We start from the raw sequence: 288,358 nt of genomic DNA, 5'->3' as shown, positions 1-288,358 counted from the left end.
GGGTATATACGTCAATCCCAATCTCCCAATTCATCTCCCCCTCCATCTCCCCTCCCCCAACATGTCCACACATTCGTTCTCTATGTCTGCATCTCTATTGCAGTCCTGCAAATAGTTTCATCTATACCATTTTTCTAGACTCCACATACATGTGTTAATATTTGATATTTGTTTTTCTGACTTATTCCACTCTGTATAACAGACTCTAGGTCCATCCATGGCTCTACAAATGACCCAATTTTGTTCCTTTTTATGGCTGAATAATACTCCATTGTTATATGTACCACATCTTCTTTATCCATCCATCTGTTGATGGACATTTAAGTTCCTTCCATGTCCTGGCTATTGTAAATAGTGTTTCAATGAACATCACGGTGCATGTGCATTTTTGAATTACAGTTTCCTTTGGGATATATGCCCAGGAGTGGGATTGCTCGGCCATATGGTAGGGCCTTAAATCTTGGCCTGCCCTCTGGGGCCTGCCTCCCCTGGATGCACAGCCGTACCCAGTTGAGGCTGCTTCCCCTGTACCCCTTTTTGGAAGTCACATACCAGTCCCCTTGCAACTCTACCACAGATGGGCAGAGAGGAATGTGCAAGATACCCAGTCCTTCATCCTTGCCAGTCCCCAGGACTCTTTCCTGCTCCTTCCTAATCCCCAGTAGTCTCCCCATACTCTCTCAAGAACATTCTCTCTCTTCTCTCTTTCTGGACACCCAGCATCATCTTATTAATGGACTTGAAGTTTTGTGAAAAATGGGAAAAGTTTTTGGTGTTTGTGCTTTCTACACTACAAAGATTTCTAGGCTGGACTTCCAGTAGGTCTAAGTAACATCAAATCTGGGAGATAAACAATTCAGGGGGAGAAGCATAAATAAATATTTCACCTAATTAAGCTACCACAATTTCTGCCAGTATCTGGAGGTCCTCTTCCTATCTCCCTAATACACTTTAAGTATGTATAAATAAGTGTACAAAGTTGTCAAAATAAAAAGAAATGGAAATCAACCCCAAATAATTGGTCCAAACCCATCTATGTCCTCCGGGAAACCTGGAATCTAACAGAAAACTCTGCAGCACATCCGAGACCTTTCTTGTCAATGACCATGTTAATTAAATAATGCGACAGAGACCGGGCTTCCCTGGTGACTCAGACGGTAAAGAATCTGCCTGCAATGCTGGAGACATGGGTTTGATCCCTGGGTCAGGAGGATCCCCCGGAGAAGGGAATGGCTACCCACTCTAGTATTCTTGCCTGGAGAATCCCATGGACAGAGGAGTCTGGCAGGCTACAGTCTGTGGGGTCGCAAAGAATCAGACACAACTGAACAACACACACGCACAGCAGAGACTGGTCTGGGAGCAGGACTCCATGTGACTAAGATAATTAAATTGAGGAAAATACAAACTGAACTGAAGCAAAGTGGTTTGTTTTCCTGTATGAGTCATCCACAGAGAGTGATGATTTGCCTGTTTCAGAGATGAGATTAAATAACTCAGAAAATTTAGTAACATCGAAATTCAACATGCCAATTTTCTCTCTGCAGCCCGCCCACGTAGCCTCCTGAGACTTCCTAGTGTCCTAGAAATGAATATATCCTGCATGCGAGGCAGCCAGGCTAAGTTGAACAAAAGAAATTGTGTTTGATTTGTGTAGTAAAACCACAATTAGCTGAAGTGCTTGGAGAATAGAATATTGGAGAATTCTCCAGTATTGGAGAATAGAATATCACGGTTACTTCAGGGTTAACTGAAGGAAGTTTTAGAAAATACTAGCAGAGGCTTCCCTTGTGGCTCAGTGATAATCTGATTTTCAATTCACAAGATATGGGTTCAGTCCCTGGTCCTGGAGGATTCCACATGCCACGGAGCAAGTAAGCCCGTGAACCACAAACCGCAACTACTGAAGCCCTAGAGCCTGTGCTTTGCAACAGGAGAAGCCGCCGCAGTGAGAAGCCCACACATCAAACTAGAGAGTAGCCCCTGCTCGCCACAACTAGAGAAAAGCCCTGTGCCAGAGTGAAGAGACGCGGGACAGCCAAAGATAAATAAATAAATACAATTATTTTTTTTTAAAGAACTGATTTGTTAAAAAAAAAAAAAAAGGATAGTGAATTCTTTCTCTTTCCCTCTCTGTCTCTCATGACTTTATATAATAAGCTGGAGAATACTTTATAAAATCATTAGACCCAGTGAACCACTTTCCCTCCTCAGTAAGCAGAGCATGATGAATTTTTAAAATTCCTTTTCATTTTAAGGAATTTAATATTATATATGATATATAATACAATTGACAATAAATCTCAAATCTCAAATTCTGGCCTCTGAGTCGTGTCCCAGTGCACTCGCAGGACTGGCCTGGCCCTGCTGCTGCCTCGGTCTCTCTGCAGAGCCAAGAACATCGCCTGGAGAGGAGTCTTGAGGGAAAATGGGGTTCATGCCTCCAACGCCACAGAAATTCTGTTGCACAGTCATCTACTCATTCACACCAGATTTTTACTTGCCCTGGGAATGTTTTTCAAAATGTTCAAATCCATGTATCAAGGTTCCTTTTTAGTTTCTTTGAAAACTACCCAAAAAATTATCCAATTTTTTGGATAATTCCTTGAGAATTCCAATTCCTTGAGCTCCATTTACCTGGAGTTTTCCAGTGTCCCAAGCCTCTCTGTTCTCTCCATGTGGCAGCACTTCACTTTTTAGAACAAGATCAAAGGGGAAGCTTCCCCAAGTTATGATCAGAAGGGAGTCCCAAGAGGGGCCACACATTGATTTTAGTGAATTTAGTGATTTAGTGATTTGGTTCTGGAATCACTCAATCAACGTCTGTTGGCATATCTGCTGTCTGGTATCTGAGGTAGCTTCTGGTTTACAATACGACTTAAACTGGGATCATTGTTATTTCTGTTTCACCTGTTCTCGTGGTCATTGCTCTGTGAGTCTGTGTGTGTGTGTTTAATCTGAGCCCCTGAACAGTGCTGAGGCCAGCACTGATGGAGAGGTGGGGCCAGCTGCTGGCAGACAGAGCAGCGTTGCCAAGTGTCCATCCCTGACACAGGTGGGCACGTGCTCTCCTGGGCCTTTGCAGGGAGCTCTGCTGACTTCACACAGACACTGAGAAAAGTAGAGGCAATCACTGATGTCCTCCTGGCTGCTCAACCGGCACCACTTCCCTTATCTGGTTGGTACCCATCTTCTGGGACTTCCCAGGTGGCACTAGTGTTAAAGAACCCACCTTCCAATGCAGAAGACATAAGAGACATGGCTTCGATCCCTGGGTTGGGAAGATCCCCTGGAGGAAGGCATGATAATCCACTCTAGTATTCTTGCCTGGAGAATCCCATGGACGGAGGAGCCTGGTGGGCTACAGTCCATGGGGTCTCGGAGAGTCAGACATGACTGAAGCATCTCAGCCTGTGCAGCACCCGTCTCCTGGTTTCCCTGGGGCTTCCTCCCTCAGGCCTGTCATTCCTTAGCCCTGATCCTCATGCCCCAGCCACTCAAAATAAATCTTTTCCTCCCCCTTTCTTAGGGAGCCTGCTCTTGGCTAGTTACCCTATGGGATGGGATTTGCCAAGGTTCAGTTCAGTTCGGTTGCTCAGTTGTGTCTGACTCTTTGTGACCCCATGGACTGCAGCACACCAGGCTTCCCTGTCCATCACCAACTCCCAGAGCTTACTCAAACTCATGTCCATTGAGTCGGTGATGCCATCCAACCGTCTCATCCTCTGTCATCCCCTTCTCCTCTGCCTTCAGTCTTTCCCAGAATCAGGCTCTTTTCCAATGAGTCGGTTCTTCACAATGGGTGGCCAAAGTAATGGAGTTTCAGCTTCAGCATCAGTCCTTCCAATGAATATTCAGGACTGATTTCCTTTAGGATGGACTGGTTGGATCTCCTTGCTGTCCAAGGGACTCTCAAGAGTCTTCTCCAATACCACAGTTCAAAAGCATCAATTCCTTGGCACTTAGCTTTCTTTATAGTCCAACTCTCACATCCATACATGACTACTGGAAAAACCAAAGCTTTGACTAGATGCCTTTGTTGGCAAAGTAATGTCTCTGCTTTTTAATAAGCTGTCTAGGTTGGTCATAGCTTTTCTTCCAAGGAGCAAGCATCTTTTAATTTCATGGCTGCAGTCACCATCCGCAGTGATTTTGGAGCCCCCAAATATAAAGTCTCTCACTATTTCCACTGTTTCCCCATCTATTTGCCATGAAGTGATGGAAACAGATGCCATGATCTTCATTTTCTGAATGTTGAGTTTTAAGCCAACTTTTTCATTCTCCTCTTTCAATTTTCATCAAGAGGCTTTTTAGTTTTTCTTTGCTTTCTACTTTCAGGGTGGTGTCATCTGCATATCTGAGGTTATTGATATTTCTCCCAGCAATCTTGATTCCAGCTTGTGCTTCATCCAGTCCAATATTTCAAATGATGTACTCTGCATATAAGTTAAATAAGCAGGGTGATAGTATACGGCCTTTACATACTTCTTTCCCGATTTGGAACCAGTCTGTTGTTCCATCTCCAGTTCTAACTGTTGCTTCTTAACCTGCATACAGATTTCTTAGGAGGCAGGACAGGTGGTCTGGTATTTCCATCTCTTGAAGAATTCTCCAAAGTTTGTTGTGGAAGTCAAAGGCTTTGGCATAGTCAATAAAGCAGCAGTAGATGTATTTCTGGAACTCTGTTGCTTTCTCAATAATCCAACAGATGTTGGCAATTTGATCTCTTGTTCCTCTGCCTTTTCTAAATCCAGCTTAAACATCTGGAAGTTCACAGTTCACTTCTATTGAAACCTGACTTAGGCAATTTTGAGCATTACTTTGCTAGCATGTGAGATGAGTGCAACTGTGTGGTAGTTTGAACATTATTTGGCATTGCTTTTCTTTGGGATTGGAATGAAAACTGACCTTTCCCATTCCTGGGGTCACTGCTGAGTTTTCCAAATTTGCCAGCAAATTGAGTGCAGCACTTGCACAGCATTATCTTTTAGGATTTGAAATAGCTCAACTGGAATTCCATCACCTCCACTAGCTTTGTTCATAGTAATGCTTCCTAAGGCCTACTTGACTTCATATTCCAGGATGTCTGACTCTAGGTGAGTGGTCACACCATCATGATTATTTGGGTCATGAAGATCTTTTTTGTATAGTTCTTTAGCAACCCACTCCAGTACCCTTGCTTGGAAAATCCCTTGGATGGAGAAGCCTGGTAGGCTACAGTCCATGGGGTCGCAAAGAGTCGGACACGACTGAGCGACTTCACTTCACTCTGTGTATTCTTGCCACCTGTTCTTAATATCTTATGCTTCTGTTAGGTCCATACCATTTCTATCATTAATTGTGCCCACCTTTGCATGAAATGTTCCCTTGGTATCTCTAATTTTCTTGAAGAGACCTCTAGTCTTTCCCATTCTATTGTTTTCCTCTATTTCTTTGCATTGATTGCTGAGGAAGGCTTTCTTATCTTTTCTTGCTATTCTATGAGGTTTCTAAGCAACATAACCAGAGACAGTAAACAGGGCTTGAGTCACTATTGCTACTGAAGATCAGTGGAGAAATCACTCCAGTAAGAATGAAGAGACGGAGCCAAAATAAGAACACCCAGTTGTGGATGCGACTGGTGATGGAAGTAAGTCTGATGCTGTAAAGAGCAATATTGCATAGGAACCTGGAATGATGTTAGGTCCATGTATCAAAGCAAATCGGAAGTGGTCAAACAGGAGATGGCAAGAGTGAACATCGACATTTTAGGAGTCAGCGAACTAAAATAGACTGGAATGGGTGAATTTAACTCAGATGACCATTATATTTACTACTGTGGGCAAGAATACCTTAGAAGAATTGGAGTAGCCATCACAGTCAACAAAAGAGTTCAAAATGTAGTACTTGGGTGCAGTCTCAATAACAACAGAAAGATCTCTGTATGTTTCCAAGGTAAACCATTCAGCATCACAATAATCCAAGTCTATGCCCCGACCAGTAATGCTGAAGAAGTTGAAGGGTTCTTTGAAGACCTACAAGATCTTCTAGAACTAACACCCAAAAAAGATGTACTTTTCGTTATAGGGGACTGGAATGCAAAAGTAGGAAGTCACGAAATGCCTGAAGTAACAGGCAAGTTTGGCCTTGGAGGACAGAATGAAGCAGGACAAAGGCTAACAGAGTTTTGCCAAGAGAACACACTGGTCATAGCAACCACCCTCTTCCAACAACACAAGAGAAGACTCTACACATGGACATCACCACATGGTCAATACTGAAGTCACATTGGTTATGTTCTTTGCAGCCAAAGATGGAGAAGCTCTATACAGTCAGCAAACACAAGACAGGGAGCTGACTGTGGCTCAAATCATGAACTACTTATTGTCAAATTCAGACTTAAATTGAAGAAAGTAGGGAAAACCACTAGACCATTCAGGTATGACCTAAATCAAATCCCTTATGATTATACAGTGAAAGTGAAAGTGAAGTCACTCAGTCGTGTCTGACTCTTTGTTACCCCATGGACTGTATAGCCTACCAGGTTCCTCCATCCATGGGATTTTCCAGGCAAGAATACTAGAGTGGGTTGCCATTTCCTTCTCCAGAGATTATTGTCAGTGAAAGTGACAAATAGATTCAAGGGATTAAATCTGATAGACAGAATGCCTGAAGAACTATGGATGGAGGTTTGTGACATTGTACAGGAGGCAGTGATCAAGACCATCCCCAAGGAAAAAAAAATGCAAAAAGGCAAAATAGTTGTCTGAGGAAGCCTTACAAATAGCTGTGAAAAGAAGAGAAGCAAAAGGCAAAGGAGAAAAGGAAAGATATACCCATTTGAATTGCCAAGGTGAATTCACACTCAAGTTTTAGAAATTAACAACTTAGTATATAACTTCTCCCTCATAACAAATTCAAATTGAAGCTAGAGTTCCTCCAACAGTGTTTTAACTTCCCGTCAGCACTCCTATATAAGCATCTGATGGTGGACTTCTAGAAATATCAATAGGGAAGAAGTGTGAAGGAAAAATAGAACTTTCCTGACATCCCTCTGTGGTCACCCTGAAAGAGCCTTCTGACTTCTATGAGCAAGACAGGGCCTGGGCTCCACCCCACATTGTACAGAGGTAGCTGCCATTGTTCTGGGATTTGTGGCCCATTCAGCTACTTGTTTTCCAGTGTCCCCCTACTAAAATCTCAGAATCAGGAGTAGCAAGGTTGTCAGCTCAACAGAATACCATGTAAGGGAAGTGGTGGCCCAAGAGCTGTGACTGAACATTCATTATATTTTTCTCACTGGCTTGCAGCCTGCTTTTTATCATGCTTATTGCAGTTGTTAATATCACCAGAGTGGGTCACAGAAATGAAATCCACACCTCAGCTGACCTGGGTAAAGCTAGGAAGACAGGAGAGTTATTTATTTTATAGTGACTCAAGCCCTGTTTACTGTCTCTGGTTATGTTGCTTAGAAACCTCATAAGTCTGACTTGACTCCAAGTTCCACATGGAACATTTGGAAAACTATAGAAGAATGTTCTTGGAACCCTAGCATCATTCAAGAAACTTTTTTTCCATGTTAACTCTGCATATTTATTATACATATGTACAACTGCATAGATGAAACTTAAAACTATAATTTTGGTTGTTAATCCATGTGTTACAAAGGGGAAAACGTTTTCTTCTTTTCCCTGGTTCCTATCTCAGATGATAAAAGAGACAATTGCACTGAATTTGTGGCGTTGGAAAGAAACCTCTCACCTTCGTTTCCTATATTCATTCTTTCCAGGGAGGAAAGTGATCAAAACTAATGAACAGATCTGCCCCCTGTTGGGCAGCAACCATTGTCCACATGTGGTCTCTTGTTCGCCCTGCTGGTGCCCACCTCCCCTCCATGCTGTGAGCCCGCTGGGGAAGAAAGGACCTGTCCTTACAGGCAAAGGCCAATGCTTGCCCAGTTGCTCTGCCAGGACCAGGTGGGAAAGTGCAATCCAAGGCACTAGGTAAAAATGATCTCTTGGCTCCTGGTCCAAGCTACATTCTCCAGTCTGGCTTTACCAGTAATCATGCTCTTATTTTGGTTTCTTATTCCTATATTGATTTCTTAATCTGCTCAGAACTTCAGAGAAGAGTATGATTCACTCAATCCCAGCAGACTGTTATAATGAAATCTTGGAACAGTAATATATTTACATCTGGAAGGAACTTTAGGGATCATCACTCCTTAATGTTCTATGAGCAAATGAACACCTGGAGGCATTAAGCTCTTTGCCCAAAGTTACTCAGATAATCAGTGACCATGATGGGATGAAAATTCAGTTCTCTGTAGTTTTGAGTCTGATCCTTCCTTTATTGTTATGCTATTCAGAGTCAGCCTTAGTCACAGGCATGTGAAATCTTTGTCTCTGTCTCCTCCCATCCTCTTGAGGGACTTCAGCATCCAAAGATGCCCCTGTAGCAACCGGGTGTTTTCTGACTTTCCACATCTCCAATGAACCTTTGCCACCATCTCACTTGAGCCAATCACTGTAAGAGTCATGCACAGAGTACAGTTAATAGCTGAAACTTCTGTACCACCAAAACCAGTAACTTAAACATTTTTACTTTCTTCTTATCCTCTTGCCCATCCTCCTGCTTGCTTATAAATCAGTACCACTGCAACTATTTTTTAACCTCTGAGACCTCCATCAATTGGCTCTCTAGTTTCTCCTCCATCTTTTCACTTTCTGAACATCAAGCTTAGATTCCAGGGTCCTTCATTTCGATCCTTCTTCTTATTTATTCCCCTAATCCTACTGACCCTTCATCCTTTCATTGCTAAGCTAAGTCACTTCAGTCGTGTCCGACTCTGTGCGACCCCATAGATGGCAGTCCACCAGGCTCCCCCGTCCCTGGGATTCTCCTGGCAAGAAAACTGGAGTGGGTTGCCATTTCCTTCTCCAATGCATGAAAGTGAAAAGTGAAAGTGAAGTCGCTCAGTTGTGTCCGACTCCTAGCGACCCCATGGACTGCAGCCTACCAGGCTCCTCCGTCCATGTGATTTTCCAGACAAGAGTACTGGAGTGGGGTGCCATTGCCTTCTCTGTTCTTTAGTCCCTAACTAAACGACCTGGGATGACTAACTCTTTGACTTTCCCATTCCTGAACATGGGCAAATGAATATTGCTGAAAAAATCATATAACCAGGAAAATCTGCCCCTCTATAAATTCAGGGTCTCTAGTTTCTTGAAGAGAAAGGCACCATAGCCCAAGAATCCTACTCAGTTTCTCTGATCATCTCATTCTCATCTTCTCAAACCTTGTTCAAGCTCCTCAAACCTCTAAATCCCTTTCTCCCTCATCTCTCAATAGCAGTTACCTCATTGTTTAGATAAAATATAAATCACCAGGAGAGAACTCCCCAACTTTACATGATCAAACTCATTTTCTTCTCTTCCCATCAAAATGGAGGAGGCATGCCTCCCTTCCAAAGTCAAATTCTTCACCCATGCTAGGAGCCCCCCTCACCTCCTGAATAGCCTACATAGGGGTCTCTCTCATAGTATGCCACAGCACACATGGGATTCTTTTTTTTTTCCATTTATTTTTATTAGTTGGAGGCTAATTACCTTACAATATTGTAGTGGTTTTTGCCATACATTGACATGAATCAGCCATGGATTTGCATGTATTCCCCATCCCGATCCCCCCTCCCACCTCCCTCTCCACCCGATCCCTCTAGGTCTTCCCAGTGCACCAGCCCCGAGCACTTGTCTCATGCATCCGACCTGGGCTGGTGATCTGTTTCACCCTTGATAATATACATGCTTTGATGCTGTTCTCTCTAAACATCCCACCCTCGCCTTCTCCCACAGAGTCCAAAAGTCTTTTCTGTACATCTGTGTCTCTTTTTACACATGGGATTCTTGAACTCTTCACACACCTGGGCTCTAGGACTTGCAGGCTCAGTAGTTGTGACTCATGGGCATAGATGCCCTGAGGCATGCGGAATCTTCCCGAACCAGAGATCAAACCCATGTCCCATGAATTGGCAGGTGGATTCTTAACCACTGGACCACCAGGAAAGTCTAACACTCCTTTGTTTTGATAATTGAATCAGTATTGAATCAAGATATTCAAGCTTCAGGCTCACAATTACTGTGCAATAGAGAACTGGATTTCATTCTTAACATTTATGTGCCTTGTACATGGTTCAGATTAAGCACCATAATCCCATTCCATTGTTGTTGTTCAGTCACTCAGTCCTGTCTGACTCTTTGCAACCCCATGGACTGCAGCACCCCAGGCTTCTCTGTCCTTCACCATCTCCCAGAGCTTGCTCAAACACAAGTCCACTGAGTTGGTGATGCCATGCAACCATCTTGTCTCTGTCATCCCCTTCTCCTCCTGCCTTCAATCTTTCCCAGCATTAGGGTCTTTTACAGTGAATTAGCTCTTCGCATCAGGTGGCCAAAGTATTGGAGCTTCAGCTTCAGCATCAGTCCTTCTAATGAATATTCAGGATTGATTTCCTTTAAGATTGACCAGTTTGATCTCCTCACTGTCCAAGGGGTTCTCAAGAGTCTTCTCCAACACCACAGTTCAAAAGCATCAATTCTTCGGTGCTCAGCCTTCTTTATGGTCCAACCCTTACATCCATACATGTCAACTGAAAAAAACTGAGGGTTCAGTTCAGTTCAGTTTGGTTCAGTCGCTCAGTTGTGCCCGTTCCGACTCTTTGCAACCCCATGGACTGCAGCACGCCAGGCCTCCCTGTCCATCACCAACTCCTGGAGTTTACTCAAACAAGGTTTACCAAATTTTAACTCAGAGATAGGCATTTGGCCCAACACCAGACAGTGAAGGAAGAGCTTTTACCATGGACTTCAGAGGGAAAAGCTTCCCCTTTCTCTGAGAAAATAACAAACCTACCCTCCTTTTTCATTGCGGAAAAGAGGCATGTAGCCTCGGAAACTATTGGGAGCTATTCTGAGGCTGCAAAAAGATTTAGCCTTGAAAGAAAGCTAACACCACACAAGGCAGCACCCAGAAGTGGGAGAAAAGTGACTGGCCTTTGATCTTTAGATTTCGTCTAGTATCTGGTTGTTTTTTCTCTTTCCAATTTTCATCCATCCCCATGGCGCTAGTAACTGTTTAAAGGAACTTTATGAAATAGAAATTTATTATGATTTTCTCTGTTTAGACTTAGTGCCCCAAATTATTATAGTTAATATAATAATCTTACATAAATTCTATGGACTTCCCTAGTGGCTCAGACGGTAATAAATCTTCCTGCATTGCAGGAGACCTGGGTTTGATCCCTGAGTCAGAAAGATCCCCTGGAGAAAGGAATGGCAACCCACTCCAGTATTCTTGTCTGGAGAATTCCATGAACAAAGGAGCCTGGCAGGCTACCGTCCATGGGGCCACAGAGAGTCGGATATGACTAAGTGACTAACGCATAAATTCTGCCCCAAAGTAATAACTATATTTGTTTTTTATTTCATTTATTTGGAGCATTTATTAAGCTCCTAAATTTTTTGCAATATTTTATTTACTCTTCCTAAGAACACTATGGAAAACCTTGTATGTTGCCATTCACTTACAAGAGAGGAAACTGAGATCTAAAGAGGAGATTAAGCTGCTTTCCCAAGGTTACCTAGCTGGAAATTGGAGAGTTGGAATTTGCTCAATTCCAGTGACTGAGTTCTTAACTGGTACTTAGCATGACTACAAGCTTATGTATGACTTGATCCCTCCTCATCCTTCTAGATTTATCTCAGGAAACTCTTCGACAGGTTAATAATCCAGTCACAACAGTCTTCTTTCCGTTTCTCAGATACGTGGCCCTTCTTCACCAGTTCCCTCTGTTGGGAACATTCTTTCTCTCCCTGCTTCTCTGAGATAGGTCAGGTATCAAAACTTGCTGAAGTGGTATCTCATGATATCACGAAAGACCCAGGTGCTTTGTGCTCTCTGCTGTGACACTCACAGCCTCTTTTCATCCCTCTGGGCCCTGAACTAGCATGTGCAATGCTTAGGGATGCTGCAGAAAAGGCTACTTGGCTCACTTATTGGATTTCCTAGGTCTGATTTTTCTCACCATGATTTGGGCCATTTGTTCTTGGAATAGTTTGGCACTATGGGGCCAGTAGATATAGTTTAAAGTATAGAAGTATATTTTTGATAGACCGCACAGTAGAATATTGGAGGCTAAAGCTGACAAAGTTGGACCACAGCTTGCTGTAAGACTCGTGTGGACCTGAGAGCCAGTTCAGTGTCCTGGCCGCAGGTGGAAGTTGCAGATAGCCTCCATGGTCATACCAAGTTGGCAGGATGGTTATTCACACACCCTTCTCATGGAAATCATGATAAGCACTTGGATAGACTCATCCCTCAGGCTTTCAAAATTAGAGAGATCTATAATTCTCACCACTTTTCTGGACCAGATCCTCAGTTACTATTTAAACTTTGCATGAAGGATTTTCTTAAAGAATCAGAGAGAGAAGGCCTAAATATCACTGTTAAGAAATAGAAAATGGATACTCTACCCATTCAAAGGAACAGCAGCGAATACCACTACCACATATGATTGAGAAAAGAATAAATGGAGTTAAAATTTATAAAACAGGATATTTGAATAATGCAGCAATCTTTATTTTTATGTTACTTTTCAAAAAATGATGTTTGAAGAAGAGTGGATATTCAGCATCAAATCATGCATATTATAGGTATTATCCAAATTCTTCTACTAGGTATTTATTTTTCATAAAATATTGACATATTTAAATCTATTTAAAATTATCTTCAATGAGGAAAATGTCACAGAGTAAATATATGTTATACATGTAAAAAATTATATAAACCATCATAGGTATAAGATGACTGTTAGTATCAATATAATGTGGCAATATGCTTCCTTTTTCTCTTCTGGCTGACAGGAGAGTAAATGTTTTTCACCAGCTAGGAAGCAGCATTTCTTCCTCTCAATTTGTTTGGGCCGATTAAGGTCAGGGCCTCTCTGCTGCTGAACAAGTAACTGGCACTGAAGGCATGTCATCTGTGACAAGGGATGTGGGATTAATAGTGTAGCTTAGACCAATTTGTATGTATTCTGGAAGTAGAGGCCAATTCCCCAGACTGTACTGCTGTGACATGATGGCCAAGGGGATGGAGTAGACATTGTTGCATCAGTCGTAATATTCTCAACATCAGCCCCAAACCAACTGTAGTGCCATTAGTATTTCAGTTCTCAGTTTTAAGTCATTTATTCAATACATACTTTTTGGATCCCAGACACTAAGCTAGGCACTAGGTTTACAATGGTGAACAGAATAGACAGGATTTATGTCCTGTGGAGCTTACAGTCTAGGGGGAGAGATAGAGAAAACTGAACTCAAGCAGACATATAATGACAACACATGGTGGGTGCCCTAAGGGAGAATTGTTACTATGAGAGCAGGGATCAAAATTAAAATTTGCTGTTAGAAATGGCTATCTTGAAGAAATACAGTTCAGCTCAGACCAGAAAGATAAAAAGAAAATAACGAGGCAATGGGAAAAAGAAACAACAAGTAGAAAACAAGTGAGGGAAAAAAACAAACAAACCAGCTCAGGGTAACTGACAAACAGTCTAGTCTCTTCACTTCACCAATCATTTGCTTCTTTATGTTTCTTTTCCAAATAATGTGAACATCTGCAGAGACTTTTAATATCAAATTTAAAATTTAAACCTATATATTATCAATAAAAAGGCATCACTCCCAACAGTTGGAAGGGGAAAGTGGGGAGGGAAAGTCAAGGATGATAGAGGTTGTTGATGTCCCATTTATACAGAGAATGCTTGAAATACCAGGTAAATCGATGGGACTCAAAATAAAAGTATAAATATGTTATTTAAAATTATTTTAAAGATAAATGTCTTTGGACTTCCCTGGTAGGCCAGTGGTTAGGAAGCCACCTGTCAATGCAGAGAACACGGGTTCAATCCCTGGTCTGGGAAGATTCCACATACCATGGGGCAACTAAACCCTAGAAGCTGTGCTCTGCAACAAGAGAAGCCACCATATTGAGAAGCCCATGCACCACAACTAGAGAGTTGCCCCCACTCACTGCAACTGGCGAAAGCTTGCACGCAGCAGCAAAGACCCAGAACAGCCAAAAATAATACATAAATAAATCTATTTTATAAAAAGATAAATGTCAGGTTTAAGATAAACTAGGCAAAGCTTTGGTTTCCTGTCCCTTCAAAGTCCCAGTGAAGTAACAGAATAGAGGTACTAGGATGAAGAAAATCATAACAAAATAGCAGAGAACCAAAGAGGGAGGGAAAGACTCTGTCCTTGGATTTCAAACCACTTGATGCCATGGTTAACCATATAAAAATTTCAGTTGTTCCTAAGGGAACATCATATAAACTCTATTAATAGAAGTTTCTCTGCTTTCGGTAAAGTGAAAGCAAGTAAGTGAACAGAGTGTCCTTTCCAATTTCTTTTTGAAGCAATAAATGCCTAAACCCAAAGCCAGATAGGAAACAACTAGCCACGAGCTCCTTCCGCTACCCTGGTGTTGCATCATCACACTAATCTGTCACTGTCTCTAAAGCAGAGGAAACCAGAGGTATTTCCTGCAAAGACGCCTGAAGTGTTTGAATATTTTGTTAGCCTCATTTAACAATTGGAAATTGTATGCTGCAATCTACAGTAATTTTCAAAATATGTTTAAAATGATATATTTTAACTAACAATGGCAGAAATTCACTGAACCAATGAAACCTGATCATCTAAAAGCTGGTGCTGTTTTGGACGAAACTTGAGAAATTCTTCAAGGTTGGCATTTGGGTTTGCTCCTCACTTACCTGGCAACAAAATTCAGGAAGTACAAGATGAATCACACATTTGGCAAAAGCTATGTGATAAATGAAGTCCTTGGTGAGAAAATTTAGAAGTACCATCCATGGAAAATCTGAGAACACAAGGCCTTCCAGCAGGAAAACTCAGCTCTCTGAAGGTCTGTCCTCTCCCTGGTACCGTGTCGGTTTCAAGTCCCTTCATTAACTTAAAGTGTGCCTAGTGTGTCAGCAGATAGTCAGAATTGTCAGCAAATAGAGTCAAAGGAGTGTTAGGTTTCTAATCAAAGGTGGGAAATGGGCAAAACCTACTTTAAAGTTATTATTGCCCAATATCTCACACATCAAAATATCCAGAAGGCAATTCAGCAGGACAGGTCTAAGTTTCATGTACATTATCCAACTTTGAAAAAGCTCAGATCTGGGCTCTGACAACCTAGGTTCCAACCCCAGCTCTAGAAATTTTCCAGCTTTTAACCATAGAAATGAAGTTAATGTATATTGCACAGGGTTGATTTGAGGATCATTTGAGACAGCGTGAACACTTTCTGTAAGCCATGGCACACTGCATAGTGTGTCCTCCAGCCCCACTGACCTGTCTCTAAGTCATATGGCTTCTACCACCTCTAGATTTTTGTTCCATGAAGAATCCGCAACACACATAGAGGATAATGCCATGTAAAGACAGAGACAGAGATTGAAGTAATGTCTCTACTAGCCAAGGAACGCTGATTGCTGGCAACCACCAGAAGTCGGCAGAGAGGCATGAAACAGATTTTTCCATCTTATCCTCTAGAAGAAACTAACACTGCTGAGGCCTTGATTTTAGACTTCTGGCCTCCAAAATGTCAGAGGTCAGAACTATTTTTTTAAGCCAGTAAACTTGTGATTACTTGTTAAAGCAGCCCTAGAAAACTAATATGGTTTTTCATCTTTTCTAAGATTTAAACATTCAAATTCCTTAGCACTCAGCAACATCATTCCTAGGAATATGCCCAAAGAAACTTTTGCATATAAACACCTTATTCAAAAATGGTGCATTTTTGTCCACAAAATGGTGCAACATGTTCCACAATTGATTAGATAATGTAATATAGTCAAAGAGGGAAATATTTATACAGCAATGAAAATGAATGAATTATGGCGATATGTAAAAACGTGGAGAAACCTTGGTAATTTAATGTTGAGTGAAAAAAGTAAGTCCCAGAGGACTGCATATGGTACAATTTTATTTTTATAGAATACTAACTTCTCTGGTGGCTCAGTTGGTAAAGAATCTGCCTACAATGCAGGAGACCTGGGTTTGATTCCTCGTTTGGGAAAATCCCCTGGAGAAGGAAAAGGCAGTTCATTCCAGTATTCTTACCTGGGAAATCCCATGGAGGAGGAGCCTGGCAGGTTACACTCCATGAATTCTCAAGAGTTGGACACGACTTAGTGAATAAATCAGTACCACCACCACACTACCACTAGCAAGATTAAGCAAAATATCAACTACATACAAAATACATATACTGGTGACTAAGCCGTTTCCTAAAAAAAAAAAAAAAAAACCACAAAAATGAAATATGTGTTTACCATCTGACTGAGCAATTTCACTTTTAGGCAATTATCCTAGATAAATTAAAAGTTAGGTTTACACCAAACCTATACATGAATGTTCACTGCACCTTTATTTGTAATAGCCAAAACCCAGAAACAAACTATATTTCTCCAACAGGTAAATAATTAAACAAAACGTGGTGCATCGATACTACAGAATACTACTAAGCAATTTTAAAAACCTATTGATAAGCATAACAACTTGGATGGAATGAAAAACAATGAAGCTCTATGAAAAAAAGCCAATCTCAAAAGTTTGTATTTATATAGCCATACTTGAAATGACAAAAGTAGATAATCGAGGATAGATTAGTGGTTACCAGTGGTTAGAAAGGAGTGAGCGAGCAAGGAAAATGACTTTGGCCTTGAAAGATGGCATGAGGGATCCTTGTGATGAAACTATTCATTATCTTTATTGCAGCAGCAGCCACACAAATCTAAATGTGATAAAGTTGAATAGAAACTAAACATGCACACAAAGTGCATATAAAACTAGTGAAATTTGAATAAAGGTGATAGGCTATATTAATGTTTAAAAAAGGAAAGTTGAATTCCCTCTTTCAGACTCTTCATTCATTCATTTCAATTTGCTGCATGTGCTGTCTGCCAGCTACTATGCTGTCAAACTAATTCATCAAAGTTGTGAGATATGTTACAGTGGAAAAATGTCCAGTGCCTTCACAATGTAAAACAGGGAGACCTCACTCTGTCATTTGTGTCAGTGAAGGCTTTTCTGAGAGAGAGAATTGCTGAAGCTAAAACTTAATGGATGATTAAGCAGAAGCTAGATAAGCAGCTAGGATCCAGCTTGGAGGGAGAAAGTATTTCAGGAGGAGAAAATGTATCTGTTCTCTCAAGTGTTGCCTTGAGCTGGCAAGCAACACAGTGTAGAGGAATTGAGGCAAGATTTGAAAGAAGACTGGAGAGTAAAGGAGGAAAGACAAAGAGAATGAGGGGGGATAGAGCTACAAGATGCTGATGAGGGGGTGTTCAGGGGCTTTGTCACCTCATCAGAATCTTGTAGGCAAGTGCATGGGAGGGGTGGCTGGGGAGAGTGAACAGGGTCACTGGAGATGAGGGTGTCAGGGAACGAAGACATCAAGGAGTTGTATGGACGTCCATATGAACAATGATGATTGTAGGAGCCCACTCAAAGAGGGGATACAACATCTTGGCAGATGTTTAAAAGTTTCAATCATGGTACTAAGGAGTGACTGGAGAAATTGTATTTCCCACTCCACAATCTCCTTTAAACCTCCCAAAGTCATCCAAATAGTAGTAGTAGTCATGGTAGGAAAAATATCTACATGCAGAAGAGATCATTGCTGTGTGTTGGGGTAGGAAGTTGTTAACTAGTAGATCAAGTTGATGCCTCGAAAAGGGCCCTTTGGTAGGACTCTGCTGTCTTCTACTCTTAACTATCTTATATTAACTACTCTTAACTACTCTTATATTAACTATCTCTATTGGGCTCTTTCAAATTGCAGGTCAGTTTGAATCTTCCTCATGGTAATATTCTCCTTAACACTGCATGCACCCTGGCAATGTATTGCTCTTCATGGCAAAAATTACTGAAATACTAATAGCAGTGGACCATGGTATCAGATTTGTCTGTGGGGACAGGAGAAGGAAGTTGGCTGCAAAGGTCATCTCCATCACTGTCATTCAACTCCCACTCCTAAACCAGGCTATAGGGGTCCACTGAAATGGTGGAAGATTCTTTGTCTTTTAGCCTGGCTTATGAAAAGAGACCAAAAAAAAGAAAAAAAAACTAAGAAAGACAAAAGTCTTCTTGTTGTAAAAAGGAAGGGGAGAACTTTCTGAAGGTGTGAAGTTGGGTGCCTTATCTATCTAGTAACAAAAGGTAGCCATGGGAGACTGCTACTTCTTACCCAGACGAGGTAAGATAGACCACTTCTGCTTATCCGCAGGATGTGAGATAGAGCAGTGTAGGAGAAACACCAAAGGCCAAGCAGAACACAAACAGGACAGACCTGAACCTTCTGCAAAGAACATTGATGGCTGAGGGCCATTTGTCTCACAGCACAACCTTCAGGGGAAAAAAGCACCTGTCATAAGTTCAGGGTGTCCTTAACAGGAATCCGAGTGCTTGAGCGTTCTAACATTAGAAGAAGAAAAATTCAGCAGAATCATGTTTGGGATGCAAAGCCCCCAAAGATAGCAAAACAATGAAAGAGAAGAAAGGGTACCCAAAACTGCAGTTCTGCAGAGGCTGTGGAGACTGACAGTAAAGAAGAGAAAGCAAGGCAAGCAGACAAATAAACGCTGAAAAGTCAGACTCCAATATGGTCCAAGAGAAGAGACCCATTATAGGTGGTGATTCTGGAGTGAGATCACAGCTACAGAGCCCCTCCTGCATTCAAACACAGCCACACCTGCCTTAAGGTGGAGGTGGAAGTCTGCAGCAAACACAGAAAGTCAGAGTCTCGATGTTATTCAATGTCCAGAGTTCAATCTTCTGCCCAAAGACTGTCCATCTCCAGAACTTTCTCCCCTAGAACTCTGATGGCATTCAGAAGGAAACTATGAATAGTTAATAAGAAAACCAAGTAGATTCAGACAGCACAGAAAGGAGAGGAGAGGAAGAGACAAAAAATTTTTTTAAAACACAAACCTGTGTGATCTGATAGAACTATCGTTGAATGGCTCTCTGGGCCAAGAGGGGTGGCCAGGAGTAGAAGACAGTCACTGTGACGTCTAAAGCATACATGACTAAGTGACTCATATTAACTATCAGACTAATCTCCTAGTTTAATCTCTTCCAATGAAGGTTAAATCACCTGGAAAAACTTTTAAGCAGCTATCATTTGCCTCTATTCCACTTTAGAGTTATAATGTTTATAACTCGAAGTATACTATATGTAACATTAATTGAGACCATGAAAAATAATGCAAACCCTACTTAATATGAAAATCTGAGGCTTCCTTCTATTTGAACCATATATGACTAAACACTTTGATTTGCATATTTTATTCCCTTCTGGTGTGTCACATAAGTGCATCATTTACACACCTCTCTAAATGAAACTTTATGTGTAACACTTTGCACTTAACAGATTGATGTCTTCATACTATCAGGAGAAATTTCAGATTTCTGTTTTATGAAGTGAGAGACCAAATTATCGTTCTTACTTTTTTAAAAATTATGAGTATATATTTCAACTGGAGTGTGTTGAAGCTTTAATGTTTTATTTGTTTAGGATAGAAAACATTATACATCTCTTTTCAATGACCAAGGATTTATCCCTTGGTTTACCAGGATATAGGAATGAAAGTTTGTAATATCTGATTGTAGGAAATCAGTCAGATCAGTATATGCTGTGATGATGTATTGAACATCATCCACTCAAGCTGACTTAGCCTCCTTGGTGGATAACAGTATGATCTTTACTTCTATCTTTGTGATAAAACTGTTGGTAAACCCATTTGGTGCTTATTTGAACCCTCGCTTTTTAAAATATTTGTTTATTTCATTGCATTGGGTCTTAGTCTCAGCATGCAGAATCTTCATTGTGTCATGCATTACAGCACATGGCTCAATAGCTGTGGTGCATGGCTCAAGAGCCTGTGGGATCTTAGTTCCCAAATCAGGGATCAAACCTGCATCCACTGCATTGCAAGTGGGTTCTTAAGCACTGGACCACCAGGAAAGCCCTGTACCTTCCTTATTTTTAAACTCTACAAAGCCCTGGGTCACTTGAGCACACCTTTTTATGATACCCCCATTGTCCTTCCAGGCACCACATCTTTCGAGTCCCCCATCTACTGCTGTAGGTCCTTTTTCTAAATCCATTCTGTGAATTTATCCCACCCTCCCTCCAACTGAGTTCAGCCTTCAGCTATTTTTCAAGGTTCCTTCCTCAGTTCAATTCAACAAGGTTTTTGGGGTGCCCCGTAATGCACAAGGCATGATGATTAACGCTGTACCTGCAAAGATGAATAAGACATGCCAATAATGAGAGAGGCATGCAAATACACAAATATAATCTATACTTAAGTGCTACAATAATAATAATAATAATGTGTACAAGTAACTTGCTGGCAGGGCCTCAAAGGATAAAATAGTGAACCCTGTCCTCTTCTCTCTTTACCTGCTCTTCTGGGTGTCTTGATTGAACCTTTTCAATTAGAAGAGAGAGAGATTCACACAAGCAGATTCAGACAGGGTAGAGTTATTCAATGATACGCATGTACGGAGAAATAAAGGGCAAAGGTCTCTGAGTGGAATGAAAGAACAGCGTGTGCTCTGGTTTCCTTCACCACATCACTTATGACACATTAAGATTTCTCTTTCCTCACTAGGTACAAAGTTTGCACACAGGCCATCATTTTTCTTTATCTTGTAACATTTTCTCACAGACCATCATTTTTCTTTCTCTATCTTGTAACACTTTTTCAGCGTCAGCAACCCTGTCAATTACCACATTTCCTCCATGTTTATCAACACTAGCTCCTGAAGGAAAGATTCCTGATTGATCCAGCTGATCTTTTTCTCACTAGGCTTTCTTAGCCTCAGAATGGATCTCGCTCCCAACCCAACCCACTGTGGCTGGGAGTGGGACATGATAGATCTGATGTTGATACCCCCTGGTTACAAATCCTCAGAGACTTAGGAAGAACTCTGTTCCCTTTACCATAACCCACAAGGCCCCACAGGATCGGGCCTTGCTTGCCTCTCCAACTTCATTTCATGTTGAAGTTTGTAAAGCACATCAGGGGCTTTTCCTGCCTATGCACTGCCTCACATGCTCTTCCTGCTGCCCATTCATGAACTAGAACTGGAGCTCATGAGACAGAGACATGTGTGTCCTGTTCACCCAGTGATCACTCTTGCTCGGCACAATGCCTAAGACAATGGGGTCTCAAGAAGTGCTTGTCGAGTGAATGGTGAATTAACGGTAGACACACAGGCTCTCTGATAGCTCAGTTGGTAAAGAATCCGCCTGGATTGCAGGAGGCCCCAGTTCGATTCCTGGGTTGGGAAGATCCCCTGCAGAGGAGATAGGCTACCCACTCCAGTATTCTTGGACTTCCCTTGTGGCTCAGCTGGTAAAGAATCTGCCTGCAATGTGGGATCCCTTTGGGTTTGATTTGGGTTTGATCCCTGGGGTGGGAAGGTCCCCTGAAGAAGAGAAAGGCTACCCACTCCAGTATTCTGGCCTGGAGAATTCCAAAGACTATATAATTCATGGGGTTGCAGAGTCAGACACAACTGAGCTACTTTCACTTTCACACCTCTGCTGAAGGCAGAGACTATGGATGGAAAAGATATCGACGTTTAGCTCATTGGCTGAGAGTATCTCTTCCTATGTTCTCTACTGCTAAGGTTTTCCACTGATTATCTGTTATCAAGGTTCCACTCCCAATTTCAGATCTGCATCTCCTTTCCTCTGAATATCTTCAACTAGACATTCTACAATAATGTCAAGCTTATACTAGTCTCTCAAACCTGTACCTCCTCCCGTGTTCCTTCTTTCTTATGGTTTCCCCAGTGAGCAGCTCACTGAAACCAGAAATCTGATAGTCATCTTTTCCTACCTGCCTATTATTTATCCTGAAGTCAATTCTTTTATTAAATAATATTTACTTTCCCTTTTTAAATAGCTTTCAAATTTCCCTCCTTTCCCTGCCTCTCTCGCTTGCCTACTTCCCATTCTTTTTCTCCTGCCCTTGCACACTGTTCTCCTGTGATAGTGAATTCCTTATTCTTTCAAACTTCCTTATATTTATGTGCGTCCTATTTCCTCCACTTGAAATACTTTCCCCTGCCTTCCCTTAGAACCCTTAAAATCTCAGGAGAACCAGTCAACCTTTAACACTAAATAGGCAAAGCCTCTCTTTTGGAACAAAAAATGATGAAGGATGTTAAAAAGGAGGGGAAAAAAGGTCCCTGCTATGTTTAAACTCCTTAGGAAAAAGTAAAAGAGCTTTGAAGACATTGAAGTCCAAGTGTCTGAGCATTTTGTCCAGCATTTTGACCCTCCTAAAAACCAGAGGGAGATTGTCATGAAAATACTAAACTTTGCCACAAAGAACCTAGTAGATGAAATTGGGCTAACTAAAATGACAAGAAAAGCAAGCAACTGCTCCATTCCTGTGTTAAATGCTCCAAATTAGCATTTGGCCTCAGGATGAGAGGTGGTCATGATGTGAGCCTTTAGGTCCAAAGGATGTTGAACTTCTTTGCTGTCACCAAGTCTTCAGTGGCTAGTCTGTTAAGCTCAGCTCAGACCTGGAGTGAATGAGTGAACTGGTCCTCAACATAGTTATGACAAAATCAGTAATCTCTTATTGCACAATCATTCAGTAATTCTGACACCAGCTGCCTAAAGGATCTGATCTATATCTCTATCTAGCTGGAAAATATTTTCGAGGGGTAGACAACTTATGATGGCCTCTAAATTAGTTTTCCATGTATTGGGATGAAGAAATACACCACCCATTTTATTTGTTTATTTAAGAAGGACACACTTTAATAGGGGAACCAGATCATTTATATCATATTAAAAGAATGAACCAAAGAGTTTATCAATGACATAGATGTCATCTTTCTGGGAACCTTTTCATTACCCTCTACCTCAGGACAGTTAATGCTCCTATGACCTTCTCCTGCATATTTGTATTATTACACATAGCTCACTCTACTTTAGTTATTTGTCTGTCTGTCTCTCCTACTGAACTGTAAGCTATTTAAGGACAGAAATTACTTTGCACCATTTGTCCTTTCTGTGTCTGCTCAGGCTTGGCCCTAAAGCTGCCTGTTAAATTAGCTATTGTAAACTAAGAAAGGCCTCTCTCTGTTCTCCCAGAGTTGTTACTGGTACGGCAGCACTCTAAGCCAAAATAAAGAATATGCATGTATTTTATTGACAGGAACTCTGATATCTAAGTAGGCATGAGTGTTCAGTCGCTAAGTTGTGTCTGATTCTTTGTGACCCCATGATTGTAGCCTTCCAGGCTCCTCTGTCCATGGATTTTCCCAGGCAAGAGTATTGGAGTGGGTTGCCATTTTCTTCTCCAGGGGATCTTTCTGACCCAGGGATTGAACCTGTGTCTCCTGCATTGGCAGATGGATTCTTTACCACTGAGCCACCTGGGAAGCCCAGCCTAAGTGGGAACAATGTCCAAAACCAAGCCAAGTTTCCAAGTAGGACTTTCAATCAAGTGTTCTCTGTTTTTGAGACTCTATCCCAACCTCTTGCTTCCTTTGTCTGCTAACTCATGATGATTGCTTAATGCTTTCCAGCTGTTTTTACTTCCAAGATTTTAAGTTTTTCTTTCCCTGACCAAGAGGCACTGAACAACTTATAAGGCAATGGTATTTTGAATGAAATTACTTCTCATATTTCTCTCCCAGTTTTGCCCCACCACTACCATCTGCCCCAAATATAATCTAGCCTGTCTCACACGGTCCATCCAATGGCTACCTGTGACTACCATGACCTGATATTCCTGTACAGAATTCCTCACTTATGCACCAGCTTTGCACGTCCATCTGTCCCAAGGCTTATTGGCAATGTAGTTTCTACTCTGTTTTCCTTCATACATGCTGTGTATCGTTAGTCCATAAACTCAAATTGTCTGTGAAAATGATGCAGTCTGTAAATCTTTACATGGGAAAACTACTAGAGAAATTGGCTTAAGGGTGACTTGGTTCAAGATCCAATGGCCCAATAGAAAGCATTTCTTTTGCAAGGTGGATTGTCTAACTATTCTGATAAAATTATGTTCTCTTTTTATATTCTTTGCCTGGAATGTTTAGCCAAGTGCCAAAGCCTGACAAAAAGCGCAGAGAGCTAGAAGTCATGAGTTCAGGGTTCTAGACTCAGCTTGGAACTAGCTCGGTGATCCTGATCAAGCCACCTACTTCTTTCCTTGGTCATTGTTGATTTCACCAGGCAAGCAGTTGGGCTAAGGAAAAAAAAAAATATTGAACCTGTGGTAAAGGTGCTTTTATATAGTGTCAAGAACTGTGATGATTCTGAGAGTATAGCTTACTTAAAATATAACAAGTTAGCCTGTCACAATTTTGTGGGTGCTAGTAAAAAATAACAAACAAATAAACATGATATTCCTGGATCAGAGACCAAGGGCTTTATTATTATGACCTAGCAAGCAGCATGAGCATCAGTACATTTGCATCAGTTCTCCTTGCTCCCAGGTTGCATAGGTTTGACACAGATAGACTCAGAAGGAAGCCTGTGCACCATTGGTTGCATTTCAGGACAGGAGTTCTGAGTTTAGGGACCCTGGGCATAGTGCAGTATTCTAAAGGACAGTTTCCACCATTAGATGGAACTTTGCTTCTTGTGGATACCATGTCATCATGGACTAAATTAAAGTTTTGTATGTTTTTCTCATATGTCTCTAAATAGATCTGAATACAAATTACTGATTTATACATTTTAATTTTATTGAAGTATAGTTGATTTACAATGTTGTGTTAATTTCAGCTGTATAGCAAAGTAATTCATTTATTCATATATATATTCTTTTTCATATTATTTTCACTATAGTTTATCATAGGATATGAATATATTTTCCTTTGCTATACAGTAGTACTTTGTTGTTTATCCATTCTAAATCATTGATATTTTACTTAATGATTTCATCTGTGCTTTATAAATATAATAGGTCTAATTCTAGAGACATGAGACAAGTATTTATGTTAAATGAAGGATACAGATAGGAAATAAGAAAAAGTAAAGGTTTCAATATAGTTCAGGTTGATATTTAAAGATGGCCCTGTGTGAAAATTGCAATATGTAATCCATGTGCTTTTCCCTTTCACTATTTAAATCCTGTCTTCAAATAGTAAGTCAAACAATTCCTTTCATGCCCTCTACTGGATATTGTTGTTCAGTCACTAAGTCATCTGGCTCTTTGTGACCCCATGGACTGCAGCACACCAGCCTCCCCTGTTCATTATCTCCCAGAGTTTGCTCAAACTCATGTTCATTGAGTTGGTGATGCTATCTAACCATCCCATCCTCTGCCGCCCCTTTCTCCTTTTGCCTTCAATCTTTTCCGGCATCAGGGTCTTTTCCAATGAGTCAGCTTTTTGCATCAGGTGACCAAAGTGTTGGAGCTTCAGCTTCAACATCAGTCCTTCCAGTGAACATTCAGGGTTGATTTCTGTTGGGATTGACTGGTTTGATTTCCTTGCAGTCCAAGGGACTCTCAAGAGTCTTCTCCAGAACCACAGTTTGAAAGCATCAATTCTTCAGCACTCAGTTTTCTATTGTATTTTAGAAGTTAAACATTGATAACACTGGAAGATAATCCAGGAATATTTAAAATAATTTGCAAATGGAAACAAAAAACTGGTGCTTTTTTTTAAGGAGAAAGGAAGAAAGTCAACAAACCCTCCCCTGGATAAAATTTATGTGTCTGTTTATTGACATATTTGCATTGCTGTCAGTTTTCTACAAGGTAACTTTCACCTCTGCAGAATTATAAAACAACCTAGTCAAAGGTGCATATATTTCTATAGGCAAATAATCCCCAGTGGTTGCAGCATTTCCTTGAAAAGATGTTAGTCTCGTATGCTTATTCCAACATCTTCAGTATATCCTTAAATGGATCAAGAAGAAGATAAATGAACAGCATCAATTTAGAAGCACTTTGTCTGTCCTTATGAGTTGCCATTGGGTTTAGATTGGAGGATCGATAAGAAAGATTAGAAAAATTAGCTGTTTGCTCTTCCAGCAGTAATTCAGAGTATCAGCAGAGTATTTCAGAGGTGAATTATAGAAGAAAAGATACTTTTAGTCATTCATTCAGGAAACTGAAACTTGTTGATACCAGCTATATGCCTAACTCCAGTGGAAGCTTTGAGTCCACATGAGGTTCCAGGGAACTAGCTCCTGGAATATAGTTACAGTCACAATTACTCCTGTATCTGAAAATATTTAACCCCAAGTAAGATGAGCTGCAAACACAGCTGTGGAAAATCTGAAAACAGTGTGGAAAGTCTTATTCACCTCTTCACCACTTAGGCAGGCTGACCACTTTTTTTTTTCGTGACTACTAAACTTGTCTGTGAATTTTTCATCATGGTCTCCCTTTACCCACTCCCATCATCCCTAACCCTAATGCCAGAACATTCTTGGTCATGCTAAAGGTCTATGAGAATACCCCAGTAATAAAGTAGGTCTTAAAACTGACATCACAGTGGGCCTAGAGTAAGATTTTCTTTAGTATCAAAATCGTATCCTTCTCCAAGTCAAGGGCCTTATTTACAGGCCTTTAATATTCATTTGTCTTATCTAAGATATTATTTAGACTTGATTTTAAGTTGGCAAAGCTTCAAAGCAAATTAAACCTTTACCGACGTAAATACTATGTCGGTAAAAACTATGAAGGGGCAGGAGTGCCATCACTGGGAAAGAAATATGACACATATCTACCAGAAGGTGGCAATATTGCTTCTCCAAACTTTTCAGATCAGAAAGGTTCCTGACTCAGGACAGAAACTAGGTGTGGCTATTTCTAAACTCATTTTACATTTAATTCATCGGCATCCTTTACAGAATAGAATGTTACTTAGCTAAGCTTCAAAGTTTATCATCACAGTAAAAATATCTTGTTTAGTCGCTAAGCTGTGTTTGACTCTGCAACCCCATGGACTGTAGCCCACCAGGCTCCTCTGTCCATGGGATTTCCCAGGCAAGAAGACTGGAGTGGGTTGCCATGTCCTTCTCCAGGGGATCTTCACAACTCAGGAATCAAATCCATGTCTCCTGCACTGGCAGGCAGGTTTTACAACTAAGGCCTGTATTCAAAATATACACAGAGGCAAAACACAAAAAGGGTATTTTATAAGTAGCATATGAGTCCATACATGTATTAAACCATTACAATGAGGAAGGTTCCTTGCTGAAAGTTTCATGTGAAAGATACAGAGAAGCGAAGGACCTCAACCCTTAAAAAATTTGAATATACTCTGGAAGAAGAACTTTATTCATAGAGTGATCAGAATTTCTGTTTTAAAATCCTGGCCCCAATCTAACTAGATTCTCCTGGATCTTTTCTCCTCAGAGACACTAAACTTACTGCTTCCTATCTAACTGTGGGGTCTTTCTTTATCCTTAGCCTTTGATGGCCATGTTTTCTTCACCACATTTACTTGTTTGACTTGAAATATCTCAAGCCCTTATACTTTTGGTGCTGGAAGGCAAAAAAAAAAAAAAAAAAAAAAAAAGTCTTGGCATGGCCCCTTCCCTGTGGAAATAAAGGGGACTTTTCTCAACACTTCTTCCCAGGCAGCCAACAGCTCCAGACTCCAAGATCCCAGATTACGCCCAATTTGAGCCTTGCAATCCTCCCAAGGCCAACATGATATTTCCCACAGAAACCTCAGCAGCCTACCCACATTTAACAAAAATTTGATAGCCAAGGGAAAAAAAAAAAAAAAAAGGACTTATATTGCTTATATTCCCAACTTTAACCTTTCACAATCTGCATTTCAGGATACTTACTAGGATGTTATGACAAAAACTACTAATTAACCAGAAGCCCCTTAGCTGGCTTAAGCAGCAACAGCAATAATAGTAATGAGTAGCCTGTTCTAGGTCCTTCTGTGCATCATGCTAAGTCTCCTGTTTGGTTTTCATGAAATGAAAATCACTGTGTGAACGCTGCGTCTAGTTTACTAGACTCTGACTCAGAAAGCTCAGTAATCTCAGTGAGCGTCTCTAGCAAAATGTTGCACAACTCTAGAATTCACATAGGCAAGGTAGAAGGAGCAGTTAGCTGTGTGTTAGTTTATGCATGCATGCCAAGTGTCTTCAGTCATGTCTGACTCTTTGCGACCCTATGGACTCTATGGAGCCCACCAGGCTACTGTGTTTGTGGATTTCTCTAGGCAAGAATACTGGAGTGGGTTGCCATGCCCTCCTCCAGGGGATTTTCCCAACCCAGAGATCAAACCAGTCTCTTACCACTATCGCCACCTGGGAAGCCTGTGTGTGAGTTTAGTGTTAGTCGCTCAGTCGTCCCCAACTCTTTGCAACCCATGGACTGCAGCCCACCAGGCTCCTCTGTCCATGAGATTTTCCAGGCAAGAATATTGGAGTGGGTTGCCATTTCCTTCTCCAGGAGATGTTCCCAACCCAGGGATCGAACCTGGGTCTCCTGCACTGCAGGCAGATTCTTTACTGACTGAGCTACAAGGGAAGCCCATGTGTTAGTTTATTTACAGGAAAAAGAAATAATGCAGTCAATTTCTGTACCATCACTGAACATCCACCGCTCCTGTACTCTCCACCACCTCTCAGGTTTGAGATTCTTTTGCTGTTTAAAGCTCATTGCTAAGAACACAATGGCTGATGCTACAGAGGGGGAAATGCCAGGTCAGCAACTGAACCGCTAAAGCCATATGTGCCTGCTCCATAAATGCCCATTTTTCATCTTTAGTGGGCTTCAAAGTTAAATAGCTAAGACAGACAATGCAAAGAAAAATATGACCACAGCAAAACACAGAAATTGCACTGACTAAAATTAAGTCTTCATACCAATCATGCATTTTTAATGGGAACGTTTATGGAAATTGTCTCCTAACGTTCAGGCAGTATTTTTTTTTTCTTCATTGGTTATTTATGATGCTTTGAGCTGGAAACATGAGCTAAGTGGGAAAGCCAGAGAATGGGATTTACTTAACAACCACAACCCTGTCCTTTCATAAATAAAAAGAAGAAAGCTGATCATCTCTTCAAGTTGCTTTGTGATAAATAAACCTAAGACAAAAAAAGCTACCAGGATTCATCACATCTTTTTTTTTTTTCCTTCTCAACCTAGAATTCCCTAATACATAGTATCTGGTGGGTTTCTTTTCTTTGTTACAGATTGTCTGCCATGGTGCTTAGTTTAATTGTACCACTTTATTATTTGGAATGTGAAAGTAGAAGAAACTTTAATGAAATTGAAGAGCTTAATAATTAAATGCCTTCAGCCAAATGAAAATGGTTGACAGAGGTGGTGGGGGGGCGGTGCTAGAGATTAACATAAAATTAGGTCTTAAGAGTAGAAAGCAAGGAAGAACTTGAGATCATCAAGAGTGAAACTGGCTCCCCAGCCTGTTCAATTCTTTAGTGTTGATGTCGGGCCTCTCAAATGCAGTCTTTATTTTGGAATGTGAGTATGAGATTCCCTAGGAGATTATTAAAGTTGTGCAGTGGATGTAGCCCTGGGATTAAGCTTCTGCAAACAGATTTTGCTCCTGTAAAACTGGGTAACTGAGCCCACGTGCTGAGGCTCAAGGCTGCACCATCATGTATTTGTGCAAGTCTCAAATTAAGACACGTTTCCTAAACAGCCATCCAGGCAATTCTGCCGTCTTCAGAGAAGCTGAAAACTGACCTAGGCTCTGTGTCCTGAAAGAATGCATTAATCCCCACTTCACACTGAGAATAATCCCTAGAAATATTGTAAGCAGACTTCAAATGCCTGGAGTAAATAGGAAATCTGGGACCCACCAGAGGGAACTTGTGAGGCAGCTTATTTGTGTTTTAGGAAATCCTGTGAGCCACTCATGACCATTCCCATGTCTAAAGGAGCCTTTTCAAGTTCTGTTTTTAAGACGCCAAAGATTTTTGCAACCCATGGTAAATAAAATGTAGCAAACAGAACACAATAACTGCTTAGTGGTTCCATCAGCCAGTTAACTCTCAGAAATGAGGATTTCCCTCCAGCCAGACTGTGACATGGTCCTAAATCTTCACAGGAGGTTGGCTGATAAAGGTGAGCTTCACTTAGTCCAGACCTGACAGACTGTGGGTTATGCTCAGCTGGTAAATCATCTGGGTTTGATTCCTCATTTGGGAAGATCCCCTGGAGAAGGAAATGGCAACTCACTCCAGTATTCTTGCCTGGAGAATCCCATGGACAGAGGAGCCTGGTGGGCACAGTCCATGGGATCGCAAGAGTCAGACACGACCTAGCGACTAAACCACCACCACCACCACCCCCCCTTGTTGAGCTCATTCTTAAACTAGTACCTTCCTGCCTGGGTACCCTCTGAGGTGAGACATAGAGCTAGCTGGCAGAGAGCCAGGGAAGAGAGGGTGAAGCAGTCAGTGGAAATTAGAGGAGCTATCGTGCCTGCTGAAATGGCTCCAAATGGTACAATTAGCTGGCCCAACAGGCAGACTCATTGTCAGAACTGAAACATGTGGTTCACTGCAAGTCCTCTTGCTGTGTAGACACAGGGTAAAGACTCTGATAACAGTCAAATACATTTTTAGGAGGAACGTATAGTTGGGCACACAGACTTGATACTAACCACCCCTGGATCACCTTATGTGGCACCAGTGAAGTCACAGGTCATTTAGGCTGCTTCCATATCCTGGCTATTGTAAATAGTGTTGCTATGAACATTGAGATGTACGAATCTTTTTGAATTATGTTTTTCTCTGGGTATATGCCCAGAAGTGGGATTGCTGGCTCATGTGGTAGATCTATTTTTAATTTTTTAAGGACCCTCCATACTCCTTCATAGAGCCATATCAGTTTACACTCTCACCAACAGTGCAAGAGGATTTCCTCTTTTCCTCGTCCTCTCCAGCATTTATTGTTTGTAGATTTTTTGATGATGGCCATTCTGACCGGTGTGAGGTAATATCTCATTGTAGTTTTGATTTGCATTTCTCTACTAATCAGTGATGTTGAGCATCCTTTCATGTGTTTGTTTGCCATCTGTCAGTCTTCTTTTGAGAAATGTCTGTTTAGGTCTTCAGTCCATTTTTCCATTGGGTTGTTTGGTTTTTTGATATTGAGCTACTTGTATATTTTGGAGATTAATCCTTTGTCAGTTGCTTAATTTGCAAGTATTTTCTCCTATTCTGTGAGTTGAAAACAGACTTCACAGAAAAATGGTATAGATGATCTTATTTGCAAAGCAAAAATAGAGACACAAATGTAGAGAACAAATGGATGGATACCAAGGTAGAAAGAGGAGATGGGAGCAATTGGGAGACTGGAATTAACACACATACACTATTGATACTATGTATAAAATAACTAATGAGAGCATATCCTGTAGAGCAGGGAGCTCCACTTAATGCACTGTGGTGGCCTGAGTGGGGAGGAGGTCCAAAAGGAGGAGATGTGTGTATACGTGTGGCTGATTCATTTTGCTTTACAGTATAAACTAACACCATATTGAAATATAACAGTATGCCAATAAAATTAATTTTAAAAAATAAATATTTAAAAAGTCACAGGTATTCATTACTCTGAGTCTTATTGAGTGTGTTCACTTTGTGAAAAATTATGAAGCGATACACTTAAAGTTGTATAGATTTCCACATGCATCAATAAAATGTTTGCTTAAAAAATAAAGGTAGAGGATTGTTCTGAATATGGGGGTCAGCAAATTATGGTCCCTGGGCCAAATCCTGCTACCTTTTTACATGTGAGCTATGAATGGCTTGTATACTTTTAAATGGTTGAAAAAAAACACAAAAGAAAGAAAATAATATTTTGCTCATGTAAGTATTATATGAATTTAAAATTTTGGCACCCACAAACAGGTTTTATGGAAACAGCCACATCCTTTCCTTTACATATTGCCTATGGCTATTTTAGTTCTACCACGAGTTGACTAGTGGGAAAGAAACTGTATGACCTGTAAAGCCTAAAATATTTATATTTATGTTTGTATTATTATTTTATTATCACATGTTACTTGTTAATAAATATTTGTATTTATATATGATCTTTTACAGAAAATGCTGACCCTCATTCTAGATTTAAGGCAACAAAAAACATTAGACAACCGAATGTGGGACATTATTCTTAATTGGACCTAGATCAGGAAAAAATGCTATAAAGGACATTTAGGAAACAATTTGGAAGATGTCAGTATGTTCTGTGTGATCAGATAATATGTTTATTTATTCATTTTCAGCTGCGCCAGGTCTTTGTCGCTGTGCTTGGGTTTCTCTAGTTGTGGTGAGCAGACTACTCTCCATTGCTGTGCACGGGTTTCTCATTGCTGTGGCTTCTCTCATCGAAGAGAACAGGTTCAAGGGCACTCGGGCTTCAGCAGTCGTGGCATGCACAGGCTTAGCTGCCCTGCGGCATGTGGAATCTTCCCAGTCAGGAACTGAACCAATGTCCCCTGCACTGGCAGGCAGATTCATAGCTCATGTGTAAAAAGGTTAGCAGGATTTGGCCCAGGGAAGTCCAGATAATATTTTTGTAACCATGTTAACTTTCCTAGTGTGATCTTGGTATTTTGGTTGTGTATATGGAAGAATGTCCTTGTTGTTAAGACATATATAGGGTCGCAAATAGTTGGGGGAGATGTGCACAAAGAACACAGATCTATCACAGATGTGGTAAAATGTTAGCAATGAGTGAATCTGGGTGAATGATGTTCTACTATTCTTTCAACATTTCTGTAGGTTTGAAGTTTTCAAAATAAAAAGCTGGGAGAAATAATAAACATAAACCTAAAAACAATGTTAATTTTAGAAGCAGTCACCAGGCAGGGTACAAAGGATCAATCGGTAGCATATGCTGAGGGCCAATCAGTTAATACAAGTGGTTAGAGGTTTGCACATAAACCTCTTCAGCAGTTATATTTTGGGGCTTGTCATCTGTCAGCCAATGGTCCTCATCTTGTGGCTTTTCTGAATTCTCCTGTCTGTTTTTTCTGAGCCAATTCCAGATTGCAAGGGGTTTACCAAAGATATACTTGTTATTCAATATCCACATTTAAATAAAAAATGATAGTTGATGTTTATCCTGTCTTTCGAGAAACTAAAAAAAAAAAATTACCTCCCACATAAATGTACTTTTTGGTTTTTCCCAGTGGGACACAGAAATCCATCATTAACTGTCACTCTGCCTTTTAGAAATTATTTAATTCCTTGAAGATTTATTACCTCTTTAATCAGAGCAAACTCCTAATGCATCAGTAATGATCAGTAACGTACCAGTAATTATACACTATTTTCAACCTATATTTCATCTGTGTATTTTTATGAGAGTTTCTTTCCTAAATTACGCTTTTGTCTGTGGGCAGTAATTTTGAAGTTTAGGAACCAGCTGAGGTATAGATTATCTTGAAAGGTTGCATATGGATCTGCAAAGGCTTGGGGATTCCATAAAGAAGCACTTCTGAGCAGGGGCTGCAAAGCACTTTTGGCTCTGCCATGAAGTCAAAGTGATTGTCGCTCTTCAGGACTAGTCTCTTGGCTCCATGTCAGGCTGACTCGTTGTAATATAAAATCTGTTTTATCACAATTCATTTTCTGTCAGATTGCTGGGCAGAGACTGTATAGATTATGACTCCTCAAGAAAACAAAAACAGAATTTGTCTTACTAATTGAGCTGATGGGCTCTTCAAAGCGAAAATCTAGATCAGAAACAAATTGTCCTTTACCCACTGGCTGAGATTTGAAACAGCTCCCCAACTGTCACAAAAAAGAGCATGATTTCATTCGATGTAAAATGCATGAATTAGTTTCTAAAAATAAAATTGGAAGCCCTTTAGTTGCTACAACCTTCATTCCAGGAAAATGAGTTATATGAGTGTCTGATATTGTTTTATGGGACTTGGAGATTAAAATGATTTTTTGGTAGACATCGCATCGGCTTCCTATTCGAATGAGTCCAGAATGAAGCTGAATAGAATTATAAGGGAAACATGAATGACCGTTACTGGCAGTGAAACAACCAGGCATTGCCAGTAACTTTTAAAGCACACATATACACACGTTACACTCCCTTCAAGTTTTTTGTTGCTTATGTCCACGTAGACTGAAGTGTCTATACCAGTGATACCAAGCAAAGCTTGATTCCTGATGACTCAAACTATTTTACAGCTGATCCACTCCAAAGTTTGGAGAAAGGGGATGGTAGTCAGGTCTTTATAGCCCTGCATGTCCCATTCAAGGCCAGCGATAGGTAGCACCTATCTCCTCCACCTCCAAGGAGATGAGCCCTGCAAAAGGCTTTTACCAGGTGAAGTGCAAAGGTTAAAAAGCTGACATGTAGTGGGAATAATGTTTTTTATCCCTTTTCTTGGTCATTTCTTTTTATTCTCCAGTCCTTCTATCACTTATACTGAATGTTAGTGAAAGTTGCTCAGTCTTGTCCAACTCTTTGTGATCCCATGGACTGTAGCCCACCAGGCTCCTCTGTCCATGGAATTCTCCAGGATACTGGACTGGGTAACCTTCCCTTCTCCAGGGGATCTTCCCAACCCAGGGACTGAATCCAGATCTCCTGCATTGCAGGCGGATTCTTTACCAACTGAGCCACCAGGGAAGCCCTACTGAGCATTGATGTTGAGACTCATTGCCCCAGTGAAGAAAGGGCACCAAAAATCTCAGGAAGAACAAAAGAATCAAGCTGTAGGCTCAAAAGCCTGTATTGAATTTTAAAAATAGTTCCTTCAACCTTTGACAGAGGCAGATTCAAAAGCAGAAAACAAAAAGTTTTCTTGAGCTCCAGAAGGAAAAGAACATGAAGTGCTCAGAACATGTGTTTATGTGATAAAGTTCAGTGTCCTTTCCCTGAAACACAAAGAAAAAATAAGAACATTTGAGGGAGGAAGCTAGAGAGATGTGGGGGATGAAAAGACTTAGAGGAAGTCAGTGATGAAGGTCTTTGTAAAAGGGCTGCTTAATGCTGCTGCCTCCGGGTCCACATCCCCAGGAGGGAAGGGAGTGATGGAAACCCCCAGAAAGATGTGGGAAGACAAGACAGGAGGAGACTTGTGCCCTGTGTGCTGTCTGGAGTGCCGGGAGGAAGGAGCCTTCCTGGGGACCCATGTGGAGTAGCCACGGTAGAACGGGAAGGACAGGGCAGGTGCAGGAGAAAAGGGATGTGAGGCAGACCCGTCGTCACGCACATGGCACCTGCGGTCTCCTTTTGTAGCGGCAGCAGCTGAAGGAGGGACCGGAGTGAGCTCAGAGAGAACTAAAGCGCAGGACTGGAGGGCCGGGGGGTGGATTCTCACAGTAGGGGTTATGGGGTGGGTGGCCGGAGTCGGAGATGAGATGGAAAATGTTGCTGAATTTCAGAAGCTCAATGGACCCCAGCCAGAGCTGAGGCTGGAGCCTTGTTCGCAGGGCAGAAGGCTCAACCCAGCAGAGCAACAGCCCTGAGATGAGCCTGTTGAGATGACAATCTTTGAGTTACGTCAACAGTGGACGCGAGCAAAAAGGTGATTGTAGCCCAAGGTTTCTCTCTCAATGCGAAGATTGTATATAAATCCCCCAGAGTCTCTGATGGCTCCTGTGGCGATCAGAAGGAGAAGGGGAAAAGAGATGAAATAGGAAATGGTTATGGACCCCTCAATGCTGTGCTTCTCAATCAGGAGTTAGTTTGTTCCTTGAGAGACATTTGAAGGTGTCTGGAGATGTTTTTTGATTGGTAGAGAGCAGGAGGGGATGCACCTACTGGCATCCAGTTGGCAGAGGCCAGGGATACTGCTAAACAGCCTATCATATAATATACAGAACAGCTTTCCCAATAAGGAATTATCCTGCTCCAAATGTGAGTAGTATTAAGGGTGAGAAACCCTGAGCCAAAGTGTCTGAGTTACCACCACCAACAGGAATAAAAACATGAGAAATGTTTTTGAAAAGTTGTGTTACAGTTTTGCACACTTGAGCTCCTGTGATTGAACACACACACACATATATATACACATAAACACACACTACAATACAATGATGGAGACTTGAAGGAAATGGTGAGTGGAACACAAAATGGTATGGTATATCCCTGAGGACCATCAACATTTAAAAGTTAGATAGGAAAAGCCAGTAAAGATGACATGGGGGGAGAGAGTGAGGCGCAGAAGAAACTGAGAGTGTGTAGTATTACAAAGGCTAAGGGGAAGAGTAGCTCAAGAAGGACAGAGTGGCCACCTGTGTAAAGCACTCCAAGAACTCAAGGGGATGGTGAAAAAATTTGTCAGTTGAATTCCACCTCCTGTCTGTTAGGACAGGTGGGAAGGGATGAGACCCAGAGGACATGGAAAACGATTAGCTTTGGGCAGGAGAAGATTCCTTCTCCTCTGCAACAGAAGAATGGGTACAGATATAGGTAGGTTTGTAAGTTTATTGCAAATACATTGTGAATTTCCCACATCAGAGGCAAAATAATCTGCTAAAACTGAGAAGAGAAGCCAAAGAGTCTGGAAGCTTTGAAGTGGTAACCATGGAGAGCAGGTGGATCAGTCAAGGGAAACTTGGCAGGATGCATGAGCAGTGTTGAACTCCCAGTTGAGGCTGGCGATCATGAAACTGTAGTGATAATCATCAGCATGTTATGTGATATTTCCCCTGCACTTCTCAGCTGCCTGATGCAATCACAGAAAAGACAGATCGCTAGACTAGCCAGCATGCGGTTTTGGTAGGAGCAGTGGTTCTTCATCAGAGTTTCTGTCAGAATCACACTGAGATTTTTTTAGAAGCACTCATATCCATGCATAGACTGTATCCCAGGGTTCTGGCTTGGAAATCCTGATGGTTGGTCTGTATATCCCTCTAGTTTATAGGAAGTTCTTCCATGGTGTGTAGCCTCCACTTAGCAGGCATTCATTCTCTTGGTGCAACTACAGACAGACTGGCCAGCAAATTAGCAAGGGAGAGCTTAAAATGACGGGAAGTAAAGTCTAAACCAGATTAGAGAAAGAATTAAAGACACAAAATCTCACACATTGGGATAATATGGATCTTCCTCGAACTACAATGAGGTTATGTCCCAATAAGCCCATTGTAAATTGAAAAATCTTGTCGAAAATGCCCTTATATTAATACATCTAACCTACTGAATATCATAGCACAGATTTGCCTACCTTAAACATGCTCAGAACACTTAAATTAGCCTACAGTTGAGCAAAATCATCTGACAAGAAGCTTACTCTAGATTAAAGTGTTGAATACCCCATGTAATTTATTGAATACTGTACTGAAAGTGAAATACAGAATGGTTGTAGGTGTATCGGTTGTTTACACCCAGATTGGCGTGGCTGCCTAGGAGCTGCCACTGCCCAGCATCAGGAGACAGAACTGTACTGCATATCACTAGCCCGGGAAAAGATCAAAGTTGAAAATTCGAAGGGCAATTTCTCCTGAATGCAGCATATTGCTTTTGCACCATCATAAAATTGAAAGATCCTAAGTTGAATCATCATAAGTTGAGTACTGTCTGTACAGAGATCAATATATAGGAGGTCCCCAAAAAGTCAAATAACGTGTCCTGTGTAGAAAGAGTGCTGATAGCAGGTTTAAATTAAGCCAATTTAGAGTACATTTTTATTCTCATCATAACTGTTTGTAGAGGAGAAAAAAATAACCTGGGAGATTTCTGGGAGATTTCCCAGAAAGCTGCATTTTTTGGTATGTGATGGCCCAGAAATGCTCATCATTTCTTTGAAGCTAATTAAACACTGAAGTTTACATACACATATTATGTCTCATGATGCTGCCTATAGCGGTGATGAGCACCTCCCCCTGTTCCTCAGAGATGTCTTCCTACAGGGGATAAAGAACAAAGAGCTGACACACTTTAAGCATTGAAGGAGGAATCTGGTGCTGAGAAGGCTGTCCCTACACTGAGGACTGGACCTGATGAGACGCTTCAGTCACGTCACCATGAGCCTGCATGCTTTCTTCCCTTCGAAACTGTAAGACAGGAACACTAAGAGGAAAAATTGTGATTTATGCAATTCATGCATCTCCATATTTTATAACTTTTTGGAGTAAAGTGATTGCTAGAAAGAGAGCATGATTTTAGGATGGCAACAGAAAGACTTCAGATAATAAGCGTCTTAGGAAATGAATTTAGGAGAATTTTTATCTCTGGTCAGTAAGTTATTTAGACAGATCGCCCCCTAAAGAACCAATAATCTTTAAAGTTATTTGCTTCGAATTTCAAGAATGTGATCACTGATCCTCTCATCCCCCAGCAACACTTCTGCCCAACTCTATAAGGGAGACTACTTGTGCAATGGTTTCTGTGACTGACTCAGCTGCCTCTGAGGTAACTGAGCTGAGCACTGGCCTGGAGGGCTGAGCAAAGTCTTTGAAGAGCAGAAAACATCTCCAAACACTGGCCTCCTGTGACTTTGCCTGCCACATTCTCTGGGGTTCTCCCACATGGAAGGTGTGGCCCCTCCTTAGAGCATTTTCTCAAGAACAAGTTGTTATACTGTAACTTTGCAGCTCCCCCAAATTTGGGTTTTGATTTCTATTTTTGCAAGATTGAGTCTCATTTCATTGGAATGGCAGAGGATGCTCCTCATGGTCCAGCCCCATCTCCTAACACTTTCCTTCCTCTCACTCTGAAGCCTGCACTCCAGTCACATCAAGTAATGGCATTTCTTGGTGATATGATATTTCTTGCATGACTAGGAACATATTGCCCCCAAACCTTTGGATTAGGAAACAGAGACTCAGATTCTATACATAGCTTTGCCGTCAATCATCCAGGGGGCCTCAGTTTCCTCTTCTACAAAATGAGGAGGTTAGAGACTTAGCAGTTGCAAAGTTGTGGTCCATGGGTCAGGTCTGGCCCCATATGTTCTTTGACAGGCATAGTGTTTGTGTGTTGAGGGGAGGGTTGGTATGTATTCTGGTCCCCAATTCACCATAGTCCCCGCCACTCTCTCTCACCGATGCCTAGCAGCACACACATGTACATTAGTACCTGGCCCCTGAGTGCACATGAATTGGCCACCAAGAAACCTGATAATCTGTAAGGTTTCTTCCAGGTCTAATAACATGTGAAATAAATTAACTCCAAAAACACAGGCTCAAGCAGATGGTAAATGTGCAAGAAACACATAAAAGACCTCAGGTACCAGAGACCCTATTAAATAGTCCTGGACTGACACCGGGACCTTTACAAAACAATCAGATTCCCTTGACTGATCCCATATGGCTGACGAGTTTGCTTTCTGTTACCCTGTGGCTTAGCAGGTATTATCGCCGTTGCTCCCAGGATGGCCTGTTTTCCCACACAAAACCAAACTGATTTCTCCACAGAACACCTGTTCCTTTTGAAGTTGTAACCCAATGATCAATAATCTTTATTTTCCTTCCTGTATAATAATTTATATGAGAGAAAATGAAGGTCCTAATATTTCACCATTTAGCACTGATGAGTGTCTATAAGTTTCAGTTGCAGTGGAGGAAATCTGGAGCCCATTTCTTTCTACCACTTGATCTTGACAGGATCATGAACCACTGGAATTCCAGTCCACCCTGGGGAGACTTGTTGTTCAGACTCAGTGATATATGCTCACCTCCTCCCAACATCCATTTCCTTTGACGGAAAGAGTATGGCCTCTTTGACCAAACCCATCCCATCTTAAACTAGTTTAAACCCTTTTACACACTAAATTCATGCCGCTCAGGTGTGACAAAAACAGATCAATCATCCAATTTGCCCCAAAGAGAAAAGGCTATGACAGCTCCTAAAGGGCAAAGGGCTAGATCAGATGGTCTCTTAAGACCCCTGCTAGCTCTGCTGTTTTATGATTCTAATTTAAGTTCATTGAAAGATTATGCCAGAACTGTGGATGTCTCAGAATATCTTAGAAATAAAAAGTGCTGAAAAAGAAATGTCTACATTAAGAAATCTCTCTCCAAAAATGAAAACAAAGGGTCATTGAGAATGTACATGTGAGGACACCAACTTTTGAACATCAAAGAAGAGGCCAAAGTAATACAGGATTGGAATATGCAGAGTGGCACCCAGAGATTTGAGAATTATGTTCAGATGATGATCTCCAGCACTGGAGAGTCCAGGTCTGGGATATTCCAAATGATTTATGACTACAGAGCTATGTGCAAGAAATTTATCGGAGAATGAAGTAAAGAAAGATGAACTGGAGTCTCAATAAGTGCTTGCAATCCTCTGAGAAATAGCTAAGCCCTTGTAAAGGTTATAACCAAATATATGAACATTTCTAATCTTGATCAGCCTTTTGGAAGTGAGTACATATTGTGACCGAAAAGGGTAGGTACTAGTGAAAGAAAAATCACTGCAGCTTTCAGTTAATTCCATTCATTTGGAAATCATCTTTTACTTCTGAAACTCACTTGGTTAAGCAGTGCCAAAACTAAAGTTTAGAGACAGTGCCCAAGACACTCAGATATTAAACTCCTGAGTCAAACTATGCCTGACTCCTGAATCTGGACTATCAATCATTATGCAATATTAACTCTCTAATAAAGAAATCCATTATTCATTTATTCAAACACTTCTATTGATCAAAGAGCCAATGGAAGTTTTAAAGCATGAGCAGCCATGTTCTTTAGAAAACTCACTCTAGTAGTGGCGTGGAGTGTGACTTATGTAGAGGAAGAGACTAGTAGCAAGGATAGAGTTTAAGTTGCTATTGCAGCAGGCTGAGAAGGACACAAAGAAGCCTGGTTAATATGGTAGCAGTGAAAATGGAGACGAGGAATCAAATTTAAAATATAGTTTTGTAATAGAATTACTGTTGATGAATGAGAAACAGGATAGTAAGAGGGGAGGGAGAAGGAGTTACTGGGGTTGGTTTTGTCTTCTAGCTTGGAGCCTGGGTGATGACCCAGATGAAAGATGGAATATAGGAAGATAAAATGGCCAAGAACAAGTTGATGAGGACAGTGGAGATAACGAATTCAACTTGGATGCCTGAGACTAATTAGGTGTGCAGAGCTAAAGATAGTCTTAGGTAGGTGTCATGACTGTGTGGATGGAGGCTAAAGTCAAAGAGAACAGGTGCAGTCACTCAGGGAGTTTATAGAGTTAGAAGAGAAAAAGACCAATAGCTAAAACCCTGTGAAATACCAGCATTTATGGGCAGAAAAGGAGGAACAAGCAGAAGACAGAAGCAGAGTGCTGAGTGGTAAAAGAACTGTAGACAGTTGTATTTGGGAAGCAAAGGGAAGGGTTTCAAGAAACAAATAATACAGGGAAGCCAAGCAAAAGAGGTCCGAATATAGATCTTTGGAGTTAGCCATTAAAAAGCTATTAGCACAGTGTAAATCTAGCAGGGAAGTCAATGTCATTCTGCGTCAGAGCCTGTTCAGGATTAGGGATCAACTACTTCCTTGATGGAAGCTATAGGAGTCTCACTATGGCTTTGAACACTAAAGGCCAGATGTTTGGTGTTCCCGCAAATACAGACAGCATTTCTAACTGGCTTCAAAATGCTGACATTGTCTGATCTAATTTTTTTTAATCTAAATACAAAATCAAAATGAAAGACATTCAAGGTAGTAAATGCCAACATCCCATAATTGTTTTGATGTGAAAAACAGAAGCATGTTATGCAAAGGATAGAGGCCCAGGCACTTTGATTAATTCAGGGCTTATATTTATTTCAAGACCTATGTTTTCAGGGTTAGTCCTGATGAGAAAGAGCATATATTTCTGTTTTCCAAAATGGTTAACATGAAGTATCAATAACCCAATGGGCCCACCAGTTTTGAAGTCATCTGATCTGTACTACATTTTCAATTTAGGGACTCTCACCTCAAGTTCTGTGCATTAAAGAAAACTTTATTTTTATATTGTGATATTTTAATGCAGATAATTCAAGTTCATAACAAATACACCTGCATTGTTTATATAAAATAATGTTATTTTATATATTAAATACCTAAAAAAGGCTTTTTAGAAGTTTATATTTGACACATTTAACTGAGAATTCATTTTTACTTTACCATATTATTTCATAAAAACATTCCATGTAAATATAAGGTATATTAGTATTACTTTTAATCAAATATTAAAGTAGTTTAATAATATCTTATTATTTGAAATGCTTCTTTAAGAAGCTGATGGAACTTGTAGGGTAATTGTATCACTTTGAACTAATCTCCACTTTGAGTGGGCCGCCTACCTCAATCCTGTGTTTCAAGTGAAGGCCATAAATTATTCTGTCTTGCAGTTGAGACACTGGGTCTCTGAGAAAGTGAAAAAAATAATTTGAGTTATGAGCAAGTTGGAGATTAAATCAGACAAAGAATGGACAGATTTCTTTGTGCTTCTAGGCCTACTTTATCCTTCTGTGTTACATCACAAATAGGGTGCATCTATACCCCTTAAAGAATGCTACCAATTTGATGGAATTAATTGTGTTGCTTGGATTAAAAAAAAGTTCTTTTGTCATTTTCATTCATAGTAACGAGTGAGATAACAATCTTACAATATCTAGAACTAGAAGTATCTATTACCTTAAAATTACAAATGCCAGTGATAAATAATACATGGTAAATTGATGTCTATTTACATGTTAATAAAGTTAACATTGATGCTGCCTGGGAAAGAATGGCTACATGAAATACTTCCAGCTGCAAACATCCTGTAGTCACAAAAGCAGAAAGGCTCTTTGAAGTTAGAAAGTCATTTAGTTTGGAGGCCTCAGAGAAGACTTCAACAGCAGCTGAGACAAAAGAAAAAAAAAAAAAAACAACCGTTAATTCATGATCCAATTCTGCAAAGACTGAATGCTAACTGATTAGCAGGCATGAGACAACCAAATGGATCTGAACAATGGCACAGAGTGTTTGGGAGAGATTTAAGCGAGGGGCTGGTAAACTGGAGTCTTGAATTTTCTTTAAGGTCTTACCAATGACTTGCAGCCTGACTTTACCCTGATTACTTATGTCCTCTCTTTCACACCAATGTTTCAATCTCTTTGTCTATAGGGAAGGGTGGGGGGATAATTTGTATCATGCCTTGTATGATACATGCCAAAATAACAAACTATGATAGAGAATTCTATTGGGTTCTGGCTGAAGATTAGATTGGCTAGACCACGACCACCCAGAGGTAACTTAGACAGTGAGTAGATTTTAAAGAAGCAATTATCTTCTTTCTGTTTTACATTTCAGTGTGAAAAAGATTTGGAAAGCACAGAAAAATAAAAATAATTGAAATTCACCCATAAGTCCAGAAATCATCACTCTTGACATTTGGTGTATTACCTTTTAGTCTTGCCTGTATGTGTGTGTGTGACACATTATTAATTGTATTAATACACAAGGGAGATAGGGAAGGACAGGGAATCCTGGCATGCTGCAGTCCATGGGGTCACAGAGTTGGACATGACTTAGCAACTGAACAACAATAATGAAGAGGAAAAAATGTTTTCGGTGATTTATAGTTATACTATATTTAGTGGTTTGTAGCCTGCATTTAGTAATTGGTGAGGATTTGGGGTGGCTCCAGTTTTATTACATTTAATGTACTTAACATTATTTAATCAATCCCATCTTGTTAGATATTTAGGTTATTTTTAACTTTTTGCTGTTTAAAAACATGCCACATTCAGTTCCTCTGTCGCTCAGTGGTGTCCGACTCTTTGCAGCCCCATGAACTGCAGCACACCAGGCCTCCCTGTCCATCACCAACTCCCAGAGCCTACCCAAACTCATGTCCATGAGTCAGTGATGTCATCAAACCATCTTATCCTCTGTCGTCCCCTTCTCCTCCTGCCTTCAATCTTTCCCAGCATCAGGGTCTTTTCCAATGAGTCAGCTCTTCACATCAGGTGGCCAAAATACTGGAGTTTCAGATTCAACATCAGTCCTTCCAATGAACACCAAGGACTGATCTCCTTTAGAATGGACTGGTTGGATCTCCTTGCAGTCCAAGGGACTCTCAAGAGTCTTCTCCAACACCACAGTTCAAAAGCATCAATTCTTCAGCGCTCAGCTTTGTAGTCCAACTCTCACATCCATACATGACTACTGGAAAAACCAGAGCCTTGACTAGATGGACCTTTGTTGGCAAAGTAATGTCTCTGCTTTTGAACATGCTGTCTAGGTTGGTCATAACTTTCCTTCCAAGGAGTAAGCGTCTTTTAATGTCATAGCCGCAATCACCGGCATTAAATATCTTTAAACACACACTTGTAGTTAATTGATTAAGATAAGTTTGGGGCATTAAAATCACTGAGTATAGGGATCTGAGCATCTTGGGCTCTTGATTATATTTTCTCTAATGACTTTTCAGAAAGGTTACATCAAACTGCATTCTGTTCACTGTTGTATAAGAGTGCACATTTTCCTGAATTTTTTTTCTTTAATCTTTATTATTTAATAGGTTTTTAAAAGAGTAGTTTTAGCTTGTTTTAATTTCTTTGATTATTAATGAGCAATCCTATTGAAGTAGGGTAAGTATCTGTGGGCATTTTTAATTGAATCTCTTATTATTCAGCTTAGAAGACAAAATCTACCATCTTATTAAAAGAATGTCTAGAAGTGCAAACTTCCAGTTTATGGTTAGGAAGTTGGAACTAAAAGCTCCAGAGGATACTCAGATATCTGCCAGTGATCTAGAACAGGGATGGAAAATTTATGTAAATATATGGTGTCTCTGTTCTCCCCCCACCACATTAATTGGCAAACATCACTAACTGATCATGGCTTTCTTCTCATGGGGCCTAGATCCTCTCAGAATTCTTCTCAAGCCCAACCACTCTCATTCCGAGCTATTATCCTTCTTGATTCCTACTTGAAGTGAAACCAAGTTGCCTTTTTGGTTCAGAGCATAGCCTAGAAAAGATAAAGGTAGAGAACCTACAATATTACCTGACTGCTGGATTCTTTCTCTATCCTAGTCCTCTAGCAAATATATATCACAGAAATGTAGCATTAGCTGCACATGAACATTCTATTGTGCATACACAGAATTCATACAATGCACCCATGGAAGTTCTGGCCCCTTTTCCATGTCTCCTTAGCTTCTAGAACAGTACTCCTTGAAGATACTCAGTAAATAAATAACTGTTGGTTGTCTAACAATGTGATTGTCAGGATTGTTCCAAGGTCTCTTCAAGCTCAATATATATTCTTCCTCCAAAGTTTGCCTCCACTGCCCAGCATTCAGTTATGTTTCTTCTCCCTATCCATTTCTGTTTTTTTCTATTTTATCGAAGCATAGTTGATTTACAATGTTATGTTAGCTTCTGCTGTACGGCAGAGTGATTCAGTCATACATATATGTACATCCTTTTTCATATTCTTTTCCATTATGATTTATCACAGAATATTGAATACAGTTCCCTGTGCTATACAGTAGAACCTTATTGTTTATCCATTCAATATATAATATTTTGCATCTGCTAATCCCAAACTCCCAAGCCATCCCTCCCCCACCCACTTGGCAATCACATGTCTCTTCTCTATATCTGTGAGTCTGTTTTGTAGATAAGTTCATTTGTATCATATTTTAGATTCCACGTATAAGTGATAGTACATGGAATTTGTCTTTCTTTTTCTGACCGACTTCACTTAGTACAGTCATCTCTAGGTCCATCCATGTTGATGTAGATGGCATTATCTCATTCTTTTTTACATCTGAGTAATAGTCAATTGTATACCACATCTTTTTTATCCACTTATCTGTTGGTAGACATTTAGGTTGCTTCTATGTCTTAGCTATTGTGAATAGAACATAGGGGTGCACGGATCTTTTTGAATTATAGCTTTGTCCAGATATACACCCAAGAGTGGAATTGCTAGATCATATGGCAACTCTATTTTTAGTGTTTTGAGGAATCTCCATACTCTTTTCCATAATGGCTGCACCAGTTGACATTCCCACCAATAATGTAGGAGAGTTTCCTTTTCTCCACACTCTCTCCAGCATTTGTTATTTGTAGACTTTTTACTGCTATGAGGTTGTACCTCATTGTAGTTTTGATTTGCATTTCTCTAATAATTAGTGATGTTGAGGAGGGGCGGGATTAAAAAATAGAATTAGTGATGTTGAGCATCTTTTTGTGTGCTTATTGGCCATCTGTATGTCTTTTTAGGAGGAATGTCTGGGTCTTCTGCCCATTTCTAGATTGGGTTGTTTGTTTTTTTGCTATTGAGTGTATGAGCTGTTTGTACATTTTGGAAATTAAGCTCTTGTCAGTCACATTGTTTGCAAATATTTTCTCCCAGTCTGTAGTTTGTCTCTTCATTTTCTTTGTGGTTTCCTTTGCTGTACAAAAGTTTGTAAGTCTGATTAGGTTCCATTTGTTTATTTTTGCTTTGATTTCTATAGCTTTGGGAGACTAACCTGAGAAAACATTGGTATGAATTATGCCTGAGAATGTTTTACTTATGTTCTCTTCTAAGTTTTATGGTATCAGATCTTATATTTAAGCCATTTTAAATCTATTTTTGTATATGGTATGAGAATATGTTCTAACTTCATTGATTTACATGTAGCTGTCCAGCTTTCCCAACACTACTTGCTGAAGAGACTGTCTTTTCTCCATTGTATTTTCTTGCCTCCTTTGTCAAAGTTTAATTCTCCATAGGTGTGTGGGTTTATTTCTGGCTTCTGTATTTTGTTCCATCAATTTGTAAGTCTGATTTTGTGCCAATATCATGCTGTTTTGATTACTGTAGCTTTGTAGTATTATCTGAAGTACAGGCGGATTATGGTTCCTGCTTTGTTCTTTTCCCTCAGAATTTCTTTAGCAGTTCTGGGTTTTTTATGGTTCTGTGTATATTTTAGGATTATTTGTTCCAGTTCTCTGAAAAAAAGTCATGGATAGTTTGATAGAGATCACATTAAATCTGTAGATTGCTTTGGGTAGTATGGCCATTTTAACAATATTAATTCTTCCAATCTAAGAGCATGGGCTATCTTTCCAGTTCTTTGAATCATCTTCAATTTCCTTTATTAGTGTTTTATATTTCTCAGCATATAAGTTTCTCACTTCTTTAGTCAGTTTTATTCCTAAGTATTTTTTGATATGATTTTAAAAGGGATTGCTTATTTACATTCCCTTTCTGAAAGTCCATTGTTAGTGTAAAAAATGCAACTTATTTCTATATGTTAATCTTGCATCCTACTACCTTGTTGAATTCATTGATCATTTCTAGTAGTTTTTGTGTTATCTCTTTCTATTTTAATGTCACTTTTAAATACAGCTGTTACTAGTCCCTAAAGGCACAAATTGTATGGGATCTTGAATAGCCATGCCCATTCAATAAAAATATAAGAGGATGGCTGCTGTGTGGTGTTTTTAGAGATCAGCAAAATGATTTCTACATACATCATTGACCTTGGAGAAAGGGTGCCCTTTAATTTTACTGTAAAAGAAGGAAGCAGCTGGTGAGGATTTGATCATGAGAGCTACAGTTGTGATGAGCAGCAGGCCAGAGGAACTGAGAATGGGATGACTAGGCAACCTTTCCCACAGGAACTGAGAATGGAATGACCAGGCAGCCTTTTCCAGCATCATTCCTCTTCCAACAGCTTCAGCCACTGGCAACCAATTCTGACCTTAGATAGGAAGGATTTTAAGATGTTTTAGTTCCATTTGAGATTCAGTACATCTGGCTCTGACCTTGAGTACAAGAAATAATCATGGATCTTCCCACATATTCAGTCAGTTGTTCATTTATTCAACATATTTGAATATCTATTATGTGCCAGGCACATTAGTGAACCAGATAAGCACAATGCCTGCCAAAGGCAATAAAATAAATAGTTTGGGAAGACTTTAGACACTTAACATCCTAAATTAGCCCTTCTACCCCACCTCAAATAAATTCCTAGCCCTTCTTAAAACCAGATTGCCATTCAAATCCTCTCATAATGGAAATTCTGAAGCTACCACTGCTCTGGTCCCTGCCCTCATGGAACTTACATAGTGGGTTAGGCGTTAACAAGTAAGAAGTCAGTGACATCCAGGTACTATAAGTGCTCTGATGAGGGTTGGTGCTATGGATACTGAGAAGGACATCAAACCCAAGTGTCACAGGAATGACATCCAAGAAGATAGGTCCTGGAGCATGACATGACTTACATTACAAAAGAGGCAGGGCAAAGAGTCCGAAGCAGAGGATTCAGTATCTGCAGAGCCTAAAAGGAAAGAAATGACAACATATTCTAAGAACTAAGTGTTAGTTTTGGAGCTTAGAGTGGGCGAAGGATAAGAAAAACAGAGTAAATCACAAGATATGATGATGGGGAAGTGGCCAGAGTCAGACAAAGAAGGCTATAAGCCATGATGTGAGGTTGGAACTCTATCCTAAAAGGGAAGCCAGTATGTTTGAAGCAAGCAAATGAACTGATAGGCTTGTGTTTAGAAAGATTGCTCTGGCCAGAGTCAAGGGAAGAGAAGCAAAGTTGGAGAGGAGGGCTTCATCAGTAAGCTGCTGGAGGCATCCAGGCTGCAGATGGTCATGTGGCTGCAGCCAGGGTAGTGGCGATGGGGATGGGAAGGAGCATGAGGGTTGTGTTAATGTTCCAGGGCTACCGTAACAAAATACTATAAACTGGGTGGCTTAAAACAACATATATTTATTCTCTGGAAGTTTGGGGGGCTAAAAGTTTGAAGTCAGGGTGCTGGCTCCTCTAACACCTGTAGCAGAGAATCCTCCCCGACTCTTGTAGCTTCTGACATTTGCCAGCGGTCCTAGCTTGCAGAGGCACCACCCAAGTCACTGGCCTTCACATCATCCTCCTTGTGTGAGTTTCTGTCTCTCTGTCCAAATTTCCCCTTTTTATAACACCAGTTATGTTGGATTAAAGCCAACCCTAATGACCTCATTTTAACATGATTACTTCTGTAAAAACCCTGTTTCCAAGAAAGGTCACATTCAGAGGCACTGAGACTGAGACATATCTTTTTTGAGGGACACATCAACTCATTAGAGAGTTTTTTCCCTAAGTCCCAGTCTCCTCCCGTTGCCCTAGGTCAGATGGGAGTCTTGTTCCCTTGGCCTGTGCACCTGCTCTCCAGGACACAGTAAAGCCTTATCCTTAATAGCCTTCCTTCCAAAGGCTAGAGACTGGTCTCAGTTGGGAAATGGAATCTTTGGGACTTTCCTAGTACCACCGCTTGCCATTTCACTCTCAGAATACTTTCTGTGTCTGAATTCCTCAGCCGAGTCTCTATTCATCTTCCATGGCAGCCCACTCCCAGGATGCAACATTTCTGCTGCCAGTTACTATCCCTGACTATCACCTGTTACCGATTTTTCAATGCCCGCCCCCCACCAAGAGCAGTGTTTCTCAAAGTATGATCCACAGGTCACCTGAAGCAGAATTATGCAGGAATATTGTTTTAAAATACCATTTATGTTAACACACCTAACCCCACTGAAATTAAAAGCCATAAAATTAACAGATGCTTGTTCCTTGGAAACTATAACAAATCTAGACAGGATTTTAAAAAGCAGAGACATCACTTTGCTGACAAAGGTCCATATAGTCAAAGCTATGGTTTTTCCAGTAGTCATGAATCAATGTGAGATTTGGACCGTAAAGGAAGCTGAGCACCAAAGAATTAATGCTTTCAAACTGTGGTGCTGGAGAAGACTCTTCAGAGTCTCTTGGACAGCAAGATCAAACTAGTTAATCCTAAAGGAAATCAACCCTGAATATTCATTGGAAAGACTGATGCTGAAGCTGAAGCTCCAATACTTTGGCCACCTAATGCGAAGAGCTGATTCTTTGGAAAAGGCCCTGATGCTGGGAGAGATTAAGTGCAGGAAGAGAAGGGAGAGACAGGGGGTGAGATGGTTGGATGGGATCATCAACTCAATGGACATGAGTTTGAGCAAACTCAGGGAGATAATGAATGACAGGGAAGCCTGGCATGCTGTAGTCCATGGTGCACAAAAAGCCAGACACAACTGAGTGACTGAACAGCCACAGGAAAAACAAACCCCACTGCATCAGAACTTCTAGCTACGGGGTCCAAAGTCCCATATTTATAACTAGCTGTCCTAGTGGTTTTCACGAACACTCATGTTTGAAGACTGCTACTCTAGGCTGTGATTTCTGGATTTCCTGCCAGGCCCTGCTGCAAAGTCTACCTCTCAGTGTTGGCTCTCTTTCTGGAGGTACATCTCCTTCTAGGCTCTCCTCCCTTCCCATCTGGCCCCATGTTACCATGGGTAAACAATTCCAAGGCACCAATTTCTATCTCACACCCAGAGGGAGACGAACATACTGAAATAAACTATTCTTATGAAGAAAAGACCCAAGTATTGGGATTTCACTTAGCCTAGTGAACATGTGTCATTGTATATTGCTGATGAAAATAATATAAGAATAGCACTATTTTTTTTAATGACTCTTAAGAATAGCCCCCCAAATTAAAATCCTGATAACTACAACAGAGTCAGCTAAAGGTTAAATATATTACATATATTTATGTGTGTTCAAATGTGTATGTATGCGTGCATGCTCAGTTACTTCAGTCATGTCCAAGTTTTTGTGACCCTATGGACTGTAGCCCTCCAGTCTCCTCTGTCCATGGGATCCTCTAGGCACAAATACTGGAGTTGGTTGCCATGCCCTCCTCCAGAAGATCTTCCCAACCCAAGGATCAAACCTGCGTCTCTTGTGACTCCTGCGTTGCAGGTGGATTCTTTACCTGCTGAACCACCAGGGAAGACTCAAAGGTATGTATAACTATATCTAACTGAAAGTACAAGTAGGCTATCCAAAGTCCTGATTGCTTCCCTTAAGCCCAAACACTCATCTTCATTCTATTTTAAAAAAACAAAACAAAACATAGTCTAAAAGCTCTCAATCACGTGATATCTAGTTTAAAAGAACAAATCTGCCTTCTCTTGGTGCTTTTAAGGATTTAGACTCTTGTGGTTTGGCTCCAGTGTAAGTGAGTTATACTTACTTACTCATAGATGTAAATATGTAAAAATACTCATTTTTAGAGCTCCGTGCACAAGTGAATTCTTAGAATTTTCTTTGGGGGATTGAAGTTTCAACTCTCTTTGACCACCAGAAGAGAGCAAGCATGGAGTCCAGTGCAGAAACAACACTCCTGAAGATATCAAATAAATATTTGATGATGTTGATCATATTCTTCCTGAGGGATTGTCACCAACAGAGGAGTACATGATCATCCCTCAAGTGGCTTGATCTTATTCGTACATACAACTCATATCAGACTTTTACTTGTTAATAACATTTTACATTATAAGGATAGAGGAGTTTTCTAAGCACAGATGCCTACTAGGTATTTGTAAGTAAAACTTATATAGAATAGGGTTAAGAAACTCCAAAATAATGCATGGGCCTGGTCTAACTTTTAAAGTAAAGGAAAAATTAAAGTAATTATTTAAATAGATTAAGTCTATATAAACTGATTTGGGTCTCAATTATATTTCCTGGATATTTCAGTCAAATTGGGATGTCATTCATTCCATTTTCTCATCTTATAAAAATGAACCCAGCAAATTTACACTAAATATTTACATATTTACACTTAAAGGAAAATGTGCTTCCATTTAATTTTTAAAAATCCAGTTACCTTGCAATTCTAACATCAACAACAACACCTTGTATGTGACCAGCATTTGCTATGTCTTGTTCATCTGTCTTTAATCTTGCTTTCATACTTCAAAAATAAATACTCTTCATGATTTTTTTCTACCTTTTTTACAGGTATGTTCTTTAAAGAGTTGATGCTAGGGTGAAGTATTTTATAGCAACAGGCAAAGTGGGGAGTTGCTGGACCTCTGGCCCTAGCACATTTTACTCAAGTAAGTGGAAGCTTCTTTTCACTGCCCTTTTGCCTCCTTTTTAGCCCTGAGCCTGCCATCTTCACCACACTCTCTGTATTTAGCTTCCCCAAGTTGTCCTCTGTTGCACAAACTCTTATTAAAATCCCTCTTAGGTTTCACACCCCGGCACCCTCACCAAGTACCTTGTAAAGGAAAAGATATAAAATACTGCCATTCTTATTTCCCCACTCCATTTCAAAATTTTTCCTTAACTATGAATTAAGAAAACATAGCTGATTAAGTAGCTCATATTAATGTTACATTGTAAAAGAGGAACTTGTTAAATTCAGTATGAAAAGAAAGAGAATGAAATAGAGTTCTCACTGTTCCTTTCCATGGCTGTCCACTTCTCCATGACAGGTGACCAGGAGGGACTCCTGCATACCCCGTCTTCAACAGAATGCCTCTCCATCTTCTAATATAACTTCTAATCCACTTTTCTCTGACTGGTTAGTCTCAGCCTTTCAAATATGAGTATGCTTAGATAAGCTTATGTAGACCTCAGAAAGAATTACTCTTTCACCTACCACCATGAAGTATTCCCTCAAAAACCCAAACAGACTATAAGAAGAAAGCTTTGATTTTTATTTCATTTTTTCTTCTCTTTACAGAGAATAAAATCTTTCTGTCTTTAGGTATTGCTGGTAATTTGGGAATCCAAAACTATATAAATAACCTCAAACTTCTCTAAGCTTCAGTTATATATAAATTACTTCCTTAAAAGACTTTTACGGAGAGCAGAAGGCAGCATTAAAAGCGTGCGTCAGTTTCTTGTTGAACACAATTCAAAACCAGCCCCAGAGCCTGTTGTTAGCATTTGCTTTTAATGTGCAGCTATAAAAGAACTCACTGGGACAGACATAAAGTTGAGTTTTAAAAAGTCAAGGTAGTGGGATTTTTAATAGTTGCAGATTTTATAAGTTTTAGAATTGTGAACTGGTGTTCTTTATACACAAATCTTATTTCTCTTCCAAAGGGACATGTTGGATTAAGTTCTATTTTCAGTATATCTGAAAGGAGATCTAAGCAAAGATCCAGGACACTGGCTCCAGTCAGACTTTAACTTCCAAGACCACACTCATCAAACTCACTGAGCTTTATTGCAAAGATCTGGGTGAGACATGGTAAATACTTTTTAAAAATATGCAAGTGTGGTAGAAAAGGCATATGATTTGTAGTTTGGCAGAAGTATGTACAAATTTAGTCTTTGCCACTAGCCAACTATATGATCGGGGATAAATTTTTTAATCTCTCTGAATCATATGTGAAATGGAATAATAATGAGTCATTATTGAAGTTGTTGGGAGGATCAATGAGATGATGCACATTGAGTATTTAGCATAGCACCCGGCTCATAGAAACAACTGAGAGCTTATTAGATTCCCATCTCCTTTTCTTTGTGGGCCATGGTGGGAGGGAAATCCTTCCACTCGCTGACTATTTAAAAAAAAAAAAGTGCAGAAAGCTTTCTAGGATCGGACTACCAGTTATTCTTTTCCTGAAAGGCAAGTCTTAGGTTACAGTTTTACTGTAAACATCTCCAAAACACTGCAGGCAGAAAGATCAAGGAGATTTGCAGTTCCTAGAAAGATTCATGATATCCCATGAAAGTTCGTATTTCAAGGCTGATCTGCTGGCTGATGGGATTCTGTCATCAGGAGCTTTCTTTCTCCATGTGGCTTCTTAGAAGATAATCTGACCTTCACAGTTTATTTCCCACAATTTGTCCCTTTGCACGAATAGTATTAATAGTTTCTATCACTTTGGCATTTAGAGAACATTTCTGTTCAAAGTTTGCCGTATGGGATGACACTGAGCTCTTCCACTAATGAAGAATCTGTATTTAATCAGAGTTTTCAACTTTCATCATCTCTCCTCTCTCCCCAGTGCTAAAATCCTACCTACCTATATTGCCAAGGTAAAAAATGACTGTAAAGTTTAAGGTCACTTTCATCGATTACTATTTGTGTGGTGCCTTAGGGAGGTAGGATATGAATTCTTCAGGAGGAATCATGCTTTTATGGTGCATGTGATCTCTAAGTTGCTGGGTTTGAAAGCTCCATTAGACTAATACTGATCAACTAATAATTATGCATGTGTAATTAAGAATGTGTACAAATATTAATTATAAAAATGTTCACCCCCATATTTTTCAGTGTTTCTACTTAATAAAATTTCTCATTAAAAAATTCATTTAAAGTGAGGAAAAAAACTAAATGCCCAACCCATAAAGTTCACAATTATGGAATTCTATGTAATAGGACACTATTTAGCCATTAAAAATGAAGTTGTAGAAAAATATTTATTAACAGATTTATATGTTAGCAATCTACATGTGGGGCAAATTATAAAACTATGTATTATACAATCCTATTTTGGTAAAATTGAGACTATATATTTATTATATGTATATTATATGTATTTATTATGTGTATACTATATGCCAAGGAAAATGTCTAAAAGAATAATGTGTAAGTGTCTAAAATGCAAGTGATAGAATTACAGTTGGTTTTACTTCCTTCATTTCTCCTGACTATAGTGTCAGTTTTTCCATAATGAATGAACATGCATTATTGGCATGCATTTTCAAAGTTATTGTTAAAATAATTATTTTCTGATCACCACACGAGGCTCCATGAGATTTATGTGTGTGTGCTCAATCATGTCCATTTCTTTGCCACCCCATGGATTGTAGCCTGCCAGGCTCCTCTGTCCATGAGATTTTCCAGGCAAGAATACTGTAGTAGGTTGCCACTCCATGAGATTTAAGGAACATGTAGTGAAGCTTCATGGTGAAAAGAGAGCGTAGGTGCTAGAAAAGGCAACGAATTAGAAGGCCAAGCCCCAGCTGAACAGCAGGATGCTTGAGTCCCTAATAAACTCACCCCTGTGCAAGGTAACCTAGGGCGAGCCATATCCCTTTTCTGTACATCACTTTTTCCGCATGGAAAAGCACAATGACATTCCACACCTCCATGTGATATCACCTAGGTTGGGTATGTACTCTTATCAGGCTCTGGGTCACAGGAAAAACCTGCACATTGTCAGCACTCTGAATTTCCATCAGTGATGTGAGCCATGGGTTTGTCGGACTATTTATTTAGTATTTCTATTTATTTTGCTGTTATTAGATTATGTTCTGGAAACTTTACCACGCATCTTGGAGAGAGGCTTCTCTGTGGGTAATCTTGAATTGATAATCATTTCCATCAGGAGCAGAGAAGTGGTTTTACTTTTTTGCTTTTCTGCTAAGTTCAAGGAGATCTTTTGTAAGTTTCTGTGTTGTTTGGTTTTGCAGTGCAGGCTTTACCAAAGCAAAATTTCACCTCTGACTATAAAGCTGGTAATTCAGTATAAGGGGAGTAAGAATTTATAATGGCTGTTTAGACAATGTGGAGCCCACTGAAGAGAAAGTAGATTATAAAACAGAGAAATATTACTGTAAAGTTGTGCAGATTGATCTTCAGCTTTTATAGTGTCTTTCTTACTTCTGTGTGAGACTCTGAGGTTCATATGCATAAATCTTTGCCGTGTCTAATGACCTTGGAAAATGCTCATCTAATGATTTAAGACAAAGAAAGGAAATTGCTATCAATTCTTTCTATAATTTATTTATCTTTAAATAATTTTATTTATTTGGCTATGCTGGGTCGTCATTTCTGACCAGGCTTTTCTCTGGTCGCAGTGAGCAGGGGCTACTCTCTAGTTGCATGCATGGGCTTCTCACTGCAGTGGCTTCTTTCGCTGTAGGACACAGGCTCTAGAGCAATCAGGCTTCAGTAGTCATGGCACTTAGCTCAGTCGTTGCAGTTCTCAGGCTCTTGAGCACAGGCTCAGTAGTTGTGAAGGACGTGCCTAGTGGACCCGTGGTATGTGGGATCTTCCCTGACCAGGGATCAAACTCGTATCTCCTGCATTGGCAAGAAAATTGTTTACCCCTGAGCCACCAGGGAAGCCCCTGTTTCTATAATTTAAATTTAACAGGATAAATCTGACACTGGGCCTTTGAATCAGAATAAATAACAGTATTAATAAGCCTTCAAGTGGGCTTCTGAGACTCTCTTCCTGATTGGCTCTATAACATGCATACTTCTACATCTGGCAGAAAATTGGAATACTGGAAATCTTAATCTGAGCCTTCAGATGATCAGTGTTAAGTGGCTAATTATGATTCATTTTCTATTCCGATTTAACCATTAATTAAAGTAGGTATCCTTGACTTAACATTCAGTGCAAGTAAAGCTCAAAAAGAAAGTGTGATACACTGCTCCTGAAAAGCCACTGACTGGTTCCATTATCACCTTCCTATCTGTTGCTCATGGTTGCTATAGTAACTAGTATTTAAGAGCCAAACACACAAAATCTAAGTGCTGGGCTGATGCCGTTCTCAAACGGCTTTGTTTCTTGTCTAAGATTTCCCTGCCTGCCCTTGTATCAGATTTCACCTCCAAAGCCTCAAGTGACTACCTTACTGCTTGCAAATGGGCAAGCGAAGGGGAAAAGGATGGGCTGGAGACAGGCTCCATTACGGCCACCTGCCCTTTTAGAGAAAAATAAAGTCGATGTCCAGTGCAGTTAGTGAGATTCAGCGCCCTGCTGGCTCAGCTGGGAAGGAAAGGGGTTGGTCTGCGACAGCTGCTCCATTGTTGTGAGCGGTGTTTGTCCAGCTCCTCCAGGAGCACAGATAGGGTCAGGCTCTCCTTGCTCAGCCACAAGCTGGCCGGAACCTTGCTTGTGCAGGGGGTGGGATGGGGGCATGGCTTCCAATTCTACACCAAAAAGACACAGATGATTTTTCAAGTGTTGAGTTCAAAGCAAAGAGGAAGGGAGCAGAAGAGAAGAAAGAAGTGGAGCTAGAATGAACACTCTGATCACTTATGGTGAACAAATTGGGCCGATGGTTTTTAGAAAGAAAGAAAGTGAAGTCGCTCAGTCATGTCCAATTCTTTGCGACCCCATGGACTGTAGCCTACCAGGTTCCTCCACCCATGGGATTTTCCAGGCGAGAGTACTGGAGTGGGTTGCCATTTCCTTCTTATTTGGATTTAAATAAGCATTTTGGTTTATTTCATCTATTTTTGTAGCAGACATGGGCAACATGTTTAAACAGAAAAGTGATAAATAGAAACTATTCCATTTGGGCACTTATAATTTCAACATAAAGAGACACTGACAGTTGTATTCAAGTCTGGCCTATACACTAAAAGCTCGCTTTTCTGGCATTTCAGTGATTAAGAAAAATTAGGTCACAACCCCACAGGAGAAACTGCAGTCCCCAAAATATCCCTTTTGAAAGACTACACATGACATTACATTACCAGGCACATTAAGCTTGGTTGGAATATTTTTACGCACATAAACCTTTAACTGAGTGGTAAACTAATAATTCCCAAGCATTTCTTTAAAGGGAGCTTAATATTTTGGTTGGCAAATGTGCCCAGGGGAAGTAATACATTAATAACTCTTGCTTTTTACACAGTCCCTTTCTTTATGCAGTCAGAATGCTTTATGGTGGCTCATATCCACAAATTGAAAAAAGAAAGGATACATCTTATCTTTTATGACTTACTTTGTTGAAAGAACACTCCTAAGAAGCACAAAAATAAGGTCTGGTTGCATGCCTGAAGGAAAGATTAAATCATTAATGGCTTAAAAAACATAGAGAAAGTTACAATATGCATAAGGAAATAATCCATTAATCAGATGTGGGAAAAATACACAATATTGCTTTGCTAATGAAGATTATCACTGTGTCATCTGGCCCTGGACCTACCCAAATTAGATTGGACCTAAATCCAGTGATCTGAAAATAAGAAAATACAAAAAATGATGACCCATAACACAAATGCTCCATTTTGTCAGCCGCCTGGGCTTAGTCACTTCTGTTGGGTGGGTTATCTGACCCTACTAAGTGGAGAAATGGCTTGTGGAAAAGAGTCCTGGAACTTTCCTGTATGTCTGAAGTACGACATATGCCATTTAGGGCTGAAAAGCTCCTTTATTAGTTATGTGGTCAGTGCCTGTGTAAGGGTGGAAAATGCAAGGAAACCAGGAGTCCCATTCTGTTCATCTCATCTTTTTAGCACTAAGCCCCAAAGAAAAGCAGCAGCAGTTAAAAAGCTGCTGGGAATGCTCCTTTCCTTTCGGTCCATTGGCAGACAAGTAAAATGTGATTTCTTAATTAAAGGGACAGATGCCATTTAATGCAGCCATTAGTAAAAGAAGGGTATGTCCTATTGATTGCTATAACTAAGAATTGTGCTGATAAATACAAAGTTGACATTTATGAGGCATTATGCCCTGAGCAGTTCAGGGATTCATGAGGCTGGACACAGGAAACCCAATCAAGGGTTTCAGTTACAAGTGACTTAGTAAGGCAGCTTGCCTGGCTCTGTTGAAAGCTTCAGTCCAAAATCACAGCAACCTTCTAAATAAAGAGTATGTAAGCGCATTAAGGGCAGACAGCAGGGAGTTGAGTGGGCTGGGGCAGGGTGCGTCCATCAGTGTACCAAAAGCCCCACCAAAGCCAACATCCTTCCTGTCTGGATTCCCCCAGAGACACCCTGGAGCCCCGCTGAGAGGGACCAGAGAGGCCTGATTTTAAATAGTAGATGTTTGATTTGGGGCAAATTACTTAGTCTCTCTGAGCCTCAGCTTCCTGTCTATAAATCACTGTATTGTTTTGAGACATAGTTTAAAGTATACAAATGCTTGCTTAGCACAGTACCAGGTACATATCAGGCCTTCCTTCTTCCTTGTTAATCTCACTCCACCACCATTTACTTCTCTGCTTTAAACCTACATGGCAATATGAAGGCTATTCTTTTTGCTTGCAAATATGTTCATTTGCTCAACATCTTATCTGTTGTCAGTCTCCTCATTTTTCCACAATTTTAAAGAACCATGAAAAGAGAAGAACGGCGCCGAGTTATCATGAAGATTAAAAGAAGCCACAGGCTTCCTCGGTGGCTCAGTGGTAAAGAATCCAGCTGCCAATGCAATCCCCTGGAGAAGGAAATTGGCAACCCACTCTAGTATTCTTGCCTGGGAAATCCCATGGTGATGGTGCCTGGTGGGCTACAGCCCATGGGGTCACAAAAGAGTTGGATACAACTTAGCCACTAAACAACAACAAATCTCATCTCAAAAAGAAGTAATGCCTATAAAGTATGTATTGGAGATGAGATTCACACATTTATTCTTTCTGCAACTGTTTGCCATGTACAACTGCACCAAGATTGGGAGCCAAATTGCCCCCAATTATGTGGGGAGGTCTAGGAGTGTGGGAAAGTAGGAATGGGGCAGAACGGGACACCAAAACCATTTCTAAAAGGAGGTAATGCTGAAGCTGAATCTTGAAAGAAAAGAGGGTTTGGGAGTAGGATTGGGAGTAGGGGAGAGTAGGGAGGGTGTGTTAGAAAGTGGGGGATGAGGAAGGAAGAAGGGCCCTTTTCTAGTTCCTACTCTCAGACTTATGTAATCAGGGAGTGCCACTCTCTGAGGAAAACTCCCAGCATGAAAATGAAAGACTGAACCCAGAACTAAAAACAACCAACCAAAAACTATAAGACAATGCTTTGAGTAAATGAAAATAAGGAGAACTCTTTTAAAAATCAATATTCATATCTTCATCAAGATGAGGGGAGATATCGTACCCATAAAACAAGAACAGAACGCTATATAAAAAAAATTAAAGAAAAAAAAATTAAAGAACAACTAGAGCAAAAAAAGCCCTTAGAAGTGAAAATCTTGAAAGCGAGATCAAGGTAGCTGAGATGCAGAGAAAAAAAAAACAGAGAAAAAATAAAACAATCTGACTTTGAATATGGACAAAGCAGAGTAACTTACTTCATAAAAGTCTGTACTAGAATTGTGTCTAATACCCAAAACAGCTGACTTGGAGATAGATGATGATACCCTAAGGGTGAAGGGGTTGCTGTTCTCAGAGTGAGAACATTTAATTCCTATTCTTCAGTCTAGAAAGGAAAATTACTATCTTCCATCCTGTAAGAGGTGTTGGTCAGAAAATCATGTGGCAAAAAGTTTTGAGACTCTGATCCTAATGTCTCATCTGTTAATGAACTATTTTTACAAGAGAATTAAATAATAACTCATACAAATATAAACACACATGAAAAGCTTTATTTAAGTCACTAATAATGAGGGAATCAGTAAGATACTGTAATTTGTTTGGAAGAGAACTCAAAGCACCACACAGTTATAGTGAGAAAATGAATGCTGGAATGAAATTGAAGGCCAAAACATAGAAATTGAATTTTATTTGCTTTATTTTTTAATACTCAAGTCTAAAAATAAGCTATGAACTGTGTTAAAAAAATTCTTAGTAATAATTGTTCAATTTTGATGGTCTTGCTCTTTTTTATTTTTTTTAAATAATTAATACCTTTACCTAAAACATGAAGGATCATTCTTTAAGTGTAACCTGCCTAGATAATAAAAATCCTGTGCCTTACCAGAAAAAAATTTTTTGCTTCATGTTGACTCTATCTTATCCTTTGTTATTCAAGGCCAAAAAAAAAAAAAGATTCCTCATTTATGATAGAGATGTGGTTCTTTTTGTGTTATTTTCTACATATTTTAAAAATTTATTTTATTGAAGTATAGCTGATTTATAATACTATGTTAGTTTCAGGTGTATAGCATAGTGATTCAGTATCTTTGCAGATTATACTCCTTATTGGTTATTACAAAATAGTGGGTACAATTTCTTATGCTATACAGTATATCTTCACTGCTTAGTTTATATGCAGTAGTTTGTATATATTAACTCCATATCCCTATTTGTCCCTCCCCTTTTCCCTCTCCCCTTTGATATCCACCCAATCATTTACTGTATGATTCCATTTAAATGAAATGTCCAGAATAGGAAAAACCATAGAGAAAGAAAGTAGTGGGCTGAGAGGAGTGAGGGGGTGATTGTTAATGTGCACAGGGGTTCTTTCAGGGATGTTGAAATGTTCTGAAATCAGGTTGTGGTGATGGGTGCATAACTCTAGGAATGTTCTAAAAGCCACTGAACTATATACACTTTAAATGAATGAGTTTTATGGTATGTAATATTTATCTCTCGATATATCAGTATATATTTTAAAAGTCTCGGAAACATGGGGTAGGTCTGAATGAGAAGGGAACAGCTTTATGAAGAAAATGACATTTGATTTATGGATCAAAGGATGAGTTTTCTACATAGAGAAAGGTAAAGAGACTTCCCAGCCAGAGGGACAAGCAAGGATTTGTGAACGACATGGTATTTGGGGAATGTGTGGTCAGTGCATACCTCGAAGGAGGTTAGTGGGAAATGAGACTGGAAAGTAAAATGAGGGTCTGAATCAGCCAGAGTCTCAGCAGAAAAGAGAAGGAGTAACCAAAATAGGGTAACGAAAGAGAACGTGACAGAGAAATTGTCCGCAGGAGTGTGTGCGAAGTTAAAGGAACCCCAAGGGAAGGGGAAGCTCCCCTGGGACCAGCTCCAGCTGGAGTTCATTATGACCCCTGGGCCTAACGGTCCGCTGAAGGGGAGAGCAACCAGAACTCAGTGAGAACTGCAGCTGCAGGAAGGAACCCAGTCGGCGTGGACTTCGGGTAGAGGGATGGAGCCACTGACAACCCTTGGAGGAGGAAGCCCAGGGAGGGAACACTGTGACTTCCTCTCCCACCCTCCAGTCTGCTGTGAGGTCGGAAGGTACAGAGCACAGACCTCCTGAGAGAGTCCGCACCGCTCAGCCTCCTGGGGTGGAGAGCTAGGCCACATATGAAGGGAGAGTCTGGACGGGGAACAGCTCAGGGCCAGGTCATAAAAGACGTGTGTGCCTTGCCAAGCAGTCTGGACTTTGTCCTGTAGACAGAAGGAAACCATAAAAGGGGTTTAAGTAGGGAAGTGCCTGCAGTGTGATGGTTTGGAGAGAGAGAGCAAGCCTAACTCTGCTTCTCAAAGTGTGGTCCCCAGACCAGCGGCATCTGCATCACCGGAGAGGGAACTTGTCAGAGATGCACATCCTCAGGTCCCCTCACAGACCTACTGAGCCAGAAATTGTGGGAGTAGGGTCCAACCACCTCTATTTCAACAAGTGCCTTCAGGTGATTCTGATGTGGATGAAGCTGGAGGACCACGGGTCTAGAACATTATCCCTGAATCACATGTTCAGCAGGTTTATGGAAAGGTGCAGATCCCATGTGCTTTGATCCCTAAGCCTAACGGTTCAATGGACAAGCCATATCTATGCTGGAAAAGCACTTATGACTGCAGATTGGCTGGCAGGGTACATGTCTAGAGCCACCATTCAGGTAGATGGCCAGGACTCTGCTAACCCCGGTCTGGAGAGCATGTGGGGCAGCCCTCACATTTACCTTACTGATCAGGATTTCCAGGAGCAAGTCTGAGCCTAAAGGGAAGAAAGTATAATGATCTTGTGTAGCAGAATAATGTACATCTTCAGTTCTAGAATAAATTGATGCTTGTGGAAAGAGTGTGCCTTCTCCCCTTGAAAAGGGACTGTATGTGAAAGATTGCTTATCCTATGGAGGAAACAGAGAGACTCTCTTTTGAAAGTAATTTGGAAACAATCTAAATATTTGAAGATTGACTAAATAACTGAGGGTGCATGCATGCTAAGTTGCTTCAGTTGTGTCTGGCTTTTTGTGACCCCATGGACTGTAGCCCATCAAGCTCCTCTGTCCATGGGATTCCCCAGGCAAGAACACTGCAGTGGGTTGCCATTTCCTTCTCAGGGTACATCTCAAATGTAATAATTTACAATTATTAAGAACATTTAATGTCATTTAAATTTTTAAAATGACAATGTGTTCCAATTGATTCTTTTTAAAAATTATGCTAATATTATATATGCATAGAGATAATCTGGAGGGCTACACTTCAAATAATAATTCTTATCTCTAGGCAGTAAAATTACATGGATTTTACTTTCTTCTTTTAATTTATTTCCACTTTAACAACTTTCCATTCTGACATGAATTTTGAGATTAGAAATTAAAGCTATTACTTAAAAGAGAAAGCAGAAAATATAATGAAAATATGTTCATATTTAAATACTTAAAATATTAAAAACATGTGACTAGAAATAAATTACCATAAAGTTAGAAGAGATGTAAAAATGAGGAGATATCTGTAAATTATATACTAGTGGGTTAATAAGAAAAACAAAATTCAATATAAAAGTTGGCTAAAGTCATAAGCTCTGATCTATAAAACAAATATGATTTTATTTTTTAAAAAGAAAAAAGATTCAACTTTGCCAGTAAAAAAAAGAAAAATTAAAACAAGATATACTTTTTGTTTGACTGGCAAAGATTAAAACGAATACTCCAGTTTTGTCATTGTGTAAAATGGATATTTTATCATGGTTTTGACAAGAATATAAATAGTTACAAAATTTTATCTGAAAATTTGAAAATATGTTCCAAAAGCTTTAAAACATAGTCTTTGACCAGATAGGAATTTTCCCTGAGAATATAATCAAATAGTTATACATCAGTATATGTTTAGCTAATAAACATTGAAAAGATGCCTAACCTCACTACTTCCCTGAGAACTCAAAGCCGTGTACTAGTTTTCATTCATGAAACCCCAAATTTAAAAATTTTTCTGATGTTATGTGTTGTCAAGTTTCTGAAAATACAGATATGTGTTGCTGATAGGAAGCTAACTTGGTGTACCCACTTTGGAAGACAAATTTGACACCGTCTCTTTAAAAATATACTATGTTTATACTATGACCCAATGATTCTACTTTTCAGTGTTTAACCTAGAGAAAAAGATACACATCCACCAAGAGAAACATGTAAACAGAAAGAATGAGGTGGGATGAGTCTAAATTTCTGTACATAGGGAACAGATAAGAGATAGTGAAGTCATGAGTGTTGTGTTGTTCATTCGCTAAGTCATGTCTGACTCTTGGAGACCCCGTGGGCTGTGGCACACCAGGCTTGCCTGTCCTTCATCATCTCTCATAGTTTGCTCAAACTCCTGTCCATTGAGTCAGTGATGCCGTCAACCATTTCATCTTCTGTCGCCCACTTCTCCTCCTGCCTTCAATCTTTTCCATCACCAGGATCTTTTCCAATGAGTCAGCTCTTCGCATCAGGTGACCACAGTATTGGAGCTTCAGCATCAGTCCTTCCAATGAATATTCAGGGTTGATTTCCTTTAGGATGGACTGGTTGGATCTCCTTGCAGTCCAAGGGACTCTCAAGAGGCTTCTCCAACACCACACTTTGAAAGCATCAGTTTTTCTGCACTCAGCTTTCTTTATGATCCAATTCTCACATCCATACATGACTACTGGAAAAACCATAGCTTTGACTAGATAGACTTTTATCAGCAAAGTGATGTCTCTGCTTTTTTAATAAGCTGTCTAGGTTATAGCTATTCTTCCATGGAGCAAGAATCTTTTGATTTCATGGCTGCAGTCACCATCTGCAGTGATTTTGGAGCCCAAGAAAATAAAGTCTGTCACTGTTTCCATTTTTTCCCCATCTACTTGCCATGAAGTGATGGGACTGGATGTTATGATCTTAGTTTTTTGAATGTTGAGTTTTAACCTAGCTTTTTCACTCTCCTCTTTCACCTTCATCAAGAGGCTCTTTAGTTCCTGTTCGCTTTCTGCTATTAGGGTGGTATCATCTACATATCTGAGGTTGTTGATATTTCTCCCAGCAATCTTGATTGCAGATTGTGATTTATGCAGCCGGCATTTTGCATGATGTTCTCTGCATATAAGTTAAATAAGCAGGGTGACAATATACAGCCTTGACATACTCCTTTCCCAATTTTGAACTAGTCATTCCATGTCTGGTTTGAACTGTTGCTTCTTGACCTACATACAGGTTACTCAGGAGGCAGGTAAGGTGGTCTTGTATTCCTATCTCTTTAAGAGTTGTCCACAGTTTGTTGTGATCCATGCAGTCAAAGGCTTTAGCACAGTAAATAAAGAAGAAGTAGATGTTTTTCTGGAATTCTCTTGCCTGTGATCGAATGGATATTGGCAATTCGATCTCTGCTTCCTCTCTGCCTTTTCTAAATCCAGCTTGTACATCTGGAAGTTCTCAGTTCACATACTGTTGAAGCCTGGCTTGAAGGATTTTGAGCATTACCTTGCTAATATGTGAAATAAGCACAATTGCATTGTAGTTTGAACATTCTTTGGCATTGCCCTTCTTTGGGATTGGAATGAAAACTGACCTTTTCCACTCCTATGGCCAATGGTGAGTTTTCCAAATTTGCTCACATATTGAGTGCAGTACTTTAACAGCATCATCTCTTAGGATTTTAAGTAGCTCATCTGAAATCCAATCACCTCTACTAGGTTTGTTCATAACAGGGCTTCCTAAGGCCCACTTGACTTAATGCTCCAGGATGTCTGGCTCTAGGTGAGTGACCACACCATTGTGATTATTTGGGTCATTAAGACCTTTTCCCAATATTCTTGCCTGGGAAATTCCATGGACAGAGGAGTCTGGTGTGCTGCAATCCTGGGGGTTGCAAAAGAGTCTGCCACAACTTACTTAGCGACTAAACAACAACATGGGAACAGATATCAAATATGTACTTCCTGCCTGAGAAAAATAAACTGCAGGACAATACATGCAGGGCAATATTATTTATGTATAAGGGCACAACAAGATGTTACGAGATTGTTTTAGATAAATTGTTATTGTTGTTTAGTTACTATGTCATGTCTGACTCTTTTGCAACCCCATGAACTGTAGCTCTTCAGGTTCCTCTGTCCATTGAATTTTCCAGGCAAGAGTACTAGAGTGGGTTGCCATTTTCACCTCCAGGGCATCTTCCTGACCCAGGAATTGAATCCACATCTCCTGCATTGGCTGGTGGATTATTTACCACTGAGCAATCAGGGAAGCCCTTTTAGATGTATAAGTTATGTGTGAAAATGGATTACAATATGCACCAAACTCATCATGGTTATTTCATTTGCAAAGGAAGGAAGGGACCAGATTAGAAAGTGATAGCCAGAGAGGCTTTTCATTTTACTTAGAACAGTCTCATTTTTTTTTTTTTACAAAAAAGAAGAATGCTTGTATATTTTTCAGATATTTATATATGCAGAAAAGCTGGGAAATAATGTACTTAAACATTAATAGTAGTTAATTTTGGATACTGGGAAATGGGTGTTAGTTTCTCCTTCTATGTTTTCATTTATTAACAATTCAAGCCCTTCTCCCCAAAAGAAGGATGTAAAGAATTTTTGCCATAGTTTTGTGAAAAGAAAAAAGGGGAGGAAGGAAGAGGAAGAGGAGAAAGAAAAACCTGAAAGGCTACATAGTGATTGACTCCAATTATATGACATTTGGAAAAATCAAAACTGTGGAGACAGTAAAAAAGATCAGGGGTTGCCAGGGACTGGGTGAGGTAAGGATGAACAGGAGAGCATAGCGGATTTTTAGGGCCGTGAAACCGCTCTGTATGATGCCTGGAATAGTGGATACATGTTATTATACATGTGCCCAAACCTAAAGAGTATGGAATTGCAAGTGTGAAGCCTAATGTAAACTATGGACTTTTAGTGGTTATTATGTGTCAAAGTAGTTTCATCAGTTGTAACAAATGCACCACTGGGAGGAATGTTGATAATGGTGGAGGCTATGCATGTGTGGGCGTGGGGGTATTTGGGAATCCTTCCTCTGAATTTAGCTGTGAATCTAAAACTGTTCTAAAAAATAAACTCTATTAAAAAAAAAAAGTGAAACTTCCAATGTAGAGGGTTGATGAAATTATGGCATACTGGAGAAGAAACTATCATTAAAAACAATATGGATGAAGACATTTTAAAACTTAAAATGAATTATAAGGTTAAGATGGAGGGGGGAACTGCAGATACAAACAGAATTCATATTTATTTAGGAATTTGTTTTGTGAAAAAGAGGCAAACATTTTTGAATGATGGATCTGTGGGTAACTTTCCTTTCATTTTAATATGTATTTTCACATGTATCTAAAGAAAGCCTTACTAATCAAGTAATGAAATTAGTAAAAGAAAAAAGCCTAGCAAGGATAGGGAAGAACAGTAAGTCAGTGGCAAACCCAGTATCACCTTAGGTTATATTCAATTTTTATTTAGCTTCTGTACATCCCTTTTATTGTCTTGGGGAAGGGGAAAAAAAAAAAACCTGTCAAGCAGCTCCTTTCCCCAGGACACAGAATTTTTTGCTGCTGTGGAAACCCGGTGGGCAAAAAGGATTTGCAATATAATTTCATGTGAAAATGCAAGTGATTTATTGCCTTACCTCTTGATGTGGTACAACTCAATACACAGAGCAGTGAAGTGAAGTCGCTCAGTCGTGTCCGACTGTTTGCAACCCCAGGGACTGTAGCCTACCAGGCTCCTCCGTCCATGGGATTTTCCAGGCAAGAGTACTGGAGTGGGTTGCCATTTCCTTCTCCAGGGGATCTTCCTGACCCAGGGATTGAACTTGGGTCTCCCACATTGTAGGCAGATGCTTTTACCATCTGAGCCAACCTGGGCTCAGATACCCTCCACTGTTTCAAAAGTTCGGAGCACCAAGTCACATGATTCAGAATTACTTGTAGTGCTTCTGGTTGATAAAATGGAGCTCTGCACAGACCTGACCCTCAAGACAAGGAGCCCTGGCATCAACAGAAACAAACACCCTCAAAGCTTCCCATGCACTTTAAAATTTGACATTTGCCAGAGACTACTCACAAAGCCAGTGTGATTTTTTTTTTTTTTTTCCGGAAATGTGGATTCGAAGTGCCAGTCCTAACCAAGGTAGGTGAGGATAAGGCACCACAGCATCTTTGAGATTGCTCTGAAAGGTCCAGACATCAGAGAGGTGGAAGCTGTAGATATCAGTCACAGTCCCTTGGAGGCAGGGCCTTGGCATTTTAAAGAAGACCAGAGACAGAAGGAAATGCTTCCAGGGTGAATTATCTTTGGGGAATCCCAGATAGGAAAGCTAATATGGATCAGGGAATTCCTCTCAACCCAAACCACAGAGGAGACTGAGCAAAAAGGCAGGGCCAGGCCTCTGGGTGGTGAGCCTGCAGCATCATAAATCAGACTCCCTAGAATGCAGGGAATTCTTCTGATGCATCACAAAGAGAGTCTGCTTTTAACCAAGGACGCTTTTCAATCCCGAAATACCTCTGGATGATAACAAGCATTGCTAAACTGCTCCTCGAAAAACTTCAGAAATGATTTGCTCTATTCCTTTCCTGCCTCCAACCAAGTTCTGACTGTAGGAGGTGGAAATAGAACCAGGAAGCGAAGTGTCCCTTCCTCTGGAGTGGAATGTTCTAGTCCTGCATTGTCTGGTAGGTAGCCACTGGACATGTGTGCTGTTGAGCACTTGAAACGTGGCTGTCCTGAGTCCGGGTGTGTTGTCTATGTAAAACACAGTGGTTTTGAAGACTTCCTGTGAAAAAAAAGGAAGTTTTTTTTCCAATTAATAATACTTTTTATTTGATTATCTGTTGAAAAGATATTTTGAATCGTGCTTGTGTTCAGTCATTTAGTCATGTCTGACTCTTTGCGACCCTTTTGACTGTAGCCCGCCAGGCTCCTGTATCCATGGAATTTTTCAGGCAAGAATACTGGAGTGACTTGCCATTTCCTTCTCCAGGGGATCGTCCCAACCCAGGGGTTGAACAAATATCTCATGTGTTTCCTGCATTGCAAGCAGATTCTTTACCCACTGAGACATTGGAGAAGCTCAATATTTTTAATACATTTGGTTAAAAATATATCATTAATATTTGCTTCACCTGTTTCTTTGTACTTTTTTAATGTGGGTACTAGAACATCTTAAGGTACATATGTGGCTCATGTAATATTTCTATCAGACAACCGTTTTCTAGATTGAAAAAGTAAGCAGGTGCAGCCTAGATGAAAATATAAATGACAAGTAGTTATTCTATAACCTTTTGACCCAGCCCAAACAGAAGCACAATTTCCATTTCAAAAACGCTTATCTCTGACTTTTGCTCAGATGACTGAGGTTTCCCCTTTCTCTGGGGAGGTTCCCTGTTGTGAAATGAGAGAGGCACTCTCATTATTTTTATTTCTCAGTTCCTCAGGGCAGAGGCCACATTGCCTTGTGTTTGTGTGGCTCCTCACCCACTGTGGACACAGGACAGAGATCTGACCCACAGTGCTCATGATCTGTGCGAGCTCCCTTCTGCTGTTTACACCTGGTGGTTGTTTATCATTTGTGCTGGTTCATTCATGTTTAGGTTTATATCAGTAGATGAACAACTGTAGCTAATGGGTGAGCATTTATTGCTAATCAGTATGGCCGATTGAGAGATGGGAATCGATTGTGATGGTTAACTCTGAATATTAGATTGAAAGGCAATTCAAGACCAGAAGACACCTGTTTTTTTGCAGAGCATGGGGGTTAGGTATACTTTTAACTAGGAATAAAGTAGCAATGAGATTATAATTGTAAATAGAATATACATAGTAAGCACAGCAAGAAGATTGTGGCCTGAGAAGGGAATAGTTGGACAGAAGGAATTATAGATGTGAGTTTGGGTGTTAGAGCTGATGAAGATGTCTCCTAAACTGAGCAAGGCTAGAAGTTGTTGCATGTTTAATTATCAATATATATATATTGAAGTCTTCTTGCAAAATGATAAACAGTTTGTGTATGTATCCATACATCTGCAGCCTGCTCCAGCACACATGTGTGCATCACACACACACTCATACCATCCCCCGTCTATGACTGGAAACGCCATAGTTCCCGTAAAAAACCCTTGTGGGGAATGTGGAGTTTTTCAAGTATGAATCTGAAAAAATGTAGAGAATTATAATGTTTAATCTTGGAACATTTGTTATTCTGGGGCTGCTTGTACCAGTGGGTAATTACCAGAACAAGGATTAGTTCAAATCCAAGTTTGGCCAGTTCAGGAAAATCTGTAGGTCAAAGGGAGGAATTTGTGAAAATCACAAGCACATTTTAAAGGATTAAGCAACTAGCTTGCAGTATGCCCTGTGCTCCATTCCTTCCCATTCCAACACTCTTCCACTGACTCTTACTCTCTTGGTTTTTTATAATTTTTGCTTGTTTTTTATATTTCACAATATACTGCCAATCAGAAATAACTTATGTTTTCAAAATCCACTCCTAAAAATTCAAATGGTTCTGGAAAATTAGGGACTCTCAACCATTTACACATTTGTGTAAACTTGTCCAATGACACTTGAGACCAGCTGTGCTGGAAAATGGATGATGGGCTATGACTGAGGGCAGGAAGGAGCAAGTTGTGTTTGACAGTTGGAGCATTTTAGCAGTTCAGACAGACCTTTGGATGTACCATGGTGGAGAATGCAGAATATATAGGAATGGGAGCCAGTGAGAAGGGATATCAGATTCTATGAGAGCAAGGCATGAAGAGGGTGAGGGGACAAACTTAACTGGTTCCCGTTTTCCTAGTGCACCATCCATTGGCTCTGGAGAAGGAAAAGACATACTTTTTTCTTCTCTTCTCTTCTGCCCTTCTTTATCCCTGCTAAGACTACCTTTTTCCCTACCATTCAGACTTCAGGCTTTCAAGATGAATGCTATGACTCAACTACTGGTATATAGATGCTTTTTTGGTCTAGCCTGGAAACCTGATCACCATTTATAACATTAATTTATTTTCTTTTTAAAAAGTACTGTCTAATAATACAAGCAGGTAAAAATGGGTACAGAATGGACTTTTGGGAAAATAATAATTTTGGGGAAATAATTCATAAGATAAATACTATATATGTTTATATATATGTTGTATATATATTGGATAATAGCCTCATGCTTCTAATAAAGTTGTTTTTTTATTATTCTTGATATATTAACCTATGATCCCTGAATAAAGAACAGTTCTTTTATGAAAAATTTCATTTCATAAAAAATTCTCGAAATTGTTTGTTTAAAGATTATTTTTATCATTATTTTGTAGACTTGTGAGAATTTTTTTAAAGACAGTGTGTGGGACTTTGCGCCAAGCTGCTGCATAGTCATGCAGCATCAGTGCTGGTGTCGTTATGCTGGAGTTTTCTCTGCATTTGCTTTGATACCTACAATAGCACCAAGTTGACTTCCTTCTCTTCCTGGTTTAAAACCACTACCCTGCTACTAAACCTATCACCAAGTTCCTCTTTCCTGTTGGAGCAAAACTGCTCAGCTGCCTGAAGCCAGTCAGGAGTTGGGCTCTTCTCAGCTCAGGATCTGATGCCACACTTCTGTCCAAGTTGAGTGTGATGACCCATGTATTCCACTTCTAGGACCCAACAGTGGAATGAAGTCAGGAGAGAAAAATATAGAACTGCAGAGCAGTTAGAGGATGGTTCTTCTGCAACAAATGCAAGGGGAGGAAGATGCCAGTAACTCTTCAACAGCTGGATGGGCAGGGTAAGCCCTACTTTGTAGCATTTGCAGGTTTCCATGATGTAACTACTCCACCATGACTGACTTCAAGCCCCCAGTATGATGTCACTGAACATGGAGTTGGGGAAAGATCTGTAGCAGTAAACCATGATGTAGTATTTCAGCAATTCAGATTCAGGTGGAACCTCAAGATCAGATAATAATAAAATATAACAATCACTCAGTAATGGATTATGAATATAATTTATGTAACTGTAATTTTATGTACTTCAACTTTAATAGTAACTATGCTTAACAACTGGCTCACAAAATTCCTGAAATTTCACAATAGGTTTTTGTGAGGCAGTGCCATGGACTCCTGTGCGCCACCAATGTAGATTCTGTGTGGAGCAGGGATTCTTCACCTGCACATTTAAAATTGGGCTCTGCATAGTGAAAAGGCTTCCTGAAATGATATAAACATCATAGGGATCTGAGACTAGTGTATTAGGGGCACAAAAAAACCTTAGCTTAAATGCTGCATTCATCTCTGAGACATCTGGGTTTTCTTTGGAAGTTCCCATCCTCGCACTGACCTTACTCAAAGCTACTCAGCTTGCAAAATGTAGTGGGTTTGTAGTCAGAGGTGAAAGAGTTTCCACCATAGTTAACATGCATATGAGGGAGATTATATGGTTATTCAGAATCACTGTTATACAACTGAAAAGTAACAGGGTCATATTTTACTTGCTTTAACTATGTTTAGGTTCAAATGAGTATAATTTTCTGAAACAATAACATAAATCCTAGAGAAGAAAACCTGTCACTTGCAGGAAAGCAAAGCCAGAATAAAGCATTCCAATATCTCCTTTCCCGCCTTTAACTGGGTGGCTGGTCTTCTGACAACCCCAAATATTATCTTAGGAGCTTGAGACACAGGGAGAGGGCACAGACAACCCTAGAGAAAAGGTTACAATCACAGTTTGGTGAAGAGAAAATACTCTCGCAAAGATAATATGCCATGACATATTGTATTGAAGTGTGGCTTTTCATGAGAAATTCCACATCACAAGGTTCTCATGTAATACAGGACTAAAGTCGTCCCTAATCTCCAAATCCAGTGCCTAAGTGCCAGCACAACCTGCTGTGAAACAAGGCTCTTACATAAATCCTGCAGGCTGTAATATTTCAGCTACAAAGGAGAATATATCTGCCAGGATAATTTCCAATGAGGAAAGTTACAAAACCAATCAAAGTAAACAGAAATCTTTCTCTCTGAGGAACACCCAGCCCATCTTTTAGATCAGAATTCACCACACATGAACTGCCCATTTAAGAGCCCATGCAGAGATTTGATGTTTAAAGAGAAAAAGAAAATGAAAATTGTATGACACACTCAGTAGGGGATATTTTGAAAGCTAACTTGGGCTGGTTTGTCTAAAGTGTATGGCCAGATAGTTTTTACCAATGGAAAGTCTGTGAATTTTCCTCTGAGTCTTCTTGATCAAAAGTGACAGGACTGGGTACCTGGAGGCAAGACGTCAGCCTTCAAAACTAGAAAGAGTCAATATCAAGGCTTCCACATGTGATGCAGGAACCATTCTATTTTCTGTTTCTGTTATTCTTGAGGAGTTTCAGTTTGCTGTCTTCAGGGGTTTGATTCTGTATTGCCTAATCAGATGTTCAACGGTTTTAATATTTATGTGACTGTAACATGTGTGTGCTAATTGCTAAGTCGCTTCAGTCATGTCTGACTCTTTGCGACCCTATGGACCATAGTCTGCCAGGCTCCTCTGTCCATGGGATGCTCCAGGCAAGAATACTGGAGTAGGTTACCATTTCCTCCTCCAGGGGATCTTTCTCACTCAGGGATTGAACTTGCGTCTCACATCTCCTGCATTGGCAGGGGGTTTCTTTACCACTAGTACCACCTGGGAAGCACACTGGGGTATAACATTGGAGTTGAGATTGATAATGCCAGTTTTCTATTATTTGGGTTTACCTAGCGTTAAGGGTTGAATTCGGAGAAGGCAATGGCAACCCACTCCAGTACTCTTGCTTGGAAAATCCCATGGACGGAGGAGCCTGGTAGGCTGCGGTCCATGGGGTTGCTAAGAGTTGGACACAGTTAAGCGGCTTCACTTTCACTTTTCACTTTCATGCATTGGAGAAGGAAATGGCAACCCACTCCAGTATTCTTGCCTGGAGAATCTCAAGGATCGGGGAGCCTGCTGGGCTGCCGTCTATGGGGTTGCACAGAGTCAGACACGACTGAAGTGACTTAGCAGCAGCAGCAGCAGCAAGGGTTGAATTGTGTTCTCCCATTGCCCACCTCAAAGGGAAAAAAAAAATTCTTGTGTTGAAATCCTAACCCCCAGTACCTTAGCATGTGGCCTCGTGTATAAGTAAGGTCTTTATAGAAGTCATCAAGCTAAAGAGAGTTTATCAGAGTGACCCCATAATCCAGTATGACTGGTGTCTTTAGGAAAAGGAGAAATTTGGACACAAGGACAGACACACATAGAGAAAGATGAAATGAAGAAACACGAGGAGAAGATAGCCATCTACAAGCCAAGGAGAGAGGCCTGGAATAGATCCGCCCCCAACAGATCTCAGAGGGAGCTAAACCTCTCACACCTTGATTTTAAACTTCTAGCCTCTAGAACTGGGACAATACATTTTTGTTGTTTAAGCCACCCAGTCTGTGGTACTCACTTATGTATCTTGAGCAAATGAATACACCTAGCAAATCCTAGAGGTCAGTTAACTGTGAACACAGAAGTACTTCCCTTTCCCTTGGACATTCATTCCTATGGAAGTTCCTTCAGCCACCCCATTAGCATGATTAGACTTTGTCTCAAAGAGTTTAAATTGCTTTCAGGATATGATTCAGGTCTTTCAGAGAGGTTACCAAAACTATGTGGGCTCATAGGATACATCAACCATCATATCAACAGATAATAAAAACATGTATCTGGTCAGTTTGGCAATATGTATCAAAAGCATGAAGTCTTTATATCCTCCTATGCTGTATATCTACTCCTAAAGATTTAATCATGGATGGGTACAACTGAATTATTAGGTACACCACAGTTACTGATAATATAAAAAAATCAGAAATGATTTATTCTATAACAGATGATTATATTGATTAAATAACAAATGGTTACTTTCACATAATAAAACATAAAAAATCAATCACATAGAGAATGCCCAAGGTATAATTTTTTAAATAAAGTAAGCCAATTGTAAAATAAAATGACCCTGAGTTTCAAAGAGAAGAAGGGCAAGGGAAAGAAATGTTAATCTTTCTCACTAGTTTGTAGGCCTATGGGAGATTTTATCACTTTAAGTAATATTTTAAAAATTCTCTACAAAGAACATGAATTCCTGTTATAATTAGGGACAAGCAAAAAACATGAGTACCAGAATTCATAAAATAATTTCTTATGGGCATGATGTTGAGATAATTAGGCCTAGTTTTTAATTTATATAAGTATTAATATTTTATTTTCATATAATGCACATATATAAATGCACACAAATTATAAGTGTACAGTATAGTGAATTTTCACAAAGTGAAATACTTGTGTAACTCAGAAAAATTTCGAACACTACCAACATCCCAGAGACTTTCTTCATACTCTTTCCTCTTACTATCTCCTGAAAGTATTACTATTTCATCTCTAACACCACTATTAGTTGTACCTGTTTTTGAATTTTATATAAATGTAATCGTACAATATATGCTCTTTGACTCAGTGTTAATTTTGTGAGGTTCATTCATATTCTTACATGGAAACAGGACTCATTCACTATCATTTCTGGATAGCCTGTAAAACTATTTCTTACGGGCCAGCTGACTGTTGTTGTAAATAAAGTTTTATTGAAATACAGCTGTGCTCTTTAATTTACATCCGTGGCCACTTTCAAGCTACAGTGGCAGAGTTGGGTAGTTGTAACAGATATCATATATTAGCCCACAAAACCTAAAAAGTATTTACTATGTAGCCGTTTACAGAAAAAGTTTGCTGACTCTGGCTACATAGTATTAATCATGTGTCTGTGCCACAATGTATTTATGTGTTCTACTTTTGATGAACAATTGTGCTGTTTCTAGTTTGAGATTATATAACAGGATTGCCAGATTTAGCAAATAAAAATGCAGAACTCTTGGTTAAACTTGAATTTCAGGCAAACGATGAAGAATATTTTTAATATAAGTATATCCCAAATATTGCATAGCAACCATGGGCTGAATAGCATAACTGTAAATATTGAAATATGTGTCTTTTTGTGAACATATGTATATATGCAGTTCTGTTGGGTATGTTTCTAGGAGTGGATTGCTGGGCTATATAAAGTATGTGAATGTTCACTCTTGGTGAATACTAACAAAGAGTTTTCCAAAGCAGTTATATAAATTTATACTTTCACTGGCTATGTGAGATTTAAATTGCTTCTCATCTTTGCTAATCCTTAATATAATCAGTGCTTTTAATTTTAACCAATCTGATGAATCTGCAGTAGCATCCCATTGTGGTCTTTATATTTCCCTGGTGGGTAATTAATTTGAGTATCTTTTCATATGTTTATTGATCATTTGGATGTTGGGAAGGGGGCGGTTTTGTGTGGTGCCTATTCAAGATTTCTGGCCATTTTTCTGTTCTGCCAAATGCCTTTTTCATGGTGGCCAGTGATTTATACTATGATGTGGCTTATAATGGTGAACTGGAACAATCAGATGCTTTCCCCCCTCTCTTTCACTTTTTCATTCTTTCTTTCTCCCTGGAATTTGACCTGGAAAAGATGGGGGGGTGGAGGGTAGATTTCAGCATGATCTGAAAATTCATGAGGTAAAAGTCTAGAGCAGTGGTGTCCAACGGGACTTTCTGAAATGATGAGAATGCTCTGTTTCCAAAGTGTCCAATATGATATCCATTAGCCATGTGTGGCTTCATTGCTTGAAATGTGACTATTGTGACTGAGGAACTGATTGTTTACATTTTATTTAATTTTAATTAATATAAATTTAAATAGCCACATGGGCCCAGTGGTACAGAATTGAAAAGTGCAGGTCTCATAGATGGGCTAAGGGTAAACCGGTTATAAAGAAGGTGATACAGGGATTGCAGCTAAGATAGTCAAACAACAGTTTTTGTTTCTGAATTCCCAGGAACTGTTCAGATGAGACTGGAGTGGAGAGAATTTGAGTGACTGGAACTATTTTCCTATCTTCTGTAACTGTGGTCTGACGTTATTGTTAGTATTCTTAGATTTTTTGTAAGATTCCATCCCCCTTGTACTGCCCCAGTGCTGGTTTTTCAGCTTTTCTGAATTCTCAGAGTGAAACGAATCTTTTTCAAATGCCTCTGCAGTGACTAAATTGATTTAAGTTGGTTCAGAATGCTACAAAGTCCTCTCCCTCAGGAAGAACCAAAATTTACCCTTAAGATCTTGACAGATTTACCAGCTTCCCCTGACACCTCTTAGGAGTGACTGCCAAGTTCACAACACTTCTTCCTCTCTGGGAAGACTCCCAGACACACAGGGATAGGTCCTGAGTAATCACATCTGAGCCACAAGATCTTGTAATCTTTGCTATAGACAAGTGGCTTGAAAACTGCCATTGAGTGTCAGAACAAGCTTGAGGACTTATCAAAACACAGACTGTGGGGCCCAGCCCTAAAGTTTCTTTTCCAGTAGGTCTGTGGGTGGGGCGCTGGTATTTGTATTTCTAACAAGTGCTCGGGTGACATCAATGCTGCTGATCTGGGGCCCTCCTTGAAGAATTACTGCTGTAGATAATTAAGTCTGGGATAGTCACTCTGAGACAGGGCAACCAGTTTATCTCAGCAATTTGAAAATTGGAACAAAGAGACACAGAGACTGAGAGTTATTAGAGCAATGCTCTGGAGAGAAGGTCCAAAACCACCACTGTTCAGATTCCCAGAGCTGGTCTGGCTCCTGTTCTTCGGTGGAGCCTTGGTTGTTCCATCCTTTGGATACATCTTAATACCTTCATTATTTTGCAAACTGGCCTGTTCGCAAGTTTCTGTTGCCTGCTCCTAAAAGAACTTAAACTAAGACATGAGTATATGTGTTGTGTTCCACCACAAAAACAAAAACTATTATAAGCATTTAAAACAGATAATACAGTACAGGGAATTGGTCACACTGGTGATAGAAGTCTGAGGAGACAAACAGGCAACAAGATTAGCAACAGCAGGAAGCTACCCCCACCAGTAGGCTGGAGGTACAATTGGAGATGATGGCATTAACAAAGGCCACAGTGACCTGGAAGAAGCTGGAACCACGGTGAACCAGTCCAAAGTGGAAAATGCTGCTGCAGCTGCCAGAAACATCACCCAGTGCAACCTTGTGGTGGTAATGAAATACCCTGTCTTCTCCCTTCCTCCTACCTTCGGTTTCCCAGCTGTGCCTCTCCTGGCTGGGAAGTTTGGGGAAGATGACCTGGGATACTGAAGTTAGATGGATGCTGTGTAAGAACAAGATATGTGTAAGAAAGCAAGCTGAGGGCTAGCACTATTTAATGTGGATTTCTCATTTTTTTACTCAAAGAACATTTTGCCAACTTACAAATTACTGAAATAATATGTGCACACTGTATAATGTCTAATAATTTAACTAGGTTCTTATTAACTTGTTCCATAATTAGGGCTGACATTTCTGAGATAATCTTCAGGAGCAAATTGCAAATAATAACAAGAACTGGACTTTGTATAGTTCTTTTCAATTTGAAAAGTGTTTTTATCTGTTTTAGCTAATCTAATCCTAAAAAAAAACCTTGTGAAGTAAGTTTACCATTCACTCCATTTGAAAAATGAGGAAACTGAAACTCAGAGAAAATAAGCAACATGAAATAAAGTCACATGACTCAAAAGTGGCAAAATGGCAAGATCCCAAACCTGGACTTAGTACACAATCTCAATTGTTGCAGAACACCAAGCTATTGTGTGAAAACACATGCAAGGCTAAAAACTTCAAATTCTTTCTCTGTTGATATCTCACTTCCTCCCTTATCTAAAACCCAGCATCTAGAGTAAAACCTTGTAACCATTACTGAGAGAAAATATTTTGAAAGATGAGCAAAACATACCACGGTGCCTTTCCCTTGCCTTTTTCTGTAGATGGTCAATTAAATCTATTCTCAGTGGTCCTGTGGGTTCTTAATTAATAGGTAATGATTATTGGACAAGACGCAGCCTTTCATAAGATCATTCTGGAATAATAGCAGTCCTTTAATAAGAAAAGAAAAAAGTTTAAAAAACTCACTTGAGAGTATAAATTAAGCTACACAAAGTGGGTGTTTCTGATGGCGTATGAAGCTATTTAATCATCTAGAAAGACATGAAACACACACAATGAGTTTATGTGAGTGTGTGTGTGTGTGTGTGTGTGTGTGTGTGTGTAAGGGGGTTTCCTTTCTGTCTGCATAGATGCTGTTAAGCTTCCTCTGGTTCCAGATCCACAGATTGCAATTTTGATGCTGAAGAGCCATCTTTGTTTCCCCTGGTTACCAATGAAATAGTGTGCAGGGATCAGTTCAAATTCATCACGCATAGCAAAATGCTTCCAAACACAATAGCTTGCTTTCAGTATTTGTTATCTATATCTATTTAATAGTAAGGGCAGCTCATGTGTATATCCACACATTTCTGTGCTTATAATCTAGTGTGTATGATGTCCTTTACATAGAAAAATGATATCTGTAATACAGCACATCCCTATAATATTAATTGCTATAGAGAATGGAATTTTTTCTTCAGGCAGACTTCATCCTCTCCTTCATTACTGAAGACCAAGGAGAACTTGCTGAAGGGTGATTTACCCTACAGAGTTACTCCTCAGAGTATATCTCAATATTGTAATAGACTTTTATCTGCAAGGCTAAGTCTTGCCTTACAAAGAATCTCCACATCCAATTTGACTCAATAAATTTCAGGCTCAATGATTATATTTCCATCTAAAAGCTTTACACAGTGACAAGATTGGGAGAGCTTTAAGAATCATCCTAGGTCAAGTTTCTTTCTGAATATGTCCCTACAATGTACTTCAATACATTAAGTCTACCCATTAGCTAGAATATCACTGATTGTACTCTTGATCTGTTGGCCAATGGAACATTTGTATTGTCTAGGTTCCATTTAAAACAATATTTGGAATGGGTGGAATAGCTCAGAACAGGAGAGTAATACTCAAAGTCATTTTCCTTCAGTGGAGAAAAATGTGTCTGGCTGTAAGAAATTGGCTTGTTAAAATCAGAAATTAGCACTAAAATCCCTCCCTCAGAAAAATAAAACATTTCTCTCTTTCCTGAGATCCTTAATTGGTTCCATGAATATTTTTCTCTTGAACCCCATTATTCTTGCACAATGATATGAGAAAACAAGAGCGATAAGACTTAAACCAACAATTAGGTGGAGAATTGTTTGAAATTTTGTGATTTTTTTTTTTTTTCTCCTCCACAAACTGTAGTCTCCTAGACATTCTGCTAGTGGAAACGGGGGTGAGAACTAATCCTTATATGTGATTAAGATATCGAATGCCATTACAGTTTATCTTTACAACTGGAATAACTGGATGTATTGATTTTTTTTTTCATTTACAAAGACACCTAGAGATTTGCTCTCAATTTTAATTTTTCATAACATTTGGTGATCATTGAGTAAAGTGCCATGGGAAAAATATACATATTAAAAATAAAATTTTCCTGATGGTTCAGAATTCTACATACGTTTTGCTTACTTTTAATTAAACATTTAGGTTATTAATATCACAGTAATTCCTGAAGAGCATGATGTGTTGTTTGGCTGAAGTCCTACAAAAATTTGAAGAGTATGGTATATAAATTGAGGGGAAAGTGTGTGCATTTAAGAGTACATGTATACGTATATGCTATTTATTAGAACTTCAGGCAAGAATGTTGTCTTCCTGCGAATATGAGAGCGGGAAGTCTGCTGCAGAGAAGAACAAAAGCATGGCTGCACGATAGTATTATCTCTGCTGCAGCAGCAGGCTCCCTGACGAGCTGGCTGCGGCGACTATCTAGTCTGTTACACTGTATTTTTATTACTGACACCCTGCGTTATTCTGTCAGCTCAGTCGACTAAGCTGTTCCCCGAGTTCTGACTGGTCACCCTGACTCCGTTAAATGGGAGAAGGAAAGAGAAGGCAGGTGATTTGTACCAAGTGGGGCACAGGGAGATTTCTTTCCTTCGGGGTCAGCGTCCTTCATCGTCCGGGACTTGGGGAATTCCAGGACCGCATTTAACCCAGAAACCAGAATGTCCTATTCATTAGTTGCTGCGCAGAGGGAAGACAGTGAAAGGCTTAATCTCTTCCCAGCTGGGGCCAATAGAGCTGGGTTGGTCAGAGTTGCCTGGCTGATGCGCAGTAGCCTGGACCCCGCTGGTCCCTCAGAGACCGCACGGGGCCTAGAGGAGGTCAAGTCAAAGGGCACGACCTCAGGGTGCTTCCCCCCCAACTCTTGCCCGCGCAGCCAGCAGTTCGGCTCCTGAACGACCGCCGCTACTACTGCAAGGCTGGAGGGCGGGGAGGGGGCGGGTCGTGGAGGGGGCGGGGATAGGGGTGGGGACGAAGAGGCCCCGGAGTTTATTGGGAAATGTAGTTTCCAGAACCTCAGGAGCGTAGCTATCTGGGCGCTGCTTGTGGAGTGAGAACTACGATTCCCAGGAGTACACGGGCCCGGCCCGGGAGTCCATGCGCAGTGGGCGCCACATTATATCCTATCAGGCGAGGAGAGGGTGATGTCACCTGCGAGTTGGTAACCTACGAGCGGCTGTGAAGGAAACTGTTTAACCGGATCCCATTGTACCCGGAGCGCAGAGCCGCCTTTTCAGCATGCAGGGGCTGCTCAGGTAAGGGGGACGTGCCGCGTCGCCCGCCGCACTCATTCATTAAGAGGCACCGCGCGGTGGCGCGGGGGTGGGCGCGCTTCCTCGCGGCCCGGTGCTGGGTTCGCAGCGCGCACTCCCGCTGCCTTCCCGGAGCTCCCGGGCCAGTAGGTAAATATTAAACTTGTCCTTCAGGTTGGGTCTGGGTGGGAACAGGACCTAGACAGCTCCCAGCTGGGTTTCGGAAAATGGCTGCAAGCGCGGCTCAAAGCAAAGCGAGCCCGGGGGAAGGTGCCCCGAGGACGGAGTTGCCTCCCTTCTTTCTTTCTGAGGCATTTGGACGCCAAGAGAGCCAGCAGGGTACCACTTGCCGATGACACGCTGGGGCTCTGGGGGTCTTGGCCTCTGCTGGGTGCTGCGGGCACTGCTACTGTCGGGAGTTGCTGGCCCGGGAGGCTCTGGAAGGGAGAATCCCGAGGTAGGCTTGTTAGAGTGGTAACCGAAGAGGCGGGACTCATTTATCCCTCGCGTCCCAGCAGAACCCTCGCTCTCCCGGGCACCCTCGCCTCAAGACTTATTCGAAAGGGATGGGGTGACTGTAATTTAGCCGAAGTTGGAAGCTCAAGGTCTCAAACAAGAAAGAGGAGGGAAACCCACGTTGCGGAAGGAGCGAGGGGCGTTTGCGGACAGCGGCGAGGGGAGGCTGCGCAGCCTGCGGACCGGGTTCGAGGCGCCGCAGGGCGATCCAGCCTCCTGTTCCTTTGGGTAGGGCACACCTTGGTTCCCCTTGCACTGATGGCTCCCTCGACAAGGAGCACTTGAGCTAGGACGAAGCGTCTGCCCGGAGCTCTGGGCTGGGCGGTGGTAAAGCGGTGGGGAGAGTTGAATAATCTTAACGATACGAGTCGCAGTGGGGCAGAAGGGCTGGGTAATCGGTTTTCCCAGCTGGTGGTGAAAATCCAACTGCTTGTGATCCGCATTGAGAGGTGTGCGAGGCCTGAGAACGCTATATAATAAAGTCCTCTGGATTTCCTTTCCCTAGCACCCTTATCCTTTCTCTTACTCATTCATCAAACCTTTGCCAAAGGCTCTGTTCTCAAGTTGCTCTCAGCCTGCGATTGGAATATTCTGCTTCTTGTTCCTGTAAAATATTTTAGTGGACCCAGGAATCGAATACACTCCAACTCTCGTTCACTACCCAGCCCCTCACCCTCCGCCCCCCATCTCCAGGATGCTCAAGGAGAGCAAAGAGTAAACGCCACCCACGACCGGTTTGCTCCCGTTGAGCTAGTAGTTTCCCGAGGCTCGGGAAGGACCTAGTGAATTGAAGGGAGTTTGCCTGCAAGATGAATCCTGTTGCCATGGCGACTCCTGCCGTCGGAATCCTAACTGCTCCCACTGCTGTTTCAATTCGTCGTGGCCCTGCGGGCAGCTGGGAGGGCGTGGCCAGAAGGTGTGGTCAGATGCTCGCCCTGGGCCCAGCTGCTCTCTCCTGGTCACCGGTTTCACAGCTCTCTTCATTCCCTGTAAATAGCTTGAATACAATTTTTAGACCCCTTTCCCTCTCTCGAGCCTATACCTGGTCTCTCCAGCTCCATCCCCAGAAAACGCTGTTAAGAGTCTTTGTCCTCAGGCAGACTCCGAAAATTACAACCAAAAAATCTCTTTCCTCTTTCAGGCTATCTGCTTCATTTTCCTAATAACATACGTAATACTGTTGGGAACAGCTTTCTCAAGGAGGGAGTTCTCTGTCATGCGTGAAGAGAGCTCCCTGGCTACCAGTAAAGGGCCTCAATTTGCCCTAAGTGCAATTCTAGGGACAAGTAATAACTGAAATTGAGTTCTGGAAGTCACTGCTATCCCATGTGTTTCTAATGAAATCTAAAAGCCTGCCTAGAGGATTCAGATCCTTGAGAGGGTTGGGATCTAGGAAGCCTGGGTCCTGCTCTGGCGTTACTGGCTTCCCCATTCTGGGGTGAACCCTCTGCCTCTGGGGACCTCAGTCATGGGTCACCTGGAGAAAGCAGCATAGAGTGTTTCCTAAAGTTGATTTCAGTATAAAATCTTGTGACTCTAAGAAGGAGTTTGTCATCTTTTATTTTGCTCAAAGAAATCTGGAGAGTTTAAGCCCAGCTTTTGACACTGTGACTTCGGGCTAATATCTGAGCCCTACTTGTATGGCAAAATAGCCTGGGTCTGACGGTAATACTTCAAAGTGGGCAAAGCAGCTATATTAGTATTTATAATATTAGTTCTACTCTTAGTACTATTATCCGAGTACCTGGACGTCTATTTATCTTTTTATTGTAGAATTGTTTAGGTTTTGACTTTTTAGATTCTTGTTGAATGCAGTTATTGTTAATTTAATTGCATTAAGAGTAATTGAGTTATACATTTTGCTTACCTTCTGCTTTCATTTCATACCGAAGTGTATTATCACAGATATTGCAGTTAAGGGGTAAGTGTATATCGGTTAGCATCAATGCATGTGCATTCATGCGCAGGTAAATGCTTGGGAATGCTGTGTGCCAGGCGGTTGACATTCATCATCTTGTTTTAAGTAGGTGGTTACATCCCCATGAGGAAAGAGTATCAGAAATTTCACTGCACTGAAATTTCACTGCAAACTAGAATTGCCTTCAATTATCTTACTTCTTGACTCCCTGTAATGCTGTTAACAATCCCACCGTTTGTGGGTTTTTCCCACTTGGAAGGTCCTTTGAGAGCAGAGTCTTTGTCTAATTTACCCCTGCCTATCCAGAAATTAAAGCCGTGTTTGGACATTGGCAGGTGTTTTATAAGTATTTGTAGAATCACTACTAACTAGTAGAAACATGATTGGAGATCCAAGATCTGTATTGTTTCCACTGATAGTTTTGTCATCAATGGTAATAGTCCTTAGTTTTCTATCAAGCAGTTTCATCTCAGCATAAACCAGATCTCCTGTGCAGCATGTGACTTGAGGCATAAAAGGCCTTCCACGTGTTTGAAATAAACGAATTGTAACTGTTTGCTTTTGGAATATATTCTCTCACAGACTACCCCCCCCCACCCCCATAATTCTTAATACACTTCTTATTACCCCAAACCAGACATTTCTCAATTTCTCTCTGTTGTACTGTCCTTGGCCCAGATAACTTTCCCAGGAGGTGTATGACAGGAGAACAGGGAGAGATACCAAAGCAAAGATATCTAGAGAATTCTGCCAGGCCATGAGTGGCCCCCCAGAGGAACCATTGGGTAGAAAGGTGGACAATAGCTCTCTCATCTGGGGTGGGGTTATTCTATAAACAGGGTAAGTTATTCAGACTGCTGATATGAGAGGAGAACAGGGTAAAGACATTTGCCCAATATTTGTAGCATTCAGTTATCGTCCAGTAATTTGCATTCTATGGGTTTTCAGAAGTGTAAATGAGTGAGGAGATGTGATAGTAAAAAGGTTGCAGTGGGTCATGTCCTTGGGTGGTGCTTACAGAAGCTCAGTGAATAGGTGCCAAAGAATTTGAATCCTGACTTTCTTGCTTTGTGGACACGCCTCTGGGTGTTAAGGATTGGTGTGTCTCTGTGTGTGGTTTTATTTGAGCTACTTTGTTTAAAAGGGTGCTTTTAGTGTTGATACAGTGGTCATCAGAACAAATAAGGTGTTTACAAATAAAACATAGTTAAGACTGAAAGTGTTTCATTTTGTAAATATTTGGGGGATTGTATAAAGAGTGGCTTTGGCTTGAGAATCTTGAGGTCTTCTGTGAAATTACTTAAAAACTTACAGCTGTTGGATCAGGGGAAACAAGCTTTTCCAACAAAACTTGGTACCACTGATAGCCTTAGGTGTTTGGTTCAGGAAACAATCACAGAGGTGGTAACTTCTGTGGGGGCCCTCCCTGACTTGGTGTCATGTCCCTGGCCTTTCTAAGTCTGTCCTAGGATTGCAGGAAACAAGGCAACTTTGCCCATTTAGGATAGCAAGCTTGTTTAATCTCTAGAGGAGGCCCCAGTCAAAACAAAAATTCTTCTGTTTGTGGGTTTTCTTCTTTGGATAAGGAATGTGGGCTACTGTCACTTATTTTGGTATCAGAATTTCTAACTTGGTAATGGAGGGAATCTTTTACGTGAATATATGTATCTTAAACCCTTAGAGCATCAGATCATAGTGGTTTCCTCTTTTTGAGGGCACTGTTTAGAGGCAACTGCTGCATAGGTAATGCTTCAGAACTTGTAAGGAGGACTGTGTCTGTAGGTTGGTGGGGCAGGCCGGGGCTGGCTGTCCAAGGATACCTCTCTTGAAGGATGTGCTTGGGAGTGGTTGAGGGGCTGATAGAGATCGGAGTTGAAGGATGGATCTGAAGTGCCCCTCTTCTCCCTTCCTTCAAGCTGCCACTCCGTGGCCCCACTGAAAGAAGGACAGATCAAGATGAGATGCAAGTGGATCTGGGTGACCTACATTCCACTCTAACAGACTATTTCCGCAGCAAAAAGTGTTTACCTTTGTATTTTCTGGCATCTCTACTGTTCCAAAAACAGAGAAATAAGCATTTTGGAATGAGTTTGCATTCACGGTACACATGTCTAAAAATGATTTGATTAAGTCCTAGGAGCATAGCAACAAGCACATAGAGCCTGCTCCCACCCCTGCCCATTAATCTGAGGTCACCAAATATACCCTCAGCCTTGGTGAGCTTATTGTCCCTGTGGATGTTTAAGTCCTCCTGGTTTTTACCCCAACTATGACTGTCTGCAATGATGGCTGTCCTCATAGGAGCATCTGAATTCTTCTTGCCCTCTAAGATCCAGCTTCTGGGAAGCCTTCCCTGCCTCTCCCTCCATTTTCACGAGCATCCGTGGCGCCTTCCTCCATAAGAGCCCTCAGCCTGACCACGCAGCCAAACACTCACAGCTAATGTGCTACTAATATAGTCAAGCGATGTGAGGTGCTAAGCTGGGGTCAGGCCCTTCCTAACACTTTTCTTGAGCTTTACCATGGCCTGTTTCCCAGCTGTAGGAGGTAGGTACTGTTATCACCATGTTATATAGTTGGGGAAACTGAGGCATGAAGAAGTTAACAAACTCACTGAACTCACACAGCTGGTAACGGCCAGACCTGCTTAGGGACCCAGGCTTCTAATTCTTTATCTCCAGCCCTCACCCCATGCACGCACACATGCACACAAACACATTATTGTCTTGCTTCTGGTTTTCTTATATGTTACTATTTTCTCTCCACTGAGTTGGAGGAACCACAACTTCCTTTGTGTCTCTTGATTTAGAAACAGTGCTGGGTCAATAAGAGTAAATAAGGTCGATTGAGAGTAAAACTGCTTATTGACTTAAAAGTTTCTTAGAGTCTGATTTTCTGGAACAAAAAATGTTACATGAGATTAGGAATGTTGCATTTGTGTATTTGAATGATAAGAATTTTTGAACTCTCTCCTTTTTGCTTAGTGAATGATAGGCAAATTATTTGAAAAAGGAAGTGCTTTTACCTGCCATCTCTGTCTAAATGCATTAAGCCCTCTTGTTAACTGAGGTAACTTTTCAGTGGGTTCAATCTTTTATCTGAAGAAAGCCCTTCTCACTCAGAGCAGGGCCACAGAAACCTGTTTTGAGACTTAAGACTCCCATAATTTCTTAGCTTCCCAACTCCCTGTTGTCTTTTAATATACATGGTGAAAGCTCTTTTGAAAAGAAAATAATGAAAACTTGAGCAGTGGTCAAATATGTCATCTAATATTGGTTGTCCTTAGATGGGTTTCCCAGGTGGTGCTAGTGGTGAAGAACCTGACTGCCAGTGCAGGAGACATAAGAGACGTGGGTTCGATCCCTGGGTCAGGAAGATCCCCTGGAGGAGAGTGTGGCAACCCACTCCAGTATTCTTGCCTGGAGAATCCCATGGACAGAGGAGCCTGGCGGGCTACAGTCCATGGGGTCACAGAGTCAGACACAACTGAAGCAACATAGCATGCATGCTTAGATATTAAAATAAGCCTTTTTCCAAACCCTCACCTTAGAAAAGAGGCTTACTTTTACAGTGGAGCAAATTTGGTGCCAAATATACAGTTGCAGTTCTTTTAAACCATAGCAACTATTGTGAATTAAATGTTGAAAACTAGGGAAGTAAGTTCAATTTCCAATGTTGGTTTGGTTTCCTGACTTACAATAGATCTTTTACTTTTGTCTTAACACTGGATATTTTGCCACGTTGACAATATTTAATGAAGACTATTGAATAAAATACAAATTGTGTCATTTAGGGAAATAATAGGAAAGTTATGCCCTAACAGCATATTGCCAGGAAAGGAAAATGAAAACAAAAGGCTTGTTAGCCCTTAAGCTGCTCAAACATAATATTCATTCAATAGACATTGATTTCAGAAGAATCCTTAAAATTCATCTTGTTAGGTTTCCTAAGTATGTCATTCACCTTTACTAATAGCCTGAGCTCTTTCAGTTCTATAAATTGCACCAGGATCGGAGTTGAAGGTTCCTGTGTTTCTGCCGGGCACACAATTAAGGTCACCTATTAAACTGGTCTTTGTCGTCTTCATTTTGGGGTGAGGGCAGGGAACAAACCTCCTGTATGATTGGCAAACATTGCCCATCTGATGGAGTGTCTGAATTTAGATTTCCAAGCGTAGATAATCTAGGTCTGAGCTTTGGATATTATCTGGGCAAAGCAGATGCCCGTCTTCTGATTTTTGAGATAAGTTCTCATATTCTGGCCTACTGGCTAAGGTCATTTTGTTAGTGACGTACAAGCCAGGTCAAGGGCATGAGTTAGTTTTGCCTGGTCTTGGAGCCACCAACTACACCTGTAATCCTGGTAACTTTTTTTTTTTTTTTTAATTCTTCGTGCTCTTGGTCACAAAGGAGACTAGACAGTGGATAGACCCTGTGGATATATCAGCGCATAGCCCTCATCACTAAGGGCGAAGATGGTGCTATATTAGAAAATGGACTGATGAGGGTTTTCATTTTTTTCAGACCCCGTAAGTTAGAGGCAGGGCTTCACTGGCAGTTTGCCAAGGAACTATGTTTCTGCTTCTGACAGGTGTCCTCCTGTGAAGAGTGGGTCAGGAATGGGGGCAGCTTCCTAAAACACAGCCGTAGTCTCTTCCCTTTCTTCGGGGTGTGACCACAGTCATTAGTGCGTGCTTTGGTGCCCTTGCTGGGCTTCCCTTTTCTCCCATAAAGCTTTTGCAGATTTGTACCCTGGAAGAAGAGTGAAGGATCGTGGCCAGAATCATTCACCTGGTGAACTAGATTGTTCACGTGCGTCTAGGCTCAAATTTATATTTGTTTCATAGAGTTTTGGTAAAACTGAGCAGTGAAATGTCTAGACACAAGTTAGAACCTAGTTCTGTGACAAAGGGTTGGACTAGGGACTCTGCTAAATCTTGAGAACTTACTACAAAACTTATTGTAAAAAGGAAATGAAATGGACAAATTAGACCATTTAAAGGTCATTGGTGCATTCTGTTCTTGAAAGCTGGTGAAATTGTGTATATAGAAAATGTAATATATGGTTTGGGTCAAGGTAAAGGATTTAGGAATTAAAAAATAAATGCTGCTACAGTTACTCCATATTAATGGTGGCTGTTCAATTTAGGATGATGGTGAGAAAAGAAGCAACAACATTTCTGCTCGCATTCCATTTGTGTGTGGCAGCCTTGTTTGCATTAGAGGTGCCACACCCATTTCCCTGCTCGGCACTCAATGGTCATTCAGACTTAAAGTCAGAGTCTGGAATGAATCTTCCTGGAACTGAAACCAGTAGCTAAGGCTGCATTGTATCCTTAGAATGTTGAATCAAAGGCCTTTTAATATATTTTTGTATTTTGGAATCAAGAATAGAAATTGGATTGGTCTAGAAAACCTCTAGGACCCATTTAGGGCTTGACACTCAATGAGGAGGTGACATTTGCAACTATAGTTACAGGAACTGTGGCACGAGACTGCCTTGGTTTACATTTTCTGCTAAGGAATATATGTGTGTGTGTATGTATTTTTTTGTTTGTTTGTTTGACCCAGTTTCTTTTCAGACTGTGACTGAAGCTACCTTTCTTCCGGACGCCACCTTTTTCTACTCTACTCCTTGGATTGTAATTTGAGTCTGAAGGACCAGTGACCTACTTCCTTGCTAGTTTTTATCTCACAGCCTCCCTGTGGGCTAAGGGAGACCGTGATTCTCTATGGCCAGGTTCCATACCAGGAACCTTCACCAACCTTATAAAGGGTCTTGCCCCTTAACCTCCTACTTAGAATAGGGTGCTGTGTGGCAGCAGAGAGGAGATGGCTTATGCTGTAATTCTCCCAAGCTCAGATTGTTTTTCTGATGGAACAAGTTGGGGGAGGTAGGTGGAAGGGAGGATAGAGGGAGTTATTGGGCTTCACTTATCTTATCATTTGTTTCCCTCCGGATTGCCTTTGTTTATACTGTCTCCTCAGGTCAGGAATTCCTCCAGCAGAAAGCCTGCATCCACACGGGGTTGTTGAGATTGGGGCTTCCTTCTTGTGCTGGAATTGCTGACTTGGCTGTCCTCTTTCCAATTTGATCTGAAAGGAGGGCTGGAATGATTTAACCTGCTTTAAATTCTTCCATTACGGGGAAAAGAGATCTTAAAATGATGGCTTGCGGGCAAAAGGATTAATGATTTTTCTAATGGGGAAAGGAGATAATGCTGAGAAAGTTTAACACCTATGTATAACTTCTTTATGTTGGTTGTGAGTTTAGAAACAGATGTTTGACACCTTGAATGAAATCTCTTCTTTTGGTTGCTGCTTGGCAATTGCACAGAGGAAAAAGAAACACCATTTGATTTTAGGTTCAGGTTTGGGTAATCTTGGTAGTTCCTTTAAACTTTCCGGGGCCTCTGTTTCCTCATCTGTGAAACAATGTGAAAATTCTAAAGTCTTATGAGAAAGATTTCATCCTAACATAATGACCTCACTTACATGGTGTTGTGTGATGTTGATATAATGTCCACTGGGTTCCCCTAGAGTAGAGGTCAGTGAGGGGGAACTCTGTTTTCTTACCTTCAGAGTTTCCAACCTTGGTCCCTGTCCTTAGCATAATGTTTCTGCAACCCTCTTCTTGGCTGGAGGCTAAATCCTTGAGATCTGATCTCTAGTCTAATTTCCTTACCTGAGCAGCTTCTTGTGTTCCCAGGCTTGGGACTTAGGAAATTCCATAATAAGGGATGAGGCTAGGCTGTGGTGTCTTTGAGTGACCATCAAGTTCTCTTTAAGTCGATCATCTCTTTGAACTAGAATTTGATTACCACCACTGGCACACAGTATGGATGCAGCCAACAGTCATATTTTATTTGGCCAGCACAATGTTATTTTTAAAAATGGAATGACTTTAGTTAGCATTTATATTCTGATTTGTCACTGACCTCACCAAACCCTAGTGCCTCATACACAACCACTTTGTTTATGTGATACTTCTTAACCTCCTTGGACCCTGAAGGCATTAGAGTTTTCAATCCCCATTTTAAACCAAATTAAATTGCAGTAAGAGGCTCTTCGACCATTTATCCAGCAGTGGGCTGGCAAATGACCCAGTCTAGGGTTTCTTAATCTCAGCACTATTGGCATTTTAGGCAGGACCCTTCTTTGTTGTTGGGGGCTGTACTGTATGTGAAGGATGTTCATTAGTGTCCTGGGCCTCTACCTACTAGTAGCAACCTTTCCCCCAGTTATGACACCAAAAATGTCTTCAGATATTGCCAAATGTCCCCTGGGGAGCAAAACTGGGTCCAGTTGAGAGCCACTTGACAGATTTTGGATAGCCTGGGAAGTTTAAACATTGGACCAGGCTTGGATATTTAAGGATAAATTAGAATTCATCTGGGAAACTGAGCTACCCTGCTGTTTTGTTTTGTTTTTTTTTTCCTTTGGGAGTGGGGGTAGTTGGTTAGAACAGGATAAAGGTCAGTGAATTAGACCCTTCGAGGTCGCTTCTTCATTCTTCCATGACCACTGCCTGGGAGGCCAGCCATAGTTTAAGGACATGTCCTTGGTCACAACAGGGGGCTCTGTGAGGCACTGATGCTGGGTGAGGGCAAGCCCACCAGAGCTAGTGCGTAAACAACTGTGAAACACATAGCTTGTGTTGGTGGATCAGTAAAATGATCTGTGGATAAAGACGATGAGGCTTTGGGGAAAGAAAAAGTCAAAGACCAAGATGCTTTAAAAAAAAAATCAGCTTTAAAAAAATAACAGTTATCTCAAATCAGCGGTGAGGGAAGAGCTCTGAAAAGAACTAGCAGCAGACTGATGTCCCCCAGCCCTCTTTTTTCCCTCTTCCTCAAAAAAGAATGTTTGTAAAACTTGACTCAAAAATGGGCTTTGGCAACACTTGCCTTGCCTCTCAGAAAAACATTGGCCGAGTTTCAGTGTACAGAGGGAGAGTGTTGTGAAGTTTTAATTAACCAATCCAAGCTCAGTCCTTGAGCAACTAATCCAGCGATAATGCTTAGGGAAGCGCACAGTTTCAGTTAAAACATAAACCATCAAGTCTCTTCTTAGAGGGGTAGGTGGGACTTCTGAAGGGATCCATGCCTCTTCTTAAACACTGTTGATTCTGTATCCTGGTTGGGAATCATAATTCTCCATGGTGGTTTAAAGAAATGCTTTGGTATCACCTCTCATCCTTCAGAATGGCTGTCATCAAAAAGACCACAAAAACAAATGTTGGTGAGGATATGGAGAAAAAGAAACTCTCGTACACTGTTGGTGGGAATGTGAATTGATACAGCCACTGTGGAAAACTGTATGGAAGTTTCTCAAAAAAAAAACAAAGAGAACTACCATATGACCCAGAAATTCCACCCTGGGTATATATCTGAAAAAATCAAAAACACTAATTTGAAAAGATACATGTGCCCCAGTGTTTGTAGCAGCATTGTTTGGAATTGCCAATATAGAGAAGCTACCTAAGTGTCCATCAGCAGATGAACACAGATAAAGAAGATGTGTATATATACAATGGAATACTATTCAGCTATAAAAAAGAAAACTTGCCATTTACAGCAACATGGATGACTTGAAAGACAGTAAGCTAAGTCAAATAAGTCAGAAAGATATTCTATGATATCACTTATTTGTGGACTCTAAAAAATACAACAAACTACTGGATATAACAAAAGAGAAGCAAGACTCATAAAGAACAAACAAGTGATTATCAGTGGGGAGAGGGAGAGGGGAAATATAAAGGTGGGGTGGGTATTAGGTACAAACTATTGGGTGTAAGATAGGCTTCAAGGATGTATGTACAAGATGGGGAATATAGCCAGTATTTTGTAATAACTGTAAATGGAATGTAACCTTTAAAACTGTGGGTTTTTTTTTTTTTAAAGTGAGATGCCCAGGGATTCTCATTCAGTAGATTTAGGATTTGGGCCCAATCTTCAGGATTCTTAAAGCTCCCATGGTAATTCTGATATTTAGCCAGGACTGAAAACCGCTAGGAACACAAGATCCTTGTGTTTGGGAAATGTGGTTATACTTGCAGAGGTGTGCTGGCCTGGATGGCTGGGTGGTTAAATGCACTGTTCTTTTTTCATTTTTTTGTGTGTATCCATTTTGATATGAATATTTTGTTTTCTAGAATTTTGAGTTTGTGAAAAGGATGTCTTTTATATGTGGTACAGTGTGCATTACCTAATACATGGAACCTAATTCTCATAATCTAGAGAATTTTTTATATTTTGGTTAGACTGTAGTGAAATAACTTGTAAAGAAAAACTATTCTCTCTTTTTCAAGATGCTTACCTGGGGTGATTGAATATGCATATTTATCTTTTTTTTTTTTTTAAAGCAAAGGGGACAAAAAGCACCCAATGGCCAATACCATAAGTGCCCTTGGATAAACTGGGTGGGAGAGTTGGAGTTAAAAGCTCTTATTAGCCTCTGTTCTAGAAAAATCTAGATTCCAGATGGCATCTACATATTTCACAGCAAAGTTAATCTCAGGTTCCTGTCAGACTCGTCTCTGGCTTCATAAAATTGAGGCAGATTTGTTTGTTGCGAGTTTCCTTCCTCGGCCTATGCCATGGGCCATCTTGCAGAACTTTGAAGTCCTGCATTGTAAACTATCAAAGGTGGGAAATACAGTAAAACGGCTCCTTTTACTTGCATTTTACTTAGAATAATCAGATTAGATCCAAATATCTAACAAGCATAGCAGAGGCAAGTGAATAAGTTTAAGGAAAAAATATTGTACCTGAGCCTTGTATGGCCTATCTCGTAAGCTATGGAAGTGTCCCCTGAAAGCATCATTTGTTTATTCATTTGGCAGGTAAAGAATGTTTTGATACTGGATGTGAACATATCAAAATGCTGCTTTATATCCCAGCTTTCCCGCTTTGGAATGCAGAACTCTTGTTTTACTAAATAAAGCTCAGATTATCCTCTGTTTTCAGCTTCTGAAATAAAAAAATTACGTTGTGCAATAGGTGAAGACTCTCCCCAATGAAAGATTCTTTGCTTCCACTGGCAAGTAATTTCATGTTTTGCTTATTTGGATCGTGTCCACATTTTCAAAGGAATGTAACCAGCATCAGTTATAGGAAGCAATGCTCTACAATCTCAAATCAGTTTTTCCAGTATGTTATTCCTGCAGATCAAATCTTTTATCCTCAGCTCTTTTCTCTCCTAAATGCCAATTTTGAGTCTCAGATGGCCATGTTTTGTATTAGAAAAAAAATTGTTAGCATGACATGGTATTAAAGAATGGCAGTTTAAAGAAGAGGCAGAATACAGATTTTTTTTTTTTTTAGGGATGATGAAAATGTTCTAAAATTACTTATAATGGTTACACAGTTTATAATTATACAAAAACCCTCTAAACTGTACACTTTAAATGAATGAATTTTATGGTGTGTGAATTATATCAAAGTAAAGCTGTTACTAAAAAAAAAAAAAAAAAGACTAAAAAGAATCAGACTAAGTAAAACCTTAGAATTTATACCTTAAGGATAATATCTTGGTCTGTCTTATCTATCTCTTTTCTTCATGTACACCTCAACTTTTTCTCTAAATAGGTAAGATGGACAAACAATAATTGTGATCATTCCTCAGGACCACCTGAACCATGGGAAGCTTTGTTAAAATGACATTTTTATTGTAATGAAATATGGCTCATATTTTTCTCATCCCTCTTAATTGTAAGCTAGGGCATTAAAGGTTAGACAGGTTTGCAAAATTTTATACCTGCTGTGATGATAAGCTAAGGTTTGGCTTAGTTACAATTTACTTTAAACTTGTTCCGTTCAATTATTTTGCAGAATTTTTCTGCTATAGAAGCCATCACACCATAAAAAGTACTCAAGTATATAATCTTGTCTGTAATACAGACAAGGAAAGGAATATTTCATTTATATGAGATTATGTAACTCGGGGTTTCTCAAATTTGGATTCATGATCATTTGAGAAACATTGCACTGAAAGTTAAATTGCTGAATGTTGAGGTACTCATTTGGTGCCATTGGGATCAAAAACTCTTGTAGAGGTAGACTTTGAGGTTCTATTTGGATATAAGATGGTTTTCCAGACATATTAGTTTTATTGCTGCATAGTGAACTACCACAAGTTTAGTGGCTTAAAACCCCACCAGGTCGGAAGTCTAGGCATGCTGTGGCTAGGATTCTCTACTCACAGTCTCATCAGGCTAAAACTAATACGTCAGCCAAAGCCACAGTTCTCATCTGGGGCCCAGGGGATTCCTCCAAGCTGTCTGGTGGTGGTTGTTGGTCAGTTGCTAAGTCATGTCTGAATATTTGAGACCCCATGAACTGCAGCATGCCAAGCTTTTCTGTCCTTCATTATCTTCTGGAGTTTGCTCAAACTCATGTTCATTCAGTGATGACATCCAACCATCTTATCCTCTGCCACTCCTTCTCCTCTTGCCATCAGTCTTTCCCAGTATCAGGGTCTTTTCCAATGAGTTGGCTCTTTGCATCAGGTGGCCAAAGTATTGGTGCTTCAGCTTCAGCATCAGTCCTTCTAATGAATATTCAGGATGCAGAATTTATTACCTTGAGTCTGTAGGACAGAGGGCTTCCCAGGTGGTGCTAGTGGTAAAGAATCTGCCTGCCAGTGCAGGAGACACAGGAGATACAGGTTCACTCCCTGGGTCGGGAAGGTGCCCTGGAGTAGGAAATGGCAACCCACTCCCATATTTGTGCCTAAAGAAACCCAGGGACAGAGGAGCCTGGAGGGGCTACAGTCCGTGGGGTCACAAAGAGTCAGACATGACTAAACAGATAAGGACTGAAAATTAACTGCTGGCCAGGAACTGCCTGCTTTTAGCTCCTAGAGACCTACATTTTATGCCACTTGGCCTACATCAGAAGTTCACAAGAGGACATTTAGTTTCTTCTTCTAGGTCACTTCTTTTCTGTCATCAGCCAGAGAAAAGGCTGATTTTATGGTCTCACCTGATTTGGTCAGGCCCACCCAATATAATCTCTCTTTGACCATGTAATGTAACATAATCATAGGAGTGATAACTCATCATATTCACAGGTTCCACTCACCCTCTAAAGATTATGGGGCATCATTTCAAGTTCTGCCTTTCATACCGGATAACAGAAATTATGCCAGTGTATTGCTGATGATTACTAAGGTAAAAAATCCAAAATCCCAAAAGGAATGATATTTCACAATGTACGCTTTAGGATCTCTCCCACTGCCCCCCTCCCACCTACCCCATCTTTGAAAAGTATCTCCCCCTCAAACTTATTGCTTTCCATTGCTACTTTTCTTGTTTCAAGTAGAATGAAAATGACGATCAAAAAAATTTTGTTATTAAAATTTCCTACACAAAAACATGAATGCAAAGAATGATTAATATAGGTTTAATATATTAAACCTGTATATTTATAGGTATATTTATATGGAGCTGTTTCATCAGTTATCAATTCATGTTTAATCTTTCATTTCTACCTCCAATTTTTTTATCAACTCTGAGATATTTTAAAGTAAATTCTAGACATTTTATAAATCTCATCTATAAATATTTTAGTATTTAGTGTGTGTTCAAAAAAATCAGGACTCTTTTAAAAACATAAGTAAAATCTCTTATCATATCTAAAATAATTTATATTGTACCTTTAAAGTTACAAAACATTTCATCAGTTTTCAAATTTACTGTTAACTTTTTAAAAAGTTTATTGAACTCAGGATTCCAGTAAGTTTCCAGTACATTGCAATTTTTAAAGAAAGTGTCCCTTAAGCCTCTTTAAACCCCAGGTAGTATTTTTCCTTGCAGTTTACCTGTGAGAAGAGCTGGATTATTTGTCCCATAGCATTTCCTATAGTCTGGACCTCATGGCAAAATACCTCTATTTCCCCTGTTTCCTTTAAGTTAGTTAAGATGAAAATAATCGATACCATGGACCTCTCCTGTCCCTAGAGGTAGAAAAGCTCATTTGGTAAACAGAATGCATACATATTGTTTACTAGATGTAAACTATTTGGTAAAAGCTGATTTGGTAAACAGAATGCATCCCTTTGGTGCTTGTGTGTACAGATATTTAGAGATATATCTGAGAGTAAAGCAAGTATGTTAGGTTTTTCAAATTATTATTGAGAGCAGTCTAAGAGTTACATACTCAGAGTGAAATAGTATTTAAATTCTTGTGAAAAATATATCACATACAGATGCACTAAGTGATACTTAGCTTTATTTAGTAGTCCTTTAGCCTAAGTGTTTTTTGTTAAATAGTTTAGCTTCCATAAAAGAAAAAAAAATGTTTTTAAAGGAGGAAGATGTTTCAGTTTTGAGTTTTGGAAAATAACCAGATTATTAAAATTGTGCTGATCATGAAATAATTGCTTTTCTATAATCGGACTTTGCTAGTTATTTCATATCTATAGGCTCTCCAGAGGTGTGTCCTGTGGCCTCAAAGAAGGTGATATATATTTTAAGTCCTAACCATTGGAATATTCTATTTTAAAAACTGCAACACTTAATATTGTTTTAAGAGAATAACTTTATATGACTACCATTGAAGGAAAGTTGAAGAGGCTTTCCAGTTTAAATTTTATTTTGAAGGAAAAATAGAATTGGGTTGAGAGAAGTACTGATAAAAGCTTAATTAAGAGCATAACAATTTAGCATGGGGGGTATAAAACTTTTTCTATAAAGGGCTAGATATTAAATATTTTAGTCTTGGTAGGCCATGTTGGCCCTGACAACTATTCAACTCATTGTTGTAGGAAAAGCAGCCATAGACAGTATGTAAACACATGGGGGTGGCGAGTAGGAAGAACTGACATCTTGATGATACTGTCTTCCCCGTGAACATGGAATAGCTCTCCATTTACTTAGTTCTCTCATTTCATTCACTAGGCTTTTGCAGTTTCTGCATATAGATCTTGTACATGTTTTGTTAGGTTTATACCTAAATATTTCATTTCTGGAGTGCTAAGTTGTGTTTTTAATTTCATCTTCCACTCATTTATTGTTGGTATACAAGAAAGCAATTGACTTTTACTATTAACCTTGTATCTTGGAGATTTTTTGTAGATTTTTTTTTTTATTAAGTCGAGAAAGTTCTCTATCCCTTGTTCACTGGAAGTTTTTAATCTTAAATGGGTATTGAACTTAACCAAATACTTTTTCTGCATCTATTGATATTATCATGTGATTTGCTTACCTGGGATAAATCTTGCTTCCTTTTGGTGTATAATTCTACATTTGTGTTGGATTCAGTTTGCTAATATGTTGTTGAGGATTTTATGTTACATTCCTAAGCAGTATTGGTTATAGTTTCCTTGTAATGTTTTTTGCCTAGTTTTGCTGTTAGTGTAATGCTGGTCTCATAAAAAGAGTTAGGAAGTATTCCCTCTTTGTATATCTTCCGAAAGAGATTGCAGAGAATATGTATGATTTTTCCCCTAAATATTTGGTAGAATTCACCTGTGAATCCATCTGAGTCTGGTGCTCTTTGTTTTAGAAGGTTATTAGCTATTAAACTCTCTGGTTTTGTTAGTTTTATGGCCTATAATTCAGAAACTGATATGTTCATAGATAGTTGATGTTAAAGAATAATCAGTTTAAAAAGAAAATTCTCAGTTATAAAATAAACATGTCAACAATTTGTATTTAGCTTATTAATTAGTGAAGGAATCAGTAAGCTGTCAAGACCAGTTCAAAGGAGAATTTTTAAAACATGTATATGTCTATTTATCTAGCCACAATCAGAAATGCTGAAATAAATTTGCTTGTGGATGCAAAACTGATTGATATTCTAAAGGGCTATACTATGTAATGTTTTCTTTATACATTTATGTAAATCAGTTGTATTTCTGCTAGACAAAATCCATTTGCTTCCTTATAGATAAAAGTCATTACATTGTTGTGTGTTTTTTACAAGTTAATTCCTACCTCTTCAGAGTTGTGAAATTGTCTGACCCAGCACATTCTCAGACTTTTCATTTCAAGACACTTTGATCCTATTAAATATTGAAGACTCCAAGAAAATTTGTTTAATATACAAATTAAATTGGAAATCAGAAGTGAAACACTTTGTTCTTTCATTAAAAAAAAAAAGCAACAATGAAACCTAATTCACGTTATCCACATGACTTCATCTTGGGTACTGAAACTTTTGAAAGATTCCATGGTATACTTGTTGAGAGAATGAGAGACAAAATGGCAAATAACAGCTTAATATTATCATGAAAATATTTTTGAACTTATAAACACCCTGACAAGATCTGAATGCTCTCTGGGCTTCCCAAGCCACCCTTTTGAGAATCACTGGCCTAGTTAGAAGGAAAAAAAAGTCAAAGATAATCCCTGGAGGACCTGCTACACCACGAATAACACTCCACTGAAAAGATCCACAGTAATCTCTTTCGACCATTTCTGAATTTTGAATTTTTTCTGAACAGGAGTCCCTTCTTTGACAAATGTCCTGCACAGCATGGGGAATTTTCAAGGCTATTCCAAACTATTAAGTCAAAGGTTATTTTTTGATTGTAAAATTAATACAGGTTAAAAATTTTAATACAGGTTACCATGTGAAAAATGAGAAAATATAGGAAAGTATAAAAAATAGAGAAAAGTCTTATAAAGGCAAGTAATGTTAACATTATGGGCAAGTATCTTTATGTAGTTTTAAAAATATTTTTGATTATATATTATATGTCCTGTTTTACATTCTTCTTCCAACTAAGTGTTGTCAAAGCATTTCTCATGTTATTAAAATTTTTTTATTGTGGTAGAAAACACATATAAAATTTACCATCTTAACCATTTTTACACTTGCTCTTAGTCCAAAGGCCAAGAAGCAATCTTAACCATTTTTAAAATACACAGTTTAGTAGTGTTCAGTATATTTACATCGTTATGGAACAGATCTCCAGAACTTTTTCATCTTGCAGAACTGAAACTCTATACCAATTAAACAACTCCCCTTTGCTTCTCCCCCAGCCGCTGGTAACCATCATTCTATGCTCTTTGTCTATGAGTCAACTACTTTAGATGCCTTGTATAAGTGGAATCACAGTATTTGTCTTCTCATAGCTGACTTATTTCACTTAGCATAAGGTCCTCAAGCTTCTCCCATTTTGTAGCATCTGGCCAGATGTCCTCCTTTAAAGCTGTGTAATACTTCAGGGCATTTATATACCACATTTTGTTTATCCATTTGCCCATTGGTGGACATTTGGGTTGCTTCCAACTTTTGGCTATTGTAAATAATGTTGCTGTGAACGTGGGTGTGCAAGTATCAGTTTGAAACCATGCTTTCAATTTTTTTTGGATATATACCCAAAGGAGAGATATAACCAGAGCCTGAATCATATGGTACTTCTATTTTTAGTATTTTGAGAAACTGTCATACTCTTCCATAGCAGCTCTACCATTTTACATTCCCACCAACAAAAGTGCACATCTTTGCAATATTTGGTTTTTTGAATAGCCATCCTAATAAGTGAGAGATTATTAAAACTTTTAATAAACTTTGTTATTGTTCAGTCACTCAGTTCTGCCCAATTCTGTGCAGCCCCATGGACTGCAGCTCACCAGGCTTCTCTGTCCATCACTGTCTCCCAGAGCTTGCTCAAACTCATGTCCATTGAGTCGGTGATGCCGTCCAACCATCTTGTCCTCTGTCGTCCCCTTCTCCTCCTGCCTTTGATCTTTCCCAGCGTCAGGGTCTTTTCCAATGAGTCAGCTCTTTGCATCAGGTGGCCAAAGTATTAGAGCTTCAGCATCAGTCCTTCCAATGAATATTCAGATGAATATTCAAATGAATGAATTTATTCATCTAATGAATTTAGATGACAGTATTTATTTCCATTTCATGTGCAGTATAGGGTAATCATTTTCCTAATATTTCCCATTAAAAGCTGTTATGAACATCTGTTTTCTTTTTCACACTATTTTCTTTGAATATATTTATTAGAAATGAAATAAATGGATCAAAAGGTATATAATTTTAAAATTTTTTGTTAAGTACTGCAAAATTGTTCTCAAGAAGGGTTTTGCCAGTTGACACTGAATCAGTTGACACTAAAGCATCTTTCATTTCATGTCTATGGTGCAAATATTATTGTCTTACAATTATCTGTGATTCCAACAACTGATAAATGCTATCACATTGTATTTTAATTTACATTTAAAAATCTGTTACGTTAGTCGCTCAGTTGTGTCCGACTCTTTTGCCACTCCATGGACTGTAGCCTGCCAGGCTCCTCTTTCCATGGAATTCTCCAGGCAAGAATAACTGGAGTAGGCAGCCGTTCCCTTCTCCAGGAGATCTTCCTGACCCAGGGATTGAACCCAAGTTTCCTGTCTTGCGGGCAGATTCTTTACTGTCTGAGCCACCAGGGAAGCCCAAAAATTTGTTAAATAGAACCTTTTTCTCTCGGCTATTTGTATTTTTCCTTTCTCAAATGGTTATTTGCCCATTTATTTATTTGAATCCCGGTGTTTTGGATGGATCATAAAAGAGATTAATTAGCAATGCAAATATGAAGTTACCAGATTTTTCACAAATGTATAAATAGCCATGGAACCCTTTAGCAGAAAAGTTATGAGGTCTCCAGGCACATTTTAAAATGACTTTAAGGGTCTCTGGCTACAGACTTGCATAATTAATTATGTTAACAAGCCCTTTCCTCATTATCTGGAGGGAAACCTTAGGTCAACTCCTGCCATCTATGGCCAATTTGCATTTCCTGAAACTTTTGACTCAGTGCTTTCTTACTTTAAGTGATTTTTCTGCTGATAATGAGACTGCTACAGAAGGTTTTTCTGGAGGCAGAGAGAACAGGGAAATAAGTGGTTTTTTCCATTGGACTGAAGATGTTTGGAAAAATAGGAGGAAGAACAATGAAATAATCCAAATATTATGAGGAAAGAGGCAGAAGTTTATATTAGAATGGTTTATGTGATAAAGGAAATGTTATACCCAGTTCTTTTTGTTTATAAATGGTATCTCAAAGCAGATACTCAAGTACTTAGCTAAAAATTTTAAGGCATTGCCTATGCAGTACTAATATTGCGATAATGCTGTACTCATCACAGTCTGATTGTCTTTGTGTCAATATATCATAAATCAATATTGTGGGGATGTGACTTTTCTCCTACTTTAAGCACTTCAGGTTTGTTCTAATTTAAACAGAAAAAAAAAAAAAAAACCAACAAATATTCCAAGCATTAAGAGAGAGGTTTGTGTTTTGAAATTAATTTTAGATAGTTATGGCAACCTATAATAGAATATAAGGCAGTGTTTTCCAGCATGCTTTAGAGAAGACCACTTTATTCAGAATTATCATGTTTCTGTTGACATATTTTTTCTAGAACTCTACTTTGAGACACTATGGCTGTCTGTCCTTGTTCAAGAAGTAACAAACAAAATGCAAAATGTGGAACTTTCTGGTAAGGCGTTGGCAGATAGTCCTTGTGTGTGTGTTTGGGAGATATAGTTTGATCCAGTGGTGGAGAGGTTGCTTCAGTCATGTCCGACTGTTTGTGACCCTATGGACCACAACAGCCCGCCCGGCGCCTCTGTCCATGGGATTCTCCAGGCTCGAATACTGGAATGGGTTGCCCTTTCCTACTCTGCGGAAATCTTCCTGACCCAGGAATCAAACCCACATCTCTTCAATGGCAGGCGGGTTCTTCACTGCTAGTGCCACATGGGAAGCCGGGTGGAGAGGTTACTATGAGAATATTCTCTGGAATAAGGACCACGATCCAGGGGAGAAGGTCACTTCTGCATTCTTCTCTCTGAATCATCAATTCATGTCTTCCTAGCCTAGAAAAAGGTATTTCTCCCCAGCTGATCTGTTAGTTCCTAGGCACCATTTAGATCACAAGTGGTGAGGCCTTCCCTGATATCTCAGTTGGTAAAGAATCCGCCTTCTATATAGGAGACCCCAGTTTGATTCCTGGGTGGGGAAGATCCCCTGGAGAAGGGCTCAGCTACCCACTCCAGTATTCTTGGACTTCCTTTGTGGCTCTGCTGGTAAAGAATCCACTTGCAATGTGGGAGACCAGGGTTCTGATCCCTGGGTTGGGAAGATCCCCTGGAGAAGGGAAAGACTACCCACTCCAGTATCCTGGCATGAAGAATCCATGGACTGTATATAGTCCATAGATCATAGAGAGTCAAACACGACAGCAACTTTCACTTAATTCATTATAAATTGATTGATGGAACAGAATTTCTGAGAGTACCAAATGCCTTTCTAAGTAAAGAATCAGACACTGCATTCCCACATTCTGTGGACAAATGGCACCTCTAATGTAAATGGACCTTGAGATGTTTTGCCTTAATTTTATATTTGCCTTAATAATATTTCATTGATTTGCAATGGTAAAATATTGTGAAAAATCTTTAATATGAAATAGAATGGAGTTTAGAGTTTTTAGTCTTTTAGTTTATGCCTGGTAAAATCCTAGGCTAAAATTATTCAAACATACTTTTCTAGTTAATGATAAGGAGTTCCATATTTTATGAATTTACAAAAAAATCATTTAAAATATAAAAGATTACTCTGTTATCTTCTAATTCAGCCATTCCCTGTTAATTCCTCTTATAAAATTTTTGGGTGGACTATATATGATTGATGGACTCACATTTTGTAACTTTCTATTAGGTTTCATTTTTTTAAAGAGGCTAGTCCTATGGAAGCAACCTAGATGCCCATCAGCAGACGAATGGATAAGGAAGCTGTGGTACATACACACCATGGAATATTACTCAGCCGTTAAAAAGAATTCATTTGAATCAGTTCTAATGAGATGGATGAAACTGGAGCCCATTATACAGAGTGAAGTAAGCCAGAAAGATAAAGAACATTACAGCATACTAACACATATATATGGAATTTAGAAAGATGGTAATGATAACCCTATATGCAAAACAGAAAAAGAGACACAGGTGTACAAAACAGACTTCTGGACTCTGTGGGAGAAGGTGAGGGTGGGATGTTTCGAGAGAACAGCATGTATACTATCTATGGTGAAACAGATCACCAGCCCAGGTGGGATGCGTGAGACAAGTGCTCGGGCCTGGTGCACTGGGAAGACCCAGAGGAATCGGGTGGAGAGGGAGGTGGGAGGGGGGATCGGGATGGGGAATACATGTAACTCCATGACTGATTCATATCAATGTATGACAAAACCCACTGTAATATTGTGAAGTAATTAGCCTCCAACTAATAAAAATAAATGGAAAAAAAAAAATAAAGAGGCTAGTCCTAAGTGGGTCAAACTTTAACAGATAACATTATTAATTTTCTACTGAGATTGGCAAACAATTGTTATTTGGTTTGTGTTTACTTAGATTTTCAAATATATTTATTGTCTGCTCTGTTGAAGAAAGTTTTCATTCCTAGTGTTTAATACCTAAGTGACAAAGTGTAGGTCCATGTTATAACAATAATGTTGTAATTTTTCTTTTTCTTTTTTTGGTATAATCATCCAGCTGGCAGCATGAACTTTTTTGAAGTGAGAAGTTTTAAAGATAATCTCAGACAGAAAACCTTGAAATTATCAATTGTCCCAAAGGGAACTAATACAAATCTTAAATCAAAATTTCAACCCGTACATTATGGCTCACATTATAGAAAACTCTCTAGTGAGGGAATGCAGATTCTTTAGCCTGCTATCCACTCTGTCACTTTGGCTGACAGTCTCTTGGGTTTCAGTTTCCTTCAATTTCAGATATGTGAAATGGAGAGGTTTGGATTAGCTCACCATTTCTCTGACAGTTTTGTCTCCAGTGGCTTTGAAAGGCGTGTCACATTCACTGTCTGAGTTGACCCTGAGTGTCCTGCATCACAAGTCAGGATCTGGCAAAACTGAAACCCGGAATGAGTAATTTGCCTACTAATAAATTTAGTGTAATGACAGAATCAGAGTTAGAACTCAGGTCTCCACTACCATCACATCCTAGATGTTTATCTGACAGCTCCAGATATCAAATACACGTCCCTTCCCCCACTTCCCCACTGTCCATAATGATGGCGGAGAGTATTTATCCAATGCTTATCTAATGTGACATTTCTTTCCTACTCAGCCTTGACATGGTTTCAGAATCCATCTCAAAGCAACATTCTAATAGCTACCGCTAATAGACAAAGAATTCTAACGAGTTTGGCATTGTACCTAGTAGAATCTTTTAAAAAGGGCCACTGTAAATTTTTTAAAGGAAATTTACTTTTATTGTTTAATTCAAGTGGAATGTTGTTGCTTTCTTTTTAGCATTGGTTCCCAATATGATGATTTCTTTTCAATTAAAATAATTATAGATTACCACACGACAATGAATTCAGTGACACCATCAATGAATTTCAGTTTCATTAATCACAGTATATAAATTCATTTGGAGAAATGGGCATGCAAATATATACAAAACATTTACATGCTTATAAATGAAAGGCTCCTTGTGCTATTTCCCACCCTCCTCCTACTGCCCGCAATCCCTACCACCAAGAGTTAGGCATTAAAAATTATTATTCTATACTATTTTGTCTTCTTTTCTTAGTTTTAGTTTAAGTTAAGTAGAATTTAATTTTTGTTTTAAGGGACCTCTTCAGTGGTTTCCATTCTGTGTGCTGTGGAGTCCCATTCCCAGGAGGTGCCTCAAGAGACACTGCCCGCGTCCCCCACCCTACGGCCTCACACCCTTCCAGCTTTAACCAGCCTGTCGACTTCAAATTCTGTATATTGGGGTTCTCCATGAGATTTCATTTAGTTAAAGGGTTTCACAACTTTTTAAAATTGAAAATGACTACATGCCCGTTTTACACAGTATTTCGAGGTTATCCTATTGGTTAACACTGGAACCAGGATAAGGACCAGTGTTGTCCAACTTGCTGGCCACTCTTCATCCCCTTGTCCTGTTCCTAAGACGGTGGAGGAGGTAAGCTGACACCACTGCCAGCTCTGAGGGCAGCACATACTTAAGTGGAAAGAAAAATTGTTTACAGTGTTACCAGGGGCCTGAAATCTGTTTCCATTCCTGAATAAAAGATTATGTGGTGTATGTATTTGTTAGTTTGGGGTGGGTGGAGGGATGGTGAAGCTTTTTTTAAAGCTTAATTTTATTTGAAATAGTAACGAGTGATGCTCTAGGCAGAAGACAGTTTCTCTTCTCTTTTTCCCTGTGTTGTGCCTCTTCCCCATGCTGAGTTTGTGGCATGCTTTACCTTGTCCTGAATTTAACCATTGTCTAAGCAGACTCTCTTGTCTCTTTCCTAGATTTTCCTGTCCATCAGAGGACAAACTTAGGGCTTCTTTCTCTACATTTATTGCTGTTATCATTATTAAATCAACAGGCCATCAAGACATCGGCCAAATAGGATACTTAACATACCTAGTTTGGGCTATCTTTTTCTTTTTGCCTCACGTGTCCCTGTAAAACTCATTGGTTTTTAGGACTTGCTTACCTCAGTTTCGGTTCAGTTCAGTTGCTCAGTTGTCTCTGACTCTTTGCTACTGCATATACTGCAGCACACCAGGCCTCCCTGTCCATCACCAATTCCCGGAGTTTACTCAAACTCATGTCCTTTGAGTTGGTGATGCCATCCAGCCATCTTATCCTCTGTCATCCCCTTCTTCTCCCGCCTTCAATCTTTCCAGCATCAGGGTCTTTTCAAATGAGTCAGCTCTTCACATCAGGTGGCCAAAGTATTGGAGTTTCAGCTTCAACATCAATCCTTCCAATGAATATTCAGGATTGATTTCCTTTAGGATGGACTGATTGGATCTCCTTGCAGTCCAAGGGACTCTCAAGATTCTCCTCCAGCACCACAGTTCAAAAGCATCAATTCTTCTCCACTAGCTTTGTTTGTAGTGATGCTTACTAAGGCCCACTTGACTTTGCATTCCAGGATATCTGGCTCTAGGTGAGTGATCACACCATTGTGGTTATCTGGGTTGTGAAGATCTTTTTTGTACAGTTCTTCTGTGTATTCTTGCCACCTCTTCTTAATATCTTCTCTTCTGTCTGGTTCATACCATTTCTGTCCTTTATTGTGCCCATCTTTGCATGAAATGTTCCCTTGGTATCTCTTAGTTTCTTGAAGAGATCTCTAGTCTTTCCCATTCTGTTGTTTTCCTCTATTTCTTTGCATTGATCACTGAGAAAGGCTTTCTTATCTCTCCTTGCTATTCTTTGGAACTCTGCATTCACATGGGTATATCTTTCCTTTTCTCCTTTGCCTTTTGCTTCTTTTCTTTTCACAGCTATTTGTAAGGCCTCCTCAGACAGCCATTTAGCTTCTTTGCATTTCTTTTTCTTGGGGATGGTCTTGATCCCTGTCTCCTGTACAATGTCACGAACCTCTGTCCATAGTTCTTCAGGCACTCTGTGTATTAGATCTAGTCCCTTTAATCTATTTCTCACTTCCCCTGTATAATCATAAGGGATTTGATTTAGGTCATACCTAAACGGTCTAGTGGTTTTCCCTACTTTCTTCGATTTAAGTCTGAATTTGGCAATTACCTCAGTTCTCCTTACGCATTTGAGGCTGCAGGTGATCTAGAATTCCTGGAACAAGTGTCTGGTGACCCTTTGTGGAGGGCACTGAGTAGATCCCAGGTCCATGCCTGTGTGGGGGGGGTTCAGTGTTTCCCTTTGAATTCTTGTGGGTTGGCTGTTCCCGCAGACTCCTGACAGGCAACTTGCTGCCTCGCCCTCCTTGGGAAGGTCATCTCCTGAGCAGAGTTGCTTTTCTGGTAATTGTGGCAAAGCCGACCATTTCACTTCAGTCAGTAGTTTCAACCTCCTCTGTCCCCATGTGTTTAAACAGATCTGATACTGAGAAACTGAAATGGCTTTCTCTGGACCTGCTCACTTTTTACACCCTGATGACACAATGGTAAAGAATCCGCCTGCAGCGCAGGAGATGTGGGTTTGATCCCTGGGTTGGGAAGATCCACTGGAAAATGAAATAGCAACGCACTCCAGTATTCTTGCCTAGAAAATCCATGGACAGAGGAGCCTGGCGGGCTATAGTCCTTGGGGTTGCAAAGAGTCAGACATGACTGAATGACTCAACAACAATAAAAAAGTAGTGTTCAGGGTTAGGATATAAAAGGAAGGAGGAAGAAAACAAACAGTGAAAGCCTCGTAGGTCAGAAAACTGACGCTATCTGCTGTCTTTAACAGATGTGTCCTCATCCATCAGCCATTTAGCAAGTCTGTTTTCTTTCAGAATAAGTTAGGATGGCTAACTGCAAGTTCTTGAACTGCCTAAGGGAAGACTCTGTGGAGGAACTTTAGTTATCATAGCTCATCACCAATGCTCTAGAGGCTTACCAGTTTCTCTTGTGGGGTGGGAAGGAGCTAGGTGAGCAACATGATGAGTTTGAAGGGCCCTCAAGGCTTATACAAAGTTAATGTGCTTGGTGGAGATAGCTCACTAATGGTAACTTCATTTTCTTCCCAAGGCAAATTGGAATCTCAGAAGTGTTGAAATATCCACTGCTCATATCTGCGTCACTGGAATTATTGATTAGCTTATTGTAATCACAACTAGAGTGATTGCTGTTTCAGGTAAAAAGAGTAGGAATGAAACGTCCAGGGTTGTTACCCAGGAGCTGTATTTTAAAGGCATCCCTAGAAATCAGTAATATCTGTGAACTGCACTGGGTCAGTGTCAATTTCCTGGGTTTGATAATGTGTCATAGTTTTGTAAGGTATTACTGATGGGGGAAGCAGGGGATTTTTTTCTCTTCTCCTCTCCTCCCATTCTATTCCCCCTCTGCCTTTCTCTTCCTCTCCTTCTCATCCTCCTCTTCCTGCTCCTTCTCCTTCCTTAGGAGACTAAGGTTATGGCAAGAGTCAAAAGTTAAAAATACCCTGAGAGGAAGAATTACCATTCCAGGTAAGACATTGCATTTCAGGTCTAATATCTTTCATTCCTTCCTTGCTCCCTCCCTCACTTCTTTCCTCAGTTTTACTGAGTTACATTTCACATATATAAACCATCTCTTTTAGAGTACAGTTAATTGGTTTTTTTTTCACAGTGCATTATTCATCCACAGAGTTGTATAACCATTACCACAATCTAATACTAGTTTAGAAAATTTTCAACTTTCCAAAAAGGGACTCCATAGGCATCAGCAGTTATTTGTGTACCCTCTCCACTTCCCTGCGCACCCCCCCCCCCAACCCCCCGCCTTCATCCCAGAAAGCCATGGATTTGCTTTCTGTCTGTATGGACTGTCTTGTTCTGGACATTTAATATAAATGAGGTCGTATAGTATGTGATCTTGTGTGACTGGCTTCTTTCATTTGGTATAATGTTTTTTAAGACTTCATTCATGTTATAGCCTATATCAGTACTCCTTTTTTGTTACCAAATAATATTCCATTTTATGGACACACCACATTTTGTTTATTCATGGACATTTAGATTGTTTTCATTCTGTGGTTGTTATGAATAATGTTTCTGTCAGCATTCATATACAAATTTTTGTGTGAACATATGTTTTTAGTTCTCTTGGGTAAATACCTAAGTATGGAATTGCTAGGTCATATGGAGAGTCTATGCTTATATTTTGAGGAACTGCCAAACTATTTTCCAAGTGGCTGTACCATTTTATATTCCCACCAGCAGTGAATGATGGTTCCAGTTTTTCACACCTCAGGTGTTTCTTAAATACGGTGTTTTTGTTGTGTTTACTAAATGTTTCCTCTTGTCTTGGTGGCTGTGGGAGTAGGGAGCTGAATAGTAACATTGGAGGAAATGAAACCAATAAAAATCAAATAAATTATTTTCAGACTGGCTGAGTGTAGCTCTGGAAACCTTTCAGCCCAGAGCCTACAAACCTTCCTGTTTGACTGGATATGACATTACCAGGAATTTTACTTTCCTGTTTTTATTCTCCCTGAGGAGAAAAAAAGAAATATGTCTTTTCCTCACTAGACATGGAAGGTTCAAACAAACATAAAGGACCCCTGAGTTATTAACAATTCCACGAGAACATGTACTTGGTCTGTGCCCAGAATAGTCTCTGTAAAACTTTTCCTCTTGGTGCTTCCTCTGTGCTGTTCGCCACCAGAGTGTAACACAAGAGCTGAATCAAGGTTTGTTGAATCGATATTTGGAAAAGAAGTGATGACTGGATGCTAGTCAGCTGGCTCGGGCCCCTGGAAGGCCTGTCCCCGCCTGCTTTCTGTCAGCTGCAGCCTCTCAGGGTTGTTACCGGCCTGCACCAGCCAGTGGTGGTTGCATTTGCCTTGTCTGAGCTTAGGATAACAAGACCTCCCATAATCCACCAGGGCAGTGAGCAGGTAAGTCTGAAAATCTTGGAAATGGCCCAGTACACCAGCCAAAGACAGGATCCCAGCTCCTTTGCCCTGTGTGGCAGACTTGGGGAGTAGGCACGCAAGGGAATACTGAGGAATACTGTCTCTAAATTCTGGTACATAGATCTGACAGCTCCCACGGTCTTATGGCCACTGTCGGTTGCTTTTGGTCATATATTGACAGGAAGCAAGCAGATTATTTTGCCTGTTGAAACCAAACTGTGACAGAAAAGACTCGCCCCTTATGACTACCTTTCTCACATTCCCCCTATTTTTTACCCCCAGGAAAGGATGTATTTCTTTTATTCAGGTAACTCAAATAGGAATCTAGTGGGGGGGGGGGGTGGCGCAGGCTCAAATAATAGCTACCCATCACATCTCCCACATTTATCTTCTTGCAGAGCAGAACTTTATGCATGATGGTTACAAGGGTGGATTCCCTCCAGATTTTCATTGACACCCTCATTGTGTACTTTTCACTCTCCCTGTGGGTGGGGGTCACTACACATAGGTAGTGTCTAGCAGGTAAGTGTTGTCTCTAAGGCCTCTCCTCGATCATTCACTCTCTAGCCAAAACTCCTTTGACTTCCCAGAATCCCTCCCTGAAATGCCGTGCTCACATCAGGACAGGACCCCTTGTTCCTTTCTCCTCTCCAGTAAAAACTGTCCATCTCAGGCACATTCTTCCAATGACCTGTATTACCTCTGTCAAATCAGTATCTTGTTTCCATTAAAATGAGATTGGGTTATGTATGTATATGTATATGTGTGGGTGTATGATTTAGGACAGCTGTCTATTGATTATGGGCTTCCTGCGTAGCTCAGTTGCTAAAGCATCTGCCTCCAATGCGGGAGACCAGGGTTCAATTCCAGGGGTGGGAAGTTCCCCTGGAGAAGGAAATGGCTACCTACTCCAGTATTCTTGCCTGGAGAATCCCATGGACAGAGGAGCCTATTGGGCTAGAGTTCATGGGATCACAAGAGTCAGACACGACTTAGTGATATCTTTCTTTCTATTGATTATACCCATGCAAATTGTCTACCCATTTTATTAAGCCTGTATGTCATTGATAGGCACAGAAAGTTTTTTTTAACTACATTCATTTCAAGGGTCAATTTCACGTCTCCATGAAGCCTTAGAATATTTTATTATTTATTTTTATTAGTTGGAGGCTAATTACTTTACAATATTGTAGTGGTTTTTGCCATACATTGACATGAGTCAGCCATGGACACATGTGTTCCCCATCCTGATCCCCCCTCCCGCCTCCCTCCCCATCCCATCCCCCTGGGTCTTCCCAGTGAACCAGCCCTGAGCACTTGTCTCATGCATCCAACCTGGGCTGGTGATCTGTGTCACCCTTGATAGTATACTTGTTTCAGTGCTATTCTCTCAGAACATCCCACTCTCGCCTTCTCCCAGAGTCTAAAAGTCTGTTCTGTACATCTGTGTCTCTTTTTCTGTTTTGCATAAAGGGTTATCGTTACCATCTTTTTAAATTCCATATATATATGCGTTAGTATACTGTATTGGCCTTTATCTTTCTGGCTTACTTCACCCTGTATACTGGGCTCCAGTTTCATCCATCTCATTAGAACTGATTCAAATGAATTCTTTTTAATGGCTGAGTAATATTCCATGGTGTATATGTACCACAGCTTCCTTATCCATTCGTCTGCTGATGGGCATCTAGGTTGCTTCCATGTCCTGGCAATTATAAACAGTGCTGCGATGAACATTGGGGTGCATGTGTCTCTTTCAGATCTAGTTTCCTCAGTGTGTATGCCCAGGAGTGGGATTGCTGGGTCATATGGCAGTTCTATTTCCAGTTTTTTAAGGAATCTCCACACTGTTCTCCATAGTGGCTGTACTAGTTTGCATTCCCACCAACAGTGTAAGAGGGTTCCCTTTTCTCCACACCCTCTCCAGCATTTATTGCTTGTAGACTTTTGGATAGCAGCCATCCTGACTGGCGTGTAATGGTACCTCATTGTGGTTTTGATTTGCATTTCTCTGATAATGAGTGATATTGAGCATCTTTTCATGTGTTTGTTAGCCATCTGTATGTCTTCTTTGGAGAAATGTCTGTTTAGTTCTTTGGCCCATTTTTTGATTGGGTCATTTATTTTTCTGGAATTGAGCTTCAAGAGTTGCTTGTATATTTTTGAGATTAATCCTTTGTCAGTTGCTTCATTTGCTATTATTTTCTCCCAATCTGAGGGCTGTCTTTTCACCTTGCTTATAGTTTCCTTTGTTGTGCAAAAGCTTTTAAGTTTCATTAGGTCCCATTTGTTTATTTTTGCTTTTATTTCCAATATTCTGGGAGGTGGGTCATAGAGGATCTTGCTGTGATTTATGTCAGAGAGTGTTTTGCCTAAAAATATGGAATGCCTCACGAATTTGCATATCATCCTTGTGCAGGGGCCATGCTAATCTTCTCTGTATCGTTCCAATTTTAGTATATGTGCTGCCGAAGTGAGCACAGAATATTTTAATGTTAAAGTAATTGTTGATGTATTATCTATTGGTTAGCCCATTTTGTAATTTCTGTATTTTCCAATTGAATGGCTTCAATTGGAGCTATAAAGAGTTGAGTTCTAAATATATACTATATATATATGTATATATATATATATATATATTTCTTTTGACGTTTTTTTTGACCAGCCAATGCTTTGACTGGATTGAGAGTTCATAATGCCTTTCCCAAATCCCCCAAATAGGAGTTTCCAGCAGTTAAAAAAATTTTAAGAACAGACCTTTGCTATACATTTGTTCATCTGACATTGTGTTTGACCTGGTCTTGGGGCAAAGAGAACTGTCTGAAAAAGGCTGTTTCTCATGCAGGTAGGGGTGGAGAACTGAGTTCTTCCTAATCCGTGTATGTGCCCTTTTTTGTTACTAAACACAGTAGACCCAGAGAGGCAGCCTGTGTGACATGCCAGGCCTCAGGACCAGCTCCCTCTGAATGTGTTTGACCAATTTTTAAGGCAGTAAGGACTGATCAACCATCAGCCACCATAACATTTCATGCAGTTACTTTCATCTTCAGTAGTGTAGTCGATTTATCTGCCTTACAACTTATCCACAAAACATCATCCTTTTATCTGTTTGTGACATTTTTCACCTTTGATGGGATTCTGACTGTATCATTGTGGCTTATAACTGGAGTTACCAGTGAAGTCTGAGATCTGATTTTCTTCTAAATAAGCATGTTGTATGATGTCCAGTAAGGTAGCAACCAGCTGTATGTGGCTGTTTATAAACAGGTGTGAAACATAACAAAAGACAAAGAATGAGTGATCCTTCACAAAGGAGAAAATATAAAGCTGCTTCCTGATATGCTGTAAGAAGCACTCTCTGCTCTTGGTTGTTCCAGAGGACAGCAGAGAACAAGGACCAGGATTCTCCCAGACATGTTGGTGGTCTCCACAGGGGCTCATGCCAGGAACTGGAAAGTGTTATGGAGTAAGTTTTTCCAGCCTGCAGGAAAAGATTATTTAAAACAACAACTAGAACAGAACACCCCACCAAACTCACACAACTTCACAAACCCAGAAAGTTTCTGAAGATAGGCTGGTGATTGGGGTGGTAGTGGAGTGTGTTAAATTCCTCTTCAGCATCACACACTTGGTCTAAGTTTGGAGAGGAATTTAGTTATAATTTGGATGTAGGCAACATCACTACCACATTTCATATCCTCATTAGCCACATGTGGCTAATGGCTACTCTGTTAGACATTGTAGAGATAACATATCCAGTGTCATAGCAGGTTGGCTGTTCATCGGCTTTTTTTTTTTTTAGCTCGCAGTAAGTTTGTATGCAGACTGCTGCTCTTTCCTCCAAGAGTAAAACTAAAGTCTAGGGAATTGGAATTTCTGTTCCCCAGAACTGGATCTTAGATCTACCTAAGACTTAGTGCCAATGTCTTTTATAGGTTCATGTACATATAGATATAAGATTTGGTTTGAACATGAACTTGACTGTCATGCATTCTGATTCATCCAATCCTTATTTACTCTGGCTTCTTGTTCTTAGAATCCTTCCTTTCTAGTATTCCTTTGGTGCTCCTTTGCCTCAGGGACTATGATACTGCATTTAACCACGCCTTTATTTGTTCTTAACTATCTTGCTCCAAATGTATAGTTACCTTGCCTGAGTGTTAGCCATGGATTGTGTTTGGACTCAAGAGTGGTTCCTGCTGTGGATGTAGTTATTTGAAAACACAAATTTTCCAGAATAACATCCATTGCCAGTCACTGAACCACAATGAAAAGTATTCTCTTGACTTCATTTCTTGTTTTAAGCATCTGACTTGAGTTTCACAGGCTTCACCTCCTGAGATTTTGTTTTCCCAGAAGCTACTGGCAGGAGACAGAATGATCTGAGGAAGTCAGAGAATTGGTGGCTCTCTTCTCTAAATGTCATGGAACATAACTAAATTTAAAGCTCTTGAAAGGCAAAGACAATATATTTTCTCACCTCTACTTTACCTATAAGTACTTATAGTATTAATACTTAAACAGTGATTGGCTGATTGATTAACTCTGGAGCAGACTTGCTAAATGTGGTTTTGTGTTTTAATTTTTGTTAATATTTAAGTCTGCTGAAATTGAACATTCTATATTGAAAATAAGTTTGTCTAGTTTTGAACAATAAACTGGTTTATTATTGATACATGGTTTCCTCACGGACCACACTCATTATTGCTTCCAACAGTACTTACTATGACTCTTAGTGATAATTAATAGTTCTCTTGGTGAAGCCAAAAAATGAATGTGGTTAGTGATGCATCACTGATGAAACAATGTTCTTGCCTCTAACACAAAATAGGACTTGGGCTCTGTTTACCTGGCCCCATTTATTCCATTAGGCAGTGAAGACCCCTGGAACTAAGTGCAGTGTGGTTGTAGGATTCTGGGTGCAGCAGAATGCTGGGTTCATTGAGCAGAAATCTTGATTTGAGTCTGTTCTTGGGTTGGCTTTGCCATGACTAGCTCTGAATCTGGGGAGTTCTGATTTAATTTCCCCTTGGATGAAATGAGTATTTTGATGCCTGGCTTCCCTGTCTACTTAGAGGGGCTTATGAAGATCAAAGGAGAAAGAGTACACAGAATCATTTTTCACAATGTTATAAAGTGTAAGATTTTGCTGCTAAAAGAGTGATACATAGCCCATGTATATCTGTGGATTGATGTTTATACTTATTGAGTCTTCTTGTTTATGGGTCAAGAAACTCAAACCTTAAGACATAGGGGCAACTAAGAACAACTGCTGAGAATCTAATGGAACTTAAGCTCAAAATGTGTTTTTGTTGTGTGAGGATGATTTTTTTTTTTTCTTTCTGCATTTGAAAGGTCAACTTGGTACCATTTGTTATTTTAAAATAGTTTGAGAATGAGGTGCAGGACATTTTCTACCGGAATCCATTTGGTGATAGACTGTTTCCTGGAACATTCAACTAAGTGGAGGGGGATTGAACTGATGTCTGCTTCCTTGTGTGTTGTTCTCTTGGCTGACTTGGTGTGTACCTCTGTAAGATCGTAGAGAGGCTTCCCTGGTGGCTCAGATGGTAAAGAATCTGCCTGCAATGCAGGAGAACTGGGTTTGATCCCTGGGTCGGGAAGATTCCCCTGGAGAAGGGAATGGCTACCCACTCCAGCATTCTTTCCTGGAGAATTCCATGGACAGAGGAGCCTGGGCATTCTACAGTCCATGGGGTCACAAAGAGTTGGCCACAACTGAGCGACTAAGCACTACTACAGCACTACAAGATCGTAGAGGAGGCATCAAGTAGTACCAAAATGGCTGTTGCTTTGTTCTTTTCCTTTTAGGCTATGCATCAGAATTATTTTGATTGCAAGCAAGAGAAGCTAAACTTAAGCAAAAAGAATTTGCCAGAAGAATATGGGGTAGCCCTAATGAAAGCTTGAAAGCACAGGTGACTCTGGAGATTTAGAATTCCAGGGAGAAAGTCTACTTGGCCTACTTTAAATCTTTGCTCAGCATTGGCACATTTTTGGCAGGGTTGGCAGGGTGTAGACAAGACACCAAGAGTTTAAGGAATAGGAGTGGATCATTCCCTGTAAAATCAATATGCTAGACCGGCAAAAAGAATAGTAGATTTCAGCAGGATTCTCAGTTCTCTGAAATTAGGGGGGCCACTTAACATGCTCTGTCTGTGTATCTGCCAGCATGGGTTACACCTCCCTTCAGAAGCAGAAGTTGAGAAAGATTAAAGAGGAAAGGATCTTCACTGCTGGACACCACTGCATACCCAGGATATAGACTAAGTGTTCCTCACTGCTCCTAAAGCAGGCCCTCTTATATACTTTAGTGGGATCCTTAGGTACTCCGTTTATTTTTCTCTTTTGCATTGCCATTGTAGTTATAGAATTTTAAGCAGTATGGAAAAAGAAGTGAGACTGTTTCTACGTCCATTGGGGAAAAGGTTTACATCATCTGGGAGCAGCATGAAGCCTAGAGCCTGGTTACTCATAGATACCCCTTAAATATTTTTTGAAGAAATGCTAGGATTACAACATATTTTGGCCCATACGTTGGTCTTTCTTACCATATTCTTCATTTTATTTTAATCTTGAGGGAGAGAAAACACCCTGGCAGTGATACTGAAATCTTTTAAATTTGTGGCATGATAGGAAAATGTAATTACAGTGTCAACATTCTGTCATCCTCCATTCATCATTCTTTATGGAAAAAAAAAATTACAGTGGTTCTGACACAATTCCAAGGATCTAATGGTTTCCCATGACATAAGTTGAATTTTAAGATATTTTACCTAGAGATAATCAGCTTCTCATAGCCTTTAGAAATGACATTCTTGCCCACTATTGTTCTTTGTCTGCCTCCTCTACTTAAGAAGAGAAAACTAAAGGAAGGGGAAATTGCATTTTTACTATTGGCTGAAAATGGTTTAGAGCATCACTTGATGATATCTGGAAATTCACTTAACTCAAGCTGTTTTGTCTTCCCACACATTTCGAATGGATGCTAAAAGGGAAATAGCTCTGTAGAAGCAAAAGAGTTATTTTTAGATTTTACGCCTATATTTGGGCTTCATTACTCAGATTTTTCCCCCAGGGCCGGGTTCATATTTATGTGTACTGTGCTTGATGGCTTTTCCTTATTCTTCTCTGCCCAGAACCACCTGGAGGCCAGCACACTCTACATGTACGCATGTCAGTCTGCAGTATGAATAAACCGTGTGTCCTCCCTTTAGTGCCTCTTCCCTTCTACCTTCCCCCAAGCTTTGTAGATCAAAAGGTTACTTTGTTTCAGATTTACATCTAGTTTCAAGTAATTTATTTCTCCAGGGGCCATCCACCGGTAGAATGAATGATTCCTCTTTTCCCCTTGAGCTCTCAAACACCTTGATTTTTCCACTGATTTTCTTTTACACTGATAGGATATTTAGAAAATGGTAGAGAAGTAGTCTAATGAGTTACTTTCTTAAAGGTTTGACTGAATATTTGTAGTTCTGATTAGCCAGCAAGCTTTCCTGGTGACTCAGACGGTAAATTTAAGCCTCTGCCTGCAATGTGGGAGCCCTGGGTTTGATCCCTGGGTGGGGAAGATACCCTGGAGAAGGAAATGGCAACCCACTCCAGTACTCTGCCTGGAAAATTCAACGGCCAGAGGAGCCTTGTGGGCTACACCCATGGGGTCGCAAACAGTTGGGCACAACTGAGTGACTTCACTTCATTTCATTGAAACTAAGAAGCTTAGTGGACTGAATTGGAAGATGTCCTCTGTGGGTGTTTCCTCTGTGTAGGTTACTTTGGCCAGCCTTACACACCAGCAGTGGAAGGTATTGATTTAGCACATTTGCCAAAGACACTGCTGGTTTTCACGGAGCAGGGGATGCTTTTTGTAGATTGTTTGAAGGAGATCTTCCTGACACCTGCGTATCACTTACCGTTTGGGTTTTTTTGAGTTTGATTTAAAAACTCACTTTACATGGTTCTTAAAGAGACATAAAATCAAGATTTAAGATATGCAAATAAGATTAAAAGGAAGACCCTGATTTATTTGTAATGTCTCTGGGCCCTTTGTGTATTCATTCTGCTCTCAATTTTGAAGTAAATACAGTTGAAATGTTTCTCCATTCACTTACCATGTAACGGATGGTCAACAGTGTAGTCCTAACAGCTTGGTAAAACTAAATAGGTTGCATAAAACTTGCTTGATATGCTTCTTGATTGAAATTCAAAGGAAGGAGACTCCTGCCCTTTGGGTCAGCTTCTGTTCTTAGCAAGCTCTCAGAAGGCCCTTCAGGGAAGCCATCGTTCTGGTGTTTCCATCTTGGTGGGTGGCCTGAGCTATTGTCCTTCCTATAAATAGTTCAGTGGGTTGCAAAGAATGTCAAGTAAGTTTTTCCCACCAACACCCATTTTACTAGTAGAATGTTTGAGAGAATGGGACAGTGATGGGGTAAATTTAGCACTGTCTACTTACTGGTGTAAATCTTAGTTGATTTTAAATTTAAGGCCTGTTATTAGCTCTCTTCCCCTTACAAAGGGAATTTCAGCTGTGATGCAGAGGAGGCAAACCGCATGACAAGTCCACTGTTTCCCTGTGGAATAATGGTATCTGGGTGGGCCTTTTGCTGCTTACTTACAAATGGTCCCCAGAGGTGACCGTATGGGACTTGACTCATGGAGGCTTTGCCAACTGGAAGTCTGACTAGGGTGGCGCAGACACTGGTGTAACTGGATGCAGACATTGCAGCTGAGCAAGCAGGGTCGTGGTGGAGGTGGTGGTCGTGGTTGTGGTGGTTTGGGGAACAAAGATGCTTAGAGGCCTTTTGTTACAAACAGGGGTCCTTACCCAGGGAGGCAGTAGTCTTCCACAGGGTAACATGGAGCCTCTGCTTGTGCCTGAATTTCTTTCTATCCAAGCAAATTAAACACTTAAAAAAGATCTTAAACAAATTGACCATTTGAATCCCATGGCACGTGGTACTCCTTTCATCATCCTGTTGTCAGAATTAAAAAGTTTTCTCTTTTGAACAGCTGTACACTATCAGCATGTCTTTTGCTGCTTGCAATGATGTAGAGATTGTTGTTTGTTGTTATTTAGTCACAAACTCTTTGCAACCCCGTGGATTGTAGCCAGGCTTCTCTGTTCATGGGATTTCCCAGGCAGGAAGACTGGAGTGGGTTGCCATTTCCTTCTCCAGGGGATCTTCCTGACCCAGGGGTGGAACCTGCATCTCCTGCATTGGCAGACGAATGCTTTACTGCTGAGCCATAGATGGATCAAATTCAAATGTTTCTAGCAGGTGGGTGATGTAACTCAGCACGGGAAGGAAAACAGTCATCCGTTTTGCATATTAAACACACAAGAATATTCCTTTTCACTTGTCTCTCATTTGTCTTTGGACATGTGGTGCACTGTATTCTGTTTTCCCACTTTTGATGGAAATGTAAGCTCAGGAATTATTTTACCATCTTCTTATTTATGTGCAATCTGATTTCTGTGTTGACCATCAGGTGATGTCCATGTGGACAGTCTTCTCTTGTGTTGTTGGAAGAGGTGTTTGCTGTGACCAGTGTGTTCTCTTGGCAGAACTCTATTAGCCTTTGCCCTGCTTTATTCCGTACTCCAAGGCCAAATTTGCCTGTTACTCCAGGTGTTTCTTAACTTCCTACTTTGGCATTCCAGTCCCCTATAATGAAAAGGACATCTTTTTTGGGTGTTAGTTCTAAAAGGTCTTGTACGTCTTCATAGAACTGTTCAACTTCAGCTTCTTTCATCGTTACTGGTTGGGGCATAGGCTTGGATTACTGTGATATTGAATGGTTTGCCTTGGAAACGAACAGAGATCATTCTGTCGTTTTTGAGATTGCATCCAAGTACTGCATTTCGGACTCTTTTGTTGACTATGGTGGCTCCTCCATTTCTTCTAAGGGATTCCTGCCCACAGTAGTAGATATAATGGTCATCTGAGTTAAATTCACCCATTCCAGTCCATTTTAGTTAGCTGATTCCTAGAATGTCGACATTCACTCTTGCCATCTTTTTTGGGCTCCAAAATCACTGCAGATGGTGACTGCAGCCATGAAATTAAAAGATGCTTACTCCTTGGAAGTTATGACCAACCTAGATAACATATTAAAAAGCAGAGATATTACTTTGCCAACAAAGGTCCGTCTGGTCAAGGCTATGGTTTTTCCAGTGGTCATGTATGGATGTGAGAGTTAGACTGTGAAGAAAGCTGAGTGCCGAAAAATTGATGCTTTTGAACTATGGTGTTGGAGAAGACTCTTGAGAGTCCCTTGGACTTCAAGGAGATCCAACCAGTCCGTCCTAAAGGAGATAAGTCCTGGGTGTTCATTGGAAGGACTGATGCTGAGGCTGAAACTCCAATACTCTGGCCACCTCATGTGAAGAGTTGACTCATTGGAAAAGACTGTGATGCTGGGAGGGATTGGGGGCAGGAGGAGAAGGGGACGACAGAGGATGAGATGGCTGGATGGCATCACAGACTCAATGGGCATGAGTTTGAGTAAACTCCGGTAGCTGGTGATGGACAGGGAGACCTGGTGTGCTGCGATTCATGGGGTTGCAAAGAGTCGGACACGACTGAACGACTGAACTGAACTATTTATGTGCAAGTGAAAATGATGAAAAATGGCAACTGACTCCTGGCCTTGGTGTTGGAGAAAGAGTAGGCTTGGTGGGATCATGGCAAACTGCATCAGGTTATTGCTGCTTGGGAATGAAAGTACTGTGTTAATAGAATGCCCAGCTATTTGGCAATTAATAGAACTACATTTTAAAACATTATTTTTTAAGGATGCTGTTTGGTCCAATGGTTAAGAATTTGGCTCTGGAGCCAGACAGCCCGAGTTCAGATGGCCGGTTGTGCTGTTTATTGGCTGTGTGACCCTGAGCCGTATACTTAACCCTTGAGCCCTGGGTCCTCAGAGAAACAGTGCCTGAGATAAAACCCCGCCAGAGGCTTGTCGCTAGAGCTCGATGAGAGAGCCCATTAGAAGAACTCAGCGACTGACATACAGCTAAGTGTTAACAAACCTTAGCTACTGCTATATTATCAGTCAACAGCAAGTGGGTCTAAGAAAGTGTGTGAACAAACCACCAATATGCAACTTGGGTTTAAGAGCACAGACTTTAGAGCTAGCCAGCTTTGAGTCTAGGTGCTACCATTTACTAGCTGATTATCTCTGGGCAACTTATGTGACTCTTCTGAGCCTTTGTTTCTAATCAGTTGTCAATGTGGCACTGTCGGATCAACTTCTGGGCTTAATGAGTATTCAGTGAGATAAGGCATGTGAAGTGATTGGCACATTTGATAAATATACTGTTTATTGAGCAGTTGGTAAAGACTGCACCAGACTGAAGTTTAGTACTGTTTTACCCCCACTTTACAGAGGAGGAAACTGATCGCAGGTTAATTCCTTTGGGAAGCTGTGCACTGACTTTTCTCCAGCAGTGCTGCTGGAAGGTTTACGCTTCTGCCCTGTGTGTGTGTGGTGTGGTTTAGTCACGACGTCGTGTCTGACTCTTGCGACCCCATGGACTGTAGCCCATGAGGCTCCTCTGTCCATGGGATTTCTCAGACAAGAATACTGGAGTGGGTTGCCATTTTCTTCTCCAGGGTATCTTCCCAACCCAGGGACTGAACCCTGGTTTTCTGCATTGCAGGCAGATTCTTTACTGCTGAGCCACCAGGAAAGCCCCATGCTTCTGCATACGTTTCACTGTTGTTCTTTGATAGCCTGTTCAGGTGTGCTCATAAACAGCCATACCTGTGACCTCATAGCATTCACCATGAGGAGAGCCTGTACTGCAGATCTGTGCACTGTCAAGTCTTAGGAAGACCAGTTGGATGTCATACCTCTAGAATATTTCATAACTACTCATTTTTCCTAAATTTACATTGTTGATTGAAAGTCATGGTTTTATTAGAGCACCTCTGACTTGACCTTTCTTCTGAATGCCCGTGATTTCTTTTATTCTTGGATCTAAAAATAGAAAGTTGTTTTCTCAGATTCATAAATAACTCTACAAAATTGGAAGGGAAAGGCCATTGACAAAGTAGACTGATTTGGTGTCTGTTCACCAACATATTGAGGAGGGCATGGCAACCCACCCCAGTGCTCTTGCCTAGAGAATCCCTTGTACAGAGGAGCCTGGTGGGCAGCAGTCCATAGGGTCACACTGAGTTGGACATGATTGAAGTGATTAAGCAGCAGTAGCAGCAGCAACATATTGAAATTCTCTACCCTTGAAACAGCCCTCCATTTAGTTTGGAGAAGGTAAACCGAGCCACATGGTACATCTTTGCAGGGTTTTGAGGAATATTGCATTTTGTCTAGACCAGCCAACTGCTTTGAAAGCTTTCTGTTGAGACATGCACATAGCTGGTATGCAGAGGTGTCAAGGGGACAGAACTCATTTCATCCAATGAATACCCTGGTAGACTTGGGGGAAATAGGCTTAATTATGCTTAATAACGGGAAATTCCCTTTCTTTAAAAAAAAAATCCCATTTTAAATGACATAAAATGATCTTTACAATGAGGAAGGCAGTCAGTTTTGACTTTTTTTTTTTTTTTTTTTTTTTTGCAGGGAGTGAATAATCACTTCCTTAGCAGAAACTGCTTCTAACAAAGTGTTCTTTCTTGAGCTGCTCGACATTTAAAGCTTCAGGTAATTTCGGGCAGATCAGAAGAAAGACGTTATGGCAAAATGGAGTTGCCAAAGTGATCCCTACACTATGATTAGTTTTCTGTCTAGTCGTGCTTTTTAGTAGCTAAGGATCTGAAGGTGGGCATTTCTTAGAAACATGATTTTACTCCTTACTCCTCAAACATGGTCTGGCACCTGCTGAACACTCTGACCCCGCCTTGTGCTTCTTCCTCTAGTATACCATGCCGCAGGTACATTAGCCACCTTTTTGTTTCTCAAGCAGCTTAGTATTTCCTCCCCTCCAGCCTCTGCTGTTCTCTCAGCTTGGGACATTGTTTCTTTAGATTCTTGCATGGCTGGTTTATTTTCATCGTTCAGATACCAGTTCCAGTGACCTCTTCTCAGCTGTCATCTTCATGACTTTGCATCTTCTAAAGAATCATTCCCCCTTCAGAATCCTTGGCCACTCTCTCTAAATATTTTATCTATCTGAAGTTATAATAGTTATGTTTGTCCCCTCTTACTAGATTATGATCTCCATGAAGATGGGGGCCACATCTTCTTGGTTCATTGATGGGTCTCCAGCACCTAGAAGAGTTTCCAGAAGTGGTCACCATATGCTTTGTAAATCAATGAATGAATTTATTTTTAATAGAAATGTTTTTGAAAACCTTCCCCAAAGTCTGTTTCTTGTGCTTAGCGTAGACCAGAGGTCAGCAAACTTTTTCTATAACGTGTTAGATAGTAAATGTTCTAGATTTGGGGGACCAAAATACCTCCCTGACAAGCACTTGGAATGCAGCCATAGTCAGTCTGTAGACATGGTTGTGACTGTGACCCAATAAAACTTTATTTACAAAAAATGTTGTTGAGGGGAGGGCTACCACAATGATCTATGGGCTTCAGTTTGTCCTTCATACATGTAGAGTCCATTGGTTTTAACCTCCACATTCTGCAAAGTTAGGTGAAAGAGTGTGGGATTTGAAGAGTAGCTATTTTAATCAGAGGCTCAGTTCAGCTGAATTCCTAGTTACGACTAGGAACATGTGAACATCTATTCCCGTCATGTTAGAAGGGAACATGTAGTGAAAATAATCCAAAGCATGATAAGAACTTTCCCAGAGACATCCCATATGTATGTGGTGGAAAACATGTTAAAGAGTGTTGTAACAGAAAAGGTAGCTACTGATCTAGCATTGGCAGTGGAAATACCAGGAGAAATATTAATAAGAATTAGGAGTAGAAAAAGTTTGTTTTGACCACCCCTGGCCAAGCTTAGCCAATATAGGATTTTGTTTAGGCTAATGCAGAAAATTTAGGGAATGGATTGATCTGAAATTATGGAGCACTTTAAGTACTTTTCTTCTGAAGGAGGAATAAACTCAAAGATACCTAAATGCCATCAAGCATACTTTAGAAAACTTGAATCTATCAAACATTTTGTATCAGGCTTGACACAGCCTCTAATAAGACACTACCACATGGCTGAGCTCTTAGTCCCTGGACTTTCTCCCTTCTTCCCACATGGCTTCCCAGAGCAGGAACCAACTGGTCAGTGGGAAGTGTCTCTGAACAGGCTTGTTCAGTTATTTGAAAGATCACAGATTCACAAATGATATGCCACATACTTTGCCTCTGGAGCTAGGTTTCTAGTTTTCTTCTTTGACTGAAAATGTTTAAAAGAATGCAATCAAAGTTGACTCATCCTACGAATTAGAGTATACAGACCTTGATGAAATTTCAAACAATGTTTAAAACAGTGTCATTATAAACCAGGAATATTCATATAGATTTTTAGTTTGTGTTTAATTTTGATAAAAAAAAAAAAAACAACCAGTCATACAGGATTTTAAGATTCATTTGCTAGATCAGGCTGTCTGTTTATCAAAAGTCTATTTAGAATCATTCATTGAGTCTACTTAATTGCTGTGTCTTAAATGACTATGGCCTTGAGGAAGTCATTTAATCTCTTGAAGCCTCAGTATCTATAAAATAAAGATAATCTCTCAAGTCTCTTTTATAATCCAGGGTGATTTTTAGTTGAGCACATATGCTAGCTCCAGTGTTGCTGGAACTGGAAGTATTAGTGAAGCTCACATATCCCTTTGAAGCTATTAGAGTGCCTTTAGATGATATATTTACAACTTGCTTCTCCTTCAGAGCTAAATGATTTATTTGGAATGACTTGTGAGGATATAGTTGACAGTTTTGCAGAGTAGGCTATTTGTTCTTTATGTTGAGATCTTTCCATCAGTAAGCACGAAGGCTATGTAGAGAGAAATAGTGGAAGCACAAGTAATTCGCGCATGTTCTTACCTAATGGCTCAGGTTCATTACGTCCATAAGATGAGTGTCTTCATTGTTGTCTTTCATCCATTTTGTCCATCTGTCTGATGAGATGCCTTTATGACCTTGTGAATGAGAGAAAGCTCCAAGGAGCCCAGAAGCACCCGTGTCCACAGCTAGATAGCTGTCATACTCCCACATGGAACCCAGAGCTTCTCAGGAGGCCTCTCTACAGGGAGCAGGCAGCTGGTGTGTGAGGCCCCTTCCTTCTGTTCTGCTAAAATGTAACAGTTCTCTGAAGGCCCATTCATATTTCATCTGTTTCAAAAATTTCTGAGGTCATCCTAATTGGAAGTGCCCTTAAGGTCCTCTGAATCTCTGAAATACTTAATATCTCTTTTGTGGCAGTTATATCTAGTGTTGTGTATTTTGCTGTGTTCATGAGGCTCTCTTCTGTTAGACTATAAGCTCCGGAATGCCTGGAACCAAGTGTGGTTTCTCTCGTTGTCTCCTATCCTATCCAGACGGTCATGGGTATAGTTTATCCTTCCCCTGTGTTCTCCATGCACATCTGCAGGGCAGCCTCTCCTGTTTATCTACTTGACTTCTAAAAGGCACAGAAGATGGCTTGTTCAATTTTGTATTCCTAATCCTTTTCATATAACCCCTGACAGATAGCTTCTTAATGGAAGAGGGAATAAAGCTGTAGTTGGCCCCATAAAACACTGGAATATTTACATTTGTATGATTTTTGCTGATCTAGACACCTCCTGGGTGTACAGTGTATTATCCTCTAAAACATCAAATGTTCTGATGACACATAGTCATCATCTATTTCACACATAATTTAAATGATGTTTCTTCGTCAGAGCCTTTCAGTGAAAGCCTCAGGCGACTCTTTGTGAGATGATTGTAGGATGGGCAGGATGACAGTGCAGAGTATTGGGGGAAAGGAAGCCTGAATTCCAGTCCCTGCTCTGCTGCTTAGGACTGTTTTGACTTTGTGGAGGTCACGTTAGTGCTCAAAGAAGTTTCTCGACTGTAAAGTAGATATAAAGATAATATATGATTGCCTATACCTCTCTCTTCCTCTTTCAGGAAAAATCTGTTGGGAAAATCAAATGATACTCTGCATATTCAAGTACTTAGAAAACTGTAAATTACTAAGGGAATATATTACATGTTATAAAGGAGGGTTACACCCTATGGTTTTAGCACTTAGACTTTTTGTGGTTCTATGCAATAAGTAATCCAATCTATAGTTAGGACCATTGACTATTATCCAAGTAAGGGCTTCAAGGTCTTACCTGTTCCACCCAAATCCTGCAAAAAGTAAGCCTAATAGGTTTTTTTTTTAATTTTAATTCACTTTATTCATCATAAGTATGAATATGTCCATTTGTCAAGAGTGTAGTGTTGAAGATCAAGAAACCTCCCCACAACAAGAAACAAAATACAAAGTAACTCTTCCCCCACCCAGAAAACAGTTTTCCTCAAATCACCACTTATTTAATAATAGAAATTTCCGAATATTAAGACATCAAGGTTTATTACCCTATAATGATAAAGCCTAATAAAGTGAAAATACATTCATTACATCATGAGGGGTAGTTTAGATATAAGAATAAAATATTGGAAAATATAAGTTGTTAATAGAGTAAATAATGACTCTAGAGAGACTGGGAGGAAAAGACAAGACAGTCAGTGCAACTAACTCTGAAAATTTGATACTGCATGTGTAATTAGGGCAAGAAAAAGAATTCATATACAGTAATATATAAGTGTATTATGTATTATAGATGAATACAATCAAGCGTATCTTAATAATATAAGTAAAATATCATGTAGTGATGCCTAATAGTTAAACACAGTTTCCTTATTGCCTTGATAGTTCTTTTTCTAGGTAGAAAGAGAGAGAGATAACTAAATGAGTTTTACACCCAGTGCAGGACACTGTATTTCACTTACCGCCCCTGGCCTTTTCCAGTTTCTGGTCTTTTCCTTCTCACTGTGCGCAACTGCTTTGATACCTTTCCCTGTGACATTTTCTTTTGCAGGCTCGATGGTGGACTTCTCATATTCATTACACTTTTCTTAAATTTTGCCTCATCTTTTTTTTTTTTTTCTCTTTTCTCCTTGCCCTTGTTATATTCCTTCTCTGGCATGCAGCTTCTCTCTCAGACTCTACTGCTAGCTACAGAGATAGAGATGAATGGCTGAAATGGGGTTGTGCCTATTTGAGAAAGGGAAATAGTGGTGGTGACTTCTGAATGTTCCCTGTCTAGTAATGATGATGACTTTTAATATTCTAGTAACTGAATCTTTTCAACACTATACTGTATACTTTCCCAGCTTCAAGGAACAAGTCCCTCATAGACTTATTTAAGATTCCTAGAAAGTCATTCTTGCAAAATTTGTTTCTAAAATAGGAGCCCTTTGAGAAAAGAGGTGTTACATTAGTCATCAAAATCTTTGGAGCCTTTTCTAAAATGAGACATTTGTGTTTGGATTTGTGACTTGATTCTTAGGGTGACGATTAGGTTGATTCTTGGAAAATAGTAATGCTTGAAAGAGTTTGTGGTTTGAGGGGGTGTTGTACGTAGAAAGAGAATAGGCTGACGTGAGACAGGGTTTAAACCCTTACTGACGTCTCCTAGTTTTCTGAATGTTCTTGGTATCTAAAACTGTGATACCTGCTTCCTAGCCTGGCCATAAAGATGAGCTGAAATGATGCATGTTGATGTCTCACGTGATCTCTCACACTTTGGGGGCACTCAGCAATTGGCAGTTTCCATTTTATTTAGTCAAGTGGAGCAGGAATCGGTGGTCTTGGCCTTGTTAAGGGACAAATCCCACTTAAATTGGCCTCAGGGGATGGGGTGGGGAGCTTCTTTGAATCTTGCAAAAGGTCAAGGGATATTTGACTTGAGGCTCAGCTGGATCTTGTAGTTCAATGATGTCATTAAACCCTCCTTCTCCCCTTAGGCCCCTTGTCCTGTTCTCTCATTTCTGCTTTTGTTTATGCTGCCTTTGTTCTTAGGCACTTTCTAATACATGGTGGGAAAAGCAGCTAGCATAAATTTCAGGTGTATGTGGTCCTTTTATCTTATGATTCTAGGAAAGAGCAGTCCTATCATCTACAGCATTGATCCATATAAAGACCTTTGGTCTTCTTTGTGTTGTGTGCCCATCCTAGATCAGTCACTCAGTCCAGGGGGTGGAGTGCCTTACTTGGCCAAGCCAATGCCATGTGCCCACCTCTCTATGGGTGGAGAAGAGACAGGACCACTTGTTGATTACTCCATTAGAATCACATGGGGAGAAGATGAAGCCCTTCCCAAAGATGTGCAAAGTGAGCAGATAGGTTAGAGACATGCCCCTTAGGGTTAGTGATCAGAGGTCCCAAAGACAGACGCAGTGTGCTCTCAAATAGTACTCTGTGTACACGTGTGTGCATGCACAGCCATATGCTGTTGTGTGTTACTTTGGAAGACCAGCCATAGATTCACTCTCTTAGGGTTCTACCACTTCCTATTTCTTCCAGTGTAATCTTTTCTTGAATGGCATTTACCAATAAGGAAAACACCTATTTCTGAGACATGGCTAAAATTATCTGTGTTTCGTAAAATTTGACCTGGTTAATTTTGTGGGAGCTTTTGTGTTTGTAGTCTATAGTGTATCAGTTGTGGTACATGCTGGGTACCAGTTGTGGTAAATAGTGGATAGAAGAAGCTGGCTGTTTACATATTTCCTCTTGTTTTCTTAGCATAAGAAACTTCTACAGTGTACTACTAAGGTTTGCCTGGTGGCTCAGATGGTAAAGAATCTACCCACAATGCAGGAGACCCAGGTTCGATCCCCGGGTCAGGGAGATCCCCTGCAGAAGGGAATGGCAAGCTACTCCAGTATTCTTGCCTGGAGAATTCCATGACAGAGGAGCCTGGTGAACTGCAGTCCATGGGATCCCAAAGAGTCGGACACGACTGAGCGACTGAACTGAACTGAACCATGTTTCTTCTTAATTGTGGAACTGTAAACAGGAGAGTGACTTCTCTGTTTCATTGGAGCCAATTCAAACATTAGAACCAGAAGGAAGAGTTCTTTGCTTCCTTTAGGTATATTCTTTGACTTCTCAAAGATCAAAATGATGGCTTACCCAGCAATCAGTAGAAACAGTGGGCTGTTGCACTCCTTCCCATTTGTATTTTTTTTTTTTTTCCATTTGTATTTTTTATTTTTAAAATTGATTTTTGGTTGCATTAGGTCTTTGCTGCTGCAGCCAGGCTCTCTCTAGTTGCAGTGAGTGGGTGTGCCGTCCCGTTCTGGTGCAGGGCCTCTCATGGTGGTGGTTCCCGGTACCTCAGAGCACAGCTCTAGGTGTGGGCTGTAGTGCTTGGGGCACGTGGACTTAGTTGCTTTGCGGCATGTGGGATCTTCCCAGACCAGGGATCGAACCCAGGTCCCCTACACTAGTAGGTGGATTCTTAACCACTGGACCACCCGGGAAGTCCTCCTTCCCATTGTTAGAGGGGTGAATCAGGTGGTCTTGGTTCTTGGTTTGAGAGTTATGTGCAGACTATAAATCCTAGGTCTAGAGCTTATTTCTTCTTTTTTCTTTCTTAAATCATAAACTTCCCTTCCTTAGAATTAATTACTTTCTATGTTGGGATTTGACACTCTGAGGATTAAATTGCTCAAAAGGCAGGAAAAATGTGCATCTAAAGTAGATCCTCTGGTTTACTTCCTCAGATGCTAGAACTGGAAGTGATCTTAAAGATCGTCATCCTACCTCTTTAAGGATTAACTAAGGCTCCAACAGGCTGTATAACCAGAGTCACAGAGTTACTTAAGGGGGAGTGCTGGGATTAGGCCTAGGTCTCCCTTCTTACTAGTATCCCCCCACCCCACCCCCACCGCCAACACACCTCAGCTATCTTCATAGTTTTTTTCAGGCAAAATTTTTAACATATTTTCTCCAGAACATTGTTTTCTTTATGACACAGCTCAAATATAAACTTGGAGGTCAAGAACCGAATGACCGCTTTCATCATCATATGCCTAATAACGTTAATTAGTAGTAGCAGTATAGTATAATACCAGTAATAATAATGATAATAAAAATACATCTATAAGGACTTACTGTGGCCAGACATTATTCTTTGTACTTTGCATATTTATTTACCTATTTAATTCAAACATCAACCCTGCAGCCTGGCTACTATTATTATCTTTATTTTATGATGAGCAAACTGAGGCCCAGACATATAGGGTGTGGCTTAGAAATGTACATAAAAAGCAGTCAGTAATGATTTGCTGAATCTTTAAAATTTCCAAAGCACTTTCACAGTCATTATCTAATGTGAGAATGGTTCAAGGTAGAGTTTCATCCTTAAGACATCATGGCCTGAGAGCATCAGGAGCCTGACTGAGGTTAGAAATAATGAGTAGTACTCTTGCCATGTATGGATATGAGCACTGGACCATAAAGAAGGCTGAGCACTGAAGAGCTGATGCTTTCAAATTGTGCTGGAGAAGTCTCTTGAGAGTTCATTGTACAGCAAGATCAAACCAGTCAACCTGACAGGAAATCAGTCCTGAATATTCATTAGAAGGACTGATGCTGAAGCTGAAGCTCCCATACTTTGGCCATCTGATGTGAAGAACTGACTCATTGGAAAAGACCTTGACGCTAGGCAAGATTGAAGGCAGAAGGAGAAGGGGGCGGCAGAGGATGAGAAGGATCATTGACTCAATGGCATGAATTTGAGCAAACTCCAGGAGATACTGAAGAACAGGGGAGCCTGGTGTGCTGTAATCCATAAGGTTACAAAGGGTCAGACATGACCTAGTGACTGAACAGCAGCAACAAGTAGTAACTTGGGAACTGCTTTGATCCTGACCTTCTGACCCCATTGGTATCATCAGTGGATTTCTACAAAAGCACATCCTCTTGGTCAGTAGCTCTGGAAACTCTGAGGCAGCGTCTGGTTTTCTATTTGCCCCCAGGCTGTGCATTTCCAGCGTTTTTCATTGCTCTGTGTGGATCCACATTTCTGTCTGGTATCAATTTCTCCCTGCTTGAAGGACTTCCTTTGAAGAATGTTGGCCTTTGTTCTGGCACACAGTTAAGTTCCTCAGTGACCCTTTTAAGGTTGCTGTCAAGCTTTTTCCAGAGCAGCCTGAGCCTAGGACCATTTTGGTGACTCCCCCTGGTGTTTTAGGTAGTCTGAGCTCTGTCTTTTGAGGCTGATGGGAATGCAAATCATTCCCAGCCCTGTGTGGATCCTAGGTCCATGTGCAAAGCAGTCCTCAGCTGAAGCTTTGAGGGGACCCCTTGGCAGATATCCAGAGCTCTAGTTGTCTCAACCGCCCCCAACTTTGACTCTGCATCTCAGCAAGACCCCTGAGTGCGGCTTTGGGTTTGCTCTTCCTGCACTACTGTCTAGAACAAGGTGGGGTGGTTAGTAGGGCTTACCTCACCTGGAATTTCATTTTCTCAGTTTGATGTAGTTTTGTAGTTGTGGGTAGTGTGATTCCCATAGTAGTTAATCTTTCATGGGGGGAGTGGGAGTCCAGGGTCTTATTTGAAGTTCTGAACAGTAGCCCTCCAGGGGTTAGCTGTTGGTCCCCTGTTCCTCAGGAACATACACATCACCCTCTACTTCCTACTCCCTCCTCTTCTGGGTGCTCCATATTTCAGGAAACATGAAAGTTTCCTGTAAAAGTGAATTGCTATTTGAAGCAAGCAAAATATTTGTCCTGAAGATGGGCTGGCAAACTGACCCCTCCCTCCACTCACTCCCCATCTGTCTTCTCTGAGCCAGAGTCTGAAATGTTGCAATGGCTTGAACAGCCAGGGGTCAGGTGCCAGTGGACCAGCTCTGCGAGGGCAAGGTCCACATCCACTTTGTTCATGCTCGTATCCCAACCCACAACAGGGAATTGGGCACACCGTTGGCCCATGAATGAATGGATGAAAATGTATAAGTGATCACACATGCAGAATTGTGAATTTGGGGTTGGTGTGTACCTGTGTGGGGAGGGGGTGAGTCTTGACTGCCTGTGAATCTATGAGGCAAAACTAGTTTCACGTGTGTGTGTGTGTGTGTGTAGGTTGATTATCTATGGGCATCTCTGTCCTGTGACTGTTCCAGTATGAGCAAGGATGGTTGTTAACCAGCATGTTTTTCCACAAATGAGCTGGCTCTTCCCTTACACTTGCCACCACCCAGTGAGGTGGGGCAGTGGAAGGGGAGGAACCACGGAGGAGCCAGTAGCCAGGTTAGCAAGAGCACTGGCCACAGCTCTGGTTACTGCTGATGAGTAGGAGGGAGATCTAACAAAAACAGACTGTCTTGGTGGATTATTTCCACGGGATGGAGAGTGTAAGGTAAGGTAAGTGATGATTTTAGGAGGAGAAAAAAAAAGACACTTGAGTTCAGGGGAAAGGCGATGGCATGTATGTAGCTATCATGTGTAAGTAAGGGTTAAACGTTTTTCTGTCATGTCTTCAAGTAGATTGAATGCTCCCTTGAAATGTAAAGACTAACTTTCTGGACTATTTTTAGATCTCTTTTAGTGTTGTACTACCTCCTGTTTTCTTGCCTGGGAAGTCCAATGGACAGAGGGACCTTGCGGGCTTACAGTTCATGAGGTCTGAAGGGAATTGGACATGACTTAGCACTAAATACCAACAACCTCTTGTTTTGGCATTAACTTTCTCATCCTTCTTTAAAAAGTTACCGTTTGCCTTCATCTTTTGGGGACTGACTATTATGCTTGCATTGGTGCCCTTTTGTAATTTATTTTTTCCATTCCTGTATTTGCTTGTTTAGGGTTGGTCAGAAGCCATGAATGTAACAGGATACACTGTACTGCTCTTTCGATAGTTTTAGAACTGAGCTTTAAGAGATGGGGTTTTTGATTACTAAGCAAATTCTTTCCTTTTGGGTCAAACTTGCCAATAAATACCTAACAAAAAATTCCTTAATTAGACACTTTAGGTTTTATATGTAATGTTTCTGGACCTGCTGCCTGGGGAGTATATGTTCTAAAGATAAAGGTAGCAATATTTACTTTTGTAGCAAAAAAAAAAAAAAAAACCAAATACAGAAAATATTTAAGATTATAAATAAGAGAGTCTTTAAGAAGATTCTCAATTATACAATTTTGGTAAAAGTGAACAGCTATGCATTCTGTTGCTATGGTGATGAGATAGAGTCTTCTCTTTGATAGTTTCCCCTTCACTCCCCCCACCATTCTAAATTAATTATAAGTTTAAAGGAAAAAAGTCATTGTTCATATTGGTGTTTTACAGTTGAACAGATTGTTTTCATTTGGAGAACTAACAATTGTAGGGATGGGTGTGGTAAATTGAAAAAGTGCAGAAATGAAAGCATTCTGTGAGCCAGGGCCAGAGCATAGATATTCATTGACAATGGGCTATGGTCCCAAACAATAGAATGGGAAAGACTTGAGATCTCTTCAAGAAAATTAGAGATACCAAGGGAACATTTCATGCAAAGATGGGCACAATAAAGGACAGAAATGGTATGGACATAACAGAAGTAGAAGATATTAAGAAGAGGTGGCAAGAATACACAGAACTGTACAAAAAAGATGGTCATGACCCAGATAACCACAATGGTGTGATCACTCACCTAGAGCCAGACATCCTGGAATGCAAAGTCAAGTGGGCCTTAGGAAGCATCACTATGAACAAAGCGAGTGGAGGTGATGGAATACCAGTTGAGCTATTTCAGATCCTAAAAGATAATGCTGTGAAAGTGCTGCACTCAATATGCCAGCAAATTTGGAAAACAGCAGTGGCCACAGGACTGGAAAAGGTCAGTTTTCATTCCAATCTCAAAGAAAGGCAATGCCAAAGAATATTCAGATTACCGCACAATTGCACTCATCTCACACGCTAGTAAAGTAATGCTCAAAATTCTCCAAGCCAGGCTTCAACAGTACACGAACTGTGAAATTCCAGATGTTCAAGCTGGATTTAGAAAAGGCAGAGGAACCAGAGATCAAATTGCCAACAAACATTGGATCATCGAAAAAGAGAGAGTTCCAGATAAACATCTACTTCTGCTTTATTGACTATGCCAAAGCCTTTGACTGTGTGGACCACAATAGACTGTGCTGAATTCTTCAAGAGATGGGCATACCAGACTACCTGACCTGCCTCTTGAGAAATCTGTATGCAGGTCAGGAAGCAACAGTTAGAACTGGACTTGGAATAATAGACTGGTTCCAAATCGGGAAAGGAGTACATCAAGGCTTTTGTCACCCTGCTTATTTAACTTATATGCAGAGTATATCATGAGAAATGCTGGGCTGGATGAAGCACAAGCTGGAATCAAGATTGCCAGGAGAAATATCAATAATCTCATATACGCAGATGACACCACCCTGATGGCAGAAAGTGAAGAAGAACTAAAGAGTCTCTGGATGAAAGTGAAAGAGGAGAGTGAAAAAGTTGGCTTAAAACTCAACATTCAGAAAATGAAGATCATGACATCTGGTCCCATCACTTCATGGCAAATAGATGGGGAAACAATGGAAACAGTGACAAACTTTATTTTTTGGGCTCCAAAATCACTGCAGATGGTGACTGCAGCCATGAAATTAAAAGACACTTGCTCCTTGGAAGAAAAGTTATGACCAACCAAGACAGCATATTAAAAAGCAGAGACATTACTTTGCTAACAAAAGCCTATCTAGTCAAAGCTATGGTTTTTCCAGTAGTCATGCATGTGTGTGAGAGTTGGACTATAAAGAAGGCTGAGCATTGAAGCACTGATGCTTTCCAACTGTGGTGTTGGAGAAGACTCTTGGGAGTCCCTTGAATGGCAAGGAGATCCAACCAGTCCATCCTAAAGTAAATCAGTCCTGAATATTCATTGGAAGGACTGATGCTGAAGCTGAAACTCCCAATATTTTGGCCACCTGATGCGAAGAACTGACTCATTTGCAAAAACCCTGATGCTGGGCAAGATTGAAGGCAGGAGAAGGGGACAACAGAGGATGAGATGGTTGGATGGCATCACCAACTCGATGGATATGAGTTTGAGCAAGCTCTGGGAGTTGGTGATGGACAGGGTAGTCTGGTGTGCTGCAGTCTATGGGATCTCAGAGTCAGACAGGACTGAGTGACTGAACTGAACTGAACTATGGTCCCCAAAGGACAAAAAGAGACACCTAAGGATTCATGGCTTATCTCTTTGATTAGCCAAGATAATGAATGAATGTATAGGGCATTGAAAGTGCCTGGCATGTTAAAGAAGGTTGATAACTGAGAGTTATTTAATTTTAAAAAGACTGGTTTACAAACAAATATTGCTAAACTTTCAGAAACAGCTGGATAATTAAGGCAAAAAATGTAGTCCAAGTCCATGCTAAAATAAATAAATAAAATAGAAGGAACTAAATGCAAGGGCTTCCCTGGTGGCTCAGCTGGTAAAGAATCTCCCTGTAATGTGGGAGACCTGGGTTTGATCCCTGGAATGGGAAGATCCCCTGGAGAAGCAAACAGCTGCCCACTGCAGTATTCTGGCCTAGAGAATAGTCCATGGGGTCACAAAGAGTCAGACACGACTGAGTGACTTTCACTTTTCAAATGCAAGCAAGCCGTCTTCTTCTCCAATCTTCATTTTATTCTCCAGAGAGCTACTCTTTATTGGCTTTTGTATCTGCTATTTTATCATGTGCGTGTTTAAATAAGCATAGCCTTCCTATGTTTATACCATAGTTATTATGCAAATTACTTTTTATTTAATATATTTTATGCCTCTGAACATCAGAAAGATGGCTCATTCTTTTTAATGGCTGTGTGGTATTTCATTACATTGAGAGGTACTCTAAATCTTTTAACCAGTCTTTTAGTGATATCTTCCCATATTTACCCATATGATATCTTTTGGCTGTTTAGTATTGTTTTACAGAATATGAAGTCCAAATATTAACCTCAGTCCAACTACTCCAGGCTTGGTACTTGAGATGAAGTAACAATTTAAAACAGAGCTCACTTGTTATTTCATTGAGAACAAATTTTGCAAGAGAAGCAGTCTCTTCAGTGTCTAATCTTCTTAAATTACCCAATAAAGCAATTACTACTTTCACCTAATTATGTAGAAAATTACAGAGTTGGGTGGAGGGGACATATTGGATAGTATCAACTTCCTTCACACTTTCCTTTTGATGATGGTAGGAGAACTTTTTTTTGGCCTGGGTTTAAATCAGGAGTGTGTCACCCATGTATAGCAATTAATGATGAAAATTTAATAAGGATCCTTCCTCACTATTTGTTTGACTCCTACAGTTTCAGAATTGTTTATTTGGCTATGTGCATAACTTCCCAAGGATATTTATCACACAGAGGGAACTCACCAATAAGAAGACATACTCTGCTGTAGCTGCTGGTAATTTTTATTTGGGTTGACTGTTAGCTTTGTTTAATGAAAAGAGATGATATGTGTTTATCAGTTCACTCACTCAGCACATGTGCTCTTGTGTCCTTGGTATTTTCCCACTTAGCTCTCACTTTACCTTTTCTCATCCTCAAGGTCTGTTTTCATTGCTTTGTGTACAGGTTAGACAGTTTTGAAGTGCATATTGAAAGGAAAACACTTTTCCTGAGAGCATGTACCTTGTCTTTGTACTTCTTCAAGGCTCTGCTTTTGGATGGCTTCTTAGCACCCAGAAATGGCATCATTATCCAGTTCTCCCAGGCCAGCTGAGATTTCTGGAAGTGACTTAGAACTCAGTTGCCAGAGCAGCCTATTAACAGATATCAGAATAAGTGTCTCTTGTCTTTGCTGTTTTCCCAAAGCTTGATAGGCATGTCATATTGACTGATGCTGATTTGTTCAGACCTTGTCATCATTGCCTATGAGCTGTGCGTGCTTACATTTTAGTGTCTTCTAATGATCTCAGAAAAATCCATTTTACTTCCCCTTTTACAGTAGGCATTTGCTTCCAAAGTAATGGTAACTTTATTTCCCTGTGAATGATACTAGTATACTGGTAATCATTTTGCTGTTCTGAGAATGATTTATTTTCTTCCCGGCTGTTTGCAATGCATAATATTTAGTGATATTTGAAGAAATCAGGTTTCAGTAACATAAACTTTTGGAAAGTGTGACCAGGAAATAGAATCTTATCTTATAGGACTGTTGTCAGCATTCAGGCCTCAGTTTCATAACATTCCTTATAAAATCTTAATGTGGTCCTGGAAAGACCATCTCTTGCCTTATAAATTCATACAGTCACCATGTTTTCATTTGGTTCTGCTAACAGTGTGATTCCATTTTTTGTTGATTGATAAGGAGGACCCCAACCATTTCACCTTTTAAAAATGGAACCTCAGGAACATGTCCTTGAGAGAATATTGCTAGAAACCAACTTTAAAGTTGTTGTAGCCAAACATTCGGCACCCAAGTAAATATGGAATATGTATACTTTTTCAAAGTACCTAAAAGAAGTAGAGAAGAATTTTGAAAATTGTACTGAATTTATTACCTTTAAAAAAAATTTTTTAAGTATATTTGATTGCATCTTAAAAACATATCAAGTAGTAAGTTTTCTCCCTTCTTAAGTCTCCTGGCTCTATTTGTGATACCTTGTGATTTTCAATCTACAATAGAAGTACAGTTGAAATAGAGGCAAATAAAAGGAACGAATAATAAAACTTCCCACCCTCTCTTCTAACCAGCCCTGTGACCAAATGATGTTTCAACATAATGACTTTAGTGAACCAGAAATTCTCTAATTTCCTCTTGTAGTCTGCAGAATTTGTAGCAAAACTTTCTTTTTTTTTAAAGTTTGTCATGTTGTTATTCCTATAGGTGGTACTTGCAGGCTTGGGAATATTCTTCTTCTATGTGTTCATCAAGGTTGCATGTAGCATTACATTGACATTTTCAGATTTGTTGGCTGACATAGAAAGACTGACTCCAAATCAATATAATATTGACAATGAAGCTGTCTCATTTTGGGGCATGGGTTGAAGGTATGCAGAAAGCAAGCTGTAATTTTTAATAAAAGAATAGGTATAACTATTAACAAGTTATTCAGGTATATACTTAAAATTCTGGTGGAGTTTTATTGAGAAGTCTTGCAGACTTTCTACTTTCAATAGAAAACTTGAATTTGCATGATGCATTTATGAGTCCATTATCCACTTGAAACTATTCCAGTAGGCTCCCCCAAACTTGGACACGTGTGGAAGTAATAGCCACCATTTATTGAGCATCTTCCATGTGCCGAGCATTTGGCTAAATACTTCAGCGACTTTAAAATTAAAAGTTCCAATTCTGGAAGCATGTCTATGCATTCACATATATAAAGGTGGAGGGGTATGTGTGTGTGTGCTTATGAGTAGCTACAAACACAGTTTTGACAAATGGTGACGTATATGTATTATTCAACTCCATTTCTTCTTTCAATCAATTTCTTATTCTCTGAATAAGCTAGATATTTCCTTGTCAGTATCTGTGGACCTAACATATTCTTTGAAACCAGGCATAGGATTCTATAATGTGTGTGTTAGTTGCTCAGTCATGTCCGACTCTTTGTGACCCCATGGTCTGTCCATGGAATTCTCTAGGCAAGAAAAATGGTGTGGGCTGCCATTTCCTTCTCCAGGGAATCTGCCTTACCCAGGGACCAAAGCCAGGTCTCCTGCATTGCAGGCAGATTCTTCGCTGTCTGAGCTACAAGGGAAGCCAGATTCTATAATACTAGTTCTCAAAATTGCCTGCACGTTGGAATCACCTGTGAAATTTGAAAAATTACCCAAGCCCCCAGTACTGGATAGTTTCATATGATTGGTGTAGTATAAAGCCTGAGTATCAGAGTATGTGATACTGGCTGAGTATCAGAGCCAGTGATTTATACTGTGGATGCTCCAACGTTTATTGAAACAATCCCCCTTTGAAGGACATTAGATATTCTCTATCACAAGTAATGAATCCTGGTTTCTTTCTGTCTATGTTATAGTGAACATTCTTGTTAATATTTTTCTCTGCTCATGTGTAAGTATGTAGGTAGGTTAATTCCTACATGGGGAATCTAGGTGCAGTGCTGCAGTCCATGGGGTCGCAAAGGGTTGAACATGACTGAGTGACTGAACTGAAACAAGCTGATGGAATCTAGGAATTCTTAGTTGTGGATCAATGGGCAAGTGCATTAGAAACAACAATAGATACTGCCAGATCATGATACAATTGATTTTCCCCTTCTCTGATTACTAGATGGCCTATTGTTGGGCAGAGGGTTTTTTGTTGCCTTTTTTTTTTTTTAAACTGGTCTTCTCCCTCACCTGCCTTGTTCCCACCCGTTATAAAAAATGTTTGTTCTGATTTTGGAAGGTTGTACATCTAAGTGCTTATGAAGGTTCCTATCATGATGGGAGACTGGGGAAATCCTATGTCAAAGCTTTTTTTCTCTAGGTGTTTTGAGTACTGTGTCTTGGACATTAGTTTCATAGGCAGGCATGAAATTCCTGCCTTTACTTCTCATCATTAGAAGGATGCGTGTCTCTCAGAGGGCTGGGCAGTTCTGATTTGAGAACAGCACTCCCCAGAGCCAGGCTTCCCTGGTGGCTCAGATGGTAAGGAATCTGCCTGCAGTGCAGGAGACCCAGGTTCGTTCCCTGGGTTGGGAAGATCCCCTGGAAAAGGAAATGGCAATCCACTCCAGTGTTCTTGCGTGGGAAATCGCATGGATGGAGGCCAGGGGGTTGCAAACAGTTGGACACGACTGAATGACTGACACACACATGCACACACACACACCAGAACCACACAAGGCCTGAACACTTGGAGGCCATAGTGCCTCTTTACTACCTTCTTTCTACACCTGAACTTGCCTTCCATCGAAGCTTTTACGACATCTTTCCATAAACCTCTCTTGAAGAATTATTATGTAAAATTTATAGGTAGAATTTTTATGAAGGGTAGGGTACTTCTTTTGAAGGGAGTTTCAGTTTTCATAATGTGATTCCGTCGTCTGATTTGTTGTTTCTGGGTGGCTGCTGTCTCCTCCTCATGAGCAGGACTCATTAGGAACAGCCTGAGCATAGGTGTGGTGCTGGCCCGGCCCCAGATGAGCCCCTCAGAGCAGCAGGGGTGTGGAGAGACTCAGCATCTATCTAGCAAACAGCTCACCACACTGTAATTTGGAACCCAAGAATCACCGTGTACTTAGCTCTGCATAAACATTTTTCACACCTATAATGGCAAACTGTGGCTGTGTTCACACTTGTTCAGAATGTTCTTTCTGAGGCAACACTGGGAAAGCCAGTGGCCCCAGGTGCTTGCAGTAGGTTTTCTACCTTGGTGACCGGTTCACAATGACTGTCCTGGGTGGACAGGCTGCCTTCAGATGTCGCAAGTAGAATAATAAATAGATGAGATCAGTGATTGAAGAAAATGTGAAGAGGAATCAGGTCAGTGTTGTAAATGTCAGCGTCGTTGCAGTGACTCAGCTGGCTGTGCTGTGTGGTAACTTTTGTGTATGTGGTTAGATCAAAATATGAAACCTGTTGAGTGCTTCAAAATATACAAGAAGGCTCATTTTTTTAATGCCTTTTCTACGCTGCCCCCAAAACCTCAGAGACTTTCCCACAATTTGCAGATAAGCTGACTAACCTGCAGAGCGCTTGATTTAGTGGTGACAACTACCCTATAGAGATTAAATCCGTCTCATTCCAGGAATTTGTTCTGCTGATACACAGAGGAATGTCAGGAGAGGAATCTGGTTAACATATTTCCACCAAACAGTAGCTAACGAATATAAACCCACCTTCCAACTTTTTAATGTAGTTCTCACTTCCTTTTGTGATGTCCATTTAAAATCCATCAAACACTTATTAGAGGACTTCGGGATGCTGAAGTCTTTTTTAAAGTCACTAGCCAAAAAAGTGTTTGAGCTGGTATCTGAACCCAGGTCATGACTCCACGGCTGCCTGTCATATTGTATCTGCTCATCTGTTTTCCCCTAACTGAAAAGCTACATTTACCGTGAAAAAGATGAGAGTTTCTTAATAGTTACCAGAGAGTGAGGCTAATTTTAACCAAGAACTTTTGTTCTGCATGGTGTTTTGTTTTATTTCCTCTTGTTCCACTTGTGATCTTGGCATAAAAGTAGTTAGAAGAACATGAAAAGACGAAATGTAATCAGTGAGTTTTAAAATTTGCTTTCAGGAAACATGAAAACATGTAAACCCTCTAGGCGAGTTTTTATTTCTTAATCTTCAGTCCTGTAGTTTCCCTACAATGCCAAGAGACATTATTTTCCATGGAGGCTCGTGTAGAAATAAAAATTATACCCATACTTGGCCTTGATGGTAAAATGTTGTTTGAGAAGGAGTGAGATTGAACAGCGTCTGGTTTGGGGCAATAGTCACTTTTCCAGAGGACCACATCGTATAGCTTCACTGGGGAAAAGGACTTAACATTACTGGGAGGATGTGTCATGAATTCTTGGCTTAGAGTACCCCTAGTTTATCCTCTCTAAATCACACAAAACTTTGCTTGAAGATTTGCAAAACATAATTGTTCAAACCAAGTGCAGTTGACGCTCAAACAATACAGGTTTGAGGGTCAATACAGGACAAGTGCAGGTCCACTTGTCCATGGAGTTGTTTCAGCAGTAAACACAGCAGTGTTGAATGATCCGCAGTTAGTTGGATGCTCCTGTGCAGAACCGTGGATGCAGGGGGAGCTGAGTATACAGAGGGCCGACTATAAATAACACTCGGAATTTCGACCGTGTGGAGGATCGGAGCCCCTCACCCCTTTGTTGTCCAAGAGTCAACTGTATATATCTGTACACACTCTTCTGTCTCAGAGTTTATTGGGATTATTTAAATTGTTTCCAAAAATGCCAAGTACTGTTGTTCTTTTAGGATGGTGTCTTTTTAATGTCATTTGCATTTTCTGTGTAGATGGCAACAAAGGGTTGGCTACTTGTTTGAGAAAGCCTGAAACCATAAGTACCTAAAGTATGGTCATTTCAATGGGGAGACACATTATGAGGTTCTTTATTGACCTGTGGGGCTCAGCAGTAAAGAAACCGCCTGCCAGTGCAGGAGGTGCTGGTTCAATCCTTAGGTCGGGAAGATCCCCTGGAGAAGGAAATGGCAACCGACTCCAGTATTCTTGCCTGGGAAATTCCATGAACAGAGGAGCCTGGCAGACTACGGTCCACAGGGTCCCAAAGAGTTGGACACAGCTGAACAACTAAATAACAAGATTGACCTGTAGTGATGAGGACTCTAACCTTTGGGGGTTACTTCAATAGGATCAGCAGAGGACCAGAGCATATAGACAATAGGTGATTGCTGGTGTCCTGAAATGAACAAGTACTTTTTTCTGGTGACTGATAGCTTCCTGTCATACTGTTGCTGAAAGAGCTGCTAGGTGATTTAGGAAAGTTGCATTCTTTTACATATTCGCTGAAAGCGAAACTTGGCCTCATGGAATAGTAGAGAGCTTTGATGTGATAAAGCTGGCTGTTGAGTTGTAGCTTCTTGTATATAACCCCCCCCATTTAAATTTGTCTTTATAGGCTCTGAGTGGGTCCCTGAGAGGCAGGGAGATAGAAACTCAAGGGTGGAAGATGATTTGCATTTCTTACAGCTTGGATTTAAATTTGTTTATTGACTCTACTCACAGACTAGCAACAGGTCAGCAGGCCCACGGGCACAGGCCCTCCGCGAGGCTGCGCTTTGTTTGAAGGGGAGCTCTTATGACACTTGGTTTGGCTCTTCTCCCAGATGATCTAGACGAGATGTCCTGGCTTCCAGACTAGTTTCTGTCACGTGAACGGCACAAACTTCCTAGCTCGAGATATGTGTTATATGTGCTTTAGGGATTTATGCTCTAACCCGTGGTTAAAGTATTGAGTCATGACAGAGTAGTTACTGCCAGCTTTTCAGGGTGAAGACCTGGAGGTCCTTCCCTTTGCTCTTTACACGAGGAGGGGTTGTTTTCTGGCAGGAGGCCATGGCTTGGGCCTGGAATAAAGCTGTTAATTATGTGCTGGTTGAAGCTTGGTCTGGTTTGAGGGTGTGCATGGACTTCACTTGCGTTCCTTCCTCCCTTATCGCGGGAGGAAGTAGGAAAGGAAGGGGACTGGTTCTGGCTTCCACTTTGCAATTACTACCACCCCCCCCCCCCCCCACCCCAACACTGTAATTACTACCACCCCCCGCCTCCACCCCACCCAACACCTACACGGATGCAGGCAAACATAGAAGAGGGAGTGTGCTGGGCTTTTGCTGCCCTGCTTACACAGTGGACAGGAAGTGTTCTCAGGATCCCTGTGCCTTATTTGAATGTTTGGATTTTGGTTTCTCCATCCATGGTGGGGTGCCCTCATTGTTCTTCTCTTGTCTCAGAAAAGTCACTGGGTTGAGAGGACTGACTGCTGGGTGAATTTCCAGGAGCCATCCAAGAAGTGGCCTATTAGAATATCCTTTGGGGACCAAGTCTGTGGGAAGGGCTGTCCCTCCACTGGACACGCTAGAAACGCCCTTTCCGTTTCCTAGTGCAGAGGATGTTGAAACTTACAGGGAAAACACATTCTCTTTCAGAGGTTTCTCCTACAACCTTTAGACTGCATCTCATTATTTTTTAAAGCTCCAAATAGTACTTGGCATCTGGTGTTTTTGGGAAATGAAACCAGACATGAGGAATGTGAGAGGGGAGAGAGATGGCCAAGGAAAGAAGCAAAGCCATTTTTCCCTTTCACATTCTTGTTGATAAGAGAATTTGGGTTAACATTAACATGTTGCTGAGACCCAAGTCATATGTCAAGGCCCTCTGCAAAATGTGAGGTAAACTGCAGCTCTGAGCATAATAGGTTCCATGATTAAAACTGAGGGTTCTCTTGACTTTTCTCTTTAAAATGCTCTTGGGGCATAATCTTTTTTTTTTCTTGTCCTTTTTATGCATGTGACATTGTTTCTGAAATTCCAGAAACCATTTGTAATAAACAATGACAATATTTTATTGGGGAAAGGATAATTGGAGAATTAAATGTGAAATACTGTCCATCTTGATTAAAATAATAGACATGGGTCTGAAATACATAGTCCCCACTGCGCTTCATGTGTGCATGCAGACACTGTCAACTCCTTAACCAAGCTGATGGAAGACAGGCGCTCACCATCTCCTTTTTGCCCTTCCTTGAGCAGGTAAGCTGTTTCCCTTGTAACCACTTTGATTAGAGGAAAATGTTGGTAACTTAGTCAGTGGTAACCTCAGCCATCTTGTAAATGTGTGGCACGAGTCCCTGATGAGCCAGTTAGAATGATGTATGAAAATGTGAAAGTGTTGGTCGCCCAGTCATGTCTGACTCTTTGCGACCTCATGGACCACAGTTCACCAGGCTCCTCTGTCCATGGAATTCTTTAGGCAAGAATACTGGAGTGGGTTGCCATTCACTTCTCCAGGGGATCTTCCCAACCCAGAGATTGAACCCGCGTCTCCCACATTGCAGGCAGATTCTTTACCATCTGAGCCACCGGGAAAGCCCAGAATGATGTATGTATCAGTGTAAATCTATTTGTCAACATGACCTTCCACTTTCCCCCATATGTTGGGTACTGTTTGTGTATAGATTTGTGGAAAACAAACTTTCCGTGTTACGTATGTATTGTGACTTGGCATTATCAAAGGAAAACTACTGAAGGGGGTATTCTTGTGGACTGTTTGTTCTCTAGTGGTTTTGTTTTTTTCAGTCATCATAATCATCATCAACATTCCTGAAAATTTGCCCTTATTTTTTTCTGTTATCACATTGAGAGTTTTGTTTGTTTTGGTAAAGAGCAGTACAAATGAGTCTGAGATAGGCCACAGATGGATTGCATTTCTGATTTCTTTGCTAAGCAAAATGCACCTGCTCCAGAATCTTAAGTAGCTTTTTAATTGCTTCCTTGTGCACGGCATAGCAATAGTCATCTGTAATGTTGTAGATGGATTGCACATTGGATGTCCCAGAAGTGCCCTCTTCCCCTCTGCAGCAGTGCCAGAAGCTTAGATGAGAAGATGTGTTCTGGTTGAGGGCCCAGCTGAAATGGTGGAATCAGTCCTTTCCCTCAGGCTGATCTGATTAAAAGGGGGCCAAGATGTACAAACCAAGGTCCCTGGTTTCATTAACTGCACATTTTCTCTTCAGTAGAAAAAGACCAACTTCACTGCTCCCTAAATGTCCCAACTAGGTGTGACCTCCCTGATCTCTGAGGGTTTTTCATCTATTTCTTGAACACCTCACACGGAGTCTGGCCTGTTGATGAGGTTCACGTATGAGAGCTGAGTAAGTGCATACGTCTTGGGCGAAGTGTTCACTGAAAGTAAGGAGTGTGGAAAACGTCTGTAAGATTCTATCAGCAGGTCTGTTTCCAGTGGTGCTTACTTGAGGATGGGGAGAAAAACCAAGTACCAGCTAGTTCAGCCAGAGAGAAATTTCTCACTCTAAGGAAGCTGTAAACACCTCCCCCCAAGAATGAAGTCTGTTTGTGGGGCTACTGTCAGCATCAAAAATCTTGACAAGTAGCTAAAAAGCACTTGGTGATCTGATTGCCTTCAAATACTTTGGCAGTGGTGAAAAGCAGATCTAGAGGCAACTGTGGGAAGAACACCCAGTTGCGCCCTGCTGAAGTTCAGAGATGAGACCATCTGTTCACTGAGGCATAAGTGCTTTTGCATTCGACAGACATTGTGAATATACTGTGTGCCAGGAACTGAGTGAAACTTGGGCCCTGTCTTCAGGATCTTATAGTTTCATGGGGGAAACAGACATGAATTTTTTAAAAAAGCAACACAAAAAAGACTCAACTATGTGTATGATGCTGGTGGTGTGTAAAGAAATGTGTGATCACCTCTGGGACATTTAAGGCTCATAAAAATAGCAGTACTGGATTAGGTCTTAACTGGTAAGTGGAGAATAGGTAAAGAAGGAAGAGAACGCCTAGGCTAACGGGACTGTGGAGAGATGGGCTTGGAGGTGAAACTACTGCTGCGGACAGTGGGCTGGGCGTGGGGTATACAGCGTTCAGAGTGTGGGAGGAGAGGTAGAAAAAGAGGAGGCAATGGCAGGCCATGGAGGGTCCTGTGGTCCAGCCCAGGAGGTTGGACCACATCCAGGAGACACTGCAGAGCTAAGTGACAAGTCGGATTTATGATGTGCTGAGAATAAATCCCAGACCCCTGACTCCGCTGTATGAAGCCCTAGGGTCTGGGCCCCTGCCCCCTGCAGCCTAGTCTCTCTCAACAGCACTCCTGTTGCCCACTGTGCTCCAGCCCCACTTATCTTCCTTCCTGACTCAGATGTGCCGAGGTCTCCACCTGCCCTGGGTGTCTGCTCACACTTGCAGCCTGGAGTCCTCTTCCCTGACACGTTGCAGAGCTGGTCCCATTTGTCCGTCAGGCCTCAGTTTAAATGCCCGCCTCTCAGATCACAGTTGCTAAAGTAGCTGTCCCCTCCCACCAACACCATCACCACCATTTTCTTTTTCTTCTTGCATCCCCTATAATACTAATCAAAATTAGTAATTATGTTTTACTTCACTTGATTTCCCACCCCCCCCCTGCTTTCTTCAAATCAAATAAGCTCCCTAAAGGCATTTTCTTTTACTTTCATCTGTCTTTCTTTAGTGCCTAGCATAGTGTTTGGTACCTAATTGATACTTGATGACCATTGGACTGAATGAATTAAATAGATAAACATGATGGACTAGGGCAGCCCTCAGCCCACGGGCTCAAATGGGCATACCACCTATTCTTGTATGTTCCATGAGGTAAGAATGGTATCCACATTTTTAAATGGTTTAAAATAAATATTTGTGTCATGAGAAACTTACATAAAATTCAGTTTTAGTGTCCACAAGTAAAGTTTTATTGACACAAAGACATACCCTTGTCAGAGGTGTCTGACTGCTTTCATGATGTGGCAGGCTTGAGCAGTTGTGATAGAGGCTTAATGGCCTACAAAGCTTAAAATACTTACTCTCTGGCCCTTTTCTGAAAAGGTTCGTCAACCCCTAGACTGGGATCAGGAAGAGGAATTAAGAAGCTGTCGTGGTCATTCAGGTGAGAGATGAGAGAGAGGCCTTGAGATTAGAGAGGGTGGGGACTGGATTCCAGCTGAATTAAGCAACCTGTCCTCTGACCTCTGCAAGCTTCTCTACCCCACTCCCAACAGTTAGGCTCTTCCCAATAAGCATCTCTTTACCTTCACCAGCAAATCAAATCTCTCGTAAAGGACTCTGTTCCTAATTGCCGCACGCCCTCCCAAGCCTTCTCGTAAATTTCATCTGTCAAATGGCGATGATGGAAAGAAGTGATGGGTGTGAATGTGCTTCTGGAATCCTGTGCACAGACAGTTGTTGGGATCACTCATTAATAAAGTGCTAGAGCAGTTAAGAGAGGTGGCTGGAAGTGCCAACTGCCACTGAGAAGTCAAGTGGAATGATTACTTTTGCTTCCTGTTTTGGTCCATCTCTAAGAAACTAGGCTCATAACAGTGGAGCGCCAAACAAGTGCATTAAAAAGGGTTGCTTGTTGGAAATCTCAGAGTTTTGCCATCATCTACAGTTTAAGGATGGGTTTCGTGGAGGACCTTAGATTTGGGGTTCCACAGAGGAGCCAGCATAAAAACTTGGTCTTTGGGGTTTACTGAGACTTTTAAACACAAATCATCTATCAAAGGCAGTATTTTTCCTTATTAAAATGACTTCAATTAGGTCCTTAGATGTAATAGGCTCTATATCTTATTACTCATCTTAGAAACTAGCCAAGACTCCTTAATATTCTTTTGTTTATAGAACTGTTGGCATTGTTTTTTAACTTGAAAAATGCTTTGGACGGACTTTTTTTTAGATCTTTATTGTTTCCTCTGTGCCCCTCTTCAATATCACCAGAATGTAGTATTGACATAATTTAGGTTTAAGTGAAACAACTTGTAAAATGCTAAAGTAAAGTAACTGCCCTCTTTATTCATTTCTCAAATACATTGGTTGCCCCCCTACACATGTGAGGCTGTGCAGCACACGCCATGGGTGCTTTCCCCTATGGAGCTGACTTTTCAGTGGGGAAAGAAAAACCCAGACCACAAATTACCTTACCTGTTGACTGTTTATCGTGGAGATCTCAAAATGCTAACAGGGCCAAGACTGCCTGCCAGTGAACTTGAGGGCCAAGCCTGGTCCTGTGGCCCTCCGTGAGCTGGTCTTCACCTGCTTTTGTTTCTTAACCTTGTCTCTGAATAGCCCGAACACTGCCTCCCACAGTCCCTCATCCACACGTGTGTGTATAGTCAGACCTGGACAGGAGCCTGTGAACAATCTTCAGTTTCATGGACTGGGAGTCGGAGGGTATGTAGGACATTTGAATGGAATGTGGTTCCTGCCCTGAAGACACACACAAGAGACAAGCATAAGCACTTACAGTTTAATAAAGTCTTATTTCCCATCTCTTGGTGTACATCACTGCCATTGCTGCCTACCCGTGCTGGTTAACAAAGTGCAAGAATTGCACACTTTGAGGGAGCCTTAGAGCAATTTGACACTGCTGAAATTTTGTACTATATCTTACAAAAAATATGTTTGTAACAGATTGGTGAGAAAACCATCCTTCACCACAGATAGTTTGAGAAGCTGGTATGTAGATCACCATAACTTAGAAGCTTTTGATAGGAACATTTTTGCATACACATTTCCCCTCCTCTGTCACATAAATAGTCACATAAAGTGGTGTCTTATCCTGTTCTATCAACTATGAAAGTAGATATCTTAATTGTGAGAACAACTGGAGAATACAAGACTTTTGGGGTTTTTTTAAAAGTAATCCATACAGCTGACGTGAGCTAACTGTAGCTCATATTTTGGTGTATTTCTCTTGTCCTTGCCCCCTGCTCATATATATATATATATATGCATATATATATATTTTGTACATAAATGAGACAGTGTATACCTACCTATTCTTTATTTCATATATTCTAAGTATTTGCATGTCATTAAATATACTTTTTAATTTTTTAACTTATAGTTGACTTGCAATATTAGTTGTGGTATATAACAGTGATTCAGAATTTTTATAGATTATATTCCTTTCATAGTTTTTATAAAATATTGGCTATATCCCCTGTGCCGTATGACATATCCTTGTATTAAAAATTCTGTTTCAAAGGATTGGACTGTGGTCTGCCAACTAGTTGTACCATAACTTATTTACTCTTCACATAGTTCTCTATCACTAGCATCTATTCTATGCCCTTGTTTATTTGCTCTTAAAGATCATGGTTTGATAATTTTTGTGAAAACTCCCTTGATTGTATCTTTGAATATACCCTTAGAATATATTTCCAGAAGTGGAAACTCTCGGTCAAAAATTGTGACCATTTTAGGTCCTTGGTAAATTGCCCCTTGGAAATGTTGAAGCAGATTTCATCTGCCACCAGCAGTGGATGAGGCTTACTGCACTGAGTGCTCTCACGACTGGTACTGTCAGCCTGGGGATACAGTTGACAAAGAGAAGGGCAGAGGGAATGAGTGGACCACCTGGATAGAAGACAGTTTATTTATGGGGCACGGAAAACTGTCTGTTGGCTAAGTGTAGGATACTTTTTATCTTATTTTTTTATGTTTTTAATTTTTTTTGGCATGTGGGATCTTAGTTCCCTGACCAGGGATGAAACCCACACCCCCTGTGTTGGAAGCATGGAATCTTAACCACTGGACCGCCAGCAAAGTCCTTAGGATGCTTTTAAGGAAGTACAAAAAACAGAAGCAGTGAGTTAGAATTGGATTTGATGATGCACTGAAAGCCAATTTAGAATGGTGTTGGGGAGCCGTTGGTGGGTTTTGAGTAAAGAGATGAGACCCTCCAGGGCTCAGCTCTCAGGAGATGCTGTCTCGCCGGTGCTGTGTGGGCCACCCCACTTCCTGTACTCCCTGCCCCTTCCCAACTCATGCTTTTGTGTGCACTGTTCAGTCTGTCTAAATGCCCTGCTTTCTAGTATCTTTCAAAATTCCACACAAGCATCAGGGACCAGTTTCTTCCCTAAGTGTTCCTGCTTTATTACATTGCACATATTATATGATATGTCATATTAATTTTGTTATAATTAATTGGAGCACTACTCTCTCTTTTGGGGCTTCCTCAATGGCTCAGTGGGTAAAGAATTTGCCTGCAGTGCAGGAGACACAGGAAATGTGGGCTCAGTCCCTGTGTCGGGAAGATCCCCTGGAAGAGGGCATGGCAACCTACTCCAGTATTCTTGCTGGGAGAATCCCATGGACAGAGAAGCCTAGTGGGCTATAGTCCATGGGGTCGCAAAGAGTTGTACATGACAGAGCAGCTAAGCACCCTCAAGCTCTCTCTCCCACCAGATTAGAAGCTCCTAATGACCACTTCCTTTCTGTATCCTTAGGTACCTACTGTCATGCCTGGTATATAGTAGATACTAATACACATTTATCAGGGGAATCCGAGGAACTGCATATGGCTCATAGGACCTTGTACAGGTACTCCCTAAGCCAGGAGATGTCTGCTTCAACAGAATGAAATATTAGGTGTCTCGGTGAAGTCTTTATTCCAGAGTCGGTTAGGTCATCATATAGGCTCCATGACAGATACTTTGCTTTTAACCTCTTTTCTCCCTTCCCAACTCAGAGACTTCCAGTTGCTAGCTTTTGGAGGCCACTATCCCTTAAAGTGAGTGGAGGGTTTTTCTCTAGAAGTGTTTGCAAGTTATAGTTATTGATGAGAATTTTCACCCAAGTTTGCATCATTGTATTAATTACACAATCAAAAAAAACTGGTGACAGATTCTAGAACTGGATTCTCTAATTTGAAAGAAACACCATAAGTCCATTAGTTGGGTTTTACTTTTAAAACTTAACAAGAATAAAGTTCAAAGTTCATCCCTTTCTTCATTATGCAGAATTAGCCATTGTTAAATGTCAACACACTTGCTTCTGGTCTTTTGTGTGTACACTTTTATTTTTAGTTGCGTAAATAATGTATGGATACATTTGTTTTTTATTTTTTAAATATTAAATAATTAAAATTAATAATAGTTATTAATAATTACTAATTAATTAAATAAAATTTAATTTAAATTTTATCTTGGATATAAAGCTTCAGGACTCCTTGACTTGCATCCCCATGCCTCATAGTCTATTTTTTTAAAAAAATAATGTCCTTTGTTTAAATGAAATTTTATGTAAAAGTTGACTGTTCTTCTAGTTAAATATGTGAGACATATACATGTGTCCCATGTAGTATTATGTACTGAGGGCACAGCAGTGAACAATATGTGCAAGGTCCCTGCCCCATGAAATAACCACATAGGATAATTTGAAATGGTGATACTTGCCCTGAAGGACTTCAAACAGGGTAAAGAGAGAGAGTGACGGGAGCATTGCACTGTGGCAGATACAGTGGCTGGGTTGGCTTCCTGAGAAAGTGAAATTCATGCTGAGGCCTTAATGACAAGAAGAATCAGGCATGCACAGGTGTAGCCAGAACATGCTTGTCAAGGACGTGGATCAAGGATGTGGCTGATGCAAAGGCCCTGAGGCAGGAGTCAGCATGGCCAGTATAGTTGAAGTGCAGTGATTCACACAAAGAGTGCTATATGATGGGGGTGGGGGGAGGGGGCAGTCAGAAGCCAGATTGTAATGCCCCTTAGAGGCTGTTGTGTGGCCTCTGCATGTTCTCATAATTGCAGTGAGTAGCCACAGGATGTTTTTATAATATAATAAGTCAATATCCAAAAGGATAAAAGCAGAGCTGCTGAAATTGAAGCTGGAGTGAGAAGCTCAAATCAACACCTACTGAAAATCTCTGATTTCTCTCCCCTCTCCCATCTGAGAGTTGGAGTACCTTACCCTTTAGGCATTTCTAACAGGTAACTCTAATCTGAAGACAGTGGAGCCAGGGACTCCTCACTTCCATCCTACCCCAACCATAGACTTTGGAAAATTCTTCCTTATGTCTCCTTATAGCTTCTTCCCATTGGTTTTAAATTCAGTCTGGGGACGGGGGGCCTGACCCTGTTGCTATGGAGCTGCCCCTAGAAATCATTTGAGAGGATAGTTGCGGGCCTCTGCCTCCCCCTCAGGTTTTCTCTTCCATCTCAAGAAGTGCCTGCCGTAGTGTTAGCTCTGTCTCAGCAGTGCTGCGTTTTCTTCTGGTCGGGGGCGTGAGTGCATTGTCTGATCATCTGCAGTGCACTCTCTGGTGCTCAGCGGTCACTGCAGCTTCTCCACAGGGTCACCTGCCCACAGCTCTGAACTGTGAGAGTCATCAAGGCCCAACCACATCTGCTTTCTCTACTTTTTTTTTACGAAAGTAGAGTAGGATGGGTGGGGTATTTAAGTATGACTCGAAATTGCTCATGGGGCAAATCCAGACTCTCAGCCTGGGCTGCGTCTTCTCCACACCAGCCCTCCTCTGCACGCTCATCCCTGTGGCTCCTCCCTGGACTCCATGCCTGTGTTCCTACTTCTTCCCGGCACAGATGTAGCTCTCCTCCTCTGCCCTTCCAGATCACCAAGGGTCAGTTCATAGTCCACCTTTTTTTTTCCCCTTTCAACCCCATCTCTCTTTAAAAATTAGCAATCTACAGGAGTTATACATGAATATACTCTCATCATAAATGTATATATATATATTTATACATATATATGTATATCTCACAGAAAGTATGTTTTCATTCTTGCCTATTCCCCATCCTTCTCATCTCTCAGAGTTAGGAAATTGCTGTGTATCTTTCCAGGCCTTTTGCTATGTATTTCCATGTAAATTATTTAGGTTTTTGTGTAAGATCGTTTTAAAAAGACATTATGGGACATGTTATACACATTATTCTTTTAGTTGCATTTTTTCACTTGAAGTATAACTTAGACATTTTTCTAGGATAATACACATAATTGTGACTTTAAAAATACTGTGCAGTGGTTAAAATTCTGCAGTGTTTTCATGGTAAAAATTCAAATTTGAAAGGATAGGAAGTGAAAAGTAGTTCTCCAATCCCCTCTCTTTATTTTGGAGGTTACTGCTGATGACATTTCTTACATGTATTTATAAGTGCTTTAAAATATGCAATCCTGTAGTATATAGTATGCATATCACATAGCATCTTGAGCATTTTTTTTTTCATATCTACATGCACAGATGCCTCGTTCTTTTTAGTGAGTGTGTTAGGTTCTCTTATGTGAGTATACTGTAACTTAGTCAACCATCTCTGTCAGTGAACTTACTTAATCTTTTCTGTTTGGAAATCTCTGACCCTCCTAGCTCATGTTAAGTCACTCCCCATTTGCTATGAATTTATTCAACACAATAAACATTAACCAAGTGCCCTCTGTCTCTTGGTGCTGCATGGAGCACTGGGGCCACCAAGTTGCTTGATACAGAGTCCCTCCCTCCTGCTTTTAGTTACCCTGGTCTAATTTGAAGACACACTGCTAAGGAACTTAGACTGTGACAAGAGCTAGAATAGGTAGATGTGCCTTAGCATATATATTATTACTTCTACTTGAGGATGGTAAAGGAGAAATTGCAATCAAACCCTAGAGGATGAGTAAGAAGTCTTCTAGATGGCAAGGAAGAGAAGGTCATAACTGCAGGGGGTAACAATACCAGTATGGGTTGGCAAGAAAGAACAGGTGATGTGCAAAGCATGGCCAGGACCCAGTGGGACTGGAGCAAATGCCGGGGCGTAGGGTGGCTGGGGTGGTGCTGTTCGCTCAGCAGCGGGTCACAGGAAACATCAACACGTGATTAGAAGGACATGTGCTCTCTGCTCAGCTGGCCCCCAGACCCTCTTGGGCTTGTCCTCTATGTCCTACGGATGTTGTCTCCAGCTGTCAGCTCCTTCTGACCTTGCCTTCAGTACATGGGGCTCTTTCGTGAATTGGTCTGTCTTGAAATGTATATATATTATCCAGTTTTGTATTCTTAACTCTATTATGTCCTCTTTTGGCAGAGTTTAATCAGTCAAGAAGTAAAACAGAATTCAGCTATGGCCCCAAGGAAGAGAGGTGGACGGGGGATTTCATTCATCTTCTGCTGTTTCCGAAACAATGATCACCCAGAAATCACGTATCGGCTGCGAAATGATAGCAACTTTGCGCTTCAGACCATGGAGCCAGCGTTACCCATGCCCCCTGTGGAGGAGCTGGATGTCATGTTCAGCGAACTCGTGGTGAGTCTCAGACTTCATCTCAGGGGTGGTTGGGAGCCGGAGGGAGGGGAGAGGATGTGAATGGTTTGGTTGGACACGATCTTGCCTTTCTTTGGTGAAATGGCCCCCATCTGCTTTCCAGCTGTCAGCACTGAGCCCATAGAGAAGAAAGAAAAGGGCAGCATCACTACCTCAGAGGGTTTGCTGCTGCTTAAATGGAGAGATTTTTTTTTTTTTAATTTTTTTTCATTTATTTGTATTAGTTGGAGGCTAATTACTTTACAATATTGTAGTGGTTTTTGCCATACATTGACATGAATCAGCCATGGATTTACATGTGTTCCCCATCCTGATCCCCCCTCCCACCTCCCTCCCCATCCCATCCTTCTGGGTCGTCCCAGTGCACCAGCCCCGAGCACTTGTCTCATGCATCCAACTTGGACTGGTGATCTGTTTCACACTTGATAATATACATGCTTCAATGCTATTCTCTCAGATCAGCCCACCCTCACCTTCTCCCACAGAGTCCAAAAGTCTGTTCTATACATCTGTGTCTCTTTTTCTATCTTGCATATAGGGTTATCGTTACCATCTTTCTAAACTCCATATATATGCGTTAGTGTACTGTATTGGTGTTTATCTTTCTGGCTTACTTCACTCTGTATAATGGGCTTCAGTTTCATCTATCTCATTAGAACTGATTCAAATGTATTCTTTTTAATGGCTGAGTAATATTCCATTGTGTATATGTACCCCAGCTTTCTTATCCATTCGTCTGCTGATGGGCATCTAGGTTGCTTCCATGTCCTGGCTATTATAAACAGTGCTGCGATGAACATTGGGGTACACATGTCTCTTTCAAATGGAGAGATTTAGACCTTTAGGTCTTCGAATATGCAGCCCTATTGTATCCTAAGTTGCCCTTTCTAGCTCCTCCCCATCCCAGCCTGAGATGCTTGTGTGCACAAATATTTCCTTCATCCGACACCTCCTGGGATTCCCTCACACTTCCTGCCACGCCCAGTGTGTAGTATTAGTGTCTTAAAAAATTAGTCATGCTGTCTCTGTGTCCTTGATCCTTGGATGAAAGACATTATTACTTAAGTAGAGTATCATTATTTAGCCTAATGATAGGATTGCAATAATAACTATTGTGGGAAACTTTTTATAGATGCTATCATATTTTAAAATCCACTATACTGAAGTGAGAGACGTATCTATGTAGGGCCCACTCATCAAGAGATGTAGGTGCTCTCTGCAACTTAGCTTCTCAAGCATCTGCAAAGTAGTGTTTCTTTCTAGTCTGCATTTCAGAGGATATTATGGTATGGTCAAGGGCACTGGCATGGACATTAGGAAAACTTTGGTTCACATTACTGCTCTGACTTTATTGTCTGTATCAGTAGGGAAAAAGCTTATGACTTTTCTGAGTCTATATTCTGGAAAGTGGAAGGGGAAAAATCACTTGCTAGGTTTGATGTAACGTTTAAATGAGAATCACGCAGAGTGGGAATGGCCCAGTGCCTGCCCCTTCTTAGGTACTCAATGAGTATTACACGAGACTCTATCCTCCTTTGATTGCATCTGACATTTTGTAATGGAGTTAGTCCTAATCAGACCATTTATGTTGTTCAGCAGATACTAGGGACTGCTATCATTTTACGTGTCTTACATTGCAGGCTGTGTCACTGCCCTTCAGGATTAGTAACTGAACTGCTTGCGTCACTCCAGATTTGATGAACCAAAATTCACCTATAAGCTTCTCTTATGAGATAAACCAAGAAGGGAGAGTATTAATACTATGAAACTGATGTTTGAGTTCTGGGCTCCTGAGTGGATTAATGAGCCGGATTACCAACCAGACTTGGTTGGGAAAGAAAAGAGGTGAAGCCTGGCAGCATGTTTACACTTGAGAATGTTGAATATTTTGCAGTGTTTCAGGAATCTCTACCCTCTCCCATTTCCACTGCATGCAGAACTCTGTTCTAGATGTTAGTGAGGAGGTTCAAAATGGAAAATTAGAACCTGCTCCCAAATTGCTTTCGGTTTCCATGGTTTAATGAGAGGTATAACGCACCAAGGCAAGAAGCATACATACCTCTGCATAGGTTGTGTGTGACTGTTGTGGGATATAGGACATGACAGATGAGGAGGGTGGTCAGGGAAGACCTCTTGGTGGAGGTGAGTGGTCAGGAGGGATTGAAAGTGAAAAGAGACGTGGAAGGGATCAGTGTTAATGGCTGTCCTGGTCATCTGTGGCTAGTTTATCCTGTGATAGCAAAACCTCAGTGGCCTCTCTATTATTGATGCTGCATGTCCGCTGTGGATCAGCTGTGGTTCTGCACTGTGCCATCGTCTACTCAAGAGCAAGGCCCAGACCTGGTGGCAGAGGAAAGAGAGACATGGTGAACTTCTCAGGCTCTAAGCTTATGCTTGGAAATGACACATGTCACTTCAGCACACGTTCCTTTGGCCTACACAGATCACATTACCACTCCCGAGTTCACAGGGGCAAGGGCGTGTCATCCTTCTGTAGGGATTGGCACCACAAATCACATGGCCGAGCCTGAGGTCATTGGGATGGGTGGAGGGACACCATCCTTTCCCAGGGATGGGCAGTGAATCATGTATCATGATGGCTGTCATGAAAGGCAATAATGATGCATTGATGGGCTTGGTATTATTTCCCAGTTAAAGTATTTTAAAACCAAGGTCAACCAAAGGAGACAGATGTTGCTGATAGACAAAGGCCTCCTCAGTGGTAGAGAAACTGGTGGACAGAGCTAGTCCCCTCAGAGCACCCACCTCCGTGGTCCTTTCAATTATATTCTGTCAGCCTCCCCAAATGAGACCCAAGCCTGAGCCTGTGTGGTGGCAGCTCCATGTACATCTTGAAGACAGCTCATTGTTCTGTGTTCATAAGGGAGAAAATTCCACTCTCAGCCTTATTGATGTCTTTATTCTGTGTGAAAATTGCCTACAGCTGTTAGTTGTTAAAAAACCAATGCCAAACCAGATCTTTAAGCCAAAACCGTTGGAAAACAAATTATCTTGAGGTTTGTATCTGTCCTGGCGAGTGATGGATGGATTTTTGTCTACTCTTGACTTCAGGGACTTAGACCACAAATCCATCCAACTGCCAAAGGTGTCCTGGGGCAAGGGAGGTGGGCTCCGAGCCCTTGGGCACCTCTGCCCAGGGTTCTCTTGAGTAGTCGCAGGAGCGGTTCTGCCTGTGTCCATGCCCAGATGAGGATGGCCACGTGGGGAGGTGGAGCATGCTGCAGTGTAGGGTAACTTCCTTTGAGATGGTTTCTGTGGGAATTTGGGTTTATTTCCTTGCCTGTAAAATGGGGATAATGCCATCTTTCTGATGTGTTGGTGCACAGATTAAAGATGACAACTTTTTTTTTTTTTTAAAAGACTGCTGCCTATTTATGGGTGCTTCACACCCCACATCCTAGTATAGCAAGAAGGATGGAAGATAATTCAGGTATGTTCTGGGCACATCACCCCAGGCAAATATCCCAGGTTTTTCCTTTTCTTGAAAGCTGATCTGCCTGCTCTGAGTGCACCAGTGTTGGTCCTAACTTGCAGGCCATTCTGCCTCTATCTGATGGAAAGCATCTCATCAGAGCCTGTCATTGTGAGCTAGTTTCCTTTGCATCTTCTGATGAGTCACTCATTTGATGTATTTAAAAGTGATACCAAATAGATTGCCTTCAGAATTGCTTACAGCAACCTTATCATCTCATAAATAAAGCAAGCCTGGATGGGAGGTCAGCCATGTGAACCTTTAAAGAATGTGGGCCCTGAGCAGTGCCTTATATGCTTAACAGTGTATATTGAAGGGCATTCCAATTTCAGGATGTACTGGTTTCTGGAGGTCCCAGGTCCATACTCTGCACACGCTCCCCACCCCACACCCCATTTTTAGTAACAGCTTTGTGGAGATACAATTGACATACCATATATTGGGTTGGCCAAAAAGTTCGTTTGGGTTTTTCCATTAGATCTTAGAGAAAAACCCGAATGAACTCTTAGGCAAGCCCAGTAATTCACCTGTGTAAAGTGTACAATTCACTGACTTTTGGTATATTCACAAAATAATGCCCCCATCAGTACATTTTAGAACATTTTTCTCACCCCTAAAGCAACTCCCTTACCCATTAGTCATTACTTGTCACTTCCCCTCAACCCTACTATCCTCAGGCAGCCACTAATCTACTCTGTTTCTGTGACTTTGCCTGTTCTGGTCATTTTCTGTAAATAGAATCATATGCTATGTGGTCCTTTGTGACTGGCTCCTTTCACTTAGCATAATCTTTTCAAGGTTTATTCAAGTTGTAACATGTATCAATACTTCATTTCTTGTTATTGTTGAACAGTATTCTGTTGTATGGACATACCACATTTTGTTTATCCACTGATTGTTGATGAACAGTTGGGTTATTGCCAGTCTTCAGCTTTTATGAGTATAGCTGCTCTAAACTTTAATTTGCAAGTTTTTTTGGTGTGGAAATATAGTTTCAGTTCTTACAGGTATATTCCTGAGAGTGAGATTTCTGAATCATGTATAACACTGTGTGTAACTTTTGAGGAACTTCCAAACTGTTTTCCAAGTTGGCTACACTGCACCATTTTACATTTCCACCAGCAGTGTATGAGAGTTCCAAGTTTTCTACACCTTCACCAATTCTTGCTCTTTTCCACTCACTTCCAATTGACCAGCTGGTTTTGAAGCTGTTCTGTTGCTCCTGGAGAACTGAGGATGGGTAGCCTGGGAAGGTGTGTGTGCATTTGTGTAAACTGCCAAATAGAAATAGTCTTCCTGCCAACAATTCTTAAATGATTTGGGATATTTAAAAATAAAATATTGAGAGTCAGTGTTATCTCCGCTAACCATATATTTTATGCCTTTGAGCATCAATCCTTTTTCCATATTACCACCCCCATTTCCCCCCTTCTCCACTTCTGCTTTGTCCTATGTCTCAGTCACAAATCAAGAATGTAACCAATCTGAGACTCAGCACTCTTCCCAGAAAATAAGATTCAGCTAAAGTCTTGTCTTTTCGACAGGGTTTTTAGGTCTTAGATTATCCCCACCAGCATGTTTGAAGAGTGCTAGGGGGCATAGCACTGTACGCAGTCCTTGTTCATGTAACTTTTTCAATCTTAGCATTAGCAGTGGAAGATTTCCTTTGGGATAAACAGAAGAATGTGTTATTAATTGACAGATCAATCCCTTGGGTGTGTGCACGTGTGTGTTAATTGCCTGCTTTGTGCCAGGCCCTGAGGCCACTGGTCCTTCTTGACTTTATGGGGCTGAAAGTCCAGCATTGGAAACAGGCATCAGAAGACACACTCTTCTCCATTGTGACTGAGGGCTCTGAGAGGGGCCGCTCCAGCAGGACATGTTCTTGAGGAAGAACCTTTATTCCCCCTGTCTTTACAAGGTGAGAGTTGACCTGCAGGTTCCGTTTCCATCACCCTTGGCTCTCTTGCTGGGAAGTAACATTCTCAGCTTTCCTTCCAACCCTTCTTTGGAAAATTCATAGCTTCGTTTCTCTCCCTTATTTTAATTCTCTGCAACTCACCCTGTTTTCAGAAAGCACACATTCTGTGACCCTTGGTGCTATAAGTTTCATAGGATTGAACCCCCTTGGGGAGTTCTGAAATTGTCCAGTTATCTCTATGACTGGTGGCTATGTGTCTAACTCAGCAATGAAATCCCAGCAAGCCCACGTCTGCAGGTGAAAGTTGGGTTCTCCAACCCAGCTTTTAGGAGCAAAAAGGAGGTGTTTTTGATCTCCCATCTGCTTGAGCTCTTAACCTAGCTGGTATTTAATTCCATTCTTGTTGGAGAATGAGGATGCTGCTTACTGACACCTACCCCCAAGCCTCACAGGTACCCAGCATGGAAGGATCTTGGAAGCGTTCCTGGAGGAAGTGATATTTAATGTAAGACTTGAAAAGAAGGAATTATGCAGGCAAAGAGGAGAGGAAAGTGTGTTACAGACGTGAAAATAGCATATATAGGGCCGTGAGGTGAGAGAGAAAATATGGAAGACTCAAGAAATTGAAAGTTCAGCGTAGATGGTGCGTGAAATAAGAGCCTGGGTGGATTGGGGTTCTGAGAGCCAGGAAAAAGGGATGGAGAGAGATAGCTGTGTTATTATATATTCTCAGATTCTTATTTGAACTAAAGGACAGTACCCCTGCTTTCTTACAGGTTTTCTCAATGAAATATGCTATATATAAAAAGGTTGCTATCTGGTTATATTTACAAAAATAACCCTTGTTCATTGCAGTCTCTGTGAGATGTCAGTAACTTCTAGCAAAATGTGTCATGTCTCCTAGGGTAGATTTTGAATATGTTTTTCTTTGAGTCCAACTGTTGAGGTGAGATGGCTTGTGTCAATGCATATTTCCTGTGGCTACTTGACTTTTGAAATGGAAAGAGAATTTAGTATAGCCCCCTTCTGGTTTTCTGTTCAAATATGTGACTCCTGAATATACCAAGAGCAATTACTAATTGCTGCAATCACCAAGAGTTCATGGACTGAGGGTATCCCGCAGAATATTTTCACAGCAGCAGTTATATTAGAAATGGCATCTCCTTACAGATTCCCTCAGTTCTCTGGCCTTGTGAAACAGCAGAATATGCATCTGCTTTTCCTGAGTGAGGTTTTATTAATAGGTGAGAAACCAGGTTTATGATAAGTCTGGTCATGATTTTCGAAGTATCCTTGGAATCAGTTAACTGACCAGAGGAAAACTTTCCTGTCTAAGAGAGTACATCATTGTGAATTTATAGATAGTTGGAAATAATAAGCAATATAGACCCAAGTTTTTTTTTTTTTTTTTTAAATTTTTTATTAGTTGGAGGCTAATTACTTCACAGCGTTTCAGTGGGTTTTGTCATACATTGATATGAATCAGCCATAGATTTACACGTATTCCCCATCCCGATTCCCCCTCCCACCTCCCTCTCCACCCGATTCCTCTGTGTCTTCCCAGTGCACCAGGCCCGAGCACTTGTCTCATGCCCAAGTTTTCCTAAGCCTGACATGTTATCAATTCTGTTTATACTGTTTTCTGTTAACGTGCCTTCTTTCAGATTCAGTATTTAGTCTTCCATTTATTTGACCAATGTGTCTTAATATTCTGGGATAATTTGTTAAACAGTGCTGTGTGCGTGTGGGTGGGTGCTCAGTCATATCCGACTCTGCAACCCCATGAACTGTAGCCCTCCAGACTCCTCTGTCCACAGAATTTTTCATGCAAGAATACTAGAGTGGGTTGCCATTTCCTACTCTAGGGGATCTTTCCAACCTAGGGATTGAACGCATGTCTCTTGCATCTCCTGCATTGGCAGGTGGATTCTTTACCACTAGAGCCATCTATCCTAACACCTGTGCATTTCACCATTCTCAATAAAAATGGTGCAGGTGTTGCGCTCAACTTAATACTCCACCACTTGGAGGTGGTGGAAATATCAGAGGGTGTTTCTAGGTGCTGCAATTACTGAATGGTGCTGCTGGAGTTTGTGGCCCATCCCAAGTGGCAGTGTTCCCTCTCCCCACTGGGAGTTACTGGGTGACCCATTGTCCGGATAAGGTTCTTCCTTTGTAACTCATTTCCAATCCCAGCTCTATCTGTGGGTTGGGGGTGGGTGGCATGGCAGTCTGACTTAAATAACTCTACTTTTAGTTTGCCAAAAGTCACTTTTTGGAATTCCCATTTTGGCATATTTACATTCTATCTTTAGATAGAAAAGGTTATGTTGGATACAAGTGGAAAATTGTCTTTAGATGGCCAATATACAGTTGTTCCTTTTTTTTTAAGAACTGATTTCCAAAAGTGCTATTAAAAGAGTTTAGTTGTGTAGTATCATTTAAGTGTTATGCCTTCCAGGAAATATAAAAACATTTGAAAGAAACTACTTGAGAAATTCATTAATGATCACCATTTATATAATTGAGGATTGTCAACAAAAGTTAATACCTCAGTGGGGAAGATAGTGTTGGTGGATAATGAGATTTGTATGCTCATAAATATAATCACTTACTGTGGGTCAGTTTTATTATTATAAGGTCCTGAGGACACTGTCAACATTAGTAACCAGCATAGACTTTGAGAAATGAAAATAGTAAGACTTAGAGGATTTAGTATCAGAATTAGATGAATTCACAGTTGAGGCAAGCTGTGCCAGATGAATTCCCTTGGGAACATACATCAGTAAACTCTTCATTTTTCATTATGTTCTGAAGTCACTTTGGTATGAAAAGAGCTACGGGAATCCAAGTTAGTCTTATGATATACCAGTGTACAGATTTTGTTCTTTTTATTGTTGTTCAGTTGCTCAGATATGTCCAACTCTTTATGACCCCATGGACTGCAGCACACCAGGCTTCCCTGTCCTTCACTGTCTCCCGGAGTTTGCTTAAACTCATTTCTGTTGAGTTGATGGTGCCATCCAACCATCTCATCCTTTGTTGCCCTCCTGCCTTCAGTCTTTCCCAGCATCAGGGCCTTTTCCAGTGAGTCAGTTCCTCGCATCAGGTGGCCAAAGTATTGGAGCTTCGACTTCAGCATCAGTCCTTTCAATGAACACCCAGGACTGATTTCCTTTAGGATGGACTGGTTTGATCTCCTTGCAGTCCAAGGGACTCTCAAAAGTCTTCTCCAACACCACAGTTCAAACACATCAATTCTTTGGCACTCGACTTTCTTTATGGTCCAACTCTCACAGCCATACATGACTACTGGGAAAACCATAGCTTTGACTATATGGACCTTTGTCGGCAAAGTAATGTCTCTGCTTTTTGGGTTGGTCATAGCTTTTCTTTCAAGAAGCAAGCGTCTTTTAATTTCATGGATGGAGTCACCATCTGCAGTGATTTTGGAGTCCAAAAAAATAAAGTCTCTCACTGTTTCCATTGTTCCCCCATCTATTTGCCATGAAGTGCTGGGACTGGATGCCATGATCTTAGTTTTTTGAATGTTGAGATTTAAGCCACTTTGGGAAATCATAGTTTTCATCTCTTGTTCCTTAATTGGAATGTAAACTTGATACATTAATTGCAGTCCCCAACTTTTTTGGCACCAGGGACCAGTTTCATGGAGGACAATTTTTCCACAGATTGGGTGGGAGGTGGAGGGTGGGATGGTTTTGGGATGATTCAAGTACATTACATTTATTGTGCACTTTATTATTATTACATCAGCTCTACTTCAGATCATCAGATATTAGACCCTGGAGATTGGGGATCTCTGGTGTAAAGGATTGCTTGGTAATTAAGCAGAGGAACTCAGACTGCACAAAGACTTCAAAGATATATCTAAAATAGTCTCAAAGCGTTCAGTTGTCTGAAAGCCAAAAATTGTAGTCTAATGAAGGAATTGATACCAAAATTGTTCAACTGCCATGAGTTTAAAAATTCTTTTCAATTGACAAACTTATAAAACTCAAAAGAGCAAATTCTGTTCATATAAAGGACATGGTTAATTGACAGAGAAGAAAAAAATATTGAGATATTCCCTTGATACTGTGGTATTTTTGAAGAAATTAACTTGATGAGTTCATAGAGAAATGTTTGGAAGAGTATGAGAATATGCAGTATATCACAAAAGGAAGTGGGAATGTAGATATGGGCTTAAATGGGTTCAGCGCTAAAATTCCTGTGGGATAGATGTGAACTATTGCCAGTATACAGTTAATTTAAAGATGAGCAAAAAATGATCATAAATCTAGAACTTTATAAACAAATTATTTAGGGCCTGAGAAGAACTGATGGTTTGTGATACAGGGGAAGTTGATATAGGGGGTTTTGCTTGCTTATATATGTGGTGCTTTTGAATTGAACTTTGCAATACATCCAGAAATCTAGTAGGCTTGGCAATAGATCTTCATTTCAATGGACAGTATACATTTCTTTGAGGTCCTGTCTGCTTAGAGATAGTGAGATGTTCGAGATGGTTTTCAAAGTTTTCTTCTTGTCTTCTGATTCACTAAACAAATCCAGAAAAGCTTTAGATAAAACCATAAACCATTTTATTCCTTCTAGTCCTAAACGTATATTTTATCTCATCAAGACCATTCCAAATGTCCTTTTATTCAAGTTGTTAAATTTACATTTTTTACTCCATGTTAGGTACTTTGTTATCAATCCATTTATTTCTGGGTGCTTCTTAATTTGGAGCAGGGACTGAAATGGAGTTGGGGGCTCAGGGAGAGACAGAGGAAAAAATCATGAAAGCTTTATTGTATTTTAATACAAATTCTGCAAAACCATCTCTGAACTAATAATGTTATTGAGAAAATGGTTATGAGTCCCCTTGGCCTTGATGATTTTCATTACCCTGAGTCCTAAAGAGATGTTGAGAGGTATGTATCTACTTAGCTTTTGGCTTCACTTTAAAATCTGATTATTTAACTTAATCCTCAGGCTGCCAAGTGCGAATTACACAGTCAGCAAATTGCACCACTTGCCAACTCTTTACATGTCCCCATCCAGACCAGTATAGGTTTTAGAGACAGGGAGGATAATTTGATCTCCATAAGTGGTATGGTTTAGGTAAGCTTTCAAGTGTAATTTCGAAAATGTGTTTCAGTAATGGCTAGAACAATCTGGTAGTTTGTACAAATAAATGTACTCGAGGATATATATTGATGCACTGGGAATCATTTAAATACCATTTGCTCTTATAAAACATATGTCACACAGCCTGCGGGAGGTGAATGCCCAATACATGGATCATGAATTGCATTTCTAAACTGTCCTCAACTCTTTTTATCTGCTAGGCTTGAAATCCCCCCTTTTCCACATGTTGTTCCTCTGGAATTTCAAAGTGTTTCTTGATTTGTGTTGTAGGAGCTCAGTACCAGTTACATCTTTTAGTTACAATTTTCTGGCTCATGGATGAAGGAAAAAAAAATGTGTATATATATATATAAACACATATATTTTAGAAAACCAAATTACTAAAAAAGTTGAAAATTTCCACCTCTTGTCTAATGTTAAATAAATCCACTGGAAACATCATACAGCTGCTAGCTGTTTATTTCATTACACAATATAATATTTAAGAACTAAACTGAACCAAACGAAGGTCACTTAGAGTATATACTTGTGTTGTTTTCAGGAAAGATGGACATTTCTTGGGTATAGAAGAAAAAAGCAAGTCCTTTGCCATCTTTTAAACAATCAGTTTAGTTTATTCACCTAGGACACTCATGTTAAATCCACTGCGAGCATGCACCTTTACACTGTCAGAGAGCAGGAGGGCACAGGCATCGGATCTGGCTTTTTCACTCAAGATCCCCAGGGCCTCGAGCAGGGCCTGGTCCTGAGTCCATGGTCAGTAAATGCCTGTGGCCTGGATGAATAACTCACTACTGAAGGTTTATACATGATATGCTCAGGAAGATTTGAATAAATGTATGTGTGTATGCATGAATTAATGACGGCTGAATCATCCAACAGTTGGATTCCTATTCTGAATTATTCTTGAAGTAATCGTGATAGGTTTGGGCTGGTTCCTGTACTCTTCCTGCATCCATGTCCACCTTTTGTCGTGCTCTCTACTCTTCTTCTGGATGTCAGTTACCAGGGGAGCACTGAAGGGTAGCAGGTTAAAAGGCTGAGGGTGGTGTTGTTGTTGTTATTCAGTCGTGTCCGACTCTTTGTGACCACATGAGCTGCAGCACGCCAGGCTTCCCTGTCCTTCACTGTCTCCCTGAGTTTGCTCAAACTCATGTCCATTGAGTCAATGATGCCATCCAACCATCTCGTCCTCTGTCATCCCCTCCTCCTCCTGTCTTCAATCTTTCCCAGCATCAGGGTCTTTTCCAATGAGTCAGTTCTTCACATCAGGTGGCCAAAGTATTGGAGCTTCAGCATTCTTGTCTAAGAAATATTTCCTGTCCTTGGCAGTCTCTCCACCCTATATTACATGGTAAAACAAGTAAATAGCTGCAGTATGGGAGGAGACTCATTGTGCTAGATATCTTTTGACCCAACTAAGAAGTGCCAGCTGAGCTGCTTAGCAAGTCTAAGCAGGTGGGGAGAGGCCTGGGTGGGAGCAGTGCTGGTGTCACTGCAGAAGAGGGATGCGTGTGGAGCTTGGCCTCACAGCTGCCCACAGGGCCTTTCTTATCTGTCACTCTACAAGCTGACTCTGTCTCAGGAGACAAAGTCCCTCCATTCAAGCAGGAAGACACTGCTTAGAAATCCTCTCAATTAAGCCTTGTCAACAGAAGTTGTCCTAGATTATAAATATAAAAATTGGAAATTTGGGTGGCTGGATTGCTATTGGGAGTTGATTTTAGCATATATTTAGAACAGGGTGATTTACTTTAGATTATTGGAAAACTGCTGGTGATACAGACTAATTCAAAGTTAGTCTAATGAGTTTCTAGTTGAAATAACACAAAGAAGCCAAATAAGAAGCCTACAGGTTTCGCAGCAGACTTTTATCTAGCAAACGGGATATAATTTGCATTACCTGCTATTTAGAGTCGGAAAGGAAATAGTGTAAAACAATTAACCGTGGGTAGTAAGAAACTAAAAATTATTTCTATTAGTCAGCCTTTGCTTGTGGGGTTTCTCAGTTATTATTTTTATATGTCGAATGAAAACACATCTGTCAGACACAGAGAACATTATTGTGTAGGTGGTGGTGAGTCATATTATGGTGTTTTGTGTAATGACTAAGAACGTTGGCAGAAATCTTACAGGCTGAAAACCTTAAGGTTTGTTCTCTGTGTACACATCTCTTTGGGGACTTAACACTCTCTGTTGTTTTCCATTTATGTCTGTCTTGACTGGTTAGGGACAGGTAATAATTCACTGAACTCTCCTCTATTTAAACCAACAAAGGGCTTATCTAACTTTCGGGTTTCCAACCAGCCCTATGAAAATAAAATACTGTTCTCAAGGTCGTGGTGGTTAAATTTTAAGAGCTGTGATGGCATTTCATGACTCGTGGATGTGGTGGCTGTTTGCTGTTGCAAGAATGGATGTTCATAAATTTAATGAATTATTGCAGCTGAAAGGTACATTTTCTCCATACATTTATAGAAGTCTAATTTTGCTGCTGTTAAAGTGTCACCCTTCAGTCCTCTGTCTGCTTTGTCTTGCCCTTTCCCCTTTATGTGGTACTTAAATCCCTTATAATTATACAGTGGAAGTGAAAAATAGATTTAAGGGACTAGATCTGATAGAGTGCCTGATGAACTATGGTCGGAGGTTTGTGACATTGTACAGGAGACAGGGATCAAGACCATCCCCATGGAAAAGAAATGCATGAAAGCAAAATGGCTGTCTGAGGAGGACTTACAAATAGCTGTGAAAAGAAGAGAAGTGAAAAGCAAAGGAGAAAAGGAAAGATGTTCCCATTTGAATGCAGAGTTCCAAAGAATAGCAAGGAGAGATAAGAAAGCCTTCCTCAGTGATCAATGCAAAGAAATAGAGGAAAACAACAGAATGGGAAAGACTAGAGATCTCTTCAAGAAAATTAGAGATACCAAGGGAACATTTCATGCAAAGATGGGTTCGATAAAGGACAGAAATGGTATGGACCTAACAGAAGCAGCAGATATTAAGAAGAGGTGGCAAGAACACACAGAAGAACTGTACAAAAAAGATCTTCACGACCCGGATAATCACGATGGTGTGATCACTCACCTAGAGCCAGACATCCTGGAATGTGAGGTCAAGTGGGCTTTAGAAAGCATCAATACGAACAAAGCTAGTGGATGTGATGAAATTCCAGTTGAGCTATTTCAAATCCTGAAAGATGATGCTGTGAAAGTGCTGCACTCAGTATGCCAGCAAATTGGAAAACTCAGCAGTGGCCACAGGACTGGAAATGGTCAGTTTTCATTCCAATCCCAAAGAAAGGCAATGCCAAAGAATGCTCAAACTACCGCACAATTGCGCTTATCTCACACGCTAGTAAAGAGATGCTTAAAATTCTCCAAGCCAGGCTTCAGCAATATGTGAACCGTGAACTTCCAGATGTTCAAGCTGGTTTTAGAAAAGGCGGAGGAACCAGCGATCAAATGCCAACGTCCGCTGGATCATTGAAAAAGCAAGAGAGTTCCATAAAAACATCTATTTCTGCTTTATTGACTATGCCAAAACCTTTGACTGTGTGGATCACAATAAACTGTGGAAAATTCTGAAAGAGATCGGAATACCAGACCACCTGACCCACCTCGTGAGAAACCTATATGCAGGTCAGGAAGCAAGAGTTAGAACCGGACATGGAACAACAGACTGGTTCCAAATAGGAAAAGGAATACATCAAGGCTGTATATTGTCACCCTGCTTATTTAACTTATATGCAGAGTACATCATGAGAAACACTGGGCTGGAAGAAGCACAAGCTGGAATCAAGATTGCCAGAAGAAATAATCAATAACCTCAGATATGCAGATTACACCACCCTTATGGCAGAAAATGAAGAGGAACTAAAAATCCTCTTGATGAAAGTGAAAGAGGAGAGTGAAAAAGTTGACTTAAAGCTCAACATTCAAAAAACTAAGATCATGGCATCTGTTCCCATCACTTCATGGCAAATAGGTGGGGAAACAATGGAAACAGTGGCTGACTTTATTTTTGGGGCCTCCAAAATCACTGCAGATGGTGATTGCAGCCATAAAATTAAGAGACACTTACTCCTTGGAAGGAAAGTTATGACCAACCTAGGTAGCATATTAAAAAGCAGAGACATTACTTTGCCAACAAAGGTCCATCTAGTCAAGGCTATGGTTTTTCCAGTGGTCATGTATGGATGTGAGAGTTGGACTGTGAAGAAAGCTGAGCACCGAAGAATTGATGCTTTTGAACTGTGATGTTGCAGGAGACTCTTGAGAGCCCTTGGACTGCAAGGAGATCCAACCAGTCCATCCTAAAGGATATCAGTCCTGGGTGTTCATTGGAAGGACTGATGCTGAAGCTGAAACTCCAGTACTTTGGCCACCTCATGCGAAGAGTTGACTCATTGGAAAAGACCCTGATGCTGGGAGGGATTGGGGGCAGGAGGAGAAGGTGACGACAGAGGATGAGATGGCTGGATGGCATCACCGACTTGATGGACATGGGTTTGAGTAAACTCTGGGAGTTGATGATGGACAGAGAGGCCTGGCGTGCTGCGATTCATGGGGTCGCGAAGAGTCGGACACAACTGAGTAACTGAACTGAACTGATCACTGTGTCATGTGAATTAAGGCCTGATCATTTGTCCTCCCGAAAGAATTTGTCTTGTATGTGGCAGTGTTGAGTTGTGGGTTGGGAGATGAGGTTAGACGTGGGAGATAAGGGTGGATGAGGAAGAGGGCTAAACCCAGAGAAGGCACCGCTGCTGTTGGGTTTATGTGAGGTGAACCAGGGGGTTGCTGCCTGCTGGACAAGTGGGAGACTTTTGGTGAGCGGGGTCAGGATGGGTAACTTGGGCCTGTTTGCTGTGGGTAAATACCTGGTGTTTCTAATTTGAAGGAGAAAAGTTACCCTGGTGTGAATAATGTTAAAAAGTGCTGTGAGCTCTGTGCATTGAGTCAGTTGGATGATTACCTTTTCAAGGACCATTTAAAAACCAAAGCCAAACAACCCCAAAACAGAGACATACACAAAACTGTGTGTGATTGGCAGGGTAACCCCAAGGACCTGTCTGTCTTAGTTCTCCCTCTCTTCGTGTCTTTAATCTCTGTTTACCCCAGCATTCAACATGTGCCTTCCTACTTCTGTGTGATACAGAGTTAGCTTAACTCATTAGAAATAGAAATCCTGAATTCCTTCATTAGAGCTTTCTCCTGTTAGCTGAAAACTCACTTGTTGTTGGCTCACCGAAATCTATTGACTTGGTAGATGTTCAAAAAATAAGTCCTTTAAATATCTCATTGAAGGTGTTATAAATAATTCCGTATTTTAGCCTCACTCACATCTCTGTAAAGAGCTTTTCAACTCATTCAAGACCCTTATTGTATATTATTTCAAAATTCCTTCCTTTGCTTTATCTAGTGAATCAGTACATTTCCTCAGATTTATTTGCACTGTGCCAATTGTTTTCTGATTTATATAGATTATAGAGTTGCCTGCTTACTCTAGAGTATAGAACTGGTGGGGTTTCTTTGTGCAGAATCTTTCCAAGTGGGGTTTATAACATGCTTTGTGAGAGATGAAGCCAGAAATTTAGTTCCCACAGCTGGACCTCCTTCAGCATTCTTTTCTTCTTAATAAAAAAAAAGTCTAATTATTATGTTTTCTCCAAGATAATAAAAAATAGGAAATAAGTGTTTTATAAAGATATGAAAAACATAATTGGTATCTTCTCACAGAAGAAAAGCCTTTGTTGCTTTCCATTTTTAAGAAACTTGCACTTTCTGTGGAGAAAAATGATGCTTGGTGCAGATGTTTCTTTCTTTACCATTCACTAAATCATTTTCCTTTAACTTTTAAAGCCCTATCCAAGAAAGAATAATATGGGGGAGAAAATTCTTTGGCCAATGAAAGGAGCTAGGCCATCTCAGTCTAAGGTATAGTAGCAGGAACTACATTTATTCTATTTATCTTTGGATTAATTGCCAGCCCTCAAAACAATATCTGACATAGCCAGATTCCAAAAATTGGGAGTTGGGGGAGAAAGGTGAGAGGTTAGAAGGTGATCTAGAAGCAACCGGGATGCTTCCTGGGGCTGTGCTAAATACATTTGTTAATCTTAGTGAAAATTTTTGAAAAAAATCTTAGTGAAAAAGATTGAGGGCAAGAGAAAAAGGTGGGGGTGACAAAGGATGAGATGGTTGGATGGCATCACTGACTCAATGGACTTGAGTTTGAGCAAACTCCGGGAGATAGTGAAGGAGGGTAAGCCTGGAGTACTGCAGTCCATGGGGTCGCAAATAGTTGGATAGGACTTAGCAACTGAACAACAAGTGAAAAAATGGACTATTAACCCACAGAGAAGCCAGTACTCTTCTCTAGATCACCACTCAGGAGAAACAAAACACACGGAAAAGTTTCTTCAGGACTTGAATTGTTATATTAACCTATCACCTAATTTAATCTTAAGGGACATTGGGGGAAATATTGCCCATCTCTTGGTCTAAATGGAATGCATGCTATTGGAGTCTACATAATTTTCAAGGGAAGGACAAGAATATTTCATGGAAGTGATTGATCATGGTTTCAAACAGAAACTGTATCTAAAGTTGTAACATTTCTCAGATTGAACCACTTAGTCTAAAGAGGTTCACTTTTTCCCTTTCCCGCCTCTTCATACATTTTTTTCAATGTTTTTTTTTCTAAATTGATTCTTTGTTTTAGTTAACTGTTCAACCAGAATGATCTTTCCTTACTATGTACACACGGCCCTATTTTCTCTATTCTGAAATTTTTTGTTTTCCTGGGGCTCCATCAACCAGGCTTGATTTTTTTTTTAAGAACTTTATTGAGATATAACTTACATGCTGTAGAATTGACCCCTTGTAAGTGTACAGTTCAATGCATTTTAGTAAATTTATGTAGCTTTGCAGTCATCACCACAATCTAGCTCTAGAATAATTCCATCACCTTATCTCCTCCTGTGTCCATTTGCAGTTAATCTCTGTTCCTGCCTCTGGCCCCAAGCAACCACTGATCTGCTTTCTGCTTCTATAGATTGACTTTTTTTTTTCTTTAAAAATTCATGTAAAGAGATACTATCTGAGATGCCGTGATCCTCATTGTTTTGTTTTCCATGATTGCCTCTTTCAGTGTTTGAATTATCAAAATGAAAAATCTCTTATAATATTACTTTGAAGCAATTTCATAGCTTTGAAGAAACTAACGTATGAGATGATTTCAAATTAGTTTATACTCTGTCCCTTCTCCTCCTTTCATCACTTGTGCTTTCATTCCCCAGCTTGCCCAACAGTGTATCTAAACGAGTGCAGGTAGCTGAAAGAGAGAGTAGCAAAAGCAGTCCATCCACTCTGCAGCCAAAGAACGACCCCAGGAGTAGTGTCTGTGAGATACAGATTCAAACATAGGAGGTAAAGCTAAAGCTAGCAGCTTCCATAAGAAACTATAGAGTTTTGTTTTATCTACAGCTTGCCAAGATTGCTTAATAAAAAGCACTAACTTTAATAAAAGAAAAAAATATTATGAAGTTATATTTCATAAAAAACACTTAGTGATCAAAATAGACTTAACAAAATGAAAAGGCACAGGTGAGGCAAAATACTGGCAGTACATACCTCTGACAAAGGACATGTTTTACAACAATAAGACAGGCAATTCATAAGTGGGCAAAAGATGTGAATAGATATCTCAAAAAAGAATACGTGTGAATGTCATGTGAGCTTGTGAAAAGGCATACTCAGCATCAGGTGTCATCAGGAAAATACAAAATAAAACTGCATTGAGGTACCACTTCACATAAGCTGTGCTGTCCCTTCAGTAGTGTCTGACTCTGTGTGACCCTATGGACTGTAGCCCACCAGGCTCCTCTGTCCACGGGATTCTCCAGGCAAGAATACTGGAGTGAGTAACCATTCCCTTCTTCAGGGTATCTTCCTGACTCAGGAATCTAACCTGCATCTTTTATGTCTTCTGCGTTTGCAAGCAGTTTCTTTACCACTTTCGCCACTTGGAAAGCCCTCAGTTCAGTTCAGTCACTCAGTCATGTCCGACTCTTTGCAACCCCATGAACTGCAGCACACCAGGCCTCCCTGTCCATCACCAACTTCCGGAGTCCACCCAAACCCATGTCCATTGAGTTGGTGATGCCATCCAACCATCTTATCCTCTGTCGTCCCCTTCTCCTCCTGCCCTCAATCTTTCCCAGCATCAGGGTCTTTTCCAATGAGTCAGCTCTTCGCATCAGGTGGCCAAAGTATTGGAGTTTCAGCTTCAGCATCAGTCCTTCCAATGAATACCCAGGACTGATCTCCTTTAGGATGGACTGGTTGGATCTCCTTACCACCAAGGGGGCTCTCAAGAGTCTTCAGTACTGGCAACTAATGCAAAGATAAATAGAACAAATTTCATTCCCTCCCTCTGGAGACAAGTCTAGGAAGAGAGTCAGACATGCAAATGTGATTGTAATTAATGCAAGTGTGATAACTGTGGCAATGTGATTAATGCCAAAAGGTTAGGAGAGCAGAGAGGGGTACCCCCACCCCCCAAGGTAAGTAAGGTAGGCTGCCTAGGGGACAACTGATCGCTTGTAAAAGCTTAGATACCGTGTAAAAGCCAGAATACTGGAGTGGGTAACCTTTCCCTTCTCTAGAGGATCTTCCCAACCCAGGGATTGAACCCAGGTCTCCTGCATTGTAGGCGGATTCTTTACCAGCTGAGCTAGAAGGAAAGCTCAAGAATACTGTAGGGTAGCCTTTCCCTTCTCCAGAGGATATTCCGACCCAAGAATTGAGCCGGGGTCTCCTGAATTGCAGGCGGATTCTTTACCAACTGAGCTATCAGGGAAGCCCCCAAAGCTTAGATAAACAGGACTCATTCTTAGACATGGTGGGAAGGACTCTTTGGAAAAAGGTTTCAGAAATGGGCAACTTGTGATCCCAAGTCCTCAAAGTTAGCTGCTGGTGGAAGAGAAGGAGGAGGAGGAGGAGGTGAGGTGGGGCAAGTCAGCAAAGGCCATATCATGAAGGGCCCCCTACCTACCAGCTAAGGAATTTGGATTTTATCCTGAGAAGAAGAGGAATTGTTGAAGCCTTCTGTCATCATGTCTTCCTAACTGGAATCTAAATTCCATGCGACTGGGGTCTGTTATTCATCTTTGCATCCTTTGTAATGTCTGGCCATGGTCCTGGAATGGGTAGGACATGGAGTAGGTGTTGATTGATCTCTAAGGCTGTGTGATAGTCTCTTCGAGTCTTGCAGGCTTGTTTCAAGCCGTATTATTAAAACGGAGTGAGTCAGAGCAAAGAAACTTTTGGAATGGAGGGGTGGGGGTCTCATTACACTCTGGGCATTGTGCCTAGGCACTCCCAATTATTATTTAATCCATGTCACCCCTCCTCGCTCAGATTTACCAGTGACCTCTGATTGCTCTTAAGATAAAGACCAAAGTTCACAGTGGCCTGCCTGCAAGGCTGCTGTTCACTGTCTGGTGCTTTTGACCTGTTTAATTTCTATTCATTTCTGAGGTGTCACTTCAGTCACAGCCTTCCCTGCCCCACAATTCCCCGGAGCAAATGGGCTCTGGCAGCTCAACTCTGTGCTCGTCCCTGGGATCATGTGATTATTTGATTTCTATTCTGCCCCTTCGAGCATATGAGCTCTGTGATACCTTTCTGTTCCCTGCACCTACAATGCCTAAATTTAGTGGATGCTTGAATTTTACATAATCCATAACAGCCAGACCTGGAACTCAGGGGTGTCTGACAACAAAGTCTCCCTCTTTGTGCGAACAGACACTCAGCAGGCCCAGCGGGCCGCCAGTGCAGCTCAAGAGTGCGTTTTTCCTACTGACATCAGTGTCCTGGTTCTACCCACCTGTTGAGTGATCAACAGAATGAACAGGCTAGTGGTTAAGGACGTGGGATCTGGAACCAGACAGTCTAGCCTCAAGTTCCTCCTCTGCCATTTACTAGCTGTGTTACCTTAAACAGGCTACTGAATCTGTCTGATTTTTTCCTGGACACTGGGATAATACTACCCACTTTATAGGATTATTGTGAGGATAAACTAAATTAATCCATAAAAAACACTGCTACCAAGCGCACAGAATGTGCTCAGTAGTTGTTAGCTCTTACCATTACCACTATCCATGTATTCCTTCCTATTGTCTTACTGTAATCCCAGATTACATCCAGAGGGCCTTTGTGAGTGCATGCTCAGTTGTGTCCGACTCTATGTGACCCCATGGACTGTAGCCTGCCAGGTTCCTCTGTCCATGGGATTTCCCAAGCAAGAATACTGGAGTGGGTTGCCATTTCCTCCTCTAGGGGATCCATCTGACCCAGGGATCAAACCCGCATCTCCTGCATCAGCAGGCAGATTCTTACCCAGTGAGTCACCAGGGAAGCCTAGAGGGCCTATAGCAATTTTTAATTATTTTATGGAAATTCTCTCCTTGCATGAAGCCATCTGCTCTGAAGTTGTAATTCAACTATGTCCTCTCAATTCAAAATTGGTCATTTGCGTCTCAGCAGAAGCAGAAGTTTTCTAAGAGCAAAATATAGTAATATTAATACTTTTTACTGTGAATTTCGAGGTTTTTAGATTCATATGTTTCTTCACACCTCTGCTCAGTTAGGAAAAACAGTAGTGCAGTGTAGTAAAGGATACAATATTAATAGCACTGTTCTCTCACAAATCAGAGCTTCCCATGTAGCTCAGCTGGTAAAGAATCCGCCTGCAATGTAGGAGACCCCAGTTTGATTCCCAGGTCGGGAAGATCGCCTGGAAAAGGGATAGGCTACCCCGCCCCCAGTATTCTTGAGCTTCTGTTGTGGCTCAGCTGGTAAAGAATCGCCTCCAATGTGGGAGACCTGGGTTCGATCCCTGGTTTGGGAGGATCCCCTGGAGAAGGGAATGGCTACCCACTCTTGTATTCTGGCCTGCTGAATTCCATGGACTGTATAGTCCATGGGGTCTCAAAGAGTCGGACATGACTGAATGACTTTCACTTTCACTTTTCTCTTACAAATCATAACCCTTTTCCCCAAACTAAGCACCATATTATTGAGCTATTTGAATAACTGACCTGATTCCACAATCCCACCCCAAGAAAACCCTAGTTGTTGGGAAGTGCTTTATGTCGCCATATCCCCCTATTCACCAGTAGATGAGAACAGGTATAATTTACAGGAAATTAAAAAAGGAAGAAAGGGAAAAAATACTTATTTTACATATGTAACAGTTGCATAACAAAATTTTAACATTTTTAACATGTTCCCTTATAATGGAATTTTCTGTAAATATTTTTTATTCCTTCCTTGGTTTTACATTGTTGAAATTCTTAACTAGTTTCTAGTGGTTAGTGTCTGAGTGTGTCTTTTAGTGGCTTAACTGCTTACCTTGCTCTTAAAAGAAAATAGCTCCTGATTTGTATTTAAAGATGAGAGAACTAACCACAGTACATTTGCCCCTCCCTGTGCCAGGCATTACTACCTTCTGAGTTGATGTTGCTAATCCGCACAGAGCCCTGCAAGAGAAATGACAGGCCCATTCTGGAGATGAGAAAACAGAGGCTTAATGAGATGAAGAATTTTCCCTGGCAGCTGGCTTGTATCAGACCTTGTGTGTCTAGGCCCTGGAGGTGCAGGGGTTAACAAGATGAGGGCATAAGGGATAACAAGAAATAAGCCTGGCAATTAAGTTGGGGTTATAAATGGAAGACCTCAAAAGACTGGCTGAGGGATGTATAATTAATTTTGCAGGCAGTGTGGAACTAATGACATTTTGTACTTCCTTCCACCTTCTCAGTCCTCAACACTGGGCAATCAATGATGTAAGCAACCTTTCAGGTGATTCCATTGCTCACTCAAGTCTGAGGACCACTGGTGTAACGCATCAGTGGCCACGATGTAGATAGGATCGGAAGGGCAAGAAGGACCTGGGGGAGGTTGGTGCCAGAGCCAAAGCAGAGGTGATTAGGGCATACATTTAGGTGGCTTCACTGGAAACAAAACAAAGGGAAAATGTGAGATTTTTTTTCAAGGAAGAAATGATGCTTGATGACCCAGCAGAGGCAGAACTATAAGATGGGAGGCCCACAAGTGGTAGAGCTGCATTATATGCCTCAGTTAGCTGAACCTTATTATTGTGCCTTAATTTATAGTAATTTAGCATGTCTCACACCCATCAATCTGCCGCTCTTAACTAGATTCAACTTTCCCTATAGGAATAAAAATGTACCAGATGCTCAATACCAATAATAATGTTGACCATGGATTGAGTTATTAAATGCCAAGAACTGTTCCCTATGCACTTTATAGTCATTATCTCATTGTTGTTCATTAGTTGTAGATGTTCATAAATTGCCTTCCCTCAGTATCCAATCTAAGCTGCACACCACTATAAAATTAATGTTTCCAGACACTGATGTGAGAGACTGAGAGTCTGGGCTCAGGAGTCAGACAGCTCGAGGCTTAAACCCCAAGCCCCATCATTTCCCAGGCACATGTGGTCTTTGAGCAGGTTACTTACCCAACCTTCTGCCAAAACTTCCCCCAGCTATATTACAACAAGTATTATTAATACAAGGTGGGTGTGATCATGAGTGGAACTCTCAGGGTTATTGTGGGAACTAAATGAGAAAATGACTGCACAGTGCTTGACATTGGAAGTACTGAATAAATATTGCTGACACAGATGTCACTCCCTTGCTTGCTCAGAACCTTCACTGGTTCTTCTTGGTCAAGAAAATAAACTCCTTAATCTGGCCTTGAAGATTGTCCACAGAGTCACTTACCTCCCAAACCTTTTATCTGATGGTTGTTTGCATCAACCCAGTGCTTCAGCTAAGCTGGTCAGTGTCCCCCAGACACTCTAATAATTCATTACCACATCCCGACCCTTCGTTCTCTTCTTCCGCCCATCTCATCATATCCCTCAGGGCCCATCCCGATTGTCAGTGTTTGTAGAGCCATCCTTGCCAGTCCTTCATCTGCAAAATGAGTAGATCCTTCCAAACTCTGGAGCTTTATATGGACCCTCTGCAGCAGTACACGGGGCCCAGGACAGTTCTGTCCGCGCTCAGCCTGCCTTTCCTACCCTTCAGTAAGTGCGGGGCTGCGCTGGGGGCCCAGCCCAAGGCCAGGGACCTGCTTTCTTAGTGCAGGTAACAGACACTGGCACTTAGCAGCTTCTTGGTCTTTCCTAGGTTCATTTGAATATGTGTTGGCTTTGTTTTCTCACTCCGATGATGCTGATAAGACTTCCCTTATAGGAATAACAATTAATTTGTAAAATAATTATTATTGTTTGTCTTCTCAGGATGAACTTGACCTCACAGACAAACACAGGGAAGCCATGTTTGCACTTCCAGCAGAGAAAAAATGGCAGATATACTGTAGCAAGAAAAAGGTAAGATATTCATGATGATCATGGTTAACTGGAAATTCATCATTGTTTTGATGCCTTTTGCTCTCCCATTTCACCACCAGGCTTCAGGCAGTTCTTTATAATGTAAAGACCAGATCGAATGTGCCCAGCTGTGGCCAGCTCCTTGGGTGCTGATTTTATCAACACCTCATTGCCACCCCCTCACCTCACACCATTATGCATAACCTTGTGTATGAGACCCCTAAATAACATCAGCTTACAGAAGGTTGAAGTGTTTCTCTAAAACTTGCCCTTTACATGAAAGTTTGTATGTAGGTAGGTGAGGACCAGCATTGTGGTTTCACAACTGTAGTTTCCTCCACTCTCTGTGACTACCTTCGAACAACTTTCCATTTTGCCGTCTCTAAGATGTGGCCTTGTCTTCATGGTGTGAAGTGGCTCTCCATCCATTTCACGTTCCAAACTGGGGATAGAGAAAAGGGGAAGGCACAGCTCCCCACCCCCGCTCTTAGGGCCGTACTGGGAGTCCCAGACCTGAATTCCCTCACATCCCACTGCTAGCTACATGGCCACACCCTCCTGCCAGGAATGCTGTCTTATTCTGGGATTCTGGGTGGTCATCCACACATAAAAGCTGGGGATTCTGGTACCTTTGGAGGAGGAGAAAAAGGAATTCATGGGGTAGAGAAAGTACTTAACTCTCTTCCCTAGCCTCCGTGGCACTAGGCACCACCCATGGACTGTATCTCCCGCAGTAAAGCTCACTCTGCCATCTTTCAAACCTGGTGGCAGATTCTGCGACTGTTCTCTCACCCATTTTTGGAACCACTTGTTGTTCATGGCCAGTTTTTGCCACTTTCCCATCTGTTCTAGGGAAGACTTAGATCAAGACAGGGAAGCAGAAAGGGCAGGGTTAAGATCCTAAGCAAAATGCTACCTCTCCAACAGGAGTGGGTGCTGGATTACTCACCTCTGGAAACAAAGAAACTGGAACAAACTACAACAATCCAATATCTTGAGAAGACACAGTATCAGCCAGGGAAACCTTTCCTTAGTGGATTAGGATGCATTTGGGGACCTCCGTTTGCCCCCATGGTTCCCACCCCCAACCCCACCATGCTGCCTTGTGTATTTGGCATGCCCCCTCCCGGGAGCATCTCTTCAGCAGTGAACCTTCCTGTATTCCTCTCATGTCAGGCTTTATAACCCTTGTAACACCAGCATCTGATACCTGGAAGTGAAGGTATGATGAATGAACCACTGAGTTGTTGGGTTATACCTACGTCTCAAACAAACTAAAGCACATTTAACTTTCCATGTGAGCTATTGTAATTGATATAACTACATGTGGGGTTTTGTTCCAGGGGTCTTTGCTGAGAGATGTGTCCAAGTGTAGCCTGTTAAGATGACTTCTGGGCCACTTAGATCATGTCAAGCATTAAGGGTTCCTAATGCAGTGGTAACCAGTAAAATGTGTTTATGAATGAGTATGTCCTCTTCTTTCTCTCTGTGAACATCTTACCAATGGGAAGACCTCTCTTTTGTCAAACTGATGGGTCGTCACTCAGAAAAGAGATTTTAAATGGAAAGAATTTTAAAATGAAAATAAAAATGGGCTCTGTCTTTTTGGAGGGGGCGGGGCTCTGTCTTGATAGTAACAGTATTGAATGGTCTTGAAAACAAGAGAACTTTTCAGGCAGCTGCCTTCAAGACCTGGCCCCTACAACTGAGAAAGAAAAATCCTTAAGTGCCTGAGTACACAGAGGACATTGTCTATTTTGGCTCAAACGAGCGCAGATTTTTTTTCTCAAAATTAGGAAACAACGTGAAGTGGGGATTGAGAATATGCACTAGAGGAGAGGAAGGGGCAGGAGAATGGGAGCAGCTTACCGAAGGGAAAGTTTTCTTCTTTCCCAGATTTTATTACACCCTTGACGGCAATTGAAAGTTAATCATGGAAACTACTGCCCCTTAGATTAGAAAAGGCAAGCCCTGGAGGATAGAAATGACCTCGGCCTCACAGCTGCTGCTCATTTTTCAATTTCCTGGCCTATCAAATCCTCTTTCAAACCTTGTCTCCTATGTGCGTGGTGGGGTTGGCTTTTTGTAGGAGAGTGGATGTAGATGTGGCCACTGGCCTTAGAATCCCATTTCCTGACGGATGCGCTGTTTCTGCGAGTACCTGGCCCAACCGTGCAGATCTTTGGGAAAGCAGTTTTCCGGCTAGCTTCATTCCAGCAGTTTGGATTCCCTTTATGACTTAGCAATAGTGTGACTGAGTGGAAAAGCCATCTTAACTCTTTGGGGAATCCTGGGAGTTTATAGATCTGCCTCACTTTAAAATGGCTTGACTGAGGATTTTATTGATTAGAGCTTCTCAGACTGTTAAACCTATGCTGTGCTTTGGGTCTACAACCGACCTTTGGGGACCCTGTAATAAATCGAGAAATAACACAATAAGAGAACACAAAACCCTTTGCCTGGCCCTCTTCAGAGAACCTGGTCTCCTTCGGGACGGGTTGCCCATTCTCAGAAGGGAGCCCATGGTGGCCATCCTTACCACCAAGAACAGACTGTTTTCCTTGGACCATCTCTTGGATATAGCCTTTTCAAATCAGACTTGTCCCAGCAAGCCTGACCACATCCATTTCTCAGGCCAAGGGAAAGCTACACCCCCATGGCCCCTTCAGACTTTCCATCTTTCAAGATTAGAACTCAGGGCATCACAGACGTTCTCACACATAGTGAAGCCATAGAGTAAGGGCCCACGAGTGCCAACAGAAACAGCTGGGGAGAAGCAGGCTTTCTGCGTGAAAGTGCACAGCAGTCGTGCAGACAAACAGGGCTGGGAAGAAAGAGGGGCCCGGCCTTCCTTGGCCAAGTGGCTCTTTTCCATCCAATAGAGACTGAATCCCAGCGGTGGCTATCTGCTTATCAAGCTCTGTGTTCATTTCTCAAACGGCTTTATCCGAGTCCTCTGGTTGAAAAACCATTTCCAGAGCCAAAATGAAAGCTGCAAAAGTGTTCCTGGGGCTAAAAGAATTGGAAAGAAATTAATTGGAATTTTGCCTAATTAAGTAATCCGAGGGGAGAGCGAGAGATGGATGTTGCGGCCTTGTTGAAAGTCCAAACAAATCTGTAAAAATGACTAGAGTGGTTTGGTCAGCCGTGGTTTATCGTATGTAGCAGTCCACTGTCAAATTTTTTTAACTTTTACGAAAGGTCCAAGGAAAGACTCTGTTGGTGGAGCTGGGGGTATTTTCAAATAGGAAATGTTTGTGGTTCTTATCTTTAAAGGTAATTCCCTTTTTAGTTCCAATCACAACATGCTCTTTTGTTTAAGTGAGGTTTTTCCCAGTCTTCGGCCAGAAACTGCATCTGTTAACAATCTTTTGGATTTTAAACTGAAGCTTTTTAAACAATGAACCATCTGACCACGAAAGGCATCTGGCCATGCTGTATTTGCTTATTGTTAACATGATTTTTAAACCCTGGGAAAAGTAAGGAGTAGGTCTTCAGAGAGGAGAAACTAAGATGGTATACACACTGTATTATGGCAACAGCACTTACCAGCCCAGGCAGAAATTTTCTTTAGTCACACTTCTTCACAGGAGCAGTTGAAGTAGTTGTGTCACTTAACCAATCCTTTTAAGTGTCCAGAAAACGCTTTTTCCCTCTCCACAAGCTTCAGAGTTCCCAAAGTCAGTGGATGGAATTAGAAGCTGTGAGCTATAGTAACATCAGATATTTGAGGCAAAGATCAGAATTTGATGACTGCACCTCATGTTTCCTCCATGCATTTCTGATCCCTAAGCCAAGGCTTAAGTTAATGGCTCTGGATTCTCCATATTACATTTCGGTATCTTTTGAGGTCAACTTTGGAGAAAGTGAATTTTTGCTCTGTTGCTGAGTTTGTTTGACTCTAGTTTAATTAAATCACTCAAGAACCTTGTCTAACTTGGCTGCAGTTGAGCCTTTCAGCTTTGTGGGAGGTGCTGATCTGGTGCTAGGCCTGTTCAGAAGACATCAAGGAAAAGAGGCTGAGAATTCTCCTGGTACCTTTCATTCACTTCCTTTATTTGGTTTACATATCCTTATTGGATCACTTCCCCAGTCTGCTCCACAAGAAGGAATTTTCCTTTACCACATACACAAAAAAGCAGTGCATTGTGAATGGTCATCAGGATCTTTCAGATGCATTCAGAGCAGAAGGAGGAAGTGGTCTGATCAAAACAGGGATTTAAGGGAACATATGCTAGTAGTGGAATTAAAGACAAAGGAACCGTTGGTCTTCTAAGGACTGTCAAACAGACCAGCTGTACCGCAAGGAAGTGGAATGTTGATATGTTAATGGTCTGGTTGTTCCCAGTCTCCCGATAGAAAGTGAAGAGGGATAAGTTAGGTCTCCTCTTCCTTGGAGAAGGCAATGGCACTCCACTCCAGTACTCATGCCTGGAGAATCCCATGGACAGAGGAGCCTGGCAGGCTACAGTCCATGGGGTCCCAAAGTTGGACACAACTGAGTGACTAACACAGTCCTTCTTTACCGTAATTATTTGAATATTCGGTAGAATGAGCCTTAGGTTTTCAGGTGCCCACTTTGCTAGATGTCAGAGATTTGGGAGAGAGAGAAAACTAGATATTTGTAACTGTTTCTGGACTTCTTTAGAAATACCTGGTTTGGTCTCTTGCCATTGAGTTTTCACACTGATAATGGATTCCAGTTGGCCTTTGTGCTCCCAAGTGCTAAGAGGTTACAGAATGTGGCAGACTTAAAAATGACCAGAAATAAGACTGGCCTGTCTTTCTGACTTGGCTTCTCTGAGAATACATGAGGGAAGCACAGTAACTGGTGGAGAGTGGGTATCACACAGGTTCTGAAACTCCCTGCCTTGTTTACATATTCCCTGGCTATGAGAGGTGAGGACTGAAGCAGTGAAAAAACAGCAGACTTGGCGGATCTGGTGTTTCAGCCAGTGAAGCAGTGTGGTTGGCAAAGGGCTGGCTGGTTTGTCTATCACCCTGATGTGTACTGAGTGTCTGGGGCAGACTGTTGACTAGATTCTGAAGGTGATTAAACAAGTCAGATTTCCTGGAGTGGATGGTCCAGGTAGAAGCAGATGAAATCAAATAATTGCCAGGTCTTTCCATAAGCTCCATTCTAAGGTAAGCAGACTCCAGGGCACAGAGGAGGGCGCCTCCAAGCCTTGGGGTGTTCGTGTGTGATGGATCACTGTGACCACTTCCAGGGCTATACCAACAAGGGAGCTGATGTCATGCTTTCATCCCATCATCTAGAATGGGCTCCTTTTCCAACAGCTGAGCTATGTTCACACACACTGTACAGTTTCCCTCTTCACTTGTACTTTGTTCTTTGTCCCTTCTGCCAGTGCCTAAAAGGTCAAGTTTAGACTGTTGAGTAATCTGATCTTTACTAAACACAGTTTCTAGAGCTTGTTAGGAAATCTATGGAGAGGCTTAAACTTTAGAAAAATGAAGACACTGAGGGGAAGATTGAAATAACTAAGGTTTATTTAACCCAGAGAAGTCAGGTGAAAACACCAGCTCAGGCTGTTCACCCAGTGTCCATAGCAGTGAAACTGTGGTGTCTGTCACAATACGGCCAACTCTAGTTGGTAAAGAGCAGCTGCCTCAAGCCTTCCCAATAAAAACTCTGCTAACAATCTGACCTTCCCTGCAAGGGCCAACCAGTCTTCCTTCATGATTCAGGGGCTTGAGGGCTAACTCCTGGCAAGACAGGTAGGGGACAACAGGACTCTGTTCCCACATTGCATTATTAGTTCCAGTTCATTGATACCCAGGTTATACTGTTAATAAATGTTTTGAACATTTGCATAAGTATGAGATGCTGATGGATCTAAAGATGATGGCCAAAATCATTTGATAATATGTATCCAGAGCCTGGAACATGCATCTTTCAGGAGTTGGTCTCATGGTAGTGATGAAAGATACAGGCCAAGAACTATGTGTGGGGGGTGTTCTTTGCAGTGTTGTCTCTGAAAGCCAGTGATGGTCAACAACTTAGAGGGGGATGATTATATTATACTATGCAACCATAACAGTATCTTGCTGCCACTGAAAAGTCATGCTTTCAAAGAAAGTTTGAAGACCTGGGAAATTGCTCAGGATGAAATGAAGGTTTAACAAAAGAAATAAAACTGTAATTGGTACCATCAAAAATATGCAAAAGAAACTTTATCTATAGAAGTAGACAGAAACTGTTGTTTGGTTGGATTGTGGGTAGTTTATTTTGATTTTTTTTTTCTTTATACAAATATTTCCCAAATGTACTAATAGTCATTATTCTCACTCTTACCTTGGGATAAGGTTTTTTTTGATGGTAAAAATAAAATTGCTCTTTTTAAAAAAATATGTACAGTATAGTATGTCAGGTTTCAGTCAGAAAAGCAAGGCTGCTAAGGGAAACACATGCTGAGGGAAATCACATGCAAAGAGATTAACCCTTATGTAATCACAGAAACTAGCTAAGCACTCCCTGTAAAGCTGCTGTCTTTGCTTCTAATGCTGGAGCTTTATGTCCTTGGAGCAGGCAATTGGGAGGGAGGGTGGATGTAAAGAGAGGGGAACAAGGACAGGCTGGAGTCCACAGGGACAGACTGACTCATGTGGCAGGTCCCACTGGCTGACCCTGGACTGGGTGTCCTGCAGAAGCCTGAGCCATTAGTCATGGAGTTCAACACCTACATGCACGTGTGTGCGTGCACACACACACACACACGCACACACACCCACACACCCCTAGCCAAGGAGAAGCTGTAGGAGGATCCAGGGGAAGGTGGAGCAGTTGTATACCTGCCTACCAATTCCCACCAATGAGGTGAGCCAGCTGATAAAGGACAGTGCCTATAAACTACAAAACGGCTGCTGCTTCACCACCACCCTGCACATCTTCCCCTATTAGAGTCTCTTGTGGCTTGCCCTCCCTGAAACCTGTAGGCAGTTCGTTCAGCCTAGACAGCTTGAACACTGCAAAGCCACTTCATATTTCTCTTTGAAATTAGGAGGGAAAATAAATATCATTTAAAATATACACAGTGCTTGTGTTGTCAAGACAACGCTGGCATTTTTTTTTTTTTTTGTTTATTTCTTTAGCTCAGGGGTCCTTTATTTATTTACTGTTCCTTGGGAGGATTAAAACAAAAGGTGAATCTATAAACCACCCAGAATTTTTCCATACCATTTTTCTCTTTAAGCAGTGACTGAAAGCATGGTGATTCTTGGTCCTGATGAGATGACTTCAGCTTTCTGCTGAGAAGTCTGCTGAAGGGAAACTGTCTGTTTCTCATGGCCCTTTCTCCCCTAAGTAGCATAATCTCATAGCCAGTGCCCCATTTTCTGTCTTTATTTTCTTTTTGTTACAAAAGCCAGTGCTATCAAAATGAGCACCAGTTTTTAGAATTGGAGTCCAAAATTCATGGATACTCTGTCTCTGCTGCTGCTGCGAAGTCACTTCAGTCATGTCCGACTCTATGCGACCCTATAGACGGCAGCCCACTAGGCTCCCCGGTCCCTGGGATTCTCCAGGCAAGAACACTGGAGTGGGTTGCCATTTCCTTCTCCAATGCATGAAAGTGAAAAGTGAAAATGAAGTCGCTCAGTCGTGTCTAACTCTTAGCGACCCCATGGACTGCAGCCCACCAGGCTCCTCCGTCCATGGGATTTTCCAGGCAAGAGTACTGGAGTCGGGTGTTCTCTGTCTCTGGCAGCCCTTAAACCAAAGTTGTATCCCTGTCAAACGCAGGTGGTTCATGAGGATTTACTTATCTCCTCTTCCTGTAATCTCTTTGTTTAATAATATCATTTTGGGTGCAGTTTTTCCTCCAGTGTTACCAGTTCTATCATTGCAGCTGTGCCTACTGCCACTCCTGCTGTGGGGTGTCCAGATGGTTCTGAACTCATAGTTTTTGTTTTCATGACCATTGACTCAGCTCAGTGAAGAAGTGGAGAACAAACTTGCCCATAGAATGAACCAAAGCAATCTTTCTTCTTTGGTACTTGGTGAAGTGAGTGAACAATTTCTGGATTCTTCTGTTGGGGTGTAGCCCTCCAGTTCTGTAAAGTTCTCTGTTTTTCAGTCTTGAGATACTACCAGTGAGAGGACTCCTCACCTCCCTTGGGGTGGATTGGCTCCAAAAGTTTTTCCATTAATGGATCTGCCTGAAGGTTTCCTAAATTTTGTTTGTCCCTCACAGTTGTTCTAAACTTCAGCATAGTGTGACTGACTCTGCTTTTTCCATCATAAATAGAAGCCAAGTAATAACTGTAAGAAAGACTTTGCATAGTTAAAATCTATCTAAAAGGTAATCTGAGAAGGCAGGGTACCCCACTTATTAGCTCGCTATGTGACTTTGGGCATATTTCTTAACAGCTCATGTCTCTCTTCTCTGTACAGTGAGATCAAATTTATAAAATTGTTGTGAAAATTGAGAAAATATGATTTTGAAGTTGTCAGAGAACTTGGGGCATGGCAATGTTAATGTTATCACTGACAATGTCAGTGATGGTGACAGTAATTGAAATAATGGTATGGACTGAGTTTCTATTCATTCACAGTCATGCTAGCCAGGGATTCAGGTCCATATTCATAAATAATGATACCTGGATTTCTTAGAACAGCACCTCTCCCTTAATTTCTCACAGGACGTTTCAAGGTGAAGACAGTAAGGTAGGAGGAGGCATTGTGAAGATAAGGGAAGAGACCAAGAAAGTCTTTATTGTGAGTGTCAGAAATTGTTAAAAAGGGTCCCTACTTAATTAAGACGTTCTAGGGATTTTTGCCCTACTAATTAATGGGGCTGTCCCTTAACTTCTGGGTAGAACCCTGAATCTGATTTGAGGAGCATCCTTAATTTATGTGTTGGATGATGGAGGCCAAGAGGAAGTCAAATTCCACTCCACTTACTTCTTAGCAGCACTCAGTCCCTGCTGACCTTGGGTAACCAGTGGAGATGCTCACATCATTGGGCTTGTCTGGCAAGCAGTTGTGAACACTGCTTAAACTCTGGGAAGTGGACATGTATGTGGGTCAAGCTGTGTTGTTAAATAAAATTAAGCTTCCTTTTTGTGGCCTAGGAAAGGCAAGTGGTTAGTAAATAGCTTCAGTTTTCAACATAAAACAATTAAAGAATATTTTTAGATGACAACATTGCAACTTTTATTTTTGCAATGGGGGAAAGTCCCTTTGTAGTATTCAACATCAAGAGGTTTCATTAAAGGAGTCAGTATTCCCAAATGAGTAACTTATTAGGTCAAAATGAACTGGATTTACAAGTTCTCTGCTCAGCAACAACATTTGTTCAAAGTTGCAGCATTATAATCTAATGTGTTTTCTAGCTGTTTGATTTCTGAAACTAAGCTAATAAAACAAAATGTCAGTGTTGAGGAAATAATAAAAGAATGTTTCAACAAAGCAGCAGAAACTGTTACTATTAGGAGTCTTTTTATTGAAGTATAGTTGATGTGTAATACTGCAGAAGTTACAAGTGTACACTGTAGTGATTCAGAATTTTTAATGGTTATACTCCATTTATAGTTAATGACGCAGAGGGATGGGATGGGGAGGGGGGTGGGAGGGGGTTTCAGGATGGGGAACACATGTAAACCCATGGCTAATTGATATCAACGTATAGAAAAAAAAATGGCTATATTCCCTGGGATATATAGTCTATTCTTGTAGTTTATTTTATACATAGTAGTTTGTACCTCTAAATCTCCTACCCAGCCGGGTCCCTATCCCTCCCCTCTCCCCACTGGTAACCACTAGTTTGTTCTCTATGAGTCTGCTTCTTTTTTGTTATATTTACTAGTTTGTTGTATTTTTTAGATTCCACATGTAAGTGATACCATACAGTATTTGTCTTTCTCTGTCTGACTTATTTCACTTTAGCATAATGCCCTCCAAGTTCTATCCATGTTGTTGCAAATGGCAAGTTTTCATTATTTTTTATGAATGAGTAGTATTCTGTTGTGTATATACCACATCTTCTCTATCTACTCATCTGTTGACGGACACTTGGGTTGTTTCCGTATCTTAGAAATTATAAATGATGCTGCCATGAGCATTGAGGTGCGTGTATCTTTTCCAATCAGTGTGTTTGGTTCTTTTGGATGTATCACCATGAATGGAGTTGCTGGGTGATATGGTAGTTCTATTTTTAGTGTTTTGAGAAGCCGCCATACTGTTTTCCACAGTGGCTGTTATTGTTAGAAGTCTTAAACTTAATTACCAGGGTGGATTTTCTGGCTTCCAATAAATTGACATTCTCTAAAATTTCTAAAAAATGAAAACTAGCAAACTTCTAATAACTTTCTCCTCAGTCATGTGATAAACTAGTTTATCCTGGTTGATTATTCTTGTGTGTATGTGAAATCTTTTTATTTGCAAAAACATATCGAATATAATAAACATCTGTATTTAACAAATGCTAACATTTTTTAATACCATGAATTTTAAAGAAAGAAATAAAACATCATAAACATTGTTGAAACCCAAAGGTGACCTCTATTCTGAAGGTGATGTATTTTCCTTTACCCATATATATATTTCTTTCTCTGAATATATATATCCATTGACAATATATGGTATGTCTTCATTTTAACTGCCATATAATATTTCATTATATGAACATGCCACAGCTTAATTATTTTTATCCCTCTTTGAATAATATCTGTTTTCAAGTTTTCATTATTTAAAAAAAAATTGCAACAAACATCCTTGTGTATATGTTCAAAAATTTCTCTAGGGTAGGCACCTAGACATGTAATTACTGAGTGGTTTGAACATTTTCACTTTTAGTTGCTCTCCAAAGTGTTTGTAATAGTTTCTATCTGCAGCAAATTAGTCGTCAACCATCCAAGGGCTTGGTATTATTGGAGGAGGTGGAACTAGTGTTTGTATGCTCTGATCAATCACTTTACCTAAGTTTGAATGTTTTGGGTACAAGATACTGTCATTAAAGTTCTTCAGTTTTCTCTCGTATAGCTTAGCAAATCAAATTAAAGTACAAATTCCTGGAGTAGAAAATAAACATTTCATTTAAAAAAGAAAAACCCAAAGTTTAGAGAATGAAAGCATTCCACTCAAATGTCCATAAAGCTGGACCAAAGTACAAAATGTTACAAGTACCTAAAAATGGACAATTCCCTCAGCATTATGTTTATTTGGTTTGACTACAAAGGAAACTGCTCTGTGTGTGGTTCACTCTTCCTCTCCTCTAGACCTCTTTGCACCCTCAGGTCCAGACCCAGGGAAGCTGTGTTTCCATCTTTAGCCAGCTCTTGACTGATATATGCCATCATCAAACACAGGAAGTTCCTCCGAGGCATCCGCCAATTCCCTGGCGGGTGAGTAAAGTGCAGGTGCAAAGCCAGCATGTTACACAAACAGGCACAGTGGCTGGAAACGCACACAACTGGTCTGTTTCTTTTCTTCTAACCAGAGCACGCTTTTCTGGGACATCTCTTTATACAAATTATAAAAGCCTCTCCCCTTTCTTGTACTCCGCAATTCCTTCAGAGACTGAGAAACTGAGATGGTAACTCGGTGCTTGTCTGTGCTCCCCACCTGCAGTCTGAGGTGGTTTCCACGTACAGGTCAGTCAGTTCACGGATCTGGAGGCTGCTGGTTCTTCAGCCTATGATTCCTCACTCTGCTTTGTTCTTTGCAGCCTTGTGAAAGCAGTGGATATGTATCTGCTCTGTGGAGACCGTCTCTCTTTTGTGCTTCCTCGTACTTGCATTTCTTCAGCGAGGAACACCCTTCATCCAAGGCCTTGCTTCCCTTCTAATTAGAGAACACCAGAGTGGTAGACGAAGGGAGAGAATGACCTTGTGTTTTGCATTTACCGTCTTTCAAGCAAAAGTGAAAATAAGTAGGCAACATATAGCTGAGACAGAGTAAGGTATCTTGGTTGGACAAACCAATTAACATGGAGCCATGGGGAGTGTGGGGTTGTGTGTCCTGTGGAGCTCCATTTTCCCCTCTGGAATGGGGGCTGGAGAAGCAAGCCCCGCAGCTCTCACTGTACTTGTCACTCAGGCCTGCATCTGTGCTGTGCTGTGGCAAGAACACTCTTGCTTCTGCTCCAGTCTCTGGAAGAGACTTGGAGCTGTGGGTTTGAATGGAGATCCTGGGAGAGCAGTTGTTCTCAGCTACCAGAGAGCAGCTATCTTTGGCTTCCAAATCTTAATTGTTAAGCAGATTCCTTTTGACAGCTCAGCTGCAGGACAAAATTCCATCATGTGTTGATTGCAGAGTTTGGAATACATGACAGTCTTGGAGCTCTCACTCTTTGTTTAGAATACTTGTCAACAGTGCCATTGTGGAACCAGGGTTCTAAATGCAACTCTGTGAGACCCTTTGAGCCCCTTGCCTGTGTGTTGAAGCACATAGGCATTGGTCCATTGCATTTCCAAAATTCTGCAATCTGCAGGTATAGAATTGCACACTGAACGAGTGTTCTCAGCAATCACTGCATCTCTGGAAAGGAGTATCACTTTATCTCACACATGAGAATCCAGAACTAGCCTCCTGTTCTGGTTATCACCAGCCCAGGAACATGTAGCTCATGAGACAGTCCAGACCAACACACCTGCCCTGTGTCAGTTTTCCTTTGGACTGTGGCTTCCTTCCTTGGTTAGTGGAGTTGACTGTGAATCACTCCAAGCAGAATTGTGCAAAAAGATTTATCTTGATTATTAACTGTATAAACAATGAGGGATTGAAGCCCAGAGGACTTTGAGAAGCATTTGGAGGTTATAAATAACCTCACTACGAATAGTGTGGTAATTGATTAGTGCTGTCTGCCATGACACATGATGGGAGAATGTGGCACGTGTAGTAGTTATGTACCCTCCTTATTCTTGAAGGTTCCTCTGGTGCCTAGATTATGGTTGTACACAAGTGTCACCTACCACGCTTCTTTCCCTTGGGTCCTCCCTGGTTCTCTTCAGAGTCTCTAGGTCTTATGACATAAAACACCACCCCAAGTCAGCCTGACTTCACCAGCTCCAGGAGACAGGTTTAGGAAAGACATCAGTAGAAGAAAGTATCAACTTTGGATGAGAGACCAAAGAAGGAAAAAAAACCACTTTACTTGCGTTTTCATATATATATATATATATATATATTTATATATTTATATATATTTATTTATTTATTTCACCTTTTCACTAATAGCTCTAGCACACCTAATGTTATTGAATCCATGTTATGGTTGGTGCATTTCAGAGCTTCTTCCCCTTGGGAAGTAGAAATAAGCTTTGAGTTCCCAGTGTAAGTTAGAATGTGCCGCTAATAACTTCTGTGTGGGGTTCTCTTACACTCCAGAAACTGAATAATGTGTGGGACAAGTTGCAGTGAAAAGTCTGCTGAAGAATACCAACTTGAAGTTAGTGTCTTAACTTCTCTTGTTATTCTTCAGTGCACTGTGGAACAACAGTGACTGGAGCAGTCTCAGGATGCCATCCTTTTATCTGTCCCATATGTAAGGAAAGGCAGTTTATGTTTCCTCAGTTTCTAAGCTCTATTTGCCCACATCCTCACACTTAGACATTTCTGAGACAGTGACATCTTCCAATGGATGCTTTTCTCTTTTCTTTCTTTTGCCAAAAATGCTGTTATTAACTCAGTTGTATTCTGAATTAAAGAGTCAGTGATGACTTAAAACCAGAGATAGAGTTATAACTCTCCTTCCAGGGGACAGTTAACCCTGCCGTAGCATTTCTCACAGGCATCCTGAGAATGCTTCCCTGAATGGAACTTGCCTTTATGGGCTCACTGTTTCCCCCAATTCTCTTCATAGTTTAATTACTATTTTCCAAAGTCCTCTCTTTATGGCCTCGTGTTAAGCGTTATACTGCAAATCATAAACACACTTTGATTGTTTTCCCAAGAGCAGGTTACAGAACATCAGAAGCTGCCTTACAGCATTCCGAAAGGCTGGTCTGGTAGCAAATCTGGTAGCAAGATGTGAGGCAACAAAGGCCACGGACACCACTGATTGGATTTCCACACTGCATGAGGGTTTAGTGGTGTGTGTCCAAACATGTTCATTTACCAGCCAGCTGGACTAAATCGTACCTGGGTCTATAGCACTCCCAGATGACACGTGGGTCAAAGACTCAGCTCTTACCAAGCTACATAGAAGTAATTTGTTTTAAGTCATAGCACACCTTTGCATCATAGGCAGCAGGGAAATGTGGGCTGGTGTCATTTCTGAAAATATTAATCGGAGCCTTTTTCTATGCCATGAAAATGAAGGGAAATTGTCATTTAAAATTGGCTTCAGATGTTGGATTTACATTGATTGAGATGTTTAGGCTCCAGTCATTTTCCATGCCATGAAGTGCTTTGCCAGAAAAGTGACTTGTTAAAATAAATGAAATAAATATCTCGTAGTTTGGAAAATGGGCTGTAAAGTCTCAGCTTTTAGTTCTAGGTGAGGATTGTGGCTATTTTCTCAGCTATATTAGCACACGAAATGCATGTTCCCTGAGGATTCTGTAGCATGTGACTTGTAAGATTTCAGTTCTGTAAGGTCAGCCAAGACTTTTTCAGGAAAGAAGAGGGTGTTGGAACAGATTGGGCCCCTGAGCTGTTTAAGAATCGCAGCTGGTCTCCTTACTGTCGAAGTCACGCTGTTACTCTTTGTTTCATCGCTGCTGTTCCCACAGAGAGACTAGACGTCTTCAAAGTGGCACTCTTAATTTTGGAGAGAATAAAAGTGATAGCTGGCTGAGAAGCAGCACAAGCCTGATTTTGTTTTATTTTATTTTTGAATAGTGGTCAAGTGTGGTTTTCTTTCTGGCTGGGGGTGGGAGTTGGGGAGTGGGGGAGTGGGTCTAAACTCACTGAGTTGACCACTTTTCTTTTGGTGAGGAGTGAAAGAAATTTCTTAGACGTATTCCAGGGGACTTCACTGGTGGTCCAGTGGCTACGATTCTGTGCTCCCAATGCACGGGTCCCTGGTTCAATCCCTCGTCAGGGGATTAGATCTTGCATGCTGCAACTGAAGATCCCATGTGCTGCAACTAAGACCAGTGCAGCCAAATAATTAATTGTGTGTGTGTGTGTGTGTGTGTGTGTGTGTGTGTATAAAAGAAGTGTCCCAGCTATTTGACCAGCAAATTTCTGGGGAGGATGGAGAACCAGGTGCATCTGCATATATAATGGGGGAGGGGTAACATAGAATAGTCTCAGTGGTTTCAAATCAGTCTCAGAGATGCATAAATAGAAACCATGCCACACAGACTAGACAAGGCAGTGGAAGCAGGCAGAACTGAAGTGAAGTGGTAAGGAGAGGGTAGGTGTTTTTCATCTAAAGCTTTGGGCTTCCCAGGTAGCACAAGTGGTAAAGAACCCGCCTGCCAATGCAGAAGATGTAAGAGATGCAAGTTCGATTCCTGAGTCAGGAAGATCCTCTGGAGAAGGAAATGGCAACCCACTCCAGTATTCTTGCCTGGAGAATCCCATGGAGAGAGGAGCCTGGCGGGTTACGGTCCATAGGGTGCGACTTAGCATGTACGCACAAGCATTTGTGTGATTTAGATGTGATGAGTCTGGTGCAAGGTGTTAGTCATACAGCTTGGTTTCCACATTACACCTTTGTAGACTGTGTCCTCTTCAACCAGGAAGTACTAGTCATCTTTTATTTTGCTAAATTGTGGTTTCATTGAAATGCCAGAAAAAAAAAAATACTGAATGTTCTGTCTATAGCACTCTTCAGAGTAATCTCCACTTTTCACTATTTTTGAGCTATTTAACAAAACTGCAGACTTGGTTTGTTGTTGTTTTTTTTTTAAAAACTGATCACAGTGCAGATGTTCTTGTCCATTGAAATGTCTTGTGTCTAATGTAGTTGCTTATTGCCCTATTAACTAGTTTTGCATCTATTTGTAAATTAATATCTATATATCTTTGCTAACAAATTTTCTTTTGAACCTGTTGTAACATCTTACTGTTTTTCTCTCATTTACTCATGAGTTCAACAAAATCTTTGACTTGAGTCATGCCGAAATCATGCCATTTTACTTTAAAAAAATTATCCTTTGTCAATGCAGAATTTTAAACTTAGAGCTGATAGGGGGCTACCTTACTTTAAGTAATCTGAGATCTTTAATCATATTTTAAATGAGTACATGATATGATAATGTCTAGCCCTGTCTGGGAAAACATGCCTTGTCTATCAGTTTTACTGAACTTTATACCTGCATCCACTAGAGCAAGGGAAGAAGCAGAACTCAGGAGGTCAGAAGAGGTGTCAGGCTTCATACATGGAAGAAGTTCCTATGATGTTTGAAGAGGTGGATGTACAGGAAAGGAGCATACATATAATCAGTGAGCCTGGGTCCTACTTCATTTCTGTTATGTTTTAGAAATGACATGTCCTCAATCTTATAAAAAGAAAACTGATTTTACTATTGAGTTTATGGCAAACTTTGTTAAAGTATGTATGCTTGATAAAATACAGACTGTCTATGTTTACCTTTGTTTCCTAGATCTTTTATTCTATATCAGACATGTCACTTGTTATGGCCCATTAGGAAAGCAAGAACTTGTTCATTCTGCTCAGATATCAGATAGTATCTCAGCTGCCCTCTGAGTAGAGACTGTGTAGAGTGGAGCATCACTGACAAGCACATTCCTTTCATAGGAATTCAGATGCCTTATATTGGAGTTATTTTTCCAAGTAGCGGACGTGAGAGTGTGATGAGTGTATGGAAAATTTGAGATTTTTCTTTCTTTTTTTTTTATGAATTGAGGAAGATAAACGTTTGCTGTTCAGTCACTGGAGAACTTTTGGTCTGGTTAGGAGATGACTCTGGGAGGACGTAATAGCTTTTTTTTCAAATCAGTTAAATATTTGCTGGGTTATTGCTCATAGGAGAAATTAGACTTAGTCCATATAGTTCCCAAGGCAAAACTAAGGCCAACAAGTTCTTGGAGTTCCAAGGAGACATCTGCCAATTCAGAATGAGGTGAGTTTTCTGACAGTCAGTGAGAATGCTGGTTCCAAACAAACTCTGGGCCCTTGAAGCCTTCTCTCAGAGAACACATGATCGATCACCTGCTGATGACCTTCTGTAAGGAATCCCTGTGAGGAGAAACTCAAACTAGGGTGTCTCCAGGGTCAAAGACATAGCTATATAATTACGTGATGGCTTGCCTTAAAAACATGCAGATGTTTTATAGCATGAGGAGAAATGAAGAAGAAAGTTTGCTCTTCTCCTGTGATTCTAAATGCTAAATATGAAAGCTACTGCTATGGCGAGTCACCCTCCAGTCTTTCTAGAAAATGACTGACATTCTGAGGCTCAGGAGGAGGTGTTGGATTTCCTGGCGGATGAAGAAGCTGCTGTTGTGTAATCGTTCTTGTGTGGGCCCAACCGGATTTTGGCAGCAGTTACGTTTGATGTGTAATTGTGGCCGTGGCCAAAAAATGTAACCAGGGTTGGCAGTCCCAGGCACCACATGACTCTCTTGAACTGTGACAACATAGGAATTACGTTTTGAAACCCACTGCCTGTGTCTGGCAAACTTCAGACATAGGATATAGTTTCAGCCCACTGCTAAGGGTGGGGGTTGGAAGGACTGAGTGAAGCAACTGTCTCGGGAATGCAAGTTTGTGGACCTACTGGGTTTTCTTTTCCTGATGAAAGAAGAGCAAGAGGGAAGGAATTGGAGGCAAATGTCAGGATTTAAAAGACCTAATGATTCTGTGCTATTTTTTAAAAATGAGATTTCAAGAAGCAGCAAGCTTGGTAAGAAGGTAGACTTTTCAGGGTCTGTTCCATCTCTTGCAAAAGTGCACATTACTGGGCAAATCCCACACATTTTATGTGCTCATCCAAACTTATAACTGGGATTTACTGGACATAGAGTGGCTTCGAGGAGAGGAGAAAGCATGGAAAACAATTGGTGATCAAGTAAGAATTTTGAGAATTTTGATGTTCTCCCACCCTCTTGAGAGTCGAGCTTAATCTAGCACAGAGGTTGGCAAACCATGGCCCGTGGGTCAGATCTGACCAATAGCCTGTTTTTGTAAATGAAGTGTTACTGAGACATGGCAAGGGCCCACTCTCTTTAAGTGTTATCTATAGCTGCTTTCTTTACCACTGAGCCACCTGGGACGCCTGCCAAGCAGGAGACACAGGTTCAATCCCTGGGTCAGGAATATTCCCTGGAGAGGGAAATGGCAACCCAATCCAGTATTCTTGCCTGGGAAATCCCATGGACAGAGGAGCCTGGCAGACTACAGTCCATGGGGTTGCAAAGAGTTGGACACGACTTAGTGACCAAACCACTATCACCGTCGCTGCTTCGAGTATACAAAGGCAGAGTTGAATCGAGTAGTTGCAACAGACTGTGTGGTCTACAAAGCCTAAAATATGTATGATCTGGCCCTTTACAGAAAAGGCTAGCTGTTCCATACTTCATCATGGCCGTATTTTAAGAAGATAGTAATTATCCTGGTACTGTTGAGCTAGAAGGGAAAGAGTGTTGTTGTTCAGGCACTCAGTTGTGTCCGAATCTTTGCAACCCTATGGACTGTAGCACGCCAAGCTTCTCTGTCCTTCACCATCTCCCAGAGCTTGCTCAAATTCATATCCATTGAGGCGGTGATGCCATTCAACCATCTTGTCCTCTGTCATCCCCTTCTCCTCTTGCCTTCAAACTTTCGCAGCATCAGGGTCTTTTCCAGTGAGTTGGCTCTTCACATCAGATGGCCAAAGTATTGGAGCTTCAGCTTTAATATCAGTCCCTACGATGAATTTTCAGGACTGATTTCCTTTAGGATTGACTGGTTTGATCTACTTGCAGTCCAAGGGACTCTCAAGAGTCTTCTCCAACACCATAGTTGAAAAGGATCGATTCTTTGGCACTTAGCCTTCTTTATGGTCCAGCTCGCACATCTGTACATGACTACTGGAAAAAACATAACTTTGACTAGACAGACCTTTGTTGGCAAGGTAATGTCCCTGCTTTTTAATACGCAGTCTAGATTTGTCATAGCTTTTCTTCCAAGGAGCAAGTGTCTTTTTTAATTTCATGGCTGCAGTCACCATCTGCAAGAAAAGAAAATAAAGTCTGTCACTGTTTCCATTGTTTCCCCATCTATTTGCCATGAAGTGATAGGGCAGTATGCCATGGTCTTAGTTTTTTGAATGTTGAGTTTTAAGCCAGCTTTTTCACTCTCCTCTTTCACCTTCATCAAGAGACTCTTTAGTTCCTCTTCCCTTTCTGCCATCAGGGTGGTGTCATCTGCATATCTGAGGTTATTGATATTTCTTCCGGCAATCTTGATTCCAGCTTGTGCTTCACCCAGATAGCAGAAGTTATTAGCAAGGCTGTCCACAAAATATTTTCCCCTCTTCCATTCTACCTGCTCTTCCTCTCACCCACATTGGTATCTGTTTCCTATCATTTGAGTTTATTAGATGCCACACACCATGGAGACACACCTAAAGAATAAAATTTTGACCTGTCTGGACCTTTCTGCCTAGAATTCTATAAAAATTCTAGGTATAGAGTGAATTTATTTAACAACTGTTGTATTGATTAGTCTATGGGGCTGAGCCCATTAAATCCAGAATAGGAATGACGATTCAATGCAACAGGTGACTATTTTGATCATTAACAAGGGATAGAACTTCTTGAACCTGTATGAGCATAGTGAACATGTTTTCTAATAGCATTTTCTTTAAAAGTGGAACAGGTTTTATTAGTATTTAGTTGCCTTTGTCCTATAATGAACATTGTCAGAATGAAGTTTACTTTGTATCATATGAAGCAGTACCTTTCTGCTATTGAGATTCATTTAGTTAAACCTTTATATAGCGCTACTGTTTTTCAGTTGATGGCACTATTGTGTATCACTAGAAGATTTTTAGCCAGTCTAAATGGTGAGTGTCTTTCTTTCCTACCAAGTATTATTCAAGAACCTCATGGGTTTGTAACTGAGTGGAGATTTATGGCTGTAGTTGGCCAAGTGCATTTGCTCCAGTCTGTGATTTGTGGTCTAGGGAACAACCACAGAGTGTGTCCTTTACAATTGATTGACCTTTGCACAGCCTATTTTGGGCCTTCTAAGCGCATCTTAAACAAAAAACAATACCAGTTCTTACATATTGTTACTTGATCCTATTAAAAATTTGTCCTGTGGTAATTTCAAAAGAAATATTCTTTACAATAAGACTTAATACTTAAGCTGCACTTTGAGACCCACTTATATCACTAAAGACTTCTGATGCTACCAAGAAATTGCAACATAATAAGTGTGGAAATTTTAGAACATGTTAGCATGTTTCAGCTACACAACCCTTATGCCAGATCACACAATTTCTTTGTCTGTAGCTGATATTAGGGCTAATAGAAATAGAAAATCCAATAAGAAGAAATAATTAGAGAAATGTTGTAAAATAATTTTCTGTAGGGAGCAGAAGGGTGCCCTGGTGATGGAGAACAGACACACCCCAAATGTTGCACAGTCTTGACCAGATATAGTTCATGTAATACAAAACATTAGAAAAAGCAGAGCTCTTGTCCCAACAGAACTTTCAAACTGATGCTTTCGAACTCCTATTTTAATTGTGAAAATAGCCCTTGTTCTTAGTAAAATGAAAGTGTGAATTGTACAGAAGTTTATAAATAAAAGACTTTTTCTACTACCCTGCTACCCAGGGGTAGCCGTTGTTACACTTTATTATGTCTATTTCCAGAAATGTTTGTGTGTAGTGTATATATTTTCTCTATAGATTGGAGATCATATTTTGAATCACTTTTCCCTCCATAATATACTTGGTCTTTTTTTTTTTTTTTTTAAGATTTGTTTTTTTTGGATGGGGAACCATTTTTAAAGTCTTTATTGAATTTGTTACAATATTGTTTATATTTTATGTTTTGGTTTTTTATTTTTGTCCACAAGGTGTGTGGGATCTTAGCTCTCTGACCAGGGATTGAACCCACACCCTCATGTGTTGGAAAGTGAAGTTTTAACTGCTGGACCATCAGGGAAGTCCCTACTTGATCAACTCTACTTCATTCTTTGCTACTGCTACAAAGTAGTTTATTCAACCACTTCCCTTTCATATACTTAACTCTGTTTGCTAATTTAAACAGTTCTGCAGTGAAACAAGTCTTTGTAATATGTATCTGTGCAAGTGTAATCATAGGCTAAATTCCTGAATAGACTTACAGAGTCAAAGACTGTGTGTGTTTTAAATGTGAACAATTACTGTCAAAATTTATGTTGAAACTGAAATTTTTGTAGCCCTAGTAACAGGGACTTAGAATGGCCATAGCTAGAGAACCTGAAACAGTATCATCATCATCCTAGCTAACATATGTTGAACATTTCTGTGCCTCCGGTTCCCAGAGCTCTTCCCTGGTAGCTCAGCTGCTAAAGAACCCGCCTGCAACGCAGGAGACCCCGGTTTGATTCCTGGGTTGGGAAGACCCGCTGGAGAAGGGATAGGCTACCCACTCCAGTATTCTTGGGCTTCCCTGGTGGCTCAGCTGGTCAAGAATCCATCTGCAATGTGGGAAACTGGGGTTCAATCCCTGGGTTGGGAAGATCCCTAGAGAAGATCTTTCCCTGGAGAAGATCTCCTGGAGAAGAGCTTCCTGGAGAACAGCTGCCCACTCCAGTATTCTGGCCTGGAGAATTCCATGGACTGTACAGTCCTTGTGGTGGCAAAGAGTCAGACACGACTGAGCAACTTTCACTTTCACTTTTTCATTAACTTATTAAACCCTTAGAGTGACCCTATGAGGTAGGCACCACTTTTACAGAAAAGGAAACTAAAGCTGAGTCACACACAGAAATTACTTACCTTTCCTGCCAAAAGTCATTTAAGTTAGGGAGTGTTTGAGGATTCAAATGCCTGTCTGTCGATGGTGATAGAAGTGGAGTACAATTAGCTTGGATTGAAAAAGAGATGATAGTGGAGTGAAAGACAGAAGTGTCAACAAATAAATAATGCAAATTTTATTCTTACGGGCAAAATGATACTAAGAAAAGCAAATGCACTGTTGAGCATTTAAAGAGGATGGGGGAGGAGCTCTTGAATTTTTTTTATTTTTAGTAGCCACTGACCAGCGATATGGAGTGAAAAATGTGCCAGTTGGAAATGAAGTGAGGTTAGAAATAGACTATGTATTTCTTTACTTTTTAAATGAGTTGGTTGATTAGAGCCCAATTTATAAAGAAAAAAGAAAAAATTCAATGTTCTTGAAGGTCCTTTGCACTGTACAAATTCCCTTTTCTAGCGAAGAGTTCGTTTGTTTAGAACTTGAGATTGTAGGAGCAAAGTGGAAAACCGGGAAAAGAGGTTAAAGCTGCATTCAGTGCAGGTTGAAAGCAAAGGCAGAGTGTCCATCCAGCAGGAAATTTTGTCCATGAATACAGTTATTGATGCCTATCAAGCTACTAAGGAAATAGGATGGGTTGAATTAGAGAGATAATAAAATAATTAGTGTTGAGATTTTCCCGCTCTAATTACCTTAGAAAGGAAGTAGCTGTTGCAAGTTAAAGGTTAACTGAATCACTGAACAACATAATTTTTTTAAATTATTGACTTTAGAAATTGAGCACTCTAAATATATTAATAGTAACAAATGATGTTTCGCATAACATCTCACTGTTAGTCATGTAGAATCTTAAAGCTTGTAGGTACTTTGAAAAGTCTAGTCTCACCTCTTAGTTTAAACAGAAGAAAAACAAGACCCGAAGATCTTCAAACTTAGCGGTAGGTGCTAATTGAATAAACCAACAAGTAAGTTCTTGAATCTCACCTTTGCATGGCCTCTCTGGTCATTTTTCCACCATACCATCTCTCTGAATATAAGTGATTTTTGCAAATATTCTCGGAAAGCAATTATCAGTGTAGAATTTAAGAACATAAAATGTTTATACCAATTCAATATCTAATAGACCTTCTAAAGATAGACATATAACTTAAATGCTTATTATGTTTTCAAGAGGAAAAAAACTGGATATTAATATGAATTATCCATTCTGTATGTGGAATAAAAAGAGCATTTAATGTGATTGCTACAACTTGTATTCGCATAGGACAATCTTCTCTAAGTGTCTTTAAGAGTTACCTACTATCTGTTTTAAAAGAGAGAGGGGGAAAGCAGTGTTTTTAAAGAATAGAATGAAAGCCATATTTTTGCTTATTTTCCATTAGAAAATTTCTAATGGAATCAGTGAAGTAGGTAGCCATAAGTAGGGTTAGATGTATATCGTTTAGGGATGGTTTTGTTTATAATTTCAGTGTCTATAGGTGGTCAGTGCCATGGGCTCATCTTCAGCAGCTCTTGAGAAGTCTCCATGAAGACAGACTGTAGCATGCAGTGTATAACAGACAGGATAACAGGTTAGGGAAAAGCTTCTTAGTACTGTCTGCATGCACAGATATAAAGATAGATGAGGTGTTGACAGAGAAGCAAAAGAGTTCCCACAGAAAGCCTGGAGAGAAGGTTCAGAGGTAGCCCGGGTAAGACATCAGACCTTAGAATAATATTCAGAAATGTTGAATGTAGCAAAAAGTAGCACTAAGGTTTAGGGAAAGGTGAACTCATTTTCATCTGCTAATCATATCTGAGTCTTTTACAGTGAAGTGGCGAAGAGTGAAAGAGCAGCTTTGCACTCAACGTGTATTGCTTGTGATTAATCTGAGGTCTCGTTTTAGGAAAAGAGGTTGTCATGATTCTTCTCACTGCCTCTGAATTTCCAGCAGGACGACCTTTAGCAACTCATCTGTACTCCCTTTGCCTCTGTTTCCTCTTCAGCCAAATGAGTGTGATGACAGCTCCCTCACAGGGTAGATTAAATGAAGATCGCAGTGCTTAGCACAGTGTTTGATGCATGGGAAGAAGCTCTGTATGTGTTAGGATATTGCTGCTGCTTCCGTTACAAATGCAGTGATACAGTTTGTACAGGCTTGTGTATTTTTCTACTTGTTTCTCTAGAACAAGTCTATAGAACCAAAACAGATGGCTCAAAGGATAGTATGTGTTAGAGGTTGGTGATGCATAAGATTCAGTTTCCTTCCAGAAATATTATGAGTTACCCTCCCATCAGTGATCCCTTTCATGGACTTCTTAGGAGAAAGTCTCCCCTTTGGCAAGTCTTCATGTCCAATGCTCTTTAGGGGACCTCGGAGAAAAATTAAATCCAGCTCCTTTTGGCCTGTGTCTCTGTATCACTGGAAACTCCAGCAGCCACACAAAGGAGGGGGAGATTCGGTTCACAGGTGTGAGTTTGTCTTGGCTACTACAGCACACACACGTCTGTAGAGCACCAGCGAAGCACACAGGGGAAACTGAAGATGCACCGCTAAAATGAAGGACTCCGAGGATCACCCTACTGGGCTTATAGTGATAACACTTCGTATTTTTACGAGAAGCTTTCACATACATTAGCTCGTTTGATTTTCTCAGCACTGAGGCATGTAAAATAAAAATGAAGCTTTCTTCCCCTAATTTTGACTGCAGAATCTAGATCTACTGTTAATCCATTTACATTATTTTAAAAGCATTTTCAAAGTATAAAGAGTTTTCTCTGTGTATTAATCTTAAGCTTCTAAAATGATCTCTCTTCTGTAACCATGAATGTTAAACTTACAACAGTCTGTCATGGGACCCCAGACGTGGGACGTGATTTTGTTGTAGTTTTGGAAATTTGCCCTAGTTTGAGGCAATAGAAAGATCTGGCGCCTTCTATTTCATTTTATAGGTTCAAATACCATTGAATATCACTGTGGGTTTTGGCTTGCTGAATACCTTGGTAGCAGTAGGGTTTTGCTAACTTCAATATATCATTTTAAGAGGAGAGAAGGGTTCAGCATTTATACTCCCATTGTAGCTGTTTTATTAACATGTTAAATAATAATCAAGGGCTGTTCTAAAAACTCATCAAATTTCCTTAGCTTTTAAAAGCCATGAAAGTGAAATCCAGTCCAACTTCAAAGCCTCTGCTATAGCCTTTGTCCCCGTCATCTGGCTTGTTCAATCTCCAGATGAAATTCATGCAACTCCCTGAGTTTGGATATCAGTTACTACCAGCCTTTAAGGCACTGTGAGCAACAGTTACTTTGCCCCCTTCTTGTGACTACTTAAAGAAGAGTTTTGAAATTGTTTCTTTTATCTCACCACAGTAGACCTGCCTAGAAAGATTTGTTTAGAGAAAGTTTGTTTCTTTTCTTTGAAGTAAAGTGCAGGACTGAAATTAATAGCCCTGCCTTGAAGCCATTATTCCAAGAATGGGGATCCAGACACAGTAAGGTGGTAGTAGCTACTTCATTGTCCAGTGCGGCTCTGTGTGCCTAGACCAGCACTTCTCCATGGAAACAAGAGGTGTCAACTGTACTAAGGTGCTCTCTGAATGTGAAGCTAGAGAAGAGCTGGAATTTTCCCCTTCATGTTTGTTTTGTCACACAAATGACTTAGACCCATACAGGTTTGCATGGAAATCTCTCACCACAAGACCATCTTCAAGTGGACGTGAAGCTCTGAGGGGACAGAAGCCAGTCACCTGATTCTGAGGGGAAGTGTGGGTTCACGTTGACAAAGATCTCCCATCCACAGACGCCCTAGGGACTCTGGTGCTGACTTAAAGTCACCCTGGTTTATAAAATGGAGCGATTTAGGAATGGGTTCCTGAATTCCTTGGCTTTCAGTTCTCTTCAGCTCAGATAATTTCTTCCATTACTTTTTCGCAAACTCACAAGCTGTCATGGCATAAGGGCTGGACCTGGGACTAATGTGTGTTCATTTTGTTGCCTTCCATGCGATGTTGGGCTTTATTTTATCTCCTCATCTGAAGCAGTACCTAGTTTTGGTCACATCAAATGAGACCCTTCTTTAAAATATTTACTATCTGCTGGAGCCTGAATAAACCAACTGCAAAGTCTGGTTAACAACTGGCCAAATCCCACGGTCATTTTTAAAGATAACTTCCCCTCTTTTATGAGTTTCATCCAGACATGTAATCTGGCAGTAGTAGTGTCTTTAGCGCCACACAGAACCTAGAGGCCCTTTGTCCTTGCATTATACACAGACCCCTTCCCAATGTCACTGCTCCCCTGAAGGAAGACAGCAGCATCATAACTGTGTGTGGCTAAGCTCTCATTTCATCTCCCCTTGCTTCCTGGTTGGAAAACACGCCCTTTGTCATACCTAATTCTGACTTCAGCACTATCTGTGGAGATTGCATCAGGAATACCACCCTGGTCAAAGGGACAGTCTGGTGATCTAAAGCCAACATGAAAAGACAAATATCTTACATCTCCGTGTCTTCTAATGGTTTGTGTGGGCCATTGTCTAGAAGCTCTGGAAGTCAGATGTTTTTGTGACCATTGTGTATATCTGGTGGTATATCACTTTTTTTTCTCTTCTGTCTCTTTAGGACCAGGAAGAAAACAAGGGAGCAACAAGTTGGCCTGAGTTCTACATTGATCAGCTCAATTCCATGGCTGCTGTAGGTATCCTTTCTGTTCTCTGACACAGTTTAAAATGGAAATTTAGTGCAAAGCATGCATTTGCATAACAAATTCACTTAAGTAAGAACTACCAAATATCACTCTCACTCCAAAGTCCATTCCTAATGTTCAGTGTTGGGGGAGAAAGGAGAGGCAGGAGTGGTACTTGGCAAAATGATTATTTTCCAGTATGTTTTACATAAAATCAGCACATACCAAAATATAAGTGAATTTAATGTTATTGGAGGAAATGTAATCATAAATCTGGCTTCTGTTCAGCTTTAACTTGCAACTGGTCTTATCAATCATGTGGAACTTGGATAGGGCAACACCTAACATTCTAAATGTTAATACCATTTAGAAATAGTACAATGAAATTATCCCTTCACTGTTCTCTTCCCCCTCCCCTGTTTTTTAAAACTGAGGGCTTTCTTGGGTTCTTGGTCTTATAGGGTACCAAAATATTCTTTTACTCTTATAAATAATTTTTAAAAAGTTCACGAAATAGGTGGTTTAGTGAAAAGGCATGATAGTAATAATGCTGAGATGTTCTTGGGAAATCTTTGGTAGGTGGATTTTTGATTTAGTAATCGCTAAAAAGGTGTTCTCAATGTCTAAAATTGCACATTCCAGTCACATGGATATTTCTGCGATGTCAGAGTTTTGAGCTGCTTGAGGAATCAGCAAAGATACACAGCAGAAAACACATCATCAACATTTGAGTCTTAATAGCTTAAATCCTGTCCATGTTGATAGAAGTTGGAGGTTTCCCACAGCAGAGCAGTCTTTGCCTCTGTGGGCACACTTCTGATTTTAAGAGTGTATCTGTCAGGTTCAACTTTGAGTTTATTCCATTCAAGCAGATGACAACTTCCATGGTATTTTCTCTACCTCTCCCTTTCCTCCTGTCCCCAGAGTCCTTGGGGAGAATTCATTTCTTATCACTTAGAGCAAACATTCTAGATTGTCTAATATTTTGCTGCTGCTAAAAAAGTTAAAAACTGACTAGAATATGTGAATCATTCACACTTCTGCTAAACTTTCAGAGGCCTTGACTTTTCGTAACTTCCTCTTCTCTAGCTTTTCCTTTGATGAGGCTTCTTCTGCTGTCACATCATGAATAAAATAAACAGCCTGGTACATGTGAACAGAGCTGTATAAATTATAGAAGAAACTGCATAAGCTTTTGCCCCAAGGGTTTCTCTAAAAGCACAGCAGAAAAGAACAGAAAGTAACCACCAAATCCTTCTACCAGGCATCTGACACAAAGATGAGAAAAGGGTGATCTCAGCATTCATATGAATGTGTTAACAGAACATGAGGCTTATGATGGCCTTCGGGGATTTTCTCTCCATCCGCCTGAGCAATAATAATACAGAGCTATTTGCATTTCCTGCACGTAAAGGTTATTTCTGAAATCTTGTTCTTGGCTGTTAGGGGGAAAAAAAGAGCTGTCAGGCAGGCTGTCTCTCTTTCTAATTAAGTCAGCCTTATTTGATGTCTAACGTGGAAAGTTGCTCCTTTGTTAATGCATTCACTTCTGTGAGTGGAGAAGTACTAAATAACTGGGTCTTTTCCTTTCTTCACATTTTAGGGCAGTTGGTTAATCTGTCCTTTAGTGACTTACTCCACGCCTTGTCCGGAGTTGGCCTGGCTTATTTCCTGTGCTAGAAGGTCCCCAATGTGCCAGTTTGTAGCACTTCTTCAAGAACCTCCCTTTTCCTTCATCCAGAACCTTTTGCTACATTCACACATCATCTACATTTCAATTATACTTGCTTCCTAATCCAAAGCCCTCTCCAAGAGTATCTCCAGGCCCTTAAATGTTAGTGACTTTGCTCTTCTTTATGGACATGTGTGTGTGAGCAAACTGGGAGAAAGTGAAGGACCGAGGAGCCTGGCGGGCTCCATGGGGGGTTGCAAAGAGTCGGACTTAGCAACTAAACAACAACAAATGCATTAAACACCTAGCAAAGCTTTTTTCTGCTCCTTGAAGGACAAAGCTAGCATCTTTTTCAGGGTTAAGAGTAAAGGCATTATAACAATTGATGAAATAATGAGGCGTCAACACTTCTGCATCTATAAAGGAGCAAGGAGGTCTGAGGAGACCAGAAACCCTTTGCTGAGTTTTGTTTTTCTCACCCTAAGTGGCCACCGCCTCCTTAGAGGTCTTGCTAACCTCTCTGGAGAATTCCTCACAGCGGAAATTCTGAGACATCATCCCTGGGGACTTGGAAAGGCACATGACTCCTCCCGGTCCTTTCCTGGTTTGGCAGCCAAGCTGTCTGGCTCTGCTTTGGGAATTGTTGAAGGGGTGTTTATCCACATCATCATCATCCATTGTCTTCAGCACCAGTAGCGGCTGCTGCTATTGAGTGTGCGTCATGTGACAGGCAGACTAACAGGCACTTTACATGCTGTTTTATTTATTTATTTTTTTTTTCCAGTGGGTTTTGTCATACATTGATATGAATCAGCCATGGATTTACATGTATTCCCAATCCCGATCCCCCCTCCCACCTCCCTCTCCACCCGATTCCTCTGGGTCTTCCCAGTGCACCAGGCCGGAGCACTTGTCTCATGCATCCCACCTGGGCTGGTGATCTGTTTCACCATAGATAGTATACATGCTGTTCTTTTGAAATATCCCACCCTCACATCACTACATGCTGTTTTAAATCCTTACAAGCACCCTCTGCTCTAAGTGCTACTTATAGATAAGGAGTCCGAGACTCAGATAAAGGTTACCTTGCCCAAGGTCATCTCATTTGGAAGTGGTAGAGCTGGAATTTAAGCCTATCAGTCAAGCCTATCAGCTCAAAGACTCCTTTCCAGCTTGCCTGTCACTAACTAGGTTTTTAAAATCCTTTATCACTGTGGAAGAGGCCTGGAAATCCCACCCACGCCCCACCTCCCAGCTTTTCTGAGGTGGGACAGGCATCTGCAGAGCCTGATAAATAGTCCAAGTTGAGAACCACAGCACTTACTGGTCTGTGAAGCCCTTTGTGGAACAAGTGCAGTTACTTTATGGAAGCCTCGTAACAAGAATTCTTTGTTCTTTAAAGGACCCCTGAGTGATCTGTTGGCTTTTAAAGAGTGAAAAACAGTTTAATAAAAGGAGAGCGTGTTCCAGAAGGGCCCGGACTTTCTTGGTGTGTGGCTTCTGCGTGTACTCTCAGGGAGCAAGGATGTGAGGTGATGAAGTTCTGTGTGCTTAGCAGGTTGGCTTATTGATTTCACACCGGTGAAAGCTTACTTCCAGACTTTCCCAGTCAGGGATGGTTTCTGTGCCTGGTTTGTACATCTCTCTCCTCCCTGCATGTTCCAGTGTAAACCTCAGCAGCTTTGACCAGCAGGAGCCTCTGCTAGGACGCACTCTCTCCTTTGCCCACTCCTCAAATGAGCAGAGATTTAGTAAGTGGTTAGCGCGCCCAAGGAGGCCACCACAGCCCTGTCCAGTGTATGCCAAGGTGCATCCTGGCTGTTTGGCATAGCAGTTATCTTAGGAAATGTAAGCATATCCCCCTTTTCTGTGAAAAACTGCAAATTTAGACTTCTTCATAAATGTGAAGCTTGAAAACTTGAGACTTCATATAAATTATTTTATTTTGAAAAGTCATTTTAGAATATCAGCTTCATCTACATAGAATCGATTTTCTCAATACAATAAACAGTCTTAGATTCAACTCTAATTGTACTACACACAGAAAAGAGGATAATGTCTTCTGTTTTGAGAGGAAAGTAATAGTTCTTATATTGGGAAAGGAAATTCTAATTTAAATTTCTTTTCATAAAATTCCCAGCTCCTCTAGGGAGAGACTTAATGTAGTCTGCCTTTATTTGGAGCTTCCCCCTTCCCCAAGATTGTTAAAAGGATAAATATGTGCATCTTTATTTGGTATTAATGAACCACAATAAGAAATGTATTTAGTCTTTAATTTGGGAGGTTTGGGTGACTAAGCTTAGGGACAAGAAGTGATGTTCATAAAAGTTTTGATCCTGGACTGTGGATTCAAAGTGATTGCTTGAGAGTCTAAACAAATTCAGCTGTGCCACAGGAGATTAAACGTTCTTGGCTGGATTTGTGCTAAATTTTCCAGGATATGGGTCTCACGGAGCCATGAAGAAATTCATTGGCTCTTTGCACACACAGCCTCTTCCCCTGCCATCCTCTGGTGACAGATGTCAGGGCACATCTGTAGCAAGAGGACAGCTTTAGCAGAAATAATTCAACTATAAAAAACAAGACTTTACTGATATTTATTTCAGTTGCTGTGAATGATACTGATATATGTTTGCTTTGAGCTTTACCCTCCTAAGTGTGAAGTCAAATTTAGGTTTTAGTTAACATTTAGTTACCTAACGCTTATACTGTGAACGTGAAAAAATTAAGTAAAGTCACCCCTTGATGATGTGTGGTCCTGAAAGAAAGGGAGAGACTGTACCATTGAGACATAGGAATAAGAGCCAAATGTTTTCTTCAATATCCCAGTCTGTTTCCCAACCATGCGTTTTATCAGAATAGGTAACAGGTAGAAACACTGAGACTGGACAAGCACATGTTAAAAGTAGGAAGAAGGCAAGGGACCTGTGGTTCTGTGGGTGGAGGCACCTAGGGCCTTAAGCCTTGGGATGCTTTTAGTACCAGGCTTCCCTGGTGGCTCAGGGATAAAAGAATTCACCTGCCAATGCAGAAGATGCGGGTTCGATACCTGGGTCAGGAAGATCTCCTGGAGGAGGAAATGGCAACTTACTCCAGTATTCTTGCCTGGAGAATTCCATGGACAGAGGAGCCTGGTGGGCTAAAGTTCATAGGGTTGCAAAGAACTGGACACCACCTAGTGACTCAACAACAACTTTTAGTACACGTAGGTGACCATGAGGTAAAAGGAATGAAAACAACTTTTTAACAAGTCTGTGAATCTTACCAGCATTCATGACTTTGTGATATCAGCTGAGATCTGCTTCCTAGGGCCTTCCTCTTTGAAGTGAGGTCTACAGACTGCAGCATCAGCTCCATCAGGAGCTCAGCATCTTTGGCTTCACCTCAGATATGCCAAGTCAGGACCCGCATTTTAACAAGCTTCCCCAGGAAATTTGTATCCTTGTTAAAGTTTGAAAAGTACTGCTCTGCCTCCAACTAATAAAAATAAATGAGGAAAAAAAAAAAAGAAAAGTACTGCTCTAGTCCTGGGTAGGAAGAGAACACACACACACACACACACACACACTCTCTCTATACCCTGATTTCCAAATGATGTTGAATCATTTCTAAAACTTAAGCATTTACTCTGAAGGAATTGTCTATCTTTATGTCAAGTTGAATTTAATCATTCTTCTTAAAACTAATTTGTTGTAACAGAAAGTGTAAAAGATTACACTTTTGGGCTGAGGAATGAGAGAGAGCATGGGAAGATTGCTGCCTGCCTCTGTTTGATAGTGTGATAATATTTCATTGTCAGAATGTTATATTTAACTACATGTCTAATGTTTCTATCAAGTATAAATAGTAATATCTTCATCAGAGTGTAGTTATAGAATAGTTATATAAGTACTTGGAAAACAATCTCTACTAAGATTTCTCAACACTTTCTTAAAACTTTATTTAAATTCAAAAGAACTAACTTGTAGTAGAGAGAATGATTCTGTGGAATTCTTGGTGCTTTTGCTCTACATGCTGGCTTATAGTAAATCTTAGTCATAGTCTCACTTAATTGTTTGTATTAAAAGTGATAGTAACATGTGATCTGTGGGCTTGTTTTGCTTGTGCCATAATTAAAACACATAATTTAAAGAAGTTACTTTATAATTTTCTTTGCATAGAGAAAATCTCTGCTGGCTTTAGAGAAGGAAGAGGAAGAAGAGAGAAGTAAAACTATAGAAAGTCTGAAGACAGCACTAAGGACAAAACCAATGAGGTAATGTTTTACTAGGCAGCATGTACCACTTGTCTCTCTTCTTTTTCTTCTTTTCTACTTTCTTCCTATTTTCTTTTTTCCCTTCCCTTTTCTTAATTTTTCTGCAATAGTCAAACTTTTGGGGTAGTCTTAAAGTAAAAACATGTAATTAAACCATGGATGAAATACCTTACATGTTGAACATTCACTAAATTATTTTTCTTCTGTTAAAAAAGATGTAGACAGGCATGAAGATGGCTAAAGTTAAAAATGGCAGACTAACAAATGTTGGTACAGATGTGGAGAAATTGTAACCCTCATTCACTGATGGTGGGAATATAAAATGGTGCAACCACTTTAGAAAACAGCTAGACAGTTCCTCAGAATATTAAACATTGTGTTGTCATGAACCAGCAGTGTTGCTCTTTCTTGATATATAGCCAAGGGAAGTGAAAATATGTCCCCTGAAACCTTATATGTGAATTTCAGCATTATTTATAATAGCCAGAAATGGAAGCTATCCAAATTCTATCAGCTGATGGATTCATAAGTAAAATGTGATATATCTATATAATGGAATACTTTTCAACCATAAAAAGTAATAGAGTACTGATACATGCTACAATATGGATGGGCCTTGAAAATATTTATGCAAAGTGAAAGAAGCCAGACACAAAGAACCACATATTGTATGATTCTGTTTATATGAAATATCCGCAAAAGGCCAATCCATAGAGACAAAAAGATAAGTCATTGCCTGGCGTTAGGAAGAGAGGGAAATGTTCTTCTAGGGTTGATTAGGAAGGGGTAATGGTTTTCTTGGGGTAATTAAAATGTTCCAAAATCAGATAGTGACCATGGTTGTACAACCCTGTGAATATATTAAAAATCACTGAATTATAATTTTGAAAGTATGGGTTTTATGGCATGTGAGTTATTGCTCAGTAAAACTGTTATAAAAGATGGATTATCATCTACTGTATGCCTCCCACACCTTTATTAATGCCTTTAAGTTTTGGTAGGATATGGGGGTGCTTACAGGTGCATTTCATTAGAACAAGTGCTATGAATGAAGCTTGGCTAGATCTTTCTTGGTCACATGGTTGGATGAAATGACTGGAAAATAAAGATTCCCTATATTTGATTATAAAATGATAAGAAAAATCTGCTGATTTCTCAAAAATTATGTACAGTTGTATGACAGAAGTTTTCTAGCCTGTCCTAACTGTGTTTTCCTCTGTATATGTATTCCGAATTCTCAGATATTAGTGGATGCCCAAGGCTAAATAAGTTTGGAAATTTCTGGAGTAATCTATGTTTTGTTACTTTGAACTTTTCAAAAGGCTTAACCTGTAGATGTACATTGTGAATTTTTCTCTTTGATTGACTTTAAAGTAAATAAGTGCTATAAATGTAAAAATATTAGTATATAGTAATCAAGTATTGCTTTTATTTGTTTTATATATTGGGATTCCATATAGCATGTCATACAAAAGGAGGGCTTTGCTATGAAACCTTAAGAAAATAAATTATCATTTGGCAAGTAAATATTCTGGAGTTTAGGGATGCATTTTGACTGTCATTGGTGTGGGGCATGCTTGAGTCAGTGGTCAACACTTAAACATGCCTGGAGACTGGATGCTATCCTAACACAGGATTAGCAGATGACTTTAACCTAAGGCAGATATCTGAGCGTCTTCTTGTTCCTGGTTTCCTATGGTTATAAGGTCTGTTAAGTGGTTATTTATATCAACTAAGATCTTTTCTAACTCAAATGGAGATTTTTTTTCACACTTCTGGTTAGACCTGACCATTGGGTCTGTGCCAAGGAAGAGGCCTCCAATTAAGAAGACTTCATCAATGTAAGCCTTCTGTTACTTTAGGAACTACATCTTCTTACTTTCTCCTGACCACCACCCCCCTAAACTTTTCTCTTAAGGGCTATTAAAGAATTCCAAAGAGACTTAAGTCTGATGCACTTTAACCTTCTTCTCATGACAGGTTTGTAACCAGATTCATTGACTTGGATGGCCTGTCATGTATTCTCAACTTTCTAAAGACCATGGACTACGAGACCTCAGAGTCTCGAATACATACCTCTCTCATAGGATGTATAAAGGCGCTAATGAACAACTCTCAAGGTCGGGCTCATGTCCTGGCTCATTCCGAGAGTATTAATGTTATTGCTCAGAGTCTGAGCACAGAGAACATTAAGACGAAGGTGGCCGTGCTGGAAATCTTGGGCGCTGTGTGCCTGGTTCCCGGGGGCCACAAGAAGGTTCTGCAGGCCATGCTGCACTACCAGAAGTATGCCAGCGAGAGAACCCGCTTTCAGGTGGGTGCTTCCACGCCACATCTTCATTCCTGCCTCATGACAGGTGCCTTTCCTGGCCCCTGGGTGGTGGTGGGGGGGAGGGTGCCTAACTTGAAACTTCCCCCTGTGGTGAGCATTCACATGTGGCTTCAAGTATTTCCGTGCTCTTGGGTAGAGTAGAATACTCTTTCTGTAGTTGGTCGTATGGGGTTGTGGATTTCCAGTAGTCCTCCCGTCTTACCTGCAGTTTTGCTTTCCACAGTGCTAATGACCCATGATCAACTGCTGTTTGAAAGTATTAAATGGAAACTTCTAGAAATAAACAATTCATAAGCTTTAAATTGTGCAGCTGTTGTGAGTAATGTGATAAAATCTCATGCCATCCTGCTCCGCCCCTCCCAGGATGTGAATCATCCCTTTGTCTAGAGTACCCACAACTTATACACCACCCCGCTGTCAGTGGAGGAAAAACAAAGTCTGTATAGGAGTATATATAGGGTTCAGTACTACCCACGGCTTCAGACATCCACTGGGGATGTTAGAACACATCCCTTGTGGAGAAGGGAAGACTGTTGCCCTGAATTTAAAAATGTAGCCCTCCCTCCTTTCTACACATTATGTAATACGCTTTTCAATCCACTAAATGGGTGTTCTCTGAAAATTTTACAGATTGTCAGTCTTGATTTAGGATCAATATAAACAGTGAGATTATGTCACCACATTTTCTTATACTCAGGACAAACAAAATTAATGAAGCACAGTATTTTGTGTTAATACTTTGTATACATGTATGTATAAACATATACAATGTAAGAATTTTGAAAGTAGAGTTTTTAGGGCTAATCTTAAGGAAAAAAGGTAGCTTTCTATGGACCGATGTAATTTTGACTCAACACAAGGTTTTAAAAATTAACTTCTGAGTATTAAAAAATTAATAAAATGAGTGTAAGGTAGTAACTATTCAGTCCTTTGTTTTCACATTTGTGTCCTTGGCAGACGTTAATTAATGACTTGGATAAGAGCACGGGGCGGTATCGAGATGAAGTGAGTCTTAAGACTGCCATCATGTCTTTCATCAATGCAGTGCTAAGCCAAGGCGCAGGAGTGGTAAGAGCCTTCTGTGTCACAATCTAAAACATATATTGTTAAAGAACAATTTTTTTAAAAAATACTGACAAGTATGTTCTCTAAAGAGCTTAAAAAGTATTCCATCACCCTTCTACTTTCAGGAAAGTTTGGACTTTAGACTTCATCTTCGCTATGAATTTCTGATGTTGGGAATTCAGCCTGTAATAGATAAATTAAGGGAACATGAAAATTCAACATTAGATAGGTAAGTCACACTGTTACAACAAGAGATAGTTCATGTGTTTTCCATGTGTGTAGTGCCAGTCTGAACTACTTGTGACCTAAGGAAATTGTACCAAAATGTTAGACCAGGTAATGATGTTTTTATTAATTAAGACTTTCTCAATGAAAGAAGCAGCAGATTGTGTAGAGAACTTAGTGTAGGTTTTGAGATTAAATGGGAATCCATATCCTAGTGCTGCTGTCTATTTGCTATGTGTTCTGATCAAGTTACTCAATTTTTGTGAACCTTACTGTTTTTATACTTGAAGAAATAGTGATGATGATGACAACACTATCTTTAAGGGCTCTTATGAAATGTTACTGTAAAACATGTGGAATCACATGGCATCTTTGATAGACATTCTGTGCATGTTAATATCCACTTCCCTGTTCATTTGCTTGTCTGCAAATTTTACGATTTCTACCATACCCTGTAAGTTTTCAGATCTTTCCTTCTACCACTCTTCTCCCTCATTCATGCACTCCACCATGCTTCTTTGCTTGATAGTCTACGATCATGTAGACGTGCCTCAGGGCATTTGCACCTACTGTTTCCTCAGCATTAAAAGATTGTCCCACAGATGTCCAAATTGCTTGTTCCTGTGCAGCGAGATCTTTTCCAGTCACTGTGTTCAGATTCTCTACCTTACCTCACCCCCATCATTCTCTACTCCCTTTACCTGCATGTATTTGTCTCCACAGAACTAATCATCCCCAGTATCAATAGTTAGGGGCTCAGTAAATATTCGTATGAATAAGTGAAAGGCATGACCGTTGCTCTGTAATCTTTAATTCAGTGGTCAAGCAAGTTACTTATATGGACTTATTTTTCCATGAAGAGATTCTGTGAGTAGAATCTGGATTTGGTTGCTTTTGGATTGTAAACTTTTATGAATTGTCTTCTACATGCCAGGCCTCCTAGGCTTTTAGATTTGTCTCTCGTAATGATCTCATTTGAGATACATGATGTCTTTTATTCCTTAGCACATAGTTAAGGGAAGGCATTTTAATTCTGTTGTGATTCTTCTTTTAGAGATATCTCTAAATTTTAGGAAAGGTCTTAGTATTTATGTCCTGATTCCTATGTGCCTGTGTTTATAGGATGTTCTACTTTTAGTAAATTGTCTTTGTCTTTCAGGCATTTAGATTTTTTTGAAATGCTCCGAAATGAAGATGAGCTAGAATTTGCCAAAAGATTTGAACTGGTATGTATACTTTCAATTATTCTGTTTTCACTCGGCAGCTCACAGATTTCCCTATTGTGATGTGTGTCATAGAGTTGTGTAATGTAAGAGCAAAATCACATTTCTGTTTTGCTACCTAAGTGGCAGGATTAGGCTCTATTTGCCTTGGATTTGCTTACCTTACCTTGTAGGAATTGAAGAACTTGAATGCTTGATTTAGATTTCTTTTTTATATGAAACAGGTTCACATAGACACAAAAAGTGCTACTCAGATGTTTGAACTGACCAGGAAGAGGCTCACCCACAGTGAAGCTTACCCTCACTTCATGTCCATCCTGCACCACTGCCTCCAAATGCCTTGTGAGTGTGTTTGTGATTTACATGTGTTTGTGACTGTGGGGACATCATTCAGAGGCCTCTGTCATCTGAACAGCATGGCTTAGGTTGAGTGCACACCAGGGATGCCAGACCTTGGTTTTTGACTGCCCAGTGTGTCTGCGGGCTTCCCTGGTGGCTCAGTGGTAAAGAACCAGCCTACAGATGCAGGAGATACGGGTTTGATCCCTGGATCGGAAGATCCCTGGAGAAGGAAATGGCACCCCATTCCAGTATTCTTGCCTAGGAAACCTCATGGACTGAGGAGCCTGGTGGGCTACAGTCCATGGAGTCTGAGTCAGACATGACTTAGTGACTAAACAACAACAACAAAGTTGTTGCACAGCTTAAGGGGTGTTATAAAGCTCTCAGAATAAATGAATTATACCTCACTTTGATTTTAAAAATAAATATATGCCTTACAACACATGTAGAAGGGGATTAAAAGTACCTCTCAATCATGTAAATCATCAATGATTCCAGATTCCAGATATTTGGGAAGGCTAGTATTTACTAGCCTGGTTCTGTCTGGTTCTGTGACTCTGGTGGGTGACCCCTGTTGAAAAATATTCATTAAAGTTTTGAAACCACTTGAAGTATTTCCACTGTTCTTTTCTTGTTTAGACAAGAGAAGTGGCAACACAGTTCAGTACTGGCTACTCCTGGATAGAATTATACAGCAAATAGTTATTCAGAATGACAAAGGTCAAGACCCTGACTCCACACCTTTGGAAAACTTTAATATCAAGAATGTCGTCCGGATGTAAGTTGCTTCTTGTATTGCTGCCCTTGAGATAACAGCAACAATGTAAGACATTTGTTTTATCTTACTTCAAAATAGCAGTTGGGAGAACTAAAGTGTTCTGGAGGTCAGATATGAGTTCCTCTATGTATACAGGTAATATATGTGTGTAACTTCTGGATTTAAAATGGGTCTTGAGGACTTGCCTTGTGTTAAACAATTTTTGTACCTAGAGAGCATGCATTTAGCAGTCGGTCTTTTGTGCTTTTTGTAATGAATGCTCCTTTAACTATTATACAGGTTGGTTAATGAAAATGAAGTTAAGCAGTGGAAAGAACAAGCAGAAAAAATGAGAAAAGGTAAATGATGAGGTGCTGACAAGAAAAGAGGTTGTGTTAATGGTTATTGGGCAGCTCTCCTTACTGTATATTTTAGAAATTTGCATTGATGCTTCTTATTGACATTGGTGCATAAACAGCCTTTTCCCACCATCATGTCTTCAGGGCAGTCTGCCTAGTTTTTCTTGAATCAGACTATCTTAGTTGTCATGTTGATTCCTCAATATTTTATCCTTTTATTATAATCATCTGCATTTTTTTAAGCATGTGCTGTTCAGTGTTCATTAGTTCAGATTTTCTTAACTACCATTCATGCCAACCTTCCCCATAACTGCTCTTTAATGCACACTGGATTTTAAGAAATATAATAAGGGACACCCAGGGATTACCCAGAATTTTGAAAGAAAAGTTCAGGCCACTTGGTTTCAGCAGTCCAATTCTCCATTTGACCTTAATTTGGCACCAGTTATAAAAAGAGAAATCCTGCAGAAAATCACTGACCATTGTAGATGTTCATGTTATGAAATGTTAACAGGCCAGCTATTGATGAATGTCTCAATATGTCTTTGATATCAACACTTAGCATCAAGTAACTTGGGGGTCATGCCCATCACCATGACAACAACTCACAGAATGGATGGAACTTTTCTCCTCCTTCAAAATTAGCAAGTTAAAGTTGGACCCTTTGAGAAAACAGTCATACTCCTGGCCACTACTCTTGCATTTTGCTGGGACACTGACTTCCTTTTCCCTATCCAAGTGATGCATTCACACCAGTGACATACACTAGCACTCGCCCCGATATTCAATGTGTTGAAAAGCTAGTCCACAAGATGCTGAAGCATTTCCTTTCCTCATATCACATTTTGTCCATTGAGCAGAAAAGCAGTCTCACCACTGGTACTGGAAAATACAGAATATGAAGTTCTATTATATTACGGGTTCCTCATATGAATTAAGATTGGTCTTAAATAAGTGAGGTTGCACATACACTTTTATAAATTAATTCCAGAAACTGCTACAGAAAGAATAGAGACACTGGTTTACCCTAACTTGTAGGGTAAAGAGAGAGTTACACCAGAGAAGATGGTCAATGAATGAGTGATGTTTTGGGGATATACCCTGAAGCCCGGAGACTCAGGTGTGTGAGTTGAAGAGAGTACTTAGGACATAAGCTTGGGAGTCATTCATGTAGCAGGAATGTCCTGAATGGCTGCCAGGTCAGGTGCCATACTGGGCTCTGGGTCCGAGTCTCAGTCTGCCCCTGACTGGTATGTGAGTAGGCTAAGTCCTTTACTCCTTCAGTCTGTCTCTGCAAAGTCAAGCTTGAACCTAATAGGGTTGTTGTGAAGATTAAATGAAATATACAAGGACTTTAGCATAGAGCCTGGCATTTGTTACTTGCCTAATAAATGGTAGAGGGCTTCCCTGAGGCTCTGCAGTGAAGCATACACTTGCAACGTAGGAGACCATCTACAGTGCAGGAGACGTGGGTTTGATCTCTGGGTCAGAAAGATCCCCTGGAGAAAAAAATGACAACTGACTCCAGTATTCTTGCTGGGAAATCCCATGGACAGAGGAGCCTGGCTGGCTACTGTCCATGGCATCTGAAGACTTGGCCATGACTTAGCAATTAAACCACCACCAACAAATGGTAGAAAGTTTTGTAGGATTTAGGCAGTTGAGGTGGTACTAGAGGAAATGGCTGAGGTCAATCAGAGGAAAGTTCCTAAGCCCTATCCCTGATCTATAGAATAGACTCCTGGAATGGGATCTGGGGGTTCTGAAATGTTAAAGTCTCTCAAGTGGTTCTGAGGCTTGGTCAGATTTGTCAAAGGCTAATGACCAGTGATAGGAAGTCAGGTCTTAAACAGTTGTCAATGGGATGGAGAGGGAGGTGGGAGGGGGGATCAGGATGGGGAACACATGTAAATCCATGGCTGATTCATGTCAATGTATGGCAAAAACCACTACAATATTGTAAAGTAATTAGCCTCCAACTAATAAAAATAAATGGAAAAAAAAAAGTTGTCAAAGAGGAATGAAATGGAGACAGAAGAAGGAAAGAGAGAGGCAGTGGGGTAGTTTTTAGGTTGCTGAAGAAGTCAGGGGAGCATCTGTAGAGTGGTAGATGTAGGTTGACGGTTATCTTAACTCCAAGGCTGTTAAATCCAAGGAGTTTAGTGACTTGAACCCTTCTCTGCAAACTCTGACTTTGGAGGACGCAGAAGAGAGAAAGTAAGAGACAGAGAAAGCAAGCATTTTAAATGTGTTATCAAATTCAGAAACAGAGCCCGACTCTGTGTAGCTCTGTCCCAGTGGGTTCTATCTCTAGTGGGTTTATTGATATAAAAAGACTGGAGATTGGGACCAAGTATTTGAAATAAGAATGTGCAGCCTAAACCTCATTAGTCCTCTTTTTCAAAGAGCATCACTCTTGTCAGTGCTAGAGTCAGCAGGTGTGTTGGCAGCATAATCAAACATTATGCAAAATGGGATGCATTGTTCCATTACAGCAGGATTGGGGCAGTCAGTGGAACCACAGCTAAGAGCTAAAATTTTTCTTCTCTTATGGTTCTCATGCTCAGTAGGTAATCCTGCCCCGAAGGTGTTTAATGCTGAGATGATAAAATTTGCCCTCCCAAATTTTAATAATTGTTATGCTGGAGCATACAGGACTTCAAGTCTAAGGGGCCCTCGAGGGGAGTGGGAGCAATGGCTCCACGTTGGGAGCATTGTCCATGTTGGGACAAACCCTGGTTCTGGCAGCCGCACTTCCTCCCAGAGCAGTATCCTCCCTTTAGCCCCTCCACTAGTTGGACATGAGCCAGCAAACCCAGCTAATGAACACTGGCCTTCTCTCGTTCCCATTTTTAAGTTGTGAAAAGAAGTCCTGTTAATAGTTACTTTCCATAGTGTGGCTAAAGGGCCATTTCTAGGACAGGAATTCTGAATTAAATACCAAGCAGGCAATGTTCACCTCCACGGATAGTTGCCCATGCTTGTGTCCCCTCTTTGGCATTGTGGCTAGAGGGCCTCTTCCGCCTTTTACAGATGTAGTTGATAAAGTTGTTCATCCAAAGCCCCCTCCAAGCACGAGCACCATTGAGCCCATGAGTTGCTCCCTTCAATGGAGAAGAGGAATGATATTTGCCTAATAAAGAGTCTCCCAGTCAACCTCAATCAATTTCCTGTTTGGAGAAAACTGCTTCAGCTTTGAAGAGTACACCATTTTCATGTCCAGTTGTTTTCCTGTGTAGAGCACAATGAGTTACAACAGAAATTGGAAAAGAAAGAGCGAGAGTGTGATGCCAAGACCCAGGAGAAGGAAGAGATGATGCAGACCTTAAATAAAATGAAAGAGAAACTGGAAAAAGAGACCACCGAGCACAAGCAAGTGAAGCAGCAGGTGGCGGACCTCACGGCCCAGCTGCACGAGCTGAGCAGGGTAAGACCCCCGGCCCAGGGCCAGGGCTCCGCGGCGGGCGGCTGCTGGTGCCCCCCTCAGCCCGAGCCCCATCCTCAGGTAGTCAGCCCTGTGGGCAGGAAGAGAGCCTGCACCCCCTCCTGGCCCATCACAGTGGTGGTACAACCTGCTGCCTCTGCTGAGCCTACGCGTTAGCAGAGATGGGTGGGGGTGTTCGTTCTCCGATGCAGATCCTCTCACAAGAGTGAGGAGATCACATCAGCTTCTTAAAATGAAAACTTGTTATCATGAAAACCAAACTGGAGGATGGTGCCAGCAGCGAGAGACATAGTGCACCATGTACACGTCCCTTCGACTCAACTGCCCCTTGAAGCCCACAGTCTCGGATGTGTGCATTTCTCTGTAACATAGGTGTTAGGCAGAGTGTCGGACTCTCAAAGTCGTCAGGTGGATTTACTTCTCCCGCTGACCTTGCCTTTTCCTATCTTTATTTTTCAGAGGGCTGTCTGCACTTCACTCCCAGCTGTACCCTCACCTGGAGCCCCTGGGGGACCCTTTCCTTCCTCCCTGCCAGGGTCTCTCCTCCCTCCCCCACCACCTCCACCTCTGCCAGGCGGAATGGGTCCTCCTCCGCCTCCTCCCCTCCCCCCAGGAGGCCCCCCTCCTCCCCCGGGGCCTCCTCCCTTGGGGGGAATCATGCCACCTCCTGGTGCCCCCCTGGGTCTGGCACTCAAGAAGAAGAACATTCCTCAGCCCACAAATGCCCTGAAATCCTTCAACTGGTCTAAGCTGCCTGAGGTAAGCCATTTGCTCACATTTGCCATCTCACGGACAGCATTAGCAGCCTACCGTGTTGTCCCTGACAGGGAGACAGCCCTGGCTCTCCAATGGTTTCATTTTCTCACATAGACTCGGGGTTCTCACTAGCTCAGATATTTAAGTGATAAAGCTTCTGAAATAAATGACAAGTTATTTAAAGCCAGCTCATTCTGAGCATCTGGTAAGCGAAAAATTTGGGAGAGCAGCACTTTTTAAAAAAAAAATAACTGCATCTGTTCTTTTTGTGTCTAACTATAAACCCCAGCACTTATTAACTTGATGTTTGCAGAACAAACTGGAAGGAACAGTATGGGCCGAAATTGATGATACAAAAGTCTTCAAAGTTCTAGATCTTGAAGACCTGGAGAGAACTTTCTCTGCTTATCAAAGACAACAGGTAAGAGCTTGTGCCCTCCAGATGCTAAAACAGTTAAGAAGTTCATGTTCTTGTTCATCATCCCTGGGCCATCTGTCTTAACCATGCTGTGATGGGCATCTTAAGTCTAGGCCGTTTGGTCTACCCTGAAATGTTCCCGCAAATAGCACAACACTTGGGTCTGCATGTGTGACTCGGTGCCTGTGTGTGTGTGTGCATGCATGTGTGCATGTGTGTACATGTTGCAGGCATACAAGCTCCTTGTTGGAGAGAATCACACTCTGGTGTGTGTCTACAACCTTGTCTCCATTGGTGGAAGGAGTCTATCTTCTTGTCACTTGTGCTTAGTCAAAGGGGTCACCAGGTGAAGATATTAGTAGAAGAATTACCTAACTTGTAGTGTTACCTCCCAGTGTTCATTTCTGAAGCTGTTTTAGTTATATATCTCAAGGGGTTATTATCAGAAGGGGACTGCCTTTTTTATTTTTAGGACAATTTTGTTTTCTTTTATTAACAATGTGTTTTATTTCTACCGTACAGCAGAGTGACTCAGTTATACATGTATTTATTCTTTTTCATGTTCCTTTCCATTATGGTTTGCAGTAGGATATTGAATATGCTCCCTCTGCTGTACACTAGGACATTGTGATAGGGCCGTTGAGTAGAAGGAACCTTCGAAAGTCTGGGAGATGGGAAGTGACTATAAGTCGGCAGCTTGATAGAACCTAGGGGGAAGTTTTTACTCTGTCAGGAACATGATCCATTCAGAAGCGGGGCTCTGAAGGCTGAGCTGCTGTGGAGATGGCAATGGGACACACAAGACCCTCGGCGCTTCTGAAAAGTGAGCAAGGAGATAGTCATGAGAACGTGCGATTTGATGCGGCCAGGGAGGCAGCGTCACTTCGTGAGCCCCGGTCACATCGGTGTGGTACCTCTCACTCCTCGAGAGGGCATCTTAGTAGAGTTCACAGCCAAGTGGCCTGGTGCCAAGAGTCTCAGAAAAACAAGGAAAAGGTGGAGTGGGTCTTAGTCAATGGGAAAATCTGGGAAGGGGAAAAGTGAGTCCCAGAGAGTAAGGAAAAAAGCTCTAAGAGTGACTGGGGGAGAGAAAGGCTGAGGAGGAGCGCAGACTGCGCCTTGAACAGAGGCAGAGGCCAGGCATCTGTGCAGGGGCTTTCCTCAGGCTTTACTGGGAGGCCCTTACCTTCTGCGTGAATCACGCCCAGGGTGGAGCATCCTCAGACAAGCAGCAGACTTCCTAGTCTGCTGAGGCTTGGCCTGGTTCCCAAGAAAGAGTGTCTCAGAACTGCCAAGCCCCGAGGGAGAACAGTGACTGAGGCTGGAGAGAAACAACATCTGAGGGTTTTCTTTTTCTTTTTCTTATTTTTTGGTTTTCTTTTTCAAAATGGCCTTTGATGAGACTAAAATTGAGAAGGAAAACTAGTATGTCTTTTAGCTAGAATATTTTCCCTTAAGTGAGGGAACACTTCCTTGTGGTACCCTTTATGCTATTTTTATAAAGTACAAAAATGCAGGTGGTTGCCTGCCATGACAGCATGACTCCAAAATAGGAGCTCTCAGCCTGGCCCCCACAAAAGTATGAAGGCAAACTTGTGCCATGTCATACATGCCAAATAAAGGAAAATGAAGAAAAAGAAGCTAGGACATTGTCCAGTTGAAAGCAAGATACTGTATCTTTCAAGGGACAAACAAAGGATGTGTCGAGAGCTCTTGCATGGCAGGTACTTGGACCAGACTCACTGCAAAATGGTCACAACAGGCCTCTTCCACTCTCTCACACACACACTCTCTCTCTGATATCCCAGGAAGGTTTATTCTGGGCTTTTTAGGACATTTTAGCCAGTTTCCAGTAGATTCAAATTATCTTCTGACCTCATCACACATTCCATTGATTCCCTACTTCATTTTCAGTCATTAATACTGGTCCATTCTGGTTGCCTAAGATGAAGGTTTGGGAACTTAGAGAAGTAAATAAAAGGAAGAGAAAACAGCATCTATTTCAAATGATGCTATTCAAGTCTGAGCTTGTGGATCACGTTTACTGTGAAGGCAGGTGGTTGAAAGACCCAAGTTTACAAGACTCATAATTAACTGCCTTTCAGCAGAAGGTGCAGAAGGATGCTGCCAAAATGCTCTGGGACAAATATGTGGACAGCTCTCAAGAGCTCCAAGAGACAGGGTTGCAGAAAGCCTAGCAATTGGGTAATTGTCTCCTAGCAACCAATTGCTGTTTAAGTAATCAGTAGTCATGCCAGTCAGGCTAGACCAGAACATTTCAGTTGCAGTTAACACTAAGTTCTAGACTGGTAAGTAGAATCATTTGTGATATTTCCAAGAGTGCTTCCTGGAGAAAATTTTCAACACACTTGCTCAGTTGATTCAAGTTATGTTTCTCCTCTTGGTATAAAAATGTGAGATGAGAATTTTTAAACCATAAATGTGTTTCCCAAGTGAAGGTAATTTCAACCATTCCATTGAATTTATTGAATGTTGAAAGAAAATTGAAAGATGAAAGCAGTCTAGTCAGGAACACACAGGATAAAGGAAACAGGGTTTATGTCATTATGTCCCCTAGCCTTGTAACTAATGGCAATGTCACAAACCTATGCATTTTCATTTTAATCTTGGCAATGCTCTATATAATTATTATCACACTCTAACCGCTCTCTTTTCTACTCCCAAATGAATACTGGGAATCTTTTTTTTTTTTTTTTTCTGTGATATCTTCTCTTTCTTCCCTCCAGAGTTATATAACCCTGACCAAACTCTCAGGATTTCAGCCAGTGTGTGACCAAGTAAATTTCTCAGAGAGGCAAAGAATACATGAATACCATTGTCTGTGTGCATGTTATAGGAACACTACACAGAGTAAGATTATGAAAAAAAATTTTTAAGCTTCAGATTATTATAATTTAGGTGAACACTGATTAATGACATTTAGGAGAGAGTTTATATACATACACACACAAGATATGCCCTGTTGATATAAGAAATATTGAGTCATTAAAAACTGAACAGATATTTATACTGTCCTTAACTCCAGTTTTAAGAACAAGACCATTTCTATTCAGGATTTTTTTTTCCAGTGTGAATATCAAAGGCATGCAGAACTGAATATGTAAGCTTATGTGCCACGCGAAATGGAATTTAATAGCATGCAGTTATTCCCCTGCTCACATTCCAGAAGTTCATTTAAAAGTCAGTGTCCTAAACCTCAGAACCTCTTTTCCTCACTGAAACTGTATTACACATGATTTCTAAGCCAGCCACAAAAGACTTATTTTAACACATAATGTAGCACATTGCATATTAGCACTATTTCAGATACATTTGAACTATTTACCTTCATTTTGTGGGAAATTTTCATCTTGAGATGTTATAAGTTCATTCTCCCTATCTATGCAGTTTGTAGAGTGAAAATGAAGTTACTACATCTAAAGGAACATGTATTTCTGTCACAACAAATGAGCAACTGGCTGTCTCCATTCCTCTTCTTCACTCTGCCTGGGGACACCCCTTCTTCACAGTTCTATTATCAGCACGTAGTATCTCAAAGCCTCTCTGCTCTGATAGAGAACAAAAGATAATAACTCTCCTAGGCTTAGAATCTGACTCTCCTGCTAACATGTAGTATACAAGTTGTTGGGGTCATTCTTGGGGTCCCATTTGGAATATTCCGTGGTATCTTCTGATTTATCTTATGGATGGGAAAAGAAATTTCCTTTTTTATTCTTTTTAGGTTTTTTGTTATTCTGTATATCTAGTTTCTAACATTGAACAATTATATGATTTATGACATTGATTCAATAAGCTCGATCTTTAGCCATGGTACATGAAGGCAGAAGGTAAAAACTGTAAAGAGTGGCTTTTCTTAGTTCCACAGTAGAAGGTAGAGGTTCTATAGCTGGACAACATGGTAAGAGTTAACCAAATACAGGGTTTTATTTAAATATTAGTGCATGCATTTCTCTGGAGAGGGATCTCTAGCTTTTAGCAGAATTACAAAGGGATCTCAACCTCAAAAAGATTAAGAACCATTCATGTAAAAGTCATTGTCTATAAAATGGTGAGTCATTATTACATGGTGAAACCCTATCTACAGGAATTTATCAGCACTGGTTCCTGAAAATGCAAGCTCCAATTTCCTATTTATTTTCCAAATCCTAATCCCTATACCAAAAATCATCTGGAAAAATCAGGCATCCTGTTAGGTGGAGCCGAATGTAGATAGTCCTGTCATGTTTGGCCCAAACCAATTAGTGAATCATTTAGTTTCAAAGAGAATATTAACTTACTTGAAATGGAAACATAATTATTTTTAACATTTCCATCTAAGAAACTTTGTGATTTTATTTACGATGTGATGAGTAAAGGACTCTTAAAAATGGGGAATCTCAAGACCTCCAATTAGCCAAACTTTCCCATGGCATTCCTCATCCTCACCTTGCAAAAGATAAGATAAATTACTTCGCTATTAACTGTTACATTTAGTGCTGCTGCTGGTTATAAACAGGAGATCTTGACCAACTGTGCTTCAGCTCAACTGAGAACCAGAGCAATAGGCAAAGAAATGGACTTGATCATTGTCTTGAAAGATAAAATAATTGTAATGTATGACAGCTTCCAAGTGTTGAGCTCATAAATATGTGACAGGTACTGTACAAAATACCATATCTTCATTATCACATTTAATCCTCACAATAGTAATCCAGTTGTTTACCTCATTGTACAGAGAGTGAACCTGAGCCCCAAGTCACATCCCTAGCAAATGCTAGAGGCCTGGTTCTGTAGCCCACTACAGTAGAGGTCAGAGGTCTTAATTTCTTGACATTGGGAACTTGGGGCGAATGAGTTACAGAGGCCTTCATACAAGTTTCTTCTTTGAAGGCCAGACAGGGAGAATGGTGTCTAAATCCAACTTGCAGCTTGTCTCTTTAAGAAAGAAAAGTAGGGTAAGACGACCTCATGGAGTTCACTACACTAGAGTTTTTTCTGCTCTTGAAAAGAGAAACTGCTTTTACAGGGAAAGAGTCCTGAAGAGTTTCAGGGTGAAAAAACTTGACAGTTACAACAGAGACAAAATAAAACTGTGACATCAGAGGAAAGAAAGGTTTCGTGTGGTTATCAATTTATTTTTTTAAATGCCATTCCAGAAAAGTAATCCCTCCTTGTATGGGTGGAGCCAGGGGAGGATACGTGTTGTTTCCCATTCGAAGAATGATGTGAAACAGCTCATCTGTGTGAAACTGGCCTTGGCAGTGCTGCCGGGACCAGTGAGGCCTTCAGGAATCTGCTGAGTAAATGCTGGTTGTGCAAGTAGTTGGCCCGAAAGCTGGGGTGTATTTTGCACACCGAAGCTTTATTCATGTCATCATGGCAAAAATATGCAAAGAAAGCTGTGACTTTCTCATAACATGTCAACTACCTCTTCCTCTTTCCCTTCTTCACTCCAAATCTAGTCTATGAACTATTTTAAACAAAGACTGTTGCCCTTGTCTCATGAACAACCGTCCTGAGGCAATGGGGACAGGACCACCAATGACTCTGTAGCCCATGAATCACTTATTGTCTCTTAATTGGAAATTGTCTTTTTCCTCATACCTCCCAGAGCACGCACAGGCATTGTTTGGATTCTCAAGCAGTACTGAGGGTTGGTTTTACTGACCTGTTGTTGAACTTGTCTTTTTTCTTTTCTTCATTCTTTCTCATGACACAAGAAGACAGAAGATTATTCTGTCCACTCAAAAAATATATATATTTTGCTGTTAGTAGTTTCCTCAAATTGATGGCAATTGATCTGTATTTTCTGCTTCAATTGTCATGTTAAATACATGGAGCCCAATGGTCCTTTCAAAGAGGATGTTTTTTCCTTCCCCAACTTGAACTCTTCTGAGGGTGTTTTAAGCCCTTTCGTATCTGAATTTGATTTGCCACCATTGAAAATTGTGTATAGCACCTGCTGTCTTCTCTCTCGAACCTGAGTGCTGATTAGTACCCTTCTTGTCAGTGTATCTTCAGCCAGACTCACCTTCATCAACTCTCATTGCTGCTCCTGGGGCATAAATTACCTCTTACCCGGTGTCACTCATTTCCTTGACTTTCCTGTGTGTTGCTGTGATTTCTGAACTGCATGTATCTTATTTGCCTTTTCCATGCCTCTGCCATGGCTGTAGGATTTCTTTGTGAACAGTAACTCCAAGCAGGTAAGTGAGCTAAAACCCCCACCTTGCTTAATATAACTCCTTGGCTCACTATAGCTCAAAATGTCTTGGTTTTCCTGGGTTTTTTTCTGATAGGGTAATGCAATGTCTAGTTAATTCCACATTGGGTTTCAACTCTTCACTGACTATTTAGAGGTATGCCTGAAATCTCTGCACAATATGAAATAGTTAAAGTTTGGTCACATGGTGCCTCTTAATATAGACTCCATATTGCCTTTGTTTCCTAAACCATTATCCAGTTCCAGAACTGTTTGGTTTCCTTACATTTTTTAAATGCCATGATCTATTTTTTAAATTGATCCTGACCTTTCATAAAATCATACTCACTGTATATCAAATCAGTCTGTTTTTACCTCGACGCTCTGTTTACTCAGAAGGTATTGTGTGTATAATTGCCTTATGCCTCTTCCACTGTAAATTATGGCCCTCCTTGCTTACAACTGTCTGCACAGCAGCAGAGTGTGCAAGGAGTGTTTTATTGTTAATTGAAGTAAATTGAACTAACGCCTTGAACTGCGCACTCCCTGTTGTCCATCAGGCTCCAGGGTAATGAAAGGTACCATCTGGGCCTGGGAGCTTCCTATTGCACGTGAAGACGTTTGGGAGGTTTTATTGTTCAGCTTTCTGAGTGTTCAGGATGCAAATAGTTCTGGGGTGAATGGGCCCTGCAAATGGCTGGACCGGCAGGGGCACGCCTCAGCTGAGCTTGATTCATAGTGACAGTCCTTCTGTCTGCTCTCCATTGGGATTTGGGGGACAAAAGGAGGGTAGCGCTCATTGATAATTTATGCATCTTCAACTTAGAAGCACTTTGTTCTTCCAAATAATGCTTTTTCAAACGTGGGTGGTCGGCTTTTCTTGTTATTTTCCTTTGTCAACTAGATTTTAGCCTTTGTTTCAGTCCCACCACCCCCCTCCATTCCCCTCCTCACCATCTCAGCTGTGCGTGTGTGCGTGTGTACGTGTAAACACCAAATATAAAGGAAAACTGTGTCTGAAGTCGGAATGTCCCTGTTTGACTTTGATGGATTTCTTTCCTGCTCTTTATAGAAAGAAGCAGATGCCATTGATGACACCCTGGGCTCCAAACTTAAAGTCAGAGAGCTTTCGGTGATCGATGGTCGGAGAGCTCAGAATTGCAACATCCTTCTCTCGAGGTATTGTTGATGTTGTCTCAACATTTTTGGTAGGACCAGGTTTTCTATCATGTGACCCCAAACCACGTGGTTGGACTCATTCTTTTACCTGGACTCTACTGAGGGTCAGGTCTCTGAATTTCTTCTGTCCAAGGTGAAAAGGACTCTTAGTGTTTACTGTCCGTCATGGAATATGTCAAAGCTGTTGCCTACTTTCTTGGGGTTTAATTTTCACAGACTCCTAAATTTTAAAAAGCAGACCATCTCAAATCAATGTTTTGCTTGGTTTTTCCAGAGAGCCTGTAAAATGGACTTTACTGTTATTTATCCTTCTCAGCTTTAGAGCTATTAACACTTTGGCCACTGAAATAACACTGTCACAGACTCAGCACCCACCGTTGAAGCCTCTTTGTTTCATTTTCCTTCTTAAGTCACCCTTTTATACTTCAGCTTATATTATTTCATGTTCTTTGTGAGAATTTTTATGACTAAAAATATGTCAATAAACCTCAGTGAAATGCTAACTTATCCAGTTCAGCCCTGTTCAAAAGTATTTTTCATAATTGATGAACCATCATGGTCCTAGAGCTTGAAAAAAAGAAAGGAAATTTGGGAGCCTGGAATCCGATTATAAATAGCTTCAGGGAATGTGTCAGCTGGTCTTGGGCATTTCAAGTAGCTTTTCTGAATCTTTTCTCTAAAAAGGACTTTCACATTAGGCAGAGATACCTAATGTTGATGAGGCGAAGGAAAATGTAAAGAACCCTGAAGTTTGGGGCATTCTGTACAATCTAAGTCACATTGGTTACACTCTGGAAAAAATGTTGAATCTGTATCGAGGCTGGTGCAAGGTGACTTCTCTTTCAGGAAGAGTGAAGATAGAAAATAGTAGTTCTTATTTTTCATACAGTCTTAGAGTAAATTTAACACAAAGCACTGCTGCTTGGTTTGCAGCATAGAAGCTTGATTGATAGCCAGATATATATTACTTTAGGGAGAAAATGTTTCTTTTAGAGAAAGAGAAATTAAAGCTTGGTTAAGACACCCCCCCCCCCGAGTTTTAATACAGCTAGTAAGGTAATGTGAAACATCCTATTAGCACTTACTTTTCTGCCTCTGACTAGAAGCTGTGTAAATGGCCAAGCCCTGCGTTTATCCCCACTTGTGTTTAGGAAGACACTATTGAAGATAGTTTTGAAGGTCTACATACTTTTTTTCTATAGACTGTACAATTTGTTTTGTTACAACTTCTTTTTACAAATAACATTTTTACTTAATAGCAAAATTAAATGAAAATTTAGAGAGAGTGTTTTTTTAAACCCTAGAACTTACCTCCAGAGAAGGCAATGGCACCCCACTTGAGTACTCTTGCTTGGAAAATCCCATGAACAAAGGAGCCTGGTGGGCTGCAGTCCATGGGGTCTCTAAGAGTTGGACACGACTGAGCAACTTCACTTTCACTTTTCACTTTCATGCATTGGAGAAGGAAATGGCAACTCACTCCAGTGGTCTTGCCTGGAGAATCCCAGGGACGGGGAAGCCTGGTGGGCTGCCATCTATGGCGTCGCACAGAGTCAGACACGACTGAAGTGACTTAGCAGCAGCAGCAGAACTTCCCCCTCTATTTTGTGCTTTTGCAGTATAGAAGAGCCCTTTAAAAACAACTTGGCAAAAAGAGCCATCACTCTGAATATTTATAGTATTTAAGAGCTCTAACTGTGACCCAGTTCCTCGTAGACAGATCATTCTCAGTACAAGATGCCACTGAGGGTAATTACACTAGTTATAGATAAGGTTACAACTCTTTCTGGCAAATTTCCCATCCCATTATTGGAGGGATTGTTTCAAATTTGTCATATGTCATTCCCTTGTTACATAAAAAATGTCAAAGGCTAAGGTGACTTAGAATGTGAATGTGCCTAAACTCTCTAGTAGATTATTCTAAGAACTTGTCTTGTGTCTATTAAATTATCTTTTAATATCCAATTTAATGAATAAGTATTACAATGAGCACATAACATTGAAAATGTATTATGTGTGACAAGCTGATTTTGAGACCAAGTTACCCTTATGGTAATTGGGCCTTATTGATCAGGGTCTAAAACCTTCTCTGCCACAGAGGAGTCAGGACCACATGCTTTTCTACTCAGTGCTCAATAGTTTTACTCTCTCTTCAGGAGAGCACAGGACAGCTAAAGGTAAAAGAAATGAAGCAGAACTAATTTGTTTTTTATTTAGTTGTTTAACCCCTCAGCAATTTACCTTGCTTTCACTCTTCTTTTCATTGGCGATGCATGACTGCACACAAAAGGAAGAAGGGGCTTCGAGGATGGGAAAGATGCTTTTGATGCTTTGATGCTTTTTGTCTTAGAGTTGTCACTTTGGAGTGTTTAATTGCCTGGCACTGTACTGGATGCCATAGGATGTCCCAAGACTTATGATTGCATTGTTGCCTTTGGCAGCACATGGCTAATTAGAGAAGAAAAATGCCACAGGCAAGATGACTTGTGAACAATGCAGGCCTTAGACTGGTCTGGCAGGAAGGAGATGGGGAGCCCAGCCAAGGGGGAGAGGGGACAGCAGCAGGGTTTTCCTGAGAAAGTGGGCCTGGGGTGGGGGTGGGAGGCAGTTCCAAGGGTACGCAGGAGCAAAGGCAGCGGGGGGCTGGGGAGGCAGGGGGCGGTGGCGAGAGTTCAAGCAGAGCTGTAGAGAGCTCTGTGGTTGCAGTCTCTCACTTGGATTAAATTAGGTCAGGCAGGAACATCTGAGATCCAGGTCTGGTGCTTTTCTAACAGCCTGAGTCCAACCAGAGTCAGTCGATAGAATGGAGGTAATGAAAGTGGTAGGTTTGTAAAAATGAGAACCCAGCATGTGAGAAGCACTAACAGAGTGCCTGTGCACGGCAGCTGCTCAGTCAGGGGCCCGATAATATTCCCAGGGGATCCAGAGCCTTTTGCTCCAGAGAAGAGCACTGTCTCAGTAAGGTTTTGAGTTCAATCTCATGGGTTTGCAGGATAGGTTGGAAGGGGTCAAGAACTGGAGGCACGGGCTGCCATCAGACAGGAAGCTGTTTTTGTTGCTCAGCTAAGACCTGATGAGGGACGGACTGGAGAGAGAAACTCACTAGCATTTGGAGACTGACTTTGTGCCTGGGGACAATGAGTAGGAGTGTTTCCAAGCTGATGTCAAGATCTCCTACCTTTCCACACTGCCTTTCTTCTTTTCTGCTTATTGCGTTCCCAACGTCTGGCGACCCTCTCTCTGTGTCTTATCTTGCTGACTGGGAATTTAATTTCCAGCAATGCAGTCATTATACTGAATTCCACCACAGCGAAAGCCCGTGGCATATTCTGTGGGCAGTATTGTAACATGCACATGTCTGCAGTGTTTGGTTGTCTTTAAAAACTCTTCCTTACCCACACACTGCGGAGGTTCATGGACCGTTTGGCCAGGCATAGGTTCCATGGCCTCACCTGGAGCTGAAAAGTTCAGCCGGAAGGAAAGCCCACCTCATCGCAGGGTCCAAGCAGGGGAGAAAGTGCATGTGCTCATAGCGTGAGAGGCCAAGGTCTCTCAGCACCCAGAAAGAGGCTGTCTGGAAGGTGGGGTGCTTCAGGCCACCGCAAATCCTACCTGTCACAGACCTGAGAAGTAAGTGGAATGGACATGGTATGCTGGAGAACTGTTCCTCGGGCCCCCTGCAGAGCCAACCAGCTTCTCTGCTGCATGTGTATAGGTGACATGTGGCAACTTACAATTCCCTTGGCTTTATTCCCTAAACATACCTCTCCTCTCCTTTCAAAAAGAAAAACAGAAAAATAAGAATCTCGGAAGCTGGCTTGTATTGCAAAATGAACCCACTTAAAATACACTTTTATGAAGTGTTCTGCCATTCTTTTTTTTTTCCAGATGTTCATGTAACATGACAGCTAGGGTGCAGTAAACCACAAAAAGCTACTTTAAAGTGGAGGGATTTGGCTTAAATCCACTGAAACAGAGCTCAGGCGGATCTAGACACCCATCCTTAACTTAGTTTAATTGTACCTGGATTGTTCCAGGTCTCTTGGTGAATTTTTGAAATACTTGAGTGGAGCAAGGTGGAGTTAAATACCAGTTTTAAATGGCCAGTTTGTTTCCTGCCTTGCATAGCAAGTTGAAGTGGGTGTCTCACAAGTTGCCACCCTCCTGCAGGCCAGAACACTGCCAAGCTCTCAAAGCCATTAAAAGTTTAGGATTGGTAGGGTCCTTCAATTACAGAGATTAGCGGCTCATTTGGTGGATGACAGACGATACTAAGAACTCTTTGGCAACCTAGAGAAGCCTCCCAGAGGGCCACGGACCCCTCTCTTCTTTCCCCAAAGGTACAGCTGCTTTGTCAGCTCCCACAGGCCACGTGCAAGGCAGGATGTTGACAGGTAGATTTTCTTAAGTACTAGCCATTAAAGTCTCAAGTCTCTTTGTGGGCCACATTAAGAGAAACCAAAATTGTTATGAATTAGTGCCAGTGTTTAGTCCAGACAGCCTCAGGGGGTTGAACAGCATAAATATATACAATTTCAAAAGCAAGAAGTTCTGCACTCCATATGGGGAGCTAATGAAATGCAAATCTGATACTTCAAGTATTGTTCTCACTCTGATGTTCAACTCCTTTTCTCTTAAATGGAAAACTGAAGGACTCAGCAGAAAGACACCATAAAGTGGTTTCTCCCACTTGGTATGAAAAGGACACAGAACTAATCTTTTTTTAAATAAGTGGAGCTTTTCTCATGATAATTTTAGATGTTTCCACAGCCCGCTGGTTTTCACTCATGGCAGTTTCAACCTTACCTCACATCGCACTTCTTTGGCCTTGCTGGCTACACCATGGTCTTTGCCCTCACTTGACTCAAGAGTCTTTAGTGTCCTGAAGTCTTGGGCTACCCAGGGTCCATGTGATGGAGATCTTGAGCCAGGATAGAGTTTTCCCCTGTTGTATGTTTCACCCATGCCAAATTGACTTAATTGTGCCATTTAAGTTGGGTGGTTTTACATCATGATGTTCTAGTGACCATGTTCATGGCAAATGATTGTCTCCAGACCAAACCAACCTGGAGAAGTCTGTCTGGTCCAGAGTCTCTGTCCACAGCCCAGGAGTTGTGGTGGTGCTACAACTTGGACTAGGGAAGAGAACAGGTCTTATTCTAGAACATGGACAAATTGGCGTGTTGCTTAGGTGCTCTAGTTGGGTTTGAAAGCATGAAATAGAGTAGTATTTATACAGTAGGATTCCCCAATCTGTTCCTTCCTGTTGGCCTGCTTATTGGTACATGAAACAACATGCAGTATCAACGGCAGGATGGATGCTTTTAACAAGATCATGTCAAAATCTAGAGAAAAGGACAGACAACAGAGGTCCAGAATGAGCTGTGTCTTGCCCAGGTCCTTTCCTCCTCATGGGCTCTGTGGCCACCCGTGCACTCATCCAGCCCTCTTGGCAGAGCATAGGTAGCCTTTGTGTGAAGTATTTCTGCCTATCATCTGATTCTTGCAAACATTTGTTTCAGTTGCTCAGTCATGTCCAACTCTTTGCCACCCCATGGACTGCAATAAGCCAGGCTTCCCTGTCCTTCACTGTCTCCTGGAGTTTGCTCAAACTTGTGTCCATTGAGTCAGTGATGCCATCCAACCATCTCAAACATAAGCACCTTTAAAATAAGCACCATGACTTCTGATTCTTTTTTAATACTCCTGGGCCTAATGGGTGCTATAGACAGAGAGGAAAACTCTAGTGAAATAATGGCTCTGAGAGCACTTTGGGAAGTTTCATGATAATCCTACTTATTGATCAAATAGCTGCACTTGAATATTAATGTTACATAAGTATTGCTGCTTTTTTTTTTCCTGGGTGGAAAAATCTGCCTTGCAGAATATACATAGTTTATTGTGCCCTTTCTATAGTGAGACACTGTGCTAACCACCTTGCATGTGCTGTTTACACACACACCTTGTGTGTGCTTTAGACACACAAAATTTATTTTTTTTTAATTTTTAAAAAAATATATAGTTGTTATTATCTTTGTTGTATAGATGAAACAACTGGGGCTAAAGAAAAAATTTTTTCCAAGATCACACTGACCAGAAAGTGTCAGAGCCAAGACATGATTACAACCTATCTGATGCCAGAGCCCCTTCCTTCAACTGTTACACATGAAAGCTGTATGCCTTGCTCTATATTTGTGTGTTTATGTCTTTATCCTCTGTCCTAAATGTGATTCTTCTTGAAGATCATAAACAAGAAGAATGAATCAAATAATGTTAATATGAGACCTTAGTGGTAGCTTATAAGGAAGTAAGAATTTTTAAATAAGTCTGGGTCTGATGCTTATAAGCAGGACAAAAGAATGACCCTATTGTAACAGCTAATAATCTGATTAAGATTTTTTGCCCTAGTTAAGACTTTTGGTTATATCTTAAAAAAAACATATTTTTACAAGCTTTTTTTTTTTCTTTACAAGCATGTTTTAATTTCATCTTTTTTTCACATTCAACACTTTGTTGTCCTGCCATAATCAAGACATAAATCCTTCATATAAATCAGTAAATCATAGGAATTAATGGTAAACAGGAAAACAGAAATCAGATTTGAGTTTTTGCTCAAATCCTTCCCTATGAGATATTAACTAGATAAGCATTATTTGTTAAAAGAATTTGGGATTAGCAATCAACAGTGTTGGGTTTGTGTTAGATACTGTGCCTTTGTATGCATTTGACCTTGGGCACTTCTGAGCCTCAGTTTCTCCCTCTATTAAAAAAAATCTTCATGGTTATTTTGAATGCAAAATGAACTAACATATATGGACACGCCTCAGCTATGTTATTTTGTATATCAACTATTCCATTTTTTAACAATAACGTTCTCAACATGCATTTTTAATTTGAGAGCAAACCTTAAACACTCCTGACACATAATCAAGTTAAAAAGTTAATTTTCCTCTTTGACCTGCAATTCGTTAAATACTATGTATTAAACAGTTGTGTGTGGGTGTTTCCCCTAACTTCTCATCTTCCAATCCCTTGCTTAAGGAAACTAAATGGTAGAACATAACAGCTTTGTTCTCTGTGTCAGCAGAGCATTACAAAGCCCAGAAAGAATGTTAAAGCCATTTCAAAATACTATTTTTAGGTGCAGCACAGTCAGGAAATAAGTGTTCACTGAGAGATTTTGAGAAAAATGGTACCTGAAGGTTGGCAACTGGCGTAGCAAAATGAGTTATCTTGTATTAAATTGTTAACAATATCAGCTTGAGTAGTCACAACAAATTAAAACATTCTTTCTCCAGGTTGAAATTATCCAATGATGAAATCAAACGAGCAATTCTAACCATGGATGAGCAGGAGGATCTGCCCAAGGACATGTTGGAACAGGTGAGCTGGCGGGTAACACTCAGAGCACAGGTTATGCCAGACTCTCAGTGGGGAGGGATACCACGGAGACCTAGTTGTTGTTAGTAGACAGTTTCCTCACCTCTCCATGGAGGAGGTCAGGCCAAGGTTCCACGTGGCTCTGTTAGAAGGCCCTAGGACTTGCTCCTCCCCTTGTTCCTCAAAATGATGGGAGAGAATTCCTGCGTGTGCTAAATGCCTAGGACCCTCGATGCCAGAGTGTGTCTCTCATGCTGCTGCCATCAAGCTGTTACTCCTCAGCAGGTTACATAAATCTACTAGCTTTAGTAGAAAGTGTCTGTTTCACTGGAACACTGAGAGTCTCAGCACTGTGAGATCACAGCCTGCACTGCAGAAGCTGAATCACTGCTTAATCCCTGACACATTTGTGTCTCGGTCTTGGCTCATCATTCCCACAACCACAAAGCCACTGTCAACCCTCTGGCGCTGTCATCGGCACTCATATGTCTCATAAGGCAGGATGTGAACTTCTTGGGGCTGGGTCCTGTCTTCGTAAATTGTATCGTACTCTTCTTGTGTTGTAAATGGCAGTAAATTCAAATGCCAGGGCTAGCAAGTGTAGGGTAGACTTAAACATGGTCAGTATACATCCTTGTCCGTGAGATCTGGAGATAATTTGTAATTTTTTATGGCCAAGCACCAAGTCAGAGGTGGTGCCCTAGCCTCTCTTCATGCAGTATTTCCATAACACATTCTGTGTCGCCACTGCAGCCGTGTTGTGTGTTGTCAGCAGCTTGGTTCATTTAGCTTTCAGATGATACTGTTGGTAATACTGTGCTGGTAGATAACCCCAGGGACCATTACCTATCTCTTGGTCTGGGCCTTAATTTTCCTGTGCTTTATGGGAATGTCTCTGAATAATCTAGTCCTGTTTTGTCTCCTTGTCTGCTTGTCCTGCTGCAGAATCACGTTTTGAGAGAGTTTGGTCACAAGGCCCCACCTGTTTCTTAGAGCCAGGTCCACCTGCGGTCATGGGTGGACACAGGTGGTCATGAGTCCAGGCTGAGTTTGAGGTGTCACCTGTAGGTGTGCTCGGCTCCCAGGAGCAAGGGGAAAGGCTGTTTTGCTCCGCTCACAAGGGTCCCGTGGTGGTGGGCTACTCCAGCTGGAGCGCCTGTTTGGCTGGGCATGCTGTCCTGTTTTCACTGATTTTCCCCAAGGCCTCAGCCATGAGGCGGGAGGAGTGATGTGCGCGGGGTCACCGCACCTCCGTGGGCCCGCCCCTCCCTGAAACCTCTGCAGCTGCAGTCATCCGGGGTGAAAACCCTCACGCTCAGCAGTGGAAAAACTTTTTCTGCTGTCCTTTTAAGGTTTGATTTAGTTCCCAAAATAGTTAATGACTATGTTTCCAAGTCTGTTAGGATGCTCTGTGCATAAATAGTTTCAAACTATTCCTAAACTGAAAATGCCTTTTTCGAGCATTTTGCAGCTCCTCTCCCTCACTCTCCTCTCCCTCTCAGAACACTCGTCAAAACAGAGCCTCTGCCCCTGAGAAGTGGAGCTCCGCTGCCCTCTGTCCCTCCCCGGCCCCCAGGTGACCCTGCTTTGCAAATGCTGGTACCAGAAACTGCTTCACCCAGCATAAAGAACTAGGCAGAAGGCTCTTTGGTCGTTAGGTCTTCAGCCTCTGTTGACAAGGTTGTATGTTTAAAATTCCACCAGATCTGTTTACTGTGAAATTGCATCCAGCAAAATTCCTCCTTGAGGGAAAGGATTTCTGAAGCTTGCCAAAAGAGCTTGTAGTGCAAATAGAATGTACTTCAGATAAATACAAGGGAAAAAAGAGGTCTACTGAAGCAGACTCTGGCCAAGTGGGATCCTTCTGACCCAGTCTCCTGAGAGCTCTGAATGTCGTGCTCTCTGCTCGTCTCCCAGGCTTTCTTTTCCTGCTCACTCCAACCCTCCTTCCTGTGCCTGAACACAGCATCCTTTACGACTCAATATGGTCTGCATCTGAGCCAAGTTCATCCCCCCCTCTCCTGATGCTTTTAACCACTGAGATCAGATCTCAGATGAGGTCACTCCTCTTTCTTGGGATGCACACCTTTCTCCTCGTCACCAGATGTTTGTCTGACTCTTCATTCTTTTCAAAACTGTCCATACACTCTCTGTTCTCAGCTCTACCTTGAGAAGGCCCAGGCCTTTAGTCTCAGCCTCTCACTGTTGCCCTTGGGAATAACAAGAGAGAGAGAGAGAGAGAGAGGATGACTGTGTTATCCCGAACAGGGGTCTGTGAACTCAGCAGGCAGGTATGGGGGAATCCCTGATACTAGAACTGAATTCCAAAAGGTAAAAATCCAAACTCAGGGGGAAAAAGCAAGCCTTGTGCTCCCGCCTGCTCCTTCCTTCCTTTGCCCTACCATCTTCCCTCCTGCACGGAGGAAGCAGAAGACATGTGTCCCATCCAGTGTCACCACTGGAACAAGGGAACACCCTCGCCTAGACGCTCTCAGGCCACCAAACCTATGGACTCCCTGGCGTCCACTTCCACCTCTCCTCCCTCCACCCTGTGAGGGGAGAGGGGACCCCTGGCCTCTGCCCTGGCCCATCCTTTCCTTCCAATCAGAGGACCCTGCCCCTTTCCTCGAGGTCTTCCACCTCGCCCTCTCAACATGTAACTTGTTCAAATCCCAGCCCTTCACACACACAGACCTCTTAAGACCACCCATCCCCATTTGCTACTGTGCTCTCTGTCTTTCGACACAGTCAGTTCTTGAAAGCCTGTTCACTCTTCCTCACCTCCCTAAAGCTGTTCTCACTGAGGATATGCAATTCCTTGTTGCCAGAGCCAGGGGACACTTTGCAGTCCTTATCTTCCTTGATATACTGGTGGGTGTCACAGCGATGGCCGCTTGGCCCACATGAAACACCTCTTTCATTGGCCCTGTGACTCCACATGGGTCCTTCCACTGCCTCTTGTGAAGGTCACTCTTCTTCTCATCCTCATCTCATCAATGCCGGTTTCTCTCAAGCCCTGCTTTTCTTCACTTGATGGAACCCCTGGTTACCTTACTCACATCCGTGCATGTTGTAACCCACACCAGAGCTTTGTCTTTCAGATTTCTTTGGAATTTCAGACCATTTGTCCACCTGCCTACTAAAAATCATGGGCTTCTCAGGTGGCTCAGTGGTAAAGAATCCTCCTGCCAATGCAGGAGATGCGGGTTTGATCCCTGCATCTGGAATATGCCCTGGAGAAGGAAACGGCAACCCACTCCCTTATTCTTGGCTGGAAAATCCCATGGACAGAGGAGCCTGGCAGGCTACAGTCCATGGGATTGCAGAGTCAGACACAACTTAGTGACTGGGCACACACACTACTAGAAATCATTGCTTAGTTCTCTTGTCAATATTTCAAACACTAAATTCATCTTCTCCTCACCCACCCTCCAACCTTCTGCCTGTTCCACTCTATGTACCTCCTTGCCTGGATCGCATCCTTTTGACCTTCATTTACCACAGTCAACAAGTCAGGCCAGTTCAAACCACCCCCCCCCACCCCAGTAGCTTTAGAACCTGTCCATCACCCACTCCAAGACACCATTATCTTACCTAGATTACTGCATCAACAGTCTAATCACAAGCCCCTAATACTTCTGATCCTTTCTGATTTTCTCTATTCTGCAGGCAGAGTGATCTTTTTAAAATGCAAACTCATCCCCCCCTACTTAAGATTTTATGTTACATCCCATGCCTTCAAAATAAAGACTGAATTTCCTATGAAGCCCTTGCTCTTCCCTGCCCTCCTCCACTTCTCCCCTCCCCCACTGCCATGACAGCTGCTTTTCCTCCTTTATAAATGCTATGCTGCCCATTCCAGACCTCAGCCCATTGCAGACCCCAGATAAGCACTCTGCCGGGAATATATTTCCAACCTCACGTCGTTCATCTTCCTCCCTGTAGTTCCACTTCTGTTTTTCTGCTGGCGGTACCCAGACTGACTGCCTTTTCTGAGGTCCCTTAGTTAAACCCAACAAACATTTGAAAGTCTGCTAAGTGGACCACCCAGTGCCAGCACTGAGTTGTGGGGAGGACTCTGGGGCCCAGAGGCTCAGCGTAAATTTTTTCTTTTAAAGTCTGAGAATATTTGATCTAGAAAATAGCACACACACACAGGCCTGGGCATACACATCCATGTTTGTGCTTTTAAAGGAAATTAGACATATACAGAAGTGCTTTTTCAACTTGAAGTATTTATCACTGTCTCTTCTACATTCCATGCTTATTTCTTCCTCCAAAATAAAATATGGAATCAAAAACTTCGAGTCCCTCTGTGTCCCTCTCACCCAGCTCTACATAGAGCAAACAATGAGATGGAATTAGATGAGCCAAAGAAATAAGCAAATTGATTGGAAAATACACATAGCATTACTCATTCCAGCATGATATATAGAAGGAAAAAAAAAAGACAGCTGGAAGTCAAGACCCAGGTTCTATTTCTAAAGATCACAGGCACTTGTTTTATAATGCTGGGGAAGTGGCCTAATCTCTCTGGAATACTGATGTATCATCTTCTCATGAGAGTATTGAATCTTCAGGGTCCCTCTAATGGTCTTTGTAAAGTAGGTCTGGGAAAGAACTTCTCAATTCTGATTGAGAGGCATTAAAGAACAGATAGGTACCAGAAGTGAATCTTACACCGGTTTAACTACTTTCAAGTAAAAATAGAAAGTTTTTTCCCCCCATTTTGTTTGAAATATACATCACTATAAATTTAAGGTATGTGGCATAATGGTTTGACTAACAAATTTAAAATGGTTTCCATAATGTTAAGTTAGCACCTATCATTTCATATAGATAAAAATTTTTTAAAGCAAAAGTTTTTCTTCCTTTGTGATGAGAACTTTTAGGATTTACTCTCTTAATAGGTTTCATATATATCAAGAAGCAGTGTTAATTATATCCATCATGTTGTACATTACATCCCCAGTACCAGTTTATCTTGTAACTGGAAGTTTGTACCTTTTGGCCACCTAAATGGAAAGATTTTATCATGTCTATTGTATCTTAACAGTCACCTATGAGGAGAGCTTATAAATTAAAAATTAAAATTTCATCGTGGGACAAATTTAACTTGAAAGGGTGAAAAATCAGGACAAGAATTTTAATTATAAACCTCAGTTTTAATATTTGTGTGTACTTTCTAGCTCTTGAAATTTGTTCCCGAAAAAAGTGATATTGACCTGTTGGAGGAACATAAACATGAACTGGATCGGATGGCCAAGGCTGACAGATTCCTTTTTGAGATGAGCAGGTGAGTTTGAAAATGTTTCGAAAGCAAAGACGCCCCTAGCCTTTCTAAGGAAGTGAAACTTTTTTGATTCCTGTTGAATTATCTGGGCCAATTAACCTGGCTTAACTTGAAGTCTTTTTAAATCCACCAAATCTCCTCAAATCTGAGTTGTGTGGAACTTGACTGTTCTGTTTTTGTGCGTTCTTACCCATGGGTAAGCCAGGGTCAGGGTTTCTTCACAATTATCTCTATCTCTGGGCCTCTGACTCATGTACTTTGATCTAATCAAGTTAACTTTTCCTGGTTCCAGTCAGCGTCATTCTTCTCACCACTTTGATCTCTTGGGATTCTAGTTCACTCCTCCTTGTACTTCAACATCTCAAGGTTGTTGTAAAATAGAAAACAGTGGACAGAGTCAGAGGTAACAGCCTGGAGCCCACATAACTAAATAACCAGGGCCTAGATGTCAAATCATGACACTTTCAGACATCACTAATCAATCATGGCACTCTTCCCACGGAGCTTTGGCAAGCTTTCTCAGCCCTTCTCCAGAAAGCTCCCCGGCAGCCTCTGCTCCGTAATTGAATTTGGCATGTGAGCTGAGTCGATTTGCCATCCCAGGCCTAGCGAATTGATTCTGCATTAGGCAAGGACCAGTGGTCCTGAAACTCTCAGTCAACCTCAGAACAGAGCGCCTCCCCTGAGTGCCGATGGCCTGCGTGGTGGCCAAGGTAATCATGCCTCTCACTCTGCATTTCTGCTGTGTCTGAACTTATTTTTGTTTCATCCCAACCTGCCATTTCATATACTACTGTAGAATAAAGGATGGTTTCAAAATTTTGACAGGTGTGCATTTGTCCCTTCGTGTGGACAAATACATGACCACAGTAGCTGCAGTAGCTGCCCCTTAGTAACTGTCTAGGTCTTGGCATGCATCTTAATCCTATCAGCACTGCCAGGAGGGCTGTCAGGCAGGGAAATATTTTCTGCCAGCTAATGGAGGAGTTAAGATTCCTGCTCAAGGTCACTGAATAAGAACAGAACGTGGGCTGCATGTGTCTGATTATATGGCATAGTTTGGGGTGAGGGCTGATCCCTGGTCCTCCTGAACTGAAGTTTCCACTGAAGAGCAGATCAAACAGTGATTTCGGAAGGTCTGGCAGAAGTGCCCACTCTCACCCACTCAGAAACACCAGGCAGCCTGTCTTGGTGGTGGTCGGAGGCCAGTTCCCTGTTACCTCTAGGTGCTAGTTGCTCTCCTGGAAGGCAGAGCTTTCCAGGTCTGAGAGGCACAGATAGGGAGCCAGCTGTGAAGAAAGAGGAAGGTTTGGGGACATGAGTGGGGAGAGACAGTGTAAGGAAAGAAGCCTGGAGACAAGTTTTACCCTACAATTCTGCCAAAGGCAAATTTGTGGAAAGTGAGGCAGCACAGGAGGAGGGCAAGCAACAACCTCTTATTTGCAGCAGAAGAGAGGAGTCTTCACATTTTCATTCCTTTTTATCTCTTTTCTGTTCTTAAGAGCTGCTGGGACTCTGAGGAAGAGAAGGGGGCTTCAGTCAACAGCAGTTAGCTCCCAGTTTCTTTTAGCAACTGCCTAAGCTGACTGGAGCTGAGGACCTGCTGCCCTTGCCGGAACATGGCCTGTAGGGCTGTGGGAAGTGGGTTCTGCAGGCATAGTTGGGCTCAGGCCCTGTGCTTCTGTCCAGGAGAGGAACTCTCTGGGGGGGGGGCGGGGGAGGGAGAAGAAGGGGGAAAGGCAGCACTGGTGCTCCAAGGTGCCGTCACCTTTGAGGGAACATAGGTGTATTAAGTGGTCATTAGTTGATGCTTGCTCTTGCAGAATTAATCATTATCAACAAAGACTGCAGTCGCTGTACTTCAAAAAGAAGTTTGCAGAGCGTGTAGCAGAAGTGAAACCCAAAGTAGAAGGTAAAGTCAAGTCCCTCAGAATGGAAATGCTATTCACCCCAAGTGCTCATGTACAAGTGCAATGCAAGTGCATATAGTCAATAGAATCCCTTTGGTGATTTTTTTTTTCCTTGAAATCTGGCGGAGTTCTGGCAGATAATTACTTAAGGTCTGCACTCTGCTTGCTGTCCTAGCCTGAGTCCTGGAGCTCACACACAACCCCTGGGCTTTTGCTATCTGGGTGTTGGTGAGGAATTTGATTGCTACTAACACCAAACCTACAGTTAGCTTTCTTGCAATGGGGCCTTACTGGACTTTTCTAAAGGAAGATTTGAGGCTGGTAGGTGGTTTGATTTTGAGGCTGTTCGATTTTTAGCTGTTTGAAATGTGGGCAACTGAAGAGCGCAGCATAGAGTGCAGGCTGGCCTTGGGGCCCTGGTGACACCTGCTGCTGTGACTTGTCACACGTTTGCCCAGTTTTTCTGCTGGTGAAATTGATCAACAGTCCTGTGATCTGACTCACACCAGGCAAGAGGGGGTTAGCAAAGGAATGTGGAAAATGCAATCAACGCTCCATGTATTCCTAACTGCTTATGGTTGGTGAGTCAACCAAGAAAAAGAAAGGCTGTGATTGTGCAACTGCCTCTGGGTCTCTTGAACAACCTGAGCTGACTCTCCTGGCCCCCTCGTGTCTTGCTTCTGGTATAGGTGTTCAGAAAGTGCTCCCAGATAATCTAATGACCCCATCTTACATCTTTGGTATCTGTTATCAGGTGTGTGGATTTAGGATGAGAATCACTGAAAAGTCTTGGTCGTAATAGTTTCGTGTATTCTTGTTTTGAAGCAATTCGTTCTGGCTCAGAAGAGGTGTTTAGGAGTGGTGCCCTGAAACAGTTGCTGGAAGTGGTTTTGGCATTTGGAAATTACATGAATAAAGGCCAAAGAGGCAATGCGTATGGATTCAAGATATCCAGCCTAAATAAGATCGCCGACACCAAATCCAGTATTGACAAGTAAGTATGGAGGACCTGAGTACTTAGGTTGGGGCTCAGCTTTGCACCTCTGGGCCTCCTGACACTCAAGTGTCTGGTCTGCACTTCTCCTTCTCGTCCTCCTCCGACTCGGATCCTCTCTTAACTCAGGACCACGCGAATCCCAAGTTCCCATTGGGCCAGTTATCCTTCACTTTCATTCCACAAGGATATCATCTAGTCCAAGTTTTTTGTGTTTGGGGTTTTCTCAGGTAAACATTTTGTATCATGTAATACGTGAAAGGCAAGCTCACACACTGGAAATATACAGCTAGATGAGTTTTCACAAATTGAACACATCTGTGTAAGTAGTGCCCAGATCGAAAAACAGAACATTACCAGCATCCTAATAGTCTTCTCGTGACCTCTCCTAATTGCTACTCCTCCACAAAGATAAGCTAACAGCTGAGGCTAGGATGTGAGGCTTGCTGGCTTTTTAGATTGTTTTCCTTGGTACTTGGAAGTGAGCAGCTGTATGCAAAGATGAGTGTATATATGCGTTCTGGCGGTTGATGTTCAGCTGCTCACCCCAAGACTCATTAAAATGCTTCCTAGAAAGTGTGTTTTAGGTAAACAGATTTTTGTTAGAGACACCAGGATATGAAAATGGACTGGTGTCTTTTACTGGCAAGGGCAGTAGGCATATTAACTCTAGCTTCTCTGAGAACTGTGGTTCTCTAAGGTTCTCACTGTCTTGGAAGGAATTTGTTTCAAAGGTAAACGTCTCTGTAACCTGAATTCTTTTTAGAAATACGGCGGTTCACCCTAATTATTCCCAACCAGTGAGCTTTTTACTCTGTATTTTCTATAGGATTAGTGAAGCATAGCATAATGGCAACCTTGAATCCATCCTATAAGAAATAAGCAATGTGTTTAGTTGTAAAGCTAAGCCTTATTTTTGCATTGTGTAGAAATAGATTAACAAAGGGCAGCTGATATATTCTCTCACCACCACCTTATTTTTCATGGAAGCACTTGATCCTTTCAGAGCCCTTTCACATCTGGTTGTCACAACAGCCTGTGAAGTCCCCAGGCCAAGTGCTGTATTGCCTGTTGTCAGATAAAGAAAGGCGGGGTCAGGGTCAGGGGTCTCATTTAGCTTGTCTGAGGTCACAGCCAGCAAGGTGTTTGGCCTTACAGGTATTTGACAACTGTTCTGGTGGTCTGCCCATAGCTTTCCTCTACCAACAGGCAGATCTTATTTGAAGGTTGTAGTAGGTAACTGCAGCATCTTACTTGCATATGAAGCGCAGCCATCTTTTAAGGAAAGGAGTTCTCTTTCCCTGGGCTTATAGGTTGGGGCAGAAGAAAACCCTCACCACCAGTCAGTCTTATCCTCCCTCCAGCCCCCCACTCCACACACAGGTGTGTGCACACATAACATGCCCTTAATACCCTTTGCACCCCACCCTTCCAACTTACTGATAACCTGGCACTTACTACATGATTATCTATTAGTTAATATAAAAATTTCTCCAGTACACAATTAGCCTTTTCAAAACATTAAAAAACAAAACCATTTCTGATCTTTTTCTTTTTCCTCTTCACTCTGCATTATAGGCTTGTTTATGGTAATGACCAGAGAATAATCCAATGTAAGATGTTTAGTTATTGTTTTTATTATTCAAGAATTTATATTCATTCAAACCAGGTGTTATTTGGATAACAGACAAATATAGAAACTCTGATCTAGTTTTAAGTCTTTCTCCACACAAACAAAAAAAGGTATATATGATTGATTAAATACATTTATTTCTCTGAAATAATGAAGGAAAACAGCATTAGTCTTTCTCATGATGGGCTCTGGAATTTGCCCCTCATGCAACCAGCACATGGCAGACACATAGATTCTGTGAATGGCAAAATTGAAATGGAACAATACAGCTGAACATCTGCAAAATAAGTGACAAGAACTATTAGCTACTGTTTTTACTTTACTGAACAATGGCCCTATAATTATTGAGAGCAAGAAAAATAAGGGGAAATTTTTTTCCATGTGAGCCAGTTATCTCAGAGAAATAGGATTGCATTGACTTCTAGGAAGCTACAAGGGTAACCAGAAATGGTTTGCATTGATATGGAAAAAAATTGTTTGTCAACTTTGCTTCACTTTAGTTGCTGGGGAGACTGTTGTGACTTAGCCTTGTGAATTACCAAACTGCCTAAAAATTATGGAAATGGTTTTTAAGCAGTGTGTTTGTGTCCTCCTAATTATGGTAACTTTCAACAGACTAAGTGGTTCTTGATAGTGGGAAGTTTTTAAAATTACTCAGCCTGGCTCCCACTTCATTCCAACTGATGAATCCCAGGTTGACCCAGGCATCTGGGGTTCACATGATTGTAGTGTGCATTGGAGTCAGGGACAAGGGGACCAGACTCCTACCGCGTGGCCTCATGGATACAGTTATCGGATGCCTGCCTTTTCAGCCCAGGTCAGTCAGGGTTCAGCCCTGTCAACACTGAAGAGGGAGCCAGTTATGCAGTTAGGAGCTGAAGTGTTGCTAAAATTAGGCTGCGAGGATATCATACCCATGATGGCACAGTCCTGCCCCAGTTCCAGGCCCTGCCCTGAAATGGGGGCGGCTTCCTAACTTTCCAGCCACCCTTTGCTACAGCAGCAAAACAGATGAGGTCAGAGGGGGAAAGAGAAAAACAAATGAGCCAAAAGGGGAAAATGTTATCCCCCAGACCAAAGAAACCTTAAATGAGAATTCTTGGTAATTCCCATCAGTGGGTCACTGCTCTGTACTTTCAGACTTGAAAATTAACGTCCTCTTTCGTGCTTTGGGTAGACATCCCTCACTCCCCACCGCACCCTGCTTTGTCCTGAACTGGCAGGGCAGGCCTCGTCTTTGGGTGGATGCACTGTGAAGGGATGTCCCCATTGGCAATGGTTCAGACTCATTTTCATCACTCATCGCATTACCCAGATTTGGAAGGGTCCTCATTATGGGCCAAAAATATAATTCTCATCCCCTGCCCTTCTGTTTCAGAAGATGCGTGCTTCTTTTTGACATCTGTTTATGTAAATCCCATGAAGACTCTCCTCTTATCCCTTTCTCTTGAGAATTCCTGCTTTACAAGAACCTCCAAATTTTAAAAGTAATGTAGGAATATAGCTTTCTTTTGGAATCAGACACTTGAATATGCAAATCATATGCCAATATCAACCATGTTTAATACTCTCTCCTCTAACTGTAGGAACATTACACTTTTGCACTATCTCATCACTATTGTGGAAAATAAATACCCCAAGGTTCTCAATCTAAATGAGGAGCTGCGGGACATTCCTCAAGCAGCAAAAGTAAAGTAAGTACTAACAGTGAATCGTTTCAGCTTTTCAAATCCCTTGTCTGTGCTTTAGCCATTGAGATAGTTAGTGGTACCTTAAGAGGGTCCTTCTGTCTTGCTGTCCCCTGAATACTGTATGAAGTAGTTTGACTCATTTCCAAGTCACCCAGATGTATTACATAATTTTGAATATATGATTAACTCTTAAAGAAGGGAGTTAAGGGTGCCAGCACACTCCCTAACTCCCACTGCACAGTTTGAAAATCCAACATGTAACTTTATAGTTGACCCTTCCTATATGAGTTCCTCCATATCCATGGTTCCACATCTGAGGAATCAGTCAGCCGCAAATCACTTAGTCCATAATTACTGGGAAAAAATTGTGTATAAGTGACCCTCACAGTTCACACCTGTGTTGTGTATACTTGTTCTAGCTGTTTTGGAATACTCCTGGATACGATTTTTAACTTCTGCAAAACCTAATTTTCTGAGTTATGAAGATACAAGGAAGAAATGTGGTTTCACTAGTAGTTGGAAGGGGTGGGTCTCTTAAAATACAGGTGGGAGCACCCTTAGTTAAATGAGGATATGAGGATATGTCATTAAGCAAATAGAAGTGTTGCAGGTCAGGGCGTTGCTAGTATCAATTTTCCCCGGTGCATACACTCCCAGAAACCAAGCAGCCTTTTAATGGAAAGCAGTCTTTATGCAAATGAAGGAATACAAATAAAGTAGAAAGTTGCCAAGTTTTCCCCATAAACTTCACATCACTTTTCAGAGACCTCGTGAGGGGCAGGCACTTTTCTTTGCTGCTCTTCCTATTGCACCCAGCTCCCCTCCCCCCTTTAAAAAAAAAAAATAAACTACATCTTTTTGCAGTCATTTTGAAAAATCTGATGAGAAGCCTAATTTTTTTCCTCTGTAGAGTTTGGGAGAAATGTACCATGATGTAAGACATGAAATTAAAATGTGAAGGTAAATGAAGTATTGGTGAATTAAAGTCAACAAAAATGAAAATTAGTGAAACTTTAAGAAAAATCATTTTTGATTGAAATGTAGGCTATCACCTTGTAATAGTGGTACTGTCAGTGAAAGTCGCTCAGTCATGTCTGACTCTTTGCGACCCCATGGAATTCTCCAGGCCAGAATACTGGAGTGGGTAGTCTTTCCCTTCTCCAGGAGATCTAACCAACCCAGGGATAGAACCCAGGTCTCCCGAATTGCAGGCAGATTCTTTACCAGCTGAGCCACATGGGAAGCCCTCATACTAGCGGAGTTTTCGTGAAAAGCAATACAGTAATGATGAACACAGCACACACATGATTGTGCCTCAGCTCTTTCTTTCCCTTGTCCAAAGGCAGTCACACGTGGCAAGAAACTTATTTCTACATACAGTAATTTGCTTAAGTGAGATTTTTGTGAGATTAAAACATGTCACATTTCTATTTTGTCCTTTTTAACCAATATACATATATGTATGTGTATTTATATACATACATACATATATATATATATATACATATATATACCATACTTGCTGGCTATGGAAAACAAGAAACACAATCCCATACCTAAATTTCATAAGTTTAAAATGTTGCTGCCTTTTTGTGAGATCTGAATGCTGAAGGGAATTTTAAGCATTTAAAATGAATTTTAATTTAAAAATTTTAAACCAAAGAGTGTGGATGACCAAGAATGAAATATTTAAACTCATCATATATTTAATGCACAAGTATAAATCCCATGTTAGTTACTAAAATGCTGCCATTTACAACAGCATGACTGAGCTGGACAAAGAAATAAGCACGTTGAGAAGTGGCCTGAAAGCAGTAGAAATGGTGAGTATCTGTTTCTTGTTATAATTCCAGTCTCCTCACTACTGTGTCCAGCGGAGGAGTTGCCAGTTGCCTTGGCATGCTGGTATGCTTGGGATGAACATTTACTATTAAAATGCAAAAACAGAGAAGCAAAGGCAGACTGTGTTTAGCCTGGCGACACAGCAGCAGGCATCACGGGACCTGGGACACTGGACCCAGAGTTCTACCACTTTCCCATCTGTGATGCAGGACTGTGCCCGCGGACTGGGCTAGAGACTCTTCAAGGCCTCCTCAGTGTTCTGTTCTTATGATAAATGTTCCCTCTCAGTAGAGCAATGGGACTTCTCTGTTGTCTTTGTGTCGGCCCTTTGGGGAGTATGCATTGAGCACTTTGAGGGTACAGTCCATTCTCAAGGTGAGGGGATCACGATGAGTCAGAATGCTTGCCCTCCGCGTGTTACAGTGGCCAGGAGCAGTCAGTCCAGTTCACCTCCTGTAAAGTGATGGCAAAGGTGCCTTTCGAAGGAAGGTGGTGATTTAGGTTAGCTTGGGCCTTAGGGACTAGCTGGCGTGTGTGAGAGGAAGTATCTCTTCTAGATGAGATGAATTTTGAGCTGCGGCTTAGAAGGAGGGTAGAGTGAGCTTAGGCACAGAGGAGGGAAGCCATCCCAAGTCTGTGAGATGACCTGAGTCCGGGCTCCACGGAAGGAAAGCAGGTGAGCGTGCTGGAGGAAGAGGAGCCAGTGGCCTTAACCCTGATTTGAGGGCACAGCGCCTCGTGGGTACACATGGGGGCTGTCACCAAGACGGAGACAGATTAGGGTGGAAGCCTCGCTCCCAAGAGCAGACAGGGCTCTGGCCTGGCCCTTGGTGCAGGAGGCTGGTTTACAGGCAGCTCAGGAAGGTGCCCCACAGATCAACTTACGGGTAACACCAAAAGGACCCTCCTCCTGCTTGTAAAACTGCCAGAGAAAGTAGTTGGCATCATTAAAGAAGCTCTAATACAAATTCAAATCATGATGCTAATCTTTTCTGTTTTTGATAAATTAAGGAGCATGTGAGGTTTTTTTTCCTTTTTTAGGGGAGGGAGAAGAAAGACCTGGGGGGTAGGTCACTGTTTAAAAAGTGCAGGAGATGAACTGAGTGTGCTATTTTCCCCGGCCCCTGTGGCTGGGAGACTATGAAGGAGCATGGCGCATGGTCCTCGGCTTTCAGAGGCCACACAGGGTAAGGGTTTGGGACAAAGCTTGTTTTAAGCCTTCACTCTGCTGCATTTCCTCCCAGTGGAAAGCTTTCTTGAGACTAGCATGGCAGCTATGACAGCCCTAAAGTCTGATAATGGATGCTCTGACCCCTGCATCCGAGCTAGTTCAGAACAAGGCATAAGAGAGAGGTCCCGAGGAAGTTGTGTGTTTGCCGGACTTATTAAATGTCATTTTGCTGAAATCTCTCTAGCCCCTGGGTCATGTAGATTGTAACACACTCCTCATAGGAAAGGACCTACAGCAGCTGCCTCCTACCCCTGGCAGCTTAAGTGTTAAGAGGGAGGAAGTATTGGGGGGCAGACTTGAACCTGTCCAAATATTCATGTGTCCCAACTGTGCTTTGCACAAATCAGTCGTACTGTTGGAAAGGTATCAATGGTGGACTTCTCATGAAATTATGCATTCATGAAACACTTTAAAATTGCTTTCACATCTCTGTACCTCACACATATACTCCCTTTCCAGCCCAAGTACTAGAATTGTGGCAATTTCTTTTAATCAGAGCAAGTTCCATAAAAGTTTCCACTTTTATTTCACTTGATTCCCCTGGTAATATGTATATTGCCCTCCTTTTGTGAGTGAAGAAACTAAGACCCAGGCTACTTGCCATGGATAAAAATCAAGTCAGTGGTTGAGCTGAATCGACCCCTAGCCTGTGACCTCTACTCTCCTGCTTATTAGACTTGCTGCCATAGCAGGTATGGAAGAAAATAGAGATCCAGAGTAAGTCAACAGATATACAGAAAGGTTGTTACTGAGACCCTAGAGTTAGAGATTGAGTTCAAATTTTGGCTGTATCACTTATGGACTTCTTGACTTTGAGCAAAGAATCCCTCTGAACCTCAATTTATGTGTCAATACAGTTGGCATAATAATTGCACACTCATAGAGGTTTTGTGGGATGAAATAGGAAAATGCATCTGGCAATGGTTAAAGTTATTATTGAAATGAAATTTGAATAATCTGTGTTCATCACATGGTAATGGAGAAGATGGCTAATTAACACAACACTAATACCTCTACCTGCCTGTTCACAAAACCCAAATGGTATGGATGAGAAGAAAAATGGCATTATGGTGCCAAACGCTACAGCTGAAATTCTACTGACCTAGATATTAAAGCTTAGGAAATAAGTAGACTTGGCAGATACAGAAAAAAAGGGAAAAAACCAAGATACCAGAGTTCTGAGCACAGAATATCTAACAAATTTTCTTGCTTTTAGTCACAAACCCTTTTAATCCAACTTGCTGTCCCTTATTTAACTTATATTAATTTTATCCAAATGTTAATCTGCTTACATTCTAAAGCCAGTATACAAAAACCACACCAATATAGTACTCAGATGACCGGTTAAATTGCATTTTGCAAATGTCTTTGCACACATGGGCATGACTCTGGCGGGGTGGGCAGAAGCAGAGCAGGACACGAACTACCATAAGATGTTTCCGCAGTAGTCTTGATGTGTTTGCCATTCTGACATCTTACATTTGAGGCATAAGGAAAATGCATGCATCGCATCTGAAGCCTGCACTGACACTGTCCACCCCTGTGTTTAGGAGCTGGAGTATCAGAAGTCTCAGCCCTCACAGCCCGGAGATAAGTTTGTGTCTGTTGTCAGTCAGTTCATCACTGTAGCCAGCTTCAGCTTCTCTGACGTTGAAGATCTTCTAGCAGAAGCTAAAGACCTGGTAAGTTTTCCCTTGCACTCTGAGTATTGCTTGACAGGGCTGGTAACTTTCAGGTATTACAATTACTCTTTCATTTCTAGGACTGTGATCAATTGAAACACAGACTTCCTAACTGGCCTATGTTTCTTTAGGTTAGTAAGACCTTGGAGTGTCTGAATGGTGTTAAACCAGTGGATACTGTGACAGCTGCTGCTTGGTTATTATTGGGCCAAGGCCTTGTGCTTCAGAAACGTGTAACATGCTCTCCTTACAAGAGCAGATAAGAGACTTAGGAGAACAGGGTGTTCCCTCTTTAAATCTCACGTCTAGAGATTTAAACTTACTAAATGATAGGCACTTTAATTCACAGCCTCTTCACAAAAGGTATAAATAGGACTTTTAAAATGAATTTTGCTATTACAAAATCTTGTTTTCCTGTAAAGGAGAAGTTTTCATTGACAAATACCCAACACCTTAAAATCCCGCTACCCCATCTCACAGTGTCTCTCTGGTTATTTCCTTTTCCAGAATTCACACACATTCATATTCACGTGCCCATTTCTCTCATCCTCTTCTTGTTAATAAATGACAGCAAGCAGCTACCCACCCACCCTATTGAGTTCGTCCATAGTGCCCATTTTTTAGCTATGACAACCCTCTTTGCTTGAACTTGACTCTTGCCCTTGAAACTTGAATAATGAATCTCATTTTTCTGTGGTCCCCTGTTCAGTTGTAGATGTGGATGATTTTGTATGTAAGTGTACACACACATGGTTAAAGTTCAGAAGCAGACTGTGTTAAGATACACTGGCTCATTTCAGCATGAAACCCCACCTCCTGATACCCCTGACGGAAACCAGTGAACTGGTGTTAGCAGCCTCCACTGTGATGGCCCCCACCCCAAACCAGACAGTACAGTACCTACTTCATCAAGGGCTCAGACATTTTCCTAAGAATCCAGTGAATAGTTAATTTTTTATTTACACACACCCTACTTTTTTTTAAATGTTAGTGTGGGAACTTTAGTCTGGGACTAGTTTTCTTCAGATTTCCAAGACCAAAATATACATGACTTCATCATCACTAGAATTCCTAGATAAAAAGATCATTCAGGATGGCTTGAAGTGCATGAACTTGAATGCTTTCGAAACGCAATTGTAGGCTATCTACTGCTGTTTTGTTCATACCAGAACTTTTAGAAATTAGCTTATAAAAATCATGGAGCAAGCTAAAGCACTGTGTGTGGTGTGTGAAGAATGTTGTATTTTTCTCTAAAGAGCTTAGTTTCTAATACAGTAGCTCCAAATAAGTAAAAGATCAAGGATGCCTCAGTGAAAAGTGGTTAAAGAATATTATTATAAATTTAAAGATATGAAATATATGTATAATTGAGAACTGTCTTAAGAATAAATGTTGAAAATATTTCCTTTACGTAGATAATACTGCCAAAACATCAGAGAAACTTAATATATTAAAGGCAAGCAATGCAAGAAAAATAAAGCAATTAGACCGTGAAGTATTTATGTAGTCCTCCCCAACCTAAGAGTTTCTAACTATGAAGAAAATGAAAGAGCTGGAAATTTTTAAGTAGTTGATAAGGCATAAGGAGTGAGAATTCATTTGACCTTGAAGCTAGAAACACCATCCTTTGTAGCTTAGGCCTAATAGCATCAGATCCTTACAGAAGGAGGTACAGTTCTTAAAAACAACTTGACTGGCATTGAACAGTATTTGGATGGCCAAACTAACGCTAAGACACTTGAAAGCATACTATCTCAAATTATGAAGATAAGTGCCAAAAAGAGCTAAAAATGGAAATGTTAAAACAAAGACTGGCTGAGCTGTTTCATTACTGTATATATTTTTTCATTTAATTTTTAAAAATTACACCTTAATATTTTACATTTTAGCTGTTTCTAAAAGATTTGCCTTGAAGGGGGCACTAAAACAAAGGTTTTGGAATAAAATTGTATTCTCAGTCATGAATTTGGGGTTGCCTTAATGATTCCGTAGTTGGTGATTGTTTTCTAATTGAGGCCCAGGAAATAGAGTAATACCAGCATTATTTATGATTAGGAAAAACAGCTGATTTTGATATTAACCATATGGCACCAATAAATGATATTAAACTACTTCAAAGAAAAGTTAATGGGCTAAGTTTCCTTACCCCTGCTGAGTTTTCTATTAGTTTTATACCCTGAGCACTTTGTCCTCTGGTATTCTGCTTTCTTGTTTTTTACTACTGTTTAGTTAACAAGAAGTCATAGGATGTAATCATAGATGTTAAGCTGAAATGAGGTGAATAAGAATAAATGGTTTCCCAAAATGGTGGAGTATTAAATTTTTTCCTTTAGAAACGATTAGATATGTTTAGCAGCCAAAGGTAAATCCAGCGAGTTATATTTGACTCAACTGGAGCTTCAGCCCCTCAAGAGAGATCGATATTTATGTGATCATGGTGTTCTCTTGAAACACTGAACTTCTTAAAACCTTCTTTTTCCCAGTTTACTAAAGCAGTGAAACACTTTGGGGAAGAGGCTGGAAAAATACAACCGGATGAGTTCTTTGGCATTTTTGATCAGTTTCTTCAGGCTGTGTCAGAAGCCAAACAAGAGAATGAAAACATGAGAAAGAAGAAGGAGGAGGAGGAGCGCCGAGCTCGCATGGAGGCTCAGGTAAGAGGGCAGGTGATGGGCCAGTCCCACCTCCTGGAAGTTCTCCTGCTACATCTCCTTGGTTTTTAGGAAGCACTCCAATGTGCTGGCAAGGAGGAGGGCATCAAGCCCTCTCTAGAATGCTACTACAGTTTAGTCAGTAGAAAGTTTCTCTTCAGCAATGTGACAGTCTATACCCAAAGCCTAAAAAACTATATTCACATCCTTTGATCTGGAGTTCCACTTCCTAGAAGTCTTTCTCAAGAAATAATTCTACATTTCTACAAAGAGAACAGCACTCTTTATCATAAAGCCCTAACCTGGGACAACCTAAATGTTTACCAACTGGGCACTGGTTCTAAATGATGTTCAGTTCAGTACGGTTCAGTCACTCAGTCGTGTCTGACTTTTTGTGACCCCATGGACTGCAGCACGCCAGGCTTCCCTGTCCATCACCAACTCCCGGAGCTTACTCAAACTTGTGTCCGTTGAGTCGATGATGCCATCCAACCATCTCATCCTCTGTTGTTCCCTTCTCCTGCCTTCAATCTTTCCCAGCATCAGGGTCTTTTCAAATGAATCAGTTCTTCACATCAAGTGGCCAAAGTATTGGAGTTTCAGCTTCAGCATCAGTCCTTCCAATGAATATTCAGGACTGAGTTCCTTTAGGATGGACTGGTTGGATCTCCTTGCAGTCCAAGGGACTCTCACGAATCTGATCCAACACCACAGTTCAAAAGCATCAATTCTTTGGCGCTCAGCTTTCTTTATAGTACAACTCTCACATCCATACATGACTACTGGAAAAACCAAAGCTTTGACTAAACAGACCTTTGTTGGCAAAGTAATCTAAATGATGTAATAGCTACATAATGGACTATTTATGCAGTCCTCAAAAGTCATGTCTGTCTTATGTGAGAAAGCTTACAGAATGGTTTCCATATGAAATATTTTTGTGTAAAGTAAGTGTTGATAGTGGTGAGATATACTCCCAAAAGGTTCATAATGGTTATTTCTTGGTAGAATTAAGGATTATTTTCCCCTTTTTATCTGAATATATACATTTTATATAATATATGCATATTATTTGGATCTTAATACTTGTAACTCTTGCATAGTGGGTTCCAGGCATCCACGATAGAGAGAGGCTAATAAGCCTGTGATGTCAGGAATGTGGCCTGATGAGCATTTGCTTTCATCTGTCTATACCATCAAAGAAACCAATATTTTTAATTAGAATATCATGAGGTTTGCCCAGATTCTAGACAGTGGGAGTCTTAATTACAAAGTGGTGGTCCTTGTTTTCATTGCTCCTCATTTCTACAGTGAGCCCCCTCACATAGCAGTCACCCACTTGTGGCAGCCAAGGGACTGGCAGCTGGTGACAAGCATGGCATGACGGAAGGAAGCACTGCCATATCCGGTGTTCGTCTCCACTGAATACAACATACAATATTGTCTTGACACTTCTCTAAACGGTTGCTTTCCATTTGCAGCTCAAAGAACAACGTGAAAGGGAACGGAAAATGAGGAAAGCAAAAGAGAACAGTGAAGAAGGTGGAGAGTTTGATGACCTGGTTTCCGCTTTACGCTCAGGAGAAGTGTTTGACAAAGACCTTTCCAAACTGAAACGGAATCGCAAGCGCATCACCAACCAGATGACAGACAGCAGCCGGGAGAGACCGGTCACAAAACTTAACTTCTAATTTCCCTTGAATACTTTTTTAGAAAGCTCATTAGCAGCCCTTTGAAGTGACTAGAACTTTTCATTACACTGCCTTGCAATCCAAACAGTGGCAATTTCTCCTTTCATCTGTGAGTGAATGTGTGAACATGTGTGTATGTAAATGTGTGTGTGTGTATATATTAAGAAATGTATATAGAAGTCTGAGTGTTGTCTGGAGACCTATATGTTTGGTTAAGAAAGAAAAAAAATCTATGTCTATGTATGTGCTCAGAACCCCTTTGTGTATGCATTCATATTGAGTGTGGCTCATCTTCTTCCCCCGAACACCATGACTGTTCAGAAGCACAATACTGTCTCCTGAAAGAGATATGGAGACATTCCCTAGAATAAAAAGAAAAACAAAAAATAAATATAGCTTGAGAAATATTTTATGGTTTCCAAGCTTGATATACTTTGAAATTATTTTCATTGGTGAAACTGGTGTTGAAAAAATATAGATTTCAAGTGGTTTTTGATAGTTGACAAGTACGATGCTGGTGCTTGCATCAGTAATTGACAGGACCAGCTTAGAATTTCTGACGTTGGTGTGGGGATGCGGTCTGTAAATGTTTATGGAGAACATCTCGCACACAATCTGAATTTTGTAGAATGTCAATCAGAGTTCTTTTATATGTATAAAACCTGGACATCAGTTTCCCTCCCTAATTTCATCGAGTTCTCTGCCAAGCACTCATGATGATTTCTTTACATTGCTTTTGGAAAGAACACTATTTATCTAAATGCAATCCATGCTCTTGTTAAAGAACAAAATTACCATAATGTGCTTGTTTTCCTAACAGTATAGAACTATAAACTTTCAAATTTCCCACCCAAGACCTAAAAGAAAGAATTCTCTGAAAGGATAAAAATGATGTTTAAAAAAATTTTATGGGGTGCCTTTTTTTTTTTTTGGTATTTTTTGTTCTGTAGGACAAGCTGCATCTTCTGTAAATATGTTTCTGAACTAAAGAACACTTAGTAAATGCACAAAATGTCACCACCACCAACAGAGATGCCAAGATCTATTTATCTCTTAAGTATGTTTGAAGTGGTTTGCTGTTTATATGTTGTCATTTTAAATTGTGTGTCAGTAACGCTACCTGTAAAATTTCAGTCCAAAAGATAAAGCTCTCAGGGAGAAATGAATAAAAACAATGAACATTAGAAAATAAAATATAGATGCTTACCATTAACCTACCAACTCTTAATATCCTTAAATTATATGATATATACAGAGGACTGTTACTTTTTTTTTTTTTTTTTTTGCTTTGCTTTATTTATTTGTCGTAGGGGAGGGGGGCTAAGGTTCTCTATTTTCTTTCCATCAATCCTGTTGTGGTTGGGTTTCCTGTGGAGAGTAGTTTGTCCTATTGCACTAGAACATTATTTACGCACTAAATTGAGTTTCAGTCAATTAACGAATATTTATTGAAACACCTACTATGTGCCAGGCATTGTAGGGCTACAGTGGTTAGCAAGACAGAGCCCCTGCCCCCAGGGAGCTTATGCTGTAACGGGGACAGTTAAGGGGCAAACAGAATACCAATGTGTGTGCTGTATAGGAATCGTGCTATTTAAAAATAATTTGTATAAACTATAATGCTTAGTGCAGAGGGCAAGGTCTCTGCACTACGTGAAAGCTGTGAAATAGTGCTCTAAGAGTTGGCAAGAGCCATGGTTTTACGTCCTTCCCCCTCATTGCAAACTTAGCGACTTTCTACACATTACACAGAAGTAAATGACTAGCAAATAAAACAGACAAATACATAGCAGACGTCGCGCTCCCCTAGCTCCTAGATATCAAAGTCTGCAAGTATACTGTGTCGAAGATGCAGACAGAGACTTCGCTCAAAAAAGCTTGGAGGTGAGGAGAGGTGGGGTACGCTAGTGGGGTTTGTCTATTCCTTAACTAAAGTGCCTCTATATATATTCTTTTCTATTTAGAGCAGGAGAAATTTGATCTGGCTTGAGTTTGGGACTGTCTTTTGAAAATGGCTTTGTTTTACAGTTTAAGGAATGGGCAAGTGGAGGGAGTCACATAAAGGAGCGATTTTGTGTAGCATGTTCCTCTCGCCCTTTGTAATCATCCTCGTTTTGATACGGCCATCCTGGTAGGCCTCCTTTGCCATTTCTGTTTTTCGTTTCTTTCCCCGAAAGCTGTGTGCAGGTCATTCCATGTGCCATTGTTGGAAAAAAGAAAAAAAAAAAAAACACCTACTTTTAGATTGGTGCTGGTGTAAGTAGCCACTTTTTCTCTCTTGGGTGTGTATTTTAAAAGTTTTTGTTTGTTTTTTTAAATTAATGCCAAAAAGACAAAGCATTATAATTTGTAAACTTAATTATATGTCTTGTATCTTATTAGTTTAGTAGTTGGAACCACTTAGTCTTTAGGTGCAAGACTGTTGTTACAGTACCAAGAAAAAAATGTTGTATGTGTTATGAGACTGTACATTTTTTTAAATAGCAATATGCAATAAAGAAATGAATTCATTACGTGTACGTTTATGCTTGCTTTGAGTTATTAAAACAGCAAACTTCTTTGCACTTTCCACCATTAAATTTAAATATTGCAAGTCGTTGGTTAATTAGGAGTAATATAAACTTATTCACACTGGACCTCGAAAAGCATAGTTTTCTGTTGTGGCAGCATTCAACACATCCACAGACCACCAGATACTACCTCTTTCTGAAATTAACCTTTTTGTGTAACTCTGTATGAGTTAAATAGTTTCATAGTGAAAGTGAAGTCGCTCAGTCGTGTCCGACTCTGCGACCCCGTGGACTATAGCCCACCATGCTCCTCTGTCCATGGGATTTTCCAGGCAAGAGTACTGGAATGGGTTGCCATTTCCTTCTCCAGAGAATCTTCCCCTCCCAGGGATCGAACCTGGGTCTCCTGCATTGCAGGCAGACGCTTTACCGTCTGAACTACTGGTAAAATTATTCAACTGGAGGTATACAAAAGAATCTCCGATCTCTAGAATCAATCTTTTTCATTTTGAAGCATTTCCTTTAAAAAAAATTAATTTATGATATTGGTCAATATGGGAAGTGTCACCTGTACAGAAGGAGGAATGTGCATTATATCCTCTGAAAATTGGGACTCTCTCTTGGCCCTATGTCACTTTGGCTTCCTGGCCATCCTTTACCCAGTGTAAATCAAGCTGAAAACAAATTATCCTAGTAGTGGTTGCTTGAGAATTCAAACACTTCTGATCTTGGGAATGGACTCTTGATATTCTTATAATTTATCTATTTAGCTCCTGGATACTGCATAATATCCAAAAGTTTTTTGTTCTTTTGCACTGGCATTCAGATGGGAGAGATCCTTCTCCATGGTAGGGAAATTTTATATTCCTCCCTACAAATGGAATATACAATTTCTTCTTTACACATTTGAGTGTGGAGCTACATTCAGAACCACCTAGACCCTCAGCTTCCCTGGGGTATTGATAGAAACAGGGGAAAACCTGAAACTATGAGATCATTATGTCTACTTGTATGTCTTCAGTTTCCCCCAGAAAATCATCACTAGGGAAAATGTGCTTCTGTCAGGGGATGAAGCTATTCAAACCCTCCAGAATTCTGCCCTTTCTCTATGACTTAACATGGATAATCTTTAATAAACTAGTTTGGACACAATTATTTAATAGATTAAGTTCTGAAAAGGAATTTTCTGTGACTTTTTAAAAAAATAACACCACCTGTTTCCTATCACATGGAAAACGTAAGTTAAGTCCTCCCAAGGTTCAACAGCTACTTGATACCATTTGGTTCCATAAGCACTAGCTTCAGGAACCATTGGACTATGTATAGAGAGACCGAAAGGGTTCTTGCATCAGGGTCACTCATGAACCATTATGCTGAGTTCGGTGCTCATTTTCTCCATGACGTCTACATATGTTGGTTTATGTCTGTATCCCTGTGCCCTCTGTTACTGGGAACTCTACTGAAGTCTAAAAGCCTTTTGAGTTCATAATTAAGAAATGGCTTAACATCTATAAATTCTGCATCTTGGAGAAAGCTTGGAACCCCTGGAGGAAGGAAATGTATAAGGAGTTTCATGTTTTCCATAGCAAAGACCAGTCAATTACTTTTTATTTGTCTTGTAGGGAAAACATCAGATCTAACCTTTGGCCTCTTCCCTGACATGCTTTTGTCCACTGCAATCAGCTGTGTGTTTCCATGGTATCAAACAAACAGCATGAACACGAGATTGTACACTGACAATGGAGATCATTATTTTAATCAAACCTTGCTATGTTTTTGCTTTTTATGGGAAAGAGAAAATTTTCCCATGCTATTTAAATAAAGCATGTGTTCTTTCTGCTTCTCTGCCTGTGGTTTCTTTCATTGGGAGGAAGAAGAAAGGCAACAGTTCTGTATTGATCTTACCATCTCCCACTTAATTTACACCCTTCACGGTCATGTGTGGACATTGCTGTGGCAAAGGAAGCTGCAATCCCCGCATCAATGGTGAGCATCTCTTAGCATCCTTACCCCCATCCTCCCATCTCACTTCCAATGTAAAAATACCTTCCTAAGTCAAGTGAGATTGAGGGGCCATCCTGACTCAGGGATAGGAGGAGTGCCAAGAGAGGAGGTGATTGTGATGCCAACCAATGACTCAGGAAGACAGGGTAGCAGGGAAAAGGAGGTGTCTACCAGATGCTTAAAGAGAAAAGTCCTGCTCCCTTCAGCAGTACATATACTAAAATAGGAATGATAAAGAGAAGATTATCATGGACCTGTGCAAGGATGATACACAAATTCGTGAAGTGTTTCATATTTTTGGAATCTAATAAAATGGTAGAGATGATCTTACTTGCAAAGCAGAAGTACAGACACAGATGTAGAGAACAAATATGGATACCAAGCGGGAAAAGGGGAGGGTGGTGGGATGAACTGAGAGATTTGAGACTGACATATATTCATTGCTATGTATAAAATAGGTAACTAATGAGAACCTACTGTCTAACACAGGGAACTCTACTCAGCGCCCTGTTGTGACCGCAATAGGGAGGACGGCCAAGAGGGAGGGGATTTATGTATCTGTATGGCGGACTCATTTTGCTGTAGAGCAGAAACTAACAATATTGTACAGCAGCTATAGTCCAATAAAAATTAACTTTAAAGAGAAAAGCTCGTGTACGCCTGGCCAGACACTTCCCTACCAAACCCACCGAGGCTGCCCTCCCCTCGCACACACCCACTCGGCTAAGGCTCTCTTTGTTAACTTAGGGTGCCCTCTGACTTCCCCAGCTTATTCACATCTGGGCATATTTCAGAAAAAAAAAAAAAAACACCCTTTGAGACTTCAGCCCCAGCCTCTAAAAGCTCAGGATTAACTCTAAGACCAATAGGACCTTGCTGTCCATGTCTCAGCTCTTTACTTTATCTGGGGGGCGGCACTGGAAGAGGGGAGGCAGAAACAAAGGCAGGGTTGGTCACTAGTGAGCTAGTTACACTCAAGCAGTTCAGATGATAAACTTTTAGGATTTCCAGACTGAGAGTTTCTACGGGTTGACTGTCACTAGAAGGCACACAGGAAAAGCCTGCCTTTCCCCCCACTCCCTCCTGCTCTCTTCCTTCCCTCAAACCAGTTTCATTAGTTCCTCCACCATCATAAAGACCTCATTATTTGGAACTGTCTTAAAAGCCTTTGGCAGAAAAACAGTCCTCTCCTATCGCCTTGAATGTGAGATATTTGACCCTGAAATGCACCAGCTGTTTAGTGACCTGACATTTTTATGGCTGGTGAGTTCACACCAAGAGCTTGGCCTTCCGAGTCGGCTAGCGGCACTGCTGGGACAGGTCGGGCCGGCCCCGTTTCAGACGGCGTGCTTCAGCGGTGGGTGCTGCTGAAGGATTAGCGCAAAGGGGAGGAGTCTGTGCCACGCAGTCTGGAGAAATGACGCTTCCAGGGCAGCTGGCATAGACTTTCCCTCACGAGCATGTGGTGCAGCTGACCCTGGCCACTCCTGGAACTATCCCCATTAAAATCAAAGCATTAAAATCCTCCCCCCAGATGACTGTTCCCAAGCTTCATTGTCCTGATTTCTATGTGACGCACTGGAACCTGATCATTCTTGAGTTGTCTGTTTCTGGTGTGCATGAACTGGGGCCCTCGCAGACTTCCATAGTACCTTCACTTCCCTGTTTTGGGAGCTGGGCAGAGCAGTTCTACAACTTTCCATCAAAGGGTGTCATGGTTCTGCCTCAGAGGTCTCTAGGTGCCAGGGAGTCACTGCAGCCTGCTGACTAACTAGCATTAAACACGCTGTCCTGATGGCATTGTTCAACAGTCACACAATTGCTTAGAGCAGATTACGTTTCAGCAGCCAAGAAGCGCATTCCAGAGTGTCCTTTTGTTTTCCAGGCAGCCGCGGTAATGCAGATCCTCAGAGCCCCATGGGAGCTGCATTGCAACCACATGCGTTGATTTAGTCATAAAATCAGTGCATGCCGCTGACACGGCTCTCCCTGTACAGGACTGTGACCTGGGCAGCGTGAAGTTGGAAGCAGAGGAAGGAGCAAATCTAACTCACGGGATGGGCCCCCTGCTCTTGTCACGGGGGTGGCCACAGCTGGATGGCGCTGTTTGAGCGGACGCTGCATTTTAGATCCAACCAAAACACTTCCCAATGAGGAGGCTTCAAAACTGTCTCAGACGCATCCTCTGACAAGAACCTTATAGCTCACAAATTATGAAGGAGACACGGCAGTGGGCCTCACACATTTGAAGAGGGAGAAGATTTATTTTCTATTTCCCTAGAAGGCAGAGCTGCAACCAATGGGTGAAAATCACCCGCACACTGATTTCACTTCTCCTAACCTGTAGTGCGTGTGTGCTAAGTCACTTCAGTCGTGTACAACTCTTTGCGACCCCGTGGACTGTAGCCCGCCAGGCTCCTCTGTCCATGGGGATTCTCCAGGCAAGAATACTGGAGTGGGTTGTCATGCCCTCCTCGAGGGGATCTTCCCAACCCAGGGATCAAACCCAGCTCTCCTGCATTGCAAACGGATTCTTTACCATCTGAGTCACCAGGGAAATCCCAGTTGCATGTTATCATGGCCCTTAATTCCTGAATACTGCAGTATGCATTTCCTAAGAATAGGGCTATATTCATAGATTATTTCACTACATCTATCAGCTTTACAAATTTATACTGATATGTGTGTCTAATCAACAATGCATGTTCCAATTTTGTCAGCTGGGATAAGAATGAATGTCCTTTACATCATTTCACCCCTCCAGAAAAGGATCTAGTCCAAGATTCAGATATTGCATTTAGTTGTCATATCTCTTTAGCCTCTTATCAGCTTTTATCTTTCATGACATTGATATTTTTTAACAGTAGTCCTGTCATTGGAGAATGGCTGCCACAAAGATGACCATGTTCTAATCCCCAGAACCTGTGAATATGTACTATGTTACCTTACATGGCAAAGAGGGCTGTGCAGATATGATTACGGATCCTGACACAGGAAGTCTGTCCTGCATCATCTAGGTGGACCCAATGTAATCTTATAAGGGTCCTTATAAGAAAGATGCAGGAGGATCAGAGAAGATGTGGGAACAGAAGCAAGAGGTAGTGTGACTTTTGCCTTTGAAGATGGAAGGGGGCCACAAGCCAAGGAAAACAAGTACCACCCCCCCCCCCCGCAACCTATTTCTTTCATGGTTTTCACTTCTTTTGTGTTCTTTTAGAATTAGGTAATAAATTCTCAGCTGGAAGACACCACACATGGTATCAAGAAATCACATCTTGAAACACTTTTGTCCATCCCTCTTAGGTGACATAAGTTCTGATCACCCAGTCAAGGCATCACCCAATTTCTTCTCTGTGTAATTAATCACAGGGTTTTGTTCTTTTTCAAAATTAATAAGCACTCTGCTCCTCACCAAAATATCCCCATAGGTTTAGCATCCATCAGTGGTTTTTGGCTGAAACAATCTTTATAATAATTACAAAGTAATGATATAGTTCAGTTCCAACATTCTCTCTGCATTTACCAGTTGGTCTCAACGTTCTACTGTAAGCAAGATCCCTCCTATCTCTTCCACTGTTAATTATCTATGATTAATATGGGCTCATAAAGTCCTGTTTTGTCAGTAATTTTTTTATGCTCACATTGTTCTAGATTTGACCAGAATGAGCCCTCTCAAGCTTGCTCCTGTGTCCTTGTAACATATCATATTTTTAAAAAAACATTGTGATTTTCTAACAAAACCAAAGTTTCCAGGTTTATCTTGTACCTACCCTGCCTCAGCCTTGGAGTGAGACATTTCTCCAAGGAATTCTGATGCCTTTCAGCGGGCATATTATTAGAGATCAAGATTTATTTTGCTTCTTGACCCTTTCCACATAGTGAGGAAACATAAACATGTATATATCCATATAACACACATACACAGAAATCTGTGCTATGCTTAGTCACTCAGTCGTGTCCGACCCTGCGCGACCCCATGGACTGTAGTCTGCCAGGCTCCTCTGTCCATGGGGATTCTCCAGGCAAAATACTGGAGTGAGTCGCCATACTCTCCTCCAGGGGATCTTCCCAACCCAGGGATTGAACCCAGGACTCTTATATTGCAGGCAGATTCCTCACCATCTGAGCCACCAGAGAAGCCCAAAAATATACATGTGCACCAAAACAAATATACCCATAAGATGTTTTAGAAATGACAGCTCACACCAATACCCCAAATTCTACTCTATCCCCACAGGGTCCTCCTTGTCTCCTCTGCTGTATTTGTATGTCTCTCCTTCCAGAGTGAGAACTCCAAGTCCTAAGCATATCAACACATTTACTCATTTGCTCACTCCTATATTGAATATAAAAGAGCTTCTGAATTGCTTCTTACACAACACTACTGAAAACTAATCTACTAAAGAGCACAGAATTTGTATGCAGTGTTCTCTTCTACTTCCCCTCCCCACATTTCACTCTCCTCCAGACTGAGAAAGATAATCGAAAAATGTGTGCATAAAACTACTTGGATTGGCTCTTTTTTCCTCCCCCTTTTGTAAGTGTTAAGTGTTAGTCACTCAGTCCTGTCTGACTCTTTGCAACTCCATGGACGGTAGCCTTCCCTCCTCCAGGTGATCTTCCTGACCCAGGAACTGAACTCGGGTCTCTGCATTGCAGGCAGATTGTTTACCATGTGAGCCACCAGGGTATAGTAATGTTTTGAAATACACTGCTGCTGCTGCTGCTAAGTCACTTCAGTCGTGTCCGACTCTGTGCAATCCCATAGACGGCAGCCCACCAGGCTCCTCCATCCCTGGGATTCTCCAGGCAAGAACACTGGAGTGGGTTGCCATTTCCTTCTCCAATACATGAAAGTGAAAAGCGAAAGTGAAGTCGCTCAGTCCTGCCCAACTCTTGGCGACACCATGGACTGTAGGTAGGCTCCTCCGTCCATGGGATTTTCCAGGCAAGCATACTGGAGTGGGTTGCCATTTCCTTCTCCATGAAATACACTAGTTTCATTTGTTTCCATTTTCTTTCAGTTTTGGTTAGGTTTTGTCCCCTTCTTAATCTTACTAATTTTATGTTTTAAATATGCAGTCAACCAACATACTTTCAAAGTCAAAACTCTATGAAAGAGATATATACATAGATTCTCCTGTGTCCCTTTCACTCAACTCTGAAGTTGTAGGTACTCAGCTTTAACATTTAGTGGAAATGATGCCCAGTTGTGGACGTGTCTGGTAGTGAAAGTAAAGTCCAGTGCTATAAAGAACAATATTGCATAGGAACCTAGAATGTTTGGTCCATGATGAAAGATAAATGGGATGTGGTCAAACAGGAGACAGCAAGAGTGAACATCAACATTTTAGGAATCAGTGAACTAAAATGAATAGGAATGGATGAATTTAATTCAGATGACCATTATATCTACTATTGTGGGAAAGAATCTCTTAAAAGAAATGGAATAATGCTCACAGTCTACAAAAGAGTCTGAATTGCAGTACTTGGGTGCAATCTCAAAAATGACAGAGTGATCTCGATTCACTGACAAAGCAAAAGATTCAGCATCACAGTAATCCAAGTGTATGTCCCAACCACTAATGCCAAAGAAGCTGAATAGTTCTAAGACCTAAAACCAAAAAAAGATGTCCTTTTCATCATAGGGGACTGGAATGCAAAAGTAGGAAGTCAAGAGATACCTGGAGTAACAAGCAAGTCTGGCCTTAGAGTACAAACTGAAGCAGGGCAAAGGCAAACAGAGATTTGCCAAGAGAATGCACTGGTCATGGAAAACACCCTCTTCCAACAACACATGAGATGACTCTACACATGTACATAACCAGATGGTCAACACCGAAATCAGATTGACTATATTCTTTGCAGCCAAAGATGGAGAAGTTCTATACAGTCAGCAAAAATAAGACCAGGAGCTGACTGTGGCTCAGATCATCAGCTCCTTATTGCAAAATTCAGACTTAAATTGAAGAAAGTAGGGAAAACTACTAGGCCATTCAAGTATGACCTGAATCAAATCCCTTATGATTATACAGTGGAAGTGACAAATGGATTCAAGAGATTAGTTCTGAGAGAGTACCTGAAAAACTATGGACAGAGGTTCATAACATTGTAGGAAGCAGTAACCAAAACCAACCCCAAGAAAAAGAAATGCAACAAGGAAAAATGGCTGTCTGAGGAGGCCTTACAAATAGCTGAGAAAAGAAGAGAAGTGAAAGGCACAGGAGAAAAGGAAAGATATTCCCATTTGAATGCAGAGTTCCAAAGAAGAACAAGGAGAGATAAGACTTATGCAAAGAAATAGAGGAAAACAATAGAATGGGAAAGACTAGAGATCTCTTCAAGAAAATCAGGGAAACCAAGGCAACATTTCATTCAAAGATGGGCACAATAAAGGTCAGAAACGCTAAGGACTTAACAGAAGCAGAAGAGATTAAGAAGAGGTGGCAAGAATACACAGAAGAACTATACAAAAAAGATCTTAATAACCTGGATAATCATGATGGTGTGGTCACTCACCTAGAGCCAGACATCCTGGAGTGTGAAGGTCAAGTGGGTCTTAGGAAGCATTACTATAAACAAAGCTAGTGGAGATAATGGAATTCCAGCTGAGCTATTTCAAATCCTAAAAGATGAATCTGTTAAAGTGCTGCCCTCAATGTGCCAGCAAATTTGGAAAAGTCAGTAGTAGCCATAGGACTAGAAAATGTCAGTTTTCGTTCCAATCCCAGAGAAGGGTAATGACAAAGAATGTTCACATTACCGCACAACTGCAAGTTTCACATGCTACCAAGGTAATGTTCACAACCCTTCAAGTTAGGCTTCAGCAGGATGTGAACGGAGAACTTCTAGATATACAAGCTGGATTTAGAAAAGGCAGAGGAGCCAGAGAGCAAATTGCCAACATCCACTGGATCATCAAAAAAGCAAGAGAGTTGCAGAAAAACAACTACTTCTGCTTTATTGAGTATGGTAAAGCCTTTGATTGTGTGGATCACAACAAACTGTAGAAAATTCTAAAAGATATGGGAATATCAGACCACCTTACCTGCCTCCTGAGAAACCTGTATGCAAGTCAAGAAGCAGCAGTTAGAATCGGACATGGAACAAAAGACTGGTTTCAAAATTGGGTAATGTGTACATTGAGGCTGTATGTTGTCATCCTGCTTATTTAATTTACATGCAAAGTACATCATGCAAAACAAAGGGCTGGATGAAGCACAAGCTGGAATCAAATTTTTTGGGAGAAGTATCAATAACCTCAGATATGCAGATGATACCACCATAATGGCAGAAAGCAGGGAGGAATTAAAGAGCCTCTTGATGAATAAAAGAGGAGAGTGAAAAAGAAGCTGGCTTTAAATTCAACATTCAAAAAACTAAGATCATGCCATCCAGTCCCATCACTTCATGACAAATATATGGGGAAACAATGGAAAGTGAGAGACTTTATTTTTTGGGGTTCCAAAATCACTGCAGACAGTGGCTGCAGCCATGAAATTAAAAGACTCTTGCTCCTTGGAAGAAAAGCTATGATGAACCTAGACAGCATAATAAAAAGCAGAGACATCACTTTGCTGACAAAGGTCCATCTAGTTAAAGCTATGGTTTTTCTAGTAGTCATGTACGGATAGGAGAGTTGGACTATAAAGAAGGCTGAGCGCCAAATAATTGATGCTTTTGAACTGAGGTGCTGGAGAAGACTCTTGAGAGTCATTGGACTGCAAGGAGGTAAAACCAGTCCATCCTAAAGGAAATCAATCCAGAGTACTCATCAGAAGGACTGATGCTAAAGCTGAAATTCCAGTACTTTGGCCATCTGATGCAAAGAGCCAACTCATTGGAAAAGACCCTCGTGCTGGGAAAGATTGAAGGCAGGAGGAGAAGAGAATGACACTGAATGAGATGGTTGGATGGCATCACTGACTCAATGGACATGAGTTTGAGCAAACTCCAGGAGATGGTGGAGGACAGGGAAGCCTGGCATGTTGCAGTCCTTGGGGTTGCAAATGTCAGACTTGACTGAGCGACTGAGCAACAACAAAGTTGGAGGTACTCAACCTGAACGTTTCTTTTATAATGATAAATGTAAGCGTTCACTTATTTTTCCTTCTTTTTTGCACAAAAGGTAGTATGCTCTTTTTCAGTGAGCCTTTTACACTTAAAATCTGCTGGAAATTACTCCATATTGATTCACACAGATCTTCAACATCATTAATGTTTGCAGCTGCATTGTATCCCATTGTGCCTACTGAATATGTGTGTGTGTATGTATTAAGTTGCTTTAGTCATGTCTGACTCAGCGACTCTATGAACGGTACCCTCCCAGACTCCTCTGTCCATGGGATTCTTCAAGCAGTAATACTGGAGTGGGTTGCCATGCCCTCCTCCAGGGGATTGTCCTGAGCCAGGGATCAAACCCGCATCTCTTATGTCTCCTGCCTTGGCAGGTCGATTCTTAAGCACCACCTGGGAAGCCACTGATTAAACATAGTTTATTCGACCAGTCGCCAAAATTTTCCAGTTACATATATCATTGCAATAAATAACCTTGTGCTTCTCTATTAATTATTGTTGGAGGTTTATTTTCAGTATAAACTCCTAGAAGTGGGATCACTAGGCTGAAGAGTCAACACCTAGGTCATTTTATTAAGGACTGTTAAATTCCCCTCAGAGGGGCTGTACCATATTGCGTGCCTTCCAGCCGTGTGTTGGTTTGTGCCTAATAGATTCAATCAGTTCTTACAATTTCCACTGTTACCCGCCCTCACCAGCAACGAAGCACCGTCATCTCTCCTCTGGACTATGGCAATGGCCTCCTAACTAGTCTCTCTGTTTCAGCCTTTTCCCCCCATAATCTATTCCCAACGTAATAAACAAAGTGATGTTTTCAAGGTGTATGTAAAATCGCTGCAGTCTGCTGAAGCCCTGCCTAGCTATCTCACTTAGAATAAATGTAGCAATTGTCACAACAGTACCTTTGGTCCTAAATGGTCTGGATGCCCACCCAGCTCCATCACCCCTCTGACCTCATCTGTCCCTGTTACTTTCCTTTTCTCCCTTGGCTTCTCTTCTTCCTTGATCATACCAAGTGCTGACCTACATCAGAGTCTTTGCACTTCTGTTTCCTTTGCCTAAAACACTCTTCCCTAAGCTACCACATCACTTTCTCTGTCATCTTCTTGAGAGTAATTTTCTTTTCTTTTTTTTTGGCTATATCATATGGCTTGCAGGATCTCAGTTCCCTGACCAGGGATTGAACCCAGGCCCCAGGCAATAAAGATGTGGAGTGCTAACCACTGGACCGCCATGGATTCCCTGAGGTTTTTCTTCTTATGTAACCTTCTTGCTACTCAATTTATGATTACAGTCCACACATATCCTGGCAACCATCCCTGTTCTCTGCTCTCCTTCATAACACTTATCATATATGTTACATACTATTTTTTTTAATTACGTCTCCTGCTCCAACCCCACCCATTAAAATAAAAGCTCCATGAAGTCAGCAATGTTACTCTGCTTTGTTCACTGAGGATTCCCAGCACCTGGAACAAGGTCTGCCATACTAGAGGATCTCACGGTGTGTGTTAAACTGAGTGACTGACTTCAATATACCATTCTCTTTGATAGATCAAATATGCAAAAAACAGAGATGATGTGACTAATGCAATTGATGAGGCAATTACCAATACATTTTCTACAAAATAAGTCTTTGCTGTAGGTACTATTGTGTGCATCATAGGATATTTAGCAGTGGCTCTGGCCTCTACCTTCCCAAGATGTGACAAGCAAAAATGTCTCCAGACACTGCTAAGGGTCCCCTGGGGAGTAATATCTCTCCCAGTTGACACCCACCCATCTATGCTTATGTTCCTAAAATTAAGCCATACATGCACCAAAAGAGCAGAACTTAATAATAAAAGTTTAAACAAAAAATATCACCATCATTTGGGAAGAAGATTTTCCAAGAAATACTGGGTCAAAAGTTAACCAAAACTACATCTAAGATCTGTTTAAAATAGGGTTGCCAGGTGCTTGCTTCTGCAGCACATATACTAAAATTGGAACAATACAGAGAAGATTAGCATGGCCCCTGTGCAAGGATGACACGCAAATTCGTGAAGCGTTCCATATTTTTAAAAGACAACCTCTTTAACAAGTGGTGCTGGGAAAACTGGTCAACCACTTGTAAAAGAATGAAACTAGAACACTTTCTAACACCATACACAAAAATAAACTCAAAATGGATTAAAGATCTAAATGTAAGACCAGAAACTATAAAACTCCTAGAGGAGAACATAGGCAAAACACTCTCCGACATGACTCACAGCAGGATCCTCTATGACCCACCTCCCAGAATATTGGAAATAAAAGCAAAAATAAACAAATGGGACCTAATGAAACTTAAAAGCTTTTGCACAACAAAGGAAACTATAAGTAAGGTGAAAAGACAGCCCTCAGATTGGGAGAAAATAATAGCAAATGAAGAAACAGACAAAGGATTAATCTCAAAAATATACAAGCAACTCTTGAAGCTCAATTCCAGAAAAATAAATGACCCAATCAAAAAATGGGCCAAAGAACTAAACAGACATTTCTCCAAAGAAGACATACACATGGCTAACAAACACATGAAAAGATGCTTAACATCACTCATTATCAGAGAAACGCAAATCAAAACCACAATGAGGTAGCATTACACGCCAGTCAGGATGGCTGCTATCCAAAAGTCTACAAGCAATAATTGCTGGAGAGGGTGTGGAGAAAAGGGAACCCTCTTACATTGTTGGTGGGAATGCAAACTAGTACAGCCGCTATGGAAAACAGTGTGGAGATTTCTTAAAAAACTGGAAATAGAACTGCCATATGACCCAGCAATCCCACTTCTGGGCATACACACTGAGGAAACCAGATCTGAAAGAGACAGGTATACCCCAATGTTCATCGCAGCACTGTTTATAATAGCCAGGACATGGAAGCAACCTAGATGCCCATCAGCAGATGAATGGATAAGGAAGCTGTGGTACATATACACAATGGAATATTATTCAGCCATTAAAAAGAATACATTAGAATCAGTTCTAATGAGATGGATGAAACTGGAGCCTATTATACAGAGTGAAGTAAGCCAGAAAGATAAAGACCAATACAGTATACTAACGCATATATATGGAATTTAGAAAGATGGTAACGATAACCCTATATGCAAAACAGAAAAAGAGACACAGATGTACAGAACAGACTTTTGGACTCTGTGGGAGAAGGCGAGGGTGGGATGTTTCGAGAGAACAGCATCGAAACATGTATACTATCTAGGGTGAAACAGATCACCAGCCCAGGTTGGATGCATGAGACAAGTGCTCGGGCCTGGTGCACTGGGATGACCCAGAGGGATTGGGTAGAGAGGGAGGTGGGAGGGGGGATCAGGATGGGGAATACATGTAAATCCATGGCTGATTCATGTCAATGTATGGCAAAAACCACTACAATATTGTAAAGTAATTAGCCTCCAACTAATAAAAATAAATGGAAAAAAAAATAGGGTTGCCAGATAAAATACAGGACACCCAATTAAATTATAATTTCAGATAATAATTTTTTAGTGTAAGTATGTCCCATGCAATATTTGAGACACATTTACACCAAAAAATTTATCTGTTGTTTATCTGAAATTGAAATTTAAATGCAGAGTTTGATATGTTACTTGCTAAATATGGCAACTCTATAAAGTAATGAGTATATACGTTGTTATCTAAAAAATATAGCTAAAAAAATATATAAATAAATAAATAAAAAATATAGCTAAAATATATAGAATAAAACCCAAATTCAAAGGCAAAGTTATGTATGTTGATGTTTTCATTTCTTAGCCAGAGAATGACTAAAAATTAACTAAAAGTTTAAACAATGAGAAAAGTGCAAAATAAACAGAAAGAAAACAAAATTAGTAATCTAAAGGAATGTCTCACAGCTAAGTTAATTAAAAGAGGAACTCTTGCCCACTCTAGTTACAGCCTTGATGGTAAGACTGTAATACTTGGAGACACTGGATTCTTGGGGAGTGTTGAATATATTCTGATGACTGTACATCTACTCAGCCCTTTTCTGAATGCCCTATCTCTGTCTTCTGTTGGAATCTTTTTTCTTTAGATATATGACCACATGTCTTTGCCGTGCTATGTAATGTCCATCAGATTTTGTCTGCAGCCTTTAATCTTTTGACTAGAGGAAGCTCTTTAGTCACAAGTGTGGACATCATTGCATAACCTGGTGACTTCAGAAAACACCTACTTTGTGTCCATTTAGCTGATTCAGTTGGATTAACTGAGATTGAGTGATTCTCATTGTCTCTCTCCATCATTATCTCTACAGATGAGTTCAGTATTTTCAAGGCATTTCTCTCCTACATCCTTTTAGACACATTCAGGATGAGATGGTTAGATAGCACCATCAACTCAATGGACATGAATGTGAGCAAACTCCAGGAAATGGTGAGGGACAGGGGAGCCTGGTGAGTGCAGTCCATAGGGTTGCAAAGAGTCGGACACGACTTAGCGACTGAACAGCAACAGGGAGATGGTACCACCTCCCTGAAGGCATGGGCACCCAAGACACGCACCCGTAAGTGACTGGACTCCCTGAAGGGAGCAATTGTATCAAGCAACTTTGAGAACCAGGATGGGGACAAAGAAGTAAGGCCTATTGTGTATGATTGACTATCACCATATGGTCATTTCCCAAGCCATGTTCTTCTTATCAGTGGTGGCCCTGCTGCAAAATTTCAGTTCGAAAGAGCGTTACAAGGGGAAAAAATCCCAACCTTTATGTAGCATTTCCTAGGTAGTAAACACAGGATTTCCTGCATCCGAAATGACTTCAATCAATTGCTTGTTCCTTCGAACATGGCCTGGTGACAAATTTGGACACGGTTCCATTAAGCGCAGATAAGCTTGTTGATTGAAATCTCCTCTAGCTGAGCAAGGGGTTTGGCCACGTGTGCAGAAAGTTCACAAAGCTGTCCATCCCCACGGGCCTGTGAGCTGCAGAAATGAGTTTTTATCTTATACTGATTCCTGCATGGTCTTAGTATTTCTTGGGTTTCCATGGCCCCCCAAGGAGACTAGAGTTGCTGAATCACCTGTTTCTTCTGAGAGCTCAAGAAGGCAGCATGGAGGGTTAACGCTGAGCTTTTGAACACGAGCATCTGTGAGAGGGAAGGGGAAACTTTCCAACTCACACTCTCCACAGGAAGGAAGTGTGTTCAGTGGAAGGGCCGGAATCCCTCTCTCTTTCTCTGACATAATTCTGGTCACACCAGGATAATTTGTAAATCTGCATTAGAAGCAGTTCCTTTCCCCATTTCCCATTCCTAATAAGGTGCTTGTGATGAACTAAGTGAGTGGAATTCTCTCCCCAGACTTCAGCCCCTCTTTGTTTTAAAATCCTTTAGTGAGCTGCTGCCGGAAGCATGTGGTTTCGTAACTCCCAAGATGCAGTGTTGGCCTGGAACACATCTGTAGTTTAGTCATCACAATGATGTTTCAAAGAGTCACAGCAACCTCTCCCATTTGCCAAAGGACAAAGGATGTACGGGATTTTGATTCTGTAATATTCTATAGAAATATGGTATCCATGCCATTATGTGGGAGGCACTGGGGAGGAAACCTTTTCAGGAAAAGCCAGGTGAGTCTTTGGGGTGAGGATTTGTAATATCTCCATCATGTTGCCTCAGTTGCTGTCAAATATAAATACCAGCTGTGTACCTGGACATAATCCCTCTGGCACGTCTGTGCTCATAGACCACAAATCTGCAGCTTTAGTGAATCAGTGAATTGCTACCATTCATTTCCTTAGAGCCTTTGGGCTTGGTTGTTGAGAATCAAGAACTATCTGTTTACCCTATCTCCAAGTTTTAATGAATTTATGAAAATGAATTCATTAAAATATGGCTGTATAAGTTTGCATGATCAACATTTCAGAGGAAATTTCATTTTAGAATAATAAGTATCATTTAATAAGTCTAGGCACTACAATAAGCATTTGTCATAAAACAACCCAATAAAAACCCAGTGACTCATATTTCACAGAGGAGGAAACTGAGGCTCAGGAAAAGTAAGAAAATTTACCCAAGGGCACACAAAATTCAAACATAATCTGACCAAAAAGTCTGAGACCTTACAAATATTCATTCTTAAAAATTTGCAAAAGACACTGAATTGCCCACCTAATACATTTTTTCACTTCTATGTTGATGCTGCTATTCTCTGAGATTAAAAATTGAAACTAGAACAGAGCTTGAGGCCATTTTGACTCACTGTTGCAAGTGGGAATTTTCTGATGGTGGAACAGTAATCCTAGAATCTGGAGGCTGGAGGAGACATCAAAGGACTACTATAGTGGACACACAAGTTTCAGTTTCCTACTATCAACTCCTCTTTCTTCTGCTAACCATCCTCTTCCATCAGTGTGGGGTCAATCAGAAGGTTCCCACACTCCTAAATCAAAGAACGGACATGAGACCCAAGCAAGGCTCGTAGAGCTGAGGAATGCCAAACCTGGTTCCAGCAATGGGCCCTGGAGAGACTGCCATTAGCTCTTGCTGTTCAAAACTCAGGAGCTTCTATAGTCCTTTCTGAAGCTGAGCTGATCTTCAGCTTACCCAGCAATTCTGAGAATGGGCCAGAGTCAGATTCTGCTGCTGGAACTGAAGAATCCTACAAATGTCTGATCTGGGGTATTCAAAGGACTGAGGGGCCAGCCTCGGCTTCTGCTTTAGCCAAAGGACTGTTTGAACCAAACATTTTGCTTTTAAAGTTTGCAAAGTCTCGTCTAAGCACCCTTTGTCCTTGGTGGTTTAAACTGTGACGATCTAGCTCAGTTCTTGGGGCCTATAATTTTTATTTTGCAAATGGGGGCTTCGCAGGTGGCGCAAGTGATAAAAGATCTACCCCAATGCAGGAGACTAGGGGTCTATCCCTGGGTGACAAAGATCCCCTGGAGTAGGAAATAGCAGCCCACTCCAGTATTCTTGCCTGGGAAACTCCATGGGCAGAGGAGCTGGTGGGCTACAGTTCATGGGGCCGAAAAGACCTCAGTCCTGTTCTAAGAACAGGACTGAGTGACTGAACAGAGCACATTTTACAAACGAATTAAAATATGAGGAGAGGGTGGCACCTTAGGAGCCCCTTTAATCACCATCATCTGTACACAGTCAAGACAGACAGGAACAACTGCTGCCCCAACGCACCCCGCTGCCAACACTTTCAAACTTGCTTCCAAATCACGTCTGAACTTTCCTTTAAACAACTTATTATAACCAGCAAACTGTACGACAGCACGTTCTTTGTATACACATTCAATGTTGGCAGTTTTTCTTACTTCCTACTCCATGCCTGTCAAAAGAGATTTGCTCAATAATTTCTTCTTTAGAGCTATTGAAATTTATAAAATTTTAAGGGACCCTTCCAAATTCAAGACCAAATCTAAAGAAGTTGATCAGAATTTTTAAGCTACATTCCTCCCTATTCCTCATACTATCATTTTCCAAAAAGGCAAAAATCTAAAGTTCCTTGTGAAAAAAGAAAAACAGAGGCTCAAACCTAACTCAGTTTTTTGGCTTGAGAAGAAACGTAATCTTATGTTTAACAGTGAATATCTGGTTGTTTTTTTTTTTTTTGGTCAAAAATAGATTTCTCCTCTTTTCTATTTTTATAAATGAGCTAAAAAGCAATGTGAACAATTGAAGGGCATCTAAAGAGCTATATCAGGGTTGGGAGGTTTATGGCAATGGTGGTTGGAATAGATAGTCCTCAGGACAGGAACAAATTGAATTCCAAAAGTTCAGGTGGAAGTTTGTTTTTAAAACTTGAAACATATTTTCCATTGGAAATCATATTTAAAATGATAACTGTATCCTATAAGTTATCCTACAAAGGGCTTTCAGACTATTCTAAAATTCCTGATACTACAGTAAATAGTCCTGGTTCACATGGTACAGAAAGGAACTTGCTGAAATCTGATACCTCTTTCTTTACCCCTCACCCTAGCTTCCCAGCACCCTTTGCTTCCCTAGATCTCCTCTGGGGCCCTCTCTGTCAACAGTATAAGCCCTTGGCTTATACTTCCTCCAGGTGCTACTACCCTCAGGTCACCTGCAGCAAAATTACACCAGGGGCTTATTAAAATGAAAATTACTAAGCCCTATCTCTTACATAGAAATTTAATTTCTAGAAGGACTCTGCATTTTAACCGGCTCCCCAGGTGATCATTTCACACACTGAGGTTTGAGAGCCGTTGCCCTAAGTGTTTTGCTTTTCGACTGCCTATTTTCACCTCCGCCCCAAATCCAAGTTTCTGTTCACTCCAGTTCACTGCTCTCAGCTCAAGTGCAGATGACAGCAATAGATTAATGTAAGTTTATAGAATACTTGGGTGATGGAATCCTCAGGGTTCCTGCCCTCTTATTTACCTGTGAAAGCCCCTAATAATCATTTTTAACAACTATGTATATTTCTTTTCAGATGCAGCTAGACAATTGTGTGTGTGTGTGTGTGTGTGTGTATGGCAGGGGGTGGGAGAATTGAAATTATATATGTGGAGAGATTTTTGCCTTACTTTAAAAAAACTTAATCAAATGTATTTTCCAACCTGTTAGGTATTTTGTGACAATAGAATTTTAAATGATTACTTAATATTTTAATTTTATGACAAGTTTTTTGACAAGTTTCCTCTCTGTTGAATATGTGTCACCATCACAAATAAGGCTCTGATGAATATTCTTGTATATAGTCTTTGACAGAATCTCTCCATTTGCCCTTGGGATTCATTTCTGGAAATAGAATTCAGAGTTTCTCACTGCACACTGCCAAAATGTCCTCTGGAAGAAATCGTACCAGTTAACATTCCCAGAGGCTGGGTGTGATAGTTCCCTTCTACTAACTGCGCCACCACCAATATTGAGTCATTTCAGGATTAGGAAACTTTCAGGCACTTTTCTTTTTTTAAATGAGGGATGATCCAACCTGTGACTTCAAAGAATAAGGGGATAAGGAAGAGAGATCAACTGGAGCTGTGGGCAGAGACCCAGAGTGTGATTCAGGAGCTGGGGCCTTGGTACCTGGACTTTGTGGCTGTCAGTCCGAGTCTTTCTATGAACCACACCCACAGGAAGGCTGAATGGATCATAAGGCCACAATCCAAGCAGAACCGCTCGCCTGGCAGTGGCTCTCCTACTTTTCCAGGCAGCTAATCAGTGGTTCACACGTGTTTGGGTAAGAATAACACTGGCAGAATTAGAATTTCCTACATCCACCCAGAGATCCCAATTCAGTCATCATGAGGTACAGAGGAAACTGTTTTGTTACGATCCCCATGTGAGTCTACCATCAGTGGCCTGGCACCTCACTTAGAGAAATATTTAACTAAAGGAAGGGGAGATCATCTTTGGAGGGCCAACCGTATAAACACAAACTTATCTCAGGAAATCACTCCAGTATTGCTCTTTCCGAGAGGAATCCATTCTGAGCAGCTTCACAATATTATAATGATTCTTTTGCTTTGTATCAGAGGGCCCCAATGTTTTTGGTACCAGGGACCAGTTTCACGGAAGGCAATTTTTCCATTGACCAAAGGTGGAGGGCGGGGGTAGAGGGCTTGGGGATGATTCACATGCGTTACACATGCTGCCGCTGAACTCACAGGAGGCGCAGCCCAGCTGGTAACGTAAGTGATGCGGGGCAGAGGAAGCTTCGCTGGCTCGCCTGCCACTTATCTCTGCTATGTGGTGCAGTCTGTGGCCTGGGGGTTGGGGACCCCTGTCCTACAGTAAAAGAGGCGCCTATCCCTGAATGAGGTGCTCCTCCAACTTACCTAGCTTTCCATCCACCCCCAGGCCTCAGTGTCTCTAACTATTACAGTGGTAGCTTATCAAGTCATCCTTCCTGCTCTAGCCTCATTCATGAGCACTAAGCTGGTTTGGGGCAGAGTAGTGCTCACCAGAGAGAAATGAGAGCAAATGCTGGCAAACACTTGTGATGGCACAACCCTCTGTGGTGTAAAAGCAGCTTGTGAAATAAAGGCTGTAACAGAGTCAGAGCCCAAGTACCTCCCGCCATCCCAGGAAAGGGCTCTAAGGCAAAGTGCCTCAGCCTGGACAACACTGAGGAGAAAATCTGCATTAGCATCCAGGCTTCCCACTTGCCACTTCCAATTACCATCTCAATGTGTGCTTGAAGGGTCTCTGTCAACACTGCTTAGATCTGAATTCAAGTTCAAGGGAGATAAAAAGAGTTTGTAGATCTGAAGTACAGGCACGCCTTAACCTCAGGCAAAGTAGGTGGTTACCCACATCTGTGGGCTGAATTGCATCCTTCAAAATTCACGGGAGTCCCTTGGACAGCAAGGAGATCAAACCAGTCAATCCTAAAGAAAATCAACCCTGAATATTCATTGGAAGGACTGATACTGAAGCTCCAATACTTTGGCCACCTGATGCAAAGAACCGACTCATTGGAAAAGCTCTAGGAAAGATTGAAGACAGGAGGACAAGGGGATGACAAAGGATGAGATGGTTGGATGGCATCACAATTCAATGGACATGAGTTTGAGCAAGCTCTGGGAGATGGTGAAGGACAGGGAAGCCTGGCATGCTGCATTCCATGGGGTCGCAAAGATTCAGATACAACTGGCGGACTGAACAACAACAAAATTCGTATGTGGGAGACCCCATCCCTGGCACCTCAGAGTATGACTGTCTTTGCAAATATGATCTTTAAAGGGTAAGAGGTAACTGGGGTTAGATGAAGTCACTAGGGTGGGCTCTAATCCAATATGATTGGTAAGAAGAGGCACTGAGGACCCAGGTGCACACGGAGGAAAGGCCCTGTGAGGATGGGGAGAGAAGACAGCTGCCTAGAAGAGGCCTCAGAATGAAATGAACCCTGTAGATGCTGGGGTCTCAGACTCCTGACCTCTAAAATCAGAAGAAAAAACATGTTCTGTTGTTTAAGTGACTGAGGTCTGTAGTACTTGGTTGTGGCAATCCCGGCAAACTGAAATGCTCGCTATACTATGATTTGAACAACTCTCTCTCCTCTTGATACCCAGAATATTCCCATGAGAGGCAGCTGGTCCTCTGGCTCTGGCTATTCAGTTTAGTAATCTCTCAACATTAAACACACACACTTCTGAGCCAGGCAACTGGTTTACTCATCTCTAGTCTTAGACTGCATATCAGAGTCTCAATCTAATTCAACAAACATTTATTAAGTACTAACTATATGCCAGACACGCGAAGTGATAAATACTGTAAAATATAGATGTAACCCTGGTAATTGAGACACTGACTGTCTGGGGAGGGAGAATGCTGCTTGGTCTAAGGGCTGTGATGGAGCGAGCTTTGGGAGGACAGCAGTGGAGATGACGAATTTTGCTTGAGGGAGCTGAGGAGGCCCCACAGAAAAGGTGAGTTTGAAAGGATGAGTAGGAGGTTTGCAGATGAAGAAGAGGGAAATTCTGACTAAATGGAATGGTATGTGCCCAGACGCAGCAGTATCAGATCAAGTGTGTTTGGAAATGATGAGAACCTCAGCGGAGCTGGAGTATAAATAAGTTTGTTGGGAGAAACTCAAAGGGCCACAGGCACCATCGTCAGGATGGCGGCAGGACAAAACCACTCGGCATTGTGCACGTTGGTAGGGGTCCTCCAGGCTCCCCAGACTCTTTCAGCGTGTCTGCAGCATGTGGATGGTCCCTGCCATTCCAGCTCTAGTGCATGGGCTTTTAAGAATACAGGGAGGCCAGCATCAGAACCCAGGTCCCCCATTTCATCTTCCCACGCTTGGCTTTCCCTTCTGGGGAGCGGGAAAGGAGCCAAGTAAGAGATGAGGGCTGAGCTAGCCTCTAACATCTGCTCAGGAGAACATAATATCTTTATTGCTGTCTGTGTGTCCAAGGTTCAGTCAGCTTGTCAGAAACTCTGATGCTGTTCCTACTCCTTTCTGTGTGGTCACACCAGAATCTGTGTGTTTTGGCGAATATCTGATACTCTTCCTATTTATAACTATTTCCCATGTTATTCACTTATAGGGCTTCTGGAGTCCAATGTTCTGTCAAATCTCAGTTGGCTGGGAGTACGCAATAGTCATTAACACCACAGCTGTTTTTTTTTTTTTTTTTCTTTTTAATAGCTTCCATGTATAGCTCAGTTGTTAAATATTCTTAGATAAGTTTAAAACTGTGTTAAAACACATATATCTAGCTGGGTAAAAATGCTCATTTGTGTTAAGCGCCTTTTAAAATTAAAATATCAAAGCTAAAAATAAAAGTTCATCATTATCCAAATGGTAAAATATTCATTTTTGCCTTTTCAAGTATAGAAGAGTAAAAAGTATTTTTGAAAATGTATTTCCTGTCTAATCTAAACCAAAGCATAATCTTTGCTCAAAGTAAAATATCCTAGGGCTCTGTGCAAAGAACCAAAAACCTTTTTTCTTTCATCTCTTCTGCTTCCCTATAATCTATTTCAAGAACAAGAAAGTTTGGTAGTTGCCTATTCAAGTGTTGAATTTCTTTTCCATACAGAATTTTTAATACCTTATGTTAAAAACTGACTATCATATCTCTTAATTCCATAATAATCCTTTATCATTTAGCAGCCTTTTAAAATAATAGCATTATTGAAATGTAATTCACACAACATAATTCACTCAGTTGAAGTGTACAATTCAATGGCTTTTAGTATATTTACTAGATTGTCTAACCATCACCACAATCAATTTTAGAATATTTTCATTACTCCAAAGAGAAAGCCCACACCCTTTAACTGTCACACCCTGTTTCCCCTCATTCTCTCCCCTCCAGCCCTAGGCAACCACTAATCAACTCTGTGTTTATGGATTTGCCTGTTCTTGACATTTTCTATAAATGGAATTATACAATATACAGTCTTCTATAACTGGATTCTTTTACTTAGCATATTTTCAGAGTCCATCCATGCATCAGAATTTCATTTCTTTCTATTTCTGAGTAACTCAATTGTATAGGTATTTATATACCTATTTTGTTATCCATGCATTGGTTGATGGACATCGAACTGTTTCCACATTTTGGCCGTTATGAATAATACTGCACAAGGTTTTGTAGGAACATGTGTTTTCATACATATTTGATGGAGTCAAATTGCTAGGTTCTATCATTTTGAGTACTTTCCCATGTTGAACACCCTCAGATTTCACAACTAATGAACAGAGGGGAAGATACTGGTTAATGTTGTGTCCATGCACACAGGAAAGAATTCACTTTGTTACCAATATCACTACATAATTCTCTGACCAAGACAAGAACTGAGTAATAACTCACCTCTGACTTATAGAAAGGCAGATAAGAAAGGATTGGGTCTATTTGGGGATTTCAGATTTAAATTTTCTCAATGCTCCTTACTAACCGTAACACTTTAGGCAATCTCAATTTCCTCATTTGTAATGTGGACAAAATATTATCATTATATGGCACATGGATTAAATGAAGTATTTTAAAATGTTTATTATTTTATCTAAAACATAGTAAGTAGTCAATAAAAAGCTGGTTACAAGTGGTTTGGTTGGAATACAAGTAGAGATGAGGGAGCAGAAAGTAAGTTGGACTCATAATGCATAGAGATTTCATGTGGGCAATGAGAAGTTGAATGTTAGATCCCTAAGCAGTAAGGAATCACAAAGACGCTGGTGTAGGGGAGCACCACCAACAGAGCTGAGTGTTGGCAAGAGCCTGTAGAATGGGATAAAGTTGGGCTGCTCTTCAGGAATCTTATTGCAGGAGTCCTGAGAGAAGGTAATAAGGGTCTGAGATAAAGCAGAAAGCATAAACATTTAAGTGAGGAGTCTATTTGAAAGTCTTTCTATAAAGGCAGACTATATAGACAACAGAGACTGCTTAAATTTTGAAGGCAAAAGGGAAGCTGAAGCTTTTAAGCCTATACCCAAGAGAATAGTGATGTCATTAACAAGGAACAATGGTTAAGAGAAAAGATAAGTTCAGCTTTGGCTCAGAGGGGTTCGAGGTACCTGTGAGACATGAGTGTGAAGGTGTTGAGCAGACAAGTGGAAATGGGAACTGATCATGAAAGGGTCCAGGCAAGAGATTCTGGAGGTGTCAATACCTGCCAAGAATGTGGGGAGCACTGTGGGTGACAGACCTTCACGGGAGGGTTGAAACTGCCATCAAGAAGAGAAGGACAAGAACTGAGGAGAGATGCATGAAACCTGTCTCACACGCCTAACGAGGTTACCAACAGGAAAATCCTTTTCAGCTGTCAAGTTCTGCAAAGACTCAAATTGATGAGAAACAGAAGAATGAACAGCTGCTGTAGAGAAGGTCAACCAATGGTGCAACTGGGATTGATTTTTTGATGGTTCTGAGAAACAGTCAAATGAAATAATCACACTGCTAGTCCTTGGAAAGGATATGGTAACAAAGGAGACATTAAGCCAAGCTATTTTTGACAAGAGATTTTCTCCTCTATGCCTCAAATAACCAGGTTGTCCGGTCCAACTTTCCTGATTATTCCAACTGCATTTTAAGTCTGCATTTTCAGTCATGCTTCCAAATTAGAGTGACGATTCTTGGGGGGCTTCTATGACAAGGCACCGGTGGAAGAATCGATAGTGCTATCCACTGTCCCTTTTAAGGAGACAATTTCTAGAACAAACTTTTCTCCATCACACATTTTGCATCAGGTCTTCAAAATATAAATAGTTCCACATTTGAAAGTTTGCAGTCAGTCAAAGGATGATGGTCTGTTGGTGACATTTGCCTTTTAATTTCTAGCAAAATCTTACTCCATGTCTCCCCAGATTCATTTGGTCAGAACCTGAGGCTAGAGGAGGGTAGGATCCAGAAAGACAGGAGGCTACTGTACCCTAAAGTTTCCCAGGTGCCAGCACTCAACACCTGTAATCACAATGGATTTTCACAAGGACCTTGAGAGATCCTTGTGAGATCCTTTGTCTCCAATTTTCAGATAAACAAATGGTGACTAAGTTAGAGCTGACCAAAGTCAAAAGCTAGTTAGTGGCTGAGCTATAAGTTGAACATATATTTGTCTGCCTCGTGTTTTGTCTAGTAAGTAATTTCTTTTCTGTCAGGTGTGTGAAGATCCCTACACTGCTCACCACCGTGGTCCCCAATGCAGTAATGCTCATACTCTCTAGGTGATGGCATAGCTGTGCTTCATGGCATTGGATCCCCACTACCCTAAACCATTTAGTATTTCATCATTTTATACTACATTCACCTTTTCATACATTTTTCTGGATACATTTTATTCTCAAACGCCTCTATGACTGAATGAAAGAAAATTACACCTATTTCAGCTTAAATATTTTTCCTATGCCCTTCTTAGATAAACCTGTGATAAGAGAAGCATTAAAATAGATTTTGTGTCAATGAAAAAGTGAGTCTCAGATATAAATTATATAAATAGCTTTCCATAATCAGGATTGCAAAAGTGAAAAAGACACATTTGAAAATATTTAGCAACAATAAAGTTATTCTCAGAATGTAAGAGTTAGTAATAGTTGTATATGTTAGTTGCTTGTGGATAATGCAAGTATAACAGCCATTTTGTACAAAAATTCTACAAATCACAGAAAACTAGGAATTCATGTGCAAATTAATTTATGAATTTAATAGCTTTTATGCTTCCTCCAAATAATACATTAAAAAGTCTTCCTTTTATATGTACTTCCCTAGGGAAGTACATATACAGTAAAGCATGCCTAGTGAGGTCTGCAATTTGACTAAAATAAATCACTAGTTGCCAACATTAAGGGGAAATAGTAATTTATTGGGCTGTAGTGAATTCAAGTTTTTTAAATTATAGTCTATCCTAGGGGGAAACTATCCCCATACAAATGCATTTACAAGAAAATTATTGGAAAAGTTCAGAAGCCCAGGCATTTAGTATATTTTGCAGTGACATAGTATTTTATTACAGTCGTTATTTGCCCAAGTTAAAGTGCTTATCAGACTTGATCTCAGCCACAAGAAAGTTTAAATAGTGAAAGAATAAGTAGTGTTCATTCCAACAATATCCCTGGTTCTTCATATTTGAGGTGTTCTAAAGTTTTCTAAGCTTTTTATTACACTACTTCTCAAAAACAGCTCCTTTCCTAAATAAATAAGGACTTTAAATATACAGATTTATAAGCTGTTTGACTTGGGTAATTTGTAAATTAGGTTGGAACTAAAAATGAACCACCACGTTTTATTAAAAACTAGTGTCCCGTCTCTGTGGGGGATTTTCTTCTGCCTGGCCAGAGTATATTTGGAAACTTTTCCTTTTATGGCTTTAAAGAGAGTTCAACCCTATGCACACGCTCACAAGCTCAAACAGAGTTGTGTGGTTTTGTACATCAGCCCTCAAGAGCTTCACTTCGTTTTCTAGCCAGCCCCGGCCCAGGGTCCTTCACGTAATCCCCCTCACGGTCATACCCACATCTCTTGAGCACCTGGCACAAACTCCTTCCCTTGAGTTAATCTCACTGTCAACACTCTACAAAAGGGGGCTATGTCCTAATAGCACGCGCGCGCGCGCGCACACACACACACACACACACACACACACACACACACAGTGATATGGATTAGAATCATGTCAACTTCCTGTTCTCTGACTGCCCCCTCCCACCGACCCTCAGCGCTGTCCCCCAGGAAACCCCTGGCCCTCTCTTCCATCCTCTTCAGAGGCTATTGCACCCTCCTCTCCACATCCTGCACTCTCAGTCCATGACCTCCCCATCTGCCCTCCACCCGCCTTCATTACTTTCCTTTCCTTTCCTTTCCTTTGCAGGAAAAAGCCTACTCCCTCCACCTTCTCAGGAACCTTGCCCCATTAATAATTCTCTCTCTAGTCTGAATGTTCTCTCTTTCCTTGGTTGATTTTTTCCCATTAGACACAGAATCTTCTGGATTCTCCAGCATCTCCCTGGTCCACTCCTTAAGGGCTGGCAGCCCTTAAATATAGGTGGCCCCAGGGTCCTTTGCAAAGCTCTCTTCATTACCCTCCACACTTTCCTAGGGTTTCCCCATATTCACCTACAAAGTTAGGGCCCAGGGAGGAGAGAAAACCACATCGGTTACTTTAACTAAGATACATTAATATATAGAATTGTTAACTAGGCATAAAGTCGTTAACTTGTTAAGTGAAAGGGTGAAGAGAGAGCTCTAAGGTATAGCAGGAAGAAATTCTACCTCTAGGACTGAAAGAACAAAAGGAAGAGGTAGCATTTAGAGAAGAGGCCCCATGAGGTGGGACTTGGACCATGGGGAAGGGGTCACAGCTGGGGGCTGGAATGCCTCATAGGCGAGCAACAGGAAGCTGGTTCCGCAAGTGTTAGAAAAACTGTACACTGGCCCTGACAACTACTGGCACGAACTGCAGCTGCTGGAGTGGAGAAGGGAGCCTCAGCTCTCCAACCTCAGCCCCACAGCTGCCCTCTGGCGGCAAAGCCTGCAGAAAAGGCAACTGGCAAAGCAGAAACGTGGTTTGCAGAGTCCCAACTTCAGCATCTGAAAATGAGTGAAGAGAGTGAATTTGGATCAAGAAAGAAAAACTGGCATGACCCCAGAGCCTCAAATACCACAGGGGGATTAAAATATAAAACCCATTTCCCCATCCCAAGCCTCTCTAAAGCCACAGACTCATTTAGCCAATCCTCCCTCCCTACTGAAATGTTTATCTGGATGTCCCATTGTTACTTCAAACTCTGTGATGTTCTAAGTCACTCTCATTACCCTTCTCCACCTCCTTCCCAGCCCTGCACCCCCCCCCCACATCATAATGAGACGTGTAAGTGTAATTGCACCATGAACACTCCCTACACTCCCTGTCCTTCGCTCTCCCCACTCAGTCAGTCCTTCCACTCACTGTAACAGCTCTCAAGTCCATCCCTCCTCTCCACCCGCACTGGCCAGTTTTCATCTGTGCCTTCGTTTCTTACCGGATTATCAAGCACTGTCTCCTACCTAGTCTTGCGGCTCAGATGGTAAAGAATTCACCTGCAATGCAGGAGACCCAGATTCGATCTTTGGGTCGGGAAGATCCCTTGGAGAACGGAATGGCTACCCATTCCAGTATTCTTGCCTGGAGCATTCCATGAACAGAGGAGCCTGGTGGGCTGCAGTACATGGGCTCACAAAAAGTCTGACGTGATCGAGTGACTAACACTTTGACTTTTCACCTAACTAGTCCTATGACTCACATTTGACCCTGCCGCCACACCCTGGGCTCTCATTCCCTGCAGATTCCCTAAACAAACAGTGGTCTTTCTGAAATGCAAAGCTTACTACCCTGACCTTTGCTTAAAATCCTTTACTGGCTACCCTTAACCTTCAAAATGAAACGCTCTCTGGCATGCATTAGAAAGCTCTCCTGTTTTAATTCTCATCTTGACTTCTGCCCACCACCTTACCCCCTCACTCAGTCCAACCAGAATTCAAGGATCTGAGTGTACAGTACCACTCTGCATTCCTATGCCTGGCTGTGATCCCCCTGGCCTTTGAGCACTTGAACATCTCCTTCCTCTTTCTGGTTAATCATACTTCCCACCTCTGACCCTTCTTGCCTTTCTAACTTCTTTCCATCCTTCAGGACTGAGCAAGGTGCTGAGTCCCAGGAGAATTCTCCCAGTCTCAGCCCCCACACTCACCCCCTAGTCTGTTGGTGTCTCTCCCATGAGCCCTCGTAACCCTTCCTGGCATGCTTCTTGGTGGTGTTACTGAAAGGTTAAACTTGAGCTCACTGGAGCCAACTCCCTATTCAGTTTCCATCACTTCATCTTGCTGTCTGTGACTCTGGGAAAAATCATTCAAGCCTAACAGCCCTCAGTTCCCACGTATGTAAACTGGAAAGCTTGTAATAGTACCTTCCTGACAGATGGTTATGAAGATTAAATGA

At 41.0% G+C, this 288,358-nt stretch overlaps 1 protein-coding gene and 3 non-coding genes across 5 annotated transcripts; 3 read left to right on the top strand and 1 right to left on the bottom strand.

Annotated features, from left to right (window-relative positions):
- The first annotated feature begins 81,071 nt into the window (after positions 1-81,071).
- On the top strand, positions 81,072-259,410 carry DAAM1 (dishevelled associated activator of morphogenesis 1). Of its 2 annotated transcripts, none has more exons than XM_043918837.1 (25): positions 81,072-81,209; positions 153,941-154,159; positions 178,081-178,170; positions 204,603-204,674; positions 210,499-210,593; positions 212,574-212,907; positions 213,883-213,993; positions 214,116-214,219; positions 215,375-215,441; positions 215,663-215,780; positions 216,420-216,558; positions 216,838-216,896; positions 220,136-220,323; positions 220,801-221,100; positions 221,411-221,518; positions 228,790-228,896; positions 236,195-236,279; positions 241,466-241,572; positions 243,393-243,481; positions 244,305-244,473; positions 247,693-247,800; positions 249,560-249,620; positions 252,421-252,552; positions 255,036-255,206; positions 256,682-259,410. In XM_043918837.1, exons 2-25 carry the CDS (start codon positions 153,977-153,979, stop codon positions 256,889-256,891), a joined length of 3,207 nt encoding a protein of 1,068 aa, XP_043774772.1. In that variant the 5' UTR covers positions 81,072-81,209; positions 153,941-153,976; the 3' UTR covers positions 256,892-259,410. The 2 variants fall into 2 exon arrangements, with proteins under 2 accessions (XP_043774772.1, XP_043774773.1); XM_043918838.1 differs by having other exon boundaries at positions 81,104-81,356.
- On the bottom strand, positions 112,347-112,453 carry LOC122705923. Its single transcript, XR_006344195.1, has one exon. It is a non-coding gene; the product is annotated as a U6 spliceosomal RNA (small nuclear RNA).
- A 2,190-nt stretch (positions 259,411-261,600) lies between the features above and the next one.
- LOC122705999 lies at positions 261,601-261,704 on the top strand. Its single transcript, XR_006344263.1, has one exon. It is a non-coding gene; the product is annotated as a U6 spliceosomal RNA (small nuclear RNA).
- Positions 261,705-271,436: 9,732 nt separating this feature from the next.
- On the top strand, positions 271,437-271,543 carry LOC122705935. The gene has a single exon (XR_006344206.1). It is a non-coding gene; the product is annotated as a U6 spliceosomal RNA (small nuclear RNA).
- The last annotated feature ends 16,815 nt before the right edge of the window (positions 271,544-288,358 follow it).

The sequence above is a fragment of the Cervus elaphus genome, chromosome 12, assembly GCF_910594005.1.
Source record: "Cervus elaphus chromosome 12, mCerEla1.1, whole genome shotgun sequence".
In the NCBI taxonomy this organism is placed as follows: Eukaryota; Metazoa; Chordata; class Mammalia; order Artiodactyla; family Cervidae; genus Cervus; species Cervus elaphus.
This window is presented reverse-complemented; position numbering and strand designations above follow the sequence as displayed.

Coding starts and splice junctions, on each gene's coding strand:
- DAAM1 (XM_043918837.1), top strand. CDS start 153,977: ATGGCCCCAAGGAAGAGAGGTGGACGGGGGATTTCATTCATCTTCTGC. Junction 154,160..178,080: donor TCATGTTCAGCGAACTCGTG/GTGAGTCTCAGA, acceptor TTGTCTTCTCAG/GATGAACTTGACCTCACAGA. Junction 213,994..214,115: donor TAAGCCAAGGCGCAGGAGTG/GTAAGAGCCTTC, acceptor TTCTACTTTCAG/GAAAGTTTGGACTTTAGACT.